Consider the following 288,358-nt stretch of genomic DNA (forward strand, 5'->3'; position numbering starts at 1 on the left):
TATAGGACATGCCTTTCGCCGTGAGAGGCACATTCTCTCGTGGCAGCCGGCGCGGACGATTCTCCTCCTCGCTAGGGTCTCGGCACACCAGAAATCTCAGGAGGCACACAGTTTGGGATATAGTACTCCCCCGATATTCACAGGGGTTACGTTCCTGGAACCCCCGCGAATCTTGAAAAACTGCAAATGTGGTTTTTCGTGGGGGAGACTGGAGAGGGCAGAGGGAGAGGCAGGAGAGAGCAGCCGGAGCGCCAGCGAGTGCAGTAAATCACTCGCTGTATGCTCCGACCGCCTCTTCCTGCACTAAGTCGGGCCTTACCAATCTGGAGCTGCGTTTCAAAGCAGCTCCTGATTGGATAAGGCCCGACTTAGTGCAGGAATAAGCGGTCGGAGCATACAGCGAGTGATTTCATAGTAACATAGTAGATGACGGCAGATAATCTGCCCAACCTGATTCAATTAAAAATTTTTTTTTTTTTTTTTTTTTCTTCTTAGCTATTTCTGGGCAAGAATCCAAAGCTTTACCCGGTACTATGCTGGGGTTCCACCTGCCGAAATCTCTGTTAAGACTTACTCCAGCCCATCTACACCCTCTCAGCCATTGAAGCCCTTCCCTGCCCATCCCCCACCAAACGGCCATACACAGACACAGACCGTGCAAGTCTGCCCAGTAACTGGCCTAGTTCAATATTTAATCTTATTTTCTAATTCTAAATCTTCTGTGTTCATCCCACGCTTCTTTGAACTCAGTCACAGTTTTACTCTCCACCACCTCTCTCGGGAGCGCATTCCAGGCATCCACCACCCTCTCCATAAAGTAGAATTTCCTAACATTGCCCCTGAATCTACCACCCCTCAACCTCAAATTATGTCCTCTGGTTTTACCATTTTCCTTTCTCTGGAAAAGATTTTGTTCTACGTTAATACCCTTTAAGTATTTGAACGTCTGAATCATATCTCCCCTGTCTCTCCTTTCCTCTAGGGTATACATATTCAGGGCTTCCAGTCTCTCCTCATACGTCTTCTGGCGCAAGCCTCCAATCATTTTCGTCGCCCTCCTCTGGACCGCCTCAAGTCTTCTTACGTCTTTCGCCAGATACGGTCTCCAAAACTGAACACAATACTCCAAGTGGGGCCTCACCAATGACCTGTACAGGGGCATCAACACCTTCTTCCTTCTACTTCTTCCTTCTACTTCTTTCCTGCACTCACTGGCACTCCGGCTGCTTTCTCCTGCCTCACCCGTTGCCCTCTCCTTTTTGGCAGTTCGCCGTTGGAAAATACCACGAATGACCAGGACCACGAATGACCGGGGGAACACTGTACACTGCTATAGCACTACCAGATATACGCAGCACTTTACAGAGTCACAAAGAAGACAGTCCCTGCTCCAAAGAGCTTACAATCTAAACAGAAAAGACAGACAAACAGGATGTCCTGGATACAGTTAAGGGGAACGGTTAATCTGGAGGGCAGAGGGGAGTACAGGACAATAAAGCCATTGTGACATCACTGATGAGGCTGGCTCTTATTGGTGGAATGAGGCATTATGACATCACAAGCTCAGCTCTGCTTCCCAAAGACTGAAACTCTTCACACTACTATTACTACTATGAATTATTTCTATAGCGCTACCAGACGCACGCAGCGCTGTACAGTCACAACGAAGATATCCCTGCTCCAAAGAGCTTACAATCTAAACAGAAAAGACAGACAAACAGGATGTCATGGATACAGTTAAGGAGAACGGTTAATCTCTGGCTGGGTTGGAGGGCAGAGGGGAGTACAGGATAGTCAAGCCATTGTGACATCACTGATGAGGTTGGCTCTTATTGGTGGAATGAGTCATTATGACATCACAATCTCAGCTTTGGTTACCAGAGACAGAAACTTTTCACACTACCACTATTATGAATTATTTCTATAGCACTACCAGATGCACACAGCGCTGTACAGAGTCACAAAGAAGACAGTCCCTGCTTCAAAGAGCTTACAATCTAAACAGACAAACAGGATGTCATGGATATAGTTAAAGGGAACGGTTAATCAGCTGGCTGGGTTGGAAGGCAGAGGAGTAGGGTTATGGATTGGATGCTATATCAAAAAGGTGGGTTTTCAGTCTGCTTTTAAACAAGGTACAAGAAGGGGCTTGGTGGACAAAGTCAGCTAATTAATTCCAGACATAGGCAATTTATTCCAGGCATATTTTTCATCATGCACAACCTCAGTGAGCAGCACTGTTTTAAATTGGGTAAGACCGCTACAGAAACCTATGAAATGTTGAAAGTGGCTTATGGGGAACATGTCATGAGTTGTGAAAGGTATTTTGAAGGCATCAAAATTCATAATGTTGCGCAGAAACGCAATGACAGTCCTTCCCCAGCCACCGTACTCTCCTGATTTGGCCCACGCTGAAAGGAAAGCCATTCGACGCCATTGAAGACATAAAGCAAAATTCAACGCAGCAACTTTTGGCAATTCCTGAAGATGTGTTTAAGGACAGTTTCCAGAAGAGGAAACAACGGGAAAAGTGTATACGTAGGGAAGGGGACCCAATGGAATAGGTTGTAAGACATTTTTATAAAATCAGTTCTGGAACTTTTTTATATAGATATATGAATAAATTCATGTAAACTGTTCTGAACTCCCCTGGAAGAATGGTACAGAAAACTGGGTAAATCTATATATATAAAATCGGAGGTATGTATGTGTGTGTGTATGTGCCGCGATCACGCAAAAACGGCTTGACCGATTTGAACGAAACTTGGTATGCTGATCCCTCACTACCCGGGGTGATATGTTCTGGGGGTCTCGCGGCCCACCTGCACACGTGGGCGGAGCTACAAACAGAAAATCAGATTTCACCCATTCATGTCAATGGAAAAAATGTAAAAAGCTGCCATTCTCACAGTAATTCAAAAACGGCTTGACCAATTTGAACGAAACTTGGTATGCAGATCCCTCACTACCTGGGGTGATATGTTCTGGGGGTCTCTCGGCCCACAACTCTATGTTGCTTGCTCAAGGGTGGGTTCACCCAAGAATTTCTATGTTCTTGCTCCTGGAGGTGAAACTAAAATTGTTGTTTATAATAACGTTTTGCGTTAGTTGTATTGTATTCATTTTGTCAAATATTTCACATTATAATTTGAATATTGTACTTTTTATTAAGCTGTAAAAAAATAATTTCATTCACCACTATAAAGTATCTTTATTTGAATCCATTTACAGTGTTATTGCTATAATTAAATACCCGTGCAACGCCGGGGCATCAGCTAGTAATAAATATAAGAATGTGATAAATTTACTATATATTTCTGTATAATGTAACTTTTATTTTGAAGCTGGAATCAGAATCAGTACATTTTAACTAACTCCTACTCCAAAGTCCAGCATAAAACCAGTAAAACAACGACCTGTAAGCATAAAGGAAGGAGTGGCCTAGTGGTTAGAGCTAAGTCTTAGCACCCTGAGGCTGTGGGTTCATAGTAACATAGTAACATAGTAGATGACGGCAGATAAAGACCCGAATGGTCCATCCAGTCTGCCCAACCTGATTCAATTTAAAAATTTTTTTTTTTTTTTTTCTTCTTAGCTATTTCTGGGCGAGAATCCAAAGCTTTACCCGGTACTGTGCTTGGGTTCCAACTGCCGAAATCTCTGTTAAGACTTACTCCAGCCCATCTACACCCTCCCAGCCATTGAAGCCCTCCCCTGCCCATCCTCCTCCAAACGGCCATACACAGACACAGACCGTACAAGTCTGCCCAGTAACTGGCCTAGTTCAATCTTTAATATTATTTTCTGATTCTAAATCTTCTGTGTTCATCCCACGCTTCTTTGAACTCAGTCACAGTTTTACTCTCCACCACCTCTCTCGGGAGCGCATTCCAGGCATCCACCACCCTCTCCGTAAAGTAGAATTTCCTAACATTGCCCCTGAATCTACCACCCCTCAACCTCAAATTATGTCCTCTGGTTTTACCATTTTCCTTTCTCTGGAAAAGATTTTGTTCTACGTTAATACCCTTTAAGTATTTGAACGTCTGAATCATATCTCCCCTGTCTCTCCTTTCCTCTAGGGTATACATATTCAGGGCTTCCAGTCTCTCCTCATATGTCTTCTGGTGCAAGCCTCCTATCATTTTCGTCGCCCTCCTCTGGACCGCCTCAAGTCTTCTTACGTCTTTCGCCAGATACGGTCTCCAAAACTGAACACAATACTCCAAGTGGGGCCTCACCCCATGCTGCTCCTTGTGACCTTGGGCAAGTCACTCAAACCTCCATTGCTCCAGAGCAGGTGGTAGCAGGATGGTAGGGAAGAAATGGCCCCAGGCCGAGGGAGGAGATTAGGATCTGGAGTGGCTCACTAATGGAAAATGAGGGTCAATCTCCCACCCAGAGACCTGTTATTTGAAAAGAGGGGAAGTGATGTTCAGTTTGTACTATTGACTTTGGATATGGTTTGGATTTCTACAGCTGAACTCCATCGGTTCCAGTAAAGTTGACATGTGCTTAAAGTTACTCCCTCGGGCTGTTGGGTGATTCTTTCGTGACCAGGATCTGAGATCTAATAGGTGAAGCCTACTGGGAAACACCCTGGCCCCAGCCTGCACCCAGCTCAATCAGACAAACACTGGTTCGGGTGCCTGACCCAAAGAGCTAAGCCAGCATTCAGGACTTTCTGAGCAAAACCAGTTACATGCAGTGATTCATATTTAGTCCTTAACCAGCCATGTGTTAGGCCAACTCTGCAAAATCAGATATTTAATGAAGTCTAGACAGGGGTCCAGCATTGACTATTCGGGAATAATGCAGGCAGCGGTCAGTACAATTTGTGTTACTGGCTTGAAAAAGAAGTATTTGTACCATTCAAAAAAAAAAAAGAAAAGATTTAGATGAAACAATTAAAAGGCAATTGTAAAATCTCGATCAGCACCAATTATAAAGTCCTCTATAGCAGTGTTCTTCAACCACCGGTCCGTGGACTGGTGCTGGTCCACGGAAATTTCCTGCCTGTCCACAGAGCCAGCACGTGCATCAGGCCCAAAACAGTGTCCACGTTGCGATCGATGCGGCGTTATCTTCGAACCAGCTCCCTCTTCCTCACTGATTCAGTGCACAAAGCCACGGGCAGTGGCTCCTATGCACGTCCTGCGCCTGAACTGGAAGCCTTCTCTCTGACGTTGCACGGGACGCGAAAGGAGCTGCTGCCCGCAGCTTTGTGCACTGCATCAGTGAGGAAGAGGGAGCCGGCCTGAAGATAACACCAGGGGTGGCATAAAACGGCCAGGCGGGAGCAGGCCAGAAGGTAAGGCATAGCATGGAGGGAGGGAGACAACAAAGGTGAGGGGGGGAATGATTTTATTTTTGAATTTAGTGATTGAATTATGTCAAGTTTGAGAATTTACATCTGCTGTCAGTGTGCTTTGTGTAGTTTAATTTTGTGGTTAACCATTATGTGTTGTTAATAAGATTATATTGTGTATCTGTGAAAAATGAATGGAAAAAATAGTGTTACAATTAGTACTATTATGGGGGCGGGGTCTGGGGTGGAGATTGGGTAGAGATGGGTTGGGTCCGGCCCACAACTTAGCCCAGTGTACTTTGACCGCTGGTCCACAGAATAATTCTTTTATTTCTGCCGGTCCATAAAAAGGTTGATAAACACTGCTCTAGAGAGGGGCAAAACTTTATGGAGATTTTTACAAAATAAGAAAACTCATGAAAGAAAGGCAAAAAGGAAAAACTACACATTCAAAGATGGTTTAAGCTCGAGCCTAGAATTATTACAGGAACTATCTCCTGAACAGAGATAGTCTTAGCTTGGAACTCATCAGAAACAGGGAGAACTGTCATAATTGTAACACTCCACCCCCAGGAAAATGTTTCTGCTGCAGAGCAGGGGCAGGAGAATCTCCTGGGGGATTACTAGGGCAGCTGGGAGAGCAGTCCAAGGTGTGTGGAGATGGAGGAAGCCTAGTCTGAGGTGGAGAGACAAATCAAAGTGCTAAGCATTGTTGGAGTGGGGTCTTTCGTTGCCCAGCCCCCGCCGAGACCCTGAGCACTGAGGAAAGTCTCCGATCTGGGGAGGTTGATCCTGGTCATCACTGGTTGAAGAGCAGAGGAGATCTGTATCTCTTTCCTACAGCAGGGAACTGTGAGAAGGGGAAGGAGAGCCTAGCAGGAAAAGAACCTCGGGGGAGAAGGGAGTGGCGCGGAGGGACTTTGCCCTGCGCTAAGAAGGACCATTGGTCTGGGATGGGACAGACATTGAATGGAGTTCAACTGCATGTGACTGTTTAACTTTCTTTTCTTTTCCCTTGTACAAATAATGCATACTATTTTTTGATGAAGGTAATACAGTAAAACCTTGGATTGCAAGTAACTTGGTTTGCAAGACAATAACTTGATATACAAGCAATGTCTTGCAATATAAGTACATACAGTATACACACATCACAACTGAGCCGATGGTTCTTCTCTCTCTGACGCTGTTCTACACGCGCGAGGTCTTGCGATACGAGTACATACAGTATACACGCGTCACATCATCACAACTGAGCCGATGGTTCTTCTCTCTCTGACGCTGTTCTACACGCGCGAGGTCTTGCGATACGAGTACATACAGTATACACGCGTCACATCATCACAACTGAGCCGATGGTTCTTCTCTCTCTGACGCTGTTCTACACGCGCGAGGTCTTGCGATACGAGTACATACAGTATACACGCGTCACATCATCACAACTGAGCCGATGGTTCTTCTCTCTCTGACGCTGTTCTACACGCGCGAGGTCTTGCGATACGAGTACATACAGTATACACGCGTCACATCATCACAACTGAGCCGATGGTTCTTCTCTCTCTGACGCTGTTCTACACGCGCGAGGTCTTGCGATACGAGTACATACAGTATACACGCGTCACATCATCACAACTGAGCCGATGGTTCTTCTCTCTCTGACGCTGTTCTACACGCGCGAGGTCTTGCGATACGAGTACATACAGTATACACGCGTCACATCATCACAACTGAGCCGATGGTTCTTCTCTCTCTGACGCTGTGGGAGTGTCGTAAGAACATAAGAACATAAGAAGTTGCCCCCGCTGAGTCAGACCAGAGGTCCATCTTGCTCAGCGATCCGCTCCCGCGGCGGCCCATCAGGCCTAGTGCCTGAACAGTGGTCCCTGATTAATTGTGTAACTTACCTCTAATCCCATCCCTATAATCTACCTTTACTCTTACCTGTACCCCTCAATCCCTTTGTCTTCCAAGTACCTATCTAAAGCTTCTTTGAACCCCTGTAGCGTGCTCCTGTTTATCACATCCTCTGGTAGCGCGTTCCATGTATCCACCACCCTCTGTGTGAAAAAGAACTTCCTGGCGTTTGTTCTAAACCTCTCCCCTTTCAATTTCTCTGAGTGCCCCCTTGTACTTGTTGATCCCCTTAATTTGAAAAATCTGTCCCTGTCTATTTTTTATATGCCCTTCATAGAAAAAATAGATAGGGACTGTTCTAAACGAGCAAAGTCTTGCAATACGAGTACATACGGGATACACGCGTCACATCATCACAACTGAGCCGATGGTCTCTCTCTGACTCTGCGGGAATGTCATGATTGTTCTAAACGAGAGGGATCTTGCGATACGAGTACGTAAAGTATTTTGTATTAAAGTTTTGGGGTTGTGGAACAAATCGTCTGAGTTTCCATTATTTCCGATGGGGAAATTTGCTTTGATATACGAGTGCTTTGGATTACAAGCATGCTTCCGGAATGAATTATGCTCGCAAACCAAGGTTTGACTGTATTTAAAATAAAAGAAAACATTGAAAAAAGGTGATACATTTTTGATTGGACTAACAATACATGTGTTGATCAGCTTTGAAAGGTGACCCTTCTTCTTCAGATCAGAAATGAGCAAAAGTTGACAAACACCAGATTATACATATGAAACATGAAAGCATTCCAATGGCAGTCGCCATCGTTGCCGCCACCATCTTTCTCTTCTAAATACAATGCAGAGTCGGATGCCAGTGACACTCTCGGTAAGAATTAATTTAAGCTTAAGGTAGTTAAACAATGTGGAAGGTTAATGTTTTACAAGATAACTGAAACGTTTTCCTTCTATTTTATAGGGAGACCCTTGATAAAACACAGGAGTGCCAAACATGTCGGGTCCTCTCTCCCGAGTCATGTTAACATAAGATAAGTGGCGTAAGCAATACATAGGAGTTATAATAGACAGATGTTGCACAATGCAGTCCCAAATCAACAAGACGACCCAGAAAGCTTTTCTAACCATGAGAAATCTACGTAAAATCAGAAAATTCTTCAACCCAGCACAATTCAGACTAATTGTCCAATCCCTAGTCTTAGGTCTGCTGGACTACTGTAACTCCCTCTATCTTCCTTGTCCAGCCACTATGATAAAAAGACTCCAGACCATACAAAACACCGCCCTCAGACTGATCTACTCATTCAGAAAATATGATCACATAACTACTGCCTTCTTAGACTCCCACTGGTTACCCATACAAGCACGAATTCAATTCAAATTCCACTGCCTATTATTCAAAGCGTTACATGGCTCTTCCCCTTCCTACCTAAACAACCGCTTAAACCAGATCTCCACCTCAAGACACAGAAGAACCCCGAACCCTTTTGCCTTTCCCCCACTCAAAGGCACACTACGCAAGAAATTGTTTGACAACCTTCTGGCAACACAAGCAGCAAAACTCAACCATACCATCTCCAATCTGCTGACAACATCGGACGACTTCAAAACATTCCGTAAAGAAATCAAAACCCTGCTTTTCAAAAAATTCATCCAAATATCTTAACCATTCTTCACCTACCTCAAGATATTACTTCCCCAAATAACCCACCTAAACACCTTCCAAGCAAACAGACCCCAAAAATTAGATGGTAATCTTACCTATTCTCTTTGTCCATATCACACAGTTCGGCACTGTCATTTTACTATCCAACCCCTAAATCCCCTTAGGAATCTATCCAGCTATCTCTCCTCTGTCAAAAAAAAAAAAAAAATTGTATCTTCACTGGAAAATGTCCAGTCAAATCTTTTGTAATCCGCCTTGAACTGCAAGGTATAGGCGGGATAGAAATCCGTAATGTAATGTAATAATGGCTTTAATAGAGTTTTATTAGAACTTAAGAATAATATTAAATAATACTTAAATATAAAACAACAGATGATATTAGAAGTCGGTGATGAGAACCACGTAATTCTTCCCGCTGTCAAAATTAATTATAGCGGTGGAGTGGTGAGGCTGAGGCTTTCTAAAAAAAAAAAACCCCAAGTATTCAAGCTGAATTAAATTGTGAAAATTTACCACATTTATATCAGCGTGCTATATATATTTATAACAGGTTGCCTAACCCGTGCATCATATATGTGCATAGGTTACATCAGTTCTCAGAGGGAAAGTGTCTGCATATTCTCCTTTGAGCATTACCTCAACAGGACATACCTGCTCCTTGACGTGCTACACACTGGCCTTTGGCTCACATTGATGCATATTTTAGAGTGCATAATTCCAAACTCCAGCCCTGAACATAGAGCCAGATTACGCACCCCAGAGATCGCTGCAGTTCTTGTATGTTTCTGAAATTCTACACTGCAGATCTCGTCAACCAATACTGTGCGCAAGTCAACTCCATGGTGCAAAGGCTTGGCTCAGAGCAGCTGCCTCACAGCTAGAGCGGCTCGGAATAATTTGTAGGAAACTCATCATAAAATTCAGTTTTACCACCCATGCAAAATCTTATGTTCATGGAATCTCAGTTTCAAGCCAAATCCAAGGGAAGTTTACTTGCAAAGGAAAGAGAAGAGTCTGCACGTCTGCTGCTGGACATAGATGTGTGTCTGTCAGCCTGTTTTTGAGACAGAGTGTGTTTGTGGGTTTGTGTGTGTGCAGGTAACGTAGCAACATAGTAGATGACAGCACGCAAAGACCTGTACATAAGGTATGAAGTGATGCAACATATGTTTACTTCAGTGGTTCCCAACCCTGTCCTGGAGGAACACCAGGCCAATTGGGTTTTAAGGCTAGCCCTAATGAATATGCATGAAGCAAATTTGCATGCCTATCACTTCCATCATATGCAAATCTCTCTCATGCATATTCATTAGGGCTAGCCTGAAAACCCGATTGGCCTGGTGTTCCTCCAGGACAGGGTTGGGAATCACTGGTTTACTTGATCTCGATTTCTCTTTGCCGTTTTCAGGACATGGACCGTGGAAGTCGGCCTGGCACTGCCCTTGTTCTCCAACCAATGAAACCTGCCAGAGACTTTTCCATTCTATGGACTTTCCCGTCAAAATTCAAATTGGTGGACTGCCCTGATCCCAATCAGGTCAGTGAACCCACTATTTCCAAAGCACACTTTAGAGCAGGTCTGACCAAGTCCGGTCCTCAAGATCTACTGGCAGGCCAGGTTTTTAGGATATCCACAATGAATATGCATGAGATAGATTTGCCTGCACCACCTTCTTGGTATGCAAATCTCTTTCATGCATATTCATTGTGGATATCCTGAAAATCTGGCCTGCCAGTAGATCTCGAGGACTGGAATTGGGCAGCCCTGCTTTAGAGCATACCCCGAAGAAAGCCACAGCCTGGTGGCTGAAACGTCGGTTTCTACCTGACAAAGGCGCAGCAAGACCCGGACACCTGCAACAAGGATTGAAACTGAATCTGTCTGGCCGTGATCGGTAGAGGTCTACCCAGCTCGGGGGTTTCCTTCTCAATTACAGCTGTTGCCAAATAATCACCGCTCAGCTTGTTTGGTTCTAGGCCCTCCATGCAGGATTTCTTTGTGTTTATTCCATGGACTTTTGAATTCCGTTACCATTTTCATCCCATGTGAGGACATTCCAGGCATCTGCTACTCTCTCTGTGAAAAAAATAAAATAAATACTTCCTGGCATTATTCCTAGGGTTACCAGAAGTCGGGATTCCTCCTTTAGAGGACATGTCCGGGGGTCCGGGTGGCTTTTCAGAACCCGGCACTTTGTCCGAGTTTTGAGGAAGTCCACGCATGCCCGACAAGAACAGGCAGTGGGGACCGGGCCTAGGCGGGTCAGAAAATCTGGCATCCCTAATTATTCCTGAGTTGGCCCCCTGAAATCTAAATTCATGTCCTCCATCCTCTGGAAAAGGTTTATTTGCATATTAATACCTTTCACATATTTGAATGTCTGTCATATCACCATGTCTCTCCTGCATCTTCAGGTCCTCAAGTTTCTCCTCATATGTCTTGTTGTGGAAACCCCCATATATTTATGTCACGGTTCTCTGAACTGCTTCAAGACTTTTTATGTCCTAGCAAGATGCGGCCTTCAAAACTGAACACAGCACTCCAAGTGGGGCCTCACCAATGACGTGTTGCTGCCCTGTAGTGGGGTCCCATCCTGTCATGAAACGAAAGGAAGGGAAAGCTACAGGACCTTGAGTACTGGATTTAGAGGTCTGGAGGTCCAGCTTCGCTTCTTCCAGAGGCCTATATGTAGCAGGTGAGATCTTCAAAGACCGCTTGATTTCTTTAAGGAAAATGGAGAGAAGAAATGTTATAGCCCTGAAGAAAGAAAACAGGGGAGGGAAGTCTGTGGCTAGAGCAGGAAACTTCCGGAGCCCAGAAAAGGGGAAGGTCAACTAGGAAGTTTCTAGTCCTTGTTGAGGAACAAGGGGAAGTATGTCCCAGGAGGGAAACCTACAGTCCAGGGCGGAAGTAGTACCATATTAGGAAAGGCTGGGAGGAGTGAAGCCATGATCTTAATTGAAAAAGGAACGAATGAGCTCATGGATAGGTAACGGAGCATCCAGTCCTGGTATTTTGGATGGGCCCAGAGTTAACTTGGCCAGGCCCCACCCCCATATTTAAAATACTAAGAACATAAGAATTGCCGCTGCTGGGTCAAACTGTTTTTGTAACCTTCCCCTCAGTCCCTCCATCTGCCCATCAGCATCCAGCATCCCTCCCTCTCTCCTCCCGCCTGTGGCCCAGTAGCTGTCACTCTCTCTAAACTCCCTGTCCCTCTCTGGTGTATCTCAGGCATTTTTGTTGCCTGCCCCAGCCCCGCAAGCTTCCCTCCACCACTTCCTGTCTCCTTACTGGCAGGACATGGCGGAGGGCGCAGGGGACGCTTCTGAGGTATAAAGGCTCATGGATTTGATATACTGCCTTTCTATAGGTTCAACCACATCAGGTTATATAAATATTATATGCAGGGCCTTTTTCTGTCCCTAGTGGGCTCACAATTGTCTTGTACCTGGGGCAATGCAGGGTTAAGTGACTTGCCCAGGGGTCACAAGGAGCTGCAGCGGGCAATTAGTCAGACGAGAGTTAGCAATTGAATGTGTAATTACAAATACAGAATTTGCATTTAGCACACGTCATCCTGGCACCCAGTGATAAAGTAAGGGGGGGGGTGAACTTCCCCAGGCACCATCTTGGTGAGGGTGCTGGTACCTCTCCGCCCCTCACACTATACTCATGCCCCCTCCCCACAGTATCTCTTTAAATCTTCACCAACGCAAGCCACGTCTCCCACCTGCAGCTCATGCCAGCCTGGTTCCCCTCTGGAATTACTTTTGGGTGGCAGGGCCAGGAGAAGCCAGCGAAGCTGCTCACATTGGGGAAGATTTAAAGAGTACGGTGCTGGGGAAGGGAGATTGCAAGGCTGGCATGTAGGGGGGGGCCCCACCACTCCGTGAGCCTCCTATCCTCGCTACGATCTCTAGAGAATTACCTCCATTATGGGCCAGATTCAGTATAGTACACTTCTCCCTCTGTATTCGCAGTTTCAGCAATCACGGTTTCGATTATTCATGGTTTTTAGCTTGCTGACTCCCCCCCCCCCCAAATTATGTCAACTTACATAGAGATGTAATTTTGATTTATTGTAATTTTGATTTATTTTCAAGTTTGAGAATAATCAATGATATGTTTTCTTGATCGTACTTTTCTGTACAAGATTGTAATGCTTGTTAAAATTTTTAAAAATTCATAAATAAATAAATTAAAAAAAAAACTTACATAGAGAAATTGCTGATTCCAAGTGTTTACAGAAAAAATTGCTGATTCCCAGCACTTTCTTCACCGTGTTTCGCCTCTCCTTCAGGAACAGGCCAGGCCTCCCACCATGTTATTCGCGGTGTCACCATAGTCACGATGGTTTTTAATAGAAAACGGAGAATAAGATATGAAAAAGTTATTTGTGGTTTTTCTATATTCGTGGGTCTGTTAATCCCCTATCACAGCAAATATGGAGGAAGAAGTGTACAGCGGTCTCAAACTCAAACCCTTTGCATATCCTACAAGTCTATGTGGATTACAAATGATTCAGGTACTCAAGCATTTTCCTGGCGGGCTCACACTCTATCTAATGTACCTGGGGCACTGGGGGATTAAGTGACTTGCCCAAGCTCACAAGGAGCAGTGTGGGATTTGACCCCAGAGTCTCGCAAAACCGGTTACAATCAAGTACTTCAGCATTTTCCTTATCTGTCTTGGTGGGCTCACACTCAATCTAATGTACCTGGGGCACTGGGAGATTAAGTGACTTGCCCAAGGTCACAAGGCGCAGTATGGGATTTGAACCCACAACCTCAGGATGCTGAGGCTTTAGCTCTAACCACTACTACACCCGTTACAAATCAAGTACTCCAGCATTTTCCTTATCTGTCCCAGTGGGATCACAATCTATCTAATTTACCTGGGGTACTGGGGGATTAAGTGACTTGCCCAGGGTCACAAGGAGCAGCGTGGGATTTGAACCCACAAACTCACTATGCTGCTCTTGATGTTTTCAGGGGATGGGAAGGGGAACAGCCATCACTGGGGGTTTAATGAGGTGTTGAGCCTTAAATCCCTCCAGCGGCCAGTTGCTTAATCACGGCCCCTTTCTGTAACCTAGACAGGCCAAGTAGCAGGTGTAAATGATAACATCTGTCTTTTAAAACTTGGGCTTCATCCCATGTAGTGGGATGTTCCTTCCCTAGCTCCCCTTAAAACATGCCCACCCCTGCCATATAAGCGTAGAGGTCCGTAGCCTGGTTTTTCTGTAATTGGGAGTTGGATGTTCATGCAAAGTGGACATCGAAATGCCAGTTTTCAGGCTAGATGTAAAAATCTGCCCTTCAAAGATCTCCCGTACGAAGAACGGTTAGACAAACTGCAGCTATACTCGCTCGAGGAGCGCAGAGAGAGGGGGGACATGATCGAGACGTTCAAGTATCTCATGGGCCGCATCGAAGCGGGGGAAGATATCTTCTTTTTCAAGGGCCCCAAGGCAACAAGAGGGCATCCGTTGAAAATCAGAGGCGGGAAACTACGAGGTGACACCAGGAAATTCTTTTTCACTGAAAGGGTGGTTGATCGCTGGAATAGTCTTCCACTGCAGGTGATTGAGGCCAGCAGCGTGCCTGATTTTAAGGCCAAATGGGATCGACATGTGGGATCTATTCACCAGGCAAAGGTAGGGGGGGGGGTCATTAGGGTGGGCAGACTAGATGGGCCGTGGCCCTTATCTGCCGTCTATTTCTATGTTTATGTGTGTCGCCCTGCTCTGCTGCTGCTTGTACGAACATAAGGAAGTTCTTCATCACCCAGAGAGTGGTAGAAAACTGAAACGCTCTTCCGGAGGCTGTTATAGGGGGAAACACCCTCCAGGGATTCAAGACAAAGTTAAAGACAGATTGTTCACCCTCTCCAAAGTAGAGAGAACGAGAGGGCACTCTCTAAAGTTGAAAGGGGATAGATTCCGTACAAACGTAAGGAAGTTCTTTTTCACCCAGAGAAATCCGGAGGCTGTTATAGGGGGAAACACCCTCCAGGGATTCAAGACAAGGTTAGACAAGTTCCTGCAGAACAAGAACAGGTGCTGGTAGGGCTAGTCTCAGTTAGGGCACTGATCTTTGACCTGGGGTGAGCCGCATGAGCAGACTGCTGGGAACGATGGACCACTGGTCTGACCCAGCAGCAGCAATTCGTAGGGTCTTATGTTCCGTGCTGGGGAAGAGTGGTGTGGCGAAGGTGGGAGGCGCCCGTTTGCCCTGTTCTCCACCTCCCCCGCCACAACGCGCTTCCCTTCTCCCTTACCTGTTTAGCTTCCCCGGCGTTAACAGCATTTCGAACGTGCTGGCATCGGCTCTCCCTCACATATCACTTCTCCTAGACGCAGGACCCAGAAGGGACGTCAGAGCGAAGCGCCGAGATGTTATTGTTCTTGATGCTTATCTTTTGTATTTGGACATTTTCACACTCCTGACGTACATTTTGTATTATGTCTGGTTGTGACCTTTTTCACTTTCAATAAAAATATGTTATAAAAAAAAGAAAAAAGAGCTGCTGCTTGCGCCCCAAAGAGGTAGAGGTACAGTGGTCGAGGGGGGGGGGGAATCGAAGGCATGCGTGGAGTGGGGAGGAAGCGGGGCCAGAGAGGAGGAGAGAAGCCAGCACCCCCACTGAGACGGCACCTGGGGCAATCTGCCTCCCTGCCCCCATGCCCCGTACTACGACACTGCTAGGGAAGTGTGTATTAGAGGTTGGAACAGGAATGGGGATTGCGGGAATCCTGCGTGGGACTCCCGCGGGGATCCCCCCTCCCAGGTCTATGGGATTCCTGCAGGGATCCCCCCAGGCTCACGGGACTCCCATGGGGATGGAACCGGGGTTCCCGATGCCTGGAAAGAGAATTAGTAGAAGACAGACAAAAGCACTGTATTGTTTGATTCTTTACTCGTTGCTGCATTAAAAACCATTTGTGGATCTTGGAAGGACGTCTCACAAGTTACCATTGCCAGATGGTGGAACCAGATTTGTTTGCTCTACAGAAGGGGAGAGAGTTCAAACCCACGCTGCTCCTTCTGACCCTGGGAAAGTCACTTAATCCCCCCATTGCCCCAGGTACATTAGACAGATTGTGAGCCCACCGGGACAGATAGGAAAAAATGCTTCAGTACCTGAATAAATTAATGTAAACCGTTCTGATCTCCCCTGGGAAAACTAGAAAATTGAATAAATAAATAAAAATCTGAGCTTTACATTGCCAAAAAATCCAACTCTTTTATTTCTTTTAACAAGAAATGGTCGAGCCGACAGTCACATGATGTTATGCATCTCTTATTTCTGTTCACTGTTATTTGTTTATATTGTATTTTATTGTTGGATTAAATAAACTAAGACTTAAAAAAAAAAAAAAAATCAAAACTGTCAGAAGTAATTGCTGCTTTTTATGGGGACAGGTAACTGTGATGGGGGGACGGGCAGGGACAGAGGAGATTCCTCACGGGGATGGAGCAGATTCCTCGCGGGGATGGGCGGCGATGGAGGGGATTCTGGTAGGGTTGGAGGGGATTCTGGCGAGGACAGGTGGGGGACGGGCAGGATATTGGTGGGGACGGGCGGCGATGGAGGGGATTCTGGCAAGGACAGGTGGGGGACGGGCAGGATATTGCTGGGGATGGGCGGCGATGGAGGGGATTCTGGTGGGGATGGAGGGGTTTCTGGCGAGGACAGGTGGGGGATGGGCAGGATATTGGTGGGGACGTGTGGCGATGGAGGGGATTCTGGCGAGGACAGGTGGGGGACGGGCAGGATATTGCTGGGGATGGGCGGCGATGGAGGGGATTCTGGTGGGGATGGAGGGGTTTCTGGCGAGGACAGGTGGGGGATGGGCAGGATATTGGTGGGGACGTGTGGCGATGGAGGGGATTCTGGCGAGGACAGGTGGGGGACGGGCAGGATATTGGTGGGGACGGGCGGCGATGGAGGGGATTCTGGTGGGGATGGAGGGGTTTCTGGCGAGGACAGGTGGGGGATGGGCAGGATATTGGTGGGAACGGGCGGCGATGGAGGGAATTCTGGTGGGGATGGAGGGGATTCTAGTGGGGACAGGTGGGGAACGGGCGGGATTTCTGTCTCTGCGCAGCTCTCTAGTATGTGCGTGAGCGTGGGCAGTGTGTACATGTGTGCCCCAGTGCCTGTGCTGTTCCTTTTTGTGTGTGATGGGGGAGGGGCAGTGCAATTTTGAGGAGGGGGGAACCTTTCACTCTGACACCTAGACTGCAAGCGATCAGCGCTGAGATCTTGTGCCACCGGTGCATTACCATAAGAAAAGCCCGTTTTCTGCTGCTCATTTGTGTGCCCTCCCTCCTCCTCAGCCCCCGTGTGTGATTTCAGTGTTTCCAGCCTCATTTTGCAAGGTCTCTCGCCCCTGAATCCCCCTGGAAGGGCAGGGGGTCCCCCCTTCTGCTGCGCACTGAGCCAGCCAGGATCTGAGCCTCAGACCAGCCTCCCCGGAGTAAATGGCCATATTTAGTCAGCCTGTGAGGTGGAGCTCTTCAGCTGGATCCCCTCAGAGGGAAGCAGGAAAAGCAGCTCTCCTCACTCACTCACTCACACTCTGCATTAACCCAAGGATTGACTCGCAGCTTGGAGCCCCGGGATCTTTTTGCGTGCTGTGGTTCTTTTGCTTAGGGCAGCATTTTCTCTCTGACTCTGCACTGTGCGTGGACATGTGAGGGGGAGACCATGTCCTCAGAAGAAGGGCTGCCACCCCAAGATGACCCCTCAGCAGAAGACTAGCCTCCAGAAGGGACGGAGCGCAGATCTGAGAACTTGGATGCAGGACAAGGAGAAGGCGAGTATGCCAACCTGGCTGCCAGGGCGAGGGAGGGTTCGGGGCTGGGCAACCTGGTACGCGATTAGAGCATGGGGTGTCATAGCTCCTCGGCTGTCGCGATCGAGAAGAGGCAGCTGGTCCAGAGAAATCTGACAGTCTCTCCCTCGCCTGCCAAACTTCGACAGTCTTTCGCTCCTCTCACGGGCTTTGTGCTTTGCTCTTCTGCATGCCAAAATCTTTCCAAGTGCAGAAGGTAAATTTTTGCTCCACATAGTATGTGCAATGACTGAATGAGGACGGGGACCGAGCTCCCACTGTGTAACAAGGACATGGGGCCGAGCCTCCACTCTATAATGACAGAGACAGAGCAGTGATTTCTAAGGGCAAGGTCCGATTCTGTGTTGCATACAGAGAACAGAATAAGGACAGCATCAGGGTTTCTCACTGTGTAATAAGGACAGAGACCGAGCTCTTGCTGTATAATGACAGGGACAGAGTACTGATTTATAAAAGCAAGGTCTGATTCTGTGCTTCTTAATGAGAAAAAAGAGTAAGTTCCTACTGTATAATAAGAACAGTATCAGAGTTCCTCTCTGTATATTAAGGACAGAACACTGATTTATAATGGCAAGATTTGATTCTGTGCTATATAATGAAGTCATGGGTTAACTTCCTATTATGTAATAAGGACAGGGCCAGAACTCTTCACTGTATTATATAATGAGGACATAGAGTGAGCTCCTGCTATACAATGGGGGTAGGTAGAAAGCTCCCACTCTACAACAAGGACACAGTCTGAACTCCCATTGTCTAATAAAGAGAGTTGCCAGTTTTAGCTATATTATAAGGGCAATAACCAAGTTCCTCCTGTTTAATAAGGACAAAAACCAAGCTCCAAGCATTTGCTGTATAATGAGCAAAAATGGAGATGTATAATTGCACAATAAGATGAACCAAGCTCTAACTGTGTAATAAGGGCATAGATTGTATAATAAGGACAATGACCAAGCTCCCACTGTGTAATAAAGGCAGGGACCAGGTTCATAGCTTTCACTGTATAATATGGACAAAGACCAAGTTCCAGGGACTAGACTCCTACTGAGGTAGCTTGCTTATAAGGACATTTGCTAACATCTATGCATATAGATCAGTGCTGAGACACTGGAATGTCCCCAAGAGGTAGGAAATTTGCTACCACAAATTGCAACCTGGGAAGACCAGAGCTCCAGAGTCAGGTACCCCCATAATGGGTCCCTATTTCTGCTTCCCATCCCCCCAATGATAATTGCTGCCACCAGCCTCACTGGAAATGTTGCAGGTCTGCTTGCTACAAAGTTTCTGAGCAGCAGATTTGCAGGGTTTTGTGTTCTTCACGTTATCTGGATTTTGTGTTACCGAGGTGACACTAGAATTTGAATATATTTATGTGATTATCTCTGGGATACGGTGAGCAAAGTCAACAGAAACAAAAGGAAAAATGAGGTAACAATTTGTAACACAACCGCTCAAATCCGTCCTTTTAGGTGAAAAAATACAAAAGTTACAGAAGGTCAAACGTGTAACTTTTTCAGACTGCTTATGGACCCATGATGCGAAAAATGAGCTGTTCTCAACATTTCGGATCCGCTCTTTTAGTCCCCCTTTCCCACGAACAGTCACATATTTATTTTGCAAGGAAACATCCTAGCTTTGTGCTCTGCATAGATTTCATGAGGTCGACAGCAAGTTTAATGTGAATTTGCATATGATTTAATCTCGTATTGCAACCTATCAATCTCAGATTTAGCACTGATAAAGTAAGTGAAAATTAAAACTTGTTCGAGGAAAAAAAAACACAAAGTGTAATAATTAATTACGAAGGGCCGCTGAAAAGTTCTCAGCCCATCCAAGAAGAGAATGATGTGGGGCCATGAAATTTACACGTTATTCCACTTTTCATTTCGATGATATGAAATGAAACCAAAAGTGTTAAGAAAAGTGTGGAATAACGTGTAAGTTTCCTGGCTCCGCATCATTCTCTTCTTGGCTGGGCTGAGAACTTTTCAGCGATCCCTCCTATTGTGATGTCATAATGCCTCATTCCACCAATGCCTAAGAGCCAACCTCATCGGTGATGTCACAATGGCTTGGTTTCCCTATACTTGGCCCATTTACTAGTGTGAAACAACTTGTAAGTTTCCTGGCTCCACATCATTCTCTTCTTGGCTGGGCTGAGAACTTTTCAGCGGTCCCTCCCATTGTGATGTCACAATGCCTCATTCAACCAATGCCTAAGAGCCAACCTCATCGGTGATGTCATAATGGCTTACTCCCTCTTCTATTAAACTGCGCTAGCAGTTTGTAGTGCAGAGGGCCACGCTGAATGGCCCACACTGCTTCCTACGCTCATAGTGTCGGGAGCAGCGCTACGAGTGTTGGGATTCAGCACGGCTCATCGCGCTAAAAACTGCTAGCGCAGTTTAATAGAAGAGGCCCTTAGTTTTTCTATACCACGGGTCTCCAAACTTTTCGCCACGAGGGCCACATTGGGTACTTCAGCTATTTTCAATGGGCCATAGTAAAAAATAAAAAAATAAAAAGATAACTGTTATGGACAATTAACCATAACGACTAGTAACGAACTTCCAGATTCAATTTAAAGATTAGTCACAGCGCCAGAGCTACCTACAATGCTGCGAATTGACACTGTCGATCGAAGCCAAACAAGTATGAAGAAATACCGCGATTCAGTATTAAATAAAGTTGTGAATAATTTTAATATTAGCATAATATGGAATATCAATATATTTTGAGCACAACTTTAATTAATGCATTTGAAATCTATCAATACCCCGTTTGGGGTTTTTGGGTTGTTGTTTTTTGCGGATTCTCATTGGAAGTTAGTCTAATTGGTGCATTTCCTCACAATTCTTCCGTGGGCTGGATAAAGTCATATCGCTGGCAGGACTTTGGAGACCCCGGCCCTAAATTTGTGCCCACTTGCAAGACGCATTTACCTCACAGAAACAAAAAGTGTGGAATAACATCATTCTCTTCTTGGTCGGATTGAGAACTTTTCAGCGGCCCCTTGCAGAACAGTTTATAAAACAAATATTGTAAATTCGGTTTAAGAATATTTTATATTCCTCTTGCATGATTTTTAAGAACAATGAAATGTATAGATTTATTTTATGATCGGGTGTTAATTTTAGGGCACTTTTTACGAAGGTACGCTAGCGCTTAGCTGAAAAACTACCGCCTGCTCAAGAGGAAACAGTAGCGGCTAGCGTGCGTGGCATTTTAGCGCGCGTTATTGCACGCGTAAAGGCCCTAGCGCGCCTTCATAAAAGGAGCCCTTAGTGTTGAGTGTGTCACATTCACGGACATTTGTGTGCCAGGTGTGGTGGAAAAGAAGGACGGCTGATACGGATGTCTACAGAAAGGTATATTGTTCCCGTCACCGGGATGTCGGAGTTCTTCTCTACGAGGAAATAGTGGAATGAGTTCATTTCTCTCCTCTTTTACAAAGCCCAGTAACGGCTTCATTTTACCCCCAAACTCTACAAAGTCCGCCTAAAATCAGGTGCTCGCATCAGAGCACTTAGCCAATGGAGGTGCCTATCTTAATTGATTAATATTTTAATAGGCTCCATTGGCACCAATAACTGGCAATTAACATCTCATAGTTGGCATTAATTGAACGTACTTGAAAGTTAGGCACACAATTCGTCAATCCCAATTCTATAAAACGTAGGTGCCTAGTCCAAAGCGCCATCCTAAAAGTGGGCATGGTTAAGGGCAGATCTTGGGCATGGGTTCGAGTTAGGCACCTTTTTTTAATGGAGATGCTATTGCACGCCTCACTTATGTGCAGGCACTTAGGCCAAGAAAACCCTGGCATAAAGCTGGTGACATCTAAAAGGTAGGCTATCTAGTGATGCCTAAGGCTTCTTAGACGGGCCTAAGCGCAACTCTGTATAGTGTCCCTAGATTCTATAGCATTGCACGTAGCACCACAGATTTTGCAGGCGACAAATATAGAATTGGGACTGTGAATGCACACTGATATCTTTTAGTGCATGCTATTTCATTTATTGACTACATCATTTAGAACATATCGATATATTGTAGTATGCGCTATTTCATTTAGTACACATGGATGCATTTTAGTGCATGCTATTTCATTTATTGACTACATCATTTAGAGCAGTGGTTCCCAACCCTGTCCTGGAGGACCACCAGGCTAATCGGGTTTTCAGGCTAACCCTAATGAATATGCAAGAGAGAGATTTGCATATAATGGAAGTTACAGGCATGCAAATCTTCTCCATGTATATTCATTAGGGCTACCCTGAAAACCCGATTGGCCTAGTGGTCCTCAAGGACAGGGTTGGGAACCACTGATTTAGAGCATACCGATATATTGTAGTATGCGCTACTTCATTTAGTACACATGGATGCATTTTAGTACATGCTATTTCATTCATACACTACATCATTTAAAACATAACAGTATCACAAGGATGCATTTTAGTGCATGTTCATTCATTTATTGACTACATCATTTAGAGCATACCGATTTATTGTAGTATGCGCTACTTCATTTAGTACACATGGATGCATTTTAGTACATGCTATTTCATTCATACAGTACATCATTTAAAACATAACAGTATCACAAGGATGCATTTTAGTGCATGTTCATTCATTTATTGACTACATCATTTAGAGCATACCGATATATTGTAGTATGTGCTACTTCATTTAGTACACATGGATGCATTTTAGTACATTCTATCTCATTCATACACTACATCATTTAAAACAACAGTATCACAAGGATGCATTTTAGTGCATGTTCATTCATTTATTGACTATATCATTTAGAGCATATTGATATATTGTAGTATGCACTACTTCATTTAGTACACATGGATGCATTTTAGTACATGCTATTTCATTCATACACTTCATCATTTAAAACATAACAGTATCACAAGGATGCATTTTAGTGCATGTTCATTCATTTATTGACTACATCATTTAGAGCATACCGATATATTGTAGTATGCACTACTTCATTTAGTACACATGGATGCATTTTAGTACATGCTACTTCATTTAAGCCCTCTTTTACTAAGCTGCAGTAGAGGTTTCTACCTGAGCTCATGGTGCTAAATGCTCCAACACTGCTCTGACACTCATAGCATTTAGTGTTCCGGACCCCAGTAGAAACACCTCCCACACCTTAGTAAAAGGGGGGTCAGGACACATGAAATCATTTTAGTGCATGTTACTTCATTTATTGATTAATTCATTTAGGGCTCCTTTTACTATGCTGCGCTAACCGATTTAGCTCACGCTAATCAATTTAATGCATGCTAAAGATTAGCGCACACTAAATGCTAAGGCACCCATTTGGACGCCTTAGCATTTAGCGCGCGCCAAATCGGTTAGCACGCCTTAGTAAAAGGACCCCATAGTGTATACTGATAAGTGCATGCTGCATCATTTAGTGCACACCAATCGTATCCAGTCAAAATTGCGAGAGAGAATCGCACGCATGACGTCAGCGTGCTGGATTTCAACACTATTTTAAAGCGCTCCGAGGTGGGGTGTGAAGAGGAACCCTCCACTTTAGTTAGAAATGTTGGCGCTCCCTTTGGGGAGGGGGTGGGGGGACCCCCCACTACAGAGGAAACAGTAAATTTCTAACTAAAGTGGGGGGGGGGTTCCTCCCACACACCCCCTCAGTGCTTTACAATAGTGTTGAAATCCAGCACGCTGATGCCCTGCGCGTGATTGTCTGGGCGGATTCGTCTATGTACCCACACCAAACCATTTTAGTGCATGGGACTTCATTGGCACTCTGGCTAGTGCCGCTGAATATCTTTGGTATTATCTGGCGCTACCAGGCAGAGATTAATTGTTCAAATAGGAGCGATTTCAGCACTGCATAACACAGGACGGCATGATCTATCCGGATAAACATTGCCACATCACGGATACCGCCAGCACCACCAGTATCCAGATACTGCCCCCAAATGTCTGGAATTTTTCAGCCGCAGAAGATGTTGACCGCCACAAGCTCTGTACTAGACGGTGACAATTTTCTATTCGGCCACATGGTCTGTTCTGCTTCTCTCTGCTTTTCCCAGCTTGGTTATTTTGCTCCTTTTTCCTTTTGCTCCCAGGCAGAGCATTTTGTAAGGGCTTTGTATTGTGCCTGACGTGATTTCTAAGGTCTGCGCGTCGCTTTGAGTTTTGCAACCTGTGTCCTGCGTGTAGCCTGCATTACCTGGCTTTGTCTCCACCTGCAACCAGCTTCATTTTTCATTTCACTAAACTTTATAAACCGCCTTATTCCAAGGCAGGATACATAGAAACATGCATAATGAAACCAATGCCCTGTTTCCCGACAATAAGCCCTAACATGATTTTTAAAGATGCTCCGAATATAAGCCTTACCCCAAAAATAAGCCCCCTCTCAATGTCCCTGACACTCCCCGCCTCCATCCCTGACATTAGTGCTGCCCGATTCATATAGTAACATAGTAACATAGTAACATAGTAGATGACGGCAGATAAAGACCCGAATGGTCCATCCAGTCTGCCCAACCTGATTCAATTTAAATTTTTTTTTTTATTATTTTATTTTATTTTATTTTTTTTTCTTCTTAGCTATTTCTGGGCAAGAATCCAAAGCTTTACCCGGTACTGTGCTTGGGTTCCAACTGATGAAATCTCTGTTAAGACTTACTCCAGCCCATCTACACCCTCCCAGCCATTGAAGCCCTCCCCAGCCCATCCTCCACCAAACGGCCATATACAGACACAGACCGTGCAAGTCTGCCCAGTACTGGCCTTAGTTCAATATTTAATATTATTTTCTGATTCTAAATCTTCTGTGTTCATCCCACGCTTCTTTGAACTCAGTCACAGTTTTACTCTCCACCACCTCTCTCGGGAGCGCATTCCAGGCATCCACTACCCTCTCCGTAAAGTAGAATTTCCTAACACCGAAAAAAAAAACCGAACTCATCAATTCAGCAACCCACACTCCAGAGAGACCTGAAATACCTCCGCTCCAAGGCCTCCTAAAGCAGCAATGGCAGCATCGCTCTGAACTGGCTACTTTGTGGCCTTCCCCGCTGAGGCCTTCCCTCTGCCGCATCACGGTAGGATGGTCAGTGGGGTTCTGCTACACAGGGGGTTGGGAAGGAGGGATAGAAAGATGCTACAGAGGGAAGTCCCAGCCCTAGTGGGAAAGACCGCAAAGCAGCCTGTTTAGAGTTCTGCCGCCACTGCTCTTTTTGGAGGCTTCGGAGTGGAGGTGTGTCAGGTCTCATGGTGGAAGAATCAGTGGAGTTCTGCTGCACAGGGGGGTGGGAGGGAGGGTTAGAAAGATGCTGCACAAGGGGATGGGTGAGAGGGGAAGAAAGATGCTGCACATGGGGGGAGGGGAAAAAGGAAGAATTGGGGTGGAAGAGAGGAAGGGAGAGATGATTGTTATACATGAAAAATAAAATAACATATCCCCTGAAAATAAGCCCTAATACATTTTTTGGACCCCAAATTAATATAAGACACTACCTTATTTTGGGGGAAACACAGATGGTAGAAAACAGGAATAGACATCATCGGAAGAAGAGTTCAGACACCCGTCTTAGAGACTCAGAGCCAATTTTGTTCATAGGAAAATACATATAATAGCGTAGCTCAAATATCCCAGTCAACATCTATCCAGAGACTGTTCTTTAACTAAAAATAACAGTTCCCGTATGATCTGCCGAACGGGTTGAGCTTTGTCGACTGGAAATACCGCAGGCCCTGGGGGCTTCGTTTCTAGTGAGATTCTCGCTGTGGCCCTGTTTAATGAAAGAACTGCAAGACTTGGAAGTGTAAATCCCTCTGGGTGCAGGGAAATAGCAGCAATCTTTGAGATCCCATCTTGCTTAGACTCTCAGCTTTTCCTTTGGGAAAGAAGCTGCCAGGGGCAGTTGCGATAATATGCGTTGTAATTGGGAAAACTAATTTGAGTTAAACGGTGAAACCACAGATGAAACTAATCCCAACTGTTCTAGCCTCTGAGGGCTGGAGATATGAAAATGCTGACCTGTGAGCTTTACCTGTCTAAATGCGGATAAGATGCCCTATAAGTGTGCATAGTTGAAACGGACAGAGGTCAATCAAGTACGGCAGTGACTATATTCAGTTCTTTGCCAGCACTGGCATAAGGAGATAAGAATAGCCTTAGCCCAGTAGCCCGTTCTCACGGTGGCCAACCCAGGTCCCAAGTACCTGGCAGAAACCCAAAGAGTAGCAACATTCCAGAGCTGAGATTGTGATGTCATAATGCCCCATTCCACCAATGCCTGAGCTCCGTCCTCATCTACGCAAGCCTCAAACACTTTAAAATCCTAAGTAGCAACATTCTAGAGCTCAGATTGTGATGTCATAATGCCTCAATCCGCCAATGCCTAAGCTCCGTCCTCATCCGCACAAGCCTCAAACACTTTAAAATCCTAAGTAGCAACATTCTAGAGCTCAGATTGTGATGTCATAATGCCTCATTCCACCAATGCCTAAGCTCCGTCCTCATCTGCACAAGCCTCCAACACTTTAAAATCCTAAGTAGCAACATTCTAGAGCTCAGATTGTGATGTCATAATGCCTCATTCCACCAATGCCTAAGCTCCGTCCTCATCTGCACAAGCCTCAAACACTTTCAAATCATAAGTGTTCGAGGCTTGTACGGTTAAGGCAGAGCTTCCAGGAATGGGGCAGGAACAGGGACAGCCACAAAACTCATGGGGACGGGGCGGGAAAATTGAGTTCCTGCAGAGACACAAAAAATTTGTGTAATAGAATCTTCTAGTAATAGAAGACCTTTTTTCCTCATAATGCAGAGTTGTAAGTTCTTCACTAACTGTAACATCCCTTCTGACCTCAAAAGTAGCAACAGTCCATTTACTACATGTATTCAGCATTATCTGTGTATGTGGCGGCACTGGACACATGTGAAGTACAGTCATCATGCAAGCACTATCCACTACTACTACTACTATTAATCCTTTCTATAGTGCTGTACACGTTACGTGAAGGTATTTTTTCTAAGCAAAATACACACAGAACAAGAAAAAGGATCTTTAGAAAGAATCAGAACAGCAGGTGCAGAAAAAAGAGTGTCTGGAAAGGAGCAACAGAAGGAGAAAGACCCAGAGATGGAAGAAAAAGGCCGAGCTCTTAGGCCTGTGGAGAGAGAGAAATATGCTGGACTCTAGGCATGGAGATCACACTCGCTGTTCAAGTAACTTATCGGCTTCAGTGGCATAACGAGGGTAAGTGGCTCTGGGGGTGGTGGTACCCCTCCCCACCCTCTGCTCTGACACCCCCTCCCCCGCTTTCCCCTTCCTTTTTAATTTTCTAAGTGAGAGCAACAGCGCAAACTTGCTGCCCGTGTTGTGTCGGCTAGCCTTATGATATCACTCCCTAGGCGCGGGGCCTGGAAGTGGCATCAGAGAGAAGCGACACCGACGCTTGGAGCAAGTTCATAATGCTGCTCGCGCAGAAAAATTAAAGACGTGCGAGGGAAGGGGCGTAAACGCACAGCAGGGGGGCTAAGAGGAGGACAGGCGCCCGCGCCCTTTACAAAGACTGCGCCCGAGGCAGACTGTCCCTTCCCCCAACGCACCTTCCTTACTACACCAGTGATCGGCGTGGAGGATTTTTGTTTTCATTTCATATGTGACACCCCCCCCACCCCCCCCGAAGAATGCCTCTGTTTCTGAACAGGAAGTGGGAAATTATTTAGGGAGTCATTAAGTGTGTGCATGTGCACAAGAGCTCTGATGGGAGGAGTTGGAGGACCCTGACTTGACTGGAAGGGTTGTAGCAAACTTCGGCTCAGCAAGCAGCATGTTGCAAACCTTTTAAGCTGTGGCATACTAATCTCGGGGCACCTGGAAATGCGCAGAGGTCAACGCGATAACATCATGCATATGCATGATGTCATCATGTCAATGTCCATGAATGTTCGGATGTCCTCCAGCCACGGCCCTGAGCCTCCTATTACTGTCGGGAGGGGGAGGGGTGCTGCAGAAGGAGCAGAGGCACCGGCGAGGAGGAGAGGCACCGGTGCCAGCTGCATGACTACAGGACGTGGCTCGCGGCACACTTGGAATCTGCCGGGGCACCCAGTTTGCGATCCGTGGCTGTGATAGTCTGGCCTTGAGTAAATCTGGTCAGACCAAATCCGTGCTGTCGAGGTGACTAGTTGCGTGAAGCAAGCCAAACTGGAAGACACGTTAGGACCGTAGCGGATGTCAATCTGTAACAGTAGCTATCCATGTGGAAATCCATTTTAAGCACAGGGATGGCTTTAATTTAACCCTACGCAAGAAGCAAAGATGGTAAACAGAAACATGCCGAAATCTTTCTCCCAACCAACTCTGGCACAGGTCACACACTCCGAAAGCCCTTAATCTGTAAAGCTGTATATGATGACTTATGTTGAAATAATAAATCTCACAATACAAGCTGAATATCTTCAAAAATTATAACCACACCAGAATGATATTCATATATTCCTAATACCGGAAAACAAGTGCCATAAATTCTTCAATTTATAGATGCGGAAGAGACCTCAGTGTTTCTCAGGAGATAAGTGCTTATTTTTTCACTAAATTTTGAAAAATACATTATAAAAAAGATAAAAAGAAAATAGTGAAAATAGTGAATTTGAAGCGGGGATATATGAGACCAAGGATGTATTTCTCTATGACAATATTATTGTTGCCATAGAATGTTTCACAGGAATTTTCCTGAGAAACACTGAGGTCTCTTCCGCATCTATAAATTGAAGAATTTATGGCACTTGTTTTCCGGTATTAGGAATATATGAATATCATTCTGGTGTGGTTATAATTTATGTTGAAATAAGCCATATCTACATCTAGCAGCATGGCAAACATTATTTTCTCAATTATTTCACTTCCAATTTTTCACTTTTCCCTTCCAACCGGGATATGGGCAATGTTACTTTTAAGAGATGTGGAAGGATGTAGCCCACGGAAGAACTCACTAATTTCCTGTAAGCGGCACTTTTGACCCGCAATGCAATGAGCTCCACTGTAGCATTTTAAGCGAGCCAAGCCAAGATATATATATTTTTTTTCTTTTTATAGGGAGCCCGTGGTTTTAACCTGCTTAAAGCCCGCTGGTTAAAACCACAGGCTTGCACTGCGGGGAAGGGTGGGAGAGTCGGGGCAGGCAGGCGTTCAGGGCAACGGGAGAGTCAGGGAGAGTTGGGGGCTGCAGGAGGCTTTCAGGGCCACGACATTTTTGTTTTTGTTTTGTGCTTTTTCCATCGGGGCAGAGCAGGCAGGAGAAGAGCATCGGGGCAGCAGAGAGCAGGGCTTCGGAGAGTCGGAAAGACGTTTTCGACTGGTCCCCAGCAGTCGCGTCTTGGGATGATCGGCCAGCCCAGTTGGTTGGGAAAATTTGGTTGGTGAATCGCGTCCCTGTCTACTTTTGCATGCGTTTCTCCTCATTTGCATGCAAGGATGCGAATCGGATCGCAGGGGAGGTTAGTGAATGGGGTTGGAGGGAAATCTGGTCGCAAAGGGGTCGCAAACCGATCGGTTTGCTAGGTGAATCTAGTCCTTTGGGGGCTAATGCATTGCCCTTTACTAAATAGGGCCCTGAGGCTTTTATCTGTAAGGCGAGTCTGCACCGGACCAACTTTCACTAACCTGTGGACAGAGCCGGTGCACGGATATTAGGAATCGTATGCAAACCTTTGGTCTTACACCCTCTCCTTCCTCCCCACCCACCCCCAATTATCCTTTAGGTCCCTTGCCCCCCAGAAATCCTGATCACCCCAATACCACCTCTCCCAGAATAATATGGGTAAATGGGCTATTTGATATTTGTCTGTCTTGCCCTCCCTCCCTACTTGTGGACAGAGCAATTAAACTCAGGAGGCAACCGAGGAGGGTGAATGTGCTCAGACATCACTCAGGCATTGTGAGTACCATCAGGTCAGCAGTTTTCCAAACTATCCAGCATGAAATCTGTCAACCTCCAAGTCTGGTTTTACTTAGGATGCCATAAAATATTTCTTTATTTTTCTCTACTGTTCTCCCAGGGGAGCTCAAACCAGTTTACATGAGTTTATTCAGATAGTCTAGCATTTTTCCTTATCTGGCCTGGTGGGAACACAGACTATCTAATGTACCTGGGGCAAGGGGGGGATTAAGTGGTCACGAGGAGCAACCTCAGGGTGCTGAGGCTGTAGCTTTAACCACTGCACCGCATTGCTCCTGGCAGGTATGAAATGCATTATCCCACCGCACCCTGCCCCATCCCATGACGTGACAGAGAAAATGTACATTGGTATTTCACTGGGAATGTGCTACATGTTGCCATGCAGAAGGATCTTGTTTTGAATCCAGAGCTTAGCTGCTCCTTGGGTGGCTACCAGGGTCTGGAGATCCAGGAGCATTGTGCCCACGATGAAAGAGAGGGAATCCCAGCCGTGGAGCCACAGGTCAGGTTCAGGGGACGTAGGTATCAGATCCCGTGGCCCAGGCTGAGGACTGTCACAGCAAGAGAGCACTATCAGTGGCATAGCGAGGGTGACCAGCGCCCGGGGGGGTGGCTCCCCTCTCCCGCCCTCTTCGCCCTTTGAACTTCGGCTCGAACAGCGACGAACTTGCTGTCCGCCTAGGCTTCGGTGCTCTCTCCAAACTCACTTCCTCCCACTGAAGCCAAAACGGGCAGCAAGTTGTGCGCATGCGTGGATGGGGGAGGCATGGGAAAGGGGGGTCAGAGAGGAGGAGGGGTGAGGGCACCCCTAAGGAAGACCACACCCTAGGCAGATTGGCCCCTTTGCACCCCCCTTAGTAAGCCGCTGGCTGGTATGATAGTCTTTGCAGAGGCTGGTTGCAATTCTGCTATAAAACCAGTTCCTCCATGACAGTCAGTCTGATGCTTTGTGGCCTAAGACGTTCTTTTTCTTTGTTTTATGGGCCTTGTATAATCAAATATGTCAGAGGTTACTGATTTCATGAGCGGGGATCAGACCTTGGTATCTCCTCCTTGCCCCATGAATTAGATTCAAGCCTGCTAGATATGGCCTTGAAGTGGGACAAAGTTTCTAAAGTATGGAAAAGAGAAAGTTTGTTAACAATCCCATCTCACAGCCAGAGCGAGAGGGAGAGCGTGCGAGTCACCATGACGCCCTCCAGCCTCATCGCTGAATTCCTCCAGTAAGAAAAGATGCATTATTTCACATTATTCATTCCCATGGACTCAAGGTCTAGGGCTCCCCCCCTGCATCTTCCCAAATTCGAGTAGATGGTCACCCAGGGCCGCCGAGAGAAAATCCAGTGTGGGGGACCTTAGACAAAATTCTACACACATGTATGTGTGTATATTATTAGTTATTTTTTAACAATCATAGATTACATTGATACATTTAGATAAGTATATATAGGTATAAATGTAACAATACAGTCCTATATAGAATTTATTGTCTGCCAAACAAAGGTGCTTTCCTGGCCTTTTTCCTAGCGAAACTCTGAATTACATAATCAAAATTAATCTGTTTTTTTTTTGGGGGGGAGCACCCCGACGCAAGATCACTGACAGCCCCAGCTGCAAAAATTATGCTTCTGAAATCTCTTGATGTCGATTCCGCACAGAAAGATCCAAAAACTGAATCAACCCAGGTGCAATACTGAATCTTGTCAAATCTACTAGTCGCGCTTGTGACATAGTGGATCTTAGAAAATTTTTTACCAGCTTTAGCTTGCTGAATGAGCGCTCTGCAGAGGCGACAGTGGCAGGAGTTGTCAACAGAATCCGTAGACCGATGCATATATTTGGAAAGAGTCCTTCCCGTTTGTACTGGCCTTCTATTGCTTCGCGCCCACTCAACGCTTCGCGATCTTGTACGCAAAAGTTCCCGCGCCATTCTTTCTCTTTGTAAGGACGTCTCCTTCTCGAGACAACAACATGTTTCGGTTTTTGGGATGTTTCTTGGGGCTTCATTGGGCCCCCTTGAGCTTCATAGGCCCAGGAGCGATGTACCGGCTGCACCCCCCTCCCTTCGGGCCTGTGGTCACCAAACTGTAACTGACAGTGAATTCTCACACAGGGTACAGGCAGGGAGAAGGCTTGCTCTTTAAATGCGAAAATCTGGCCTCTCACCAGCCACATAAGAGGTGCTGTGGTTTCACGTTACTGTCTCTTTCCCTCTCTCTTTTTCAAGATAACCCAACAGTCTGTGCCTGTTTTTAGCAGCTTTTGGAAAAGAGAAAGTTGGTACTAATTGCTGTGAACCTAGGCTAAATATAGTCCAGGTTTGATGTTATCATTCCCTGCAGGGCCGATCAAAAAGAACCAAATCCAATTATATATACGCCCTTTGTCAGCTATTCATCACCTAAATTTACTGCAACCCTGAATTAACCAGTTACTTAATTCAGTTTTTGGTATAAATGACAGTCATAACCTAACTTCAGCAGAGTGACAGACAAACCAGAAGCAATAATTAATAATCATTAACGCACATGACGTCGATGATTGCCATAGGTTCCACTACCATAAGGAGCCATTTTGAGTCTGTGTTTTTCTCTGCCATTTCTCAACTGTCTGGTGAGTCTCCATCATGTACACTGGACAATTATGTTCAGTACTGGCACTCAATATTGGAAACCTCCACTGTTTTGCCAGACTCCTGTGGTGTTATCAGGAAGTGTATAGATGCTCCTTGGTACACGGCCACCCCTCGGTGCCGAAAGAGAGAACTATGGAGATGGAGTTGCACCAGGCAGTCTTGTGATCTAAAATTATATCATGTAGGTCTTAATGTGTAGGTTTGTTAAAAGCTTGCTTTCTCCCGCATGGCAGTAGTCTCACAAGAGCTGCTGGTGAAGGTCGCGGCAGCCATTTTGAAACCGGAGCTGACACATGCAGGAGCAACTGCGGATCACTCCTGCCCTCACTTGCCCCCAGTGACGTGATAAGCACATGAGGGGGGCTGCTACTAATGATACCCCCCACATTTTACTGAAAACTTCACTTTTTCCCTAAAAAACAGGGAAACAGTTAAGTTTCCAGTATAATGAGGGCGGTTACAACCCCCCACACCCCCCACAACGCCGCCGCGATCTGTATTAAGTAAAGTGGGGGGGTTCCCCAACATAACCCCCCGTCGGAGCCCCTAAAAACACTCTTTTTCTTCGGCGCGCGCTTCCATCTTGCGCTCAGTTGTCGGCGCGCGCCTTTGTCTTCCGCGGTTTTGTCTATGAACCGAATAGTCGCAAGATTTCTTTACTATTAATATTTTTGTTTCCTTTTCTATACATTGCTTAGACTTTTCATCTTTCCTGTGCAAGGTTTAAAGCATGGTTAGAATAACTGTAAAATGATAAATCAAATCACGGCGTGGAGACAGCAGTGGTGACAACAGCAATCAGCGCAGGGCTCACAGAACCTTGGCACCCTGACTGGGTTTCTGGGGTGCCCACACAGGAGGAAGAAACTCAGAGAGGGTGGGGAGGGGGCAGCTCTGTTGCCTGTGACCCCCATCCACTAATGATGCAACCCCATTTGGGGTCCCCACCATCGTTTAGGACCCACTGGCCTAGACCAGGGGTAGGCAATTCCGGTCCGCGAGAGCCGGAGCCAGGTCAGGTTTTCAGGATATCTACCATGAATATGTATGAGATAGATTTGCATCTCAAGGAGGCAGTGCATGCAAATCCATCTCATACATATTCATGGTGGATATCATGAAAACCTGACCTGGCTCCGGCTCTCAAGGACCGGAATCACCTACCCCTGCCCTAGACCATAATATCACAATTTTGCTACCAAGTAGCCCAAATTCCAGTTATTCAAAGTCTTGACCATTGGGATGAGGACCATAAGAAAATCCTGCTGTTCCAGGTACAGATTTCTAATCTAATCTAATATTTGTGCGTTGCACATACCTAAACAGCTTCAAGGTGACCTGCAGTGGGAAAGGGGTGTCTAGGGCATAGAGCAGTGGTTCCCAAACCTGTCCTGGGGGACCCCCAGCCAGTCAGGTTTTCAAGATATCCCTAATGAATATGCATGAGAGAGATTTGCATACCTGTCACTTCCATTATATGCAAATCTCTCTCATGCATATTCATTAGGGATATCTTGAAAACCTGACTGGCTGGGGGTCCCCCAGGACAGGTTTGGGAACCACTGGCATAGAGGGAGGGAAGGGGAGGGGGAGAAGCAAAGAAAGAAAAGGAGAGGAAGGACTGGATCGTACTAAGAAAAAGGTACATGTGGAGATCATGTAGATATTACTTCTCAAAGAGTAGAATTTTCCGTTTCATCTGGAATAAGGCATGGTAGAGTTCTGTTCTGGCTGTCGCTGCGAGGGTATTCCAGATTTTGACTCCCAGGAAGGTGAGCGTGGATTGGAAAATTCTCCTGTATTTGAGATTTTTTTTTAAATTCTGTGCGATGTGGGCCATGCATCATCGAAGGGTTTGATAAGAGGGGCGCCTGAGTTCCAGTAGATTCTGGGCGAAGGGGACTAACCTGCAAGGGATGGAAGCTGGTGAAGATAAAAGCCATCAGGCGTCATTGCTGGCAGAAGAGACTGGTTTCCTGGACTACTGTACTGAGTTTGTCTTTCCAGGCAGATCTGCTCTTTAGTATATATCAGAAGATCTGTAACCCCAGAGTGACCTTTCCACAGCGAGAGGAATTACTGCTTTTCACTAATGAAATCCAGACCCTAAAAGTTATTATTACTGAAGCGTTCTTGCTTGGTGCCAAGCTGAAAGGTCATTTATTGAAATAATAATGTAAGTGCTAGGGATGAGATGATTCAGACTGGAGATGCCAGCACCATGAGCCCCAGCGTACTTTGCAAAATCCTCTTCCTGGGTGCCCAAACTATGGACAGTCAACTGTGTTTGGGGGAGGGAGCACTTCCCTATTCCCATGTATTTACCCATTTACAAAAAAAAAAAAAATAGTTTGCATATATAAACGTGCTATGTAATTTAAAAATCTATCAGGATGGACCGATGGCAGTGTTATGTAGTGTCGTGCCATGGACCTGGTTTTGATTCCCTAGCTAAAGCTCTTCTTCTTGTGTTAGACAGAGGTACTGCTCAAGCAGTGTACTTCATGCTGGGTGTGGTAAAGTGAATGAGTCTGGGACTGGAGCTAGGACAAACTGGAACTGGATGCAGGTAAAAGGAAATACAGGTAGAGGTTCTGTTCCATTCACAGTTGGAGGAGTGAATATAAACACACCAGTGACCTCCATGGTATACATTACTATCTCTCAGCACAGAAGTACACCTTATGCTCTGGCCTTGGGTTACCAGATTTTTCTTGGCAAAAATCTGGACCCATGGCCATGCCCCCAGGACCACTCTGTTCCGCCTCTGCCATGCTCTGTTCCGCCCCCCCCCCCCCCCCCAGCCTCCTCCCAGCCACCATCCACGCATGCCCGTTCCCGACACAATTTTGTTAGGAAGCTTTTCAAAACCCAGAGAAAGTGCCGGGTTTTGAAAAGCCGTCTGGACCACCAGACATGTCCTCATAAGGAGCTCATGTCCGGGGAAATCTGGACGTAAGCTTGATTCCCCAGAGTTACCAATGTAATCTTTAACAATTACTCAGGTCAAAGACCCAAAGTTGCAAGGTTCCAAGATGAACTTGGTCTTTCTGACTGTAGCAGCTGAACTCACACGTAAGTGGCAAAGGCAAATGCAGCCTGGCATCACAGCTTCTGTCTGGGCCTTATTAATGTAGCTGTGCCCTGGGCATTTATACTTCCTGGATCATGCCTCCTGGCTCCACCCCCCTCCCATGTCACTTCCCCCTTGGGTGGGACTATGGATTTTAAGATGGCTCTGCCTCTATGAAGTAGTATCTTTAACGTGAAACCGCAGCATTCTATAGAGTCCCTCATGCTAGGAAACGGGAGATGAAAGGGAATTTCAGCCCCCAAGCAAGAAGTTTTAGAAAAGGACCCCCAGAACAGGAGGTCCTCTTCAGAAGATTCAGGAGCAACTTCATGGGCATCTTCATTCCTACTTGGGCCTCCCTGCTGAAATTTTACCATGGCATACTAGCTGGTTGTGATCTTGACGTGTGTTCGTGGTTGCCAGTCTTTTGAAAAGAGGCAGCACTGTTATGTGGTCTTCTAACATGTCTTCTTGCAGCCTATTACACCGATGGTCTTAAATCTTGTCCTTGCAACACATACACCCACCTGAGCTGTGACGTGCTGATGGCAGAAAATGTTTATATTGAAAGGCACAAGGGGGCACATCTCACTCATACAATCTCAGTGTACCAGATAAGCATTGGGATCATGACCCTAAGAGGATTGTGGAAAACAAAGAGGTTATGATTACCTGGGACAACCCACCTGTCCAGTTAAAAGCTGGACGCAAGAAAACCAGATACAGTGAAAAAAGAGGAAAACACCAGAACAGCATTGATTGAAGAGGTGACAGTCATAGCTTCATAGTTTATTAAAATTTGATTAAACGCTAATCATGACATTCAAAGTGTTGTAGATTAAAATAACACATAAATAAAAGGGGGGGACTAACACCAAATAACAGACAAGACGTAAGGAAGACCAATCAAACTCAGAGAATAGTTAACCTCTGGAATGCATTGCCAGAGGATGCGGTAAGAGCGGATAGCGTAGCTGGTTTTAAGAAAGGTTAGGACAAGTTCCTGGAGGTTCAACGTGGATAAGTATAAAGTGATGCATGTATGTAACAAAAAATCTCATGCACGAATACAGGATGTCCGGGGCGGTACTTGGAGAGACCCCCCAGGAAAGAGACTTGGGAGTTCTGATCGACAAGTCGATGAAGCTGTCCACGCAATGTGTGGCAGCGGCGAAAAGGGCAAACAGAATGCTAGGAATGATAAAGAATGGTATCACGAACAGATCGGAGAGGTTTATCATGCCACTGTACCGGGCCATGGTGCGCCCTCACCTGGAGTACTGCGTACAGCACTGGTCACCGTACATGAAGAAGGACACGGTACTACTCGAAAGGGTCCAGAGAAGAGCGACTAAGATGGTTAAGGGGCTGGAGGAGTTGCCGTACAGCAAAAAATTAGAGATATTGGGCCTCTTCTCCCTCGAACAGAGGAGATTGAGAGGGGACATGATTGAAACATTCAAGGTACTGAAGGGGATAGACTTAGTAGATAAGGACAGGTTGTTCACCCTCTCCAAGGTAGGGAGAACAAGAGGGCACTCTCTAAAGTTGAAAGGGGATAGATTCCGTACAAATGTAAGGAAGTTCCTCTTCACCCAGAGAGTGGTGGAAAACTGGAACGCTCTTCCGGAATCTGTTATAGGGGAAAACACCCTCCAGGGACTCAAGACAAAGTAGATAGACAGGTTGTTCACCCTCTCCAAGGTAGAGAGAACGAGAGGGCACTCTCTAAAGTTGAAAGGGGAAAGGTTCCGTACAAACGTAAGGAAGTTCTTCTTCACCCAGAGAGTGGTAGAAAACTGGAACACTCTTCCGGAGTCTGTCATAGGGGAAAACACCCTCCAGGGATTCAAGACAAAGTTAGACAAGTTCCTCCTGAACCAGAATGTGCACAGGTAGGGCTAGTCTCAGTTAGGGTGCTGGTCTTTGACCAGAGGGCCACCACGTGAGCGGACTGCTGGGCACGATGGACCATGGGTCTGACCCAGCAGCAGCAATTCTTATGTTCTTATGAAAAATCCATACTCTCTTTTTGCGACAGACACGGGGGAAGTCACTGCTTGCCCTGGATCGGTAGCATGGAATGTTGCTACTATTTGGGTTTTTGAAAGGTACTTGTGACCTGGATTGGCCATCGTGAAGTCGGGCTACTGAGCTAAATGGACCAATGGCCTGACCCAGTAAGGCTATTCTTATGTTCTTAATCCATGCAACTCCTTGAGGAAATGCTGAAAATACAAGTGGCTGAGTGTGTCTCAAGGACTGGGTTGAAAACCACTGCTTTACATAACAGTCTGAATTTTAAAATAACCACATACACAAAGGAAAATCTTCACAGCAGAATACTCAGGAAAGGATTTTGGTAACGCAGTTCAGAGACAGTAAATATTTACCCAAAACCTCTTAACCCCAGTTTACTTTTAGAATGGCATCTGCAGTTATATTTATTCTGAGTCGGGGACCTGAAACAGGAGATCAGAGATGGAATGACCTTTTTCTGGTGCCATGTTTTCTAAGATGGAAGACCAAAGAGAGACCCATCCCTCTCTTCAGGTGCTTTATTACTTGGAGGAAACTGCGATGACATTTTCTCTCTAGGTAAAGGCTCTTAAATGAATTCTGAGCTAGACAGTGGCCGTAGTAACGAAAAACCTGATTCCGTGTTACCTGTGTGGTTTCCTTCTGCCCAAGCGCAATATCTCATTCGGTAGAGATGCCAAGTCTCACTCAAATAAAACCTAATAGATCAATACCAAACCCTCAAAGGCATTTTGTAGTCTACATGCATGCATATCAAATTGCCTATGGGCCCAAAATTTGGAAAATATTGAGCTCCTTAATGTATACCCTGTTTTCAGCCCAACTTAGGAGAATTATTATAATTAGGATTTATTAACTGCCTTTATGAAGCTTGAAGAAGAGACTGCTTAGGGGTAGTATACTGAGTGGAGTGGAAAGGGTAGCAGTGAATCTCTCATTTACTCTTAAGAAGGACATGGCGTTACTCGAGAGGGTTCAGAGGAGAACGACACGTCTGATAAAGGGGATGGAAAACCTTTCATACGCTGAGAGATTGGAGAAACTGGGTCTCTTTTCCCTGGAGAAGAGGAGACTTAGAGGGGATATGATAGAGACTTACAAGATCATGAAGGGCATAGAGAGAGTAGAGAGGGACAGATTCTTCAAACTTTCAGAAAATAAAAAAACAAGAGGGCATTCGGAAAAGCTGAAAGGGGACAGATTCAAAACGAATGCTAGGAAGTTCTTCTTTACCCAACGTGTGGTGGACACCTGGAATGCACTTCCAGAGGACGTAATAGGGCAGAGTACAGTACTGGGGTTCAAGAAAGGATTGGACAATTTCCTGCTGGAAAAGGGGATAGAGGGGTATAGATAGAGGATTACTGCACAGGTCCTGGACCTGTTGGGGCCGCCGCGTGGGCAGATTGCTGGGCACGATGGACCTCAAGTCTGACCCAGCGGAGGCATTGCTTATGTTCTTATGTACTAGGATTAGAGGGCATGTGATGAAGCTACTAAGTAGTAGATTTATAACAAACTTGGGAAATCCGGACGTTTGGTAACCTGGCTTTGAGCATCGGCCCTTGGAGTGAAAGAGTAGCCTAATGGTTAGGGCTAGGGTTTCCATATTGCTCCAGAAAAAGGAGGGCGGATTGAGATATCCAGGTCTTACTTGCTGTGCGTTCAGTAGGAGTAAAAGCCGGATATCTCAATCCATCCTCTTTTTTTCTGGAGCCATATGGTAACAAGTCTCACTGGAGCTCTTTCTGATCCTGGGCAAGCCTCATTGGGATCCCTCCAGGCTGAGAAATTCCTACTGCTCCGGGCTGTATATAAGACATTTAGAAAAGCAATAGGTTATTTAATGACACTTTTTGGAACGCCCCTTCCGTGTGGCCAAGTCCCCTTTCTGAGTTGTGCGCGGTGGGATTTCAGTGCCAGTGCTTACGCAAAGCCTACGTGATTGAGTAACATCAATGATCGGTTATTGGCATCCAATTGATGATTAATAGTTGGGGTTCCTGCTCGCGCCACAAACATTAAGGTAGTATGAGGGAAAGGAAGGGGGCACATGTGTGGTATTGGGGGGGCAGGGAAGGAACAGGAGGTGTAGAGGAGGACGGGTGTCAGCGCCCTCACCGAGATGGCACCCAGGGTGGACCACCCCTCCCCCTTACTATGCCACTGCATCGCAAAATACTACAATATTAAATACTATTAAAAGGGATCTATCATAAAGATATAAAACGATTGCAGCTTATCCAAAACACAGCTATCAAGATAATCTTCGGTGCAAAGAAATTTGACCACGTTCCCCCTTTACTTCAAAATGCCCACTGGCTGCCTGTTTCATACAGGATAACTTATAAAATCGCCCTATTAACATTTAAAACTTTACAGACTAATACACCAGCATTCATAGACAGACTTTTGATTCCTCATGATCCACCGAGAGCATTAAGATCTGTATCTCAAAACAATCTCAATATTCCATCTTTAAAAATAATAGGCATTCGTCGCACCTCCATTTTCTCTGTGACAGCCCCAACGATCTGGAATACTCTTCCTTTAGATTTAAAACTGGAAAAAAATTTAAAAAGTTTTAAAAGTAAATTAAAGTGCTTTCTTTTTAAAGATGCCTTTAATTGATTATCCGAAATTCTGAGATATACTAACTTTTATTATTTCATTTAACTTCCCAGTCCCTTTCGTGTTTTCCTTGATTGTTTCTCACATTTTCTATATCAATTGTATTTCTCCCCCCCTTTCCTAATTGTGTTTAGGAGCCTTTAGGCCCTTAATTACCCTGTATGTAATTGCCGTCAGTACAGTAAAAAATTTTTATAAAGATATGTCTTAATTGTTAATTTTGTTTTAATGTTATATTAAACTTTGTACAACGCTTTGTAGTATCAATAAAGCGTTTAATCAAAAATCTGAATAAACAATAAACAATACAGATACTCGTCGACTTACGACCTATGCAAGTTACAGCTGTTCTACTTTACGACGCGTTTCAACAGTTTTCGCCGCCAGCTGTTAGCAGCGCCAGTCTCCCGCACTCCCAAGTCTTGCTATGCAGCAGTAATAAAATATCATTACCCAGTCTAATATTCATGCCTTAATTTAACATAGGCCGACTTACGCCCTGTCAGTCCCGATCAACTTACGCCCTGTCGGTCAGAACCAATTGTGGTCATAAGTCGACGAGTACCTGTAAATGCCCGCAGATAAAGAGCTGAATGGTCCGTCTAGTCTGCCCAACCATTAAAATTCATGATATCAATTAAATTGTCTATATTCTTAGATATTTTTGGGCCAGAGACCTAGAGGTCTGCCCAGTTCTGTGCTTAGGTTCCAACTACTGAAGTCTCTGTCAAAACTCACTGTAGCCTATCTAAACCATCCCAGCCATCGAAGCTCATCCTCAACTAAATGGCCATATACGGGACATAGCCCGTGGAAGTCCGCCAAGAAGTCCGCTTAGTTTTTCAATATATACCCATTATTTTCTGATTAGAGATCCTTGGGTTCATCCTATGCTTCTTTGAACCCTGTCATCGTTTTCCTCTCCACCACCTCCCTTAGGAGCGCATTCCACGCATCAACCACCCTCTCTGTAAAGTAGAATTTCCTAACATTGCTCTTGAATCTACCACCCCTCAACCTCAAATTATGTCCTCTGGTTTTACCATTTTCCTTTCTCTGGAAAAGATTTTGATCTACGTCAATACCTTTCAAGTATTTGAACATCTGAATCATGTCTTCCCTGTCCTCTCGAGTATACATATTCAGGGCTTCCAGTCTCTCCTCACACCTAACCATATTGTGGGATAGCAATTTTTAAATAAACTTGGAGTGCCATGCATAGAATCCAGGGAATTCCTTCACCATGTATACGGTTCTAAAGCATTATAACAGTTAATTTTGGTAAAAATATGTCTAAATATTGCTGTGAAAGAGAAGAGTCCTACTTTCCCAAGGAGCTGATAGAGTGCACCCTTCCCTCTTTAACTGGTGGTTCCAGCTTACAAGGAATGAGGATGATAATTCAGAGAAAGCGAGTCCCCTTGAAGTTCCTGTGAAACCGAATCTAGCCCTGCCGTGCCACCCAAGCCTCCTTCCGCTTAAACAAAAGCATCTTTCCTCTTTAAAATGTCAGGAAAAAATAAAAAACCACGGAGACTCACACGGGGAGGAAGCAGAGCGGATCTGCTCCGAACACTCCACAAAAGCTTGCTGCAGAATAACAAACAGCCGCCCTCGCAGGGCGACACCTGCTCTCAGCAAGGACTGCCTTGTGCAACACACAGTGCCAGTTCTGAAGGAATGCACAGATGGTCACCCATCACCGTTCATCCTCCCAGCTATAATAAACAAAGAGCAGGCCTACGAGGAATAAAACAACACCATTAAATGCAGATCAGACATTCAGAAATCTTAAACAACACAAGGGATATAAGAAGCTCCCCAGCCTTTAAAACCTCAAAACAAAGCACCAAATATTATATCCAAAAACAGTGATATCAGGTAGAGTATGCAATTGAAAGGTGTGATCGGAAAGGAGATGTGGACATCATTACTTCATACCCTATGGTTTGGCACCAGTATCTCTTTCAGCTTCTAGATCACCATTGCACCATCTTTTTCTAAGTCTTCCTGGATTTCTTGCTCTTGAACATCTTCTTCTGGGATTCATCCAGGTTGCATTCTTTCCATGTTTGTCCATGTATGTTGGTAACAAAAATCTCATGCATGAATACAGGATGTCCGGGGCAGTTCTTGGAGAGACCTCCCAGGAAAGAGACTTGGGAGTTCTGATCGACAAGTCGATGAAGACATCTGCACAATGTGCTGCGGCGGTAAAAAGGGCGAACAGAATGCTAGGAATGATAAAGAAAGGGATCACCAACAGATCGGAGAAGGTTATCATGCCGCTGTACCGGGCCATGGTGCGCCCTCACCTGGAGTACTGCGTCCAGCACTGGTCGCCGTACATGAAGAAGGGCATGGTACTAATCGAAAGGATCCAGAGAAGAGTGACTAAAATGGTTAAGGGGCTGGAGGAGTTGCCGTAAAGTGAAAGGTTAGAGAAACTGGGCCTCTTCTCCCTTGAAAAGAGGAGACTGAGAGGGGACATGATTGAAACATTCAATATACTGAAGGGAATAGACTTAGTAGATAAAGACAGACTGTTCACACTCTCCAAGGTAGGGAGAACGAGAGGGCACTCTCTAAAGTTGAAAGGGGATAGATTCCGTACAAACGTAAGGAAGTTCTTCTTCACCCAGAAAGTGGTAGAGGACTGGAGCGCTCTTCCGGAGTCTATTATAGGGGAAAACACCCTCCAGGGATTCAAGACAAAGTTGGACAAATTCCTGCTAAACTGGAACGTACACAGGTGAGGCTGGACTCATTTAGAGCACTGGTCTTTGACATTGGCCGCCGCATGAGCGGACTTCTGGGCACAATGGACCATTGGTCTGACCCAGCAGTGGCAATTCTTATGTTCTTATGTCCAGATACCTTTGGGAGTTACTTGGAGAAATCTTTCTTTTTAAAGATTTCCTTCTACCGCCCAGACCACATATGGCTAAAATTTCTTCACTTAGAGGGGAGAAAAGGCTGTCAGGGCAGGATTAACTCTTTAGTGGGCTCTAGGCAAACAGGCACATTAGGATTTCCAATGTAATATAAACACACTGTAAAACAGTGGTCCCCAACCCTGTACTGGAGGACCAGTAGGCCAATCGGATTTTCAGGATAGCCCTAATGAATATGCATGAAGCAGATTTGCATGCTTGTTACTTCCATTATATGCAAATCTCTCTCATGTATATTCATTAGGGCTATCCTGAAAACCCGATTGGCCTGCTGGTCCTCCAGGACAGGGTTGGGGACCACTGCTGTAAAAGACCCACAAATGGGGACCTGAGTGATTCTGACTCAGAGAAAGCAGCAAAAATAGGTTCATCTCAGCAACTCTTCCTATTGACTATAGGACTTGGGATCGGGGGTGAGGAGAATGGACAGACTTCTGTGGACAGCTGTGGCTTTGGTCCTCCCTACATTCTGCTTTCTACCAGCCAAAGAGTTGATACATTTGAGAGGGCCCCCTCATAAACATTCGGACCCTAGGTGCATGCCCAGTTCGCCTATGCCTCAATCCTGCCCTCTAGCCACCTAGGGTAGAAATTGAACCCCAACTGGCAAGTGGCATTGGTTGTGTAGCAAGAGAATAGGGTAGGCATTGGGGCAGAAGCTGAGGATGTGAGGAAGAGACAAAGAAAGTGGTGTCAGAGACAGCAAGAGAGTGTTGTGGGTGAAGCAGTAAGAAAACAGAGAAAAAAAAACTGGGTGAGGATGGGAACACAGAAATGGAGAAATTGATGTGTGAGAGAGATGAAGAGTATGAGTGTAGAGGGGAAAAGAGATCTATGAGTCTCTTTCATTTGAAGGGAAGCTCTGCAATGAGAGGGTTTAGGATGAAGTTAAGCGGTGATAGGCTCCAGAGTAATCTATGGAAATGCGTAGAACAGTCTCCCAGAAGAGCTGGTGGAGACAGAGACTGTGTCTGAATTCAAAAGGGCCTGGGATAAGCACGTGGGATCTCTCGGAGAGAGAAAGAGATAATGGTTACTGCGGATGGGCAGATTAGATGGGCCTTTTGGCCTTTATCTGCCATCATGTTTCTATAATCAGAAAGTTCTATGACATCACAATGCAAATGTTAAGAGTCTTAGCCAATAGGGAGAGGAGGAAATAGTGGATGCTGTGGATGGACCATTTGGCCTTTATCTGCCATCATGTTTCTATGTTTCTAAAAGTGTTTTATTGGGACCATGAGAGCGAGTGAGGTTTAAGGCACCAAGGAGAAAGCAAAAGACTGTAAGAGGATGTAATGAATATGAGTGTATAGATTGAGAAATTTCATGCATGTGAGGGGATGAGAGAGCATCATGGTTTGGAGAGAAGGGAGAGTTGAGGCAGAGAAAGGAAGAAGCAAGAAATTGAGTGTGAGTTGAGATGGATAATGGGGTATAGAGAAGAGAGGTCAAGCGATTGAGCATAGAAACATAGAAAAAGACGGCAGAAAAGGGCTATAGCTCACCAAGTCTGCCCATTCCAATTATCCGCCCCCCAGAGTTCACTCCCCTAGAGATCCCACGTGAATATCCCATTTCTTCTTAAAATACGTCACGCTGCTGGCCTTAATCACCTGCAATGGGAGTCTATTCCAATGATCCACCACTCTCTCGGTGAAGAAGTACCTTCTGGAGTCATTTATCTTGCACCATTTCTGACTCTGGCACGAACACTAGAATTTACAATGTATGTTTATGCTGATGATATTCAAATTTTACATACCTTTAGCTCCTGCCCTTCTACTGAAATCACATCCATAAATGAGAATCTTATTCATATTCATGGAAAAAAGATACAAGCCTGAGTGCCCCATTCACCCTAGATAATATCCATTTAGAATTGGTAACATCTTTAAAAATACTGGGTGTCATCTTCGATGAAAGACTCTCTTACCATGAACATGTGAGCAACACCGTTAAATCTTGCTTTTAGAGGCTACGAATGATTCGCTCGATTTCTAAGTTTCTAGAGCCAAAATCACTAAATCTATTAATTCATTCTTTAATTATCGCTAAACTTGATTATTGTAATTCTTTATTAATAAATATTACAGAAAAAGAAAAGAGGCGTCTTCAGATAATCCAAAAATTCTGCCGTTAAACTGATTCATAACGGCAAAAAAATATGATCATGTCACTCCCTTTCTGATCAAATCCCACTGGCTCCCAGTTAATCACCGCATTACTTTTAAAATCTTACTTTTAGTATTTCAATGAACCTCAATTCATTAATAAATTACTTATCCCTCACAATACGTGGCGTTCCCTTCGGTCCACTAATCAAAACCTTATAGCAGTTCCCCCCTTGAAAGTTATTGGAACTCGACAACATGATACATTCTGAGTAATGGCTCCGCAACTATGGAATATCTTGCCTCAGCATATAAGAGAGGAAAATAATTTGAGTCGCTTTAAAAGTAACTTAAAGAGTTTTCTTTTTAAAGATGTCTTTAATCTTTAATTATGTTCAAAGTTTATTTTAGCTTTTCTCAGTTTTCACTCTCCCCTTCCTAATGTTCTTTCCATTCATGTTCTCTTCTATATTCTAAAAAATTGAATTGTGGTTCTGCCCTTTCTTACCTTATGTATCTATTAGTCTGTAAGTCCGTCAGTCTAACCTATTATATTTAAAAATTAAATGGTATATGCCTACACTTTTTATTAAAGTTGTATTTCGCTTCGTAAATTAAATAAGTGATTCATCAAACCAAAATCAAACTTGAAGCTTGAAACTTGAATTGGTGAACTGTGCACTGACTTAAAATGAATCCAGACAAATCAACACCAATAATATTTAAGTTATTTCATCTGATCAAGTCACTCTTCCATTACAGATTCAACTACACAATACTGTCTATCAATTACTCTTGTTACATCCACTAAGTTTCTTGGAGCAATCTTAGGCTCTAAACTATCTCACCAATTGCAGATTTCACAGGTGGTCAAACGTTCTTTTTTCAAATTACATCTTATCAGATCAATTTGCCCGTTACTTTATCCTAAAGCCTTAAATATTTTGGTACATCCACTAGTGATTCAACAACTCGACTACTGTAACTCTCTTTATGCAAGTATGGCTCACCTCAGATTCAGATCCAAGCATTACAGAATCCTGCCCCAAAGGATATAAACTAGAATTAGTATGTAGAGAAAACAAAAGAGGAGGAGGTTTAGCAATCATAATAAAAAACAATCTCAATATCAAAGTCCTAACCAAGTACACCACCCCTCACCTAGACTTGCTAGCCTGCCAAATATCCGACAAATCACTAACTGGAAATCTGAACTGTCTTCTTTGCTACATAACTCCAGGTAAATGGAACACCTCAAAACAAGAACTTGAAGAATTCATCTTCCATAACTCTCTCTCCTCCACACATAACCTGATCCTTGGAGACTTGAACCTCCACTTAGAAGATCAATCATCCAAACAAGCAACAGATATACTCTCATACCTCGATTCCCTATCCTACCAAATTCTCAACCCAGAACCCACACACGAAAAAGGACATCAACTTGATATAGCAGCTTACTCACCTCCAGACCAAAATACACAAAAAATTCATATCTCAAATGGGTCCTGGCACCCTACCCTCTGGTCAGACCACTACAAATATTCTTTCATTATCAACTGGGCTCAAAATAACAGCAAACCCATCCCAAAAAAATCGCACATCAAGATCAGACCGAAAATCGAACCTACCACATTCTGGAACACAGTCGACCCCGAAATAGACCCCAATAACCCCAAAGACTTCATAAACAGTTGGCGGACCCTCAGTGAAACTACATTAAATGAACTAGCTCCAATAAAAAACAAAAACAAAATAGATAGACCATCCAACAAATGGTTCGACGACGAACTCTTACAACTAAAAAGGAAATGCAGACAACTTGAAAGGTCATGGAAAAAACAGAAACACAATCACACCAAAGATAAATGGAAAACCCAAATCAAACTATACAATACCAAACTGAAGGAAAAACGAAAAAACTTCTACTCTAAACTCATCGGCACCGAAAAACCAGACACTAAAAAACTTTTTGACATCGTAAGAAACCTCACCGACACCAAACCATGTCTCGCCACCCAAGGAAACCAAACCCCCACAGCCACCCAATTAGCGGACTATTTCAAACACAAAATCATCACAACCAGATCCACATTCAACAATTCACGAATCAACTTAGAAGAAATACAAATTAATCCCACAACAGATGAAGCAATCCCAGCAGACAGGATCTGGACTACCTTCCCAAAGATACAATGGTCAGAAGTGGACAGACTTTACAAAAAATACAGCAAATCATCATGTGACTTGAACAATTGTCCCCCATACTTACTAACTACAGCCTCCACCAAATTTAAAGCCAACCTCACACTATGGCTTCAAACTACACTAAGGGAAGGTCATTACCCACCGGAACTAGGAGAAATCATAATTACTCCTATCCTAAAAGATCCCAAAGGTCCTATAGACAATCCTACAAACTACAGACCAATTGCCTCAATCCCACTATATATCAAACTAACAGAAGGCCTAGTCGCACAATATCTCTCCAATTTCCTTGAAGACCATCACATACTACATCCATCCCAATCTGGATTCAGATCTAACCATAGCACAGAAACTCTACTGATATCACTATTAGACACAGCCCGACAACACCTTAGCAAAGGAAACAAACTACTTCTCATTCAACTAGATCTCTCTGCTGCATTTGACCTAGTTGACCACCCCACACTACTCCAGACATTAGATGCAATTGGAATCTCTGGTAACGTTCACAATTGGTTCCAAGGCTTCCTCAAAACTCGAACATACAGAGTCAAGTCAAAAGAGCATCTATCCGACCCATGGTCAAACCCTTGCGGAGTACCACAAGGATCACCATTATCTCCTATATTATTCAACCTCTTCATAGCATCACTCGGCAATACCCTAGACGCCCTAAACACAATATCATTCAGCTATGCGGATGATATAACAATCCTCATCCCCTTCAACATACAAGACCCCCTATCCACAAACCACCTGAACATAATAATGGAAACGGTAGAAAAATGGATGTCAAGTCATAAACTGAAACTGAACTCGGAAAAAACTAAATTCCTACTATTAGAGAAGGAAAAAAACCCATCATGCACAGAACTGGAATTAAACACAATCAAGTACCCAATGCAAAGCACACTCAAGATCCTAGGAATTCAACTAGACAGAAATTGCACAATGCAGACCCAAATCCACAAAGTCATCCAAAGAGCATTTTTCACAATGCGTAATCTAAGAAAAATAAGAAAATTCCTCATCAAAGATCAATACAAGATAGTAGTACAATCCCTAGTACTCAGCATAGTAGATTACTGCAACAGCCTATACCTATCATGCCCAAACTACATGATAAAACAACTACAAACGGTTCAAAACACGGCCCTCAGACTCATATACTCCCTCAGCAAATTTGACCACATCACCAATGCTTACCTTGACTCACACTGGCTACCAATAAAAGCAAGATCCCAGTTCAAATTCTACTGTATACTATACAAAGTAACACACGGTACAGCACCCAGCTACCTAAACAAAAGAATACACCGTAATCTCTCTCACAGATTAAGGAGAACTCAAAAACTATTCGCTTACCCTCCTCTCAAAGGTATACGACGCAAGAAACTATACGACAGCCTTTTAGCTACACAGGCAGCAAAAATTGACACCACCATTTCCAATCTACTGATCAATTCAATAGACATAAAAGAATTCCGAAAAGAAATCAAAACTCATCTCTTCAAAAAATACTTTCCATCATCTTAACCTCATCATAGCACTAGAAAATACACACAAGAACAACACCACCATAACTATACATAAACATGGTACAACCCACTTCAACAACCTACTATCTATCTACTATGTACTCTAAATTTCTCCTGGATACTTCAACAACCTACTATCTATCTACTATGTACGCTTAATTTCTCCTGGATACTTCCAGACTAATCAATTGTAACTTGATATATTCCTGATTCTATGTACTGTAATATTCCTGAAATTATACAGTCTCCTAATTTGTAATCCGCTTAGAACCGCAAGGCACAAGCGGAATAGAAATCTGTAATGTAATGTAATGTAATGTAATGTAATACGCTAAAAGGATATTCGTAGACTTCAAATTATAGAAAACACCGCAATTCGGTTGAATCATAACGTACGTAAATTTGATCATATTACTCCCCTTTTGAAAATAGCGCATTGGCTACCCATAAATCATCGTATAACATATAAAATATTTGTATTGATTTTTAAAATACTGAATACAGGAGAATCTCCTTATCTCATACACCCTCTTAGTCCATATATGTCATCGATATCTCTTAGTTCACCAAATCAAAATCATCTTATAATTCCAACTTACTGTGAAATTCTCCATGAACATGTTAGAACTGCCATTTTTTTCTGTAAATGGCCCTCAGCTCTGCAAATCTTTACCTTTATCTCTTTGATTACTGACTTCTATTTATAAATTTAAAGCTGATCTAAAAACATTTATCTTTCTTCATGCATATTAAACATGATGGATATTTAACCACACCGGATGAATCATCCTAAATACAAAGTTTACCAAATCTGTTTACCCTCCCCTCTATCCTTTCAAAATTGTAGTTCGCCATCCTAACCTCCCTTTCATGTATGGATCAGTAGCATGGAATGTTGCTACTCCTCGGGTTTTGGCCAAGTACTAGGGACCTGGATTGGCCACCGTGAGAATGGGCTACTGGGCTTGATGGACCATTGGTTTGACCCAATAAGGCTCTCTTATGTTCTTATTATTGAGAAAGACACGGGGGAAGCCACTGCTTGCCCTGGATCGGTAGCATGGAATGTTGCTACTCTTTGGGGTTCTGGAATCTTTTGTTACTCTTTGGGATTCTAGAATGTTGCTACTCCTTGGGTTTTGGCCAAGTACTAGGGACCTGGATTGGCCACCGTGAGAATGGGCTACTGGGCTTGATGGACCATTGGTTTGACCCAATAAGGCTCTCTTATGTTCTTATTATTGAGAAAGACACGGGGGAAGCCACTGCTTGCCCTGGATCGGTAGCATGGAATGTTGCTACTCTTTGGGGTTCTGGAATCTTTTGTTACTCTTTGGGATTCTAGAATGTTGCTACTCCTTGGGTGTTGGCCAGGTACTAGTGACCTGGATTGGCCACCGTGAGAACGGGCTACTGGGCTTGATGGACCATTGGTCTGACCCAATAAAGCTACTCTTAAGTTCTTATATGTAATATATTTGTCTCATTAATCACCCCTGTCCTTTCCCATTGGATTTTTTTTTTAATTATAAGCCGCCCAGAAGGTTCTCTTTTGGTGTGGGATAGTAAGATATGAATAAACTTGGAAACTTGGATGAGTATATATCTTTAAACTTGAATTAAAAATCTGGAATATCTGAGGAGGGGAGGGGGTTTCTACAAGACTTAACACCATTAGTACAGACCTAGGTTTTAGGAGGTCTGAGCTAATGTCTTTTGGGGGCTGATTTGAATTGCTTGTCTCAGTTGATGGTGAAGAGTCCCTGAGGAATGAATATATATTTTTGTTTTAATGTGGTGTTTTGCATTTTTCTCTTATGTATGTTTTTAGCTGTAAACCCCTCATATCATCTTGAATGAGCAGCATATGTATTATGTGGTTTTATACAGTATAAAGCAAATAAACCAATTAAAGCTAAAAAAAAAAAGGGGAGCAAGAACTTGGGGAGAAGTTTCAAGTTTAATAAAAATTTGATTGATCGCCTATCTTAAATTCTAGGCGATATTATAAAACGGGGCATTACAAATTTAAAATACTGAACGAAAAAACTAAAAATAAAGACAAAAACGGACGGACGAGAAACAAAAGGGAGGAGGGTGAACTACAATAAAGTCAAGAAAAGAGAACAAAAAAGGGAAAAAGAAGAGGGAGGGAGGGAGAGGAGTTTCATTCAAAGCTGCCTTTACGGAGGATTCGAGGAAGGGGGAACTAGCATCGGGGCTGAAAAGTACCTCTCTATAGGAAACATTTTAAAGCTAAGGAAATCAAGAACAGGAAAAGAAGAGTGAGCAAGGAGAAGGGAAGATGGAGAAAGAGAGAAATGGATGGCAAATACAGAGAAGGTAATAGGAGCACGAACAAGTCTGATTACGGGATAGAATTAGATTATAACCTTAGAATAGGTCACCTCCAGGCATTGCCCTGAAAATTAGGTCACCAGCCACCTTCCTTATGCTTCATTTCGGGGTCATTTCTATTCATTCCCTTTAAAGTGGATTAATCCAGCGACCACACTGCTTTCTCCGTATATAACATGGACAGGCACCCAGAATAGAAACCAAAACTAGCAAAACCTTCAAAAGGCCGTAGCTCCCCTGAATGTTAATGGATCTTTCTTTCTGATCTAATTATGTAAGCCGAACCGAGCTCCTATGTTAAGGAGATGATTCGGTATATGAGACTAAGAATTAGATTAGATTAGTAATATGCTATCCCATAGAGTTCATCAAATGATCCAAATTAATGTGTAAATATCACGTATATAAATGCGAAGTGCTCAGAACCCAAACTCTCCTGCAATCGAGCCGCAAAGGACAATGTCTGGCGGTGAGCTCTTTTAAGGTTAAAATCTAATTCTATCCCATAATTAGACTCCAACTGGTTGTACATGGAGCACGAGATGTGGCTTTTTCACAGAAAAGTGATTCCTCCCCCGCCCCTTTTACAAAACCGTAGCGCGTTTTTTTAGCGCCGGCCGGGGCGGTAACAGCTCTGACACTCATAGGAATTCTATGAGCATTGGAGCTGTTACCACCGCGACAGGAGCTAAAAACTGTGCTACAGTTTTGTAAAAGTGGGGGGTGGGGGGGGTTAGTTTTCAGAAATGGTTTAGTTAAAAGTCTGCTTATTTTTCTCCATGTATTAATGGTGATGGTCCCTATATAACTCCTTTGTGGCTCGATTGCAGGAGAGTTTAGGTTCTGAGCACATAATATTTATGATGGTGATGTCATAATGCCTCATTCCACCAATGCCTAAGAGCCAACCTCACCAGTGATGTCACAAAGCAATCTCCTCTACAAATTACCAGATACCTTCTTCTTGTCCTATGTTTTTTGTAATTCTTTTGTGATCCGTCTTGAACCGCAAGTCAATGGCGGAATAGAAATCTCCAATGTAATGTTTACACATTAATTATAATTGTGAAAGTTCAAAAGATTTCCCATAAGATCATTTCTTTTTGGACTCGGAATATAAATATAGTTCCTAACAAGAGCTCCACTTCTCCGCACTGTCTGTAGAAAAGATCGGAAGAAATGTATAACTTTTAAACAAACCGTGGTGCCAGTAGGAAGCCCTGACAGGTGTTTCTGCTTTCTCTCACTCCCTCATTTACTGGAAAGCCACTGCAGTTGTTTTCATGAGCACGGAGTACAGGCCAAGACATCACGTAAGCATTTTTCCACATTCCCTTTTCTATTCAGTAACCCTCTTTCCCTTTCTTGGAAAGAGCTGCCTCAGTCTTTCCTTGGAGCTGAGTTTGGTGTTTCGCGGACTCTATTTATCTCTTCTAAGGCTATTTTTGAATTGCACAACCTGGCACCGTAGGTTCCAGGTGTGACTAAGGAGCAAGTCACGTCTTCTCCAGGAATGGAGGCTGAGAAGGTGAACAGGAACTGATTACGAGTGTGAACAGCACTGTGTCACTAGCAGTGTTTTGTAATATTATTATTTCAAAAGTCCATCAAAAGCATCTCTACTGCTCATAAGAACAGCCTTGCTGGGTCAGACCAATGATCTAAACAGCCCAGTATCCTGTCTTCACGGAGACCAATCCAGGTCACAAGTACCTGGCAAACACCCAGAATCTCAAAGAACAAGATTCCAGAATCCCAAACAGTAGCAACATTCCAGAACTGAGATTGTGATGTCATAATGCCTCATTCCACCAATGCCTAAGAGCCAGCCTCATCAGTGATGTCACAATGGCTCGATTGTCCTATACTCAGCTCACATAAGAACATAAGAGCTGCCATATCCTATTTCCAACAGTGGCCAACCCAGGTCCCAAGTACCTGGCAGAAACCCAAAGAGTAGCAACATTCCAGAGCAGATAGTGTGATGTCATAATGCCTCATTCTACCAATGCCTAAAAGCCAACCTCACCAGTGATGTCACAATGGCTTGATTGTCCTTTACTTAAGAACATAAGAATAGCTTTACTAGGTCAAACCAATGGTCCATTTAGCCCAGTATCCCGTCTTCACAGAGGCCAATCCAGGTCACAAGTACCTGGCAAAAAAATAAATAGTAACAACATTCCATGCAGTGGCTTCCCCCATGTCTGTCTCAACAGCCGACTATGGACTTTTCCTCTAGGAACTTGTCCAAACCTTTTTTAAAAACTAGCTACATTCTCTCTTCTAGGAAGGCAGTCACTTCTCTCCCAGATAGAAAGAGCCCATGACAACCATTTGACGTCATAAAAATGTCACTCATTAGTGGCTCAGCAGGGACAGAAAGATGTTCCCAGTGGTTTATGAATAATTCTGGCATGTAGCGTGGAATTTCCTGACCATGGGTCCCTACTCCAGCTTTAATTAATGGATGTTCCAGTTTGATAATGCTACATTCCTTTCACTGGCTTCACCCGGCAAGTTCTCTGTAAGAGTTTGCATTTTCAAAGCACTGAGTTGCGTGCTGACTCCCAAACGTTGGCTGGTACCCAAATAATGGCATTGAGTATGTAGGTGTATGCCACCCTCTGGAATTTATCCGGCACCTGATTAAGTAGCAAGGTAAGATACCACAGCTATTTGGTGACTTAATTTACTCAAATACTTATCTGAATGCCAACACTGAATAGCAGTGGTACCCAGACAAGTGCTGGCTCTACCCTCAGATGGCCCTAGTGCTACGCAGAGGCAATCATTAATGAAAATCGGTGGCTAGCCACGGTGAGTGGCAGCTGTTCAGGAAGAAGCCATTGCAATCTACAGAAGTGTTACTAAATATTGGGCCCATGGTTTTGGAGGGAAACTATCTTTTTCCTGTACCCTGAAAACAAGAAGGGAGCAGATTTGGTCCTGAACCTCAAAGGTAACCTGTCTTGTCTAATGCACGCTCAGCCAGCAGGCTTAAATCCGACCGATGGGAATGGGCGGAAACTAAAGACTGGGGATTAGGGGGAAGCAGGGGGAAATGGGTAGGGCTCGGGCATGCCCAGTGGGGCCCAGGCACTGCACGTGCTCAGTGGAAAAAGAAAAAAAAAATCTCTCTGAGCTATTGGAGAGCTTATCCGCAAATTGGGAGCTGTTGGGACAACACCCATATTTATTTATTTATTTTATTTATTTTATTTATTTAGATTTATATCCCGTTCTCCCAGTAGCTCAGAACGGTCTACAAGTAAACATACACAGTAGAAGTAATTAGGCAAATAAGATGTACAATAGGTTTAGATGCTTGGACATACAAGATTGTGCAGTATTTATCAGGGTACAAACAATTTATCAGAGTACAGACTAAGAGAGGACTATACTGAAATTTAGGAGAAGTTAAATAGGGGAGAGAAGAGAGAGGTGGGGTTTAAGGGGGGGTGTAGACTGAGGGAGACCTTTAGTTGAAGAGGAGGGTCTTTACCATTTTACGGAATGTCAATAAAGAGTTCTGTTGCCTGAGTTGGGGGGGGAGTTTATTCCAGAGATGTGGGATGAAGTGGCTGTAGGATCGTTGTGGCTGACTCATCCTGCTTGTCCTAGGAGAATGTTCTTTACCCTTATGAGAAAGAGGAACGAAGTCTGACTACTTGCTCGCGTAAGCTGGCCAGTTCTTACACCCTGGCTTCATGTGGAAGCAGTCGCATGGAAGGGGTTCCTTTTTCAACTAAACTGGCCTCAGTGCTTTAAAGAACTGGAGACCAAACCAAAAAGACAGAATGGGGTGCCCGGAGGCTCCAAGACTGAAGAGAAGATGGAGCCTTGGAGCCTCAGGTGAGCTCAGTCCCCAAGAGAAACTCCTACCACCCACAAGGGGTTTCAGAGGCTGAAGCTTTTCACACTATTTATTCATTCAGTTTTCTAGACTGTTCTCCCAGAGGAGCTCAGAACGGTTTACATGAATTTATTCAGATACTAAAGCATTTTTCCATTGGGCTCTTAATCTGTCTAATGGGGGCATTAAGTGACTTGCCCAGGGACACAGGGAGAAATGTGGGGCTTGAACCCACAACCTCAGGGTGCTGAGGCTGTAGCTTTAACCACTGGGTCACATGTGAGGAGCGGGCTTATTTCTGGACCCCTCCCTCTTAGAAAAGGTCAAGGTACAGTAACCAGATACTGAAAGAGTGCTAAAGAGTCTTGACAAAAATTCTCCTCCCCACCCCAGGACCCATCATCTTATCACTCGTGTAGTTCTATAATGTTCTCAGACAGGTAAAGATACCTGACAGGAAAAGCAAGCAGATTTCAAAAGAACAGGGCACTTGCTATTTTTAGAAATATAATTCATATTAAATACAGTAATTGTACGAGTGGACAAATAGTCTAGCTCTCGGTGTGTAATCCGCTTTGAACTTTACAACGTAAGCGGAATATGAGATACAGGTATGTAATGTAATGTAAAGAAGGTTGCATTTGCCTCAGGGGGAGCATGAGAAAATTGTTCTACACGGAAAGGCTGGAGACAAACAGAAGCTTAGAAAAGGCACAGAGGAATTCCGATAGGTTCTGTGGGCAAGCTGGATTGGAATGGCTCTTGTGATCTTGATCGGCTTCCCGTCACACCCTAAACATTTGGGAGAGATGTTTTCAACATGGACTACTGCTAAAATGGATTATTTTCGCACTAACTTCTGCTATTTTTATTTTGGGATTTAGTCACTGCCTTTTCATGAAGAGATTCACACAAAGCAGTTTTCAATACATTGAATAGAAATCAGGTACCCTGGAGTATTTTTCCTTATCTGTTGCAGCAGAGTCACAAGGAGCAGGCTAGAATCAAGCTCAAAACCTGAGGGTGCTGAGCCACACCTTCACTCCATTTTAGCTCAGGTCCAATGGGCTAAAATGAGCTGTCTTAATGGTAGCCCACATGGAACACTTCCCCCCTTAATGTACTGAAAGCAAGTTAACTATTTGTCTTCTGGGAGTCTATTCTGAATTCTTTCTTCTGGAAGATTCTAGTTTGTAAATAAGATGCAAATTCTGGAAAGCATTTCTTTATACTAAAATTGCTCTGCCAGGTGATAAATCGTTTAGTCCTGAATTATGTTTGCATAGATGAATTGTTTGGGGGGTTTTTGTTGGAGGTTTTTTTTTTTTTTTTTAAAAATAGAGGTCTTGTCCTCCATGATGGTCCTAGATTCACCTTAATCTCAGTAGATCCAGAATTCTGGGCAATTATCACATCACAGAAGCCACTTGTTTTTTTTCTGTTCCTTTTTCACTTTCTGGTATGTGTTATATTAACCAAAGGGCTCCTAATAATCTTTTATTCTTGAGGGTTATTCACACGTTTTCTTTACTATAATCCCTATTTGGGTTTTTGCCAGGCAACAGTGACCTGGATTGGCCATCTGATATTCAGAAGTTTTTAAAAAATACTTAAAACTACACTATTTTTAGAAGCTTTCCAATGAAAGATGCTTTGTTTAATGCTGGTTTTAAGATGATTTGTACTGTGAGGGTCTATTAAACTATGGCTCCCTAAATTGTAACTACAGTTAAACCGCGGTTTGCGAATGTTTTGTAAGACAAGCAAAACACTCGAGCAAATCTTGCCTTGCAAACCGAGCGCTGACTTGATTTGCAAGCTTCCCCCCCCCCCCCCCCCGCGAACCAGCATCACCCCCCCCCCCCCCGCACTGGCATGCAGCACCAACCCACAGGACGTGCCGGAAACACCAAGAATCTCATTAGAATCTCGGAGACAGCGGAAGCCAGAAGGCCTTGAGCATGTGCAGATGCTCAAGGCCCAGCAGAAGCGACGGCAAGTGGCAGGCGGCAGGCTTTTTGGGCACCGGCACGTCCTGTAGGTTGGTGCTGCATGCTGGTGCCCCATCACGGTAAGGGTTTGGGCGGGGGGGGGGCGATGCCGGTTCACGGGGGTGGGGTGGAAGCACCCAGTGGCCTGGGGGGGGGGTGTCTTTTGGGGATGTGGAACGAATCAAGCGAGTTTCCCTACTTTGATATATGAGCACTTTGGTTTACGAACATGCTTCTGGAATGAATTCTGCTCGCAAACCAAGGTTCCACTGTAGTCATTTGTTAGAGGTCTGTATGTTACTTTTGGAATGCCACCTAGGAATAGGCGGTTGATAAATGGACCATTGGTCTGACCCAGTAAGGCTATTCTTATGTTCTTTACCGATGTTTCTGCTGAAGCAGTTGTGCGTGTAAAACTGGATTTGAAGAGCCTAGAAATCACTTGTGAGAAGGGCCCCGAGAAGTCGTTAAAGACCCAGCACTAACTCTTGCATTCGACAGATTCTTGAATGAAATGGGAGAATCCTCAGTTCCGCAACATTCCTCAGCTGAAGTCAAAGAGGTCTGGCACCAGTGGCAAGTGTGTTCGGCTCCTTGGACTAAGTGCATCGCACGCACGCAGGGAGACTTAAAGGGTTAGGGCTCTTCAGCTTAGAAAAGAGACGGCTGAGGGGAGATAGGATTGAAGTCTACAAAATCCTGAGTGGAGTAGAACGGGTACAAGTGGATCGATTTTTCACTCCGTCAAAAATGACGAAGACTAGGGGACACTCGATGAAGATACAGGAAAATACTTTTTTTAGATCAATAGGAGGAAATATTTTTTCACTCAAAGAATAGTTAAGCTCTGGAACGCATTGTCAGAGGTTGTGGTAAGAGCGGATAGCGTAGCTGGTTTTAAGAAAGGTTTGGACAGGTTCCTGGAGGAAAAGTCCTTAGTCTGTTATTGAGAAAGACATGGGGGAAGCCACTGATTATCCTGTATTGGTAGCATGGAATGTTACTATTCTTTGGGGTTCTGGAATCTTTTGTTACTCCTTGGGGTTCTGGAATCTTGTTACTCTCTGGGATTCCAGAATCTTTCTATTCTTTGAGATTCTGTATGGAATGTTGCTACTCTTTGGGGTTCCGGAATCTTTTGTTACTCTCTGGGATTCCAGAATCTTACTATTCTTTAGGATTCTGAATGGAATGTTGCTACTCTTTGGGGTTCCGGAATCTTTTGTTACTCTCTGGGATTCCAGAATCTTACTATTCTTTAGGATTCTGAATGGAATGTTGCTACTCTTTGGGGTTCCGGAATCTTTTGTTACTCTCTGGGATTCCGGAATCTTGCTATTCTTTAGGATTCTGAATGGAATGTTGCTACTATTTGGGTTTTGCCAAGTTCTAGTGACCTGGATTGGCCACCGTGAGAACGGGCTATTGGGCTTAATAGCGGGCTATTGGTCTGACCCAGTAAGGCTATTTGTATGTTCTTAAATATAGGAGATACATTGTGAGGACCAGGTTGCACCCAGAAACTAAAGAGAATCCACTAGATTCTACCTGAACGTCGGAGCTGTTACCACGCCGGCCGGCGCTAAAAACGCTAACGCAGCTTTGTAAAGGAGGGGGTTAGTTTGTCCAGTGCCCTGCCCCACTACCTTGTGACAGGAGGTGAAAGGCAATTATTTCTGTAGCAAGCACAAATCAGAACCAAAATCCAAACCCTAAAGTCCAAACTCGCCTGGAGAAACCAAATGGAACAAAGGAGCGGAACAATGGTTTCTAGATGACACAGGAAAACTTTATTAAACAAATATAAAAATATCAAACCAACATGCTTGCGGCTCGTGGTGAAAACAAGTCGTCTGTTCAACAGCGTGATAAAACTTCTCGCCCCGCGCGTATTTCCGCTTCTTCTTCTTGGCACTGCAGAGCAGAAGCGGCAGCAGGAGGGAACCCAAGCTCCCTGGTTTCCAGTTAACATTCCCTGAAAGAACATCAAGGACCCCTGATGAAGGCATAGTTCTGCCGAAACTTAACTTTTCCATCTCTATTAAGGGTTCTCCCTTACAACCAGTAAGTAACATTAAGATCCTGGGGATTATTTTCGATCATAAACTAACTTTCCATGATCATGTTAGTAGTATTATTAAATCAACTTTTTTCAGACTTAGTCAAATTCGCTCAGTTTCACAATTTCTTTGTTCCAAATCTCTTAATATCCTTATTCACTCCATGGTGATTTCCAAAATTGATTACTGCAATGCCCTATTCAAGGGTATAGCTCAAAATGAGATCAAACGTCTACAGATTATTCAAAACGCCTCTATCAAGCTCATATCAAAAGCCAAGAAGTTTGATCATGTAACACCTCTCCTTAAAAAAACACCCTGGCTTCCGGTAGCTCAAATTAAGTCTGCTAACATTCAAATCATTATTCTATAAAACTCCTGCTTTCATCTATAAATTATTAATTCCATATACTTCAAAAAGAACGCTGAGATCCAATGAACAGCACTTGTTAACGGTTCCCTCTCTCAAAATTATTAATACAAGGCCACAATTTATTTTTTCTGTTACGGCTCCTCAAACCTGGAATTCTCTTCCTCTTTACTTGAGGGAAGAATGCAATTTGGAAAAATTCAAAAGTAAATTGAAGAGTTTTCTTTTTAAAGACGCATTCGAGAATTAGTTATCCAGTCAATTTTCATTTGATTCTATTATTTAATTGAAGCTTTTTAACTTTACCCCACCTTATGTTTTTTTCCCTAAATGCCTTGCCTCCTGTTCTTTAGTTTTTGTCAAGTCTGCTAATAGTCCCGTAGGGCTTCGTTTTTGTCATTCAATGTTTTTGTTTCCCCTATACTGTATTTTTATTATGTACATCGCTTAGAATCAAGATTAAGCGATTCATCAAAATTTTATTAAACTTGAACTTGGAAACACAGACCGTTTTGGTCACCCGTTCGCAGGTACCACTTCACACTTGCTTATATTGCAAAGCAGACAACTTGTTTTCACCACAAGCTGTAAGCGCATTGTTTTTATATTTTTATATTTGTAGTGCTTTTAATGAACTGTGTCATCCAGAAACCATTGTTCTACTCCTTTTTCCCTTTTGGTTTCTCCAGTTATTAGCTCACACTAGCACAAATGGCAACAAATGAGCTTAATCAAGGGTCCTAGGGTCAAGGCGATGCACCTTACCCACAAACCCCTGCTCTGGTCCATGTGCAGCCACTTGGGGGTTTTCCTCCTGGCAACTCCACATTTCTGAAACTATAAATACCGGTCTGTCCTTCACAGAAACAGGAAATAAAGATCTAGGTAGCTCTTTTGCAACGTCCTAGTACAAAGCCGACACTGACCCACATCAGCTGAGCAGCTCAGTCCATGGCACGCATTGAGTTACTGCCCCAGTTTTCTCAAGAAAATGTATGGGATTGTGGCCGCTGTGTGACACATGCCAACTGGGTGCTGGAACCTGAAGGAGTTGTTTTTCTGAGCCTGAGATATCCTTTTCCCTCGGTGATGGGGAAAAGGAAAAAAGGTGGTGAATGGAAGCTTCCTCCAAGACTACGCCTTCCTTAGGGCTTAAACAAATGACTCTCCATGATTTCAGCGCTACAGCGGTTTCCACATTCCTGCATGCGGATGCTGCGGATGGTCCGACTGGATGGTCCATTTGACCTTTATGTACCATCATTATTCTATGTTTCTAGAAATTTCCAAATGCTGGTTTTGCATGGACGCTCCCTAAGAGATCCCACGTCTCTGTCCCACACGTTCTTGAATTCAGACACAGTCTCTGTCTCCACCACCTCTTCCGGGAGACTGTTCCACGCATCTACCACCCTTTCCGTAAAAAAGTATTTCCTCAGATTACCCCGGAGCCTATCACCTCTTAACTTCATCCTATGCCCTCTCATTGCAGAGTTTCCTTTCAAATGAAAGAGACTCGACTTATGTGCATTTACATTACGTAGGTATTTGAATGTCTCTTTTCATATTTCCCCTCTCCCTATTGGCTAAGGCTCTTAACATTTGCATCTCCTCTTCCTATAGGCTAAGGCTCTGTGCACCTGCATTGTGAGGTCATAGAGCTGCCCATCCGCAGTAACCATTATCTCCTCTCTATTGGCTAAGGTTCTTAACATTTGCATCTCCTCTTCCTATAGGCTAAGGCTCTGTGCACCTGCATTGTGAGGTCATAGAGCTGCCCATCCGCAGTAACCATTATCTCCTCTCTATTGGCTAAGGTTCTTAAAATTTGCATCTCCTCTTCCTATAGGCTAAGGCTCTGTGCACCTGCATTGTGAGGTCATAGAGCTGCCCATCCGCAGTAACCATTATCTCCTTTCTATTGGCTAAGGTTCTTAACATTTGCATCTCCTCTTCCTATAGGCTAAGGCTCTGTGCACCTGCATTGTAAGGTCATAGAGCTGCCCATCTGCAGTAACCATTATCTCGTCTCTATTGGCTAAGGTTCTTAACATTTGCATCTCCTCTTCCTATAGGCTAAGGCTCTGTGCACCTGCAATGTGAGGTCATAGAGCTGCCCATCTGCAGTAACCATTATCTCCTTACTATTGGCTAAGGTTCTTAACATTTGCATCTCCTCTTCCTATAGGCTAAGGCTCTGTGCACCTGCATTGTGAGGTCATAGAGCTGCCCATCCGCAGTAACCATGATCTCTTTCTCTCTCTGAGAGATCCCACGTGCCTATCCCAGGTCCTCTTGAATTCAGACACAGTCTCTGTTTCCACCACCTCTTCCGGGAGACTGTTCCACACATCTACCACCCTTTCTGTGAAAAAAAGTATTTCCTTAGATTACTCCGGAGCCTATCACCTCTTAACTTCATCAAATGCCCTCTCATTCCAGAGCTTCCTTTCAAATGAAAGAGACTCGACTCATGTGCATTTCTCCCCTCTCCTGCAGTTCCTTCAAAGTGTACATATTGAGATCTTGAAGTCTGTCCCTTTACACGTTATGACAGACCACGGACCATTTTAGTAGCCTTCCTCTGGACCGACTCCATCCTTTTTATATCTTTTTTGAAGGTGGGGCCTCCAGAATTGTACAGGGGCATCAATACCTCCTTTTTCCTACTGGCCATACCTCTCCTTATGCAACCTAGCATCCTTCTAGCTTTTGTCATCACCTTATATACATGTCTAAAACTGAAAAGTATTCCTATGGCAAGGGGGTGTGGTCCACAGGTGCATTCAGTGGGACTAAGGCAGATTGTAAAAATAATTGTGTATATCCATGTTCTTTGAATATTTTTCCACGTGTCAATTATGCTATTATTCTGACTTATCATATTTCAGTTATATGAATATTGTATAGATCAGGGGTAGGGAACTCCAGTCCTCGAGAGCCTTATTCCAGTCGGGGTTTTCAGGATTTCCCCAATGAATATGCATGAGATCTATTTGCATGCACTGCTTTCAATGCATATTCATTGGGGAAATCCGGAAAACCCGACTGGAATACGGCTCTCGAGGACCGGAGTTCCCTACCCCTGGTATAGATGAACAGAAAACCCCCCAAAATTGTTATGCTTAAGACCACCGACTGGTAATCCATCTAGTGATAGGTTCGTGATTCAGTGCAAAGAGTTGACTTTGGCATCCTCTCCGAGAGTTTGGGAAGTCGCATTAGACTCCCACTTGATAATGTCATTGCAGATTAAAGCCTTCTTTGAAAGATATTTGCTAAGTTGCGTCAGCTTAAATAGATAAGAAAATATGTTTTTGTTTACGAGGGGGTGCTGAAAAGTTCTCAGCCCAACCAACCAACTTCCTAAGCTTTTCTTTTGCCACTGGAGCTGAAACGAGTGCGATCTTATTTCGTTACCAGCCAATTTGCAGAAACAAAATTCTCTGTTTTGACCTTGATCCAGATCATTGATTGAACCATATCCCCGTCATTCTCTTCTTGGCTGGGCTGAGAACTTTTCAACCCCCCCTGGTAGTGTGAAGAGTTTCAGTCTCTGGTAACCAGAGCAGAGATTGTGATGTCATAATGCCTCATTCCACCAATAAGAGTCAACCTCATCAGTGATGTCACAATGGCTTGATTGTCCTGCAATTGGCTCACTTTTATTACATATGATGGGGTGCTGAAAATTCCTCAGCCCAAGAAAACCATCTTCCTAAATCCTGAGCGTCATTTTGCCACTGGAGCTGCAAAGAGTGTTATTTTAGTTCATTAAGTGCCAATTTGCAGAAACAAAATTCTCTGTTTTGACATTGTTTCAGATCATTAATTGAACCATATCCACATCAGGCTCTTCTTGGTTGGGCTGAGAACTTTTCAGCACCCCCTCGCAGAAGTGGCTGGGATGACGTTTCTCTTTTTTTGCCGTTCTGGGCCGCTCAGGAGGAGCAACAGAGGGAACATGCTGGGTATTGACAGTGTAGGGCCATACATGGATTTGGAATGAAGTTTCTTGAGACTTGCCCAGTGCCAAGAAAACCCACGAGTTCAAATTGAGCTCTGAGTAATGAGTAATGCACGGGTCCAGAGTGGGGGCTGCAGAGAACACACCAGCTTGTAGTCATGGCAACACAACAAAGGGACACAGATGCTGATAGAAGTGTTCCTCTATGAGGCAGTAAAATCCCTCCCCCCACCACCACCACCACCACTACCACCAGCTTGCTCAATATGGATTAATGGGCTTAAGTGCACTTTTCTTGTAATATAGACGTAGAAAAAACACAGGAGATGCCAGCATGTAATCAGAAGGCTGGTTTCCCCTTGCTGTGATTCACCTTCAAACCTGACCCTCGCATTGCTTGCTTTCCTAGCTCTTTTTAACCCTGGATTGCAAGGTCCTCTTTCTTTCTTCCCTTTTGACTTGTCCAGCTTTTTCTTTCTCTTCCCCACCGCCTCCTCTCGTTTGAAAAGCAGAAGGATGCAGCAGCCTCCAGAGCTAATACCCCCTGCTTTGGTCAGATGCTACCTGGGTAATGCCGGGCTCACTCCCTGACCCTGGGAATGATTGGAGTAGAGTTTTGCAATTCATTCCCGGGCCTCAGAACACATATGGCATGTGAGCTTGAAAACATTTGATGGAGAAGAAAAGAAACTGCTTATTATCCAGAGGGTGGTGGATACATGGAATGTGCTTCCAGAGGCTGTGGTAGATAGGAGCACTGTACAGGGCTTCAAGGAAGGCTTGGATAGGTTCCTAGAGGACAAAGGGATTGAGGGGTATAGATAAGTGTAGAGATGGGTTATAGGGATAGGAGTAGAGGTAAATTACAGGAATAGGAGTAGAGATAGGTTATAAAGCTAGTCAGGGACCACTGCTCAGGCAAAAGGGCCTGATGGGCCGCCGCGGGAGCGGACCGCTGGGCGAGATGGACCTCTGGTCTGCCTCAGCGGAGGCAACTTCTTATGTTCTTATTTCTCCACTAGGACACCTCGGAAGGAGAGAAAAAGCAGACACGGCCATTTATTAGGCAGCTAGGTTTCCCCATCCATGAAGAGAAAGATAGGGTCATGCAGGTCAGCAAGTGAATTATTTCCTGAGGATTTCGCATGGCTCAATTGGTCAGTCAGGAAGCCTGCTAGATGTCATAATTTCAATGATAAAAATATATGTATTTATTCAACTTTCTAGACTGTTGTCCCACGGGAGCTCAGAATGGTTTATATGAATTTATTCAGCTACTCAAGCATTTTCCCCTGCTTGTCTTGGTGGGCTCACAATCTATCTAATGTACCTGGGGCAAGGGGGGGGATTAAGTGACTTGCGCAGGGTCTCAAGGAGCAGTGTGGGGTTGGAACCCACAAACTAAGGGTGCCGAGGCTGTAGCTTTAACCACTGCACCACTCTAGAAATCAAAATATAGTAAAAGTGAGCCAAGTATAGGACAATCCAGCCATTGTGACATCACTGGTGAGGTTGGCTCTTATTGGTGGAATGAGGCATTATGACATCACAATATCAGAGGCTGAAACTTTTCACACTATTGATTCAATTTTCTATTCTGTTCTCCCAGGGAAGCTCAGAATTAATTACATGAGTTTATTCAGGTACTCAAGCATTTTTCCTTGTCTGTCCTGGTGGGCTCACAATCTATCTAATGCAGTGATTCCCAACCCTGTCCTGGAGGAACACCAGGCCAATCGGGTTTTCAGGCTAGCCCTAATGAATATGCATGAGAGAGATTTGCATAGGATGGAAGTGATAGGCATGCAAATTTGCTTCATGCATATTCATTAGGGCTAGCCTGAAAACCCGATTGGCCTGGTGTTCCTCCAGGACAGGGTTGGGAACCACTGATCTAATGTACCTGGGACAATGGGAGGATTAAGTGACTTGCCCAGGGTCATAAGGAGCAGCGTGGATTTGAACCCACAACCCCAGGATGCTGAGGCTGTAGCTACATACCTCCAAATTGGACTTAAACGTATCTTTTGATTATGCCCCTCCACGTTTTCATTTTTGGTCCAAAAACCTTCAAAAGTGTTCACTAAATTGATTTTACACAAACACATCTTCAAATTAACACACATCAGTTTTCACAGACATACCTTTCTGAAACAAACTAAAAAAGTACCTAAAAACTGGGCAAAAAGGTTCAAAGATCTGAAAATGAACTAAGGATCCCTTTTATAAAGCCCCGGTAGCGATTCTCCTGCAGCAAATGCGCCGAAGCTCATAGCCATTGAATGGGCTTCGGTGTATTGGCCACAGGAGAATCGCTAAGGGGCCCTAAACCTTTTTTATTTTATTTTCCCCTCTAAGAAATCAAATTTCAGTCTTCCATTTTCTCTTCTTAGGGGCATTTCTGTCCCATCAGGTCATCTCTTGAAAATCCAGATGTTCTCTTCAAGTGTTCCTTTTCTAAACAAATAAGATTACGCCAATGTTATTTTTAGCAATCCCCCTTTCGATAGTGGGGGCCGAAAGTGATAGTCTCCTGGGTGCATGCACAGATCTCATGCACATTCTGATTCAGTCAAGCGCACCAGGAGCAATCTGATTAGATCAGCACAAAGTGTACTCCACAATGTCCTTCATCTGCAGCTAAAATAATAAACCTGACCCTGACAGACTGCACTTCCAGTCACCAACAGCAGGGGGCCCACCACCAATTCCTTTACTATCGTGTCAGCAGTACCCTAATCCGGGGGTCCTCAGTTCAAATTACGGATGTAGAAAACCAGTCCCCACCCCAGAGATAAACCATAAACATTAGGGAACTTGTTGGAGGAGCCTGAAAATAATGAGCGTTTGTGGACTGGGGCTAGGATTACCATATGGCTCTAGAACAGGGGTAGGGAACTCCGGTCCTCAAGAGCCATATTCCAGTCGGGTTTTCAGGATTTCCCCAATGAATATGCATTGAAAGCAGTGCATGCAAATAGATCTCATGCATATTCATTGGGGAAATCCTGAAAACCCTCTCGAGGACCGGAGTTCCCTACCCCTGCTCTAGAAAAAGGAGGATGGATTGAAACATCTGGGTTTTACTTCCAGTGAAAGCAATGAAAGTAAAACCCGGATGTCTCAATCCGTCCTCCTTTCCAGAGCACAGGTTGTCATATTGAATAAGTGAGGGGAGAGAGGGTGTCTCCTATCTTCCCCAAGTCCCCAGCAGCCCACAGCCAGCAGTAATAACTCTTGGGGGGTCGGTAAATACAGTTTTAGGGGACAAGGCAGGAGTGTCACGATGGCTGCAGAATTAATGTGGAGATGATTTTATATTTGTTTTATGTATGTCTTTTTTTTAAGTATGTATTGTTATACACCACCTAGAACAGTAGACGGTGTGGCAGAAAGATCTATGAAAGAAAGAAATAATGGCTGCAGGCATCAGGCTTTCTGATGCCAGATTTTATTTGGGTTATTGCATTCAGTGACCTGCCAAGCTAGCAAGCTATGAAGCTATGGCCGAATTTGAAGCCAGTTCTCCCAGGACCAAGTCATTAGGACATTATCTGTTTTATTCTCTGTTCCTTTTCTAGTGATCCCTATTTGCATTTCTCCTAGGACAAGCAGGATGAGTCAGCCACATATGGGTGTTGTCCCAACAGCTCCCAATTTGCGGATAAGCTCTCCAATAGCTCAGAGAGATTTTTTTTTTTTTTTCTCTCTCTGAGCACGTGCAGTGCCCGGGCCCCACTGGGCATGCCCGAGCCCTACCCATTTCCCCCTGCTTCCCCCTAATCCCCAGTCTTTAGTCTCCGCCCGTTCCCATCGGTCGGATTTATAACACTATTCTACAATAATTTGGTTTTATCGCACGGTGTCGAGTTTTTGTAGCTCCAGCCACTAATTAGATCAAAACCCTAAATCTGCATCTAGGTATCCCTTATCTGGAACTCCCTGCCCCCCCCCCCCATCTCAGGGAGGAATCTAACTGAGATAAATTTAAAGGAGCTTTAAAATGTTTCCTATATAGAGATGCTTTTGAACACCGATACTGACACCTATCCTGGACTTCGTAAAGGCAGCTTTGAATTATTCCTCTCCCCTCCCCACTTTGTTCTCTTTTCCGACTTGATTGTACTTCATCCCTCTCCCTTTTGTTTCTCGTTCATCTGTTTTTGTCTAAAAGCTCCTTTTACTAAGCTGCGTTAGCGTTTTTAGTGCATGCAGCATTTTAGCGTGCACTAGACCTGCGTTACGTGGCTAGAACTAAAGCCAGCTCAATGCTGGCGTTGGCGTCTAGCGCGCACGGCAATTTAGCGCTCGCTATTCCGCGCATTAATTCCCTAACGCAGCTTAGTAAAAGGAGCCCTAAGTGTTTTGGCTTTGTAATTCCCTGTTTTTAATATTATTGCATATCGCTTAGAATTACTTAACTTATTACTTAATTACTTATTACTTAACATCTCTCAAAAAGAAAAGCGGCGTCTTCAAATCATTCAAAACACCGCCATTAAATTGATTTATAATGCAAAGAAATATGATCACGTTACGCCTCTATTTATCGATGCTCATTGGCTTCCTATCAGCCACCGTATTTTATATAAGGTAATGCTGCTTATTTTTAAAACCCTAGTCCACAACGAGCCTCTATTTATATCAAGAATGTTAATTCCTTATAATCCCGTACGTTCACTCAGATCATCCTCTCAAAACTTACTAGCTATACCTTCCCTTAAAACAATAGGAACAAGAAGAGCTGACATGTTTTCTGTTATGGGCCCACAATGGTGGAACTCTTTACCACAACATATTACAAATGGAAGAGATCTTCTTTCTTTTAAAAAAATCTTTAAAAACTCACCTTTTTAAAGATGCTTTTAATACTCAATATTAAAAATTTTTTTTAGTTTTTTAATCTTTTACCTACCCCCGTTCCCTTATGTTTTTTCCCGTATTTGTTTTTCTATATATAACAGATGTAATCTTTGCCCTTCTTTCCCTCCCATTTCAAGTCTGTCTTGTCTTAAATTTGATGTTACTGAATTTTAATTTGTATCTCTATAATTTTATGCTTTTTTTTTTACTTATGTACATCGCTTTGTAAACAGATTCAGCGATAAATCAAATATTAATAAACCTTGAACCTTGAACCTTGAATTTTGATTGGCGATTAATCACATTTTTATTAAACCTCGCTCTTCTATCCTGTTCATGCTCACACTTCTTCTGGCTGTACTGTACACGGTTTAACCGATGAGTTGCATCTAATTCTCTATATTTCTGCCAAATTATTTGGTCGTTTCATGTTGTTATCGACTCCCAGAATTGATACCTGGTGCCTGTCTCTCACTCTTGTAAACGCCGACAGATGAATTAAGCACCCAGCTTACTGTAAAAACCTTTAACGATTGTCGTTTTCTCCCACAGAAGATGAAGACCACTGTCCAGCGAAGGTGCTCCACTCCTTCTGCCATCACCAAAGCTCTTGCCAAATCCAAAGCCCACTCAAGGTAAAGATAGTTCGTTCAACCTCACCATCTCGTTGCTTATCATTCTCAAGTTGTGCTGAATTCAGATATATTTGTTTCAACTCAGTGGTTGGTATTTCTTTGAAATGTTGGTTGGTGGTGTTTAAGCGTATACCCAGATGTTCAGGGAATCCCCGTCTCCCTTGCGCCACTCGCACAGTCCTCAAGAAGGCCCTGCATGTGCCAGATTCTAGCGGTAGAAAGAAAAATGAGAAACAAGGAACCTCCAAATCAGAAATCGCTGAATTTTTGAAATAATCTTGGGATTCAGCAGTCACAGGTGATCTGTGAACTCACCATACATGTGCTGGTTTGAGCTAAGGAGACGAGAGTCTGCCGGGTACTAGACAGAACAAAAAATAAAGTCACCACATACAGTAATATGCTTAGTAAAGTTAATTTTTACTTAGAACTCTGCTCAGAGACATGAAGGCTGATTACTCGGCCTCACCTACCAATCATTGCAGTGTTCAAAAAGAAAGCTTTTTATCTTCAATACTTCAAGACAGAGGCAGGCGTTAAGTCAGAAAAATACTCTTGCAGCCAGGCAGGGACTGGTCAGTCACCCAGAAACAGCACAAGGAGAAAGGCCAAAATGTCCAGTAGCTATGGGGAATCCAGTAGAGGTAGGAAAGAATCAGAAACTGGGAAAGATCCAGGAGAAGGCTGCAGACAAACAGTGAACGCCTGTAATGAGGAACCAGATGTAGGAACAAGAAACCATCCTAGCAAGGTGCAGTTGTGCAAGCAAAGGGCCTTGTGTAATGGTGACCCTCTTTCTTAGGGCCGCACCCCACCCTGATCCAGTCCCAGACCAGGGGAAGCATGTGTTAGTCCTTTCGTTCTGGGGACACAGACTTTGTTGTGTTTCTGTTTATCCTGATTCTTCTGTCTCTAGTGTCTCAGAATTAAAGAATGACATGGGGACAAATTTTTCCCTATCCCCGCAAAAACTCGTTTTCCCGTCCCAACCTCGTGAGTTCTTTTCCTGTCCCTGTCCCAGTCCCATTCCCGCAAGCTCCGTCCTCATCTGCACAAGCCTCAAACCCTTTAAAATCCTAAGTAGCAACATTCTAGAGCTCAGATTGTGATGTCATAATGCCTCATTCCACCAATGCCTAAGCTCCGTCCTCATCTGCACAAGCCTCAAACAGTTTAAAATCCTAAGTAGCAACATTCTAGAGCTCAGCTTGTGATGTCATAATGTCTCATTCCACCAATGCCTAAGCTCCGTCCTCATCTGCACAAGCCTCAAACACTTTAAAATCCTAAGTAGCAACATTCTAGAGCTCAGATTGTGATGTCATAATGCCTCATTCCACCAATGCCTAAGCTCCGTCCTCATCTGCACAAGCCTCAAACACTTTAAAATCCTAAGTAGCAACATTCTAGAGCTTAGATTGTGATGTCATAATGCCTCATTCCACCAATGCCTGAGCTCCGTCCTCATCTGTACAAGCCTCAAACACTTTAACATCCTAAGTAGCAACATTCTAGAGCTCAGATTGTGATGTCATAATGCCTCATTCCACCAATGTCTAAGCTCCGTCCTCATCTGCACAACCCTCAAACACTTTCAAATCCTAAGTGTCAGAGGTTTGTGTGGTTAAGGCAGAGCTTACAGGAATGGGGAAGGGACAGCGACAAAGCTCACAGGTACGGGATGAGGAAATTGAGTTCCTGCGGGGGGGAAGGGGGGACAAATTAGTCCCCGTGTCATTCTCTACTCAGAATCACCAGTTCAAATATTTGTGATCCGAACATTAAGCAGTTAATATTTGTGTGAAGAGCATAGAAGTTTTTCCATCCTGTGACAAAAAAGAGAGTTAATTCAGAAAATGTGAACTTTTGGAAAGTTGCCATACCCTTGATGCACTGGCTGTAGCAGTTTAGTGATGATAGCTGAAGCTGCTACTTATTTGGGTTTAACTCACATCTTTCCCAGTAGAACAAGAGGGCCTGGGACAGGCACGTGGGATCTCTCACGAGAGAAAGAGATAATGGTTATTGGATGGGCAGACAGGATGGGCCATTTGGCCTTTATCTGCCATCATGTTTCTGTGTTTCTATAATCAGAAAGCTCTATGACATCACAATGCATATAGCCTATAGGAAGAGGAGATGCAAATGTTAAGAGCCTTAGCCAATAGGGAAAGGAGGAGATAGTGGATGTTGCACATGGGCAGACTAGATGGGCCATTTGACCTTTATCTGCCGGCATGTTTCTCTGTTACTGTGTATGCTTCCCTGTCTCTGGAGGGCTCACATTCTAAGAATCTACCTGAGTCAATGAAGGGTTAAGTGTCTTGCCCAAGGTCACAAGGAGCTGCAGTGGCATTTGAACCCTGACTTGTCTGACCCTCAGCCGCTCCCTTAACTATTAGGCTACTCCTCTAACTGGTTGTTTCCAAATGACCAAACAATTTTGTATCTTTATAATACAGATCTGCTGGAAACTGGACCATTCTGCCAGCAAAGTCACCGCATGTACAGTAAAACCTTGGTTTGCAAGTGTTTTGCAAGACAAGCAAAGCATTTTATTAAATTTTAACTTGATATACAAGCAACGTCTTGCAATACAAGTACATACAGTATACTATACACACATCACAACTGAGCCGATGGTTCTTCTCTCTCTGACGCTGCGGGAGTGTCGTGACTGTTCTAAACGAGTGAGGTCTTGCGATAGGAGTACATACAGTATACACGCGTCACATCATCACAACTGAGCCGATGGTTCTTCTCTCTCCGACGCTGCAGGAGTGTAGTGACTGTTCTAAACGAGCGAAGTCTTGCAATACAAGTATGTATAGTATTTTGTATTAAAGTTTTGGGGTTGTGGAACGAATCGGCTGAGTTTCCATTATTTCCTATGGGGAAATTCATTTTGATATATGAGTGCTTTGGATTACAAGCATGCTTCTGGAACAAATTATGCTCGCAAACCAAGGTTTGACTGTACTTACCTTTCCAAGGTCGAGGCTCCCTCTTGTTTATCCTGAATTGTGACATTTCTCTCCTTCCTAAATTTTTGACCCGTAGGCATTGAGAAACAGAGGAATCCTGAAAAAAGAAGGCATATAAAGGCCATATAGCAAATCCAGTCGACCCATCCATGCCTTCCTCTTAGAGATCCTATGTAATTGTCTTTCTTGAATTTAGATATGATCTTTTCTCCTCCACCTCCACTGGGAGGCCGTTCCACAAATTCCATCACCCTTCCCATATAGTAGAAGCATTACCTCCGGTTACTCCTAAGTCTGTCCCAATGGAAGCTCTTCTCCTGCGCATTTATGCCATGGGGAGATATGTAAACAGGCCTATCATAACTCCCCTCATTTCTTAGACCAAATCTCCTATTCTTGTCCATATAATAATAACAATTTATATACCGCAAAGCCGTAAAGTTCTATACGGTTTACAATAGTTAAAAAGAATACAATATAGTAAAAGGAACAAATAAACCAATAGCTAATAGCCTAAAAATCTGAGCAATGCATAATAAAATTCTTACAAATCAGCTACCTAAATATTTCTAGAACAAATATGTTTTTAGATGTAAATATCAGTAAGCAGAAGCAGTTGGCCTGTATGGAGAAAGTTTTTGTAAGAACATATCCTATGTTGCCGGTACTCCTGGCCTCAGTATCTGAACTGCCTGACACAGGAATTATGCAAACCGCTAAATCTTGTGATATTTATTATTTAAAAATTGATTACCCGTAGCATCCTACAATTTGCGCAGGTTAGAATAAAACATGCACAATAAAATCAAGACATACAATTTTTTTTTTTTAAACCCAACAGAATCAAACCTTAAAAATAACATTCAGAAAAAGCTCGTGGAGACCAAAGAGCTTGCAACACTTCAGTAGAGAGAAACGTGGACTGGGGAGCGAAGGAGGAAGCAAATTCAGTATATCTCCCTTCTTTGCAGATTGCGTGTTTGCTGATCTTAAGCTGACACCGTGACTTTTGCCATGCTGGTCTCTAAGCAGGGCTCAGAATCAAAGCAGAAGTGGGTCTAAAACGAAGAAGCAACCACTGTATGAGTGACGGGCGTGAAATACAGATCTTACAGCAGGAATAGGCCTCAAAGCAAATCCTGTGTGTGACCACCTGAACTGGATTAGGTTCCTCTAGAGCAGTGTTCTTCAACCTTTTGACATCTATGGACCGGCAGAAATGAAATAATTATTTTGCGGACCGGCAGTTGAAGAACACTGGGCTAAGTCGTGCCCATCTCCACCCCAGACCACGCCCCCATAATAGTCCTAATTGTAACACCATTTTTTTCAATTCATTTTTCATATATACACATACAATATAATCGTATTAACAACACATAATGGTTAACCACAAAATTAAACTACACAGAGCACACTGTATGCTTCTCAACATTCATTCCTACCAGAACACGGATAACCCCAATGCAAATACGGGACCAAAAACTCAAAGTACTAATATTCACAAACAAACCCTAAGATGCAAAACTCTACAAGCAGAACAACCCCAGAGGAAAGGAAACAAATCAATCACTAATTAAAAATAAAACAGACAGATCAATCACTAAATAAAATACTGTACAGACAAATCAATCACTAAAAAAAATAAAATAAATAAAAGCATTCCCCCTACCATTGTTGTCTCTCCCCCTCCATGTTGTGCCTTGCCTTCTGGCCTGCCCCCCGGTGTTATCTTTGGGCCGGTCCACGGTGAGGTCAACGTGACGGCTTTGGGCCAACTCCCTGAGTGCTGCAGTGCATAAAGCTGTGGGCAGCGTGTCCCGCGCCTCATCTGGAATAGAGAGCTGCACGGGAACGGGGATGAAGGGAATCCCGCGGGACCCGCGGGGATCCCGCGGGTTCCCCGTTTGGGTCACGGGGATCCCGTGGGGACGCCCCCTAGGGTCGCGGGGATCCCGTGGGGACGCCTCCGAGGGTCGCGGGGTTCCTGCGGGGTTGGATCGCAGCGGGGTTGGTCGAGCCGCGAGGGTAGTCTCCTTCTCCTTACCTGCCCTGTCGCAGCACACAGCCGAACGGAAATATTCCCGATGTCAGCGCTGACGTCGGAGGGAGGGCTTAAGCAAAGCCCTCCCTTCCTCCGACGTCAGCGCTGACATCAGGAAGACTTCCGGTCGGCTGTGTGCTGCAGGGCAGGTAGGAAGAAGGCAATGGCGTACGAAAGAGGGGGGAGGGGGCGGTCCGCCCCGGAGAATGTGCACAGCCGGTCAGGTCCCCCGATCGACCGACAACAGGCCCGGCCGACAAATCTCCCTGCCCTATAGCCGCGAATCTAAATTACCTCTTACAGCAGCTTCACTACTCCAGCTGCTGTAAGAAGGTAATTTAGATTCGCGGCTACAGGACAGGGAGATTTGTCCGACCGGGCCTGTTCTGTTGTCGGTCGGGTGCAAAAGCGCCACAAAGGTGGAGGCAGGGAGGGAGGAAAGGTGGAGTGGAGAAGAAAAGACGCTTAAGGGGGGAGAAGGCCGCTGAAAGCACTGGGGAAGACAAAGGGGTGGAAAAGAACGCTGAAAGGACATGGGGTAAACGGGAGGAAGGGGGGAGGGAAGGACCCTGAAAGTACTGGGGAAGACAAAGGGGTGGAGAATGCCACTGAAAGGACATGGGGAAAACAGGAGTGGAGAAGGCCGCTGAAAGGACATGGGGAAGACAGAGGGGGGAGAAGGCCGCTGAAAGGACATGGGGAAGACAGAGGGGGGAGAAGGACGCTGAAAGGACATGGGGAAGGCAGAGGGGGGAGAAGGATGCTGCCTGACAGGACATGGGGAAGATGGTGGGGGAGAAGGACACTGAAAGGAAATGGGGAAGAGGGAATGGGAAGAAGACGCTGGCAGGGAAGAAGACAGAGGTGCCAGACTATGGGGGGAGCGGAGGGAAAAAGATGGGTGCCAGACCAATTTGGGAGGGGGGAGAAAGGGAGAGGCACAGTAACAGAGCAAATGGAAGACACAGAGAGAAGAGAGGCAGTGGATGGAAGGAATTGAATGAGAACATGAAGAAAGCAGAAACCAGGCAATAAAGGTAGGAAAAAAATTCTTTTTTTTTTTTTTTTTTGCTTAAGGATAAAGTAGTATATTAGTTGTGTTGATAAAAATTTATAAACATTAGAGGCTCTGGTAGAAACCCGTTTACAAAGTATGTATTCTTCCCAATTAATATTTCCAAATTAATAAAGTCTTTTTGCTTATTTTTAAATGGGTTTCTACCAGAGCCTTTAATTCAGTAGCATAATTAAATGAAATAACTATTTCTGTAGTTTATAGGGACAGGTGGGGACGTAGGGGATTCCTCGCGGGGACGGGCGGGGACAGAGGGGATTCCTCGCGGGGACGGGTGGGGACGGAGGGATTCCTCGCGGGGACGGGTGGGGACGGGTGGGAGTCCTCACGGGGACGGGTGGGGACGGGTGGGACTTTGGCGGGGACGGGTGGGGACGGGTGGGATTTCTGTCCCCGCGCAACTCTCTAATCTGGAAGCATTCCCTCTGATGCTGCAACGTCTGAGAGAAGGCTTCCGGTTCAGGCGCAGGACACGCGTAGGAGCCTTTTCCCATGGCTTTGTGTGCTGCAGCACTCAGGGAGCCGGCCCGAAGACGCCACGTTGATTGCACCATGGACCGGCGGCTGAACAGCACTGTCTTGATGGATGTGCTGGCCCTGTGGACCAGCAGAAAATTTCTGCGGACCGGCACCGGTCCACGGACCGGCGGTTGAAGAACATTGCTCTAGTCTGACGGTCTGAGGGCACACAGTTTATTCCCATTTGGAATCTCTTTCAATGGGTGAAGGTGGCTGAAGAGCTAGATTGGACTTTGGAGAACCAGAGGGAGTGTTACATCCAAATTTTGACCTAGAATAGGGGCTTATTTAAATGAATGCCATTTGGGAATCTTTTCATGAGAACAAGACCTAAGTGTACAGAGAAGGATACAATATGAAACATCCTTTGCATGAAATAGTAACATAGAAAATGCCAGCAGATAAAGACTTGACTAAGAACAGAAGAATAGCCTTACTGGGTCAGACCAATGGTCCCAGTATCCCGTCTTTACGGAGGCCAAGCCAAGTCACAAGTACCTGTCAAAAACCCAAATAGAAGCAGCATTCCTAAATCTCAGAGTAGCAAGATTCCGGAACCCCAAACAGTAGCAACATACCATGCTACCGATCCAGGGCAAGCAGTGGCTTCTCCCATGTCTGTCTCAAGAGCAGACTATTGGCTTTTCCTCCAAGAACTTGTCCAAACCTTTCTTAAAACCAGCTACATTAACTGCTTTCACCACATCCTCTGGCAACGCATTCCAGAGCTTCACTATTTTCTCAGTGAAAAAATATTTCCTCGTTTTCAAAGGATTTCCTTGTAACTTCGTTGAGTGTCCCCCTATCCTTTGAAAATCTTGATGCAGTAAAAAAAAAAATCGAACCACGTGTACCCGTTCTACACCACTCAGGATTGTGTAGACTTCAATCATATCTCCCCTCAGCCGTCTCTTTTCCAAGCTGGAGAGCCCTAACCCACCCTGCCTGCCCTGCAATCACAATTTCATGATTCAATTAAAAGGTCTTTGTTATTTCTGGGCCATAGACCTTAGAAGTCTACCCAGTACCGACCTTAGTTTCCAGCTACTGGAATTGCCAGTGAAGCTCACTGCAACCCATCCAAACCATTTCTTTTGCTGGATTCAGACCGTGAAAGTTAGCCGATTCATATTCTAATTAGCAATTCTCTATGGTCATCCCACGCTTTTTTGAATTCGGAAGCAAACAGGAATTCCATTGCTCATGAGACCTTGGACAACACCAAGCAGAGGGTGTCTGCCTCAGCTGAGATCAGCCCGGTGCCTCGAGATCGGGTTGGCTGGACTACTGCTGCTACTATTTATTATTTCTATAGCGTTGAAAGGCAAACGCAGCGCTGTACATTTTAACATATAATAGACAGTCCCTGCTCAGAAGAGCTTACAATCTAAATTTAGACAGGGTTGGGGAGATTATAGTGGGTCTAGGTAACTGACAGCAGGGAGGGGGAGTTAAGAGTTGAAGGCAGTTTCAAAAAAAGTAGGCCTTTAGCTTGGATTTGAACGCTGCCAGGGACAGGGAGCCTGACGTCTTGATTCAGGCAGCCTGTTCCAGGTATAAGGCGTCGCAAGAAAGAAAGGACGGAGTCTGGAGTTGGCAGTGGAAGAGAAGGGAGGGAGGGGCAGTTCACCCATTCTCTTCTCCACCCCTCCTGCTCCTTCCCCGCCCTCATTGCCTCTCCTTCCCACGTACCTCTTTAATATTCCCAGCAGGGGCAGCAGCCCCAACCTGCTGCTCGTGCCAGTGCTGGCTCTTCCTCTGAATTCACTTCCTGGACCTGCATCCAGGAAGTGACATCAGAGGAGGAGCCAACGCTGGCTCAAGCAGCGGGTTGGGGTTGCTGCTCGCGCCAGGAACGTTAAAGAGGTACAGAGAAGGGTGCGTGCGTGTGGCAGGAGGGGGCGGGGAAGGAGCAGATGGGGGTGGGGGAGAGGAAGGGGGAGGGCCGCCACCACCCCAGGTGCTTCTCAGCCTCGTTACACCACTGGTCACATACCTCCAAATTCTAAATTATGGGCAATTTACTGCCAACAACTGAATGCTAACAATGACGGATGCCTAATTGGCAACAATTTGAATTTAGGCATGCATCTTCCCAGGTGCTATTCCATAAAGATGCACATTCACCTTTTTGTGTGTGCAAGTGACAAAGGGCCATAGCCATGGGAGGGGCACGGACGGGTCAGGGGCATTCACTCGAGATGACACACACTGTTAGAGAATTTGGTGAATCTGCACTTAGGGCTCCTTTTATCAAGCTGCGGTAGGCATACCGAATACCGCGCGTTCAACCGCCTGCTGTGCTACTTGCTAACGCCTCCATTGACGAGGTGTTAGATTTTTGGTGTGCCGCGGGGGTTAGCGCCTGATGAAATGTTCGACGCGCTAACCCCTGTAGCGCACCTTGATAAAAGGAGCCCTTAATTTAGGGGCGGGGGAATTACACCAGGTTACCCTTGGTGTAAATCTTTGCACCCGAAATTGGGTGCAGATCCTAGCACTACGCGCTAGTCTATAAACGGATGCAGGATTCCATGTTAGGAGTCACTGCCCAGGAAAAGGATCCAGGCGTCATCGTCGAGGTTACGCTGAAGCCCTCGGCTCAGTGTGCGGCAACGGCTAAGAAAGCAAATATTGTAATATTGTACGGATTAGTTGATATTGTTTCCCTTAAATTTATAAGTTTAGTAGTGAAGGGGGGGATATTTTATTATATAAGATAATGGAATACATGGTAGGGAGGGGTGGGAAGGGGGGAGGGATAAGAGTTTATGTATTGTACCAATGATAGTTTTTAAGTGATGTATTTATTGTTATTTTGATTGAACATATATAACACTTATTGTAATTTTGAAAATGAATAAAGAATTATAAAAAAAGAAAAAGAAAGCAAATCGAATGTTAGGAATGATCGGGAAAGGAACGGAAGACAAAGATGAAAATGGTATCATGCCCTTGTATCACTCTATGGTACGGCCGCACCCAAAATACTGTGCGCAATTCTGGTCGCCGTATCTCAAAAATGATATGGCGGAATTAGAAAAGGTTCAGAGAAGGGCGACAAAAATGATAAAAGAAATGGGACGACGTCCCTATGAGGAAAGGCTAAAGCGACTGGGGCTCTTCAGCTTGGAGACGAGACGGCTCAGGGAGGTCTATAAAATACTGAGTGGAGTGGAAAGGGTAGATGTGAATCGCTTGTTCACTCTTTCCAAAAACACTAGGACTAGGGGGCATGCGATGAAGCTACTAAGTAGATTTAAAACTAAACGGAAACTCTGGAATTCATTGCTGGAGAGTGTAGTGAAAATGGTTAGCTTAGCAGGATTTAAAAAGGGTTTGGATAATTTCCTAAAAAGCCATTATTAAGTATTGGGGAAATCGACTGCTTATTCATAGGATAAGCAGCATAAAATCTTGCTAGGTACCTGTGATCTGGGTCGGCCACTGTTGGAAACATGATACTGGACTTGATGGACCTTCGGTCTGTCCCACTATGGTTATTTTTATGTTCTTATGTGAGCCAAGTCTAGGACAATCCAGCCATTGTGACATCACTGATGAGGTTGGTTCTTAGGCATTGGTGGAATGAGGCATTGTGACATCACAATCTCAGCTCTGGAATGTTGCTACTCTGTGGGTTTCTGACTGGTACCTGAGACCTGGGTTGGCCTCTGTTGGAAACAGGATACTGGGCTTGATGGACCTTCGATCTCTGCTAGTATGGCAGCTCTTATGAGAGCCAAGTACAGTATAGGACAATCAAGCCATTGTGACATCACTGCTGAGGATGGCTCTTAGGCATTGGTGGAATGAAGCATTATGACATCACAATCTCAGCTCCGGAATGTTGCTACTCTGTGGGTTTCTGCCAGGTACTTGGGACAGATACTGGGCTTCATGAACCTTCGGTCTGTCCCAGTGTGGCAACTCTTGTAACCTGGAGCGCCATTTATAGAATAATGCTTAGCGCTCATTTTTTCAGTCCAAATTTACTGAATCTAGGCCATAGTGTGGCAAGGACATGTGTAACTTACAGAATTCTGTAAGGTATACGTAACCTGCCCACTGCTCCACTCTATCACTCACACGTCAAAACAGCTGCGCATGCCTCTATAGAATGGCGCTTCCCGCCTGCCAGTTTTTCCCAGTAGTGACGCACTGTTGAAGCCAATTTATAGAATTCCCTCCTCTGAAATCTGTGTTTAGCTACTGTTATTGGGGTTCATATTCAGTCGCGCTTGAGACACCAGCGTGCCGTGGGAAAACTTAGTTTTAAAGAGCTCCGAAGTGGGGTGTGAGTGAGGAACCCCCCACATTACTGCATAGTGTTTGTGCTGCTGTTGGAGGGGGGGTTGGGGGGGTTGGAACCCTCCATTGTAGAGAAAAACGGAACTTTTTCAGATTTTTTTTGGGAAAATTCCATTTTCTCTATAATGTGGGGGGTTGTACCCCCCCACTCCCCTCCCCAACAGCAGCGCAAACAGTATGCAGTAAAGTGGGGGAGTTCCCCCCACACACACACACATACCCCCGTCGGAGCTCTTTAAAACTAAGTTTTCTCACGGCACCAAATTGTGTCTTGCGCCAAATTGTCAGCGCTCGATTGTCAGCGCACTGGTGTCTGGCACGCAATTGTCCCGTCACCGTTATTGGTTTTGTTATGTTTTCCCGTTTGCGATAGTGAAAACTAAGGGGGTAATATTCAGCCAGCGGCAGTCAGCGTTATTTTATACCTGCCACCAAAATTATGCTCGGACATGTCTGGGTACCAATCTAATATAATAAAACCGTAAGCCGCGCATGCGCACTCCCACCTGCATGCTCCCATTTTCCGTGCGCTGTAGGGCACCGCAGGTAGGAGTACGAATGCGCGTGAATCTCTCTCTCTTTCTCTCTTCCCCCGAGGTGGATGTCGGCCGCGGCGGTTGTCGGCAGCTGCAGACCGCGGCAGCTGTCGGTAGCTGCAGGCTGCGGTGGCTGTCGGCGGCTGCAGGCCGCGGAGGCTGTCGGCAACTGCAGGCTGCAGCGGCTGTCGGCAGCTCCAGGCCACAGCGGGCGAGCATGGAGCACGGAGCCACCAGCAGCGGGTGGGGGTCAGCCCAAGAAACCCCTGACCTACAGGCCAGGCCGAAGTTTCTTTTTAACTTAAAAGACCCCTATGGGGAGTTTTAATGGATAGCCAGTCAGTAAAATTAGGAAGGAGATAGGAAGAAAGACACAGGGACAGGGGCAGGGAGAGAGACAGAAAGACAGACAGACAAAGGGGGCCAAGGAGGGAGAGAGACTGAAAGAAAGACAGCGGGAGGAAGAGAGACAGAAAGAAAAAGACAGGGGTAGGGAGAGAAACAGAAAGAAAGACAGACATATATTCTAGCACCAGCGGGAGGAAGGGAGACAGAAAGAAAAGAAGAAAGACACAGGGACAGGGAGAGACACAGAAAGACAGACAGACAAAGGGGGCCAGGGAGAGAGACAGACAGAAAGAAAGACAGCGGGACAGAGAGAGAGACAGAAAGAAAGACAGACAGAGATGTATTCTAGCACCCGTTAATGTATCGGGCTAAAATACTAGTATTAAATAAGCAGGTATGTGCGGATGGACGGCATGTAACCAGATAAATGGTGATGTTCAGCACCAAACCAGTTAAGCAGTGACATAGTAAGGTGGGGCAGGGGGGGATCTGCACCAGGCGCCATCTTGATGAGAGCACAGGCACCCATCCTGCTCTCCACCCCCGCCACTGCCGCACAGGTGCGCCACTTCCCTTGCCCCGTACCTCTGTAACGTTCCTAGCGTGAGCAGAAACCCCCAAGGTGTTGCCACGCCATCATCAGCTCTTCCTCTGACATCACTTCCTGGACCCATACCTAGAAAGTGACACCAGAGGAAGAGCCTACGCTGGGGGTTGCCGCTCGCACCAGGAACGTTATGGAGGTACGGGGGAAGGGAAGCGGCGTGCGCACGGCAGGAGGGGGCGGGGAAGGAGTGTGTGGAGGTGGGGGGGCAGAGAGGAAGGCGTGGAGGGGCGCCTCTCGCCCTCCCTACGCCACTGCAGTTAAGTTAAAGTGGGCTGCTTTTTATCTGATCCTTTATGCTCAGTTAACTTAACCGTTTAAATGCCGACTCTGTCCATAAACAGTAGCTGGTTTTGGCCTTAGCAGTTCGGGAGGGTATTCAGTGACGCTGGCTATTCTGAGGTCTCGCTCAGTGCTGGACAACTGGGCATGCGGCTCTCTGTACTGATTAACTCATTTTGGAACATCGAGCCCTAAAATATTATCTGTCAGGCTGGAGTTTTCAGATTGACATGGACAGGACAAGAGGATGTTCCTTCTCTAGAAACTTCTGACTGCTGTGCAATATTTGCAGACAGAGATATTTATAAGATGGGGGGTTTTTTTTTCTGACTCTGCAGTTTCAGGCTTTGAAACCACAGCTACACTCTGGCATCATAAGCTTTCATTTATGACAACGAAGAGATTTTCCTGCTATTTTTGTATCTTCTCCCGGTCAGGCTCCCACCAGAGCCTTGCAATCATGGGTACTACCAGTAGGTGTCGCTGTTGTACATGAGATATGACTTTCACCATTCCAAAGGAAGTGGGCATCACCTCTACCACAGTCTCAGCTCTGGCTGATCCAGGGAGCAGAAGATCTGAACCAAGAACTGAACCCAGAACTAGAAGGCCCATCTAGGATTCTGTTGTAGCTCCTTTGGCCAGACAGCCCAACAGCCCTCTCTCTGATCTAACTCTCGTTTAAGGGCAGATGAAGGGAACATTCACAGGAAGGAGGTCCAGTTATGGCTAGCTACAGGCTACAGAAGCACTAGATTCTGAAATGAGGTGCATCTGTTCCCTGCAGTCAAGTTGGAAGGTCTGATTAGGTTGACATAAATAGTGGCCCCAGGTATAGATTTCGATGACTCCGTGGTCTAAGTTTGTATCTGAGACAATACAGAGTTAAGTGATTTTCCCCAGGTCAGAAGGAGCAAGAGTGGAACTTGAACCTCAGCTTCCCCAAGCCTGAGCCACAGCCAGAACCACTAGGCTACTCCTGTGACCCCTTAGCTGGGGACCAGGACAAAAATTTGGGAGAAGCTTTAAGCCCACTTGCAGACTGTGCCTTCTTTGGCTCCAGGCATGCTTGGGGCCTCTGTGGTCTGCGGCCCAAGGCAGTTGCCTGGAGTTTCCCCCCTTCAGTGCCAGCCCTGGCTATGAATAGCTGGAGAAAATGCAGCCCTTGTGACAGTCTCTGTAGCACCCCTTCACCACCCACAACGTTGGTAGCCCTACATATGGCTCACTAGAGTCCTGGCAAACAGCAAACAAAACTGAATAATTTTCTGAATACATTGGTAAAATTCTACAAAATTGGAATGAGGAGCTGGGAATTCAGATTTCTCTTCTTGATTTTGCTCAATCTATTAATAGACTGCCAAAGGTTATAAAAGGGTATGTTTGAAGAGAACGTACTTTTAGAATTTTACATAGGGCTTATTCTTCCCAAATTCAAGCTTTTCATGCGAGTTTAATTGATACCCCAATTCGTATTAAATGTAATAAAGATCCTGGCACATTATCTCATGCTTTTTGGTTGTGAACTCTGATCAATTCATTTTGGTCTGCCGTCCTATTATTTTTGGGTTCTTTATAGGGTAATTCGATAGTGGGTTGTCCTAGGGCAATAATTTTTGGTAAAGCATCAGTTTGGCAATTAAAATGTCTTTTATTTCAGAAAGCCTGTATGATTGGGCATAAATGTATTATGCAATTTTGGTTGCAGAAAGAATCTCCAAGTTTTTGGCATTGGAGGAATCAATTACATCGCTTATTTTTATTTGAGAGTTGGGACGTTCGAGGTTCGCCTTAAAAAACTCATCTTTTTATGAAGGTTTGGGATCCTTATATTCAGAATCTTTCACCAAGAATAACAAGTTTGGTTCTTAATGATTTATTATGAAAATTAGGTTTAATAATTACATTCCAGTTATTTATTTTAATTCTTTTTAATTCTTTTGTCAACTTTCATCCAGGGTGAGGGATTTCATTTAGGGAGAAAGGTAGGGGTAGGGGATGGAATTAAGGGGGGAGTAGATAAGATTGGATTAGTTCATCTGGAAAATTTCATTTGAATGAATGACATAAATTTGTATGAAATATTTTATTGTGATTCTTATTGTATTGAATGTATTTTTGTATTATCCTATTGTACTGATTATTTGATTCTTTCAATAAAAATTATTATACATAGAAGCCTAGAAGAGTGAACCAGGTCAGAAGTCTTGGTGTCCATTAAACCTGAAAGCTGTTCCCTATGTCCATATCAAATCTGGTTCTTCTACAAGTAGGGTTACCATATTTTACAAAGAAAAACCCTGGACACATAGCCCCACCCAGTTCTGCTTTTAGCCCCGCCCCATTCCTGCCCAGCCCCACCCAGTTCAGTATCCAGCCCCTCCTAGTTCTGTCTCCGGCCCTGTCCAGTTCCACCCCCCCAGTAAGCCTCCTTTCATCTGCGAAGAGCTCCCGTCGCGTCTGGAGGACCTGGAGCATTCGCTGATGTGCGTGACGTCATCCGCGCATGCTCAGAGGCCCTCCATGTGTGACCGGAGTTCGTCAGGGCTTTCCAAAACCCGGATAAATGCCGGGTTTTGAAAAGCCCGTCCAGGAGCCTGTCCGTGTTTTCCCAGACGTTTGGTAACCCTATCTACAAGGCCACAGCCTGGGGACAGTGTCGGCACAGTTCAGCTTTGAGCTGCAGAACTGGAATGTCGTATCTCCTGCTGCACTGTAATGTTTTTTTCGACTGTTTAGTTATGCTAATACTCATGTAAATCATGGCCCTGTAATAGTTTATTTAGTTTTTTTTGAAATAAGAAATGAAGGTTAAGTGACTTGAGCTTTGAAGCAAACAAAGCGTCTTGTTTATCTCTGGGCCAGAAGCAGTGCAGAAATCCCTCACCGAATTGTCAACTCTGGGTGCAAGCCAAGACTAAGAGCAGCCTGAGTTTTCAAAAACATTACTGCACATTGTATAAAAATGTACTAATGACTTGGAGTAGCGATGCTGGCAAAATTTGCCTTCAGTAAGTGAGTCCATAAATCTGATAAAGTCATGAAGACGCTCTTCAACTTTCTAAGGCGATTCACCTCCTCAAGCAAAGCGTGTCGAAGTTTTTCCAACTTTCCTCGGGCTTAGATGATTGAGGCATTGCAGGCCAGTCACTAAGGGTGCTGCTGTACTGGTTGTCAGCAGAGTTCACATCCTTTCTCCCTGCTGATACACGATATGATACTAGTACTTTGTGTGAGACACGTCGGATAAGTGTATTAAAGTATAAAGCGTAAGATAAAGTAAATATTGGGTGAATATAGTACATAGGGTAAAGAGATAGTATGAAAATTATATATCTGTGTGAAGATATAGGGGTCCTTTTATCAAGCTGTGGTAGGGGTTTAGCGGCGTAATACCGCGTGTTAAACTGCCTGCCGCATTGAGCAGGTGTTAGTTTTTTAGCCGGCTGCGGGGGTTAACAAGTGATGAAATGTCTGACGCGCTAACCCCGCTACCGTGGCTTGATAAAAGGACCCCATAGTATGTAAACTGTATACACACTCAAAATGACTAAATGTAAAATGTAGATTGTAACACCATTACAGAAGCTCTGTATTGTAACACCAGAAGCAAAATTGGCTCCCCATCATTAGTAGCAGTATAGATGCTTTCAATAAATAATAAGCAATTTGTGTAACTAGGATGGCTATAATCAAAATTTTAAAAAGTCGTAAAACCTGTCTAAGTTGGCACTTGGACGTCCTAATAGCAGGGACGTCCAACTGGCGATAATCAAAACATACTTTTCTAAGCTGCTGTGCGTCCAGAGCTCAAAGGGGCATGTTGGGAGGTGTGTTATGGGTGGGAATCAGACGGGCTTCCACCTGGACATCCTGAAGCAATAATTATCAAAGCTTTTACAGGACATAGAAACATGATGGCAGATAAAGGTCAAATGGCCCATCCGCAGCGTCCACTATCTCCTCCTCTCCCTGTTGGCTAATACTCTTAAAACTTGCATTGTGATGTCATAGAACTTTCTGATTATAGAAACATAGAAACATGATGGCAGATAAAGGCCAAATGGTCCATCCGCAGCATCCACTATCTCCTCCTCTCCCTATTGGCTGAGACTCTTAACATTTGCATCTCCTCTTCCTATAGGCTAAGACTCTTAACACTTGCATTGTGATGTCAGAGAACTTTCTGATTATAGAAACATGGAAACATGATGGCAAATAAAGGCCAAATGGCCCATCCAGTCTGCCCATCCGCAGTAACCATTATCTCTTCCTCTCTCTAAGAGATCCCACGTGCCTATCCCTTGCCTTCTTGAATTCAGACTCAGTCTCTGTCTCCACCGCCTCTTCCGGGAGACTGTTCCAGGCATCTACCACCCTCTCTGTGAAAAAAAGTATTTCCTTAGATTACTCCTGAGCCTATCACGGGGGTCATAAAGGACAGGATCACAGCTTCATCGCTCCTGCCCCTTGTGACGCCTGTCCAAATTCTTGCACTTGAACTACACATGGATCTCCCTTGTTCAACAAAACGTGTGTAAATTCCAGGAATGCCCCCCCAAACTGCCCATGCCCCTCATGGCCACGCCCCCTTTATGGATCTATAGGTGAAACTTATATGCAGTTCCTGGCGCCTAAAAATGCACACATAAATTTTAATTAATGCCATGTGTGCCGATACTTGATTATTTGTGCTCAGTTATCAACTATTTATTTAAAACTATTTATTGCCCACCTAAAACCTAGGTGGTTTACAAAAAACAGGGCATTCATAATCAATTAAAAAGACATAAAAATACTCCCCAAACCCTAAATCACCCATAACCTTCCACGTTCTAATATAAATCACATCATGTCCAAAGATCTTTTTCATAAATACATATTAGATACTAAACCTTCCTACATTATCAAATCAAGCAAAATACGAGCATATTCCTCCTCCTATCTAGACAAAAGCTAAAACGGGATATTAGCAAAGATCCTCCTCCCTTATTCTCAGTTAAAAGCTTTGGCGAAGAAATATGTTTCCAAATTTTTTCAAATTTCAACACATTTCTACAAAGCCGGAGATTCCCAGACATATCGTTTCACATCACTGGTTGAAAAGGAGGTGTTTTTTTTGTATCCGCATAATAAATCTCTTTTCTAGTTTTCACTTCGAACACATACTATTGTTGGATCTTAATGTCTGATAATTGGAAACTGGACTCATGCCCAAATTTCCATGTGGAATTTTCAGTGCCATATATAAAATTAGGCCCTATGTGTGCCCCGATTGGGGATGCTTTTCCGAGTTACCTTGTGGAACTCAAAATTGATTAACGAGCTTAATTGGCATGGCAATTAACCATATTTGCTAATGAATCTGTGGGTGCAATATACTAATTCAACATTCTAAATACAAAATGTCCTTTTTTGTATGTCATATGCTCAGAAACGTGAAGTTCCTCCAGGGTGTTCGCCCTATAGGAGAAACCACGGCCAATGAAAAAAATTCAAAATAATAAGTAAATTAAACTTATGATTCAACTAAATTGACTTATCTTGTTTTTCTTGACTTTTATAAGTTAGAAGGGTCCCAACATGGACCAAATTTCGCACTCTTCGTCAGCAGATCCAATTAATAACTTGGCTTCATATAAAGCCTAGTGACTGGCCTGTGGGTTCTCCTGTAGGGCTAACACCCTGGGGGAACTTCACATGTCTGAACATATGACACATACAAAAAAAAGGAGATTTTGTATTTAGAATGTTGCATTAGTATATCGAGAACACAGATTCATTAGCTTATACTGTAGACTTTGCATGTCTCGTAAAAACATAGAAACATAGAAGATGACGGCAGAAAAGGGCTATAGCCCATCAAGTCTGCCCACCCTAAAGGATAGGGTGCCTTCTTTCAGTAAAGGAAGCTGACACTTTTTACAAGGTAAAGCAAATCTAGGCTCTGATGAGAATTGAACTCACAACCCCTGGTTTACTAGACCAGTGCTCTAACCACTGAGCTACAGAGTATGCCACAGGGTTGCTCTTTCTACATCTACATCCCTGTCTAATAAAAACATAAGAACTGCCATCACCGGATCAGATCCATGGTCCATCGAGTCTGGTGATCCGCACACGCAGAGGCCCAGTCAGGTAGTTTTAATCCCCCATATCCCTCTATGCCTCTCATAAGGAGATGTGCATCTAATTTCCTTTTGAATCCTAGAACGGTGGATTCCTTAATAACCTCCTTTGGGAGAGCATTCCTGGTGTCCACCACTTGTTGCGTGAAGCAGAACTTCCTGATATTTGTCCTGGACTTGTCCCCCCTTAGCTTCAGTCCATGTCCTCTTATCCGTGCATTCCAGGTGTCCACCACTCGTTGCGTGAAGCAGAACTTCCTGATATTTGTCCTGGACTTGTCCCCCCTTAGCTTCAGTCCATGTCCTCTTGTCTGTGTCACATTGGACATTGTAAATAATTTTTTTCCTGCTCTATTTTGTCGATTCCTTTCAGTATTTTGAAGGTCTCGATCATATCCCCTCGCAGTCTCCTTTTCTCAAGGGAGAACAATCTCAGTCTCTTAAGTCATTCCTCGTATTCCAGTTTCTCCATGCCTTTTACTAGCTTCGTTGCTCGTCTCTGCACCCTCTCCAGCATTTTTATATCCTTCTTTAGGTTGGGAGACCAATGTTGGACACAGTACTCCAAGCGGGGTCTGACCATATATTAATATGGTCATTAACCAGGCCATTAAAAACTCATTAAGAAATTTTTTTATATATATTCTTTATTCATTTTAAAAATTTACAATAAGTGCAAAAGCATATAACATCAATTTATATTTAAATACATCACTTAATATCCTATTATAATTTAATTCAGATCCGATAACTCTCCCTCCCCCATATATAATGACTTTTATCAAACATAAGAAGACATATAATAACCCCCCAGCACATTATTTGCACTCATAAGAAAACCAAAATACCTCCCCTTCTTCCCCCACCCTGGATGTGCATATTTAAGGGGAAAAATGATATTCATTCATTACAATATTTTGTTAATGATTCTAATTAAGAGTTCCACAAGGAACTCAGAGCGATGCCTACTGACGCCTAAGTCAAGGCCCCTAATGACGTCTACCTGAAAAGTGGGAGAATAGGCATGGGATGACTTAGGACTAAATTAGGCCAGGAAAACCCTGGCCTGATCTACTGGTGGCTAACAGAACACCTAGCAGGATGGTTTCCTATCAGGAAAGAGCGTGAACCAGATCAAACAGCGCACCCTGTTTAAGAGAAGCGAGCAGTAGTGGCCTGATTCTATTAATGGCGCCTGAAAGGTAGGTGCCGAGCATTAGGGCGCAAAGCGCTATTCTATAAAAGTTAGGTGCGCTTTCTAAAATCACGCTTAGTAGTGCCTAAAGTGGGTTACCAGCCGCCCAGATTTACCCGGATGTCCTTTCAAAACTCGGCACTTTGGGTTTTGAAAAGCTTCCACCTCGGGACCGCATCGGATGCAACGCGGTGACGCAGTCCTGAGGACGAAAATAGGTTGAGGGGGCGGGGCTGGGTGGAACTGGGCGGGCCTAGGGAAGGCCAACGGAAGGCCACCAGGATGATCTCGGGGCTCAAGGGTCTCTCGTACGAAGAGAGCCTGAACAAATTGCAGCTCTACACTCTTGAGGAACGTAGGAAGAGGGGAGACATGATCGAAACATTTAAGTACCTCACGGGACGTGTCGAAGTGGAAGATGATATTTTCTTTCTCAAGGGACCCTCGGCCACAAGAGGGCACCCGCTCAAATTCAGGGGCGGAAAATTTCATGGCGACACCAGAAAGTATTTCTTCACAGAGAGAGTGGTTGATCATTGGAACAAGCTTCCAGTGCAGGTGATCGAGGCAGACAGCGTGCCAGACTTTAAGAATAAATGGGATACCCATGTGGGATCCCTACGAGGGTCAAGTTAAGGAAATTGGGTCATTAGGGCATAGACAGGGGGTGGGTAAGCAGAGTGGGCAGACTTGATGGGCTGTAGCCCTTTTCTGCCGTCATCTTCTATGTTTCTATAGGGGCGGGGCCATGGGCCCGGATTTTACAGGAGTAAAATCTGGTAACTCTATCTTAGGCGCCGGTACTTGTCCTAACCTTAGGCGTTCCTTATTTATGCCAAAATTATTCTGATATTTATGAATAAATTAAGAATTGTTAAGTTGTAAAAGTATTGTAATGAAATGAATTGTGAGAGATAAGATTAAAATTGAATTGATTCGGATAATACTTGTTTGTATTAAATATTTAAGAGCTGGTTTTAAGAATATTGAGTTACCCTATTTATGCCAGGGTTTTCTTGGCCCAAATGAGTGCGCCGAAGTCCAAAACAGGCGCCTACATACAAAACACGCCCATGATCCACTCCCTAACCACACCTACTTTCTGGTAGGCGCCTTCAACTAGACGCCTACTAAGTTAGGCACCTACCATCCAATTGAGTGCAATTAGCGTCAATTATGAGTTAATTGCCAATTATCAGCGCTGATTAAGTCTTTTAAAATCATTAAGTTAGGCGTGCCTATCTAGGGATCATGTGAGCCCATCCTACTCTGCATTGCTTGATGGAGCTGGGCCCTTCGGACGAATTCAATGTACTGTAGCGTACCGAGAGAGAGCTGGACTGCCTCGGCCACATTCCAGCTGATATTAATACTCCAAATTTCAAGGGCACCAAGATCAGCTACCGCTCCTTCCTCTTTGCTCAGAATCTCAACAATACTTCGGCAAGCCGCGATTTCCTGCCCAGTCACCAAGCTGCCCTGTCCTTCAGCCGGGAATAGATTCAAAAGACCAGCAGAAGTATAAATAGGTCAGGTGTCTCCCGAGGAGCTCTTCTCTCTCTGCACATCCCTTAGTTCACTTTGATCTGGGCTGTGCTTTATAACCATCCAGTGGATCCTCTGGAGACATTATCTTCCTGCCAAATGCAGCTCTCAGGCATCTCTCTTGATCACAGCCCCAGCCCTTTTCTTCTTGGTTTCTTTTATTTGGGCACTGCAACTCCCAAAGGTAATGAGACTCTCCAAGATAATGAAAATACTGGGGTCTTGAGGAATTATAACATTCCCTGAGGGAGATCAATGATTGAAACACAACCCATGTAGAGTGCTGGGGAACCGTTAGTCCCTGTGTAGCATTATTGGTGTTTTCTTGTGGGCTTATGGGTGAATTAATGTCTGCTAGACCAAATGTGCATCTATTAGTATTTTATCAATTACATTTAAAAATATGGTGATATTCAAAACTAGGGACCAATAATTCAGTCCCTGGCTGTGTGAATTTTCTCACTTGCGTCCTTTGTATGATGAATTGCATCTCTATTTTTCTGTAATATAGAAACTCTTGGTGTTGCTGTGGCCCTCTTGCACTTGTGTCTTTGAATAACACTTTTGTGCATTCTCCAGTGCAGAATCTTTCTTGTCTTTGCTGAGAGATACCCCACCTAATATCGAGCTTAAACCACAAAAAGGTCACTCTGTAGTGCTTCGCAGACATGCTCGATCTTTTAAGGGCATGTTTCAAACCGGCGAAAAAAGAAAAGCATGTACTGGCAACATGTGAATAGTTAGTTTCACAAAGACCTGTGCCACACCATCCCTGCAGAAATCCATTTTGGGGCCTGATTGCATTTCTATAGTCAGTCACGACAATTTATGTTTTCAGACCAGCAAGAGGAACTGTCCCTCAAAAGAGGAACCAATTTGTGCTGTGCTGCAGATAACAGTCGGTGTCTTGGAGACAAAGGCCACTTCCTTCCCAGTTTGAAACCCAGCTGCACCGCACATTTCACGAAGAAAAACCTCTATCAGCATTCCAATGGCGTTGGAGACTCCTGCTGGTCAAAACGCTTATCCTCAGTGTCGGCTTTCGTTCGAGTCCCAGTGTGTCAGGAACTTTAGGGAGAGAGTTGGAATCGTAGAAATAAGAAAGGATGGATGAATGGGAAAAAAGAAAAGAAAAAGCCCCCTGCCTCATACTCCTTCCCAGCCAGCTGGCTGGTGACCTCAGTGCTACTGTCCTTGACTAAGTCTGTGCACTTTGTCTGTCAGCTGATCATAGAAACATAGAAATAGACGGCAGATAAGGGCCACGGCCCATCTAGTCTGCCCACCGCAATGATCCTCCCCCACCTAACTCAGTGAATAGATCCCACGTGTCTATCCCATTTGGCCTTAAAATCAGGCATGCTGCTGGCCTCAGTGACCTGAAGTGGAAGACTATTCCAGCGGTCAACCACTCTTTCAGTGAAAAAGAATTTCCTGGTGTCACCGTGCAGTTTCTCTCCCCTGATTTTCCACGGGTGCCCCCTGGTTGCCGTGGGACCCTTGAGAAGGAAGATATCTTCTTCCACTTCGATGCGGCCCGTGAGATACTTGAACGTCTCGATCATGTCTCCCCTCTCTCTGCGTTCCTCGAGTGAGTAGAGCTGTAATTTATCCAGCCTTTCCTCGTACGGGAGATCCTTGAGACCCGCAATCATCCGGGTGGCCATTCTCTGGACTGACTCTAGTCTCAGCACATCCTTTCGGTAATGCGGCCTCCAGAATTGCACACAGTACTCCAGGTGTGGTCTCACCATGGATCCATCATAGACAGCCGGCCTGTCTCCTCCCATCCATCATAGACAGCCGGCCTGTCTCCTCCCATTTCCCTACTGCTGAGAATCTCTCCCTTTGCAACAGTGATGCCTTCTGGCACCGTCGGACCAGATACTGTATATAGATAGATGTGACCCCCCCAAAAAAACAAAAAAAAAAAAATCAGGAGATTCTTCTGGGAGTTACTGAGAGCTCTGTGTGTAGAGAGAGTTTAAGTGGGTGGAGTTGGAGGACCCTGACCAGAGAGGGAGGGAGGAGCAGTGAAAAAAAGGGAGGTTTGGTTAGCCTGATCTCCTGCCGGGCATATTGTGATTTTGTGTTGGAAAGATCAATTTTAAGAAAATGTTGAAAACGCAGCTTTTTATTAATGCTTTCCTATGAAAATGTTGCTACTTCTGTTCTTCCTGTAAGATATCTGGGTTTGAACTTTTTAGTTATTGCTGAATGTTTAATTGATAAGATGTCTGTCCATTGTCTGTTCATATCCACTAAAGGGTGATTAGTATATCATGTGTGTAATTAATATGTTAACCACATATATGCCGCATAGTTTAATGTGTTATAATCTCAGTCAATACTCTGGCATTGGTAAACATCGTATCTGCTAACAAATGCCTCCCTTAAATTCAAAACCAACCTCATGCAATGGATTCAAAGCACTCTTATAGAAGGTCAATTCCCACAAGATCTTGGAGAGATCATAATCACACCCCTACTGAAAGATCAAAAAGGCCCTATAGACGCTTCTACCAACTACAGACCTATCGCTTCGATCCCATTATATGTCAAACTGATTGAAGGACTTGTGGCTCAATACCTCACCAACTACCTATTTGACCATAATATACTTCACTCCTCTCAATCAGGATTTAGATCTCACCACAGCACGGAAACACTACTAGCAACACTACTAGACATAGCCCGACAACACCTCAGTAAAGGACACAGGATCCTAATTATCCAACTGGATCTTTCCGCCGCCTTCGATCTAGTCGATCACACCATATTACTCCAGATACTTGATGCAATCGGGATCTCAGGGGTGGTTTACAATTGGTTCCAAGGATTCCTTAAAACAAGAACGTACAGAGTTAAGACAAACAACACGAAATCTAACTCATGGTCAAATCCATGCGGAGTCCCGCAGGGGTCACCACTATCGCCCATTCTATTCAATCTCTTCATCTCCTCCCTCGGCACCACTCTAGACAACCTAAATGTAACATCATTCAGCTACGCAGATGACATAACTATTCTCCTCCCCTTTGAAATCCAAGATCACACCTCAACAAGACACCTGGAAATAATTCTGGATGAAGTAGAAAAATGGATGACAAACCACAAACTGAAACTAAACTCGGACAAAACCAAATTCCTAATGCTTGAAACGGACAAAAACCCATCCATAACAGGCCTAGAAATTAAAGCAACCAAATACCCAATCCAGACCTCACTCAGAATCTTGGGAGTGCTGATAGACAGAAGCTGCACTATGCAGACCCAGATCAACAAAACTACCCAAAAAGCATTCTTCACAATGCGCAACTTAAGAAAAATAAGGAAATTCTTTGACAAAGAACACTACAGGATAATTGTACAATCCCTGATACTAGGTCTCGTGGACTACTGCAATATCCTTTATCTACCATGCCCCACAAACATGATCAAAAAACTTCAAACCGTTCAGAACACAGCCCTTAGACTAATTTACTCACTCGGAAAATTTGACCACATCACCAATGCCTACCTAGACTCACACTGGCTACCGATTCGAGCCAGAATTCAATTCAAACTATACTGTCTACTCTTCAAAGTAATTAACGGTACTGCACCCACCTACCTAAATGACCGCCTAAACCGTAACCTTCCAACCAGAACAAGAAGAACACTGACATCATTCACATACCCACCACTCAAGGGTACTCACCGCAAAAAGCTTTATGATAGCCTCCTGGCAACACATGCTGCAAAACTCGAACCTTCCATCACCAGATTGTTAACCACAACATCAGACCTCAAGACATTCCGTAAAGAAATCAAAACACTGCTGTTCAAAAAATATATACAATCTACCTAACCTCCCTCACCCCATCCCCCAAGAAACCAAAACACTGCCGTCCAAAACATCTTCCGATGTTATTAAGTCTTTACTATCATTCTGTTATTAAGTCTCTATCCTCAAACTGTATTCTCTATTGTCATGTACCATCCTGGAAATGTCCAGTTCTCTTCTTATGTAATCCGCTTTGAACCGCAAGGTACAAGCGGAATAAAAATCACTAATGTAATGTAATGTAATGTAAACCATTCAAATACCACAACTATATCTCTCAATGCCGTTCTCTCTTCTTAATAAATTGCTTTAGTCAAACTATCAGGGCTTCAGACATGGTCACCACACAATTTTTTGTGTTTGCTTGGTTGCCAAAATTCTTCTCTCTGCCTATGGCTTCTTCACTAGCTCCTACTCAATATGTTTCACAATTTTTTTTTTTTTTTTTTTAAAGTGCTTCATTATATCTCAAACTTATTAAAGTGCTTAATGTCAATAATTTAACCGTTATAAAAACTGGTTAAAACTTATCTTATTATATTCTTTTTCTTAATGATCTTATCTCATCGGGAAAGGGACCTGTCATATCCGACATGTTTCACCGACAGGCTGCTTCAAGAAAAGGTCCCCCTTCACAACTTATTCTGCACCATCTCGATCCACATAGAAATTTTTTTGGATAAGAACCAAGCAAACACAAAAAATTGTGTGGTGACCAAATGGCATGTCTGAAGCCCTGATAGTTTGACTAAAGCAATCTATTAAGAAGAGAGAGCGGCATTGAGAGATATAGTTGTGGTATTATGCATAGTTTAATGCGGCATATAAATTTTTAAATAAAGATTCCTGGAAGTATCAACAGCGTGTGGGGGTAAAAGTCCACAGCATTGCCAGAGTGTGATATTGTGGTGTGTCGATTCAGTTTGGCAAGGAGCAAGAGTGGTCCTGGGCTGAGGGAAAAGGGTGAGACCTGGAGTGACTCCCCAGAAGGAATATAAAGGAGATTTTATGCTCCAAGTCTATTGCCAGCAGGGGTAGGGTTACCAGATGTCCAGAAAATATGGACATGTCCTCTTTTTAGAAGATTATTTGGGTGCCCGGATGCACTTTCCAAAACCCGGTAGTTTGTCTGGGTTTTGTAAAGACTCCGACTTGGAGGGCCTCTGAGCACACATCCGTACATACTCGGAGGCCTTCCGGACACAACCGAGAGGTTGAAAAAGAAAGATGAGGCTTTGTGGGGGCAGGACTGGAGGTGGAACAGGGTAGGACTAGAGACAAAATGAAGCGGGGGTGGGGATAGGACAAAGCGGGACAGAAGGGAACAGGGCCATTTGTCTGGGTTTCTCCGTCGAAAAAAATGTAACCCTAAGCAGGGGACAGAAGAGACTGTGTGGATGCCAATCTCGGAAGGGAACAAGAGTGTGGGTGGCCCCGCATGCAGCAGAGCTCCTGTGGAGTTTTTCAGCTTGGCGGGGAGAAAAAAGCAGACCTGGGCTGAGGAACAAGGGTGGGACCTAGTGTGGCTCTCTGCAGGTACAAACAAATTTGTCATGAAGAAAGACCTGGCGAAGCTTGAAGAATGGTCTGAAATGTGGCAGCTAAAATATAATGCTGAAAAATGCAAGGTCTGCAAAAACCACACTGAACGGTACAGTTTAGGGGGTGAAGAACTTATGTGCACGACAGAAGAGCGGCACTTGGGTGTGATTGTATGTGATGATCTTAAGGTGGCCAAACAGGTTGAAAAGGTGGCGGCGAAAGCTAGAAGGATGCTAGGTTGCATTGGGAGAGGTATGGTCAGTAGGAAAAAGGAGGTATTGATGCATCTGTATAAGACTCTAGTGAGACCTCATTTAGAATATTGTGTACAATTCTGGAGGCTGCACCTTCAAAAAGATATAAAAAGGATGGAGTCGGTCCAGAGGAAGCCTATTAAAATGGTGTGTGGTCTTCGTGATAAGGTGTATGGGGACAGACTTAAAGATCTCAATCTGTTTACTTTGGAGGAAAGGCGAGAGGGGGAGATATGAAAGAGACATTTAAATAACTACATAATATAAATGTGCATGAGTCGAGTCTCTTTCACTTGAAAGGAAACTCTGCAATGAGAGGGCATAGGATGAAGTTAAGAGGTGATAGGCTCCGGAGTAATCTGAGGAAATACTGTTTTACGGAAAGGGTGGTAGATACGTAGAACAGTCTCCCAGAAGAGGTGGTGGAGACAGAGACTGTGTCTGATTTCAAGAAAGCCTGGGATAGGCATGTGGGATCTCTTAGAGAGAGGAAGAGATAATGGTTACTGCGGATGGGCAGACTGGATGGGCCATTTGGCCTTTATCTGCCGTTATGTTTCTATGGTAGATGCATGGAACAGTCTCCCAGAAGAGGTGGTGGAAACAGAGACTGTGTCTGAATTCAAGAGGGCCTGGGATAAGCATGTGGAATCTCTCAGAGAGAGAAATAGATCATGTTACTCCTTAAGTTCTCAACAATTCTTATGTAATTCTTATGTAAGGCTTACGACAATTCTCATGTAATGTTACAACTCTTGTAACCTTTTGACAACTCTTGTGTAATCCGCCTTGAACCGCAAGGTAATGGCGGAATAGAAATCACTAATGTAATGTAATGTAATAAAGGTTACGGTGGATAGGCAGACTGGATGGGCCATTTGGCCTCTATCTGCTGTCATGTTTCTATGTAACGTGGAGAGGGATTTACTAAAGTGACTGTATACTGGAATGAGTGAAGTGATTGCAAACCCAGAGAATATTAAATCAGACCCCGGCCTGCACCTAGTCCTGGTCATAGGTACCTGACCCAAAGAGCTAATGGGTGCCTAAAAAGAGTGTGAGTGAGACCAGAGAGCCAAGCAATGCAGATCTCATCAGCTGTTACAAAAGCATCTCTGGGAGAGGAGAAAGGTAGAAGAGGCCAATCTTTCCTCTCAAACGAGGAAAGGCTGAAGAGGTCGGGGCTCTTCAGCTTGGAAACGAGACAGCTGAGAGGGGGATATGACAGAGGTCTACAAAATCCTGAGTGGTGAAGAATGGGTAGAAGTGAATCAATATTTTTCTTCTTTCAAAAACTACAAAGACTAGGGGGCATGCAATAAAGTTACATGGAAATATCGTACCTTTAAAATAAATAAAAGGAAATCTATTTTCACTCAAAGAATAGTTAAACTGTGAAATTCATTGGTAACAGTGGTTAGTGTAGCTGGGTTTAAAAAAGGTTTGGACAAGTTCCAGGAGGAAAAGTGCATAGTCTGCTATTGAGCTAGGCATGGGGGAAGCCACTACTTACTCTGAGATTGATAGCATAAAATATTGCTATTTGGATTACTACCAGGTACTTGTGACCTGGATTGGCCAGAGTTGGAAGCAGGATACTGGGCTGGATGGACCATTGGTCTGACCCAGTATGGATATTCTTATTTTCTTATGCTTCAGTACCTGATTAGAGAACCTTGATAGGTGGTATATAAATACCTAAAATAAATAAATGTTCTTATGAATTCAAGAGGGCCTGGGATCTCAGAGAAAGAAAAAGATAATGGTTACTGCAGATGGGCAGACTGGATGGGCCATTTAACCTTTATCTGCCATTATGTTTCTATAATCTGAAAGCTCTATGACATCACAATGCAGGTGTAAAGAGCCTTAGCCAATAGGGAGAGGAGGAGATAGTGGATGCTGCGGATGAGCCATTTGGCCTTTATCTGCCATCAGGTTTCTATGTTTCTATAATCAGAAAGTTCTATGACATCACAATGCAAGTGTAGCACAGTTACTTACCGTAACAGGTGTTATCCAGGGACAGCAGGCAGATATTCTTGACTGATGGGTGACGGCACCGACGGAGCCCCGGTACGGACAATTTTAGAGTGATTGCACTCTAAGAACTTAGAAAGTTCTGGTAGGCCGCACCGCGCACGCGCGAGTGCCTTCCCGCCCGACAGAGGCGCGCGGTCCCCAGTTATGATAAGCCAGCTAAGAAGCCAACCCGGGGAGGAGGGAGGGACGCAAGAATATCTGCCTGCTGTCCCTGGATAACACCTGTTACGGTAAGTAACTGTGCTTTATCCCAGGACAAGCAGGCAGCTATTCTTGACTGATGGGTGACCTCCAAGCTAACAAAAAGAGGGATGGAGGGAAGGTTGGCCATTAGGAAAACAAATTTTGCAAAACAGATTGGCCGAAGTGTCCATCCCGTCTGGAAAATGTGTCCAGACAATAATGAGATGTAAAAGTATGAACTGAGGACCAAGTGGCAGCTTTGCAGATTTCCTCAATGGGCGTGGACCGGAGGAAAGCTACAGATGCTGCCATAGCTCGGACTTTATGGGCTGTGACAGAACCTTCCAGTGTCAGTCCGGTCTGAGCATAACAGAATGAAATGCACGCTGCCAGCCAATTAGACAACGTACGTTTAGAAACAGGACGTCCCAATTTATTTGGATCAAAGGACAGAAAGAGTTGAGGGAACGATCTGTGAGGCTTAGTACGGTCTAAATAGTAAGCCAGAGCCCTCTTACAGTCCAAAGTATGTAAAGCCTGTTCACCAGAATGAGAGTGAGGTTTTGGAAAAAAGACAGGCAGAACAATGGATTGGTTGAGATGGAATTCAGAGACAACCTTCGGGAGAAACTTTGGATGAGTACGCAGAACCACCTTGTCATGATGAAAAACCGTAAAAGGTGGATCCGACACTAGTGCATGGAGCTCACTGACCCTCCTGGCAGAGGTAAGAGCAATAAGAAAAAGCACCTTCCAAGTGAGAAACTTGAAAGAAGCAGTAGCCAAGGGTTCAAATGGAGGCTTCATTAAAGCGGAAAGAACTACATTAAGATCCCAGATAACAGGAGGGGCTTTAAGAGGTGGTTTCACATTAAAAAGACCCCGCATGAACCTGGACACTAAGGGATGAGCTGAGAGGAGTTTTCCATGGATTGGCTCATGAAAAGCTGCTATAGCACTAAGATGGACTCTGATTGAAGTGGACTTGAGGCCAGAGTCTGATAAAGAAAGGAGATAATCCAACAATGTCTCCACTGCAAGGGAAGTGGGATCATAATGATGAAGAAGACACCATGAAGAAAACCGTGTCCACTTCTGATGGTAACATTGAAGAGTGGCCGGTTTCCTGGAGGCATCCAGAATTGAACGAACAGGCTGAGACAAGAGTGTATCATGAGAAGTCAGCCCGAGAGATACCAAGCTGTCAGGTGCAGAGACTGTAGGTTGGGGTGTAGAAGAGTTTCCTGATGCTGAGTAAGCAGAGAAGGATACAGAGGCAGAAGAAAAGGTTCCCTGGAACTGAGTTGAAGTAGAAGGGAGAACCAATGTTGCCTGGGCCACCTCGGAGCAATCAGAATCATGGTTGCTTGATCCCTCTTGAGCTTGAATAAGGTTCTCAACATGAGAGGCAGAGGAGGGAAAGCGTACAGGAACAGATTGGACCAATCGAGGAGAAAAGCATCCGCTGCCAGACGGTGAGGTGAGTAGAGTCTGGAGCAGAATAGGGGCAGCTGATGATTGTGAGGAGCTGCAAAGAGGTCTATCTGAGGGGTGCCCCATTGAGCGAAGATGGATTGTAGAGTTACAGGATCGATTGTCCATTCGTGAGGTTGGAGAACTCTGCTGAGCTTGTCCGCTAAGGAATTCTCCTCTCCCTGAATGTAAATAGCTTTCAGGAATAGATGGTGATTTATGGCCCAAGTCCAGATCTTTTGGGCTTCCTGGCATAAGAGGCGGGAGCCCGTCCCACCCTGTTTGTTGATGTAGTACATCGCAACTTGATTGTCTGTGCACAACAGGACAACTTGAGGAAAAAGAAGATGCTGGAAGGCCTTGAGGGCATAAAACATCGCTCTGAGTTCCAGGAAATTGATGTGACGCTTCTTTTCCTGGGCAGTCCAAAGACCTTGAGTTTGGAACTCGTTCAAATGAGCTCCCCATGCATAAGGGGAGGCATCGGTGGTGATGACTAGTTGATGAGGAGGTTGATGGAACAGAAGACCTCTGGACAGATTTGAGGATACCAACCACCATTGTAGAGACTGACGAAGAGATGATGTCACAGATATGTGACGTGAGCAAGGATCCGTCGCTTGGGACCACTGGGTAGCTAGTGTCCATTGAGGAGTGCGCAGGTGAAGACGTGCAAGAGGCGTGACATGAACTGTGGAGGCCATGTGACCCAAGAGAATCATCATTTGCTTTGCTGTGATGGAACGCTGTGGAAGCACCTGCTGACATAGAGAGTGAAGCGTTTGAAGACGATTGGACGGCAGGAACGCTCTCATGAGGATTGTGTCCAAGACAGCTCCTATGAATTGAAGTCTCTGAGTGGGGATGAGATGAGATTTGGGTAGATTGATCTCGAACCCCAGAAGTTGAAGAAACCTGATGGTTTGGTTGGTGGCCAGGAGAACAGTCTGAGATGAATTGGCCTTTATCAACCAATCGTCCAGGTAAGGAAAGACCTGAAGGTGGTGAGATCGCAGGAAGGCAGCCACCACAATCAGACATTTGGTGAATACTCTCGGAGAGGAGGCAAGACCGAAGGGTAGCACCTTGTATTGGTAATGACAACGATTTATCATGAAGCGTAGGTATTGTCTGGAGGCCAGATTGACCGGTATATGAGTGTATGCTTCTTTGAGATCGAGAGAACATAGCCAGTCGCCTTGATTTAGAAGAGGATAAAGAGTGGCTAGAGAGAGCATTTTGAACTTTTCTTTGACCAAACATTTGTTGAGATCGCGGAGATCTAGAATGGGTCTGAGATCTCCTGTTTTTTTGGGGACTAAAAAGTAACGGGAGTAGAAACCCTGTCCCTTTTGATCTAGAGGAACCTCCTCTATGGCGTTCAAAAGGAGAAGGGATTGAACCTCCTGGAGAAGAAGGAAAGACTGAGTGTGCGAAGCAGACTCTTTTGGTTGACTTGGAGGAGGTAGAGTCTGAAAGTTGAGAGAGTAGCCGTGGTGGATGATGTTCAGAACCCACTGATCTGACGTGATAAGTTCCCAACGGCTTATGAAATAAGAAAGGCGTCCTCCTATAGGCTGTGGAAGTTGAGTAGGAGGGAGAAGACTGGCTATGTTCTGGAGAACCAAGTCAAAAGGGTTGGGTAGACTTTTGTGCAGGAGTAGGTTTTACCTGCTGTTGTTGCTGAGGTTGTCTAGCAGCTGGACGCTGTTGCCTCTGACGCCTAGGTTGTTGTGCAGTTTGAGGCAGAGGACGAGCCACAAATCTACGTTGGTAGGTTGATTGTGGACGAAAGGGCCTGGTTGGTGGAGGCTTCTTAGGTTTAAGAAGCGTGTCCCATCTGGTCTCATGAGCCGATAATTTCTGGGTAGTGGAGTCCATGGAATCTCCAAACAGCTCATCCCCTAAGCAAGGTGTATTGGCTAGCCTATCCTGGTGATTAACGTCCAGTTCTGAAACACGAAGCCAGGCTAGTCTTCGCATGGCCACTGACATGGCAGTGGCTCTGGAGGTCAGCTCGAAAGTATCATAGATAGATCTTACCATGAATTTTCGAAGCTGTAAAAGAGATGAACAAGTGTGGTGAAAAGCAGACTTTTTCCTATCAGGAAGATATTTCTCAAAAGCAGTGAGATTTTGTATTAGGTGCTTAAGATAAAAAGAGAAATGGAATGCATAATTTCCTGATCGATTTGCTAACATAGCATTTTGGTATAGCCTTTTACCAAACTTGTCCATAGATTTGCCCTCTCTGCCAGGAGGGACTGAGGCATATACACTAGCCCCTTTGGACTTTTTTAAAGTGGACTCAACTAAAAGGGACTCATGAGGTAATTGGGGCTTGTCAAACCCAGGAATAGGAATGACTTTATACAAGGAATCCAACTTTCTAGGAGCTCCAGGGATAGTTAAAGGAGATTCCAGATTCTTATAAAACGTCTCTCTCAATATATCATGGAGAGGTAGTTTAAGGTATTCCTTTGGAGGCTGGTCAAAGTCCAAGGCATCAAGGAAAGCCTTGGATTTCTTTGACTCAGCCTCCAAAGGAATGGAGAGAGAATCACACATTTCCTTCAAAAATGAAGAAAAGGAAGACACTTCTGGTTTAGAGGAGGCTCCTAAAACAGACGGGTCCTCATCACCAGAAGAGCATTCTCCCTCCGAAAGAAGAGGATCCTCCGAGTCACCCCATAAGTCAGGGTCTCGAACCTGAGAACTCCGGTCTCGAGACTCTGGAGTGGAAGGCTCTAAATGCCGGGACTTGTGAAGAGACTTCCCCGACCTGCCTGATTCGGTACCGGGAGATGCTACAGTACGCACCGGAGCCGAAGTCTGTACAGCTTGATGGTGAGCTCTCGGCTCCGGCGCCAGAATCGGCATGGAGACCGAGGAAACCGACTGTACCGGTACCGATAGAGTGGACGTCGATAAAATAGGACGGTCCACTATCGGTACCGGTGGCTCAGACCAGACTGGTACCGGTAAATTCGATGCCAGGGCTGGAGGTAGGAGGTGCTGTAGCTGTTCTTTAAGTTGAGCCTTCAGAACAGCAGCTATACGCTCCTCAAGGGAAGGCACCGGTACCGTCTTTTTCTTTAATGGTACCTGCGGTGCCGCTCTACGCTCCGAGGATGAGGACCCCGATGTCGAGGGGCTCACCTCTATTGGAGTGGAGCGCTTCCGTGGGCGCCTCGAGGTCGGCAGAATTGGAATCGCTGCCATCGAGACCGGAGGACGCTCCAACGGGGAAGGCTTCTTAGCCGGCTTACCTGGAGTCGACACCGCCACGGTATCGCGTGGTGTCGATGATGTGGGTGCCGACTGCGCCGGTGCCGATGTCGGTGCCGGTGTAGAATCAGACATCTCGGCACCAAACAATAATTTTTGTTGAATCTCTCGATTTTTAAGAGTTCTCTTTTTTAAAGTTGCACAGCGGGTGCAGGTTGACGCTCGATGGTCGGGACCAAGACACTGGAGACACCAATTATGAGGATCAGTTAGTGAAATTGGTCGTGCACACCGCTGGCACTTTTTGAAGCCGGGTTGGGGGGGGCATGAATGTAAAAACGGCTTCAGCCAAATCGAAGGCCGAGGCCTCGATGGTGGCTAAAGGCCCCGCCGGGGCAAGGCCGAAAAACAGGCAAAAAAACAAAATGTTTTTTTTTTTTTTTTTAAGAAAGAAAATAAAGAAAAAAGGAAAGGAAATAAGATTCCTCAAAAAGTTTACGCGAGCGGGAAGTTCACAAAAAATCCTCTCACAACAGCCGTTGAGAGAGACGCGTCTTCTTAGCTCCGCGGAAACTAAGAAACTGGGGGACCGCGCGCCTCTGTCGGGCGGGGAAGGCACTCGCGCGTGCGCGGTGCGGCCTACCAGAACTTTCTAAGTTCTTAGAGTGCAATCACTCTAAAATTGTCCGTACCGGGGCTCCGTCGGTGCCGTCACCCATCAGTCAAGAATAGCTGCCTGCTTGTCCTGGGATAATAAGAGTCTTAGCCTATAGGAAGAGGAGATGCAAATGTTAAGAGTCTTAGCCAATAGGGAGAGGAGGAGATAGTGGATGCTGCGGATGGGCCATTTGGCCTTTATCTGCCATCAGGTTTCTATGTTTCTATAATCAGAAAGTTCTATGACATCACAATGCAAGTGTTAAGAGTCTTAGCCTATAGGAAGAGGAGATGCAAATGTTAGGAGCCTTAGCCAATAGGGAGAGGAGGAGAAAGTGGATGCTGCGGATGGGCCATTTGTCCTTTCTCTGCAATCATGTTTCTAACAATACTTTCGAGTTAAAGCAGATACACTCAATTTAATCTCCAGGGATTTTCATTAGTTCTAACCAAAAATTTCAGTTTTAATATTTATTCAAATATTTATTAAAACAGTGAAGCAGAGTGGGCCATAGACAAGATGTCATTTTCATGGACCCTGCTAACATTCTGGAATGAAGAAATAGGAAGGGAGTATAAGAAACTGGGATGCCCTCTGTTTGCATATGTAATCATTCTACCTCTGAGTTACAGGACCTGGTTTCTGATTTGCATTTTCTAGGGAGGTCACACTTTCCCCAGCTCACCCAGAGAATGGAGTCTTAGTGGGAGCTTTCTGCAGCTCAAATTCGGTGTTCATCTTGGATGAACAGGTGCAACTGACCGTGGGGCTGCAGACTCAGGAGAGACATCTGTTCCTGTTCAGTGACTCACTCATCATCACCAAGACCAGGTAAGGAGACCCCCCAGATATCAGCTCCTGGGGCCAGTTCATGAGCAAGTGATTAGGACTGGCTTAACCCTTCCCAGGACTGGCTTAACCATTGGAACAAGTGAAGTTCTGGCCCAGAGTGCCAGTGAGTAAAGGCACCAAAATGCTTAGCTTCTGATCTCACTTGGTCTACAGATTAAGCCTTTTCTCCCCCTCCCTCTACTTATCTCTTCCCCCCTCCAGCTGCTCAGGCACTGTTCCTGTACCTCTCTCACCTCCCTGCCATCTTGTAACATTTATGTTGGTCGCTGGCAGGAATAGAAGCAGCAGCAGCTTGAGAAGCCGCCTTCGGGCAGCCCACAAGAGGGCGAGATGCTGAACCCTATTGGGGGAGGGAGGCAGGGGGCACCAGAAGCGATGCTATGGGTGTAGGGGTGCCATCAACGCATGTTGGCTCAGAGCTCCATTATCCCTTGAGCCAGCCCTTTCTCATCCTCCCAGGCTTTTGGAGGGGATCAGGCAATGATCTTGTTAAGATGACTAAGGGCTAGCTATAGACCAGGGGTGTCAAAGTCCTTCCTGAAGGCCGCAATCTAGTCGGGTTTTCAGGATTTCCCCAATAAATATGCATGCTTTCATTGTATGCTAATAGATCTCATGCATATTTATTGGGGAAATCCTGAAAACCCGACTGGATTGCAGCCCTTGAGGAGGGACTTTGACACCCCTGCTGTAGACAGTGCTGCCTTCTTAGCAACGGTAAGGTAGGATAGGAACTATACATATGAAGTATATCAGGGTCATAGGATCATCTTTGTAGATGCTGTGGGTGTTTGAGCAAACTCTTTGACCGTGTCTAGGGGGGGCTAATTTTCATTGGGTTTAGCACCTCCAATTGTTTTGAAAAGTAGTTCCTGTGTGTTTGTGTGTGTGTGGGGGGGGGGGGGGTTTAAATAGAGAGGCTGGTTCTGCCCTAAGACATCATCTATTTTTTTAAAGGACTATAGGGGCAGTTCTATACGTGAGAACCTCCTTATATATACCCCAATGCCACACAGTGAAAGCCAACTCTAAAGCTGTATCTGGGTGTCCAATACCAGAGTAGTACAGTGTTGGCACTCCTTACTGGGTCCCAAATATGACAAGATACATAGGGAGTGGCTGGAGTGAGCTTTGACAGTAACGTCAATAGTCGGGAAGTAGGGCCAATGCAGGGTAGATTTTTTTTTTTTTTTTTTTGCAATCTCAGCCCTGAAAATGGCAAGGATGGATTGGAATCAAGTATGCATCATTTCTATCACATTCATAGAAGCATAGAAACATAGAAAGATGACGGCAGAAAAGGGCTACAGCCCACCAAGTCTGCCCACTCTACTGACCCACCCCATTAAGCCCGAGTGCTAATGACCCAGCTCCTTAACTCGAACCTCGCAGGGATCCCACGTGGATGTCCCATTTATTCTTAAAGTCGAGCACGCTGGTGGCTCTGATCACCTGCTCCGGAAGTTTGTTCCACTGATCCACCACCCTTTCTGTGAAGAAATACTTCCTGGTGTCACCACTAAATTTCCCTCCTCTAAGTTTGAGCGGGTGCCCCCTTGTGACTGAGGGTCCCTTGGGAAAGAATATGTCATTTTCCACCTCGACACGACCTGTGACGTACTTAAATGTCTCTATCATGTCACCCCTTTCCCTGTGCTCTTCTAGAGTATAGAGCTGCAATTTGCCCAGTCTTTCTTCGTATGAGAGACCCTTGAGTCCGGAGACCATCCTAGTGGCCATCCGCTGGACTGACTCAGCTCGAAGCACATCTTTACGGTAATGTGGCCTCCAGAATTGCACACAGTATTCCAGATGAGGTCTCACCATGGTTCTGTAAAGTGGCATAATGACTTCAGGTTTGCGGCTAACGTAGCTTCTATTGATACATCCCATCATTTGCCTCATATCACATGCTATGAGTGAAGACATCTTAAAATGGAACTTAGCAAATGAAAGGCTGTTTGTACTATTGGATTGCTACTATTTGGGATCTTGCCAGGTACTTGTCTCAGTATTGACAGCTCTTATGTGACATCACTGCTCAGGTTAGCTCATAGGCATTGGTGGATGAGGCATTATGACATCACAATCTCAGCTTTTTGGGTTTCTTCCAGGTACTTGGGACCTGGGTTGGTCACTGTGGACATGGGATACTGGGCTTGATGGACCACTGGTCTGTCCCAGTATGACTCTTCTTATGTTCTTATTGTTGGTTTAGTTATAAATTCATAATGAATATGACTGGATGGATCTTTCAGGCCGTCATCTGCTATGTTGCTGCGTTACTTACATTGATGTGTCTACGGTTACATTGGCCTTAGACCTGACATCTGTGGCCATGTGTAACATAGAACATTCTGCAAGCTGTGCATTTAAGTAGCAGAACACTAAGGGGTTTCAAAGAAGGACTGGATTGAGGGATACAGATAGAGGTAGGGTAGGATTATGAAAGGATAAAGGGGATTAAAAGGTTTTAGACAAGGATCACCTTACAGGTCATGGACCTGATGGGCCGCCGCGGGAGCGGACTGCTGGGCGAGATGGACCTCTGGTCTGACCCAGCGGAGGCAACTTCTTATGTTCTTAGTTCTACCCATGCCCTTCCCTATGCCCCTCCCATGCGCTTCCCATCTCCCTTCCTAAGCCCCTGTCATGCTCCTCATTTAGCCCCACCTATACCCTCCCATGCCCTGTGCCCCTCCCGTACTCCTTTCATACCCTTCCCTATTCCCCTTCAATCACCTTTCCTATAAGCTTCCCATACTCCTCCCATGCCCTTCCCTATGTGAACACCCCCTTGCATTTATGCATTTTGCCACTTGCATGTGCCCTTACAGAATAATTTGTAGTCGTTTTAAGCCACTTAGTGTGTAAGTGTACACTTACCTATAAATTGTTGGCATTCTGAACATTTCCGTATACGATGGGCGTGTAAATGTAGCAGCAATCCCAGCACTGTCCCGTTAAATTCCTTACTCTTTCCATTGTTCTGTTTTTCTATAGATCTGGGAAGGCCCAGTAAACCCTGGTGATATTTCCAGAGTGGGTCATATGCTCCTGTCCAGAGAATATTCAGGCCAGCCCTCAGGGACTCTTTCTACCTTTCTCAATAACAGGCTATGGACTTTTCCTCCAGGAACCTGTCCAAACCTTTCTTAAAACCAGCTACGCTATCCGCGTTCCAGAGCTCAACTATTCTCTGAGTGAAAAAAAATTTCCTCCAATTGCTTTTAAAAAATATTTCCCATGTAACTTCATCGAGTGTCCCCTAGTCTTTGTAATTTTTGATGGAGTGAAAAACCGATCCCCTTGTGCCCGTTCTACTCCACTCAGGATTTTGTAGACTTCAATCATATCTCGCCTCAGCCGTCCCTTTTTCAAGCCAATTATACCCTCCCAGCTGGCGATACAAAAGCCTAATGCGGCTTCTTGAAAAGGGGGAGAGGGAAATGGGGCAATTAGGTATATAATTCTATATTAGTACACTCTGAAAAATAAGATATTTTTCCAAGCTTGATTTTAATCAAACTTTCCTCATAGATGGAAAATTTTAATCCAGTTTATAGCAATCTGTAGTACACATACCGATTTAAAATGAATGCTGTAAGGAGAACAACCTATTCTGCAATTAAATCACACAAATTTTTATAAACCAAACAGGCTATTTTAAAATTAATCAATGAATCTACCCTGATCCAGAGTAACGTATTTAGAAGTGGAGAAGCTTCATGATATTTTCTTACAGAAAAAACTCAGCTGCGCAGCTGTAATTCTGTTTTACTGAAAAGTGAACTATACTGAGAATTACAGTAATCTAAAGAAGGTGTCAGCCTTGATCACACACATGGTGATTGTATGTTTGAATTCCAGGTCGTCTTCCAGTTTGAAGTTAAAGAAACAAGTGCGCCTGTCTGAAATGTGGACTGCCTCCTGTATCAACGAGGTGTCAGAGAAACGAGTAAATGCGCAGAACTCTTTCGTCATTGGCTGGCCAGTAACCAATTACGTTGTTACATTCAGGTACGTCACACAGAAAAAAGAATGGCCTCTGAACCGCTCATTCACAAAGTCAGGCCTCGTTATGAACAATGCAAATGTAGATTTTGCATAGATACAATCAGGAAAGGAGCGGCTTGCGTGGGGCACTCACAATTTCCCACTCACTGCTGGAAGGACAGGCAGGAGGACATGTTTATTTCACAGCATGGCCAGAGTGAGCAGTTGTAAATGCCGTTATCCTCCCTTTTAAATTTATACACATATATTTCTGTTGTAAAATCGGAGACACGCTCTCTTTAGATCCTGCCTAGATTATGTGCTCTATGCTTAAAGACAAGAAGTAACAGCCACTACCTGCCCATGACAAATGAATTACAGAGAAATATATTGGTACTAGATCTCAATATGTGTCACATTAGGTTAAAAACTTGTATTGAAAAAAACATGTCCTGCCAAGGATAACTATGCAAATTGTAATCTGAAGATAGTTTGTTCTAGATCCCTAGTTTGTATCAAGTATCAACCTTGTATAGTAAACTTGTTCTGTAATTATGTGAAATTGTAACCTGTCAACTATATAATATATATGTTTAACCTGTAAGCCATTCTGAGCTCTTTGGGGACTAAATAAATATGGCTTTTTTACACATGTAAGTCAATTGTATTTTAATTGTTGAAAATATTTCTTTTGCACCCTTCACTCAGTAGAGAGTGTGTAATGGATTACAAGATAAATAAAAATTTAAAAACCCAAAATAAGCTTTCTGCGATCTTAACAAGTCAGTGAACCCTACCTTGCTAGGAAACTAGATGAAGTAAATGGCAACTTTATAAAACTGTATCTATGAATGGCTATTTATTTTAAAGTCCAGTTATAATGAGGTCCAATTCAAAAAGTGTATATCTCAACAGTATCTACTAAACTTCTTAAGCGTATATGAATTTGCTATTGAATGTTGAGATATAAACTTTATAAAACTGTCATTTATATGCACTGCTTTCATGGGTACAAACTGCTCTGGGCTTCCAAAATGGCCTCCCGAAGCTCTTCCAGTTCTTCATTCCTCATATTCACCTCTAAGTCCATCGAGTCACATCCAGCCCAGCCTGAGAATAATAGGGCACTGTCCTCAAATGACTGGCATTGGCTGATCACTTTAAGCCTCCTTAATCCCAAATTGCTTTTATAAAAACTATAAACACAAATAAAAGCACCACAACATCTGGAAGTGGGGCGATGCCCTTGCCAGCAAACCTGAGAAAGAAGCTATTAAGGTAGATGGAAACAGGGTATTAAGGGTTAGGACATGTTGAAATATGGTTAAAAGACCTATCGCCTGCTTACCATCTTTTATGTCCCCAGCTTTTTTGTGGCACACAATAACTCCAGCCCTGGTCCATTCCTTTTTTTTTTAAGTACAAGTTGGAATGATTTCTGGCATCTAAATGAGATTTGGCACAATTTAATTTTGCAGAAATCTTGAATCGGGCACAAATGGGAAATTACTTGCATTATACAGGGCACATAACACAGAGATTTGTTTGGTATCACCTGAGAATTTGACCTTCACCCAGAAACTTAGGAATTTATCCAGGTATTATTACAAATATAGCTTGAACCCAGCAAAACTGTTCTTTGCCAGTCCACTGTTGTCAAGTCTGAAAAGTCAAGGTTTTGTAGAAATTTGTGCACCAAAAACAAAGAAGCATTGATGTGGGCAGTCTTTGTGTAAGCGTAAGGCTCCTACAGGAGGGATAACTTGACATGGCATATCCTTATTATTTCAAAATATATATCACAGCCTTACGATTCTATATATAAATATTTAATTATTTAGTTAGTGCTCAGACCCACAACCTATTTAATCGTAAGGCAGTGATATATATTTTTAAGTGTTTGGCAAACATCACAGATTTATATAAATTTAATCCTTTGAGATATATAATTTCTCCTTATTATTGCCATTATCATGGCTTGAATTTAGCTCAGTTTAGCTCATGGAAGTATGGGCAGTTGCTGTCATCTTAGCCAGCCCTTAAACACCCGGCCCCCTAGTCAAAGTCCTTTCTTGTAACAGCTGTGAAATTGTTTCTGCAGCTCCAAAAAAACCAAAGGGTAAGGAGCCTATACTACAGGCCAGGCCTAACCTAATCACCTACCAGCACACTGCATGAACCATATAGGTCTTACCCTGCCATTATCCAAATTCGGGTTCATATTCACAGCAATTTAACTGGCCACATTGCCTGTTCAGGGCTAGCCATCGTGTTCAGTGGCTCTTAACCAAATCAATGCCGCTGAAAATGTCCAGTTAGGGCTGGATTCTGTAAATGGTGCCATTATCAGCAGCCACCTAAAGAAACGGCCACCGAGCTCATATCAATCACACAACGGCGTCTTTTACAGAATTGTGACTTTCATCAAAGGTAGGAGCCAGAAATGTAAGCCAGGGTTTTAAGGGCCTACATTTTCGACACCTACCTTTGATGAGAATCATGTCCACAGAGGCGCCTAAGAAGACCTAAGGTTGTTTCTGGTTTTAACCACGCCTACTTCGACCTTAGGCATTCTAAGGTGCCTCCATAGAACAATGAAGGTGCTGTTTTCATTTTTTTTTCCAAATATTTTAAAACCTTTTTAAATGGCTTTTACCAATTAAGTTAGGCGCCAATAGGGCACCTACCAGCACCTAAATAAAGGCACCATTTTTAGAATATGAGCCTTCTATCTTCATAAGCCTAACGAAGAAAAACCTTCACAGACTCCAACGGATTCAAAATGCCGCGGCCAAGCTTATCTTTGCAAAAAGTAAATTTGATCACGTCTCACCGCTCCTTTTCAAGCTTCACTGGCTTCCGATAATTTCCAGAGTCCACTTCAAATACATCTGCCTAACTTTCAAGATCCTCCACGGCATCCTTCCTCCATTAATTCCACTTTCTTGGAACTCCTCAAATCTTAATGCCACCAGACCTACCCAAAAATCGAAATTATCCTTCCCCTCACTAAAAGGCATTTCCCACCCAGGAAAACTGGGGACTTCCCTCCCCTTCAGATTCACCGAGCTCTGGAACAACCTTACCTCCCCTCTTCGGAACCTGAGTGCTCTCCAACCCTTCCGTAAACACCTGAAAACCTGGCTTTTCTCGAAAATCTAACACTCCCTCCTCTTCTGACATCCTAGCCCTCTAACATTCTTCTTTCCTCCGATCTTCATCTAGCCCTTTCCTTGGAGTTCCTTTCTCATTACAATTCCTGTAAACCGTGCCGAGCTCCACGACCATGGAGATGGTGCGGTATACAAACCTAAGGTTTAGTTTAGTTTAGTTTAGTTTAATGCCTTTCTCAAAACTGGCTATTTTGGGAGCGTTCCAGGGACAAAGGCAGCACTTGGTCAATATTGAGCACTGAACCAGACAAGATCACCACATAAACAGGATCACATAAAACTTAGTGCTGTCTTTAAACAATGACCCAGAGCCAGTTGAGTGCTGGATATTGCACTTAAGCAGCCATGATTTTGCTGGCTCTGTAAACCCAGAAATTCATTGCTGAAGCCCCTAACATGAATTTCTGGGCATAATGTCAGCGATGGTCAGCAAAATACTGAGCACTAGAGAATGACACGGTGACAAAATTTGTCATCGTTCCCGTCCCCGCGGATAACCGTGGGAAATAATCCCATGTCATTTTCTAGTGTCTATTTCAACCTCGGTCCTTCTACACCAGCATTCTTCAAAGCAAAGCTTGAGGGTCAGTGGTTGTGGCCATTCATACTCTGATTCTTCCCTCTCTCCTTAAAGAATGACATGAAGATGGTTTCCCGCGGTTATCCGCGGGGACGGGAACGGTGATGAATTTTGTCACCGTGTCATTCTCTACTGAGCACTGCCAGCTTAATATTGACCCCTTAGTTACTATGCTCCTGATATTCATCTGGCAGCACTCAGTGTTTTGCTGACTGACGCTGGCAATAAATTTGGAAATTCAATGCTGGGTCATATATCCAGGCACCAGGATTGAATTTTCATTTCTGGAGTTGGCTAACATATAGCCAGCTAGATGTGATATTCAACCCTTAACAGGCTGTGGGCTACCATATAAAGACAGAACTGACTTTCATACGGTCCTATTTATACAGTTAACCAAGTGCCAACTCCGCCCCCAAAGTATCTGGCTTTCATTTCAGTGCTAACCGATTATTTTTAGTGGCGCAAACCAGTAAACTGCCACTGAAAATTAGCAGATAGTCCCGAACAGGCAATTTAATCGGCCTCAAACTATTTCTGGCCAATTAAATCATGTTGAATATCAACCCCTACGTTACTTCCAGATAAGGTTACCTGGACAGGACCTGTTTTTAGAGTACTGTCCAGGAGTCCGGATGGATTTTGTAAACCCAGCACTTTGTACAGATTTTGAACAGTCTTGGCTCTGCCAGCGCTCGGGCCACGTCTGGGCGGCCTACAAGCATGCGCAGATGCGACACGATGATGTTACATGCATGTATGTGATGTCATTGAGTCACATCCGCCTTCCAGATGTGGCCTCGAGCTCCTGGAAGAAGTGGGGATTAGGTCTATGTGAGGGCAGGCCTGGAGGCAGAACAGGGTGAGGCCATGTGTCCTCTGTTTTTCCCATCAAAAATATGGTAACCCTAAATCCAGACTACAGTTGATCCTGTTGACATGGTGAAATGCAAAATCTTTCACTCTCTGTTCCTGTGCATTATAACAGTGATGTGCACCAGGTACCATCCACAATTAAGAACTAGCCTAGTTGTTTGTCAGTGTTGGCGTGGGCTTTGTTTTGATCCAGCTCTTTTCCTGCTATACAGAAAGGGGGCATTTGGTAGATGTCCCCTTGATATGGAGGCGCTGGTCCACAGAATGTTCCAAATATTATCTAGCTCATGCCTGTGCACGTTTTTACAGCTGATTCCTGTCAACAGCTAAACCCACCAGATCTGCAGATAGCCAAGCCCCATACTCTTCCGAGCCAGGGCTTCCGGGAGCTGCAAACTCCGGAAGGAAATAGGAGGAGAGTGAAAATACCAATTAAAGGTCATTAGGGAAAAAGAGAAAATTGTTGCATCCAAGTGCAGAAAGACATTCGGGCCTTATCGGAATGTTTTCAGTTTCAGAGCCAGGAAAACTCCGTTTGGGGCCCTGTTAAAATAGAACACAAAGCAGGAAAAGATGTTTGCGTTTGTTCAGGGCTACAGGCAGGTCGACAGGAACCTGGAATTATGGCTAAATATAAGAGAAGGCTACTGGATGCCAAAGGTCACTTGTTATTTATCCCTTCCTGGGTCTCCCTCTTTTTTTTTTTCAGTTCCTCGGAAGCAAAAGAGAAGTGGTTTTCTACATTACTCTGGTGAGGCCTGCTTCATTCATGTTTACACTGTGTTTTTCACTCTCTTTCTCTCTCGTTATATAATACACTAGAAGAAGACAAATCCACTCGTGATTCTCGGAAATAAAAGCCAGTTTGTAAGGCACTTTTGAGAACAAATGTGATTTCACTAGACTGACGCAGAGCCAAAGATTTGTTTCTTCTTTTCAAGAATAGAAACACAGCAGGAATGTGAATTCTAAACCTTTCTATGTTTATCTCTTGCTCTCCAGGCAGATTAGCGCAATGAAACGAGAGGAGTACCCCATCAGCCTTCCAATGACCATCCTCTTCCTGGAAGCTACTGGATGCTCTTCGGTCAGTCTGGCTTGGGCTACCCCCCCATCCCCTCCCCCCTTCAGAGCTCAACTCACTACAAATAGCTTTATTTTCTATAGGTAACTGTTCTTCTCGCCCAGGAAGGCTCTCCTTTAACCCTTTACACACCCTAGTGGATTGAAGAAGACAATCTTTAGTCAGCCAGACAGGTGCTATTCGGCCTGTGCCCTAAACCTTATATTTCAATGGAAAGCTGTTCCGCCAACATCTGTGCAACATGCCTAGCTATATGCGCTTAGGGTTCCTTGAATTTATCGGGCTGTCAGGAACTCATGTTTTGCTTTGCCAGCAGCTGCTCTTTGCTGCCCTCTACAAGCTGACACCCACCGTCAGATCTGGGTTGCCAATTACATGAGAGATGAAGATACATTTATTATACTTGATGGGGGGTACCATATACATGCGTGTTAAAAGCGCGTCTCATGTGCTTGTCTTAAAGGTGTGTCTCATGTGCATTACACGAGAGGTGGAAGTTCAGAAAAAAAAAAAAATCCGGGGGCAGCATCTTGTATGTCTCACAGAAGCAGTGTAGTAAAAGGCATTTGCATGGTTTGCTGGTAATTCTCCTCCCCCCCCTCCTCCCCCAGCCACCTATGGCATCGATGGACTCGTTTACGGCACGAAAAACCCAGGGATTGTTTTTGCGCTGTAAAATTTAAAAGCCTGTGAATTATATGCCTTTGTGATCCGTGTGTGTGCTTTGTGCTACAGAATTTGTGATCCGTGTTTTCATTGTGCTAGAATGGCATGTGATGCGTTCTTATGACTCACACTTATGACGTGCGTCCATGATGCACTAAAATAAGGCACCCCTATGACTGACACTCATGCGTACTTACAACGTAGCATTTCCTGGTGCATGCGCACATTTATGCCTCTTTCTGTGGATTTTTCTGCGCATGTGTGAGTTGCTTTCTCCGACTGTTGGATCTGTTGGACATTCTGGTTCAAGTTCAAGTTTCAAGTTTATTCAAAATTTGATATACCACCTTATCATTTATTTCAAGGTGGTTCTACATTTTAAAATAGGGTAAAAACAAATAATACAATTATATATAACTTTAACAAAATAAGCCTACACGATTAGAGAAACGGGTACGAGCGGAAAAAAGGGGAGAACTCCAGGGAGCTCATTTGCATGTGAAGTTTTTGCGGCATCTTTCGTCTTTTTGAAATCAGAAAATTTACTGGCACCACAACGACCTACAGGATTTCAACACTAAGTTTGGAATATTGGGGCCTGACAAACCGTAGAAATTTCCACAAAATGTAGAAACATGCATCCATAAAATTGGAACTGAAGCTACAATTCCGTCGGCTCTCTGACACGTCTCTGTGTTCTTCCCCTAGACTATCACGGTCAACGTTTCCAATACAGAAACAGTGGAGAAGGTCATCAAGATGGCAGTTCCACAGCTTGGGATTCCTGTAAGTCTGTTGTGCCTGGCGATGCCCAGAAGCCCCACTTGCACAATGGTGGGGCGCGTGGGATTTATATTGAAAACCTAGCGCGGCTTCAGCTGCACGTTTATCGTTTATTTAAAGCTTTTATACCGCTAACGAATGACTATGAAGTCAATTCAGAGCGGTTTGTGATGAACATATGAACATTAACTTCAGTAATGATGGTTCAGTGCATGAGCTACAATATATGAACTATAGTTCTGCTGGAGTTATGACAGAAGAGCTTAGCAATGGTGTTACATACAGAATTAAATTGTTTCTGAGATACATATACCGTTCTCCCCCCCAAAATTCGCAGTGCTTTCGTTCCAGGAACACCCGCGAATCTTGAAAAACCGCAAATGCGGTTTTGGAGCGGATCGGAGGCAGGAGAGGTCAGCTGGGGCAGCAGCGGGTGAGAAGAATTGGGTGCGCGATCTTTCGCGGTATTTTCCGACCACCTCTTCTGGGAACTAAAGCCAGGCTACACCAATCAGGAGCTATCTGGCGTGTCAAAGCAGCTCCTGATTGGTGCAGCCTGGCTTTAGTTCCAGGAAGAGGTGGTTGGAAAATACCGTGAAAGACTGAGTCCGCGATTTGCAAACCGCGAATTTGTGGGGAGTGTACTGTACACACAGACAAATCATTTACCTTAGTCTATCCTTTGTCTCAACAATTAAGAATACAATAACCCTATATCCAATCATTATACCTATTTATATCACTAACCTCTATAAATATACAAACTAAACCTGGAGCTCCTCAATCTTTCTACTTCCCATAGGCCTGGATTCTCGAACCGGCGCAGATATCGGCGGACGCTTTACAAGCAGCCGCCAATGTCAATCACGCATGTCAATCACGCATCGTCACTGGTTTCAGAATCGTGCCAACACGAAAGATATGGGCCAGAAATGTAGGCCAGGGTTTTCTGGGCCTACATTTCTGGCCCATATCTTCACGTGAGTCGCAGCTAAGTAGGTGCCATAGGCCGCATTTGTCACGCCCACTGAGGCGTTTGGCCGCCTAAAGCATCTATGTACGCGGTGTGCGCCTGAAATCTTGGTTAAAAATGCCATTTGGATGGCGTTTTTAATGGAGGTGTGGGCGGCGGTTTGAGAATCCAGGCCCTAGAGCTGTTCCGTTCTCCCCCTCCATTCTATTTTGTGACCTGAGAAAGGCCCAGGAGTTTTCCAATGCTAGTCACAGTAAAGCTGTCACCTGCAGCTCGACCTTTGTTTCTGCATCTTCAGGTGAATTAACTTGGAAACCGCCATATTTTCTATGATAAAATATACTGTTGCCCTCTCTCTTCTTCACCTGTAGGGCAGATCAAGTGACTACCACCTCTGGGCAATCTCAGGAAAGAACGAGTCCCCGTACCCCCTTATTGGTAAGAGGAAGTTCATTTATGCAATCCTTTCTGTATCCAGAATTCAACTGCTTTTGGAGAAGAAATGAGCTAAGTTGCTATTCGTTCGTTTATTAAAATTTGATATACTCTATCGCTTGTCAATCAATCACAAAGCAGTTTACAGCATAAGAAGGAAAAGAAATATAACGATACAAAGATACAACCAATGTAAAGAGATCAAACAAAGAACAAGACAGCAAATAAAAGGTGGGAAAAGTTACATAAGACATAAGAAATAAATAAGTAGAGACAAGATCATTAGTAGAGTCAAGAGTCAAGGTAGACTGCAAAGACCATTATTAAATCCCACAGTTGACTGTCTTGACCTTTAATGTTTAGTGACATCTTCGGACAAGACTGAAAGTTGGATATCCGCATAGCCCCAGATTTCCCGAGGTTTCTTTAATCCATTTGCAGTCAGCCAGTCAGATTCAGCACAGGAAGACAGATCAGGTGAAAGACCACCTGTATAGGCCACGATCTAGACATCGCCAGCAAAATTAAAACCCCAAGAAAACTTTGGATCAAAGTAGCTAGAAGAGCAATGAGAACATTAAAGAGATGGACTAGGAGGATACTCGATGAAACTTTTAAAACCAATAGGAGGAAATATTTTTTCACTCAGAGAATAGTTAAGATCTGGAACGTGTTGCCAGAGGTTGTGGTAAAAGCAGATAGCGTAGCTTGTTTTAAGAAGGGTTTGGATAATTTCCTGGAGGAAAAGTCCATAGTCTGTTATTGAGAAAGACATGGGGGAAGCCACTGCTTGCCCTGGATCAATAGCATGGAATGTTGCTACTCTTTGGCATTCTAGAATCTTGTTATTCTCTGGGATTCCGGAATCTTGCTACTCTTTGAGATTCTGTATGGAATGTTGCTACTCTTTAGGATTCTAGAATCTTGTTACTCTCTGGGATTCCGGAATCATGCTGTTCTTTGAGATTCTGTATGGAGCATAAGAACAGTGGTCCATCGTGCCCAGCAGTCCGCTCATGCAACGGCCCCCAGATCAAAGACCGGTGCTCTAAATGAGTCCAGCCTCACTTGCGTACGTCCCAGTTTAGCAAGAACTTGTCCAGCTTAGTCTTGAAACCCTGGAGGGTGTTTTCCCCTACAACAGACTCCGGAAGAGCGTTCCAGTTTTCTACCACTCTCTGGATGAAGAAGAACTTCCTTACGTTCATACAGAATTTATCCCCTTTCAACTTTAGAGAGTGTGTCCCTGCCTCAGACCCCTGCAATAAAGACCTGGCACTCCTTTTAGCAATCTGGAAATGTTAAGGACCTAAAGACACTTTTGTTTGCATGAGTTCTAAAGCGTTTAAATTATTGTAATTCGCATTTGGTTGTCATTGGAATGTTGCTACTGCTTGGGTTTTGGCCCCCGTCAGAACGGACTACTGGACTTGATGGACCATTGGTCTGACCCAGTGTGGCTATTCTTATGTTCTAATACCCCTCGGAGCAAAGTTGAAATAGCAGAGACTTGAAACAAGCACCCAAACAAAAGTGAGATACAGCTGTTGAAAACGGAACCGCCAGCTGCCAGCGAGGATAAATACAATAGAATGCAACATTGATTTATATACCGCAAATACCTCAACAAAGTTCATTGCAGTTTAACATTAATAAGAAGTGGAGACAATGTCCAGAATTATAATCTTAACATCAACATTGGATTTTACTGCTCCATTAACACATGTTCATTAAACAAATAAGTTTTCAAAGCCTTCTTAAAACTTTTATAGTTTTTTCTCTGAAGTCATGTGGTCTGATAAATGTTTCCAAAGTTTTACAGCTTGATAAGCAGCTGTAGAAGCAATGAATCTGGCGTACTTTGTTCCTCTAACCTCTGGAAATCAAAATGAAGAATTTTGTTTTAAACAAAATATGTATACATAATAAAGTGCCTCTATTATAGAATTATCTATTTAAAATATGTTAATTTACCAACCACTCTAGCAATATTGCATAATGAATGTGTTCAGTACCACCCCTCCCCCCACCAGTCATTAGAACTAAGACCAATGGGACGGAGAACCATGATTGCAGCATTCAATGTGGGAGGGGGGTACTGAGCAAGTTCATTACTAGAGTCGTTGGTAAATTAACATATTTTTAATAGATAATTCTATAATAGAGGCACTTTATTTCTATATTTTTTGTTTAAAATTTTGGAGTGTCCATTGATTCAATTTATCCCCAAGATATTTGTTTGGAATTATGTTTTAAGCCAGGGGTGTCCAACCTGCGGCCCCGTGAAGTATTTTGTGCGGCCCCGGTCGAGGGCGATGCAGTGTTTTCTTCTGCTGCCCCCAGGTGTTTACCGTTTTGCAGGCTCCCTCCTCTGTCTTGCTGCAGAGTTTGCGCGTTTGTGTGGCCCCAGAAACATTTTTTTGGCCAATGCGGCCCAGGGAAGCCAAAAGGTTGGACACCCCTGTTTTAAGCCATGAAGTCCTACTTCAGCAAGAGAAACATATAAGATGGTGCTTCTCCTCGATATATTTTAAACATCATAAAAAAATAAAATAAACCCTATTCCGGCTTCTACAGGAAGCCAATTGAGCTTCATCAAATATGGTTTAACTCTATCTCCTTTTTTCAATCCAAAAATCAACCGAATTGCAGTATTTTGTAGAGTTTGCAATTTGCATAAAATAGATTTTGGACAATCCAAATCAATGATGTTGCAATAGTCAATCATTGACAGGAACAAAAATTGGGCAAATAGTTAAAAATGCTATTGATCAAAATACTTTCTAATTGTCCTCAACTTCCAGAACAACCCAAACAGTTTCTTTGATCAGTAAACTGACATGAGGTTCCCTTGAAAGATTACCATCAAAATGTACATCCAGCATCTTAATTAATGCATTTATTGCGTAATCCATAGTATCAATCGGCAAAATTTTATCTTAAGAACATAAGAATCGCCTCTGCTGAGTCAGACCATACATGGTCCATCGTGCCCAGCAGACCGCTCCCGCAGCGGCCCTCCAGGTCAAAGACCTGCTAGTGATCTTATACATACAGCATTTTGCCCTGTATAGTATCCCTCTAACCATACCCCTCAATTCCCCTTTCCTTCAGGAATTCGTCCAATCTCTTTTTGAACCCCAAAATCGTACTCTGCTCTACCACCTCCTCCGGAAGCGCATTCCAGGTGTCCACCACCCTCTGAGTGAAGAAGAACTTCCTAGCATTTGTTCTGAATCTGTCTCCCTTCAATTTTCTTTCTTGTTATTGTTACCCCCGCAAGTCTGAAGAATCTGTCCCTCTCTACCTTGTCTATACCCTTCATGATCTTGTAAGTTTCTATCATGTCCCCTCTAAGTCTCCGCTTTTCCAAGGAAAAAAGCCCCAGCCTCTCCAGCCTCTCCGCATATGAAAGGTTTTCCATGCTTTTTATCATTTTTGTTGCCCTTCTTTGTACCCTCTCGAGTATCTTGATAGAAAATAGTGGGAGGTTCTACTATTAACAAATGCATTTTATCTTGATTTAATTTCAATTGAAATTCAACCATCCACTGATCTAATATATTCATGCAATGACTGGTATCTCTCCTTACTTGATCTGTATTACCTGAAAAAGGTAGCAATATCGAAATATCATCAGCATATATGAATGTCGAAAAATTAAGCTTCTCTAATCCAAAACCTAAACGAAGTAAAAATACATTAAAGAGTGACGGTGACAATGGGGATCCGTCACAGTGATTTGCAGCAATTTCACTTCGCTCTCAAAGGAGATTAAATTTCGGGCTCCTTTTACTAAAGTGCGCTTGGACTTTAATGCACAGAATAGCGCAGGCTGCATTGCCACGCGCGCTAGACCTTAACACCAGCATTGAGCTGGCGCGGTATAGCGAGCGGTAATTTCCTGCCTGCGCTAAAAACGCTAGTGCACCTTAGTAAAAGGAGCCCTTAGTGTTTTTTGTGATTTATTTTTCTCGTCTAGTGTGACTAAGATCCTTGAGGGACCCCATATGCAGACTGTCAACTTCCCGACAGCATCGAGTGCATCCTGGACCCCAAACCCTGAAACTATGTTACAACATCCCCCAGAATTCCAATATAATCTAACAATCTTAATATGATCAACCAGATCAAACGCGCTGGAAAGATCAGAATTCTATTCTCCTGTGATACTTGAGATCTTATATTATCCATCACTGTTCCTAAGACTGTCTCTGTGCTATTACTCGCTCAAAAGAATGCAAAATATTAAACTTATCTAAATATGATGGTAATCCTCTATAATAAAAGCCTTAACCGCGCATGCGCAGTTGACACGGTGTGATCCCTGCTGCCGTGATTTCTGCTTCTGTGCCGTGTTCCATTTGCGGCGTGCGGCAGCTTACGGAGCATGCAGCGTGCAGTAGCATGCAGTGCGTGTGGCGGTGAAAGCAACGGCAGGAGGGTGTCCTTCGAGGTGCTGCGAGGGGTCCGGCTGCTACTGCTGCACAGGGAAGTGGAGGGGGAGAGGGAAAAGGGGATGCTTTGGGGGGAGGGGAGTGCTGGGGGGCAGACAGCAATCTTGGTTTGCTCGGGGGCCCACGGAGATATAGGCAGGGGGGCCAGGGAGAGAGACAGAAAGAAAGACAGACAGACAAGGGGCCAGGGAGAGACACAGACAGAAAGAATGACAAACAGATAGGGGGGCCAGAGAGACAGACAGAAAGACAGACAGACAGCGGCCAAAGAGAGAGAGACAAAGAAAAAAGACAGACAGACAGGGGGCCAGGGAGAGACACAGACAGAAAGAATGACAAACATACAGGGGGCCAGAGAGACAGACAGACAGCGGCCAAGGAACGAGAAAGAAAGACAGACAGACAGCGGCCAAGGAGAGAGAGAGAGAGACAGACAGACAGAAAGACAGTGGCATTAAACAACCTAGATCGCCTATGTAGGCATGATTCACGCAAAGTTAGGCGCTGGAAATGGCCCAGAAACCCTGGCCTACCTGTCTGACACCTATATTTCATGTCAGCATGATTCCTAAACCAATGAGAAAACGCGATTGGCACGAGATTGGCAGCCACTTTTAAGATATCCACTGATAATGATGCCAGTTCGAGAATGTGGGCCAAAATATACATCTTTCAGATCAAGCTAGACACGGGTAGTTTTCAGACCTCCACTTGCAATGTTTAATTTTGTCAACGCGGATGAGAGCACACGCATTGTGAAGGTCTATACATACTTTCAGCAGGTTGAAAATCCTGACCCGAAATTCCTGTTCTAATTTTCTTACATGTGTAGTTGACCTCGCCTATGCCTTTGAAAGCATATTCTAAAGCAATGGTCTCCAACTCGCAGCCCGGGGGCCACATGTGGCCCGCCAGGTACTATTTTGAGGCCCTCGGTATGTTTATCATAATCACAAAAGTAAAATAAAACCGTTTCTCGATCATATGTCTCTTTAGCTATAAATGGCAATATTATTATTAAGACTTAGCCAAAAGGAAAGATTTATAAACCATAAAGGGTTTTACCTCATTTCTTTAATAAGACATTAACTCTTTTTTCTGAGGCCCTCCAAGTACCGACAAATCCCAAATGTGGCCCTGCAAAGGGTTTGAGTTTGAGACCACTGGCCTATAGGAAGAGGAGATGCAAATGTTAAGAGCCTTAGCCAATAGGGAGAGGAGGAGATAGTGGATGCTGTGGATGGGCCATTTGGCCTTTATCTGCCATCAAGTTTCTATGTTTCTATAATCAGAAAGATCTTTGACATCACAATGCAAGTGTTAAGAGTCTTAGCCTATAGGAAGAGGAGATGCAAATGTTAAGAGCCTTAGCCAATAGGGAGAGGAGGAGATAGTGGATGCTGTGGATGGGCCAATTGGCCTTTTTCTGCCATCAAGTTACTATGTTTCTAACCATAAAGTTCTATGACATCACAATGCAGGTGTAAAGAGCCTTAGCCAATAGGAAGAGGAGATGCAAATGTTAAGAGCCTTAGCCAATAGGGAGAGGAGGAGATAGTGGATGCTGTGGATGGGCCAATTGGCCTTTTTCTGCCATCATGTTACTATGTTTCTAACCATAAAGTTCTATGACATCACAATGCAGGTGTAAAGAGCCTTAGCCTATAGCAGTGGTCTCAAACTCTCAGCCCGCCAGGTACCATTTTGAGGCCCTCAGTATGTTTATCAGAATCACAAAAGTAAAATAAAACAGTTTCTCGATCATATGTCTCTTTAGCTGTAAATGACAATATTATTATTAAGACTTGGCCAAAAGGAAAGATTTATAAACCATAAAGAGTTTCACCTCATTTCTTTAATAAGACATTAACTCTTTTTTCTGAGGCCCTCCAAGTACCGACAAATCCCAAATGTGGCCCTGCAAAGGGTTGGAGTTTGAGAACCCTGTTCTAAAGGGACTGTGTTATGTTCTCTTAACCAGATTTCCACTCTCCCTAGTTTCACAACTCCAATGAGCGTCAGAGGCGAAGGAGGTTGTGCGTTCTACCAGTTCATACATCACCAGCGACACGTCACAGTATGGAGCCAGAGTCTAAGTGCCGTACAATGCCTGGGAGCTGGGCTATTTATCTTGGCAAAACGCACCTCATCGTTCCCATAGTAATCCACAACTGTTTTTCTGTTTTGTTTTGCTTTTTCTCTTTGGATATTTGCATGCAGTCGGTTTTTGTTTTTTTTTACAGCAGAGAGACTGTGTCCTGCTAAGATTCAATCCAAGCACCAGACTTCTATTTTTCCCACGGAGACAGTTATGCTGAGCTGAGGTTTTCCGAAAGGCCCAACATGCTGAACTCATTTGCGAACAAACAGAACGTGGGTTGTTATTTTAGGTGCCATCGACTCGGATTTGAGTACTAGCGACTGAATGAACCTCATCAAGTTTTCATGGCAGAATACAGAAGTGGATTGCCGGGCTTTTCATCTGCGCAGTATAAATTTGATGTTGCCACCGTTGTCGCATCAAACGCGATCCTCCGCCTTCAACGGTGTCAGGTCAAAAGCGTGCCGGGACAAAGGCGCGCCCAGACAATTGAGCGCAGTATGGAGGCGCACACCACTCAAAATTACAGTTTTTAGGGCTCCCACGGGGGGGCGTGGGGGGGAACCCCCCCACTTTACTTAATAGAGATTACGCCGCGTTGTGGGGGGCGTGGGGGGTTGTAACCCCCCACATTTTACTGAAAACTTCACTTTTTCCCTGTTTTTAGGGAAAAAGTTAAGTTTACAGTAAAATGTGGAGAGTTACAAACCCCCATAACGCCGGCGTGATGTCTATTAAGTAAAGTGGGGGGGTTCCCCAACAAAAACCCCCATCGGAGCCCCTAAAAACAGTAATTTTGAGTGGCGCGCGCCTCCGCACTGTGCTCAATTGTCCGGGCGCGCCTTTGTCTTTCGCGCCGTTGTCTATGAACCGCCTTCAACACTGCCCATCTGCTACCGCCCAGATGGGTGCTACACCGTTAGTCTGACATCTCCACTGAAACCTGTCCACCTTGGGAGGCCCTGACTTGGGAGCTAGCAACGGCGTAGCTTTCGGCTTCTCAGATGCGCACAAGCCCCGGTGGCACGACAAGCCCATGTACCATAACAAGTCTGAAGGGGCAACTGGGTTTGGGGTGGTTGTGGCTTGTGGACCAGATATATTTCTGCCTCTGATCCTGACCCAGTTGCTGTGGTTCTGGTTCTGGCTTGACTGGTTAGGCTCCAAGCTTCTTCATTTTTTTTTTTTTTTAATTTTATTAAATTACAACAGTGTAATACATTTGATTAAAAATAGCAAATTATTACAGAGAATATACCATTTCATATAAATAGTATATAGAAGCATAACTATACCCCCTTCCATCAATTATCGATAATACTAAAAAGCTTTATTACTTTAATAAAAAGATTTAATATCCATTTTTCCAGTATCTTTCCCTCCATTCCCCCTCTCCCGCCCCGGATGTGTAATGAAAAGACTCAGAAGCAACAAATAAAGTCAATGGACTCCATATTTTTTTAAATAAAGCACTAAATCCTAAACATTTCACTTTTATTCTCTCATATTGATATGTATTATATACATTTGTCCACCAAAATGTGTAATTTAATCTATCGTGGCTTTTCCAATTCTTTGTGATCAATTGAATCGCAATTCCAGTCAAAATCAAGAAAAGATGGCTTTTAAATTTATCAAGGAGAGGTTTAACTTGTAACATAGTACCACAAATTATTACTTCGTATTAGAGAATGACACGTGACAAAATTCATCACCGTTCCCATCCCCGCAGATAACCGCAGGAAATAATCCCAGGTCATTTTCTAGTGTCTATTTCAACCTCGGTCCTTCTACACCAGCATTCTTCAAAGCAAAGCTTGCGGGTCAGTGGTTGTGGCCATTCATCCTCTGATTCTTATGTGAGCCAAGGATAATGAAGCCATTGTGACATCACTGATGTGATTGGCTCTTAGGCACTGGTGGAATGAGGCATTATGACATCACAATATCTGCTCTGGATACCAGAGTCTGCCATTCTGTAGTGTCTGTTTCAACCTCAGTCCTTCTACACCAGCATTCTTCAAAGCAAAGCTTGCGGGTCAGTGGTTGTGGCCATTCATACTCTGATTCTTATGTGAGCCAAGGATAATGAAGCCATTGTGACATCACTGATGTGATTGGTTCTTAGGCACTGGTGGAATGAGGCATTATGACATCACAATATCTGCTCTGGATACCAGAGACTGTCATTCTCAACCTCGGTCCTTCTACACCAGCATTCTTCAAAGCAAAGCTTGCGGGTCAGTGGTTGTGGCCATTCATACTCTGATTCTTATGGGAGCCAAGGATAATGAAGCCATTGTGACATCACTGCTGTGATTGGCTCTTAGGCACTGGTAGAATGAGGCATTATGACATCACAGTCTCTGTTCTGGAATGTTGCTGCTCAATCTCAGCATTCTTCAAAGCAAAGCTTGCGGGTCAGTGGTTGTGCCCAATTATACTCTGATTCTTCCCTCTCTCCTTAAAGAATGACATGAAGATGGTTTCCCGCGGTTATCCGCGGGGACAGGAACGGTGATGAATTTTGTCACCGTGTCATTCTTTACTTCGTATGTTAATGGAATATCTGATTCTAAAACTATATTTATTTGTCCCCAAATTGATTTCCAGAATCTAAATATCAGCGGACAAAAAAATAACAGATGATCTAAAGTCCCGATATCAGCATGACAGTGCCAGCATTTATTTGATTTGGAACTATCTAATTTTTGCAAGTGAACCGGGGTCCAGAAAATCCTATGTAATAAAAATAACCATGTTTGCCTCATAGATGCTGACGCTGTACATTTCAATCTCCAAGTCCAAATGCATGGCCACCGAGATAAAGAAATACTGTATACTGTTTAATCTCGATGCTCCAAATATCTCTAAGACTATTTTTTGGTTTTTTATTCAAAAATTCAGAAATTAATTTATACCACTGGGCAGCCTGATGCCCTACTAAATCTGTCTGGTAGCAAAGGATCTGCAGGCTATAATAATTTTTTAAATTTTTCCATTCAGGGAACCCGCTCCGAATGGCCTGCTTCAACTGCAGCCACCTATAATGTTGAGATTTCAAAATGCCAAATGACTACTGCAGCTGTGAAAAATCCAGCAGTTTCTCATTAGATATAACATCATTCAATGTTCGAATACTTGCCTGCATCCAATTCTTCCAGGCGATCCCAGCACCGCCTTCTTGAATATCGAAATCTAAACTAAACTAAACTAAACCTTAGGTTTGTATACCGCACCATCTCCATAGTCGTGGAGCTCGGCACGGTTTACAGGAATTGTAATGAGAAAGGAACTCCAAGGAAAGGGCTAGATGAAGATCGGAGGAAAGAAGGATGTTAGAGGACTAGGATGTCAGATGAGGAGGGAGTGTTAGATTTTTGAGAAATGCCAGGTTTTCAGATGTTTACGGAAGGGTTGGAGAGCACTCAGGTTCCAAAGAGGGGAGGCAAGGTTGTTCCAGAGCTCAGTGAATCTGAAGGGGAGGGAAGTCCCCAGTTTTCCTGGGGGGGAAATGCTTTTTAATGAGGGGAAGGATAATTTAAGTATGAGCATGCTAAACCGAATAGATAAAGGCGGTGGAGGCATCGACTCATGGAGTCCGATTTTACGTAGAACAGAGGTCAGAATTTGAAACATTCAGGTTGAAATGTGCTTAATTCCAGTGGCATTTTTAGAAAAGGATCCGCCGACATAGAGCCTTTTCAAAAATACCTATAAGACCGCATGGGCATTTGCCTGCATGTGCAGTGGGAGCAGCCAGTTTACAAATATACACATTGCATTCCGCCTGTAGATGTCGGCACTTACACGCAGAAGCAGCGATTTTACGACTTCCACATGGAGCTACATCATATTACAACCCTCCCTGTGTACATGCCACAATTAAGTAATGAGGCCAAGATTTTAATATACTTTCTTTTTGGAGGCAGAGATCAACTACATGGGATCAAGGAGATTGACTATAAGCCCTCATGTAAAGCCCTGGCTAAAGCGAGCACTTTTTAAAAACCTAAGAATGCCTTTGACAACTTTCAGGTCTGAGGTTAGTTTAAAAGAATCAAAATTTGAAGCTTTGGAATCGTTCTTTGCATTTTTTAATATTTGGTAATTGATGTCGCCTTTCATCCTAGGGTCGGGGTGGAAATAGGGGGATGATAGTAATATATGTGGAGTTATTTGAATTGTATTTTGTTTAATTCATTTATACTTTACAGTCCTTATGGTTAAACTCCAAGCTTCTTCATTTTTAATACTGATAGAACCTCCTTCCTATTTGCAACTCTATAATCCTAGGTCTGCGCTATTACTGTCCAGAGATCTGAGTTTGCATTGAAGGGCCTTCCGCTGTGAAGTCTATGTCACTGTAGGTCAAGTCCAGTCACCCCAGAAATTTCAGTCATGGGGTGAAAAATGTTGTTTTACTGGGTGTGGAATATATGGATGTGCCAGCTGATAGTATTCAGACAGTGACAATCAGTAATAAGCTGTTGGAGGGGTCTGATAAAGATTTTATTTAAATATTTTCAAATCAAAGTCATGAGTTTGCAATATATGGGGGATAAATGATGTTGGAAACCATTCTCGTGTTGGCCATAAGAGGAATTCTTCTAATGCTAAAGGAACAACATCTAGATATGTACCTTCCTGAACATTTTACCCTGTCACACAAGGAAGGGCATTTTTAATATGGCTAAATCTGAGTTTAAACACAAAAAAACAGGGAGGAATGGAGGGAAGTATAGTACAAAAATATCACTCCAAAACAAAGGCACCACCCAAGCCAAGAAAGCTAGCTTATTACTTAAGCGAAAGAAAAGCCTCAGACAAACGGAGAGGTGGACCCACACTCTTCCACCCAAGCATCATAGGCAAAAAACTTTCACACAAGTTTAAAATTAGCAGGTGGGAGCAAAAAAATAGCCCAGAATGATTAATGGTAAAAAAACACTGAACACAAACAGGCCAGGCCGACGATCGTTTCGTGGCCGGTAACTACTGCTTCAGGGCCTTAGCACCAAATCCAGGCTATCAGTACGCACACAGGACAGGCCGACGATCGTTTCGTAGCTGGTAACCACTACTTCAGGGCCTTAGCACCAAATCCAGGCTATCAGTAAGCACACAGGCCAGGCTGACGATCATTTCGTGGCCAGTAACCACTGCTTCAGGGCTTTAGCACCAAATCCAGGCTATCAGTACGCACACAGGCCAGGCTGATGATCGTTTCTGGCCAGTAACCACTGCTTCAGGGCCTTAGCACCAAATCCAGGTTATCAGTACGCACACAGGACAGGCCGACGATCGTTTCGTAGCCGGTAACCACTGCTTCAGGGCCTTAGTGCCAAATCCAGGCTATCAGTACACAGATCCTAACTGCTGCTTTCAACCACATTTTGTGGAAGACACTTTTAGTGAACATGTCCATTTTCAAAACTACACAACTTCTATCTTGAGGGGGGGAGGGGGGAGTTCTCGAAAATGTGCCCTGTGCATCTGTCTTTATTTAATTTAACAATGAAGCATTTTCCCTATCTGTCCTGATGGGCTCACACTCTATCTAATGTACCTGAACCATTAAAAAAAACATTGAAATGAAAAACTCACAAAACCAGCCAGCATTTGTACTACACTGGCCACACAAATATCCCAGCAGAGCAGTAGGGCACCATAGGGGGCGCTGCAGTGAACATCACATAAGAGGTCCCAGGTACACATTGCGCCATAACTCTCTTATAGTGTTTGATGAGCCTTCCAAAATCCACCCCAAACTTACTGGACCCAACTGGACACCACACCAATAGCCTGCAGATGTCACCTATATGTAGATAGTGGGATTTGGAAGGCTCACATATTCCACGGTAAGTGTAGTAGTTAGAGTGGAATATAGGACTGAGTTCCCATCTCTATAGTCCACTGCACCACCCACTAGGCCGCTCCAGGATCCCGCTTGCTTCTCTACTAGGACTGGCCATAACAGCTGAAGCCATCATTCACATCTATGAGAGTTTGGAGGAGGTCAGTGACCACTGGGGCAGTGTGGGGAGGGGGTCATGCTTACATCCCTCCAGTTAGGGCACCTTTTGGGCACTTATTCGTCAAACTTCTAACTTATGCCCGGGACGTATTCTTAAATGTTCGATTATGACAGAAAAATGTTGGAGTCATAAGCCTGCCCTAGTCCCACCCAAACCACACCCCCTTGAGATTTAAACAAGCTACAGATGAACATAGATATCTGTCTAGAATACAGGTTTCAAAAAGAGGGAATTGGAAGGATTTGCTGAGAAAAACGTCTGTCTGCTCCTGTAGGCCACATTTTGAACGATTATCCTTTTTGAAAATGAGCCCCCTAGTAATGGAAGCAGTGTGAGAGAACTTCTGTCCGTAGCAGTGCACCTCTGTCTACTTTCAAGTCTCTGCTTACCTTTCAGGGCGAAGTTCTTTGAAAACGTCTTTCTCGGCCATGCTCTTAATTTTATCACTCAAGTGGTCAGAATGTGACTGTCTTGTCAGTATCCCCCTTGACCCCCCAAATTCCAGAACCACAAGGAAGGAACTGGGTTAAGGAAATGACCTCGGCAGCTGCTGGATGACACCTATGGAAGCAGAACGGCATATGTCACAGGGACACTCAGCCCTCCTACAAATAGGAAGCGATGTCTATATATTAGTGCACATTCCGTTCGTTATCATGCCTTTTTGTCAAAAACTTTAGTGCCAAATCGATGTAATTTATGCACCTTAAATCAACTGGCACACATGAAAAAGTTCTACAACTCATTCAAAACTTTTAATCAAAAGAACTACAAAAATGAGTCTGAAAATCAGGAAGAAAGACCAAATAAACCAAAATGAAACTAGTTGCCCTTTAGAACATCCCTACTAATGGGAGAAAGAGTGTTCTGTTAGGAAAACACCAGATGTGCTCCAGGAACACTCAGTCCTCCTGCTAGGTAATTAGATTTTTAATGGCAAGCATATGTGTTACGGGAACACTCGTCACCTCCACAAATCCCTACTCTTTTGCTTATAGCCCGGAGCTGGCCGAATTTTGCAATTGCACAGCCAAAGAGTACGAAAGTTGTTATCTGTAATTAAGTTCCTCTCACTGTTTTCAGTGAACACATGAATTCGGCTGGTTTCAGGTTCAGTGAGCCCAGATGATGCGGAGTCCGCATCCCCTTACCCCCCTCCATTGCACACAAATCCAACTCAAGTATGTTCATTAAGGATATTCTGCCTTGGAGTGAGCGTGCGTGCATTCCTGCTCTAAGAGCTGAGCAGCCATCCAGGCTGAAAGAAGAGTGACGGGGGGGGGGGGGGGGGGGGGAACAGAGGTGAAATGCATAAGAATATAAGAGCTGCCATACTGGGAGAGACCGAAGGTCCATCAAGCCCAGTCTCCTGTTTCCAACCGTGGCCAATCCAGGTCCCAAGTACCAGACAGAAACCCAAAGAGTAGCAACATTAATTTCCAGAGCAGAGATTGTGATGTCATAATGCCTCATTCCACCAATATCAATGAGCCAATCTCATCAGTGATGTCACAATGGCTTGATTGTCCTAGACTTGATTCACATAAGAACATAAGAATTGATATACTGGGACAGACCAAAGGTCCATCAAGCCCAGTCTCCTGTTTCCAACAGTGGCCAACCCAGGTCCCAAGTACCTGGCAGAAACCCAAAGAATAGCAACATTCCAGAGACATTGTGATGTCATTATGTCTCATTCCATCAATGCCTAAGAGCCAACCTCAGCGGTGATGTCACAATGGCTTGACTGTCATATACTTAGCTCACATAAGAAAATAAGAGCTGCCATACTGGGAGAGACCGAAGGTCCATCAAGCCCAGTCTCCTGTTTCCAACAGTGGCCAACCCAGATCTCAAGTACCTGGCAGAAACCCAAAACAGTAAAAAGACCCCAAAAGGAGTTATCTAGTCTTTCTGTTTATTTATGTAATTTGCATAAACAATTTTATGGACCACTTCCCCAGCCAACCACTGACTGTTCCACATGGTGAAGAAACTATAACCAGCAATATAAGAACATAAGAATTGCTGCTGCTGGGTCAGACCAGTGGTCCATCATGCCCAGCAGTCCGCTCACGCAACAGCCCTCTGGTCTAAGACCAGCACCCTAACTGAGACTAGCCCTACCAGCGCACGTTCTTGTTCAGCAGAAACTTGTCTAACTTTGTCTTGAATCCCTGGAGGGTGTTTTCCCCTATAACAGCCTCCAGAAGAACGTTCCAGATTTCCATTACTCTTCGGGTGAAGAAGAACTTCCTTACGTTTGTACGGAATGTATCCCCTTTCAACTTTAGAGAGTGCCCTCTCATTTTGGAGAGGGTGAACAGTCTGTCTTTATCTACTAAGTCTATTCCCTTCAGTATCTTGAATGTTTCGATCATGTCCCCTCTCAATCTCCTCTTTTCAAGGGAGAAGAGGCCCAGTTTCTCTAATCTCTCGCTGTACGGCAACTCCTCCAGCCCCTTTACCATTTTAGTCACTCTTCTCTGGACCCTTTCGAGTAGTACCGTGTCCTTCATGTACGGTGATCAGTGCTGGACGCAGTACTCCAGGTGAGGGCGCACCATGGTCCGGTACAGCGGCATGATAACCTTCTCCGATCTGTTTGTGATCCTCTTCTTAATCATTCCTAGCATTCTGTTCACCCTTTTCGCCGCTGCCGCACATTGCGCGGACGGCTTCATTGATTTGTCGACCGGTACTCCCAAGTCTCTTTCCTGGGGGGGGTCTCTCCAAGTACCGCCCCGGACATCCTGTATTCGTGTATAAGATTTTTGTTTTGATTAGTCAAAACACCAAATTTAATACAGAGAAAACCATCAATGCCATCTAGGCAACAGCACCAATCCTGGCTCTGCTCTCCCCACCCCATCGTTGACCGAGCCTCCCCATCTGCCCACCACTTCCATCCATCCAACATGGCATCATCACCTACCTCACCCTAATTCCCTATCAGTCGTCTGTTTTCTTTCTCTCCACTAGTCAACCATTCTCCACAGACCCTAATACCAAAGCATTACAAGACAGGAAATAGCCATAACTGTAGTTTAATATCCAAGGGAAGGCTATTCCATAAAGATGATCCAGCCACTGAAGATATTCTAACCCTGAGTCTCTTTTTACACATAGTTATTTATTCAGTTTTCTATTCTGTTCTCCCAGGGGAGCTCAGAACGGTTTACATGAATTTATTCAGGTACTCAAGCATTCTTCTCCGTCTGTCCTGGTGGGCTCACAATCTATCTAATATACCTGGGGCAATGGGGGGATTAAGTGACTTGCCCAGGGTCACAAGGAGCAGCGTGGGGTTGAACCCACAAACTAAGGGTGCTGAGGCTGTAGCTTTAACCACTGCACCACTCTGGAAATCACAATGTAGTAAAAGTGAGCCAAGGCTAGGACAATCCAGCCATTGTGACATCACTGGTGAGGTTGGCTCTCATTGGTGGAATGAGGCATTATGACATCACAATACCAGCTTTGGTTATTAGAGGCTGAAACTTTTCGCACTATTTATTTATTCCATTTTCTAGACTGTTCTCACATGACACCTCAGAACATGAATGTATTCAGGTACTCAAGCATTTTTCCCTGTCTGTCCTGGTGGGCTCACAATCTATCTAATGTACCTGTGCCCAGGGTCACAAGGAGCAGCGTGGGTTATGAACCCACAACCCCAGGGTGCTGAGGCTGTAGCTTTAACCACTGTACCACACTCGTCAGTAGAAGAAGCTACTGATCCTACCACTGACTCGAGTACCGCTCCCATCCTGGATAGCAGCCGATCTGAGCTAACTGCACTTTTCAATGTACAAACAGCAACTGTAACGGAAAGAGTGGTAAATTTGTGGAATAGCTTCCTAGAATTGGTGGAAGAGACGAAGACTTTATATGAATTCAAGAAAGTTTGGTGCAGATACCTAGGATCTGAAAGGGAGCGAATGAGAGAGCAGATGGCATGGATGAGCAGACTGGATAAGCCACACATTCGTCATCTATCTGTGTTTCTAAACTTCTTTCTTGCCACTGTGAGGAGATTGTGGAGGGTATGTAGTTGTTGACCTCATTCGTTCTCCCTCCTCACTGTCTCTTTGTCTTTTTTCTTTCCCCCTCCCCCCCCCCCCCCCCCCCAGGCCACGAGCAACCCTTCAGCATAATACTGAACTGCCTCCGAGACTCAGCAGCCCAGACCCCGGGAACCAATAACAACATCCTTCTGACTGATGGACTAGAGACCTCTCTCTTGGAGCAGCTGCCTAAGGAAAGGCAATGCCAGTTCGTCCTGAAACCAAGGCCGCAAGCCACTGTCCAGCTAAGGAGAGGTAAAAACCCAGACATAGCTTTGTAATCATGGTGACTCTCTGGGGGACTCTAGATGTCATGACTTTGGAGTCTTTTCCTCATAGTTTGTAATACTATTTTAAAAAAATCTATGGTATCACACTGAAATCATTTCTCTTAATATTACAGTTACAAATAATGTTTTCTTCCACATAACACAAGAATAAAAGCATCAGTAATTTTTCTATATTACAAGCAATGACCCCCTAATTCTATATAGTGCACCACATGATAGCGCCCGAACAGGGGTAAACAGAAGTCAGTGGCATAGTAAGGGGAAGCAGGGGGGCAGACCACTCCAGGCACTATCATGGTGTAGATGCTGGCACCTCTCCTCTCTCCCATGCCACGCTCACATCCTCCCTCCCTCCCCCCCCCACCTCTTCAAATCTTCGTCAGGGTGAGCAACTTTGCCAACTTGCTGCTCATGCTTGCCTGCCTCCTCTCTGAAATCGCTTCCGGGTTGTGGGGCCACAACCCATTGGTGAAGATTTAAAGAGGTATGGGAGAAGGAGGTACGAGTGTGGCGTGGGGGGGGGCGGAAGGAGCGGGGTTGCAGAGAAAGAGTGGGAGTGCACAAAAGGAGCGGAGGGCAGAGAGGAGGGTACAAGGGGTACCACCACTCCGGATGCCTGCTACCCTCGCTATGCCACTGACAGCTATCACCTAGCTGCACTTGGGCTCTATTCTCTAAAACTGGGTTTTACCAAACGGCACTAAAGGATTTTAGAGTGGGCTGGTGAGGTAAATGCTCTGACGCCGTTTAGTAAAAGGAGCCCTAAGTCAGCACCTAAGTGCAAAGGAGTTGTGGGAGGGGCACAGACTTAGATACCAGACATGTAGAATGCTGTATTCTCCGTGCCCGCTAACATTTACACCTTCTATTTACCAATTGCACCCCACTAGAAGCACAAGAAATGGTTGGAGCAGGGATATCAGAGACCTTTTAAAAAAAACTACTACACTATGAAGTGGGAAAACAGTAGTCGGTCAAATCTCTATCATTAATATTTTAAATTTTCTTATGTAATTTAGCAAACTATGATTTCTTCAAACATGCATGAAAAATCTTTGAAATAAATTTCACATATATCAGCAAAGCCGCTACTGCTACACCAGCATGAAATGGTCAAACGGCGCCATTTTTTGAATCTGTAATGGACTGCTAAGCCCTCCAGCTAGCTCCTGAAGAAGCCTCTACGTTTGGTGAAACGGAGGCCCCATAGACCATTTCAAGCTGGTGTAGCAGTGGCGGCTTTGCTGATATATGTGAAATTTATTTAAAAGATTTTTCATGCACGTTTGAAGAAAGCATAATTTTCTAAATTACATAAGAAAATTTAAAAATATTTTTAAAAATACATATATATATAGCCACAATGGTGGAGTCCAGGGACTAATGATAGAGATTTGACTGACTACTGTTTTCTCATTTCGTGGTGTAGTAGTGTTTTTTAAAAGGTCTCTGAAGTCCCTGCTCCAACCATTTCGTGTGCTTCTAGTGGGGTGCAATTGGTTTTGTTGCGACTTTTCGAGTTTGCACTCAAGTTGCCTGTAAGGCTTGTTTACCATCTACATGACCTCATTGAAAAACTTTTGTCTCCCATCTGCCGAGACTATATTTGCTTATGCGGATGACATTTTTATTCTGTTGGAGATCAGTCCTGATCTTAGCGATTTGGTTTTGGGACGTGGGCAATGTCCATTCCAATTACGTTGAATGCATCAAAAACCAAATTGCTCTGGATCGGGCCTAGATTAGAAAACCTCCCTGCCGATGTTACATTGAAATCAGGTATTTCTCCTCCTGAATCCTGGGTATTATTTTGGACTCATCACTTACATTTCACGATCAGATAAACTCTCTGGCAAAGAAGTGTTTCTTTAGTCTGCATTTTGCCTTTGCGTTTGCCTAAGTGTGATTGGCGCACGGCCTGTGCCTATTTTTTTTTAGGCACTGGTCGATTTTGGTGCCGTTTATAGAATCAGCCCCTGAAATGTCTTCCTTGCTGTAGTTTAGCTTGACCCTAATGACTTCCCTACGTTCAACAGAGGAGCTACCAAGACTAAAAGCTCATCTCATTCTCTCTCAGAAGCCATGCAGAAACGGACGAAGAGGAAAAAGTCCTTGATCGACTGGGCCCTGCGTCGGACTGGGAGCACGCCCACGGTCAGCCAGTCTTCAGAGTCCCCCACAACACCCAGGAAACTCTTTGGCTTGTCCTTGTCCTCTGTGTGCCCCAATGGCATCCTTCCCAAGCCAATTATGGTACGATGGAACATACTGACCCTATACCTTGCTTATATATCCCCCCCATATACAGCATGAATGCCAGGAGTTTCCAAGCTGTGATGCTGCATAGGTGGTTGCATTTGTACTTCCCGTCCCAGTGGTTTTCTTATGCAAAATGAGTATTTGGGGAGTGTTAATTGTCCAAAAAGTCCAACACTCCTACCCCAGTTTTATTGCACAGGGTTGGAGCATCTTATTTGTTTATTCAATTTTCTATACCGTTCTCCCAAGGGAGCTCAGAACGGTTATTCGGGTACTCAAGCACTTTTCCCTGTCTGGGCTCACAATCTATATAATGTACCTGGGGCAATGGGGGGATTAAGTGACTTGCCCAGGGTCACAAGGAGCAGGATGGGCTTTGAACCCAAAACCCCAGGGTGCTGAGGTTGTAGCTTTAACCACTGCGCCACACTCTCCCCCTTAATCAAGAAGGAGAAAAATCCAAGACTGGGCCAAATGAAAATTTTTGCTCAGGTTTGCACAGTTTTCCTGGGAATTTTCCTCTTTCTAAAAAACTAATTGGTCAGTGCTGAGCTAGTGCCAGTCACTGTTTGTATAAATGCTGACCACTGCCGGCTGATTTAAACCCAGGCACCAAATATCTGGACCTACAGTGGGACCCAGAACATACCTGGCTAAAGCCAACTTTCAGTGCCATACCCACTAGGTGGTCCTACCCACAGACAGCAGAGCACTAGTATGGTTTGGTTTGGGGTGGGGGCCAGGTGGTCCGCCCTAGCTCCTGCGCGGCCCGTCACCAGCTCTCGACTCCACCCCCTACCTCCTCACGGCGTTATACTTAAACTGCCCCGAAGATTTCAAATACAATGCTGGGAAGTGGATGGGAGGGCGACTGCTAATTTTGGGCCTCCCCGTTCCGACGCCTATGGTCCTACCTAAGCCCAGTTAGCTATTCAATGGACCTTCTTGTCTGGTTAGCTCTATGGACACTGGCACTGAATATCACTGGTGCCTGCTGAGCTCCTGGCTCCACCCACACTCTGCCCTCAGACCACCCTGGCACTGCATAGTTAAGTGTTTCTGAATATCTTTACCTGCTCAGCCTGATTTAACTAGGCAAGAGGCTCTGCTGCCTAGTTAAATCATTTTGAATACCAGGCCTGAAGAAATGACTGGTCTTGAGCAAGCAATTATTTTCCCTTCGTCTTATTGTTATTCGCTTTGATGTGCTAAAAGAAACGCAAAACCAGCTTATGTTAACAAATACAATTGTGAATTGTGCTCAGCTTACTTTCAAGCTCTTTGCTCTCAACCTGTCTTTGCCCAAATCATAAACCTGGCCCTTAGCTGTCATTCTCTGCCTCAACCTTCAAATCCTACTGCAGAACCCATTTCCTTAGGGTTACCAGATTTTCCTTTAGGGAACATTCGGACCCATGGCCACGCCCCCAGAACGGCCCAATTCTACCTCTTTCCTGCTCCTTAGCCCCGCCCCCCAGACAGCAACCACGCATGCGTGGACATGACGCATTGATGTCCGATGTCACTGCGTTGCAGCCACCCATGCCCCTTCCCGACGCAATTATGTCGGGGAGTTTTTCAAAACTCGGACAAAGCGCCAGGTTTTGAAAAGCTGTCAAGACCCCCCGGACATGTCCTCAAAAGGACCAAGACTTTCTTTGACTTCTCATTTCATGCCATTCCCGCATTGCTGTCTGACTTCTCTGTGCTTTTTTTCCTGTCACACTTAACTTTCGTTGCATTGTAGCTCCTACGATACCATCTATAAATAATGAATAAATAATAACAGTTTATATACCGCAGTACCGTGAAGTTCTACGCGGTTTACAAAAGATTAAAAGACGTTACAAATTGAATGAACTTAAGAGGTGAAGGAAAGTGGTTAATAATTCAGGAGAACATATTGAGGAGAAAGAGATGTACGGGTCAGCTGTCTAGATATTTCAGGAACAGATGAGTTTTTAGGCGCTTCCTGAATTCCTCGTAAGTAGTGGGCGTGAGCAATTGTTCTAGATCTTTACCCCATAATGCTGCCTGATGTGAGAGAAGGTGTTGATGGTGATTTTTCAGTTTACATCCTCTAACTGGGGGGGGGGGGGGGAAACGAAGTTCGAGTGTGAGCTTCTCTTGTGTCTGTTGGCTGAGAAGGAGAAAAGGTCAGTTATGTATTTAGGGGCCAGTCCGTATAGTACTTTAAAGCAGAGGCAAGCGAACTTAAAATTTACGTCGGTAGTAAGGTGTCACGTGATCAAATTTCTTTAGTCCGAAGATTAGTCTATGATTCAGCATTATGTTCTAAATCTTTATTCAATTCTCTTGGCCATCTAACTTCCATACTTACATCTACAGTATAGGATGTTATATGCCCTGATAGAACTATACGTATAGAAAAGAAAAATAGTAATTTTTAACCCCTATCCTTACAAGTTTCAGGGTCAAGATAAGGAAATTGGGTCATTAGGGCATAGACAGGGGGTGGGTAAGCAGAGTGGGCAGACTTGATGGGCTGGAGCCCTTTTCTGCCGTCATCTTCTATGTTTCTATGTGTGTCTTTTGACTCTCTCTTGTTCCTCACTGGATTTCTCTTTAGGACATGCTATTTCTGCTGTACCAGGAAGGCCCATCCACCAAGGGCATTTTCAGACGGTCAGCGAATGCCAAAATATGTAAGGAGCTGAAGGAGAAGCTTAATTCGGGCGATGAGGTGCAGATGTCTGGAGAATCGGTCTTTGTGGCTGCTGCAGTCATTACAGTAAGTGGGCTAATATTATACCAGTGCCACAACCAGGAACTGCCTCCTCGGCAAATCAAACTACCATCCAGCAAAATGTCAAGGAAAAAAAAGAGCTGGGGATTCACTGAATCTCCTGAAAGCCCTCACCGCACTCCACTGCCTGCACCTGACTCCTGTTTGTCTGAGATGAATCAGTACACTTACCCCTCCGTATTCGCAGGGGTTAGGGGCAGAGCCGGCCCGCAAATATGGAAAAACTGTAAATAATATTTGGGCCGGTTCTGCCCTTTTCCCCTGCTTCCCCCGGCTATTTTTAGCCCTGTAAGACCCCCCCCCCCCCTTTAAGCCTTACTTGGTGCTCTAGCGGGTTTTCAGGCAGGAGCGAGCTTCCCACGCTCCTGCCCCGTACAGTTCGCTCACAGGAAATGGCTGCCTTGAGCTCCCGTAGTCTCTCGAGCCATTTCCTGTGAACGATCTGCATGGGGCAGCAGCGTGGGAAGATTGCTCCTGCCTGAAAACCCGCTAGACCACCAGGTAAAGCTTAAGGGGAGGGTTTACAGGGCTAAAAATAGCCCGAAAAATGAAAAAAAAAAAATTTCTGGTCAAAAATCTCAAATAACCAAATCCTTAGATACGGAATTCGCAAATACGGAGGGGGAAGTGTATATGCAGAAGTGTTATGTCTAAGCTGATGCTGAGAAAGCTGGTAAACTGATTTGCAAGCACATATCCGAACAAGAAAGCAACTGCCCTAACTGCTGTACGTCGACTGTATTTTTCCTTCAGGATTTTCTGCGCAATATACCCGACAGTGTTCTGTCCTCGGAGCTGTACAGTTTATGGATGGAGGCGGCTGAGATGGAACACCAGGAGTGTCAGGTTGAAGCCATGAAAAGGTTAGCAAAACTCAGTTTCTAAGGGGAAGAGTGAGGGGAGGGTGTTGGAAGAAGCTTTATCTCAAGGGAAAGTGTTATACCCACTGGTGGTAAGTGAATATTGAATGGAATACAGCATTGATGGGCATGTGGGAAAATATTGTAAAAAAAATGTGCCAGTATTTCTTCAACACAGATGCAAAGATGACTTTTCATGAATTTTCCTGTCCTGTGAATAACATTTGTAACCCTGGTCTCACTCACACAATCTTGGGCTAGCTCTTCTGGTCAGGTACCTGCAACCAGGGTATACAAAAAGAAAAAGTCTAATTTCAGGCTGGGTGTAGGTTGGGAGCAGACGTAATCCGGTAGGCCAAAGGATCATTTTCTCTGGGGTTCAGTCACTTCACACGCCCTCCCTTTTACAAAAGTGTAGCACGTTTTTATGTGCCGGCCGCAGTGGTAACAACTCCGATGCTCATAGAATTATTTTCAATAATTCGGCCACGGGTGTAAAGTTCAAAGTTCACTTTATTGATAGCAGCACTACGAGGACTCGAAGACTCGACACTGACAGGGTTTCGGCATCTATGTCTTTGTCAAGAGTCTATTGAGCCGTGACAAGTTAAAAACAATAAAAAATAATATGAAACACATACTATAAACTAATAAAATCACATCAAGCAAATTAAAAAAAAATATATATATATATATATATATATATTATTATTAAACAGAAAATGATAAAATCAATTAGCAAAGACAAATAGACCAATACATTGAAATTTTGAAAACAAGATACACTTCTCCCTCCGTATTCGTGGTTTCAGCAATTGCGGTTTCGATTATTCACGGTTTATGGCTTGTTGGTTCCTCCCCCCCAATTACATCAGCTTGCATAGAGAAATCGCTGATTCCAAGCGTTTACAGAAAAAATCGCTGATTCCCAGCACTTTCTTCACCGTGTTTTGCTTCTCCTTCAGGAACAGGCCAGGCCTCCCACCATGTTATTCGTGGTTTCACCATATTCACGATGGTTTTTAATAGAAAACAGCGAATAACATAGGAAAAAGTTATTCGCGGTTTTTCTGTATTTGCGGTTCTGTTAATCCCCTATCACAGCGAATACGGAGGGAGAAATGTATAACTAAATATATTGTTACAAAGGTATAGTTGCCGAAACACAGTCAGTGTCGAGTCTTTGAGTCCTCGTAGTGCTGCTATCAAAAAAGTGAACTTTGAACTTTACACCCGTGCCGTTGAGGCCTCCTTTTGGGCTCTCTTGTTGGTGCCATGGTCGGATCGGGGCATTTCTGCAATTTCCACAAATAGTTATAGAATAAGGGAGAATCCATGCCTAATTTAAGCACAAGGGTTTATACCACATTTCAGTTGGTGTAAATGGCCAGGCCTAATTCTACACTTTATGTAGATGGTGTCAATTAAATCAGCACCCCTAAAGACCCAATCTGAGATCGATCCCTGATCCTCAGAGACAACACACTAGGCTCAGACTTTTCATCTACCTAGTGATTAACATGTCGCTTCGTCACAGGATCAAATGTTATCTAATATAATAAAATGATAGGCCGCGCATGCACACTAAAAAAAACCGTGTTCCCTGATCTGTCGCGAAAAAACAATTGCGCATGCGTGGCTCCGGCGGCGGCTTTCAAATAAAAAAAAATTTACATAGCTGTGGCGGCCTTCCTCACCCCCGGCTCCTCTCTCGAACTGGACCACGATCGACAGAGAGGAGCTGTGGCGGCGGCGGCAGCTTTCAACGATGAAGAAGCTGCAGTCGGGGCCTACCCCGCCACGCACAACCCGCTCCCTCTCCTGCAGCTCAGGCACCGCAAGCGCGCAACCCAGGCCCCGCGTCTGCCTACCCTTCCCCCCAACACAACACATTTCCCCCCCCCAAATGAATCAATAAATGGAGTCGGGCCGCCCTCCGCAACAGACCAGAGGAGTCCTTTGCCGCTCACCCCCCCCTTCCCTTGCCGCTGACCCGAATACCTACCCGGCGATTCAAGCAGCCTGTGCAGCAGTCTTCACACGCTGCTTCAGGCCCTTCTACTGCCCTGATTTGCTCTGCCGCGTCTCTGATGATGTCATCAGAGACGCGGCAGAGCAAATAAGGGCAGTAGAAGGACCCGAAGCAGCGTGTGAAGACTGCTGCACAGACTGCTTGAATCGCCGAGTTACGCTGGAAGGGAAGGGGGGGCCCCCAAGGACTCTATCCGAGTAAATAAAAAACTCTGGACAGGGGGAGCAGGAAGAGGTGATGATGGACAGGGGGGGGAAAGGAAGGGAGGCCTATTGTTGGACAGGGGGGAGCAGGAAGAGGTGATGATGGACAGGGGGTAAAAAAGGAAGGGATGCCTATTGTTGGACAGGGGGAGCAGGAAGAGGTACTGATGGACAGGGGGAAAAAAGGAAGGGATGCCTATTGTTGGACAGAGGGAGCAGGAAGAGGTGAAGATGGACAGGGGGGAAAAAAGGAAGGGATGCCTATTGTTGGACAGGGGGAGCAGGAAGAGGTACTGATGGACAGGGGGGAGGTAAAACAAAGGGAGAAGGGCTGCTGCTGGATAAGGGGAGCAGTGAAGGGATGGTGGTGGACACAGGGGAGGTAAAAAGAAGGGAGAATGGGCAGGAAAAAGTGGCTAAGGAGACAGAGAAAGAAAGAAATAAAGACAGACACACACACATATATTCTAGCACCAGAGGGAGGAAAATACTGCACAGGGAAGTAGGGAGGGGGGAAATGCTGATGCACAAGGAAATGGAGGGGGAGGGAATGCTGATATGGCTACTGTACAGGAAAGTGGACAAGGGGAGATAAATGCTGCATAGGGGGCAGAAAGAGAGACAGATAGAAAGAAAGACAAATAATAGGAGGGAGGGAGACATAAAGAAAAGAAGAAAGACACAAGGGCAGGGAGTGAGACAGAAAGAAAGAAAGACAGACATACATATATTCTAGCACCCATTAATGTAACGGGCTTAAAGACTAGTATACTCAATATTTGTATTCAATTCAATTCATGTAAAATCCTAATTTCTTCATACATATTTAATATGTTTTTTATTTTTAAATATAGAAATATTTGTACTTCGCTTTTTTGGTCAATTATGGGCTAAGTATGTTGTCAACGTGTTTCACTGTTACGTTTTTTCAAGACAACAAATCCCCTTTATTTAACCTAAAGAAAGATATGGCGATACTCGAGAGGGTTCAGAAGAGAGCGACGCGTTTGATAAAAGGTATGGGAAACCTTTCATACGCTGAAAGATTGGACAAACTGGGTCTCTTTTCCCTGGAGAAGAGGAGACTTAGAGGGGACATGATAGAGACTTGCAAAATCATGAAGGGCATAGAGAAAGTGGAGAGGGACAGAAAGAGAGAGAGAAAGGGAGACAGAGAGAAATAGACAGAGAGAGAGAAAGGGAGAGAGACAGAAATAGAGAGAGAAAGAAAGAGAGAGAAAGGGAGAGAGACAGAAATAGAGAGAGAGAGAGAGAGAAAGATTGGAGAAACTGGGACTCTTTTCCCTGGAGAAGAGGAGACTTAGAGGGGACATGATAGAGACTTGCAAAATCATGAAGGGCATAGAGAAAGTGGAGAGGGACAGAAAGAGAGAGAGAAAGGGAGACAGAGAGAAATAGACAGAGAGAGAGAAAGGGAGAGAGACAGAAATAGAGAGAGAAAGGGAGAGAGACAGAAATAGAGAGAGAAAGGGAGAGAGAGAGAGAGAGAGAGAAAGATTGGAGAAACTGGGACTCTTTTCCCTGGAGAAGAGGAGACTTAGAGGGGACATGATAGAGACTTGCAAAATCAAGAAGGGCATAGAGAAAGTGGAGAGGGACAGAAAGAGAGAGAGAAAGGGAGACTGAGAGAAATAGACAGAGAGAGAGAAAGGGAGAGAGACAGAAATAGAGAGAGAAAGGGAGAGAGACAGAAATAGAGAAAGATTGGAGAAACTGGGACTCTTTTCCCTGGAGAAGAGGAGACTTAGAGGGGACATGATAGAGACTTGCAAAATCATGAAGGGCATAGAGAGAGTAGAGAGGGACATTCTTCAAACTTTCAAAAACTACAAGAATGAGAGGGCATTCGGAAAAATTAAGAGGGGACAGATTCAGAACCAATGCTAGGAGGTTCTTCTTCACCCAACGGGTGGTAGATACCTGGAATGCGTTTCCAGAGGGCGTGATAGGACAGGGTACGGTATTGAAGTTCAAGAAGGGATTAGATGATTTCCTGAAGGAAAAGGGGATAGAAGGGTATAGATAGAGGATTAATATTCAGGTCCTGGACCTGATGGGCCGCCACGTGAGCGGACTGCTGGGCGTGATGGACCTCTGGTCTGACCCAGCAGAGGCACTGCTTATGTTCTTATGACTATCGACCACTCTGAGGATCGGGGATCGAATCATCTCAGATTGAGTCTTTAGGGGGGGTGATTTAATTTACACCATCTAAATAAAGTGCAGTATTTTGGGATCTTTTCTAACACGTTTTGTGCATAAGTGATTAACAGGCCTAATGCTAGGCACGATACCCGGGGGGCAAGCGCCATGCTGTAAGCGCCGTTTATAGAAAAGTGCTCAGCGCTACTTCTGTCGGTGCTGATTTTTTTCAGCTGCCATTTATGGACTTTAGGGCTCCTTTTACTATGGTGCGTTAGGGCTTTAAAATGCGGAATAGCGCACATTACATTGCCGCGGGCGCTAGACCTTAACGCCAGCATTGAGCTGCTGTTACTTCTAGAAGCGTAGCGCGCGGTAATTTCCTACGTGCGCCAAAAACGCTAGCGTACCTTAGTAAAAGGAGCCCTTAGTCTATGACGGAGGCAACGGCCCTGCAAATCTTTCTCATACATATTCACTACCATTCACACAAGGGGCTCCTTTTATCAAGCCGCGCCAGCAGGGTTAACGCGCGCGACTTTTAATCACGCGCTAACCCCCGCGCTAGCCAAAAAACGACCGCCTGCTCAAGGCAGGCGTTAGCGGCTAGCGCGGCTTGATCAAAGGAGCCCTAGGAGTACACTTGAAAATCACCAAAACTCACAAGTCCACTTTGAAAAAAAAGTCAACTCCTCAATCAAAATAATATTTTTAAGAATATGATGTGTTAATGTCCAGATGGCAAGGCAAGCCGTGAAATGGAAGAACTGCCAGTCGCACTATAAAGATAAGTACACTAGATCTATAAGACATGGTGATAAAAATATTCTAAAAGTGTGACACGGTCTGGGCGGTTGGGACATTGATGGTCCCGTGGTAGCCCTTGCCTAGCCTGTGGCATTTTGGTTATGGTTCTGAGTGCATCATATTTCAAAATATATATACCGTATTTGCCGGTGTATAAGACGACCCCCCAACTTTTACAGTTAAAATATAGAGTTTGTTATATACTCGCCGTATAAGACTACCCCTTCTTTCGATTCGCGACCCCCCCCCCCCCCAAGCCGGCAAAAACAGCTTTGCACCGCAGGCCCAGCCGCCCAAGACGAGTCGGAGGCCCCTACCCGCCGCATCCTGCATGTGGGCAGACTCAGCACAAACGCTGCTGATGGCCCCAATCAACACGCTGACCTCCCCGCGCACACTGACCATCTTCTCTCTGCCTGCACTTTCCCCGCGGCCCTCTTCGGCGACTCAGCAGGGGCAGCGATCAAGACAGGCTGCAAACGTCGGGACCTTCCCTCTCTGAGTCCCGCCTATTTTGTTTCAACTTCCTGTTTCCGCATAGGCGAGACTCACAGAGGGAATGACCGCCTGTCTTGATCGCCCGAGGCTGGGAGGAACAGAAGATTTCTGCATACACCATCGGGGCAGAAAATTTAACGGGTCCATCTCGCCGGTCCTGTGCGGACCGGCAGGAATTTTCTGCGGACCGGCACCGGTCCGCGGACCGGCGGTTGAAGAACTGTGATGTAAACAGTACCCGGCGTATAAGACGACCCCCGACTTTGGGGAGGATTTTAAGGTACTGAAAAGTCGTCTTATACGCCGGCAAATACGGTATGTTTTTTTCAAAATATTATTTGAATGAGGAGCTGATTTATCTCAAAGTGGACTTTTGTTTTTTGGTGGCAATACATATTCACTCGTGATCCCGTCAAATGGGCACACCGACAAGTGTGCGCAGGAAAATGGCGCCTGCGGATACTATTTTGTCTTTTTAAGGGTTACAAAGTAATCCTCTTTCTTGAGGGGGGGTTGGGGGTAACCCCCGCCACTACACTGGTATCTAGTGTTAGGGTAAAGGGTTCCCATGATCCTCCTCTAAACCTTACCCTAACATTAGTGCGATTGATGGGGCACCATTGTCCTGCGCGCCTTTGTCAGTGCGTGCATTTGACAGGGCGCGATTGATGAGGCGCATTAAATGTGGGCGCATTTGTCGGTGTACCTATTCACTAAGGATATTCGGAAAATCTGGCCTGTTTGTAGCCCTCAACAACTTGTCTTGGATAAACCTGTCCTAGAGGACAGTGCTGGAGGGGGCACTTGGAGGCATCTGGTTACATTTTTCCATGAAAGTAAGCCGTATCTTCCCCTGTGGAACAGCAGTGACAGAGTTCTTAGGTGAGAATTTGTGCCCCCCCCGGCCTGCAATCCCAAGTTCTAAGTCAGTGTCTCGCAAACTTTGCAAGCCACGGCGCACTAAACTAGCGGCCACGGCTCGAGAGCACCCAGAAGTGCACGGACGTCGACGTGATGATGTCACGGGCATGTGTGATGTCATCCCATCAACGTCTGCACATGCGTGGACGCCCTCCAGACAGGGCCCTGTGGGGGGGTGCAGAAAAAGACAAGGTGCAGAGAGGAGGACCGATGCCAGGGAGGAGGAGAGGCGCTGACTGCCTAAAGGATGTGCCTCTCACCATAGGCAGTCAGCCGCTGCCGGAGCCTCTCCTCCTCCCCGGCATCTCGCGGCACACCTGAAATCTCATGCGGCCACACTAGCGTGCCACGAAATACAGTTTGCGATGCACTATTCTAAGTGATTGCGTGTTGGAAATCAGACTTGATGTTGTTACAGCAGCCGCTTTGCTCTGCTGGATTTCCGGTGTTGATTTCTGATATCCTCCTTAGGTTAGTCGAGCAGCTTCCAGAGGCCAACTCCGTCTTGCTGAGGCATCTGTTTGCGGTTCTGCGCCATATCGAGGAAAATTCTGAAGAGAACCAGATGACTGCCTTCAACCTTGCTCTCTGCATCGCTCCAAATATGCTGTGGCGTCCCACCACGACCAGCCCCGAGGAGGAAAGCAGGTCCACGAGAAAGGTAGAACTTCCCCTATCTGCTTAAGTCCTACAGGACCACTGAATGCTCCTCTCTCCCTTATGCCGTGGCCAAGGGTTTGAACAGCAGCTGAGATGGTCCCTTCTGACCATGTGGCTGAGGTGGTGGAGGTTTTATGGTCTTGTATGTTTTACTGCATTATATTTTCCTTTGCTTATTAAATGTTTTTGTGGTAAACCACTCTAAAACCCTGCCTGTACTATGTGGTATATCGAATGAATAAATCAAATCAAATTATGCATATTCATTAGGGATCTCTTAAAAACCTGGACTTATGGACCTGAACAAAGTGCAATGTCTACATACTTGACAGTGGTTTGCGGTCTGTACCGCAAACCAGTAATAGTGGACTGGACTATTCCATCTATCCAAGTCATTATTCATCTTGTCTGTAGTGTTGGATGTGCATGAACAAAGATAACCAGGGGCAGAACATGCACAAGTCGACAGAGGTCACATTATTTACTCTGTCTACACCCCTAGAGTTTATTAATAATCGGTCTAGGCAATGAGCCAGTACTACACACCGCCATGTAGAGGGTACCTGGGTTCCATTCCCAACCGAGACCTGCCAATCCCTGGTGAGCCATGGCAGGGAGCACTAAAGAGGGAATATTCACAGCCCCTGAGTGCCTTTGTCGCGGAGTTTGGAAAGAATTCTGGTGCGCAGCCAATCGTTAAGGACTGTCACTGCAACGACTGGGCTACATGAGCTAGGAGAAGGCGGATCTTCCATTCCCACCGCCTCGAGAGGTCTAGCCCATTGCTACTCAAACGACACTGGCTACCTGTGGAAAAAAAAGAATCCACTCTAAGTTAGCCTGTATGATTCACAAGTCCATCTGTGGAGAAAACTCCAGGAGACTATTGGCCAGCATTCCGGTCTCAAACACGTTCCTTAACTCAAGGACCACACAGTGATTTAAAATACCATTTCCATCCTCTCAAGGAGTACGACGGAAGAGGATGTTCAACTCCAGTTACGAGTTCCTAGGACCAAATATCTGGAACAGTCTACCAGCCTACTTGCGATGACTTCCTACACATTTCCTGTTCAGGAAAAAACTTAAAACCTATCTCTTCCCCCTGTAGACTCTACTCCGTCCCAGCCCTCTTCATCTCGCAGACTGCCATCCCTTAGACTTATCTGGCATTATTAATCTCGCTTGTCAGCAACACTGTACCACAAATGTAACCATCTTGCTGTAAGCCGCAATGATTCCCCACTGAAAATCGCAGGATATACGAAATTGTATTGTATTATATTGGGGAGGTAGAAAATGAAGGAGAACACCAGGGCAGTCGTCAACGAAGCCAGATTCTAGCTGTGATTAAGCTGGAAGCCCAAAGGAACCCTTCAGTTTTCCGCCACCAAACTCCCCCAATAAAATGAGTTTTGGTAACAGTGATTGTTCTAACAAACAGTGGACAGATACTTTATAACTTGCATTGTCTTTCATTGGATATGTAACCCCACTACTGTATCAATTTACCAGGTGGCCATGTTGGTACAGTTTCTCATTGAAAACTATGACAAAATCTTTGGGGATGATACAGCATTGTTGTTTCGAAACTCAGAGGAAGAGCACTTAGTGGGCACGGAAGATTTAATGGGTAAGTAATTAACCTTCCACAAGTGGCACAGGTGCACACTGATTGCTCAACACAACATTGATGGAGAGGCGTGTGTAGTTCAGAATATGTACGAGGGGCCCGGATGGGCTGGTGGGGTCCGGGTGGGCTACTTTTTGGGATGGGGTTCTGGTAGGAGAGACTGGGCATCCTTGGGGGCGGGAAGGGTTCCAGCTGGAGGAATTGGACATCCCTCCTGTAGGTGGTTTGCCGGGGGGGGGAGGTTCAGCAGGAGGGACTGGGCTTACTTCCTGCGGGTAGTCTTACGGAGGAGTGGGGGACGGGTTCCCGCAGCTGCTAAACTATTTGTGGCAGGGAGATTCCCTTGCTGTGATCAGCTCAGCAGCAACGTGATTCTCTAACCCACGCCTGTAATATGGGCACCAGTTAGAGAGTCGTGATGGTTAGGCGGCTTTTAAAACCTGGCGCCCTTTACATAATCAGGGCCTAAGTGTATGACCCTCGATGGAGACTGACCCAACTTTGTTGGTTGGACTGAAGAACTTTCCCAGCAGCTGCTCGTATTGTACATACCGCGCATTGGGAATCTCCTAAGGTTCGGGTGGAGGTAGAGGGACAAATATTCAGTCCTCAGCAGTCCACAATTTTTTCATTGCTGCCGACTTACTCCCTGGATAGTCAACGCTAGGCCATAGCTGGCTACAGGCATTGAATATCCATGAATGTATGGATTGAGCATTTAACTGGTAAAGTGTCGGTGCTCAGCCTTAACCAGTTCTGTTAAATTGGTCAAAGACAGGATTGCTATTTATGAGGGTCCTGTTTAGCTGGCTTTCTTAACCTGTTAATAGCCAAATACCAGCATTAACCCTGCCCTGACTCCACCCCCCAGCCAGTGTTGGGGCTGATATTCAGAAGGCACTTTGGCCCTGATTCTATAGACTGCCTAGCTCCTAGGTGTCATTGAGCGCAATTATCAAGGAGGTTTATGATAGTGTAGCATTGGATATGAATTCACTTTTGGACCAGGCGCCAGGGGGTCTGTAGCAGAACATAAGGCCTAAAGGCCCCAGATTTTCACTCCATGTATAGCTTTTAATTTGGGGCATGTAGGATTAAACGTTCTGCCATATTCCAACTTTATAGACATTCGCAACAACGGAGGAACTGGTTAACTCCAATTAATGTCCCCTTCTGCATTCGCCACATAGAATGGTATGACTGAAAATCTTAAAGGTTATAGTAAAAGTATTAGTCTTTTGGATGGTTTCTATACCTAACTTGTAAAGGGGGAGGGCCATGAATTTTAAAGTTCTCTTAAAAGGGCTCTTGTATACTAGTTTATCTATTTCAGTGTTGATCATGATATGATTTCAAAAACTATTGTTATAGTTTTACCTTGTCTTATTCCCCTGATGTCAGGTCAAAAGCGCGCCAGGACAAAGGCGCGCCCAGACAATTGAGCGCAGCGCGGAGGCACGCGCCGCTCTAAATTACTGTTTTTAGGGCTCTGACGGGGGGGCGTGGGGGGAACCCCCCACTTTACTTAATAGACATCGCGCCGCATTGTGGGGGCGTTGTGGGGGGTGTGGGGGGTTGTAACCCCCCACATTTTACTGAAAACTGAACTTTTTCCCTGTTTTTAGGGAAAAAGTTCTGTTTACAGTAAAATGTGGAGGGTTACAACCCCCCAAACCCCCCATAACGCCGGCGCGATGTCTATTAAGTAAACTGGGGGGGTTCCCCAACAAAAACCCCCGTCGGAGCCCCTAAAAACTGTAATTTTGTGTGGCGCGCGCCTCCGTGCTGCGCTCAATTGTCGGCGCGCGCTTTTGTCTTTCGCACCGTTGTCTATGAACCTATTCCCCTTCCTAATTAGTAATGTGGCACTAAGGTCACTTATTCAAATGACTTCAGTTACAATACTTACAACACGAGAACGGCTATGACACCATTTTAGCCATGAAACCCCCCCCCCCCCCCTCTAGAGTATAATGAATCTAAGTTTTAAAGGATTTGGGGGGCTTTGAATCAAATGCACTTTTCATTCCCTCTCTATCCATCTCTTTCAGACATGAATTTGATACAACAGAGCAATGATTCCTCAGACGAACTGGAATTTGCCTCTTTAGATCTAGATGGGCCAAAGCATCAGCTGATAGAAGATGTAGATGAACTCTTTGGTGTCTCCAGTAGTTCGCTGCTGATGGAGGAGATGACAGAGGACTGGGACCTGTACAGTGAGATCGCTGCATGCTGCCAGAGCACAGTTAGAAAGAACAACAGTACAGACCGTTTTGAGAAGGACGCCTTCCCATCCATTGGCTCAGTGAGTTCACTAAGTCCAGCTCGAGACAGATGCTCTTCTGAACCAAGTGTCTGTGTCAGCTCAAAACTTCCCACCTTGAGCCATGAGCCAGTTGCCCGACAGTCCAGCTGTGATGCAACCATCATGCATAGCCACATTGATTACATTCAGCGGTTCAAACAGCTGCAAACCGAAAGCCAAAGGCTGATAGATGGAGGCCTCAGTCCCAGTATGAGCAAAACAAGACGTGGTCTTTGGAGATCATCTCAGAGTGGCTCCAGAATGAAACCACTTGGTCTTCAAAGAACAGTTGTTTCCAACAGATCGAGTTTCTCCAGCCTATCTTCTACTACCACATCTCCATCTGCTTCATCATTAAGCTCTTTGGACAGCGCCTTCTCCTACTGCTCTGAATCGTCAGTCTTTAGTCCCTCTGATGCCTCTTCTCTGCCCTTCATGTTTGGTACATCTGCTAGATTGCATGCGGTTTCTCCAGAGAGCTCAAAAAAGACTTTGAAAGAGTGGCACATGACCACACCACCTTCTTTCAACTGCAGTCCTTGTGACCTCAATGCATGCGAAGAGTTTGATCAAAAGGTTGAGAAGAGCAGTAGAGTCATAGAAGTACGAGGTCACGCACAAGTCAATGGAGCTGCAGGGGACAGACATCTCAGTGACAGCTTTAAATATAAGGAGGTGAAATGTGTAGGGGGCTCTGCAGGTGGAGGAGGTCACAGTTATGGACAAAGAACAAAACATAAAGAAGATGACAGCTCTTTCCGAGCCAGTGAGACCTCAGATGACAGCCAAGAGTTCTGCAAAGAGACATCTGTGAAGCATATAGAGATTAATAATCCTGATAGTCCCCCTTCGAGCCAAGATAATCTCAAGCGCACAAAGATCACATTATATGTGGCCAAACACATGTTAAACACAAGATATCCAGATGAACAGGAAAACCTAGGATTTTCACCAAGTAACAGTCCCGATTCCAACAGCAACAGTGAAGGAATAAAGACCCAGAGCCCAGAGACCGTGAAGGTCCATATTCCGCAGACTGTGTTTTACGGACAGAACACTCCTCTGGTTCTTCACTCTGTCTCTAGGAGACATCTCCCCGATGAATCCAGCCCCCAGTGGCGGACACAGTGGAAGCACACGCTGCAAAAATCTCCCACTGAGGAAAAACCAGTGGACATTGCTCAAGAGTCACTTGACGGTAGTCAAGAACCTCTAACTGTTAAAGCCCACAGCAAAGCCATCAGTAGCATCAGCCACACAATTCGCATAATATTGCCTGCATCTGTAAGGAACACCGTGAAGGAATATTTCAAGCATGGTGAGCAGAAGACCTTTCATACAGAGGCTGAAGCTGTAGAAAGTGAACTCCTCAGAAGTCAAACTGAGTGGCATAGCCAGCCCTGCTTGGGCACAGCCAGGGAAGACCTGGAAAATGTTCCCCTTTCAGAGGAGTCCTTTGTCTAGCAGCCCATGCTTTGACGGCAGAATCCACTTGAATGTAGGGTGCACAAATTTTAGAACCCATAATATGGCTGGGAGGTGAAGCTTGGAAAAGTGGTGGGGGTTGACGCAGGTGCGATGCACAAGAATTGGTACTAAGTTGGTATAATGAGCCTTGGTTTCCAACGAAACCTGTCCTTCTGATTGCCTCTCTGTGTGGTGATTAGAGAATGACACGGTGACAAAATTCATCACCGTTCCCGTCCCCGCGGATAACCGCGGGAAATAATCCCATGTCATTTTCTAGTGTCTATTTCAACCTCAGTCCTTCTACACCAGCATTCTTCAAAGCAAAGCTTGCGGGTCAGTGGTTGTGGCCATTCATACTCTGATTCTTATGTGAGCCAAGATAATGAAGCCATTGTGACATCACTGATGTGATTGGTTCTTAGGCATTATGACATCACAATATCTGCTCTGGATACCAGAGACTGTCATTCTGTAGTGTCTGTTTCAACCTCGGTCCTTCTACACCAGCATTCTTCAATGCAAAGCTTGAGGGTCAGTGGTTGTGGCCATTCATACTCTGAATAATGAAGCCATTGTGACATCACTGATGTGATTGGTTCTTAGGCACTGGTGGAATGAGGCATTATGACATCACAATATCTGCTCTGGATACCAGAGACTGTCATTCTCAACCTCGGTCCTTCTACACCAGCATTCTTCAAAGCAAAGCTTGAGGGTCAGTGGTTGTGGCCATTCATACTCTGATTCTTCCCTCTCTCCTTAAAGAATAACATGAAGATGGTTTCCCGCGGTTATCCGCGGGGACGGGGACGGTGATGAATTTTGTCACCGTGTCATTCTCTAGTGGTGATGACCATGTTCTTTAGCTCCCAATACTTATCCCTTCGGTATTCCAACCCCCAAACAGATTCACCAGGCCACTACTTTGCATAAGACCCTTAAAGACTAAAACGATTTTGTGAACTGGGTAATAAGTTTCAAATGTTCAGGGCTGGTTCAACCTTTAGGCAACACTAGGCAGCCACCGGGGGCAGAAACATCTGAGAGGTGGCAAATAAACACAGTCAAAGCAGAATGGTAGATCTTGAAGATATAATGTGTTCAAAGGAGCAACGGCACATTCTTACATCTGCAGAGATTAGTGGTCAATTTTCAAGTAGCCTGTTTACCTGGGTAAAAGATATTTGAAAAAATTATACATCTTTACAGGATTGGAGGAGTGGAAAGATCATGTCTGTTGAATTGAATTAGTCAAATCTTTGAGGGAGGGGGGGGGGATCTAGGGGTCCGACAGTTAGTTCAAGGCTGAAGGCCTGCCTAGTTTGATGGATTCCCTTACAGCAACCCTGCATCTCCCAAAAGTAGATGCAGTTCTTTCTCTTTTCAAACCAAATTTTATGGCTTACACGTGCACAAAAATAATCCTAAGGATGGATATAATTTTATAAACATGGAAATGGCTAGACTCTGGAGGGCTTCTAAAAAAACCATCTCCACGGGTAAAAAGTTTTCACCCCACTATAGGTCTTCCAAAGGCCATCTAGAGCAGGGGTCTCAAAGTCCCTCCTTGAGGGCCACAATCCAGTCGGGTTTTCAGGATTTTCCCAATGGATATGCATTGAAAGCAGTGCATGCACATAGATCTCATGCATATTCATTGGGGAAATCCTGAAAACCCGACTGGATTGCGGCCCTCAAGGAGGGACTTTGAGACCCCTGATCTAGAGTATATGTGTGCAAAATTTGTACTAACAGTCTGTACCCAACCTGAGCAGAGGCGTTGTGAGGGAGGAATGGGGGGTTTTAGCACTTAGGTACAGACGGTACAAAATGCACTTTTACAAGTGTAAAACTAAACTTGGAGATACATAGATTACTGTCCGGGGAGAAATTTTAGCTTATGTACTTACCTTCCCCACAGGTTGTAGGGGTGCACATGTGAATATGGCCCAGTTCAACTGGGCACCTAGAAATTTAGCCCCCTTTTACCCGGACAGCCTGAGCTAAATGTCGAGTCGCCCGTAGGAACAGAATGGGCGGTTTGGCATTTAACTCGCATTCCTCGACAGGGCGACTTTGTAGAAGGAAAAAGTGGCGTCAGTAATCACATGTCCGTGTGTTTACCTGCAAATTAACATGTAAGCATGAAAAAGTTACTATGCGCATAAAACATTTGCCTTAAAAAGGAGTGGGGGAAATAAACAGAAATTTTTTTTTTTAATTGCTATGAGCAACCCCAAATCAAATTTTGCGACCTTCTTGCTAAGCTGCGCTAATGTAGCTCTGCTGATTATGGAAGCACAGGGCACCCCACCTCCAAATATGCCCCACACTAAAAAAATAAAACCTATTTTTAGTAGGTGGGTCGCACGGGCCAGTTCCAGAACTAGTGTGGGACGTCTGGCCCGTTAGTCCGTACCGCAGCGTAGCAAAAGGACCCTTTGTGTTTTCGCTCTGCAAGTTAAGCAACTTGTTCTAAAGTTATCCGCTCTCTTAGGTCCCGTTCGTCATTACTTTTTGAAAGGCCTCTTTAGGATTTTCAAGAGCAGGCGGGTCCAGTCCTGGCCGGTCACAACTTACAGTTTCACCGAATATTTCCTGAATTGTTTTTTATATATATAGACAGTGGCAGTTTTATATCTGGGCAAAAGGGTCAGCTGCCCTGGGCTCAGCTTCACGGCGGGCTCACGGGTATAAATAAACCTGAGCACAGGGCCTGTTCTGGATCACCAGCGTCCCTCCCTCTCCTCCCCTAGTCAAGTAGCTTCATTCCCTCCCTCTTCTCCCCCACCAACTCCACTGTTTCCGGCAAAGAGAAAGCAGCTTAAAGGCATAGAGTAACAGTCTAGACTGCACACCGATGGCTCTGCCAGTCCTGCCCCTTTTGACATTGTTTCTGAGGGGGAGACTGGCAGAGCCATTAGTGGCAGTTCTGTGCCCCTAAGCTAGTCTTTTTTCCACTGGGAGTGACTTGGCTGACAGGGGGCAAGGGAGCCGTGTCACGTGACTAGGGGTGGGAGGAGAAAGGGACTGTTGAACCAGTGAGCCCATTCACAAAAAGTTGCCAGGCCCCTAGGTGGATAGCGTGGCCCTGTTTACATAAGTCCTCTATTACTCTGCTCCTCTGAAACAGCTGGAAGCCATCCTCACCCCTCACCCACAACCGAATTTCACCCATTGGGCAGCCACAATAGATCTGCCAGCGAAGACCACCTCTGAACCTACAAGTAACCCCCTGCTCAGTGATGTGCCCACTCCTCCACCTACGGCCATGACTCACTTTGACAGTGTCCTCGGGATGGGCCCCAAAGTGACAATATTCTATAAACAGTGCCTTAATTTACATTAAGCACAAAATGCCATTTAAAAAAACTTTTAAAACAAATTTCAAGGCGTCTACTGGTGCTTAAAAAAAATGGCCCCAGAATCGTGGCCAGAGCGGCGCTTTACAGCGTGACTAACACTGGAAGAGGCATTAGGCTCGATAAAGCGCCTCCGTAAGCGTGATTCAAATTAAAGGTAAGCACTAGAGAATGACATGGTGACAAAATTCATCACTGTTCCCGTCCCCGCAGATAACCGCGGGAAATAATCCCATGTCATTTTCTAGTGTCTATTTCAACCTCGGTCCTTCTACACCAGCATTCTTCAAAGCAAAGCTTGCGGGTCAGTGGTTGTGGCCATTCATATTCTGATTCTTATGGGAGCCAAGGATAATGAAGCCATTGTGACATCACTGATGTGATTGGCTCTTAGGCACTGGTGGAATGAGGCATTATGACATCACAATATCTGCTCTGGATACCAGAGACTGTTATTCTGTAGTGTCTGTTTCAACCTCAAAGCTTGAGGGTCAGTGGTTGTAGCCATTCATCCTCTGATTCTTCCCTCTCTCCTTAAAGAATGACATGAAGATGGTTTCCCGCGGTTATCCTCAGGGACGGGAGCGGTGATGAATTTTGTCACTGTGTCATTCTCTAGTAGGCACCAAAAATGTAGGCCTTGAAAACCCTGGCCTATGTTTCCAGCGCCTAGCTTTCCCAAAGGCATGATTCTATAAACGGCACACGATCGGCGGCCGCTGTTAAGGTATCCGCCAACAGCAGCGCCATTTATAGAATTTAGGTCTATGTGTTTCGACTCTGGTTCAGCCAGATAATATAAAGACTGGAAGGGAAAATGTTCAGTTCTGCTGTGTGTTTTCAGAAACCAGAGATGTCATATCTTGCTAAACAAGTGACAGACAACCTTCTGAATCTCAACATCTGCTCTTGAATTGGCCTCAGTACAAAAGTCCACCATCCCTGCTAAGGTCATTTAAAACATTTTTTAAATAAATTTATTAACTTACATTCAGTTTTGGTCGTTTACAATAAATAAAATATATACTCTATGGAAAGATTGAAACAGGTACAAAAAACTCCACCCTTCTGGAAAACACTTGCCAAAACAAGTCTTTCATTTTCTTTCTAAAAGAGTGATTTAGCTTGAGTATGGTTTTCCATCAGCTGAGCTCACACTGGATGCAGCTGAAGCAACATTTGCTCTGAAGAACCCAGGGAGAATAACAGGACACATTTTCCCAAAGTCATAAGAACATAAGAATTATTGCTGCTGGGTCAGACCAGTGGTCCATCATGCCCAGCAGTTCGCTCACACAGCAGCTCTTAGGTCAAAGACCATCACCCTAACTGAGACTAGCCCTACCTGCGTACATTCCGGTTCAGCAGGAACTTGTCTAACTTTGTCTTAAATCCCTGGAGGGTGTTTTCCCCTATGACAGACTCAGGAAGACCGTTCCAGTTTTCTACCACTCTCTGGGTGAAGAAGAACTTCCTTACGTTCGTACGGAATCTATCCCCTTTCAATTTTAGAGAGTGCCCTCTCATTCTCTCTACCTTGGAGAGGGTGAACAACCTGTCCTTATCTACTAAGTATATTCTCTTTAGTACCTTGAATGTTTCAATCATGTCCCCTCTCAATCTCCTCTGGTCGAGGGGAAAAAAGGCCCAGTTTCTCTAATCTTTCACTGTACTGCAACTCCTCCAACCCTTAACCATTTTAGTCACTCTTCTCTAGACCCTTTCGAGTAGTACTGTGTCCTTCTTCATGTACGGCGACCATGATAACCTTCTCCGATCTGTTCGTGATCTCCTTCTTTATCATTCCTAGCATTCTGTTCGCCCTTTTCGCTGCCGCCGTGCATTGCGCAGATGGCTTCATCGACTTGTCGATCAGAACTCCCAAGGCTCTTTCCTGGAAGGTCTCTCCAAGTACCATCCCAGACATCCTGTATTCATGCTTGAGATTTTTGTTACCAACATGCATCACTTCAGATGAAGCTGTCAGAAAACTTGTTCCTACCCCGTACAATGCACGATGGATCAATCAAAGCATTTTAACAGGCAACAAATGCAAACTTCAAGACTAATGGAATATCTTCTTATATTTTAATACTCGTAATAACACCGACAGCAGCATTTTAAACCAATTGGAGAGAAGAATGCTGAATATAAACTTGTCAATTAAACTGGTTGAAATATACATTGTTATGTGGCTTTGATCTCAATAAATATTCTCACACCACTCAAATCAAATTCTTACTTATACAGCAACTTATCAATATTCCACTATATCCGCTATATATCCTCTCTCATTTTGAATGGTTTATTTACTTTTCCTAATCCCCAAAATTGCCATTATAAAAAATATTTTGATCAATCTTTGGCTTATCAAGCAGGTACAGTTCACGTATGGTTAGACGGTCTGATTCAACAATCTGCATCTTATTCCACCTTTAGAAAATTGGTTAAGACCTATTTGTTCCAAAAATTCATTACTTGGTTGATGACTATGCCTAGTTTCTTATTGTATTTTTCACTATTGAAATTTTGTACTGCTTTTCTGTGTGCTTTGTATCATCACTGGAATGTCCAATCCTCTTTATTCTGTGAACCGCCTAGAACTTTTTGGGTGTTGGCGGTATAGAAAAATAAAGTTATTTCTGAAAGCGCTACTGAATATTGATAAGTTTCTTTATAAATAAGAATTTGGTTTGATGAGTGGTGTGAGAATATAAACTTGTAGCATACCTAAATACGGGGTATTGCAGCAGACCAGTCTTCTTCACACTAAAAGCAGGTCCTCTGCATGAACATCTCACTAAAACCACATTTTCAGCTTCTTAGCCATCCACAATTTATAGAATAAACTACATTAATTTAATCTATTTTAGTAATCATTCTAAACTGCATTCCTGGAAACCAGAATGGTCCCTCCTACTGTAGTATATATAATATCCAACCCCTGGATCATTAAGGGTTCATAAATATATCTGGATGGAGTGGGGGAGGAATTGAAGATGGAAACACTCCGGAATAAGTGGAATGAGGCAAGAAGGAGTGAGAGAAAAGGGGATAGATGGAGATAGAAAGAAAAAGAAGAAAGTGAGAAGAAGGCATGTGAGTTGGGAAGGAAAAAGGGGAGGACGGAGAAAATAGGGAGTGAAGGTGGGATGATAGAGGAATGAAGGAATTGAGGATGAAAGGTAGTTGAGGAGGCATGAATAAAGGAGAGCTGTTGATGGAAGGAGAAAACTATAAACAAGGGAAAAGTACAGATTAAAAAATAAATGTGAAAGATTAGAATAGGAAATGAGAGAGTCCCCTAAACTGATCATTTGTTAGCTGGGACCAAAATTGGGTTTCAGAAGCCTGGCTGGGAAGTTTGGCACAGCAGAATGAAAAGGGAGGTGAGCTTTTGTCAGCACTGGTTTCAATCCTCTGATGAGTTTGGGTCTTCCATGCCTTCATCCTTCTCCAGTGAATCCATCTGTTTTCATCATCTCAGGCCTATTATCTTCTGGGCCAGGGCATAAGAACATGGGATTCTACCAGATTCTAATAACCTGAAGTGGCCACTGCTGAAAACAGGATACAGGGCTAGGCGGACCTTTAGTCGGACCCAATGTGGCAACACTTATGTTCTTATTTTCATAGGAAAAGCCATACTGGGTCAGACCAAAGGTCCGTCAAGTCTAGCATTATCTCTCTGGCAATGGCCATTTCAGGCTGTAGGTAACTGGCAGAGCCCAAAACAGAGATCTATTTACCATAATCTCCAGGGATGAACAGTGGCTCTCTCAAATTTACCGGGCTAATAACTTTTTTATGGAATTTGTAAAATCCTCTTTCAAATCCCACTAGGATGGTCACCTTGGCCACATCTTCAAGCAACCAGCATTATCTGTTATTTACTCAACAATTCTTTAATGACTACACAAATTCAGTTTGGTATACAAAGTGATGCAATCAATACAACCCTAAAATCATCAAACCCATATTCAAAATCCCGTTTCAAACCCCAGCCTTCCACTTAATCTCTCTTTGCGTCTACTGTACACCATCTTTCTCAATCTATGGAGAAGAACCATGTTTTCACTTTTTTCCCAAAATCCATATAAATTTCTCATCCTCTTAATTCCTTGTCCCTATTCCAAAGTGCTGGGACAATTACAGAAAATGCCCTGTTTCAGAGGAGCCTGGTTAGAATATCTTTAGCAGGTGTTCAACCTGTACCAATCATGAAGAGGCAAATCGATAGGGACATCTGACGGAAATATTATGGAAATATCGAGTGACGCTGAATTTTGTTAATCATGAAACAAGATATGTTATAGGGCTGGATACACCTGGAAGTGATTTGTACTTTAGAGCAGAGCTTCCTAAACGTGTTCTGGGAATTTCAGAGCCAGTCAGGTTCTCAAGATATCCCCTATGAATAAGCATCAACACAAAAGAGAAGCTAAAACCTTACACATATATGAATTTACTGATTTAGTTGTAAAAGATATAAATTATTAATTCATCAAAAATGCAGATCCTTTATTATCATAACATCATATAGTGAATATCTTCAAAATAGCAATGAAAACCCTCCCCTAAACATCCTCAGTTGTTGGTCAAAGTGTTTGAGTTAGTATCTTCTGTATCATAAGTCCGAGAACCAACTTAAAATATGATTCTGATAACAGTCCACTTTGCACACGAAGTTTCATTGTAACCTATTCACCAAACCTGATGATTACTCACTTGTCCGATATTAACTCTCCAAAAGATTTCCAACTGTCACGCCCGACACAGCGTCATCGGGAGCTGTGACTGGAGACAGTTATCATTACCTTCTCTGACACAGCTTGTGACAGCGAAAGGAAAGGATCTCCAAACCAGGTTTTCTTAGTGGGAACGCCCAAAAACAGGCTGACCCACGTTCTCATCCAATATGCACGAGATAGACGTAGATATGTTGAGTCTCCAGTGGGTGTAAGTTCATCGCGTATATATTCATTGTGGAGATGATGAAAACCCAAGTAGCTGTGGAGTCCCCAGGAGAGACTTGGGAAGCCCTGTTCTAAGGTCAAACTGGCCAAACAGACTGTGCAATTTGGCCTTTTCCATCAGCTTTAAACCCCTCTGCCCCTTTACTCTAAAACTTAAAGTTTAAATTCTGCAGAGTGAAGAGCTCCGATGTCCGTTACCAGTGTGAAGGTCAGAAGTTATCATTATTTTTTCATGTTTTTTTTTTATGGGATTCTTCATTTTGTTTAAATTTTCTTTGTATTAAGTTTCAAGTTTTCAAGTTTTATTTTAATTTGATGAGTCGCTTAATTTAATTTTTACTAAGCGAATTACAACATAGAGAAGAAGAAAAAAAAAAACCCCATTTATTTTAATATAATGCTTAAAAATTTTTAAAACAAAAATTAAGACCAACAGACATACAGACCAACCGAGACACTAGGAGGCAATGTTATCAATATCATGCACCCTTGCTCGATAGCGCACATTATTGCATATATTAATAGGCACCGTGGTGTGCATTATCAAACATATTATTGAATTAAGCAACAGTGTGTGTATTATAGTCACGCCATTGAATGATAGTGTTCATTATTGATGACACAAGAAAGTAAACCTTTAATTTTAGGTGTTTTCCTGTCATATTGGTTTAAAGATGATGTGAAACAACATGGAAGTATCCATTCTAGACGAAAGCACTTCCTTATTGCTCGTTTCATTATCTGCATGGTAGAATGTAATCATTGAAACCGAACCGGCCCATAAGCTAAATAATGCGGAAGAGATTCGGGAATGTAAGGAGCAATATCGCGCTATATAAACGTGAGCAGCCCCTTCTTCTGTCCTGATGTAGAAAGTCTGTCTGAATTATGAACACCGCAGTTGAACGTTTTAGAAATCTGGGTGACTGAACAGCTTTGGGTTCACCTGGTCAGTTCTGTGCATGTTCCGTGATCTGTAGGATGACAGTTGATGAGCTGTGGGATCTCTCAGAGAGAGAAAGAGATAATGGTTACTGCGGATGGGCAGCTCTATGACCTCACAATGCAGGTGCACAGAGCCTTAGCCTATAGGAAGAGGAGATGCAAATGTTAAGAGTCTCAGCCAATAGGGAGAGGAGGAGATGGATGCTGTGGATGGGCCATTTGGCCTTTATTTGCCATCATGTTTCTATAACCATGAAGTTCTATGACATCACAATGCAGGTGTAAAGAGCCTTAGCCTATAGGAAGAGGAGATGCAAATGTTAAGAACCTTAGCCAATAGGGAGAGGAGGAAATAATGGTTACTGCGGATGGGCAGACTGGATGGGCCATTTGGCCTTTATCTGCCATTATGTTTCAATGTTTCTAAGGCAAAAAGCATATCGGCAGCAGACTGAAGGGTGATTTGGTGTAACCCTTGCCAGTCTGGAGTGGTGCTCACAGGATTATTATACATTGGGACGCACCTTCCAGAGGGACTCTAACTTGCAGGGTTATTGTCTCTGGAAACTGTATTGTGGGTCCAGGTCAGGACCAGTAGAACTGAGGGGTGTTGACCAATTAATCCACACTCCACTCTTCACCAGCACTCAGGCAACACCGGGATTCTGAATCAGAGTTTTCTGTAGCACAAATAGTCTTGAAATAAAAAGGACAGACTTCAGAACAGTATCAGTAGACAAAGAGCAAAAATAACCTCAAAAACGTACAGTTCCTGAATTCTTCCAGGATTCTTCAATCCCCAAGAGACTCCTCTTTCCAGGGGCAATGTTAAAACATGCTGAGGCCCCAAAACTCATCAGTAGACAATACCTCCTTCAGCTTCAAGTATGGGGACCCAGTGCAATTGCCCTGTTTGCACCTTCATGACGCCAGCCCTGCCTCTCGTTCTCTGGAATACCTCTCAGAGCTGAACTGAACTCTGCTGTCATCACTGATACGGCTCCATCTGTCTGCTTGGCCCTCCTTGCTCAGCTGCAAGGGACTTCCTCCTTTTGCAGGACAAGGGCTCACTCTTTCTCTCCAGGAGCTGCTTAACTTCTTTCTTTCTCCATAGAAGCAGTGGTGTGCTGGTGCAGTTAAGCAGCGTACACTTTCAAGGAAATGAAAGGGCCTAAACAACTCCTCTGCTCCTTCTGGGCTAGCCAAAGGCCTTTATTCTCTTACAGAGCACTGTAATAGCTGGAAACCCACAAGCCAAAGATAAGGATTGCAGATGTGCTGGGGTTTTATACCAGTACCAATTTTCCTCCAAAAGTGATCTCCTGCTACTATTACCTCACAGGTCAGGAAAGCCCTCCCTTGTTCTGGAAACTGCAGGGGTCATACACAGGTCACAGCACAATAATTAAATACAACCAGTAGAGGTCTCTACCATCCACCTAAAGCCAAGGGATCTCTGCAAAGGTTTTCACAAGGGATGTTCAAATGGTTGAATTTACAGGACTACCAATGGAGATGTCATTCCTTTGATTCCGGAGAGAGTCCTAAATAAGCCACAGTTTTTAAGACATCACTGGTGCTCCATTCCCCAGAATCAGCAAGACTGAAGAAGACAGGGCAGATAGTGCTAGGCCAAGCCAGGGAACTTGAGGCACATGGCCAAAAGTAGATTAGCTCAGGCATATGAGACATGTTGTGACAGCCAAGAAAAGCAGCAGCCAGCATGGCTTAAATTCCTAAAAGGAAAGTCCCTATAGGCTATTATTGAGATGGTTTGGGGAAATCCACTGCTAATTCTTAAGATAAGCAGCATAAAATCTGTTAACTACTTGGGACCTGGGTGGGCCACTGTTGGAAACAGGATACTGGGCTTGATGGACCTTCAGTCTGTCCCAGTAGGGCAATTCTCATGTTCTTATGTTCTTAATAGTTCTAGAATTGAAGTATGAAATAATTCCACTGATGCCACTGAACCCTATTGTATCCCCTTGGATATCATTGGTATAGAAATCCAAAACCCAAGAGAGGCCAACTGAGCAATAGTGAGTTTCCTGGTAATAGATAGTAGGCCAACTCCCCGTTAATGCAGAATGCCTTGATTTACATACGGACAACTCTTTGCAATACATAAGATCATAAGACTAGCCTTACTGGGTCAGAACAATGGTCCATCAAGCCCAGTAGCCTGCTCTCACGGTGGCCAACTATCAAAGCTATCTAAACAAAAGCACCCAAACATTAAAACACAATCACTTGACTGGTAATGAATGTGAGAACGGACAATTCAGTAATCTGTTGAATAAATGAAATGCTATAATAGGAACAAGGAGGTTCTCTTTAGTGTTACAGAGGAGATTGAGAGGGGACATGATCGAAACATTCAAGGTACTGAAGGGAATAGACTTAGTAGATAAAGACAGGTTGTTCACCCTCTCCAAGGTAGGGAGAACGAGAGGACACTCTCTAAAGTTAAAAGGGGATAGATTCCGTACAAACGTAAGGAAGTTCTTCTTCACCCAGAGAGTGGTAGAAAACTGGAACGCTCTTCCGGAATCTGTTATAGCGGAAAACACCCTCCAGGGACTCAAGACAAAGTAGATAAAGACAGGTTGTTCACCCTCTCCAAGGTGGAGAGAACGAGAGGGCACTCTCTAAAGTTGAAAGGGGATAGATTCCGTACAAACATAAGGAAGTTCTTCTTCACCCAGAGAGTGGTAGAAAACTGGAACGCTCTTCCGGAATCTGTTATAGCGGAAAACACCCTCCAGGGACTCAAGACAAAGTAGATAAAGACAGGTTGTTCACCCTCTCCAAGGTGGAGAGAACGAGAGGGCACTCTCTAAAGTTGAAAGGGGATAGATTCCGTACAAACATAAGGAAGTTCTTCTTCACCCAGAGAGTGGTAGAAAACCGGAACGCTCTTCTGGAGTCTGTTGTAGGGGAAAACATCCTCCAGGGATTCAAGACAAAGTTAGACAAGTTCCTGCTGAACCGGAACGTACGCAGGTGAGGCTGGACTCATTTAGAGCACTGGTCTTTGACCTAGAGGCCGCCGTGTGAGCAGACTGCTGGGCACGATGGACCACTGGTCTGGCCCAGCAGCGACAATTCTTATGTTCTTATCTTTCTACCATAGGACATTTCATTTATGAGACTTTTTATTTATGTGGTTTTATATGTATTATATTTTGAGTTCATTAACACCAAAATAAAGATTGTCTGTCTCAAGGCTGACAAGGTCTGTTCTACTCCCCACTTGTTTAAATGTGCCCAAACCAATCAAAATTTCAGTTCAGCTGTTGTTCAATATACAATATATTCAATCATTGCCCATAAAATCTGTCCTCCAAACAACTGTTCAAACGCAAAATTCAAGTTCTAAAATGATCTTGAAATGCTGTCACTTAGCTGCTCACATCAGGCCATAATTGTCCGACGAGGTGCCCCATTTCGATGTCAGCTTCAGCCACTCTTCGGGCTCATATCGACAGCTCCTACTCCAAAATTTGTTTTGGCACATTTACACGTTACATAGACAAGGAAAACGAATGTGTCACTATAGAGAACCTCTGTGTTCCTATTATAGTGTTTCATTTACTTAACAGCTTTCATCTGTGAAATAAGTTCCTGAATTTTTCTTTCTCACGTTCATTATCAGTCAAGTGATTGTGTCTGAGCATTTGGGAGTTTGGGGTTATTTAACTTACATACTTACATGATATCAAAGGCACTAACACTTTGTGATGGGGGTGCAGCCCCCCCAATATCTCTCTTCACTTTTCTTGCCCTTTGCTCCCCCCTCCCCCGTAAACTCCATTCATTGGGTAAGTCCCTTTGCTCCCCCCCTCCCCCGTGAACTCCGTTCATTGGGTAAGTCCCTTTGCTCCCCCCTCCCCCATGAACGCCGTTCATTGGGTAAGTCCCTTTGCTCCCTCCCTCCCCCGTGAACTCCGTTCATTGGGTAAGTCCCTTTGCTCCCCCCTCCCCCGTGAACTCCGTTCATTGGGTAAGTCCCTTTGCTCCCCTCCTCCCCCGTGAACTCCGTTCATTGGGTAAGTCCCTCATATGCATACCCTTGTCTTCCACTGCCAACTCCAGTCTCCAACCCTTCTATCTTTCTGCGTTGGATGCCTGGAACAGACTGCCTGATTCATTACATCAGGCTCTATCTCTAGCAGTATTCAGATCCCCACTTTTTCGAGGCTGCTTTCAACTCACGCTAAGACAACTAAGTCCATCCTACCACCCTCTCTCTGCAAGAAACTCCCCAGTCTCAATATGTCCTGTCTGCCTGTTCACATTAGATTGTAAGCTCTTCTGAGCAAGGACCATCTATTCTAAAGTGTTGTGTATGCCTTTCAGTGCTATAGAAATGATAAATAGTAGTAACATACAGTGACTCCCATCTTGAAACGGGATGTAGGGCTTAAGCACCTGCCTCAAACCCCAGGGTACACCCAAATGTTGTATAAATCGATGTGGTCCCTCTCTCACTGCTACACTGTTCCAGATGTATATAATTGTATTTTTAACCTTTTTCCCTTTGTCCTGTCACAGGTAAACACACCAGAGGCATTACAAGTTCCTCCTCTTGTCTTTCCTCCCAAGCTATGGTTGTAACTATTTCAATAAAAATAAAACAATTCATTAGCTTACGTCATTGATTTCTAACTTTCTAGTAAAGGGAATTTCTTCTTTTATTTGTATACGTGTAACATAAAATAAGAGATCTCGCAAGATTCAAATTAGAGAATGACATGGGGACAAATTTTTCCCCGTCTCAATTTCCCCATGCCATCCCTGTGAGTTTCGTCGCTGTCCCTGTTCCTTCCCCATTCGTGTAAGCTCCATCTTAACTTCACAAGCCTTGCAGGAATGGGACAGGGACAGGAAAAGAACTCGTGGGGACGGGAAAATGAGTTTCCAGGGGATCGGGGGAAAATTTGTCCCCGTGTCATTCTCTAATTCAAATCAAGGAGGACTGTGTTACACTTTGGCATATTCTGACACTGCCCCAGTCAAGCAGGATTAGACCAGGTTTCTGATCCGTGAATTACTGTGTGATAACGGGTTGCACATGGCCATGTGGGCAGGAGCAAGTACCAGATCCTGCAATGGGCCAGGCTTTCTTCGGTGTCAGATAACTTCACACACGCCATTGTCAACATATCCCTTGCCATTGCTTGTTGTTAAGTCCTGAAAATGAGCAGAAAAAAATGTAAAAATCTGTGGCTTTCATATGTCAAAATATGCACAAAAATTGCGCATGCTCTCGGAAAAGGAGTGCACACTTTCAGAAAACGTGCGAGCAGTGATGTAGCGAGGGTGGGAGGAGCCCGCCCTCTTCTCTGCCCCCCCCCCCCCGCCACATGCGCCCCTTCCCTTCTTCGAACCTCTTTAACTTCGCTGATGCGAGCAGCAGCTCCAACCTGCTACCTGCGCCAGCCTTGGCTCGCAACCAGGAAATGACTTCAGAGGGAGAGCCAAGGCTGCAGCAAGCAGCAGGTTGGAGCCGCGAAGAACTAGAGGTACAGGGAAAAGGGAAGGCGCACATGCAGCAGGGGAGGGGTGGAGCTTGGGAGAGGAGCTTGGAGGCTGGAGGGGAGGAGCTTGGGGGCTGGAGAGGAGGAGAGGTGTTGGCGCCCCCACCAATATGGTGCCTGGGGCGATCCGCCTCCCATCCCCCCTTACAGCGCCCCTGAGTGTGCTCTTTTTCCAAACACTCTGCCCCTCTTTACAAAGAGTGCACACTCAATGACTCTGCCCCGAGATGAAGAAAATGGCCAGTGTAAACAATCAAATGAACATTCCTAGAAATGAGATGGCAAATGAAACAAAATGAACAGTTTCTGCCTGTTGTACTAGCTTATAGGCCTCTCTCTGCCTCTAGTGTATAAGGGTAGATTCTCCATGGAGAAGCAGGATGTAATTAGCCACATTGGTGAGGTTACAATGACAGCACCAGCTCGGAGCTGCAATCAAAGCCCAGAAAGCTTTCTGGGCATGTGCGAGAGTTCTGGCTCCTCCCCCCCTAGTCCATTTTATCCACTCAGGAAATCGATGTGGATTTCACTCTCACTCGCTCTCTCCACCGATAATAAAATAGGAGGAAGAAGTTGCAGAGTACGCCTGAGGTCAGATATGAAAGGTGTGCCATGGTCTCTGCAGGCCTCTGAGGCAGGCATGGGCATACCTCAAAAGGCCAGTTCTCTGGGTGAATGAAAACCACATCTCAAAGATCTCCCCTTCCTGAAGAAGCAGCAGCAAAACTATCACCATGAGTTTCAAGTTTATTTAAAATTTCTTATACCGCCCAATCAAGCCTTCTAGGCGGCGTACAAAAACGCTAAAACAAGGTGCTTAATAAAATACATTTTAAATATAAACAAACCGGGAGTAACAATTGTTAAAGACGTTGACAAACGGGAACAAAAGGGAAGGAAGGGTTAGAGCTACAATTGATAGAGAGAAGGAGAACATGCAAGGGGAAGAATAACAAAAGGAAAGGGGGACTTGAAAGTAAAAAAAAACTTTCTTGGATCTAAGTCGCCCTTAAAAGGACAGTTTATGTTGCAAAAGCATCGTGAAAGAGAAATGTCTTTAACATCACCTTGAAGTTGGCAAGAGTTGATTTTTCACGTAAGTAATTTGGAATATTATTCCAGAGAGAAAATTGTAGACCTCATTGTGCTTATATGTTTCAATGAGGGGATGGTAAGAAGGTTGTGGGCTGTAGATCTTAAAGTCCTTGTTTGATTATAGGGGATAAGTAGGTTATTAATGAATTCTGGCTGGTTATTTTCTCTGGTTTTAAAAGTTAGTAGGAGAATTATATAGATGATCCTATGTTCTATTGGTAACCAATGAGCTTTATGTAAAAGAGGGGTAATTTTTACTGCAGTGTTTGGATTCTTCTTATTTCCTTTTTTGTTATGCCTTTGAGGAACGCATTGCAGTAGTCTAAACATGAAATAACAAAAGAGGGATGCCGGCTCTAACAATTTTGCTAAAGCTTTTATCATACGGAGTCGATAGAAGCAGCGTTGGATCACTGTACTAATATGTAAGTGATGAGTAAATTTACAGTCAAATGTGACTTCCAATAGTTTTAGAGAGAGTACCACTTTGATAAGTAGATTTTTGAGTTTGAGAGGGGTTTGGAGAGAAAGTCCATCTCGGATCACGAGTCCCTTGCTTCCAGCAGCAGGTTAGTCATGAGCTGCGGTACCATCTTGGAGGATGAGTTGGGCACAACTCTTGCCAGGAGAGACCCCACCATATGATAAGCCCGTCACAGAGTTCCTTTGCTTCTAGCACCAGGCTTCTCAAGAGTTAGGACACACCCCGCCCATGGCTCTGCGCCTGCTCCGCCCTTCATTCAGTTCCTTGGTCCCCCTTTAGCCCTTGCTTCTCTCTCTTCCTCCCTCCAAGCCCCTCTCCTGAGGATGCGTCTCTCTCCTTCCACATAATACTTGAATTTTTATATTTGTAAATGCTCCATATCATATCATGTCTACTTCAACGCCGACTATCAGTTGGACAATCAACCACTTTTGTGTACCGGGATTAAATTCATGGGAAAAACTTCAATTCGCACAGATTTTCCAACTTTAGCTTTTTCTGGACAACCCTACCATCCCTGTCTTACTTAGCACCACAGACCCCCCTCCTCTCCCTAACATGCTCAGTCCCTCCTCCTTCGAGCCTCTCTATGCTCAGATAGGGTTACCAGATTTTCCAAACAGAAAATTCGGACCCCCCTAGACCTGTCCCCAGGTCCTCCCAATTCCACCCATCCCCCCGTTATACCCCCGATGCCCAGTTTTGAAAAGGGAAATCTGGACGTCTAGTAAACCTACGTTAAGATGGCTGAAGTTACATCTCCTGTTAACTGGGACTTGTGCCTCTTGTTATCCTGCCTCTAAGTGTCATCAGGCTCAATCCTGAGTTTTTGGTTGCCTGCTTAGCTTGTGCCTGATCGCAAAGGCTGCAGTTGTTGGGTTTTTACATAGATTACAAACTAATCTTGCTAACACAAGGGATACAGGCAGGTAGCCAGTCCCTTCCCACACAGCCATCATGCATAAGGAGAGGAGAGCAAATGCCTTTCCTGGAACCTTTGGCAGCTATACTGGGTCTGGGCCCAGGTCCATTCCAGGCCTGTCACCAGCTCATTACTCACAGTACTACAGAGATGCCCATGTGTGTATATATGTGTGTGTGTGCTTGTGTCACCTAACACATTGCTGGCTAGTGGTGACATCTCGGACTGCTGGCAGGCTTTGAAATATAAGTGCAGGAATGCAGAGATGGGCTGTGGGAAAACCTTCTGCTCCAGCTCACACAGCTCTAGTGATAATATTTGCAGTCCACCTCAAGTCTGTCCGATACACTGAGGCGAAGCATTACAAGTGGCCGGAGATTGCAATGGTCAATATGCAGGAAAAGGAGAAGGGAGGGGAGGGGAGGAGAGCAGATATTTTGCAGACTTTACAGTAGAGAATGACACGGGGACAAATTTTTTTCCTGTCCCTGTGGAAACTCATTTTCCCGTCCCATTCCTGGCAAGTTCTTTTCCTGTCCCTGCCTCATTCCTGCAAGCTCTGTCCTCATCTGCACAAGCTTCAAACACTTTCAAATCCTAAGTAGCAACATTCTAGCGCTCAGATTGTGATGTCATAATGCCTCATTCCACCAATGCCTAAGCTCCGTCCTCATCTGCACAAACCTCAAACCCTTTAAAATCCTAAGTAGCAACATTCTAGAGCTCAGATTGTGATGTCATAATGCCTCATTCCACCAATGCCTGAGCTCTGTCCTCATCTGCACAAGCCTCAAACCCTTTAAAATCCTAAGTAGCAACATTCTAGAGCTCAGATTGTGATGTCATAATGCCTCATTCCACCAATGCCTGAGCTCTGTCCTCATCTGCACAAGCCTCAAACCCTTTAAAATCCTAAGTAGCAACATTCTAGAGCTCAGATTGTGATGTCATAATGCCTCATTCAACCAATGCCTAAGCTCCGTCCTCATCTGCACAAGCCTCAAACGCTTTAAAACTCATGTGTTTGAGGCTTGTGCGGTTAAGGCAGAGCTTCCAGGAATGGGGGCAGGGACAGAGACAAAGGACGGGGAAACTGAGTTCCTGCGGGGACGGGGGAAAATTTGTCCCCATGTCATTCACAGCACCTGTTGGCCCTTGAAAATTAATTCAAAGCAAGGAGCATGGCAAGTCTGACTGCAGTACATCATAAAGATTGTATTTAAAACTTTGTCTTTTATACATAAGGCATTAATTAAAAAAAGACTCTGCATATTACTTCTCTTCTCTCTTGCAACTACATGTGCTAAAACCAATCGCTTACCCTCCCTTTTTAATCACCTGCCGTGGCGGTATTAGCTCCAATACTCATAGGGATGATATGAGCATCGGCCACAGCCGGCAATTGAAAAACGCCTAACGCTTCATAAAAGGGAGGCTAGTTTGGAGAGGTCTTTTCGGTTGTCTATGCTGGTATTGGAGTACAAGTCTTTATGTGAAAATGCACAAACCAAATTCTTCCAAGATCGAATAAAACTTGCCCAAAATCGACCGAGAGAATTATTTCAAAACAGTAAGATATGCAGTTGAAGGTGGCAGTGACCCCAATAATGATTTTATCCAATGGTGGATGAATATGCTGACTACTTGGTTGACAAAATGAATTGGGGCATAATATTGGATGACATGAAGTCTGCTGACTCGACTTTTGAGCCTACTGATGCCGGTCCTACATGGGAATGATAATTGTCTGGATGGAAGTGAACTTCTTTTTCCTTTTCAAAAAGACGCCTCAGCCCCACCACTCCACCGCTTATAGTGTTTCATACCGCGGGAAGCATATTGTGGTGCTTCATCATTGGCTGTCAATTTTTGAAAAAAAGTTTTCATCTAATTTTTTCTCACAAACTATAGGAGTCGGATGACAGCGGCACCCTTGGGAGACCCTTGATAAAACACCAGGACGTGTGAAACATGTCGGGTCTGACTCCCTGGGTTTTTTGGCTGAGATAAGTACTATCTACTTTCTAAATGATATAGACGGATAGCAACAAGTAAAACCAGTTTGAAATATTTATTCATTTTTAAACTAATTAAAAGAGTAAAGAAAAAAGAAAAAATTAGATGAAAACTTTTTTCAAAAATTGACAGCCAATGATGAAGCACCACAATATGCTTCCCGCGGTATGAAACACTATAAGCGGTGGAGTGGTGGGGCTGAGGCGTCTTTTTGAAAAGGAAAAAGAAGTTCACTTCCATCCAGACAATTATCATTTCTATATTTACAAAGATTTGACTGGATATACCACACTTATAACAATTTTTTGCCGCATTTTTTAGCTTTTAGGTCCTACATGGGAGTCATTTCGACAAATACGTGTGGAGGAAGTGAGAACTGTAATTATGAACATTACTCCAACAAGATCTTTACTCGATCCGTGTAATACTAATATCATGCGTTTGTTGGCTACGCAGATTTCTCCGTTTGTAACAAATACAGTTAACAAATCATTTGCTGAAGGATGTTTTCCTGAGGAATGCAAACAGTCTACTCTTAACCCTATTTTAAAAAAGAAAGGGCTAGAATTAGGCCAGTTGGTTAGTTATCGTCTGATTTATGTGGTGTCTTTTTTTGGGATGATATTAGAGAAATTGGTTTTATAACAACTAGAAGAGCATGCTCAGTCGGTAGGATGTTTGGATCCTTTTCAATTTGGATTTCGGAAGGCTCAGTGTGGAATTTTTGTTGCCTTCTATTGTTGAGACCTTAAGAGAAGGACTTAATCAATATATCTCATATTGCATGATTTCTCTATGTCTCAGAGGTTTTTGATATTGTTAACCTGGAATTATTACTGCTGAAACTATCAAATCTTGGTGTTCGTGGTGAGTTGTTATCATGGTTTTCATCTTATTTGTTGGGACGATCCTTCATTGTTCATAAGGGTCAATTGGTATCTGAAAAAAAGATAATGAAGAACGGTGTTCCCCAAGGATCAGCGCTATCATTTTACACGACTACATTGGGAAAGTGATTTAGAATTTTGGGCACTGATTATAGGTTGTACGTGGACGACTTTTTGTTCTTTTTTCCAATGAAGAAGAATTTTCTGGAAGTGGAGATGAATCTGGTTATATGAGTGAAGTGAATGCATGGATGGATTGCAACTGAATGTTGGTAAGACTGAGATAATGATTGTGAGTGGTGAAGGTTATGAGACTTCCTGGGAAATTTACTGTTATAGGAACACAATTTGTTTAGATTCTGCTCTTTCAATGGTGAAACAACTGCATATTCTATACAGATTAAAATCAATGCTCTCACCGTGTAATTTTCAAATTGTTGTTCAAGAACTGATACTGACTAGACTTGATTATTGTAACATGCTTTACCTTGGTTTAACTGAAATGCAAGGCCTTGCAACAATTAATACATTCTGCTGCAAGGTTGATTGGCTGGTATACCTAAGACATCACACATCATTCCAGTGTTAAAGCAACTACACTGGCTTCCAGTACAACAGCGAATATATTATAAAGTGTTTTCGACTGCACTCCAAGTTTTACATTAGTCTGTCCTTTGCGTTTTCAAAATCTTTGGAAAATTTGCCAACTAGGTAGAAAGCTGAGGTCTGAGGGAGGGATGAAATTGATTACTGACAAGGAGGACAAAGTCCATTATACAAGATCGAGAGCGGCCATGTTTTCTATAGCTGGTGTAAAACTTCGGAACTCTCTACCCGGAATTCTGAGATTATGCATGGATCGCTTGGCCTTTAAGAAACTGTTGAAAACTCAATTATTTGTGGATGTTTTTAGGTGGGAAGACATTGATCTCAATATGGCTATCTTATAATGTTAAGATTATACACGATGTAAAGGAAGGGAGGATTCTGATTTTGATATAGTAACTTTATAACATCATTTTAAAGAGTACTGTAAGTATTTATTGCTATTATCATGATCTGAGTTATATGTTGTCTATTTACACACGTATGTCCTTATATAAACCATTTAAGCAGTCTATAAATTTTTCAAATAAATTATTACGCTTCCAGTTAGAAAAACCTCAGAAGAATGCTTTCTCTTTAGCAGGTCCAATGATGTGGAACTCGCTACCAATGTATATTAGATCAGATTAATTAAGCAATTGCTGTTTGACAGAGCCAATCATTCATTGGTAAATTTTGAAGGTGCAGGGTAGCTGTAGAACAGGGGCATCCAACCTCAGCCCTCGCCAGGTCGGGTTTTCAGGATTTCCCCAATGAATATGCATGAGCTTGTTTTGCATATAATGGAAGCAGTGCATGCAAATTCGTTGGGGAAATCCAGAAAACCAGACTGGATTGCGGCCCTCAAGGACCGACGTTGGCCAATCCTGATTTAAGCTTCTGGCAGACAGCGGTGGGAATCGTCAAATGGACAGAGGCATTTGATGTAATTAGAGCAGGGATCTCAAAGTCCCTCCTCGAGGGCCGCAATCCAGTCGGGTTTTCAGGATTTCCCCAATGAATATGCATTGAAAGCAGTGCATGCAAATAGATCTCATGCATATTCATTGGGGAAATCCTGAAAACCCGACTGGATTGCGGCCCTCGAAGAAGGGCTTTGACGCCCCTGGTTTAGAGAGTTAGACACATCTCAGCTACTTTAGCAAAATGCTACTTTATTTCTGAAATACAATATACATTAAATGAGGCACTTTGTTCAAGTCTGGCTCTGAAACCTTTCACGACCTCTGCGTTCACACAGGAAAACATCAAAGGGGTTCTCATATCAAATTCCAGAAGACGGCAGGCTCAGTGCTCAAGCTGAATCAACCCCAACTTTCACACAATCCCGAACATACCCCAAAAAGGCAGGAGGGTGAAAGTAAAACAGACGTCTATACTGTGCTGTCACAGGGTGAAGGTTATTCACTGCACAGCTATTAGACAGCAGAGGCAGACTTTCAGCCTTCTGCCCTTCCCCCCTTCCCCCCCCCCAACATTTTCATAATTCAACTCAGATCATGAATATCTCAATATTACCAACCCCAAATGCATAGATGGACAGAACACCATTGATCAGTAATAAGGGCAATTTCACATAGACTTTTAAATGGCTATTAATATGGGTACATGGCCTAACTGAAAATTACCCAGCTTCCCTGCCAGGGGCAATAGAATGCCTTTTTATTTTTTAGGGAGCACAAGTTCTGCCTCCCCTCTCCCCTTCTCTTATTTACCATCCGTACTGCCATATCCCCAAAGTGTCCAGCATCTCTCTCCTTCCCTATTTCTCCATATCCCCCCCTGGTGTCCAGTATCTCTCTCTCTTCCTCCTGCCCCCTAGTTTGAAGTGTTTTTCTCCTTCCTTTCATCTCCACCCCTCCTTGGCAAGGCATTTCTTTATCTCCCTCACCCAGAAGTAACCGGGCCAGCGGGGTTACAGTCTTGAGCAGGGGTCTCCAAAGTCCCTCCTCAAGGGCTGAATCCAGTCAGGTTTTCGGGATTTCCCCAATGAATATGCATGAGATCAATTTGCCTGCACTGCTTTCAATGCATATTCATTGGGGAAATCCCGAAAACCTGACTGGATTTGGCCCTCGAGTCTTGAGCATCTGGGGATGGTCACTGCCTGGCAGCTCCAAGCTTCTTATTTTGGAGGGGGCAGAAGCCAGCATGCCTTGAACACCTACAGATGCTCAAAGCCCTCCGCACCAGCTGGCCACGATGCCTCTGTGGTTATGCCAGATGTAGGGTCACAACCTAGGTGGAGGGAGATAAAGAAAGAAACAGCTCATGAGGGAGATGCAACCTTGGGGGTCCCTTGTTCTACTGCCTAGGCTCCCCATGGGTAAAAGTATCAAAATATCAAAGAAATAAAAACACAGGCCGGACCACACAGGCCTTTAGCTGCTGTGTTTTGAGTTGGTCAGCTGACAGGATCTATTGTCCTTTGACTGCAGCTGCTCTTCCTCCTACCCAACCCCCAAAAGCTAGCACCCTACGTGACCACCTAGTCTGCCTAAACGTTAAAGCAGTCTTCAATCTGCTACCTAAGAAAGTTAGGAGATAATATTCAGCCTCAGTGGCACAGTGAGAGGGGTGCGGAGGGTGTAGACCGCCCCGGGCATCAAGTCACTGGGGGCGCTGGCACCTCTCCGCTGCACCCTGCTATACAACACCACCCTCAGGCCATCCCTCTCCCCCCCAACACCTCCAAATTTTCTTTGCTAGCGCGAGCAACTTCTACCTGTTGTTCACGCCAGCCTGGTTCCCCTCAGAATCACTTCCGGGTCACAGGGTCAGGAAGTGACATCAGAGGGAAATCCAACACTGGCGCGAGGGGCATGCTTGCAGAAGCCACTTGCGCTGGCAAAGATTAAGGGGTACGGGGGGAGGGAGTGTGCAAGTGGAATAGGGGGCGGGCGGGGGGGTGCCACCACCCTGGTCGCCTCCTACCCTTTCTATGCCACTGTTCAGCCTTATGCTGACCACTGCCAGCGTTCTATCTGGAAATTCAACGCCAGGCCTGACTTCTATGTGGTCCTCTTCATTCTGTTACTTTGGCAGGTTAAATGAATACCAGCACTTTGCTAGCCAAGTGTTGAAACCACCCACAAAGCAGCCGGTTTCAAGTTGGGTCAGGAGCTATTCCTGGCTGGTTAAATTGCTTTGAATATCGAACCCTTAGTTTTTAATAAAATCAGCTTTGGCACAGTAAGGGGGCCAGAGAGCTCCAGCTCTGATGGAAGAAAATACACTAACCAGCGGCAACCTAAAAAGCAACAGTCGATTGCGTGTCAATCACATATCCGTACCGGTATCAGAATCGTGCCTATGAGAAAGATAGACTCCGAAAATGTAGGCCCGGAAAACCCGGGCCTACATTTCCGGCACTTATTTTTGTGTGTGCGTAAGGCCGCCTAACGCCACTTCCGGAATTGGCCGCACCTTCTTTGGCATTAAGCGGCCTAAATCGCCTATGTTGGTGTGAATCACACAAAGAGAGGCGCCAGAACTGAAGGCCTGTAAAACCTGGTGCCTGTCTTTCTCCCTAGACCCAATTCTGAAACTAGCGCCTTTTTTTAGGCACTTCAGTCTCACCATTTTTTGCCGTTTCTAATAGTGTTCTTCAATTAACTTAAGTTGCCGGTAGGGCGCCTACCGGTACCCAGGTTTAGGCATCAGCTTTACAATTTCCCACACTGTGTACATCGCACTCCTCCAGCCAGATCAAAGAGCGAAGCTGATGTCTACCGTCTGTAACACTGAAAAACACGCGTACTTCCAAGGAACTGGAACGGGCCCTGGCAGAGACAGGATTGGGATTGATGGGCCTTAAGTCAGACCCAGTAAGGCACATCTTAGTTCACTGAGCAAAGCACTCTGCTACAGGATGAAGGTCACTGTGGTCCCTTCCCAAACACGGCATAAATACATCCTATCTTATAGAAATCTACAACTGCTATTTATTATATAACATAGGCTGTGGTAAGACATTAATCAAAAGTCCCAGAATGCAGCAGGGGCTCCAAGTGCCGATTACTGGCTGCTCTGCATCCCTTTTTCTGCATCTTTCCTGGCATCAGACACGTTGAGGGGTACACGAGCTGTCAGTCCGTCTAAAGTCTTCGTTACACACACTTGGCAGCCAAGGCGAGACCTGCAAAAGACATACCAACAGCTCAGTCTGGTAGAGAGAGGAGAAGCAGACGTGGTGAGATGGTGCAGTGGCGTACCAAGGGGGGGACGGTCCGCCCCGGGTGCACGCTCCAAGGGGGTGCACAGTCGGCCGGGTCCGGAACTTTCCGCGCTGCCATATTTATTCCGGAGCAGAGTCGACAGCTGCGCTGAAGTGCAGGAAGGTTCTGCGATGACTGCGTCTACCGCCTCTGCTCCAGAAGAGGTAAGTGACGTCGGAGGGGGGTGGACTGGCAGCTGCAGTCATCACGGGACCTTGCCGCAACTCCCTGTGTCTGCCGGCCCACCTCCCTCCGACGTCACTTACCTCTTCCGGAGCAGAGGCAGCAGAAGTAATCATTGCGGGACCTTGCTGATTGATGGAGAGACAAAGGAGCATAGCAGGGTGGTGGAAGGAGAAAAGTGGGTCAGGGTGGTATGGAAGGGTGTGGAGGGTGAGAAAGGGAGTCAGGGTGGTATGGAAGCATGGTGAAGGGTGAGAAAGGAGGGTCAGGGTGGTATGGAAGCGTGATGGAGGGAGAGAAAGGGCAGATGGAATTGGTAGGCAGGGAAAGAGACATAAGGGGGAAGGATACTGGATGGAATTGGGTTGGAGGGAAAGAAAGGGGGCAGATGATGATGGAAATGGGGGGAAGGGAGAGGAGAGAGTGAAATGCCAGACCATGGGGGTATGGGAGAGGAAAGGGGAGGAGAGAGATGCCAGACCACTGGAGGAGGGAAGGGAAGAAGATGGATGCCAGACCAATGGGGTGAAGGGAGAGATGGAAGGGGGAGGCATAAAGTTTCTGGAAGGGGAATAGGAGAGAAGATGGATGAAAGGAAGAGAGTGACAAGAAGATGAGGAAAGCAGAAACCAGAGAAGACAAGGTAGAAAAAAATTCAATTTATTAATTTTTTTTGCTTTAGGAGAGATGTATCGCTGTTTCTGTGGTGTTGAATTGTATGCAGAGTCCAGCTTCTTGGTGTTTCAATCTTTGTCTACATATTTTTATTCTATCTCCCCATTTACAAAACTGTAGAGCGTTTTTTAGCGTTAGCATCTGAGCTGTTATCACCGTGGCTAGAAACCACACTACAGTTTTGTAAAAGTGGGAGGGGTTAGTTTGTGATTACATATTCCAAACTAGGCAAAGGTGTTTTGTGTGTTCGAAAGACATGGTTTTCTGTTAGGATTGAATGTGTAGGATTGATCTGTACTAGTCTGGCTTGTTTAGTTTTACAATGGGTGTATTGATGTACTGCTCACTGCACTATATAAGATGCTGCCTTTTCCTAGGTACACTTTTGTGTGACATGTGGATTGTTACTAAAAATCATGTTTTTCATACAGATGGAGGGGGTCAAAAAATGATGGGCCCCGGGTGCCACATATGCTAGGTATGCCACTGGGATGGTGGGAGGTCGACTAGTACAGCATCAGGCAAGCTGCCTGGGATGTTATCAGTCTGAGTGCTAAGGCATCATAATCTTGTGTTGAAAGCCCCAGAATATACTAGTACAACACTCAACTTGCTTGGGTACCAGGTAGAGCTGCAGGAACTTCTCTGTTGGAACCAAACATCCAGGGCTACAATGACAGTAAATGAAGCTCATATCCCTAACCAATTAAGAGGGTTTCCCCAACAGTTGGGGCTATGGAAATCAACTCATGGAGCGATACTGCCCTCTTGTGACCACTTAGAATTAAGCAAGACTGCCAACCAGCTGGAAGACAGGCACACAAGTACTGGTGGGGAAGGAAGTTGAATGTAGCTCATGCTCTTCTCTGTCATTCAAGGCAAGCTGCATTGACATATAAATAGGTACTTTTGTGCCTGAAGTGAGAGATGCCTAAGCAGGGTTGCCAGAGTTCCTCTATGAAAAAAAGAGGACACCTGGTCCCCATCTTGTCCAAATCCCCCCTCCCCCCTCGACCCTTCCCATTCTCAGGACCACGTCTGCACATGCCTTGGGAAAAGCAGAGAAATTAGGAGCTAGAATGAAATATAAATACTACTGAACCCTTTTTTTTTCCCTACCTAGGAATACCCAGGCCTACCAGACCAGTCGAGACTGCACAGGCTCACACCTCTAGCACCTGCTGACTCTGGGAGGGGGACAGCACAACTACTTAGAGGCTCCACCAGAATTCTGCAGTTCTCAATCTCCACCCACCTCCTGATAGCAGTACATAATAGAGAATGACACTGGGACAAATTTTACCCATCCCCGCAGGAACTCGTATTCCCGTCTCGTCCCCGTGAGTTCTTTTCCTGTCCCTGCCCCATTATTGCAAGCTCTGTCCTCACCTGCACAAACCTCAAACACTTTCAAATCCTAAGTAGCAACATTCTAGAGCTCAGATTGTGATGTCATAATGCCTCATTCCACCAATGCCTAAGCTCCGTCCTCATCTGCACAAGCCTCAAACACTTTCAAATCCTAAGTAGCAACATTCTAGAGCTCAGATTGTGATGTCATAATGCCTCATTCCACCAATGCCTAAGCTCCGTCCTCATCTGCACAAGCCTCAAACACTTTCAAATCCTAAGTAGCAACATTCTAGAGCTCAGGTTGTGATGTCATAATGCCTCATTCCACCAATGCCTAAGCTCCATTCTCATCTGCACAACCCTCAAACGCTTTAAAATCCTAAGTGGCAACATTCTAGAGCTCAGACTGTGATGTCATAATGCTTCATTCTACCAATGCCTAAGCTCCGTCCTCATCTGCACAAGCCTCAAACCCTTTAAAATCATAAATGTTCGAGCCTAGAGAATGACGCAGGGAAAAAATTTGTCCCCGTCTCTGCCCTGTCTCCACAAACTTGGTTCCCGTCCCCACCCCATCCCTGCAAACCATCTGATCCCATTCCCACAAACCTTGAATGGTTTTATACTGAAACAGGTTTTTTTTCCTTTCCATTTCGGCTACTTGTGGCTAGCTACGAGTAACAGTCACTGTGTCATTCTCTATTCGAGGCTTGTGCAGTTAAGTCAGAGATTACCGGAACGGGGCAAGGGCAGGGACATACACAGGGGAAATTGAGTTCCCACAGGGACAGGGACAAATTTGTCCCCGTGTCATTCTCTAGTGCTTAATCCATCTGTCTAGACTGGCCTGGAGGGATGCTAAGGAACATACATTTTTACATTGCCATGCCCACCCTGTTAATATTTTAGAGCATCCATAAAGGTCTCACTGCACATAAATCTCTCCATTCCTCAATGTCTCTTAGATCTTGTTCATTCCAACCTGAACAGTTCAATTCCGATTTCTACCTCCTTTCTAAAGTGTCGCCCTACGTTGCTTATTTCAGGTCTGATCGTTTTGTGGATGTCTGAAAACCACCATTTAGATGTCCATACTGCAATTGCGTGGACGTCCAGAAATGAGGCGCAATGTTATAGAACAGGGTCATTTACGCACCCAACTGACATTAATTACGCCGACACCTGGTGCAAATGTTGCCCACAAGTACCACCTCCAAAGTCAGGCACAAGATCCTCGCTAAGCCAGTTGTTCTATAAAGCAGAGGTTCCCAACCCTGTCAGTCGGGTTTTCAGGATAGCCCTAATGAATATGCATGAAAGAGATTTGCACGTAATGAAGATGATAGGAATGCATATAGGGCTATCCTGAAAACCCGACTAGCTGATGGTCCTCCAGGGCAGGGTTGGGGACCACTGCAGAGAATATTAGTTCAGTGTGGCTCTTCCCTAGGATTTTGGAAACAAACAGGAGAAACGGCCTTCACTCCAGTGAACAGCACGCACAACAAAGGTGACCAATTGGTGTTCAGTCTCTTTCATTTTAATGGACTCGACACGATCGTGTTTCGGCCCGTTAAGGGCCTGCCTCAGGAGTCTTGTTTTACATCAATGTGTGCAATTCCCCATAAATTTTTCAACACATGCTTTAGTAAACTGCAGCTCGAATGAACTCCTGAGGCAGGCCCTTACGGGCCGAAACACGATCGTGTTGCGTCCATTACAATGAAAGAGACTGAACATCAGTTGGTCAACCTTTGTTGTTCTGTTTGCTCTTCCCTAGGGTTACCAGGCGTCTGGGAAACCCAGACGTGTCCTTTTTTTACAAGACTGTCCAGGTTCCCGGACAGATTTTCAAAACCTGGCAGTTTCTTCAGGTTTTGAAAGGATCCAACCTTAGGGCCACGTGCTCTGAGCATATGTGCATGCAACTCAAATACACCATCATATCAGATCATATCAGTGCATGTTTGGAGACCCTTCAGATGCGGTCCAGACTGGGGGAGGAGGGGGGGTGGGCAGAAGATGAAGTTTGTGTGGGGGGGAGGATGGGGGGGGGAGGGTGGAACAGAGCAGGGCTAAGTGTTCTCTTTTTTCATGAACAAATCTGGTAACCCTACTCTTCCCGGGCCAACTCTGGGCTCCATTTATACAAATCCCCCCTATATGACCATGTTAGCCATTTGGCAGAGCAGAAATTTAAAAAAAAAAAAGACGTGCCAGGAGCATTCAGTGCCAGATGGCCACTTCTTTTAGGATCAATCGATCTCAAGGAGTCCTTGAGCTCAAAATACTGGCAAGAATTTGTGCAAACATTTTTGGGCTGCAAGAGCCCCAGGGCCACAGCTTCCCACACGCAGGAAACTCTGAAGTCTGACTTTGTGACAGTAATGTGATAACTCACGTGTCAGTAAGTCCATACGCCAGGTCCAGCATGTCTATTTCATCATCGGTAACGGAGCTGAGCTGATCATAAACCTTCTGCTCAAAGATGAGATGACAAGTAGCGCAAGCGAGGGTTCCTTCACAGGCACCTGTTGGGCAGGCAGAAAGCCAAAAAATCACTAGCACAAAAAACAGCCACTCTGGGCCCAGAACACCGAGAAGAGGCTCATCTTCATTTCATTTACAATTTTGTGCAAATCTTTAGCCACCTCGGTCAAACTACAGTCATGTGAAAAACTTAGGACACCCCATGGAATTCAGTTCTTTGTTAAGAAATGTTCACATATCGATGTCAAATCTATTTTTTTTATTTATCTCTGGAAAAGAAAGTGATGTCATTGCAGGTAAACAACAACAATTTTCCTTGATTTACTCATGAAACAAAAGATATCCACAAAAATGTGTATTCTAACTGAGGAATAAATTAGGACACCCCCACATATCCTCCCACTTAAAGTGGCTCAAATCATACACGGGTGTATCACATCAGGTGCACATGATTAGAACTTTGCTACTCAGCATTTTGAAGGTGGTTTGCACTACTTAAACCGCAGACATTTAGTTTGGTGTGCTCATGACTGCTGCGGTGAGAGTGAACACCATGGTGAGATCAAAAGAGCTGTCTGAGGCCTTCAGAACTTCAGAAAGAAGAGCCCCCCCTCCCTCTGGACCTCCGCTGTGCAATATCCTCAGTAGGAAAAATCAGCATTGGGTTTGAGAGTCAGCTAATGAGTTTTCAGAGACACCTGCACCCTCCTGTGTGAGCTTTCTGTTAAGAGTGGAAACCCATGCAGAGTACTGAGATTTGTGAGTGCACATTGCTGCTGCTATCACCACTGCTTCTGCTGTGGCCTTCCTGCATTGGATGAGGGAGGGGAAGGAGGGAAGGGGATTGGGAATCGTATACCACCTTTGTGTAATTTTACAACCACACTCAAAGCAGTTTACATACAGGTACTTCAAGCATTTCCCTTATCTGTCCCGGTGGGCTCACAATGCACCTAGTGTCTTGCCCAGGGTCACATGGAATAGTGTGGGTTTTGAACCCACAACTTCAGGGTGCTGAGGCCTTAGCTTTATGCACTAGGCCACACTCTTCTCCAGAGTAGAGAGCTGCTGTTTTGTTTTCATCATCTCAAGTGATGTGAATTTTCAGTTATTAGAAATGACTAAAAGCTTAAGACGCTGCCCGAGGTCGTCCCTGATGCAGCAGCAAATCAGGAAAGCTGATAGGACAGAATTCCAAAAGATCAATCACAGGACATAAGGCAAGGTCCCTGAATCCATCATCTGCCCTGGGCAATTCCTTATTGGACAATCACCAGCAGCCTGAGAGGGAAAGCTAAGTGTAGAGCCCGATGCCCCTCCCACAGTAAAAAGAGACATCCCCTCTGACCAAGCAGGAGAGAATGTGACTGCCCTGCGAGGGAACCTACCAAAGCCTTCAATTTCTAGGTGCTGCTTAATGACCACGTCCAGCAGGCTCTCTCCCTCTTTGGCTGTGGTGGTGAGTCTTTCTCCGTCCCGGTTGATGAAGTGGACTGTAATTTTCTCATCTGTTCTGTAAAGAGACATTCACAGGAGTAGAAATTCATGTACAGAAGCTCTGGCGTTAAAAATCTGAAGATATATTATTTAAAAAGCCACCTAAATGGAGGACTTGGATTGTTTTTAGGGAGCAAACTTCATTTTATTTGTTTTTGTCCTAACTAACCCCCGTTGCCCCGCTTTTAGAGGTATCTACCGCGGCTCAGAGAACTAAATGCTCCGACGCTTGTAGAAATCCTATGAGTATCAGAACAGCGTTGAAACATTTAGTGCCCCGGGCCATGGTAGAAACCTCTAGCACAACTTAGTACAAGGGGAGTCTAAGAATTCATCAACGTGCAAGAAACAGAGTCAGCATTTGCACCGTCATTCCATGCTTCCAAGCTCTAGGGTATGAGTTCTTTTATCCATGTCTCTTGATTTCATACAGAGTGAGTGCACTTCACCCCTGCTCTGTAAGTTAGAACATAAGAATTGCAGCTGCTGGGTCAGACCAGTGGTCCATCGTGCCCAGCAGTCCGCTCACACGGCGGCCCCTAGGTCAAAGACCAGTGCCCTAACTGAGACTAGCCCTACCTGCTTACGTTCTGGTTCAACAGGAACATGTCCAACTTTGTCTTGAATCCCTAGAGGGTGTTTTCCCCTAAGACAGACTCCGGAAGAGCGTTCCGGTTTTCTACCACTCTCTGGGTGAAGAAGAACTTCCTTACGTTTGTACGGAATCTTTCTCCTTTCAACTTTAGAGAGTGCCCTCTCGTTCTCTCTACCTTGGAGAGGGTGAACAACCTGTCTATCTACTTTGTCTTGAGTCCCTGGAGGGTGTTTTCCCCTATGACAGACTCCGGAAGAGCGTTCCAGTTTTCTACCACTCTCTGGGTGAAGAAGAACTTCCTTACGTCTGTTCGGAATCTATCCCCTTTCAACTTTAGAGAGTGCCCTCTCGTTCTCTCTACCTTGGAGAGGGTGAACAACCTGTCTTTATCTACTAAGTCTATGCCCTTCATTATCTTGAATGTTTCGATCATGTCCCTTCTCAGTCTCCTCTTTTCAAGGGATAAGAGGCCCAGTTTCTCTAATCTTTCGTTGTACGGCAACTCCTCCAGCCCTTTAACCAAGAAGCAGGAGGTTAGTGTCCACTGTATTAACACAGAAGTATCAATAGGTTCATTTACACTACAGTCCATGGTACTCCCCCTTCCTGATTTAGAAATTGGAAAAAAAAAAACCCCAAGAAAAAAAAACAACCAACAAACACCTTTTGGGCAATAGTTCTCCGCCCATGCTAATGTCCTGCACAGAACATTACTATGACCTGGGAGGGGAGCGTTGCTTGGAAGCAAAAGGGAGGGCTTCTCTCCCGCTGCTGTGGGAGGGGGGATGCTTGACTTCTGTGGTGGGAAGGAGTGGGCATCCCTCCTGCAGATCTTCGATTTGAGGGGGGGGAGTTGTGCGTTTATTCTGCACATGTGCCAATCACTATCACCAGCGATGGGCACATGCGAATTTAGCGAACCTTCGCCAATCTCCGCCAACCTCATTTGCATGCACGTTTTTGGGGAGAATGACTCGTCTTTTGAAATCACTACAATAACGGCTGCGACAGCGGACCATCGGGTTTTTTAACACGGTTTTGAGAATCCAGCCCTCAGACACATGGAGAGATTTCACCAACATGCATGCGAGGACAAATTCCAGACCAGAAAATGTTGTGAAAATGAGCCCGTGACCTTTATCTAGTAAGGAAACTTTGCAGCCTTGTAGCTAACAGGATAACTCGAGACTGGCGGCACCGATCAAAAAACATGACACTGGAGCAAGAAACTCCATCACCTCTGCAGCTATTCCTAGACAGAGGCTAGAGCAGAGCCTGCAAGAAAGTACTGAAATTTGTTAAAGAGCAGTGACTGGGGTCAGTGCTTGCATGTGAAGAGGTAGAAATGGTTTCTGGTCTCATCAGGATGCTGCTCGTGTTCATTGCCTTTCGAGGTTACAGTGAAATCCTGTACTCAGCTCCAACGGGGGGAATATAAACCTCTTTAGAAAGCGATATGCAGCTCACTGTCACAGGAGGGCGCTGTGGGGTCAGCCTGCATATTTGGCAAGAGACGCATGTTACCAGAGACAAACAGTTAGAGGCTGTGCCCCCCCTGGTGGACAATAAAGAAGAGTGAGCCACGATTGATGGCTGCCTGATGAGAGATAGATAGAAAGGAATAAAGAGAAAGGGTGTCTGAATATCCTGGAATATCTAATGCATGTAAGAATGCAAGACCTTCCAAACCTGTTCAGACCACAGATCTAGGGTTACCAGACGTCCGGGAAAACCCGGACTTCTCCTCTTTTTAGAGGACTGTCGGGGGGCCCAGACGGACTTTCCAAAACCCCGCAGCCTGTCCAGGTTTTGGAAAGTTCTGAGCCCCAGCCGCGTCTGGAGGGCCTCTGAGCAAGTGCGGATGACATCATACACGTTTCAAGTTTATTTTAAAATTTGTTAAAGCGCTTAGAAAAAGAATTTCTAAGCGAAGTACATAGAAATGGGAACTATCAAACAATTAAGATTAAAAAACAAACTTTACGAAAAAATGGACGTTTTACAAATTGAGACATGGCGGAAAAAGAAGGGTAGATCTACAAAAAGGGATCAGAGACACAACAAAGTTGAGATCTTAGAGGAGAGAGTGTAGGGCCAAGTAATAAGCATTGCTCTGCTTGGACAGGATTGAATAAATGTGTTTAAATTTCAAACGTGAGGTCACGTGACGCTATGCGCCGATAGAGACACGCTCTCTCTCGGCTCCGGGACCCCATTCCTCCACACGCGGCTGTAACTAGCCGAACCGGCTCAAAAACAATATTTTTCGGCGGCGGAACAGCGCGGACACGTATGGAGAAATACGTGACTCGTTCCCAAGAGTCAGCTCGCAAAAAAACCGCCGCTTCAGACCGCCCCTCCTCGAAGCCTCGGGACCCGAAAATGGCGGCTGCCACAGGTACGGCTGTATCTGAATTCACGGACACTGCATTGGCTGACTTAAAGGACGCTATTGCTCAGGTGCTGGGACCACATATTGACACTCTCACCTCTCATATTTCCAAACTTGAAAATTTATTGACTGAGACTGCAACTAGAACTACTGAATTAGAACAACGGGTCTCCAATGCTGAAGATACTGTTAACTCACATGAAATGGATATTGCGGCCTTGCAAGAAACAGTACAACAGCAGGCGGACAAGATTGATGATCTTGAAAACCGGTCTCGCCGCAGCAATTTGCGTTTCCTGGGCGTCCCTGAGACTATTCCAGATGCTCGTTTGCTTAAGGAACTGGAGGACTGGCTCGAACTGGAATTTCCTGATACTTTGACCTCAGGCTCGCTCTGTTTGGAAAGGGCTCATCGCCTGGGCGTGAGGTCTGGCCGCGACGCTAGACCCCGGGTGGTGATTGCCAAATTCTTAAATTACAGACACAAGCAGGACATTCTTCGTCACTACAGGCTTTTGAAAGAGCCCCTGAAATTGAGGGACTCTGTAATCCGTCTCAGTCAAGATTATTCCATGGCACTCACTACTCGACGCAAAGCTTTCTATCCACTTTGTTCTAGGCTGATGGAACTTCATCATCGGTTCTTATTTGTATACCCAGCCTTACTGAAGATTCAACATAATGGCACATGGCACTCTTTTTCGGTGGCCACAGAGGCACAAGATTTCATCAACATACACCTTGGTTCTTCTAAGGACCCTCCTTGACAGTGCTGCCCTTGGCTAGGGTCCGGTGCTCAGTTAGATTGCTGTTTATATTTCTCCTGTATTGCTAAACTATATTGCTGTTGGAGTTCGAGTTCAATATATTTCATGATTATATTGTTTGGAGGATTGGGGTCCCGTGAGGTGTCATCACGGACCTCCTTCATATTCCTTCGGGGATATGTCTTTTGAGTTTTCTGGGAACTGGGATGGGGGTTGGGGGGTGGGTAGGGAACAGTCTTTTGCTTCATTATTTTGGTTACTGGGATTAATGTGGTCTCCACTGTATTTTTGGTTTTTCTCACCTGCTGTACAAGTTGGGTATAATATGACATGCACTTGGGTGGGGCTGGGCACCCTGGTGTGGACTTTACTAATACTGTGTTGTTTGCACTGTTTGTTTGAACATCCTGGGTGACAGCACACTTCGCATTCTTTCTTGGAATGTTTCTGGTATTACATCGCCGGTGAAGCGTTCCAAGTTATTGAGACAGTTAAAACACCATAAAGCTGATTTGGCCTGCCTTCAAGAAACTAAATTGACCGATGAGGAACACAAGAAGCTGCAGAGGGGTTGGGTGGGCTCCGTGTTTTATGCGTCCTCTGGGGGGAAGCGGGCTGGGGTCTGTTTGCTGGTTCGTAAGGGGTTGAAGTGTGCTGTTACTATATGTCACCAGGATCCGCAGGGTCGTAACTTACTCCTGCACGTTTCACTACAAGGTTCAGACTTTAGACTCTTGATAACATATGGGCCTAATTCCTATTCTCAGACTTACTTTGATTCTTTAACTGCTTTAGGTCTATTGGATACTTCTTATCCCTTGATAGTGGCGGGAGACTTGAATCAAGTAATGGACGCTTCGCTTGATCGTTCTGCTCCGGCGGCTTCCCCATCAGGTACATTGACTAAGGGCATTCCTTTGTTGTGCAGATCTCTGGGCCTGATTGACCCCTGGCGACTCCTGCACCCTTTTGAGAGAGATTACACACATCAGTCTCGGGCACACGGGTCTTTTTCTCGGATAGATTACCTCTTGATTTCTGAATCATTATTTGCCAGTATTACAGAGGCTACTATAGGGCCTTTGGAAATTTCGGATCACTGTCCTCTGTGGATTGATGTGATCTGGGGTTCTCCTCCTATGGGGTCTTCCCGATGGCGGTTTCCTTCCTACTTACACACTGACCCTGACTTTTTGAAGTACCTGCAGACTTGTTGGGAAGATTTTCTTCTCACTAATGGTCAACACCAATCTACCCCTGCTCTTTTTTGGGACACGGCAAAAGCGGTTCTTCGAGGGGCAATTATATCTTACGTATCAGCCCGCCGTAAACGGATATCGCAGGGTATTCTACGTTTGGAGAAACAGTATTCCCGTATAAAACATAAGTTTTTACAACACCCCACTCGGGCCCTTCGGGAAGAGCTGCATTCTACTCAGGTGGCACTTAATGCATTGCTTCACGATCGGATTAAACGCTCCCTTTTTTATAGAAAATATAGGCTCTATCGTTTTGGGAATAGAACGGGCAAATTGTTAGCTCACTTGACCAAAAATTGGCAGGACGATCGTTATATCTCTCGCATACGGGCGCCTAACGCTTCCTATCATACTAAGCCGGCGGATATTGCCGATGCGTTTTTCCACCATTTTTCTAACTTCTATGCTTCTCCTGGCCCCTATACTGGTCCCGACATCATCGATTACTTAGAGGATGCCGGTGTGCCTAAATTCACTGCCTTGCAGAAGTCAGCTTTAAATCGACCTATTCAGGGCACGGAGATCCTGAAGGCAATTAAAAAACTTGCGATCTTGCACGGCTCCGGGCCCTGATGGGTTTGCCACTGAGTTCTATAAAATGTTATCTTTCCAGGTATGTGAACCTCTTCTGGGCTACTATATGGTGGCATTGGAGAAGGGTTCTTTTCCCATCCATGCCAACCAGGCCACTATCACTCTGATCCCCAAACCGGGTAAATCTAGAGATGAGGTAGAGTCTTATCGTCCCATTTCTCTTATCAATGTGGACTTAAAAATATTAGCCCGTTTGCTGGCCAACCGTCTAACTCCATTGTTACCTACAGTTATTGCCACGGCGCAGGTCGGGTTTGTTCAGGGAAGGCATTCGGTAGTGAATGTTCGGAGGGTATTGTTGGCGGCGTCCAAAGCTCAAGCTACATCAACGTTGGGCATTTTGGCGAGTTTGGATGCCGCCAAAGCGTTCGACCAGGTTAATTGGCATTACCTTTTTCGGGTCCTGGATTATGTGGGGATAGGGGGCTGGTTTTGGTCTTCTTTGCAAGCGTTGTATTGTGCCCCGACCGCTTCCATACTAGTAAATGGCTACCTCACTCGTCCCTTTTCGGTAGGACGAGGGACGCGTCAGGGCTGCCCATTATCCCCCTTACTTTTTCTTCTCTATTTAGAACCCTTACTTCGCACTATTCAACAAGATGATGTACTAGTAGGGTTACCGGAAGGTTCATCTCAACTCCGTGTGTTAGCTTTTGCTGACGATTTGTTGCTTACTTTAGCCCAACCTTATAGGTCGTTACCGCGTGCGTTAGAGATTTTGGATGAGTTCCATCTTTTTTCTGGCCTCACCCTAAATACTCAAAAATCCATGGTACTCCCCCTGCAACTTACCGTCCGAGACTCATGGCCGGGAGTTTTTCCTTTGGTATGGGCCTCCTCTTCTATTCGATATCTCGGTGTCCTGATACCCAGGGATCTGTCCACACTATACACTATTAATATTCTCCCAATGCTGTCGAGGACTGATCAATATTTGAAGGCTTGGCGTCATTATCCATTGACATTGATGGGTAGGATAGCCCTATATAACATGATGATCATTCCTCGATGGCTCTATCTTCTTCAAACGTTGCCTCTTTTTCTTCAACACACCCATTTTCGGGCACACCGACGTTCCTTGCTTTTATTTCTATGGGGTGGTAAACGATCCCGCATTTCTTTTCATGCATTATCTCTTCCTCTTACACAGGGAGGCTTAGGGTTATTGCACATTGGTCGCCTCAATGTAGCTTGTCAACTTCGTCATGTGCATGATTGGTTTTGTGAGACTAATTGCTTTTCTGCTACCCAGCCAGAATGTTTAGCTTTTGCTCCATATCATTTTAGCTATCTGATTCATGTACGCTGTCTGCCTCCTAGAGAACTTCACTATGGGGATTTTTTGCTTTTCCCCATTCGAAAGGCATGGAAATATCTCTGTACTCAATTAGCTCTCAGACCCGATGTGACTCCTTGTCTCCCGATTGCTGGTAATGGGGATTTTCTTCCTGGTATGGGACTGGAGTCACATCCTCGATGGGTTGGAAAGGGTCTTTATTATTTATACCATGTACTGCACTCTGATGGTTCTATCCGGCCCTTTCAGCAGTTATGTGAATCTTCTGCCCTTGGTCCTGGTGACTGGTTCCCTTACATTCAACTACATCACTATGTCCATTCCCTTCCTGGATCTGCGCTGACTGAGACTGTGCAAGAGCAACATTCAGAAGCTCTGTGTCTTACTGCACAACTGCCTATCCCCCTAAAATTTTATCATCGTACTCTGCAAGACCTGGCTGGTGAATTGGACTATGCTGCACTAGCTGTTAAATGGACTCAGGACTTACATATTTCTATTTCGGCTGCTATGCTGAAGCGGAGTGTTGCCTTGGGACCGAAATCCTTGGTGTCTGTAGCTGAAAGAGAACGATACTACAAATTCCTGATCCGGACATATTTTGCTCCAATTAGAGCCTATCATGCTCGTCTTTGCACCACCGATCAATGTCCTAAGTGTGGAATGCCTAGAGCATCTCTGGGTCATATGTTCTGGCTTTGTCCGGGTATACGGGCTTTTTGGACACGTGTATGTCACCACCTTGCATCTTTTTGGAATTGCACTTGGACTCCTACTGACACTTTCCTCTTCACACTGAAGCTGTCCTTGCACCCGGTCCGTCCGGGTATGGCAGCGTTTGCTCGGAAAGCTGTAGTTCTGGGCATCAAGACAATTCTACAATGCTGGTTGTCCTCTAACACTCCGACTGTATCCCATTGGAGGACTCAATTGATTCAGCTGGCAGGATTTGAACGCTTGGCTATCTCTAATATGGACACCAAAGCAGGTTCCTCTTACCTTACTTGCTGGTTGCCATTTTGTTCTACGTTACAACCCGCTGTACGTAGCAGGTTACTTAATTAATTCTTTGAACGTTAGCTGAGGCATTGACTGTTCCCATGGGTGGGTGGGAGGGGGGTAGGGGGGGTGGGCATGAGAGATGATTGTTCCTGTGTACTGTTTCTAATATGTGTGTTTCCTTGCTGTGTTCAAAAAATTAATAAACAGATTTAAACATAAATTTCAAACACGTCTTTGAATAAGAAGGTTTTCAGGGAATGCTTGAATCTGCCTAAGGAAGTTTCTTCTCTAAGGAGGCCCTCCAGAGGTGGCCCAGAGGTCGGGAATGAAGAGACAAGGCTTTGTGGGGGAGGGGCTGGGGGCAGAATGGGGCGGGGCCATGCATCCGGGATTTTACTACACAGATCCATGTCACCCAGTGTCCTGGCCATAACAGCAGCAGACAGCGGGTGCACAGAGGATGTGAACATAAAATAAAAAGCAAGCAAACAATATACACATGCCCTGTCTTCTTTATCCTTCCAGTCAGGGTCAGCCTAACGGTATCCGACACCCTGGGCCAGTGGTCGGCAAACCGCGGCTCGCGAGCCACTTGAGTGCGGCTCGCGGCTCAACTAGCTAGAGCAGGGGTGCCCAACCTGCTTCCCTTCCCTGTAAAAGACGCTGAAGCACCGGGCTAACCAACTTTCGCCACCCGACATCAATTCTTAAGTCGGAGAGGAAGTTCTAGGCCAGCCAATCGCTACCTGGCTGGCCTGGAACTTCCTCTCCGACATTAGAATTGACGTCGGGTGGCGAAAGTTGGTCAGCCTGGCATTTCAGCGTCCTCTTTACAGGGAAGGGAAGTAGGGAGAGCTCAGAACTTGGCGGTGGCCTGTTCCCCGATGGCAGCGGTGGCAGCCTATTCTCCGGCGGTGGTGGCGGCCTGTTCCCCAATGGTGGTGGCTTGGGGGACAGCAGGGAGAAAGAAAGAAGGGAGACAGACAGAAAGGGGGCATGCAAGAAGAAAGACAGACATACAGAAAGAAAGAGGGCATGGTCATGGAGAGAGAAAGAAAGAAAGAGGCAGGGTGAAAGAAAAAAAAAGTTGGGGGAGGAAATGAGGTCTGGAGGAGAGGAAGCATACAGGAGGCTGAAAGAAGGGAAGAAATATTGGATGCACAGTCAGAAGAATAAAGTGCAACCAGAGACTGATGAAATTACCAGACAACAAAGGTAGGAAAAATGATTTTATTTTCAATTTAGTGATCAAAATGTGTCCGTTTTGAGGAATTTATATCTGCTGTCTATATTTTGCACTATGATTCCCTTTTACTAAACCGCAATAGCGGTTTTTAGCACAGGGAGCCTATGAGCATTGAGAGCAGTGCAGGGAATTCAGTGCAGTTCCCTGTGCTAAAAACCGCTATCACGGTTTAATAAAAAGGGAAGGGGATATATTTGTCTATTTTTGTATAGCTGTTATTAAGGTGACATTACATAAAGTCATCTGCCTTGACCTCTTTGACAAACCCCCAGAATATAAATAATTAACATTTTCTCTGCTTACAGTTTACTTTGTGTTTTTTTAAATTTTATTGTTGGTAGATCGTTTTGACTTGGCCACGAAGGTAAGGGGGAGGGAGGGGAGCTGCTGAAAAACATCTAGTAATTCTTGCAGGCTTGAATGTGCAGGGAATTATTTTTGTAAAATCATGTTTTGTTATTTGACTGGCATTATTTAGACTTTAATTTCTATGAATGAATAGAATGAAAATGATATAAAATTGCTTGCTTGTTTTTATGTGCGTGCGCTGAAAGGAAGTGGAGAGAGAGTGGGCTGAGGACGCTGAAGGGAAATGGGGAAGAGCGAGTGGGGAGAAGACGCTGATTTATAAATTGACAATTGTACAGAATATTGTTTATTTTTATAGTTTAATATAATAAGTTCAGTATAAAACTATTTGAGGCTTGTGTGGATGGGATCAGATGGTTTGCGGGGATGGAGACAAATCTTTTCCCCGTGTCATTCTCTAGGCTCTGCCACAAATCGATTTTGACTTTGTGTGGGCAAGCGGGGTTTCAATCAGGTTGACGTAGCTGTTGTAGTACAAACAGGCGCGGGGTCTGGCTCTCAAATGAAATCTTAATCGTTGTACTGCTGATCTTTGACTCTTTTGACTAATGAGTTTGCCTACCACTGCCCTAGGCAAACCTTCAGCCATTCACTCCCGCCCCACCATGCAAATCATCTCTCTTTCCCTACCTTTTCCTCCTAAAAAGTGTTCAGCATCTCTCTCCTCCTCTGCCCCAACGTGTTCAGCATTCCCATGTCCTCGACCCACCCTCCACTCCCCCATTCTGCAGCTTCCTCTCCCTGCCCCCCCCTGAAGGTGCACTGGCGAGGCAATCAATATTTGTAAAGATAGACTCACTGCTGCCGGTGCAATGCCTAGAACACCTTTGCATGCTCAATGAGAATTTTGTACAGTCACTGACACACACACACACACAAGTTGTGCCATTCTAGCTGGAAACCTGCTTTGCCTAGTGGTCAGGCCAGCCCTTCTTCCAACTATCAAAAGTTATGAATAATAAAAATAACTTCATCTTTATATACCGCAATACCACAAGCAGTTCAGATATGGTTACCACTCTATTAATCCACATAGTAAGAGGTACTTTATCGGGAACATAACTTGTTAACTCCTACGAGCCTCCCGGTATAACTTATAACCTAATTGATTGCAATGCCACGATAGGGCAAAACAGAATGTACCAGTGATGCCTCCCAGTAGAGACAGAAGTTTCCATGTCGGAGCTCCTTTTACTAAGCTGCGTTAGCGGTTTTAGCGCACGCAGTATTTTAGAGTGCGCTAAACCTGCGCTACGCGGCTAGAATTAATGCCAGCTCAATGCTGGCGTTAAGGTCTAGCGCGGGCAGCAATTTAGCACGCGCTATTCCGTGCGTTAAAGCCCCAAAGCGGCTTAGTAAAAGGAGCCCATAGAACACACATACGCCCTCGCCCAGTATGGAATACGTAATCACAAACTACAATTAAGAAATGTGTAGACAAAAGTTAAACTGAACCACCAAGAAGCCATACTCTGCAGACAGTGCAACACCGCAGAAACAGAAACTGTGATGCATGTTCCCTAATACTTTGCAAAATATAAAGATAGCGGATGTAAATCCCCACTTTATAAATGAACAAATAGAAATAAAACAAAAGATGGAAAAATAAGATAATACCATTTTATTGGACTAATACTTTTTTCAATTAGCTTTCAAAGGTCAAAACCTCCTTCTTCAGGTCAGTATGGTATGCTGCAGTTATGGTGTCCTGTCCTGAACTGATCTCCGAAGGTTAGTCAAAAATTAGTCCAATAGAAAGATCACATTTCCATTTTTCAACACAGCTACAATACTACTTTATCTTAAAGAAAAAAAAAATTTTTAACTTTTGTCATCTCTGGCTTCTGCTTTTTTCATCTTCTCTTCATGGTCTTCCTTCCATTCAGCATCTGTCCTCTCTTCCCACTCCAACCAGCATGTGCCCTCTTTCTTTGCCCATTCCATCCACAGTTTGCCCTCTCCCCCCTTCCATATGGCATCTGCCCTCTTTCTATTGCTTTTCCTTAAACTGTCTACCCTCTCCCCCCTTCCATCCATCCTGTGTCCCCTCCATCCTTTTTACATGATTCATTCTAGCTTTAGATACTCCCTCTCTAGCAGTTCTCTAGCAGAATGCTCTGGCATGTCTCTCTTCTTCTTTCCTTCCTTCCCCCACTCTACTCCATCCTAACCCATGTTGTAGCACCTCTGTCTCCATCCATCTCTCCCTCCCTTCTTCCTTCCCCCCAAGGGTTCCTCTTCTTTCCTATCTCCACATTTGTTATCTCCTTCCATCTCTCGTTGTCATCCCACCCCACCCCATAATCTGGCATCTCTGTCTCCTTCCTTCCATCTCTCATCCCTCCCCCTCCCATGTTCTGGCATTTTTCTCCTCTCCATCCCCCCTTCCCTCATGGTCTAGCTTCTCTCTGTCCTCATCCTTCCTGCCCCTCCCCATGTCTGGAATCTTCCCTTCCTCTCTCCCCTCCCCCATGTGGTTTGGAATCTGTCTCCTCTGTTTACCTTCCCTCCCTCAACCCATGTTTTGGCATCTCTCTCTCCTCTCCCTTCCCTGGACTTCCTTCTTCTTATGTCTTTCCTTCCTCCCTCCCAATTTGGCTTCCTCTTTTACCCCTCCCTCCCTGCCCCCCCCCCTAACAGGGGTGACATTGCTCCCCGGTCCCCATCTCTCCGTCCTATTTCTGCAGGCAACAGTGTGAGTGCTTTTGGAAGTCCTGTGTATTCACATTTTCTCCTTCATTTTCATGCAGCTACACGAGACATGTACATTCAGGACCAGTGGAGGAGGGTCATGGACTCAGACCATAATACCCAATAAATACCCACTGAGAACTGTAGCTTATCCACGTCGGTTTGTGAATTATTCTGGCTATTTCTCTTTGAAGTAAGAGTGAAAGGAATTTGAGGCTCTACAATGAGCTAACCGGGCACAGCCTGTCCTGCTACAGAGGCCTTGATAAGAGTCAGTCTTGACCGCTATCTCTCTCATCTGTACAAACAATGATGCTGGGGACAGTCTTTGGAGAGGGCAGCATATTCCAGCTCAGCACAACTAACCCATCACGCTTTTACAAAGAAGATAGCGAAGACTAGAGGGGAGCAGAACAGCGGCAGCACCAGGGTTCATACACTCACCCCCCCTCCCCCCCCCATCCTGCAGACGGCAATGAAGCAATCATTTTCCACTCAGGAGAAGCAAATCTATCCTAGTACAGGACAAGTCTGGGCGATATTTAATCTGCTGCACTTCAGACATTCACTTATGTAAATGGATCCATGTATTCAATTAAACTCACGCTAATTGAGTTTGTTTTTCATTAACACTGGCCGATTCTTATGCAGACTCTGAAGAGGACTCAGGGACCAATGCGGTGTGTTTACAGAGCTATGTGCAACAAATGCAATAAAAAACCAGAGCACACAAATTACCACTGCATTAAACACAAGGAACACCATCACGATTATATGCAAATGTCTGCTCCAAAATATCTCCCTTCATGTCAGTGCATGAGTGGGATTGGCTCAAATTCCAACAGGGAGACATAAGAAACTTTAATCCCACTTGACTCCAGCCCCCCCCCCCAAAAAAAAAAAAAATATCTGGTGGTCTAGATCCGTGTTCTTCAACCTTTTGACACCTATGGACCAGCGGAAATAAAATAATTATTTTGTGGACCGGCAACGGTCCGCGGACCGGCAGTTAAAAAACACTGGGCATTAAGTCATGTCCATCTCCACCCAATCTCCGCCCAAGACCCCGCCCCCATAATAGTACTAATTGTAACACCATTTTTTCCATCCATTTTTCATATATACACACACAGTATAATCGTATTAACAACACATAATGGTTAACCACAAAATTAAACTACACAAAGCACACTGTATGCTTCTCAACATTCATTCCTACCAGAACACAGATAACCCCAATGCAAATGCAGGACCAAAAACTCAAAGTACTAATATTCACAAACAAACCCTAAGATGCAAAACTCTGCAAGCAGAACAACCCCAGAGGAAAAGAAACAAATGCATTTCTTCCTGAACAGACAAATCAATCACTAAATTAAAAAAAAAATAATAAAAGCATTCCCCCTACCGTTAATGTCTTTCTCCTCCATGTGCCTTGCCTTCTGGCCTGCCCCCTGGTGTTAGCTTCAGGCCGGTCCACAGTGCGATCAACGCAGGGTCTTCGGGCTGGCTCCCTGAGTGCTGCATTGCACAAAGCTGTGGGAAGCGGCTCCTCGCGAGTGTCCTGCGCCTCATCTGGAAGCCTTCCTTCTGACGCTGCAACATCAGAGAGAAGGCTTCTGGTTCAGGACATGTGTAGGAGCCTTTTCCCATAGCTTTGTGCACTGCAGCACTCAGGGAGTCGGCCCAAAGACGCCGCGTTGATCGCACCATGGACCGGCGGCTGCAGAACACTGTCTTGGTCCCGATGGAGGTGCTGGCCCTGTGGACCGGCCGAAAATTTCTGCAGACTGGCACCGATCCACGGACCGGCGGTTGAAGATTACTGGTCTAGATCAGTGCTTCACAGCCTGGTCCTTGGGGTTTTCAGGATATCCACAATGCAAGAGAAATCAGAAAGTCCTGCCTCCTCAGTATGCAAATCTCTCATGCATATTCATTGTGAATTTCCTGAAAACCCAGCTGGCCGGTTGTGCCCCAAGGACTGTGTTGAGAAGCACTGGCTTAGTGGATCCTTTCACCTCCCTTGGGCTCCCCAACTTTGATCACCTCGAACCCCCTCCCTTCCCCCAATCCAAAATGACCCCCTGAACCCCTCATTAATCAGAGCAAAGTTAATGATGGTGCAGTGGACCCGTACACCCAACCCCTTCCCAACTAGAAGGTGGGAGGTAGGAGAGATGCTACTATTTATCATTTCTATAGCACGGAAAGGCATACATTTAACATTCAATAGACAATCCCTGCTCAGAAGAGCTTACAATCTAATTTGGACAGACAGACAGGACATCTTAGGGTTAGGGATTTTCTGGAAGAAGGGATGATACAATGAGTAGAGTTATCTGACAGTGAGTGGGAGTTAAGAGTTCAAAGCAGCTTCAAGGAAGTGGGCTTTGAGCTTGGATTTGAAAACTGCTAGAGATGGAGTATGACAAATTGACTCAGGCAGCCTGTTCCAGGCATATGACACGGCAAGAAAGAAGGGCCGGAGTCTGGGCTTGGCAATAAAGGAGAAGGGTACAGAGAAGAACATAAGAATAGCTTTACTGAGTCAGACCAATGGTCCATCTAGCCTAGTGGTCCATCCTCACAGTGGCCAATCGCGGGAGGGGGGAGAAAAGTACTGTATCCTGCAGCATCCCAGGTTAGAAACCCAGCAGTTTTTGAAGAGAGAAAGCAGGAAGTTGGGCAATCTCCCACTCGATCCTGTCTCTGCACTGTTACGTATCTTGCAAAATAGCAGCACCTGACCCCATGCAGTGGATTCTTCCAAAATTCTCTTATTTGCTGCTGACTTCATAGAGGTCATCCCAGGGGTCAAATGCTAGCATTTTGCAAGATATATCAGTTCAGAGACAAGAGCGAGAGGAAATCACACCTGCCTCCCACCTTCCAGGTTTGTGTGTTGGGAGGGGGACCACTATGGCATTTATGTTTTTGGTATCAGAGCAGGGGGGGTCAACACTGTCCTCAACTAATTCTCTAAGTCCATAAGCCACTATTAAGATGGCCTTGGGAAAATCTACTCTTATTTCGAGGACAAGCAGCATAAAATCTGTTTTACTCCTTGGGGTTTTGCCAGGTACTTGGGACCTGAGTTGGCCATTCTTGGAAACAGGATACTGGGATTGATGGACAACTGGTCTGACTCAATAGGGATGTTCTTATGTGAGCCAAGTATAGGACAATCCAGCCATTGTGACCTCACTGCTGAGGTTGGCTCTTAGGCATTGGTGGAATGAGGCATTATGACATCACAATCTCAGCTCTGGAATGTTGCTACTCTTTGGGTTTCTACCATGTGCTTAGGACCTGGGTTAGCCACTGTTGGAAACAGGATATCTGGGTTTGATGGACCTTTAGTCTGTCCCACTATGGCAGCTCTTATGTTTTATTTATTTATTTAACAAACACATTCCGCTTTAAGCCTAAGCGAGTTACAAAAATACAATAATATCAATATGATAATATAATATACAACAGTATGACATAAAAATCATTCATCCTGCATTCAGTGGCGTAGTAATGGTAGGAGGCGCCCGGGGCAGTGGTGCACCCTTCACACCCCCACTCCTTCCTAGCCCCCCCCCTCCGCTCTCCCTCCCCTCCCTGTAATATCAATCTTCACAAGTGCAAATGGCTTCTGCAAGTATGCTCCTCACACCGGTGTTGGATTCCCTCTGACGTCATTTCCTGGACCTGTGACCCGGAAGTGATCCAGAGGGGAACCAGGCTGGCGCCAGCAACAGGCAGGTTGTTCGCACGAGCAAAGGTAATAGGGAGGTACGGGGTAGGGATGGGGCGAGGGTGGCATGGTATGGCAGGGTGGGGCGGAGAGGTGCCAGTGCCCCCACCAACTTGGAGCCTGGGGCGGTCTGCACCCCCTTATTACGCCACTGTTCCCCATAAACCAGTCCTTTTCACCTATTTAAAAAAGCTGCCAATTCTCAGAAGCTGATGCAGAAGGCTACTGTGAGTCTAACCGCACATATTCCAGGTTGAGCAATGCAGAAAGGGATTGGGGGGGGCTATTCATTTCCACGGAAGACATGAAAGATAAATGGAAATGAAGTCATTAAGTAGTTTGGTTGCAATGCACAGATTTAACCAGTGGCTTCTGATGCAGAAGGGTCGGCTGAGAGGATAACCAGCAAAGTAGAGAATGACATAAGAACATAAGCAGTGCCTCTGCCGGGTCAGACCATAGGTCCATCCTGCCCAGCAGTCCGCTCCCGCGGCGGCCCAAACAGATCACGACCTGTCTGAATCATCTGAAGGGGCTCCCCTGGCACCTTGGCCTCCCAATTTGGTCCTGCCTTCCCATCGAAGTCCCAGCCCTCCGGTCCTGCACATGCACGACCTGGTTGGTTTATACTCATTACCTGACAAACTTTCTATACTTTTGTTACATCCCAGCTCCTCCCTCAGTATCCCATGATCCCTTTATCCCTCAGGAATCCGTCCAATCCAAATTTGTCACCGTCCCTGCAGGAACTCAATGTCTTGCCCATTCCCCAAGGGTTTCATCGCTGTCCCTGTCCCATTCCTGTAAGCTCTGCCTTAACCTCACAAGCCTTGGATACTTATGATTTTAAAGTGTTTGAGGATGTGCAGATAATAATAATAAGAGTTTCTATACCGCAGGACCGTGAAGTTCTATGCGGTTTACAATGGTTAAAAGATGTTACAAATTAATTAGAATTAACAAGGTTAGAAGCTAGTTATTAACAGCGCTAGAGATCAGTTATTGTGGAGTAGGATTGTACAGGTTAGTTGCCTAAATACTTCAGGAACAGGTATGTTTATAGGTGTTTCCTAAATTCCCCATAACAGAACTTGCAGGAATGGGGCAGGGACAGGAAAAGAACTCGACGGGATGGGACGGGAAAATGAGTTCCCGCGGGGACAGGGAAATATTTGTCCCCATGTGATTCTCTACAGCAGGGGTGTCAAAGTCCCTCCTCGAGGGCCGCAATCCAGTCGGGTTTTCAGGATTTCCCCAATGAATGTGCATGAGATCTATTAGCATACAATGAAAGCAGTGCGTGCAAATAGATCTCATGCATATTCATTGGGGAAATCCTGAAAACCCGACTGGGTTGCGGCCCTGGAGGAGGGACTTTGACACCCCTGGTCTAGAGCAAAGTATCGATGTCCAAAAGAAGAAGGGAAATCCAAGGAAACTCTCTAAAAGGTGACAGTCTCTTGTTTACTGGATAATTTCCTAAAACAAAAGTCCAAAAGCCATTATTAAGATGAGCTTTGGGAAATCCACTGCTTACGAGTCTGTTTTGCTCCTTGGAAACAGGATCCTGGTCTGTCCCAGTATGACAACTCTTAGGTTCTTATGTTAAGGTCCAAAAAAATCGCTTGCACAATAAACTAGCGCGCAGACGTCCACATAGCTCACTCACTACATTAGCGTACTTGGACTGCTGACACGGCCCACATTGAATCATACGCTTTCATTGTGCAAGTGATGATCACTTTTAGGACCCAACGTGCAACAAACCCAGACTGCTGCCTTTAGAATTTCATTCCCTGGATTTTCCTTCTTCCTTTGGGCTTTATTTCTTTCCTTGTTGGGTTTTTCTCCTCTTTTCTGTTGTCGGTTAAGAGGATTTCATTCTTTTAGCAATCTAAAATGCCTCGTTTTTCTTCATTCTCCAGTCAGAAATGTTCTCTGCAACTTTAAAACAGACAGGAGGTAACCAAACAAAAGTGAAAGTGACGGCAACCATCTGTGGCTCTTTGTTCTGTGCTTTTAAACCTATTTATTAATGACCTAGAGATGGGAATATTTAGTGACAGAATTGCCTTTGCTGATGGCACAAAGTTGTACAGTGGTTAAATTGCAAGAGGAGAGTCGGCGTCAAAATGGCAGATGACGTTTCATGTGAGCAAGGGCAAAGTGATGCATATGGGAAAGAGGAAGCACCAAGAAAATTGACCCTGGTCCCTCCACAGCGAGTAATATCGAAGAAGCAAAGAAATCGTGGAGAGTTGATGTCCAAGATGAAGGCTTTATTCAAACAAACAAATAAATAATCCACATCAAAATGTCTAGGGCCTGAACCTTTGGTGAAACATACAATCATTAATTGGTACAAACCTTTTATTTAAGATATATATTCTATCCACAGGACCCCTGAAGAAGACTATACTGTCCAAATACAGACCTTGTTTCACCAGAGGTTCAGGCCCTAGACATTTTGATGTGGATTCTTTACTTGTTTGAATAAAGCCTTCATCTTGGACTCTCCACGATTTCTTTGCTCCTGTGGGAAAGAAACCCAAACTATAGCTATGTGATGCAGCGTTCTGAGTTAGGAGTCACTGCCCAGGAAAGGTGTCATTGTTGAGGGTACGTTGAAACCCTCAGATCAATGTGTGGCGGCTAAGAAAGCAAATGGAATGTCGGGAATTATCAGGAAAGGAATGGAAAACAAAGATGAAAATGTTATAATGCCCCTGTATCGCTCTATGGTATGGCCGCATCTGGAATACTGTGTGCAATTCTGGTCGCTGTATCTCAAAAATGATATAGCGGAATTAGAAAAGGTACAGAGAAGGGCGACAAAAATGATAAAAGGGATAGGACAACTTCTCTATGAAGGAAGGCTAAAGCAGCTAGGGATCTTCAGCTTGGGGAAGAGACGACTCAGGGGTGACAGGACAGAGGTCTATAAAATACTGAATGGAATGAAAAGAGTAGATTTGAATCGCCTGTTTACACTTTCCAAAAATATTAGGATTAGGGGGCATGCAATGAAGCTGCTAAGTAGTAGACTTAAAACAAACCGGAGAAAATATTTCTTCACACAACATGTAATTAAACTTTGGAATTTGTTGCCGGAGAATATGGTGAAACCAGTTAGCTTAGCAGGGTTTAAAAAAGGTTTGGATCATTTCTTTAAAGAGAAGCCCATAGGCCATTATTGAGATGGCTTGGGGAAAATCTGTTTTACTACTTGGGATCGTGCTAGGTACTTGGGACCTGGGAAACAGGAAAACTGGGCTTGATGGACCTTTAGTTTGTCCCAGTATAGCAACTCTTATGTTCTTAGCTTGCAAAAATGTCATGTTGAAGAAATTTTTGCAAGGCTAACGTTTTCAGGCTGGCACTTTTGTTTTCTTCAGACATGAACCGCTGAACCTTTGTGTGGCCTGTACCCAGCAGGCATTCTGCAATCAGCGCATAAGTTCTGTACTTGCATGGACTTAGCCTTCTGCATGGCACAGTTTTAAGCTGTAACTCAGCCATCAGCCCACACTTCTACTGCATGGCTTTCTGCATTGATCCCTCGGTGCTTTGTCATACAGCCTGAGGACCACAGGGATGTACTGGGGAAGGAGAGTGTACTTTGCTTTCCATTGCCCTGGTGACACTATGTGGATCCTAGAAAAGGTTCCGAGAAGAAGAACCCAGATGATAAAGGGGAGGGAACAGCTGTTCCAAGGAGAGAGACTAGGACGGGTTCTTCAGCTTGGAGAAAAGAACAAGAGGAGATATAAAAGAGGGAGTGAAATGGGTAAAAGGAACAATTGCTTGCCCTCAAACTGGTAGTAAGCGAAGAGAACGGGAAGGGGTAAAACGCGGACCTCACGGACCTGACGGACCTGGCGGATCTAAACCCGCACGTCCTTAAAATCTTGTCGTTAGTTTCTGGCTCTGACAGACCTCGGTGACAATTTAGCTCTGACGGATCCGTCTCGGCATAGGGAGGGAAAAGTATTAGGATCCGTCGGCGCTAAAATCTCACCGAGGTCCGTCAGAGCCAGAGACGAGTGCTGGAGCGGCTCTAAAACGAATCCTTTGAACCGGTTTCCTGCAGCCCCAGTAAATTAAAAAATCTGAGGTCCGCGGCTCTGACAGACCTCGACGACACTGTAGCGCTGACGGATCCTAATACTTTTCCCTCCCTAGGCTGAGACGGATCCGTCAGCGCTAAATTGTCACCGAGGTCTGTCAGAGCCAGAAATTGAATACAAGCGGCACGGACCTCAGATTTTTAAGGAATGTGTGGGTTTAGATCCGCGTTTTACCCTTCCCGAAGAGAACTCTGTCAAATGAGAGGTGACATTTACTAGAAATGCACAAAAGTCTTTTTCACTGAAATCTCTTTGGAGATGCTGAGTTTGCAACCTCCCCAAACCTTTGGAACCTGCATTCAATGGTGCATGGAGCTGAAGTGGTCAGAGTCCAGGTTTGATGGACCTTCAGTCTGGTCCAGGGTTTTCTATTCGTTTTTTCACCATTGCTAAACGTCCTGCCCAGCTCACTCACCCGCTGTCCCGCAGCCTGGCCGTGCAGCTGAAGCCTCTCCTGGCCGGGCCGCCGGGAAAGCTCGCAGGAAGGGCCCTCAGGAGAGCCGGGATGCAGCGCGCGCTCATGTTGCCCGGGTCCAATGCGGAGCGAAGCGGCCCGGCCCGGCCAGGAATAAGGAGCGAGAGGGGGCGTGGCGGGACAACGTCGCCGAGGCAACGCGGGGAGGTGGAGCCAGGGCCTGGCCCTCCCCCGTCACCAAGCCGAGCCATGGTCGGAGCTGAATTGAATCGTTTGGAGGTGCAGAAGAGCCGTAGGAGACACAAGTTCAGATTTAATAGCCTCCACCCATCACATCATTCCTTCTGCTGCATTGGAGGGACAGGGGACATATGATCCAGGCCTTCAAATACTTGAAGGGCATTAAGAAAGGAAAATGGTCAAACCAGAGGACAGAATTTGAGGTTGAGGGGTGGTAGATTCAGGGGCAATGTTAGGAAATTCTACTTTACGGAGAGGGTGGTGGATGCCTGGAATGCGCTCCCGAGGGAGGTGGTGGAGAGTAAAACTGTGACTGAGTTCAAAGAAGCATGGGATGAACACAGAAGATTTAGAATCAGAAAATAATATTAAATATTGAACTAGGCCAGTTACTGGGTGTCTGTGTATGGCCGTTTGGAGGAGGATGGGCAGGGGAGGGCTTCAATGGCTGGGAGGGTGTAGATGGGCCTGGAGTAAGTCTTAACAGAGATTTCAGCAGTTGGAACCCAAGCACAGTACCGGATAAAGCTTTGGATTCTCGCCCAGAAATAGCTAAGAAGAAAAAATTAAAAAATTTAAATTGAATCAGGTTGGGCAGACTGGATGGACCATTCGGGGTTTTATCTGCCGTCATCTACTATGTTACTATGTATTGTGAGGTCATAGAAACATAATGGCAGATAAAGGCCAAATGGCCCATCCAGTCTGCCCATCCGCAGTAACCATTATCTCTTCCTCTCTCCAAGAGATCCCACGTGCCTATCCCAGGCTTTCTTGAAATCAGACACAGTCTCTGTCTCCACCACCTCTGCTGGGAGTCTGTTCCACGCATCTACCACCCTTTCCGTAAAAAACTAATTCCTCAGATTACTCCGGAGCTTGTCACCTCTTGACTTCATCCTATGCCCTCTCGTTGCAGAGTTTCCTTTCAAATGAAAGAGACTCAACTCCTGCGCATTTACATCACGTAGGTATTTAAACATCTCTATCATATCTCCCTTCTCCTGTCTTTCCTCTAAAGCAGGGGTGTCCAACCTGCAGCCCAGTGAAGTATTTTGTGCGGCCCCGTTCGAGGGCGATGCAGTGTTTTCCTCTGCTGCCCCCAGGTGTTTACCGTCTTGCCGGCTCCCTCCTCTGTCTGTGCAGCCCCAGAAACATTTTTTTTCGACCAATGCAGCCCAGGGAAGCCAAAAGGTTGGACACCCCTGCTCTAAAGTATACAGATTGAGATCTTTAAGTCTGTCCCCAAACGTCTTATGATGAAGACCACACACCATTTCAGTAGCCTTCCTCTGGACCCGACTCCATCCTGTTTATATCTTTTTGAAGATGTGATCCCAGCAGGCAAACTTGGTATTGGTGGTTTATACGTAATATATCTGGCTACGTTATAACTGCTAATCGCAGATACTCAGCAGAGATGCTGACTATCTCGCGCTGAATATTAGCAGTTAGCTGGAGCCATTCCTGGCCAATTAAATTGCACTAAATATAGGGCAGAAGAATCCTATTTATTAAACTGTTATTGCCATAACCAGAGTTTGTGCAAGTCTTTTGCCAGAGGTGTAGCAAGACACTCAGATTTGCATGAGAACCCTCCCCCCAGCCTGGCATCTCCACCCCCTCCCCCAACAACCTCCCAAAGCCTTCATTTCTTTGCCAGCAGCGACTCATACCCTCTGCCCCTGACCTTCCCTCTGACCTAGGTCCACTTCTGCGGAAACAGGAAGTTGCATCAGAGGAAAGGTTCAGGGCTGGCACTAGCAGTGGATGTACTTGCCCTGGGATCAGAATCATGGAATGCTGCTACTATTTGGGTTTCTGCCAGGCAGTGACGCAGCGAGGGTAATTGCCGCCAGTGGCAGTGGTGCCCCTCCCCACCCTCTTCTCCACCTCCCGATCCTTCCCGGCCCCCCTTCCCTTCCCCCATACCTTTTTAATTTTCCAGACGAGAGCAACAGCACAAACTTGCTGCCCATGTTGTGTCAGCTGTCCCTGTGACATCAACTCGTAGGTGCAGGGCCCGGAAGTGATGTCAGCGAGAGAAGACACCGATGTGGGCAGCAAGTTCATAATGCTACTCATGCAGGAAAAATTTTAAGAGGCACGAGGGAAGGGTTGGGGCATACACCCGCAATAGGGGGGGCCCAAGAGGGGGGACGGGTGCCTGCACCCTTTACAAAGACTGCACTCAGGCTGGACTCCTCCCCCCCCCAGTGCTGCCAGGTACTTGTGACTTGGATTGGCCTCCATGAAGAAGGGATACTGGGCTAGATGGACCATTGGTCTGATCCAGTAAAGCTATTCATAGGACAATCATGGCATTGTGACATCACTGCTGAGGTTGGCTCTTAGGCATTGGTGGAATGAGGCATTATGACATCACTATCTCAGCTCTGGAATGTTGCTACTCTTTGGGCTTCTGGAATCTTATTGTTCTTTGAGATTCTGTGTTTTTGCCAGGTACTTGTGACTGGATTGACCATTGTGGAAACAGGATATTGGGCTAGATTCAGGGATCTCAAAGTCCCTCCTTGAGGGCCGTAATCCAGTCAGGTTTTCAGGATTTCCCAATGAATATGCATTGAAAGCAATGCATGCACATAGATCTCATGCATATTCATTGAGGAAATCCTGAAAACCCGACTGGATTGCGGCCCTCAAGGAGGGACTTTGAGACCCCTGGATGGACTAGTTTAGTAAAAGGGGGCCATAGTGCAAAATATAGACAGCAGATATAAATTCTCAAAACGGACACATTTTGATCACTAAATTGAAAATAAAATCATTTTTCCTACCTTTTTGTCTGGTGACTTCATAAGTCTCTGGTCCTTCTTCTGGTCCTTCTTCTTTCTCCTCCTGGCCCCTCTTTCTTTCTCTCTCCCCCTGGCCCCCCTCTTTATTTCCACCTTTCTTTCTCTCTCCCCCTGGCCCCCCTCTTTATTTCTGCCTTTCTTTCTCTCTCCCCCTGGCCCCCTCTTTATTTCTGCCTTTCTTTCTCTCTCCCCCTGGCCCCCCCTCTTTATTTCTGCCTTTCTTTCTCTCTTCCCCTAGCCCCCACAAAGCCATCGTGCCGATTTCTCCACTTCCACAATTCTTTCCTTACCCCCACCCTCAAGCCAGCAGCCGATTTCTCCCTGCTCCTTCCCCGAGCCAGGCACGACACGTACAAGCATCGGGCCCACAAGATTTCACCTCCGGTGTCAGTTCTAACGGGGAGGAAGTTGCCGGCCAGCCAGACAGCGATTGGCTGGCCCAGAACTTACCCTCCGACGTTAGAATTGACGCTGGAGGTGAAGCTTTGTGGGCCCGACGCTTTTTCCCTGCCCACCAGCCCGCCTCACCTTTTGTCTCCACCTACCAGTTGCCGGCCGGCCGACCAGGTTAAGGAATGACTCTGTGGGGAAGCCGGTGCCGGGATGCGGTGGTGAGACGGAGCAGCATCAGAATAGGGAAGGTGGCCGGCTGTGCACCCCCTTGGGGTGTGCACCCGGGGCGGACCTCCCCCTCCACCCCCCCCTTAGTACGCCACTGACCAGGTCTGATCCAGTATTGCTGCCGACAGAGAGAGGAAGGCTTTAAAGGTAGGGGAGTGAGGTTTGGGAGATTAAGTTGAGATGCCAGAACACCCGAGGGTTGGAGAGAGATGCTAGGAGTCTTCAGTTGGTGAATTTTGGGGAGCCACATCACAGATGCATCACCGCTGGCTTGGCCTGTGCCCACCCGGGCCCACCTATGGCTATGCCACTGCTGCAAACAAGGCAGTCATATGAAGTAGTGGATCTTAATCTAGTCTTCAGAGCACATCTAGTGACATATCTTTTGCCCAGAGGCAGGGGGGACCTGTCTCAGATCTGGTGGCAATTTGTGTTGCAATAAACTTACTGCATAACTTCTCTGCAAGAGAATGGAACAGCTAGCTCGATTTAAATGTGCTATGGGAGGTTCGTCATTCTCCTCATCTCTTTATAAAAATTTGGGACCTCTATATTCAAAAACTTTCACCTACAGCACGAAGTTTGATTCTTAATGAATTACATTGAAGCTTTTATTGCCTTCATGGTATCCCAGACCCAGCTGTTTTTATCACCTCCCATCCTGGGAGGGAGGGGGTGGGAGGAGTTTAGGGTTTCTCATATAAAATATTTGGAGGAATGGTAGTATTTAATTGACTATGTGGATTGAATTAACATAAGAACATAAGCAATGCCTCCGCTGGGTCAGACCTGAGGTCCATCGTGCCCAGCAGTCCGCTCACGCGGCGACCCAACAGGTCCAGGACCTGTGTAGTAATCCTCTATCTATACCCCTCTATCCCCTTTTCCAGCAGGAAATTGTCCAGTCCTTTCTTAAACCCCATTACCGTACTCTGCCCTATTACATCCTCTGGAAGCGCATTCCAGGTGTCCACCACACGTTGGGTAAAGAAGAACTTCCTAGCATTCATTTTGAATCTGTCCCCTTTCAACTTTTCTGAAGCCCTCTCGTTCTTGTAGTTTTCAAAAGTTTGAAGAATCTGTCCCTCTCTCCTCTCTCTATGCCCTTCATGATCTTATAAGTCTCTATCATATCCCCTCTAAGTCTTCTCTTCTCCAGGGAAAAGAGACCCAGTTTCTCCAATCTCTCAGCGTATGAAAGGTTTTCCATCCCCTTTATCAGACGCGTCGCTTTCCTCTGAATCCTCCCAAGTAACGCCATGTCCTTCTTAAGGTACGGTGACCAATATTGGACGCAGTACTCCAGATGCGGACGCACCATCGCCCGATACAACGGCAGGATAACTTCTTTTGTTCTGGTAGTAATACCCTTTTTGATTATTACATTACATTACATTAGGGATTTCTATTCCGCCTGTGCCTTGCGGTTCTAGGCGGATTACAATAAAGATGATATCTGGGCATTTCCAGTAGAGTTACATTACAGGAGAAGAGTAGAATACAAGTAACAGTGAAGAGTTACAATTCAATATCGCAGCAGATGTAACATAGCCACGGATTACAATAAAGAAGATATCTGGGCGTTTCCAGTAGAATTACATTACAGGAGAAGAGATAATTACAGATTATATTGAAGAATTATAGTACATTCAATATCACAGGAGATGTTACATAGCAACTGAGTCAATTTACTACTGGTGGAGAATAAGGAATTACAATTTGTTCTAGATTACAAAAGATGTTACATGAGCTGGGTCTAGTTTCTTCGGATGGAGAGTAGCATTATGTGCCTATAAGCGGAGGTGTATTTATTGTTTTGATGATTGCATGATGATGGTTAATTAATGTTGATGGTATGCAGTGGCGTACCTAGGGTATGTGGCACCCGGGGCCCATCATTTTTTGACACCCCCCCCCCCCCCCATGTAAAAAATGTTTTTTTTTTTTTTTGCAATAACCATGAAATGGAATAAATGGTCAGAATAGAAACAGGCAGTGAAAATTTTCTTTTATTGAACCTCATATATGTAACCATTATTCCAAACATAACAAAACATAAATTATGTCTAAATTGTCATGACATTAGAAGTACATATGGAGTAGTTGCAGGCAGTGGCGTACTTAGGGTATGTGGCACCCAGGGCCCATCATTTTTTGACACCCCCCCATCTATATGAAAAATATGATTTTTAGTACCAATCTACATATCGCACCACAAGAGTGTACCTAGGAAAAGGCTGCATCTTAAACACTGCAGTGAGCACTAGAACACCAACACATACATTGTAAAACTAAACAAGCCAGATCCCGCACAGTCAATTGGTCCTGTAGTCAATGCCAACTGAAAACTATGTCTTTTTCATACACACAGAACAGAGATACACCCTCGCCCAAAATGGAATAATCACAAACTAAAAATAGAAATATGTAGACAAAAGTTAAACTGATCCTCCAAGAAACCAGACCCTGGATACAATGCAACACCACAAAAAACAGTAACACATGTCCTCTAATACAGTGCAAAATATAAAGACAGTAGATGTAAATTTGAAAAAACTGATACATAACAATCACCACTTTATAAATTAACAAATAAAAATAAAACAAATAATGAGATATAAAAAAATACAATTTTATTGGACTAATCCCCGTAAGCTCGGTCCCCATCCCCGCAAACCACCTGATTCCATCCACACAAGCCTTGAATTGTTTATATTAAAGTATAAAAAGAAACAATATTCTGTACAATTGTCAATTTATAAATCAGCGTCTTCTCCCCACTCTCTTCCCCATTTCCCTTCAGCATCCTCAGCCCACTCTCTCTCCACTTTCCTTCAGCGCACGCACATAAAAACAAGCAAGTAATTTTATATCATTTTCATTCTATTCATTCATAGAAATTAAAGTCTAGATAATGCCAGTCACATAACAAAACATGATTTTACAAAAATAATTCCCTGCAGTCAAGCCTGCAAGGATTATTAGATGTCTTTCAGCAGTTCCCCTCCCTCCCTCCCCCTTACCTTTGTGGCCAAGTCAAAATGATCTACCAACAATAAAATTTTAAAAACACAAAGCACGCTGTACGCAGAGAAAATGTTAATTATCATTTATATTCCGCGGGTTTTCAAAGAGGTCAAGGCAGATGACTTTATGCAATGTCACCTCAGTAACAACTATACAAAAATAGACAAATATTCCCCCTCCCTTTTTACTAAACTGCGATAGCGGTTTTTAGCGTAGGGAGCTGCGCTGAATGCCCCACGCTGCTCTCGACGCTCATAGGCTCCCTGCGCTAAAAAACTCTATTGCGGTTTAGTAAAAGGGGGCCATAGTGCAAAATATAGACAGCAGATATAAATTTTCAAAACGGACACATTTTGATCACTAAGTTGAAAATAAAATCATTTTTCCTACTTTTTTGTCTGGTGATTTCATGAGTCTCTGGTCCTTCTTCTGATCCTTCTTCTTTCTCTCTCCCCCTGGCTCCCCTCTTTATTTCTGCCTTTCTTTCTCTCTCCTCCTGGCCCCCCTCTTTCTTTCTGCCTTTCTTTCTCTCCCCCTTGACCCCCCTCTTTATTTCTGCCTTTCTTTCTCTCCCCTTGGTCCCCCTCTTTCTTTCTGCCTTTCTTTCTCTCCCCCTTGACCCCCTCTTTATTTCTGCCTTTCTTTCTCTCCCCTTGGTCCCCCTCTTTATTTCTGCCTTTCTTTCTCTCCCCTTGGTCCCCCTCTTTCTTTCTGCCTTTCTTTCTCTCTCCCCCTGGCCCCCCCTCTTTATTTTTTCCTTTCTTTCTCTCTCCCCCTAGCCTGCACAAAGCCATCGTGCCGATTTCTCCACTTCCACGATTCTTTCCCTACCCTCACCCCCAAGCCAGCAGCCGATTTCTCCCTGCTCCTTCCCCGATGTCCTGAACTTCATCGGGCAGCAGCAGCATTCACAATTCACTGATGTTGCCCGCTTCAGGCCTTCCTCTCTGTCGGGTCCTGTCTTCATGAAAACTGGAAGTAGGCAGGACCCGGCAGAGAACAAGGCCTGAAGCCGGCAACAGCAGCGAATTGTAAACGCTGCTGCTGCCCGAAGAAGGTAATGGAGCACCGAGGCAGTCCGCTTCTCCCCCCTCCCAGCCGAACCCCCGCTGACCCTCCTATCTACCCCCCCCCGTGAACCTTTCCGACCTTCCCAGCGAGAGCAGCAAACCTCCTTCGCGGCTTTCTCCTCCCTCTGCCGCGTTACTGATGACGTCATCAGTGATGCGGCAGAGGGAGGATAAAGCCGACGCTACTGGAGGGAGGTTTGCTGCTTTCGCTGGGAGGGTCAGAAAGGTTCACTGGGGAGGGGGAGAGAGATAGGATGGTCAGCGGGGTTTCGGCTGGGAGGGGGGAGAAGCGGTCTGCCTTGGTGCTCCAAGGCCTGGCGCCATTACCTTTTTCGATAATGGCGCCGATGCTGCTTTCGCTGGGAGGGTAGGAGCGCGATAGGGACCGGGCCAGCTGTGCACCCCCCCCTAAGGCGGCACCCGGGATGGACCTCCCCCTCGCCCCCCTTGGTACGCTACTGCCCTGGGGAAACAGCCTGCAACAAGATCGCGCGATGCCAGAGATTTTTGCCTGCTTCGGCTGTTTCCTCCGCCGCGGTCCCGCCCCTCCTCTGACATCAGAGGAGGGGCAGGACCGTGGCGGAGGAAACAGTCGAAGCAGGCAAAGATCTCTGGCATCGCGATCTTGCTGCAGGCTGTTTCCAGACGCGACACCCGGCGCAGGGGGGGGGGGTAACTGGACCGGACCGGGAGCACCCCCTCAGGGCTTGGTACCCGGGGCGGACCGCCCCCCCCCTTGGTACGCCACTGATGGTATGGACAGTAGGGGTGTTTAGTTTGGGTTGGATAAAGAGATTCTATTCCCAAGGAATTGATTGGGAACTCATTAGATGGCGGTTTAGATTGATGGGAGATATTTTTTGAACAGTAGTGTTTTTATTTCTTTTCGGAACTCTTTTATGTCTGTAATTTCGATCAGTAATTTTGAGATGTCGGAGTCAATATTAGCTGCCTGTGTCCCTAGTAGGTTGTCATAAAGTTTCTTACGTCGAGTACCATTGAGAGGAGGGTAGGTGAAAATGTTCTGTGTTCTCCTTCTTCTGGATAAGAGATAGTAGTGAAAACGGTTGTTTAGGTAGCTGGGTGCCGCGCCGTGGGTTACTTTGAATAGGAGACAGTAGAATTTGAATTGTGTTCTTGCTTTTATTGGTAGCCAGTGGGATTCTAAGCAGTGGCGTACCTAGGGTATGTGGCACCCGGGGCCCATCATTTTTTGACACCCCCCCCCCCCCATGTAAAATTTTTTTTTTTTTTTTTGCAATAACCATGAAATGGAATAAATGGTCAGAATAGAAACGGCACCAAAAAAAAAAAAAAAAAAAAAAAGAAACAGGCAGTGAAAATTTTCTTTTATTGAACCTCATTTATGTAACCATTATTCCAAACATAACATAACATAAATTATGTCGGAATTGTCATGACATCAGAAGTACATATGGAGTAGTTGCAGGTGATGCTTGGGACAGTTCTGATTATGTTAGTTTGGTTTTATGTGTTTTTTGAATAGAAGGGTTTTTATTTCTTTTTTTAAGGTTTTGTAGTTTGTGGTCGAGGTCAATAGGTTGTAGAGTTGGGGGTCAAGTGTTGCAGCTCGAATGGCTAGGAGGTTGTCGAACAGTTTTTTTCTTTTGACGTTTTTGGTTGGAGGGTGTGTGAATGGTGCGTGAGTTCTCCTATGTCTGTTTGAAGTGGATTGAATTATTTAGCTGAAGAAATTAGTTACCCCCCCATTCCACACACATTAATTCTCTTCCATTTTTGTTCCCATTATAAAAAAACACTGATAAGTTCCCAGGAAAAAAATACATTAAAATAAGAAGTGAAAACAAAGGCCCCTACAGATGAGAACATAACATAAGAATAGCCTAACTGGGTCACACCAATGGTCCATCATGCCCAGTAGCCCATTCTCATGGTAGCCAATAGTGCTACCCGATTCAGAGAAAAATATTTCATTCGATTCGATTCACCCTGTTTTCGATTAGATTCACTGTTAATGACACCGCTTTTTAAGTTTAAACAAAGTATAACAATAAATTTCACAACAACAATAAATTTCACAAAGTACTTAAAAAAAAAAAATCACATTTTTCCATTAAAGCAGTTCTGGAGACATTTGCTTGAACAGTCTTTTTTCCCAGTCCATAAGCAAGCAATATGAAAAAGATTTCCTTAATTATCTACTCAAACATTTTTGCTATTTACTTTCATTGTACCTAGACTATTATTCAGTAGAAAAAATTGTTGCTGCTGAGTGCACCAATCCAGGGCAAGCAGACGCTTCCCCCATGTCTTAATAACAGACAATGGACTTTTCCTCCAGGAATTTGTCCAAACCTTTCTTAAAACCAGCTACGCTATCTACTTTTAACATAACTTCTGGCCACTTCATTTTTAAGCTTAGATCTTTCCTTCCAAACAGAGACCTTGCTAGATGTCAAATACAGCACAAGGTAACTTCACATGGACTTAACTGTGCAGGAAATGAATCTCCTCATACACCCACCATATAGTGCAAAAATGTGCAAAGGTCTGTTTTTTTCTTTCGATCACTACATAGCCTAATGCCACACAAGCAGCGCTGTTACAAACATATTCTGAAGGTCAATGCTAAGGTTGACAAAGTTTCCTTCCTTGGACCAGAAGGAGATACTGACAAACCACTGGAAGAGATTCTAAAACAACTACCCAGAAATAACACCCAAAGACCCACTCAGTGTGTGAACCAGTTGAGTGGAGTGGACTAACTGGGGGTGGAAATGGGCCCAGAGTTTGCTCAGCAGAATTTCCCAGACTACCTCTTCCTCTCAACACACTGACATGCTACCACCACCACCAACACTAGGAACACCTCACCGAGTATGCCAGCAATGCTTATAAACTTTATAAAACACATTATTATATTTTCTTATAAAGCATATATTTTAACTGAACTCAGCCTTGCCATTCACAAAAATAGAAAAGTTCCCATTTCAAGCTGTCTCATGTACACTTTTCAAATCTAACATATTGTAATCACAAAACAGAAAATAAAATTATTTTTTCTACCTTTTGTTCTCTGATCAATATTCAAATCTTGTTGGTCCCATGCTCTTGTTGTCTTGCTTGCCAGGGTCTCCTTTCTCCGTGCTAACCATCCGTCTGCCATCTCTGTTCTCCCCTTCCGTTTCCCTTCCCTCTCCCGGAGATCTGGCATCTTTCCTTTTTTTTGTCTCCATCCACAGATTCACCTTTTCTCAACTCCCCACCACCCCAGGATCCACCATCTCTCCCTTTCTGTTCCCAACTATCCTCCTATCCAGTATCTCTATCCCCCCTCCACACCATCCCCTGTTTCCAAGTTCTCTCCCTTTCTGTTCCTTCCCTCCCTAAATCCCATTATGCACCATCTCTCTCCCACTCCTCTGTTTTTAGACCCATTATTTCTAACCCCCAAAGTCTGGCATATGCACGTATCTTTGAACCCCCCCTTCCCTCTCTCCCTCTGTGTACTTTTACACCAGGACCCCCCTCCCCCGAAGGTCTGTCCCCCCTCAGAAGGGCTACACCCCACCCCTGAAGACCTGCACCCCCCGAAGGACTTTACCTCCCACCCGAAGGTCTGTCCCCCTCTGAACGCCTAAACCCCACCCCTGAAGGCCTGCACCCTCCCCGAAGGATTGTACCCCCCACCCGAAGGCCTGCACCCCCCCGAAGGCCTGTCCCCCCACTTGAAGGCCTGCCTGCCTGTCCCCCCCAAAGGCCTGCACCCCCTTGAAGGCCTGTCCCACCCCCTTGTAGGCCTGTCCCCCCCTTGAAGGCCTGCCTGCTTGTCCCCCCTTGAAGGCCTGTCCCCCCCCTTGAAGGCCTGCACCCCCCCTTGAAGGATGGCACCCCCCCCCAAAGGCCTGCACCCCCTTGAAGGCCTGTCCCACCCCCTTGTAGGCCTGTCCCCCCCTTGAAGGCCTGCCTGCCTGTCCCCCCCTTGAAGGCCTGCACCCCCTTGAAGGTCTGCACCCCCCCCCGAAGGCCTGCACCCCCCCGAAGGCCTGTCCCCCCACTTGAAGGCCTGCCTGCCTGTCCCCCCCTTGAAGGCCTGCACCCCCTTGAAGGTCGGCACCCCCCCTGAAGGCATGCACCCCCCCTGAAGGCCTGTCCCCCCTTGAAGGTCTGCACCCCCCCCCCGAAGACCTGCACCCCCCCTTGAAGGCCTGCCTGCCTGCCTGTCACCCCCCTCCCCCTGAAAGTCTGCCTGCCCGCCCGCCCGCCCCACCCTGAAGGCCTGATGCCCCGACCCACCCCGAAGGACCATTCGCCCCCCTGGCCTCCCCGCACTACCTATGAAGCAGCCGCAGCAAGATCGCGACGTCAGCTATCTTTGCGCTGCTTAGGAGCTGCTTCCTGCGCCGGGCTACCTTAAGCTACTGCCCCCCCCCCACGCCCGAAGGACCGCTCGCCCCACTGACCTTCCAGCACACCTATGAAGCAGCCCGCAGCAGGATCAAGACGTCAGCAATCCCTCAGCTGCTTGGGCGCTGCTTCCTGCGCCGCGGTCCCGCCCCCTCCTCTGACGTCAGAGGAGGGACGGGACCGCGGCGCAGGAAGCAGCGCCCAAGCAGCTGAGGGATTGCTGACGTCTTGATCCTGCTGCGGGCTGCTTCATAGGTGTGCTGGAAGGTCAGTGGGGTGAGCGGTCCTTCGGGCGTGGGGGGGGACTGAGCGGCAAGGCCGGGAACACCCCCTCAGGGCTGGTACCCGGGGCGGCCCGCCCCCCCCCGCCCCCCCCCTAGGTACGCCACTGATTCTAAGTATGCTTTGGTAATATGGTCGTATTTGCTGAGTGAGTATATGAGTCTGAGGGCTGTGTTCTGGACGGTCTGTAGTTTTTTTATTGTGTTGATTGGGCAAGGTAGATAAAGGCTGTTGCAGTAGTACCTAGCATTCTATTCACTCTCTTAGCGGCCGCTGCGCACTGTGCCGTCGGCTTCATTGTCTTGTCCACTATTACCCCCAAGTCCCTTTCTTGGGTACTCTCATTTAATAACATCCCTCCCATCGTATAGTTGTACCTTGGGTTTCTGCTTCCCAGATGCAATACTTTACATTTTTCAACGTTGAACTTCATCTGCCATCTCGTCGCCCATTCCCCTAGTTTGTTCAAGTCCCTTTGCAATTCTTCGCAGTCCTCTTTAGTCCGAGCTTCACTAAATAGTTTGGTGTCGTCCGCAAATTTTATTATCTCACACTTCGTCCCTGTTTCTAGATCATTTATAAATATATTAAATAACAGCGGCCCGAGCACCGAGCCCTGCGGAACACCACTCATGACCCTCCTCAAGTCCGAGTAGTGGCCCTTCACCCCTACCCTCTGTTTCCTACCAGCCAAACAGTTTCTGATCCATCTATGTACATCTCCGTCCACTCCATGGTTCTTCAGTTTCTGAAGTAGGCGTTCATGGGGTAACTTGTCAAAGGCTTTTTGGAAATCTAGATATATGATGTCTATGGGGTCACCTCTGTCTATCCGTTTGTTAATTCCTTCGAAGAAGTGCAATAAGTTCATTAGGCATAATCTCCCCTTGCAGAAACCGTGTTGGCTGGTTATCAGAAGTTTGTTTCTTTCAAAATGTTCATAGATGTTGTCTTTTATCAGTGCTTCCGCCATTTTCCCTGGAACCGAGGTCAGACACCGGTCTGTAGTTTCCCGGGTCACCTCTTGATCCCTTTTTAAAGATGGGCGTAATGTTGGCTATCTTCCAGTCCTCCAGGATCACACCTGTTTTCAGGGATAGATTGCAAATTTGCTGCAGTAGTTCCGCTATCTCTTCCTTTAGTTCCTTCAGAACCCTTGGATGGATTCCGTCCAGACCCTGGGATTTGTCAGTTTTTAGTTTTTCTAGCTGCCTGCATACGTCTTCCAGGCTTACTTCCATGGACGTTAATTTTTCTGCTTGATCTCCATTGAAGATTTGCTTAGGTTCCAGTATGTTGAATGTGTCTTCATTTGTAAATACAGACGAAAAGAACACGTTAAGTCTTTCTGCCACTTCTTTCTCCTCCTTCACCACTCCCTTCCTGTCTCTGTCGTCCAGCGGTCCCACCTCCTCCCTAGCCGGCTGCTTCCCTCTAACATATCTAAAGAACGGTTTGAAATTTCGAGCTTCCTTGGCTAGCCTCTCTTCATACTCTCTTTTGGCTTTTCGAACCACACGGTGACATTCTTTTTGATACTTCCTGTGCTCTTTCCAGTTCCCCTCAGTTTTGTCCTTTTTCCATTTCCTGAATGAATTTTTCTTATTGCCTATCGCTTCCTTCACTATTTTAGTTATCCACACCGGGTCTTTTGTTCGACTCTTTTTGCACCCCTTTCTGAATCTGGGGATATACAAATTTTGCGCCTCGCTCACCGTGTTCTTGAGAAAAGACCAGGCATGTTCTACTGTTTGCCATTTTCTGGAAGTTTTCCTAAGTTTCTTCCTTACCATTTCCCTCATTGCTTCGTAGTTTCCTTTCCTGAAGTTGAAAGTTGTTGCTATGGTTCTCTTTCCTTTCGGTATTCCTACTTCAACCTTGAACTTGATCATATTATGATCGCTGTTTCCCAACAGTCCCACTACTTCCACTTCCTTTGCAGGTCCCCTTAACCCATTTAGGATTAGATCCAGAGTGGCATTTCCTCTCGTTGGTTCTCTAACAAGCTGCTCCATGAAGCAATCTTGTGCAGCTTCCAGGAATTCTGTCTCCCTAGCGCATTTTGAGCTTCCAAGACTCCAGTCTATCCCGGGATAGTTGAAGTCTCCCATAATAACCATGTTACCGCTTTTGCATTCGCGCTTCATCTCGGCTTCCATTTCTTCATCAATATCTCCGGTTTGCCCGGGTGGATGATAGTATAGGGCAGGCCCATCTTTATTTCAGGCCCTTTCCTTCCCAGTATTTTAACCCATAACGATTCCAGCTTGTTGGTCGTCTCTGTTGTGTCCATTCTTGTCGATTGTATGCTTTCTTTTATGTATAGGGCTATTCCACCTCCTTTCTGTCCTGGCGATAGAGCTTGTACCCCGGCAGTGCTGTATCCCATTTGTTTTCTTCATTCCACCACGTTTCAGAGACTCCAATGATGTCTATGTCCTCTGCAATGGCTATGGCTTCTAATTCCACCATTTTGTTTCTTAGGCTCCTTGCATTAGTATATATGCAATTTAGATCCTGGTATTTTCTTGTCTTCATTTCCTTTCCCTGTGCTTCGGTCTCTAGTTTATTCTCTTGTGCTACAATCCTAACCTTCTTCTTTTGTGTTAGTCAACTCCTGTAATTTGTCCATTGTTTCTTCCCAGCCTTTTTTTCCCTTTAGTATCTTCATGGGATACCTTCTTCCGAATCAACGCTTGGTCAACTGTCGGCTTTCCTCTTCCTCTTAGTTTAAAGCCTGTTCTATTCCTCTCCTGACGTTGTTTGCTAGAAGTCTAGTTCCCGCCGCGCTCAGATGCAGTCCATCTCTCCTGTAGAGCTTGCTCTTGCCCCAGAACGTTGTCCAGTTCCTCACGAAGTGGAACCCTTCTTCCTCACACCATCTCCTCATCCATGCATTTATTGATTGTAGTTCCTCCTACCTTTTCAATCTGCCCATTTGCAATGAATAATCTATATGTATTATATAAATGTATATTTACTTTATTCCTTCAATAAAAATGCAGCAGGTACGAGTAGTTGCTCGTTGCCAGCAAAGAAGTTAAGGCTCGAAAAGTTAGGGAAAGGAGTTGAGAAATGCTCAGTCACCAAGGGGGAGGGGGTGAGATGCCAGGTGGGGCAAAGTTCTTGTATCCACCCACTTTGGGCTCTGGAGCACCGAAAACTGGGTGTCTGGTTTGCAGAACAGAAGCACCAGCCCTGGCCATAACCCAAATGTTACTACAAAACTGCTCATTATTGTGAAAAACGAAGCTGAAAGCAAGCTCTTAACACCATGTGAAGAGGCCTGCTAGATTAAAAGTGGACTTTGGAGGAACAGCTGTCAAGATAACTGCAATCACATTAAAACAGCGCTTCTCGACCCTCTCCTTGAACCACACCTAAGGTTACCATATGGCTCTGGAAAAAAGAGGAAGGATCGAGATATCCGGGTTTTACTTTCCTTGAAAGAAATGGAAATAAAACCCACGTATTTCAATCCATTCTCCTTTTTCTGGAGCCATATGCTAACCCTACACCCAGCCAGCCACAATGAATATATATGAGATAAATTTGCATATGGTGGAGCCCCATTATATGCACATCTATGTCATACATATTCATTGTGGACAGTGATTCTGAAAATCTGGCTGCAAAGTGTGCCTCCTGGAGAGGGGCTGAGAAGTGCTGTAGTGGAGATAAGAGCAGTATCAGCCCCACCCCCTGCAGAGAACATCTGTAGGGTGAGTGGTGAGTGAGTTGGTGCCTCAGAGGTTAATATGGGGTGGGGGAAGGGGAGTGTAAGCAATGATTTTACTGCAATGCAAAGGAAACTTGAAAACACTCCAGGAATTGAGAATGACAAGGGGATAAGTTTTTCTCTGTCGCCGAAGAAAATCATTTTCCTGTACCCGTAAATTCTTTTCCTGTCCTTGCCTGATTCCTGCAAACTCTGACCTCATCTGCACAAGCCTCAAACACTTTAAAATCCTAAGTAGCAAGTTTCAAGTTTCAAGTTTGACCTTTATTTGATGAATCGCTTATAATAATATCTAAGCGATGTACAGTGTTAAAAACCATCAGAATGTGGTAATACAATTAATTTACAGTAGTCACTCATAAGACAGACAAAATTAGACGAACAGGAGGGGGTGGGAGGAAAGGGGAAAAGTTACAATGTTGTTCTTTGTTAGAAATTGACATCAAAGGGAAAGCACATCGGGTAATAATGGGTTGGGAAGAATATTGGACCTTAAATGGTGGTATTTCATATGTCAAACGCGTCTTGAAATAGGTAAGTTTTTAAAATTTTCTTAAACGCAACAAGGTCAGTTTCGTTTTTAATGAAATTTGGAAGGGAGTTCCACAATGTGGGGGCTTTTACAGAAAATATATCATTTCGCCTAGTGCCTATGACTTTTAATGAAGGGACTGAGAGCAATTGTGATGAAGAGGATCTAAGAGAACGTAAAGTTTTGTGTGGGACAATCATTTTTGCAATATATTGAGGTTCACTGAAGGTTAAAGTTTTGTAAACCAGAAATAAAATTTTAAACGTAATTCTATGGGTTATAGGAAGCCAGTGTGATTTAATTAATAAGGGGGTGACATGGTCAAATTTCTTTGCGTTATGAATTAGTTTGATTGCTGTATTTTGGATAATTTGGAGACGTCTATTTTCTTTTTGAGTTATATTAATTAGAAGAGAGTTGCAGTAGTCCAGTTTGGAAATAATAAGAGAGTGAATTAAAATATTGAGAGATTTAGTATCCAAGAATGTAGAGATTGAACGTAAAAGCCGTAGTCTGTAAAAGCATGATTTGACTATTACACTGATATGATCATGATAAGATAGATCTACATCAATTGTTACACCTAGGATTTTTAGCTTAGGTACCGGTTCTATAGGAATATTGTCAAGTGTGAATGGTATTTTTTGGAATATATCTCTTTTCCAAGTGAAAAGCATGGATTTTGTTTTTTGAGTGTTTAGAACCAGTTTGTTATTTTTTAGCCAGTTTTTAATTTTTTCTAATTTGTCATTGATTATTTTTATTTCTGCAGTGTTTTCTGGATTGAGAGGGTGCATTAGCTGAATGTCGTCAGCGTAAGAAAAGGTTGTAAATCCTAGTGATTGTGACATGGTGATAAGTGGGGATAGGAAAATGTTGAATAGAAGAGGAGAGAGTATTGATCCTTGTGGAACTCCAAAAGATGAGGTGAAGAATTCGGAATAGGATTCATTGAATTTAACTCTAGAGAGACGATCCGATAAAAAGGAAGTTAGCCATTGTAAGACTTGGCCCTCTACCCCTAGTGATTGTAGACGATTGAGAAGAATTTCATGATCTATGGTATCGAAGGCTGCGGATAGATCTAGAGAAAAGAGAGCTACAGATTTGTGATGGTCAAGGAAGTAGTGAATGTTTGTGACAAGACCAATCATGGAATATTCGGTACTGTGATATTTACGAAAACCTGTTTGGTTTGGATGTAACGCATTAGAGGATTCAATGAAGTCAGATAGTTGTTCGAAAACTAGTTTTTCCGTCAGTTTCATTAGGAATGGAAGATTTGAGATGGGGCGGTAATTAGATGAGTCATCTTGACTGGACTTAAAGTTTTTTAATATTGGTATTACAGTAGAAGTTTTCCAAGCAGAAGGAACGGTAGCAGAAGATAAACATTTTTGAATGAGAGATAGAATAAAAGGACCAAAAAAATCGAAATATTTTTTTATATAGAATGGCGGAATAATTTCTGTAGGAGAACCTTTTAAGTTGATTGATTTAAGGTGTCTTTCAATGTCATTTATAGTTGGAATTTTGAAGTTTATGCATTTGGCTGTTGGAATAGAGTTATTTGTAGATAGGTTTACGAAATCCGGAGAGATTAGTGTATTGGTCGAGAATGTTTGTCTTATTATTGATATTTTTTGGCAGAAATAGTCAGCTAGTTCTTGAGCTGTCAGTATTGATGTTTGATTTGGCATGTTTTTATTTTTTTCTGGGTTAACTGATTTTAAAATATTAAAGAGGACGGAAGTATTTTTTGCCTTTTGAATTTTGTTATTATAGAAAGATTTTTTTGCCTGGGTAATTTCATGTTTATAGTAGAGAGAGGTGTCTTTAAATTTTTGAAGGTTGGTGAGGGATTTTGAAGAACGCCATTTCCTTTCTGCAGCACGAAGTTGAGTCTTGATTAAAGATAGCTTTTTGGAATACCACGGATTTTTGGGTTTTCTGTTGATTACAGTTTTAGTGACTAGTGGTGTTTTAGTGTTTAGTATGGATTCTAAATTTGAATTCCAGTAATTAAGTTGATCGTCGATTGTTTCAAATAATGGAATGATGGTAGAAGGGCTAAATTTTGATGAGATGTCTGAATTTTCTAATTGAGAAAAGTCCCTGTATGAATATGTTTTAGTTTTGGAAGAATAGAGCTCAGATTGTGATGTCATAATGCCTCATTCCACCAATGCCTGAGCTCCGTCCTCATCTGTACAAGCCTCAAACACTTTATAATCATAAGTAGCAACATTCTAGAGCTCAGATTGTGATGTCATAATGCCTCATTCCACCAATGCCTAAGCTCCGTCCTCATCTGCACAAACCTCAAACACTTTAAAATCCTAACTAGCAACATTCTAGTGCTCAGATTGTGATGTCATAATGCCTCATTCCACCAATGCCTAAGCTCCGTCCTCATCTGCACAAGCCTCAAGCACTTTAAAATCCTAAGTAGCAACATTCGAGAGCTCAGATTGTGATGTCATAATGCCTCATTCCACCAATGCCTAAGCTCCGTCCTCATCTGCACAAGCCTCAAACACTTTCAAATCCTAAGTAGCAACAATCTAGAGCTCAGATTGTGATGTCATAATGCCTCATTCCACCAATGCCTGAGCTCCGTCCTCATCTGTACAAGCCTCAAACACTTTATAATCATAAGTAGCAACATTCTAGAGCTCAGATTGTGATGTCATAATGCCTCATTCCACCAATGCCTAAGCTCCGTCCTCATCTGCACAAGCCTCCAACACTTTAAAATCCTAAGTAGCAACATTCTAGAGCTCAGATTGTGATGTCATAATGCCTCATTCCACCAATGCCTAAGCTCCGTTCTTATCTGCACAGTTTCAAATCATAAGTGTTCAAGGCTTAAACAGTTAAGGCAGAGCTTACAGGAATGGGGCAGGGACAGGGACAAAACTTACAGGGATGGGGAAAAATTTGTCCCCGTGTCATTCTCTACCAGTAATATTATGCCTTTGTGGTTAAAATAGACACTTCTGATATGATGAAAAATAACGATCTGGGCTTTCTAATGTCTTACGAACTATAGGGTCCTAAACAGAAGACTAGTGCTGCACATAGCTTCCAGGGGACAAAAAGCAACATAAAATTGTATTTTATAAAATCCATCCTGACTCAGAGCACATTCCTGGCAAGATCAGGTGATTGTGGCCATAAATTGACAAAAGCAGCCTCCATGCTGTGTACGAGATGTTATGAAAGGCTACTAAAAAAGCAGCAACTGATGTATAGAGATATAGATACATGCAATGATCAGATAATGCGCAACGCTTTAGTTAGTTATTTAAAAATTTCTAGACCGTTTTATTCCAAAACAGTTTACAATAAAGTTACATACATAAAATATTGAAACGGGTCAAAAGCAAAAGTAGAAAGATCCAAATGCTCCAAGAAATGCATCCACGTATAATTATGTTTTCAGCAATTTCCTGAATGAACTTCTATCCCCACATTTCCGGGGGGGGGGGGGGGGGAAGAGGTGCTTTCCTTACGATTCCTGTGTTATGAGAGAATGCATTACATGTCTTCAGTTGTGCAAAAGCAGCCAGGTGTAATTCCTGGGATTGTAAGACCATGCTAAGATGTTCCCCACAGAAAATGTAACATAAGAATTGCCCGACTCGTAGTTAATCTTTTTGGGTGCAGGAGCAGAACCAAGTGGTCATTAACTTCCAGTAACTGACAGAGCACCCCAGAGACTAACCTTGGAGGCACAGATCGAGTGGAGATACAAGCCATCGCACAAGGACACACAGACTCGTTAACCGTCCACCAGTGGCCTTCCTTGTCAAAAGCTGTGAGTCAGAACTGTGGGAGGGAACAGGACAATGTCACAGCTCAGGAGCTGGAAAACAATCCAAGCTGTCAGCTTTCCAAGAACACAAGAAAACTCAAGACTGTTTGGTTCAAGAAGCAGGGGCGGTCTTGTGCAGAAATAATACATTTGCACCCCAGACTGTAAGCCGAGTAGTCTTATTATTGGTGTAGACTGAAATATTCGTTAACCAATCGGTCACAATGAAATATAGGTTATGGTTTTGGCTCTGGTTAGGTCAGGGATGTCAAAGTCCCTCCTCGAGGGCCGCAATCCAGTCGGGTTTTCAGGATTTCCCCAATGAATATGCATGAGATCTATTTGCATGCACTTCTTCCATTGTACACTAATAGATCTCATGCATATTCATTGGGGAAATCCTGAAAACACGACTGGATTGCGGCCCTCGAGGAGGGACTTTGATACTCCTGGGTTAGGTAGATGGAAGGTACTGAATAACTGGCCAATGAGACTGCTTTGCTCTACTACAGGGGTAGGCAATTCTGGTCCTCGAGAGCCAGAGCCAGGTCAGGTTTTCAGGATCTCCACAATAAATATGGCCTGAGATAGATTTGCATCCTTCAAGGAGGCAGTGCATGCAAATCCATCTCATACATATTCATGATGGAGATCCTGAAAACCTGACCTGGCTCTCGAGGACCGGAATTGCCTACCCTGCTACTACCAACATTGTTATAATCACCTCCAACGTAGATTAGAACAAATACAAGGATTTATAGACTAGGACAACAGAGTGAAGGTAGTCTAATAGTAAAGGCTGCCAAATTTTCTACTCCTGCTTATCACTTATATAGCGCAGCGCTGTAATTTTGACATTTATAGACGGTCCCTGCTCGGAAGAGTTTTATAGTCACTTAGACAGACAGCCATGACATATAAGGTGAGATGAGTTTAGGAGTGAAAGCACTCTCAAAGAGGTGGGCTGTCATTTATAGACAGTCCCTGCTCGGAAGAGCTTACAATCTAACTTGGACCAGACAGACATGACATAGAGGGTTGGGGATGCAGAACCCAAGGTGAGAAGAGTTAGGGAGTCGAAAGCACTCTCAAAGAGGTGGCTGTCATTTATAGACAGTCCCTGCTCGGAAGAGCTTACAATCTAACTTGGAAAGACAGACATGACATAGAGGGGTGGGGCATGCAGAACCCAAGATGAGAGGAGTTAGGAGTCGAAAGCACTCTCAAAGAGGTGGGCTGTCATTTATAGACAGTCCCTGCTCGGAGAGCTTACAATCTAACTTGGACAGACAGACATGACATATTAGGGTTGGGGATGCAGAACCCAAGGGAGAGTGGAGTTAGGAGTCGAAAGCACTCTCAAAGAGGTGGGCTGTCATTTATAGACAGTCCCTGCTCGAAGAGCTTACAATCTAACTTGGACAGACAGACATGACCATAGAGGGTTGGGGCTGCAGAACCCAAGATGAGAGGAGTTTAGGAGTCGAAAGCACTCTCAAAGAGGTGGGCTGACATTTATAGACAGTCCCTGCTCTGAAGAGCTTACAATCTAACTTGGACAGACAGACATGACATATAGGGTTGGGGATGCAGAACCCAAGGTGAGACGGCACCTGGCCCTGCCCTGTTCTGCCTCCAGCTCCGCACCATTCCACCCCCAACCCTGTCCCCACACAAACCTCCCGAGTAATTACACCTGGACGCATCTCGAGGGTCTCTGCAAACGCGTGGATGTTGATGCGATGACATCGCATGCATACATGTGATGTCACCACTTCGATTTTGATACATGGGCAGAGGCCCTCCAGATGCGGCCTCAAGCTCGAGGACTTCTAAAACTCAGACAAACTGCCAGGTTTTGGAAATCCCTCCAGACACCCGGACAGTCCTCTACAAAAAGGACATGTCCGGGTTTTCCGTGATGCCTGGTAACCCTACTAAGGTTGGTTCATAGACAACGGCGCAAAAGACAAAAGCGCATGCCGACAATTGAGCGCAGCGTGCGCCACCGCACCACTCTAAATTACAGTTTTTAGGGGCTCCGACGGGGGGTTTTGTTGGGGAACCCCCCCAGTTTACTTAATAGACATCGAGGCCGGCGTTATGGGGGGTTTGGGGGGTTGTAACCCTCCACATTTTACTGTAAACTGAACTTTTTCCCTAAAAACAGGGAAAAAAGTGAAGTTTTCAGTAAAATATGGAGGTTACAACCCCCCAAACCCCCCACAACGCCTCCACATACGCGGCGCGATGTCTATTAAGTAAAGTGGGGGGGTTCCCCCCACACACCCCCTTCAGAGCACTAAAAAACAGTAATTTAGAGCGGTGCGGCGGCGCGCGCTGCGCTCAATTGTCTGGGTGTGCCTTTGTCCCGGCGCGCTTTTGACCTGACACCACTAAGGTTACTCCAATGGGCTGAGAACCTGGGTTCAGTTTCTGCTTTAGCTCCAGGTGACCCTGGGCAAGTTACAGGTAAAATATTTGATTGAGAGCCCTCATATAATATATGTTCACTGCGTTGGTGAAAGGCATGACCTTTCTCCTTAAAATGAGAGAACTCTCAGCAAACACACACAGAGGTCTCAAGTTTCTAGGTAGTTCACATAATAGTTTCAAGATAAAAAAAAAATATACAAAAGAAAACCAGTAGATAAATGCAAAATAAAAGTTTGAAGAAACAATGTATATACTGTGAGAAGGGAATGACTACAGGTGACAGGAAAGATGTCAAGAGTCATGAAGAGCAAAAATAAAGGAATGAAAATGATTCTGTTTGCTTTTATCCTGCTGTCACACCCCCAAGCTTAAATGCATTTAGAAAGAAAAGTCCTTGGTAAAGAACTAATGGATTTCCTGAAGATGGGGCAGTATTGGTTCATTTTGCATTGCATTCTGGTAGGAAATGGCTCTCAAGGGCATTCAAGGTCACGGATGTTTCTGGCATTCACCCACTGAAAAGAAGAGGATGCAGTTCTTATTGTGAAGACCTACTTTTTGCAGATGGGGGCTGCCTTTAGAGTGTGACCCTGTAAAAAAGTGTTGACACCTTTCCAAAGTTTGAGATACTTCCTCTCTGACCCTTTCCATTTGCAGCACCAGATGTTTATCTCAGACACATCTGCAATTAGGTTGAGACTGTTATCACTGCTAGGATTTCCTACGTATTTTCCTTTCATAGCTTTCTATTACTACTCATGTTTAGAGCCCGTTACATTAACGGGTGCTAGAGACTGCCTCTTCCTCCTGCCCTTGTTCCCCTCTGTTAGGCAGCGATTTTTTTCCCCCCACTCAATTTGAATTCAAGATGGAGGATTGTACCAGGAGCCGTCGCCGAGATCACTGTTAAAGCTACGGAAGAGCCTCCGCTCGCCTCTGTATAAAGTGCTTTTTTTTTTTCGTTCTAGGCTTCCTCACCCTCCCTTTCCCCTTCCCGTCCCACCTTTCGCTTTTTCAACCCCTTTGCACGGTCTCCCTCGTGCTGTGATCGTGCGTCATTCGCTTCCTTCCTCCTGGCCCTCCGCTACATTCCCGCACAGAGTGGGGGAGACCTGCGGGCGGCACCGAGTTCACTTCTCCCTTCCTTCCCTGCTTCCCTCCCCCTTCACGCCTGCGCTATTCAAGCAGATCGGGCAGCCTTTCCCCGCTTTCCCCCTTCCCAACCCCCTTTCCTGTGCCTGCTTGTAGGGGAGGCTCTTTCCTGAGATCTCGCTGTCACGGGGGAAGGGAGCCGGCAAGACCGCAGGGACCGTTGTATGCGTGCATGCGCATTCCTGCCGGCCACGGACCTACAGATCACGCATCACGCAGGTAAGAGTGCGCATGCGCGCTTAGCATTTTATTATAGTAGATAACACGCCTTCCCCCCCTCATAGTGGGCCAAATCAAGGACAGATTATGAGTTTTTTTATGTTGTTTTTTTCAAGGTTGCTTTTAACTCTTAACTCTCTTGTCCTAAAGCCGCCACTATAGCCTCCTTGTGACCCTGGACAGATCACGTGGCACGCCGTTGCCCCAGGTACAAAACTTGGATTGTGAGCCTGCTAGGGACAGAGAGGGTGAGAGCTGCCTAGTGCGAGGGCATCCCTCCCCTGCCCTCGTCTCCACTCACCCGCTCCTTCCCCGATCCCACCTGCCATGCGCCCCTCCCCCTTCTCTTCCTGTGTAACTCTAGTTGCTCGTGGCGGTTAACAACGCGCTCCTTGCAACCCGGTCGTCTCTCCCTCTGACATCACTTCATATGCACAGCATCCGGAAGTGACATCAGCGGGAGAGCAGCCGGCGCTAAAAACCACGCTACGGTTTTGTAAAAGGGGGGATAATGGGTACAGCACTGCGTACTCCTAGTAAGGTATACTATAGAAATAATTAATAATAGCATCAGTGTTTTGTTTGTTTCTATTCCTTCTTATGTTCATGACAGTTTTCTTATATTGTTCCCTTGGGCAATATTTAATCTCTTTAAATTGCAGTTTAAAAAAAAATAAAAGTACACAACCAGTCGGTCCCTGCTACCAGTACTGGGTCAGCGTCTCAGTGGGGTGGTCTCTCAGCTATCTATCACACAATATACAGGCAGTCCTCAGGTTAAGAACCAGTTACTTTTTTAAAGCTGTTCGTAAGCCGGATTTGGATGTAACTTAGAACTTGTAGGTTTTAAGATTTTTGCTTCTTACCTCTGCTCCCAGCTGACAAAAGGTCCAACTGTCCCTACCAATGTTCCCTCTAAGGTACAGCAAGCACAACCACACACTGTTCTTCATGTGGCCCTGCATCATTCCTGAATCTGTGTAGGAGTCTATGCCACTGGAAATACTGCTCAGTGAAATCAAATGAAGCCACAGCCATGTTCTTAAGTACGAGTCATACTTAAGTCGGGCGTCTGTAACTCAGGGACTGCCTGTACTTGACTCACATAAGAGTTGCCATACTGGGACAGACCGAAGGTCCCTCAAGTCCAGTATTGCGTTTCCAACAGTGACCCAGGTCACAACTGCCTGGCAAGATCCCAAGGAGTAGCAACATTCCAGAGCTCATATTCTGATGTCATAATGCCTCATTCCACCAATGCCTAAGAGCCAACCTCATCAGTGATGTCACAATGGCTGGATTGTCCTATACTTGAAACATATAAGAGTTGGTATACTGGGACAGACTGAAGGTCTATCAAGTCCAGTATCCTGTTTCCAACAGTGGCCAACCCAGGTCCCAAGTACCTGGCAGAAACATAAAAAGTAGCAACATTCCAGAGCTGAGATTGTGATGTCATAATGCCTCATTCCACCAATATCTACGAGCCATCCTCATCAGTGATGTCACAATGGCTCACATAAGAACATAAGAGCTGCCATACTGGGACAGACTAAAGGTCAACCCAGGTCCCAAGTATCGGACAGAAGCCCAAAGAGTAGCAACATTCCAGAGCTCATATTGTGATGTCATAATGCCTCATTCCACCAATGCCTAAGAGCCAACCTCATCAGTGATGTCACAGTGGCTTGATTGTCCTATACTTGGCTCACATAAGAACATAAGAGCTGCCGTTCTGGGACAGACCGAAGGTCCATCAAGTCCAGTATCATGTTTCCAACAGTGGCCAACCCAGGTCACAACTGCCTGGCAAGATCCCAAAGAGTAGCAACATTCCAGAGCTCATATTCTGATGTCATAATGCCTCATTCCACCAATGCCTAAGAGCCAACCGGATCAGTGATGTCACAATGGCTTGATTAGTCCTATACAGGCAGTCCCCCAGTTAAGAACAAGTTACATTTTAAAGCTGTTCTTAAGTCAGATTTGCACGTAACTCAGAACTTGTAGATTTTAAGATTCTTGCTGCTTGCTTCCCTCTGCTCCCAGCTGAGAAAAAGGCCAACTGTTCCTATCAAAGTTCCCTCTAAGGTATGGCACTGTCCTTAATGTGGCCACGCGTCATTCCTGAATCTGCTACAGGAGACGTGTAGGAGTCTATGCCACTGGAAATACTGCTCAGTGAAATGAAATGAAGCTGCAACCGCGTTCTTAAGTACGAGTCATGCTTAAGTTGGGCGTCTGTAACTCGGGGACTGCCTGTATATAATCTATTCAAGTCAGACAGTAGAGGGTGAGTGGATTGAGGTTTAATGGCAGTTTGGGGAAAATGTTTGTTAATTATGATTGTATATTGTTAATATTATTACTTTGTGTGCTGTTGTTGCAATATGTATAGAGTAGGGATAGATTTGTTACATATTGTGCTTATTATACTGCTGTATATTTTTTTTATTAAGTTGTTATACATTGCTTTGAGACACTTCTGTATTTGCAAAAAAAAAAAAAGGCTAATAATTTAAAACTGAAATGCAATCCGAAATCCATGTGCTCCCAAGAATGCCTGGCCTCGTGTTTGAACCCCAGCACATAGAGAACACGGAATATAGAAGATCAATTGGAACAATGAGGATTTTCTCTTTTTGGCGTCCTTAGGCTGTCTACACATACTCATATTACTAGGAAAAAAAAAGATTAAATAGCTTTCCAGCAATCGAAGTAAATTGTTATTTCTTTCCCCTGTAAAGTGTGTCTTGCTGGACGCCAGTGGTAGAGGAGGGGGGAAGGTGGATAACCATCTCTGCAAGATAAGAAACTGTACTGAGTATGACCTTCTGGCCCCTCCTCCATCGATCTCACCACTGCTAGCACCAGGGCCCCTGCTGGTGGCACAAAAGGCCTGGTGTGTTGCCTTCTGAAGGGCATAACTTGAGCACATTGGAAGTTATGAGTTCCTGTAATTTTCCACATTGGCTTGAGGCTCAGCTCACTCTGCTGTAGCTGAGGGACCCCCTCCGAAATTACATATTATTTTTTCTGAGCTTCTTAAACAGTAGGGAGAGTGTGGTGCAGTGGTTAAATCTACAGACTCTGACCCCCGAAGTTGTGGGTTTAAACCCACACTGTTCCTTGTAACCTCAGGCAAGTCACCTAATCCCCCCCCCCCCCATTGCCCCGGGTTCAAAAGGTTCAAAGAAGATTGGTCAACTCAAGATGATAAAAGGGACAGAACTCTTTTCGTATGAGGAAAGACAAAAGAGATTAGGGCTCTTTAGCTTGGAAAAGAGACAGGTGAAGGGAGATAGGATTGAAGTCTACAAAATCCTGAGTGGTGTAGAACAGGTACAAGTGGATCAATTTTTTTTCCTGCATCAAGATTTACAAAGACTAGAGGACACTAGATGAAGTTAAAGAGTAATACTTTTAAAACCAATAGGAAGAAATATTTTTTTTCACTCAGAGAACAGTGAAGCTCTGGAACGCATTGCTGGAGGACGTGGTAAGAACGGATAGCTTAGCTGGTTTTAAGAAAGGTTGAGACAGACATGGGGAAGCCACTGCTTGCCCTGGATCAGTGGCATGAATGCTGCTACAATTTGGGGTTTTGCCAGGTACTTGTGACTTGCATTGGCCTCTGTGAAGACAAGATACTGGGCTAGATGGACCAGATGTGACCCAGTAAGGCTATTCTTATGTTCTTATGTTTGCTAGAGAACTTCAATCAGCCGGATGTGGATTGGACTGTTCCATCTGTGGAATGAGAGACAAGTAGGTTGATTATGAAAGCCTTTCAACGTTCTCTTTTTAGCAAAGATGATGGAACCCACAAAGGAAGGGGCAACGCTGGATGTAGTGCTCATAAATGGGAGACCAAACATTTGGGTGGGTGTCCACCTGGTTAGTAATGATAATCATTGCATGATATAGTTTGCTAAAGCAGAGTGCACTCACTTTGGATTTCAAACATGCTAACTTTAGTAAAACAGGGGAGCACCTGAAAAAAAGAGCTGGAGATCGGAAAAGTGGAAAGGCAGGGGTCCAAGTTGAAAGGAGCTATAAAAATGGCAACAGAAGGCTGAAGAAAAAAAAAAAAAAAAAAGGCAAAAAAGAGGCGAGATGCAAGGAAGTCAGAAGAGTGCAAGAAGAAGAACAGATGATAAAGTTCAAAGAAAGAAAAATGTGAAAAGCTCAAGCAAAGGAAAAATAGCTTTTTTTAAGTTGTGTTGGGGAAAGGAGGAGCAGCCCAGTGGTTAGTGCAGTGGACTGTACAGGAGGAAGGTTAGAAATGGAACTCTAAGAGTTAATAATGCTGAAGGAATTTAAGGAAGTTCTGGCAGCTTCACTGGCTGATCTTTTCAATGTGTCTCTATTTACAGGACAGGCAGTCCCTGGGATAAGAAGGAGTTACGTTTTTAAAGCTGCTGTTAAGTCAGATTCTTGCTTCTTACCTCTTCTCCCAACTGACCCTACCAGGGTTCCCTCTAAGGTACGGCATGCACAACCACACACTGTTCTTCGTGTGGCCCTGCATCGTTCCTGTATCTGCTACAGGGGAAGTGTAGGAGTCTGTGCTCAGTAAAATCAAATGAAGCCGCAAACGCATTCTTAAGTATGAGTCGTACTTAAGTCAGGCGTCTATAGCTCAGGGACTGGCTGTACTTGACTCACATAAGAACATAAGAGTTGCCAAACTGGGACAGAGCGAAGGTCCCTCAAGCCCTGTATCATCTTTCCAACAGTGGCCAACCCAGGTCACAACTGCCTGGCAAGATCCCAAGGAGTAGCAACATTCCAGAGCTCATATTCTGATGTCATAATGCCTCATTCCACCAATGCCTAAGAGCTAACCTCATCAGTGAGGTCACAATGGCTTGATTATTCCTATACAGGCAGTCCCTGGGTTAAGAACGAGTTGTGGCTTTAAAGCTGTTCTTAAGTGGGATTTGTATGCAACTCAGAACTTGTAGGTTTTACGGTTCTTGCTGCTTACCTCTGCTGCCAACTGGCCCTAACCAGAGTTCCCTCTAAGGCACAACACGCAAAACCACACACTGTTCTTCATGTGGTCATGCGTCATTCCTGAATCTGCTGCAGGAGAAGTGTAGGAGTCTAGGCCACTGGAAATACTGCGCAGTGAAATCAAATGAAGCCACAACTGCGTTCTTAAGTATGAATCGTTCTTAAGTCAGGTGTTTGTAACTCAGGGACGGCCTGTATTTAAGTACACATAGAGACTCATTTTCAAAGCACAAAGGCTTAAGTAGTTATATATGTTACTATGGAAAAAGGGCAAAACCAAGGAGAACTGGAAAGAACACAGGAAGTATCAAAAAGAATGTCACCTTGTATAAAAGCAAAAAGAGAAAATGAAGAGAGGCTAGCCAGGGAAGCACGAAATTTCAAACCGTTCTTCAGATATGTCAAGGGGAAGCAGCTGGCTAGGGAGGAGGTGGGACCGCTGGATAACGGAGATAGGAAGGGAGTGCTGAAAGAGGAGAAAGAAGTGGGGGAAATAATAATAATAATTTTATTTCTTATATACCGCTATACCCTAAGTTCGAAGCGGTTTACAGTGAAGTCGTGTCTAGAGAGAGTACAGTGTTAACAGAAGGATACAGGATAATACAAAGTGAGCAGATACTGGGTGATTACAATAAGGTACGAAATATTAACACGAAAAAACAGTTACAGTGTGTTTACAATGAGGTACAGGGTACTGGGGTGTTTACAAAAAGGTACAAGATAAGATACAGGAAAGTTCAAGGTGAGCGGGTACTGGGATGATTACAGTAAGGTTCAAGATATTGACAAGAGAACAGTTACAGGATGTTTACAATCAGATACAGGATGTTATACTAAGTTATAGGATGATACAATGAACAGTTACTAGGGATCAGTGCTGTTTACAGCTAGATATATATGATGAGCGTAAGAGAGGTACAGTAAGGCTAAACATGTTCTTTTCATCAGTATTTACAAAAGAGGACACATCCAACATACCGGAACCTGAACAAATCTTCAAAGGAGACCAAGCAGAAAAATTAACATCCATGGAAGTAAGCCTTGAAGACGTACACAAGCAGATAGAAAAATTAAAAACTGACAAATCACCGGGCCAGATGGAATCCATCCTAGGGTACTGAAAGAACTAAAGGAGGAAATAGCGGAACTATCCCTATAATCTATCCCTGAAAACTGGAAGATAGCAAATGTCACGCCCATCTTTAAAAAGGGATCAAGAGGTGACCTGGGGAACTACAGACCGGTAAGTCTGACCTCGGTTCCAGGGAAAATGACGGAAGCACTGATAAAAGATAGCATTGAGGAACATTTAGAGAGGCATAAACTTATGAAAACAAGCCAACATGGCTTCTGCAAGGGAAGATCGTGCCTGACAAACTTACTGCACTTCTTCGAAGGAATTAACAAACGAATGGACAAAGGGGATCCCATAGACATTGTATACATAGACTTCAAAAAAGCCTTTGACAAGGTACCCCATGAATGCCTACTTCGGAAACTGAAGAACCATGGGGTGGAAGGAGATGTACACAGATAGATCAGGAATTGGTTGGCAGGTAGGAAGCTGAGGGTAGGAGTGAAGGGCCACTACTCGGACTGGAGGAAGGTCACGAGTGGTGTTTCGCATGGGTTGGTGCTTGGACCGCTGCTATTCAATGTATTTATAAATGATCTAGAAACAGGGACAAAGTGCGAAATAATAAAATTTGCAGATGACACCAAACTATTTAATGGGGCTAGGACTAAAGAGGACTGCGAAGATTTACAAAGGGACCTGAACAAACTAGGGGAGTGGGCGACGAGATGGCAGATGAAGTTCAATGTAAAGAAATGTAAAGTCTTGCACGTAGGAAACAGAAACCTGAGGTACAGCTACACGATGGGAGGGCAGTTATTGAGTGAGAGTACCCAAGAAAGGGACTTGGGAGTAATAGTGGGCAAGACAATGAAGCCGTAGGCACAGTGCGCAGCAGCCGCTAAGAAAGCGAATAGAATGCTAGGTATAACCAAGAAGGGTATTACAACCTGAACAAAAGAAGTTATCCTGCCGTTGTATCGGGCGATGGTGCACCCGCATATGGAGTACTGGGTCCAATATTGGTCGCCGTACCTAAAGAAGGATATGGCGATACTCGAGAGCATTCAGAAGAGAGCGACAGGTTTGATAAAAGGTATGGAAAAACCTTTCATACGCTGAAAGATTGGAGAAACTGGGGCTCTTTTCCCTGGAGAAGCGGAGACTAAGAGGGGATATGATAGAGACTTACAAGATCATGAAGGGCATGGAGAAAGTGGAGAGGGACAGATTCTTCAAACTTTTGAAAACTACAAGAACGAGACCCCATAGACATCATATACCTTGATTTCCAAAAAGCCTTTGACAAGGTGCCTCACGAACGTCTACTCCGGAAACTGAAGAACCATGGAGTGATCGGAGATGTACATAGATGGATCAGAAACTGGTTGGCGGGTAGGAAACAGAGGGTAGGGGTGAAGGGCCACTACTCGGACTGGATGAGGGTCACGAGTGGTGTTCCGCAGGGCTCAGTGCTCGGGCCGCTGCTATTTAATATATTCATAAATGATCTAGAAACAGGCACAAAGTGTGAGATAATAAAATTTGCGGACGATACAAAACTATTTAGTGGAGCTGGGACTAAAGAGGAATGCGAAGAATTGCAAAGGGACTTGAACAAATTGGGGGAATGGGCGGCGAGATGGCAGATGAAGTTCAACGTTGAGAAATGTAAAGTATTGCATGTTGGAAACAGAAACCCGAGGTACAACTATACGATGAGAGGGATATTATTGAATGAGAGTAACCAAGAAAGGGACTTGGGGGTAATGGTGGACATGACAATGAAGCCGACGGCATAGTGCGCAACAGCCGCTAAGAAAGCAAATAGAATGCTAGGCATAATCAAGAAGGGTATTACAAAAAGGACAAAAGAAGTTATCCTGCCATTGTATCGGGCGATGGTGCGCCCGCATCTGGAATACTGCGTCCAATATTGGTCTCCGTACCTTAGGAAGGATATGGCGTTACTCGAGAGGGTTCAGAGGAGAGCGACACGCTTGATAAAAGGGATGGAAAACCTCTCATACGCTGAGATATTGGAGAAACTGGGTCTCTTTTCCCTGGAGAAGAGGAGACTTAGAGGGGATATGATAGAGACTTATAAGATCATGAAGGGCATAGAGAGAGTAGAGAAGGACAGATTCTTCAAACTTTCGAAAAATAAAAGAACAAGAGGACACTTGGAAAAGTTGAAAGGGGACAGATTTAAAACGAATGCTAGGAAGTTCTTCTTTACCCAACGTGTGGTGGACACCTGGAATGCGCTTCCAGAGGGCGTAATAGGGCAGAGTACAGTACAGGGGTTTAAGAAAGGATTGGACAATTTCCTGCTGGAAAAGGGGATAGAGGGATATAAATAGAGGATTACTGCACAGGTCCTGGACCTGTTGGGCCGCCGCGTGAGCGGACTGCTGGGCATGATGGACCTCAGGTCTGACCCAGCAGAGGCATTGCTTATGTTATTATGAGGCCATTCGGAAAAATTAAGAGGGGACAGATTCAGAACCAATGCTAGGAAGTTCTTCTTCACCTAACGGGTGGTGGACACCTGGAATGCGCTTCCAGAGGGCGTGATAGGACAGGGTACGGTATTAGAGTTCAAGAAGAGTTTGGACAATTTTCTGAAGGAAAAGGGGATAGAAGGGTATAGATAGAGGGTTAAATACAGGTTTCTGGACCTGGTGGGCTGCAGTGTGAGCGGACTGCTGGGCATGATGGACCTCTGGTCTGACCCAGCAGAGGCACTTCTTATGCTTTGAAAAAGAGCACCTTCCAGACAGGTTGTTATCCCAGCCAAAATCACATGCTCCTAGTTGTAGACCCCTTTAGGAGAGGAAGACTGAGCTCCTCCCTGAACTCAACATTTTATATTTCCCTCCAAAAGCTAAGACTTCAGTCCTATTTGGCTACTTTCCTAGAAAAGATAAATCCCTTTGGCACTTTTGGGGAGCAGGAGCCCAGAATGTTCTTCCTGTCTCTTCGCAGCAAGGCATAGTTTGCCCGCCTGGCAATGGTGCCCAAGACGGTGAAATTCACTATCATTGGAGGCTGGCGATAAATGCAGGTCACTCATGGAAGCTCCTAGGACAGAAGCTGTCTAGGTCTATTGAAGCCTGGCCTCTTTGGGGGTAGTTTATAAAGTATTTTCTGCTTGTAAAGACTGTTTTGCTTGGCCAGAGAGACGTGTCAAAAGTAGGTGGGTTGAAAAGATCCTGCTTTTTACATAAATGCATCGGGGGTGTTCCTAAGGGCACAGTTTGGGCAGAGCTGTTTTACGAGAGTATATCAAGTACTTACACATATTTCAATTATTTATTTTCCGCTTAATCGCCTAAACAGCTTACAACAAAAACATACACAACCATAAGATAACCAAAAAACCATAAACAGACCCAATGGAATTATCAAGCGCAAGTCATCTCTTAATCTGATTTTTTAACCTTCTTATTTCACATTCATCTAAATGCCACAGTTCAACATTTCACCCAACATAAAATTGTCCCCCCTTTTACAAAACCACGATAGCTGCTTTTAGCGCAGGCTAGCGTGCTAAATCCTCTGTGCTGCTCCCCACACCCATAGGAACTCTGAGTGTCAGGAGCAGTGCAGAGCATTCAGCGCGCCGGCCTGCACTAAATACTACTATCAGAGTTTGGTAAAGGGGGGGGGGGGTTAAGCAATTTCCTAAATTGCATCACATTTTTACACAATCGTATTGTTCCTGGAATCTCGTTCGAAAGTACCGGCCCAGCCTATAGAAAAAGTAGATTCTACAGTCTTTATATCCTCCCTCATCTCTTTTTCGTACATTTAACGTCATACAGTTCTCAGATCTCAGTGATCTACTTGGCCTACATAGGGTCAAACACAACTTTGGAATACCCTACCAGCTTCCGTAAGGGAGGAGAGCAACCTTGACCATTTCAAGGGCCTACTGAAGAGTCATCTATTCAAAGAAGCCTTCAACATATGATCTAATCATTCATATCATTCTTCAAATTCCCCCCACGTTCCCTTTCCTTTGTTCCTTATTTCGTTCTCTTTCCTATACAACCTGTGGTTCTAACCCTTTTTGTTTCATGTTTGTCTGTCAAATATTGTCGTCTGTTTGTATGCCATTTATTTGATGGTGTTTCTCTGTTAATGGCATTGTTTTTATCTTATTATAATTTTGTTTTTGTTGTCCCTATATATTTTAACTTGTATTTCACTTAGAAATTGGATAAGAAAATATATTTAAATTAATATGGGGCTCATTAGCATCTTATGTAACCTCATTATAATTGTATGTTGATTGCGAGTCAGTTTGTTCTTTACTTTGGTACATATCCAGGCAGGGGGGAGGGGATTCTTTGTGTTATAAATTGATTTTTGAATATTCATACCTTGGAGGGTCTTGATTTTATTCAAAGACTAGTGTTTAAGTCTGTTACATTAACGGGTGCTAGAATAGATGTCTGTTTTCTTGTTTTTTTCTTTGTCTCTCTCTCTCCTTGGATGCTGTCTGTCTGTCTGCCATTCTTTATGTCTGTGTCTCTCCCTGGCCCACTGTCTGTTTGTCTTTCTGTCTGTCATTCTTTCTTTCTCTCTCTCTCCTTGGCTGCTGTTTGTCTGTTTTGTTTTTTTCTTTCTGTCTCTCTCTCTCTCCTTGGACGCTGACTGTCTATCTGTCTCTCAGGCCCTCTGTCTGTCATTCTTTCTCTCTCTCTCTCCTTGGCTACTGTCTGTCTGTATTTCTCTCTATCATTCTTTCTCTCTCTCTCTATCTGTGTTTTTTTTTTTTTCCTTTTTCTCTCTCTCCTTGGACGCTGGCTGACTGTATGTCTTTTTTTTCTTTGTCTCTCTCCCCTTGGCTGCTGTCTGTCTGTCTTTCTTTCTGTCTGTCTCTCTCTCTCTCCCTATCTGCCTGACTGACTATCCCCTTCTGTATTTCCCCCCCAGAGCAAAACTGTCTGCCCCCCAGCACCCCCCTCCCCCTTCAGCAGCCCCCTTTCCCTCTCTCTATCTCTCCATGGCCTCCTTCTGACTCCCCCCCCCCCCCAGAATACCTTTTCTGTCAGTCTGTCAATGTCCCGTCTGTTTGGCTCCCTGTCCTTCTGTGTCTTTCACTGCCACCTTTTCTGTCAGTCCCGTCTGTTTGGCCCCTGTCCGTGTGTGTGTGGAGATGTCAGGGGGAGGTCAGGGGAATATTAGGGATCTTACGGGGATTGCGCACCTTCTCCCACCTACCTTTTTTTTTTTTAATCAAACGGCAACCCCATATCCATATCTGGGCTGCTGAAGTCTGTACAATCTGCAAAGGTTTCATTCGGGCAGCAGGTAACCCTAGATAAATCCCATTACATATCTATAGAACACCTACAGATTTATGCATGAGAATCTCCACCGTGCCAGGGTGGGTTCTGGGCACCTACTGTGCCTTTGTAAAGTAAGTACGAGACATCAGCTTTTCCCAATCTTGATACAGGTGCTGTCTTATAAAAATTATCCCCCCCCCCCCCCCATGCACACACATATTTTGGAAGCACATAAAAACTGTCATATCAAAGTTACACATCCATCCAATCTGTTTACATAAAATGGTTTAGCAAATTTCCCCAGTATCTGAAAAGAAAATGATTTACTGAAATCCTGAATATCCTAGAATCCTTCTGCAACCGTGTCTCTTCGGAGATAGAGCAGCAACATTCTAGAGCTCAGACTGTGATGTCATAATGCTTCATTCCACCAATGCCTAAACTCTGTCCTCATCTGCACAAGCCTCAAACACTTTCAAATCCTAAGTAGCAACATTCTAGAGCTCCGATTGTGATGTCATAATGCCTCATTCCACCAATGCCTAAGCTCCGTCCTCATCTGCACAAGCCTCAAACCCTTTAAAATCATAAGTCACAACATTCTAGAGCTCAGATTGTGATGTCATAATGCCTCATTCCACCAATGCCTAAGCTCCGTTCTCATCTGCACAAGCCTCAAACACTTTAAAATCATAAGTGTTTGAGGTTTCTGCGGTCGAGGCTGAGCTTACAGGAATGAGGCACGGATGGGGACAGCGACAAAACTTGTGGGGACGGAGAAAAGTTGTCCCCTGTCTTTCTTTATCTCAGAGAACATAAACTCATGTTTGAACCAATCTGACTCACTTGCCCTGTCTATGACAATCAAGATAATCCTGCAACTCAGATTCCAGTAAGAGAACACAACAGAGGCCAAAGCTAGAGGTCCCTTCCTCTTCAACTCTTGCCTCATCAAGCTTCTCACTGACACCAGTTCAGTCCTTGAACTATGATAAGAAAGAGCAGCCCTGGCTTGGTATCTAGAACAGATGTGTCAGATTCTCTGGTAAAATGCAAATTATTCTCTCACAGCTAAGGCATCTCGCATGGAAATGTGCTAACAGATGTTGCATGACTCGTATTCCGGGAGAGTTGCCATGCTCACACTACCCTTCTCCTCAAGTCACTTCATTGTCTGTTTCCAAATACAGTTCAAACTCCTCTTACTGACTTACACTCTGTGGCCCCCTCAATATCTCCATTCATCGGGTAAGTCCCTCTTATCTGTACCCTTCCCCTTCCACTACCAACTCCAGACTCCGTCCCTTCTTTCTTGCCGCCTCGTATGCCTGGAACAGGCTGCCAGAATCAATACATCATGCTCCGTCTCTAGCGGTCTTCAAATCCAAGCTAAACTGTCGGACACCCATACCCATTGTATCATTCCTTCTACCAGAATCTCCCCAACCTCGAGATGTCCTATCTGTCCAGATTAGAGTGTAAGCTCTCCTGAGCAGGGACTGTCTATTAAATGTTAAATGTACAGCATGGCATGTGCTTCTCCGTGGTAGAAATCATAAATAGTTTTAGTAGTATTTGCTGGACTGTTATTTGCAAAGGATATTGATGCAGAATAAAACTCCAAATTGTGAAAGAAGGAGCCCGAGAGCTTGTCTCGACGGGCGTATGGTAACACGGGGCTGGGAGGTCTCGTATTGCCCGCGAGGCAAGTTTGGGGGGGGGGGGGGAGAGGACCGTTAGTTAGGGAAACTTATTGGAAGGAATAGGGGAGGGGTTCCCGCCTAAAGACAGGGCTAGGATAGGGTGAAGTCGAGGTAGAGGGGCGGGCAGAGGGAATGGATAAATCGGGACCCTGGAGGACTCTGTTGTTTCAGGTCCTCCAGGGCGGTTTTTCTCCCTCCCACCCTCCCTCGGTGGTGGCCTTGGTGGCTCGGGGAGGCAGGTCTCCCGAGCTACTGGGTGCTGGGGCTCATCCGGCGATGAGCGGGGAGCCGTGCCTTGGGGTCAGGTGACCCGTGTTAAAGGGACATGAGGTCATGCCACCCCTCAGACGCTTGCTGTTTGTGGCGGGGTCGGGGGCAAAGGTTAATGTTTACATGGGGGTAGCTCGGGAGGAGCTTGCTGATGTTGTTTGTCAATTGAGGGTCAATATATTTATGAGGTTAAGTTATTCATGTTAATTTATTGTTATGGTGGATTAAATAAAGAGCTGCGGCTATATACCATAATAAAGTGTGTTGGTTTTTATTTAGGGGTGGGTTATGGAACAAAAGGGGTGTTGATGGATAGCAACAGAGACTATCCAGATCCCGCTGTTACTCTTGAAGCCTAATATTGAAACTATGTAGATATTCAGTGACTCTTACAGACTTGGTAACATCCAAAGGGTGCAGTGTGTGGACAAAGGAAGTGCAGAGCTGGAATTTATCTAGGGAGTGAGGTTATTCACTCACTGGATAGCGATCTCGGTATCACTGCGAACCAGAGAATGCTGGTACTCACTCCTCTATAGACAGTCAGTGCTGGGCACAGTCCAGACCCCAGTCCTGAACATCAAAACCTGCTTATCCCTTTCTTCATTTGTCTTTGTTACAGCTGGAGAAGCGGAAGTCTTACAATGCCAGAAAAGGGTTTCCTGATGCCGAAAGAGAGGGGGATGCATGACTGTATCTGAAACCAGCCGTCCATGTGTCAGCTCAGTGTCTAAGAAGCCACCTGCTGAGCATTGCCCTGTAAGAAGCTCACAGCTTGATTCCTGGGTTGGGATTTTTGGTAAGGCAACATTCAAAGTCCAGAGAGAAGAGCTTTAGGAATCTTGAGCAAGCCTCTCTAAAGGGAGAGAGTAAGAAGAGGGAATGTTATCAGGAGGGAGTGGTTAAAAAGGAGAGAATATGTGTATGAAGGGGGGAAAGTCTCTAGGGGAGAAGGAGGAAGAGCATTTGGAAGGAGAATTCAAGCAGGGATGAAGGATGATAGAGTCTCTAAGGGGAAGAGTGCTTCCAAAGGGGGAAGTGTCTGCAGGGAAGGAGTGCAAAGAGGAAGAAGTGGATGGAGGGGTTGAGAAGAGAGTGGAGGAAGGGAGATGAGAAGAGGAGAAAAGTATCTGGAAGGAGGGTAGAGATACGGTATGGAAAAGGGTCTCCCGATGCAGGAAGGAGGGTGGAGATATGCTATGAAGGATCTGGAAAGGCTGCAAAGGGGTTAAGTGGGAATTTAAAGGGATAAAGAACTGGAAGGGAGGATGAGAGATTGTGGGTAGAAGTAAGAAGAAAGGGGTTGGATGCCAGTCTCGACAAAAAGGAATCGAGACTAATGAGGGACGAAGAGAGAAAGGTAAATGATGACTTTGGGGTGCTGAAAAGTTCTCAACTAAGAAGGGCATAACATGGAGCCACGAAACTTAGAAGTTATTCCACATATTCACCCCTAAGTTCAACACATTTGGCACATTGTGTCTGAAGTTTCTGTAACTCTTCTAGAATATACTCTGATGTCTGGTCACTAAAATACTGCTCTGCTGCTGCAATCACCTCTAAATCACTTGAAAATTGTCACCCTTTTCAAAGTCTTTTTGGAACCAGAAAAGAGTCAGATGGAGTAAGATCTGGTGAGTAGGGTGAACGGTCTATGCACTGAAACCCCAACTGTATCAAAACATCCATCGTTTTGCCAGTCTTGTGAGCAGGTAAAAAAAGGCTTCCCTCGCTTTTTTTCCCAATGCCTTCTTTAATTGGCACAGCAAGTCCCCGGGTTACGAACGTCCAACTTACATCCAACTCGTACTTATGAACTGGGGGTCCTTCCTCTCCCTTCATGTGCCAACGCACCCTCTCTTCCTCCCTTCCTCCTCCTTTCCGTGTCCCAATGCCCCCTTTGTCGTCCTTTCGTCCATTCTGCATCCTAAATTTGTGCCTCCCTCCCGTGAGCATTTACCTCCGCTGGCTGGCTGCCTCCTTCACAGCCACACTTCTCTTTGCAAAGCTGCGAGCAGCAGCTCCTGCATGTGGCCCGTGGCTGACCCAGAAGCCTTCACAGGTGGAACTGGGTGGGGCCGGAAGCAGAAGTGGGCATGGCCATGTGTCCGGGGTTTTGTGGCCTGAAATATGGTGACCCTAGGTGTAAGCCATGAGTTGTAGAAAAGGACAAAATGCTCTTGATTTACAAAGAGAGACACCAATCTTTTTATTATTGGAGATGTCAAGCAATACAAATTATGCCTCTGCAGACAACGAAAGAGAATGCACAGTAATGACTCTCCTCAAAACCTATCCGGTTGGCTTCTAAGCAATTGCAATCAAGCAAATCATAGATTGGACAAGGAAGCCCTGAATATGTCTACCCTAGAAGAAAGGAGGGACAGGGGAGATATGATTCAAACGTTCAAATACTTGAAGGGTATTAACGTAGAACAAATTCTTTTCCAGAGAAAGGAAAATGGTAAAACCAGATGACATAATTTGAGGTTGAGGGATGGTTAGGAAATTCTACTTTACGGAGAGGGCGGTGGATGCCTGGAATGCGCTCCCAAAAGAGGTGGTGGAGAGGAAAACGGTGACGGAGTTCAAAAAAGTGTGGGAAGAACACAGAGGATCTAGAATCAGAAAATACAGTAATAGTAAATATTGAAGAACTAAAGCCAGTACTGGGCAGACTTGTACGGTCTGTGTCTGTCTATGGCCGTTTGGTGGGGGATGGGCTGGGGAGGGCTTCAATGGCTGGGAGGGTGTAGATGGGCTGGAGTAAGTCTTAACAGAGATTTCGGCATTTGGAACCCAAGCACAGTACCGGGTAAAGCTTTGGATTCTTGTCCAGAAATAGCTAAGAAGAAAAAATTTTAAAAAAAATTTAAATTGAATCAGGTTGGGCAGACTGGATGGACCATTCGGGTCTTTATCTGCCATCATCTACTATGTTACTATGTAATCCTCAGGCCAGACCAAGCCAGTCAGGTTTTCAGGATGTTTACAATGAATATTTAAGGGAGATTTACATACGTGGGAGGCATGCAAATTCATGTCATACATATGCATTATGGATACCTTGACACTTGACCTGGTATGGTGTGTTCCGAGGACTGGACTGAGAACCCCTGGGTTAGACAAAAATGCTAGCCTAGTAGGGTAGGGGTAGGGTGAGTGCGTAGGTTTGGGGGTGGAAGTGTTTTGATTGATAAGATGACAAGACATTGAAGTGTACAGTTCCATGCAGTGACATATGAAACATGGCCTCTGACACATTGTGACAAGCAAACAGCATCAAAACCCTCATTAAACATATCAATTAATCCCATCTCTTTTTTTTTTTTTTTTAGGCAAGCCCAAGTTCGGTCCTCGAGATCCTGACCTGGCAGGTCAGGTTTTCAGGATATCCACAATGAATATGCATGAGAGAGAGATTTGCATACCAAGAAGGCAGTGCAGGCAAATTTCTCTCATGCACAGGGGTCCCCAAAGTCCCTCCTTGAGGGCCGAATCCAGTCGGGTTTTCAGGATTTGCATGAGATCTATGTGCATGTACTGCTTTCAATGCATATTCATTGGGGAAATCCTGAAAACCTGACTGGATTCAGCCCTCAAGGAGGGGCTTTGGGGACCCCTGCTCATGCAAATTCATTGGGGAAATCCTGAAAACCTGACTGGATTCAGCCCTCAAGGAGGGGCTTTGGGGACCCCTGCTCATGCAAATTCATTGTGGATATCCTGAAAACCTGGCTCTAAATCATTCAGGATTACCCAGGGAATTGCAGAGCTATTTAAATGTCTCCAAAAAGTAAGCATGTTTCTATTACAGAGAAACTTGAGGACTCTAGGGCTAGGCTCTTCCAGACAGATCCTTTGATCCAGGCCGCCTCCGTGTGCTGCCTGTTTGCATTACAACAGTCACAGGCTTCAGCTTCTCAGAGCTAGAACCAGTAACTGGCAAACCTTAGCGTCTTTCTCCCATTTCTCTGTTTAAGGCAATCCTTTCCATAAAAGCAGATAATTCAACCACTTCCAGGTCACAAAGCAGATTCTGCAGGGCCTGGGCAGCTCACCAGAGAATGAGACCAGAACTGCTCTAATCAGGAAATAACATTTCCCTGGGATTCAGCAACCAACGGCTGCAAATTAGACAATTCTATTTAATTAATACAGCAAAATATTTTCCTTTGGTTTTCCCATATTATTTGGTAAAAAGCACGCAGACTTTCTCCGAGGAATATGCACTATTCACAAGTGTGCTCTACATTGCCCCGAACCAAAATATATAAAGCAAAAGTTTCTGCAAATGGCACTATTTTGGCTGCACCTCTCCTGAAGACTATTGCACAGAATTCAGTTTGACTGCAGCCACCTGGGTTGAATTGTGACATTCACTGTTCATAGCGAGTGAGACAATTATTTGGCTCCATATTCACATATCAAATATTATAGGTGCTTGCGGCTGCCCTTTTGATACAGCGATTTACTGAGAGGTTCTGGCCTTCACGCCAATTTAAAGTCTCATATAAACACACTAAACCAAAAGGGGTCAATTAGGTCCCAATAGCAGGGACCTTCATATACAAGAGCTCAAGGTCCTGATTACTTTATTAGCCTATCAAAGAGTTGAGTCTAACGATTTTAGAAAATTGTTAGACTCAATTCTTTGATAGGCTGGTATCTTAATGCATTCTGCTCCATTTTTTCCAATCAAGTTCCTTAGATTCAACTTGATGTATTTGATCTGTCCTATGTATTACTTCTTTCCCTGCTATGCCGGTATTTTCTGCATTATATTGTAAATGCTTTCTGTTTTTATCTGTTTTTAAGTCCATTATTCTAATTTGTATTTTATCTGTATCCCGTGTATTAGCTCCCCTTGTTGTGAACCGCCTAGAACTTTTTCAATATGGCGGTATATAAGAATAAAATTATTATTATTCTTTGAGATTCTGTATGGAATGTTGCTATTCTTGGGGGTTCTAGAATCTTGTTACTCTCCGGGATTCCGGAATCTTACTATTCTTTTTAGATTCTGTATGGAATGTTGCTACTCTTTGGGATTCTGGAATCTTGATAGGCTGGTATCTTAATGCATTCTGCTCCATTTTTTCAATCAAGTTCCTTATATTCCAAGTTTCCAAGTTTATTATAAAATTTGATTAATCGCTTATTCCAAATTCTAAGCGATGTACAATTAAAAATTCAACTTGATGTATTTGATCTGTTCTGTTTACTTCTTTCCCTGCCATGACGGTATTTTCTGCATTATATTGTAAATGTTTTCCATCTTTATCTGTTTTTAAGTCCATTATTCTAATTTGCATTTTATCTGTATCCCATGTATTAGCTCACCTTGTTGTGAACCGCCTAGAACTTTTTCGGTATGGCGGTATAGAAGAATAAAATTTTTATTATTAGAACTATCAAGAGAGAACATGCACATATACTTGATTATTTCTTCTCCATAGACGTTTGAAGAGTGGGGATTTTTTTGCTGGGGTTCCGGGTATAATGGGGAGGGGGAGCAACAGCAGCTGCAGTTAAGTCATAAGACTGCTTTGAGAAGAAAAAAAAAAAAAAGCCCTGCAAATCCTGCCCACCAGCTATTATTCATCAAATGCAGAATCACTCCAAAATGATGAATGATAGTTCATAAAGGTAATATCAACTTCTAATGAAAAAGTGCTCAGAGACATGGAGGTGAAAACAAGGGGAGAACCCCTAAACTATCACCTCACCACCAAATCATCACATATTCAATATATTGTTAGTTGATATTTCAAAACTCTTCATTTAACTGTGTACCTACAGGTTGAAACTTTTTCATGTGATAATAGTTCAATAATTCTTAAAAAAAAAAAAAGAACATAAAAACATAAGCAGTGCCTCTGCTGGGTCAGACGAGAGGTCCATCACGCCCAGCAGTCTGCTCACGCGGCGGCCCATCAGGTCCAGGACCTGCATAGTAATCCTCTATCTATACCCTTCTATCCCTTTTTCCTTCAGGAAATTATCTAATCCCTTCTTGAACCCCAAAATCGTACTCTGGTCCTATCACACCCTCCGGAAGCGCATTCCAGGTGTCCACCACCCGTTGAGTGAAGAAGAACCTCCTAGCATTCTGTCCCCTCTTAATTTTTCCGAATGCCCTCTCATTCTTGTAGTTTTTGAAAGTTTGAAGAATCTGTCCCTCTCCACTTTCTCTATGCCCTTCATGATTTTGTAAGTCTCTATCATGTCCCCTCTAAGTCTCCGCTTTTCCAGGGAAAAGAGCCCCAGTTTCTCCAGTCTTTCAGCGTATGAAAGGTTTTCCATACCTTTTATCAATCATGTTGCTCTTTTCTGAACCCTCTCGAGTATCGCCATATCCTTCTTAAGGTACAGCGACCAATATTGGACGCAGTATTCCAGATGCGGGTGCACCATCACCCGATACATCAGCAGGATAACTTCTTTCGTTCTAGTTGTAATACCTTTCTTGATAGTACCCAGCATTCTATTCGCCTTCTTAGAGGCCGCTGCGCACTGTGTCGACAGCTTCATTGTGTTGTCCACTACTACCCCCAAGTCCTTTTCTAGGCTACTTTCACCCATTACCAGCCCTCCCATCGTATAGCTGTACTTCGGGTTTCCATTTCCTACATGCAAGACTTTACATTTCTCTACATTAAACTTCATCTACCATCTCGTCGCCCACTCTTCTAGTTTGTTCAGGTCCCTTTGTAAATCTTCATAGTCCTCTTTAGTCCCAACTCCACTAAATAATTTTGCGAATTTTAATACTTCGCACTTCGTCCCTATTTCTAGATCATTTATATAAATACATTGAACAGCAGTGGTCCGAGTATCGACCCCTGCGGAACACCACTTGTGACCCTCCTCCAGTCTGAGTAGTGGCCCTTCACTCCCACCCTTTGCTTTCAATCACTCACTATATAGTAACCATTGAATGTGTGGTTCCCCTATTTATTAATTTGATTGCACCAGGTATTATTGGCATAAACTAAAACCTTATGTTAAAATAGGACCTTCCCAGGTGTTTCTGAAGATACTGGGGCAAGATTCTCAAAAGTTTAACGCCGTTGCTAAACTGTTTTCTGGCAGTTTACCTGTACACAGTTTAGCGGCGGTTTATCAAAAGGGATTCTCTCCGTCTTTAGCAAGGTTTCTATCAGTCTCCGACACTGACAAGGGCTCTTCAACATTGAAATGAGTCCTCTGGTGGATTCTTTAAAAAAATGCCATTTCCAAAAAAGCGGCGTTAGCTTTTGGAGACAAAAAAAAGGCAACTAGTCCAGGGATGCCGGTCAGTGTCAGAGACTGCTAGAAAGCCCTGTGTTGTGATGCAGCAGGAGAGATGCCCATTCTCTCCGCTGCATCACAACCCCCTCCCCTGCAGTGGTGGCAGCAAACACAACCCCCCTCCCCTGCAGCAGGAAAAATCCCCTCTCTCATGCTGCCCTAAAATCCCCGCTGTGATCAGCCCTTGCAGGAGATGCCCACTCTCTCCTGCTGCACTAAAATCCCCTATGCAAGCACCACACCCTACCCCCTGAAGGAGAGATGCCCACTCTCCTGCTGCACTAAAAATCCCAATGCAACCAGCCCGCTGCGACTGGACTGGCCCCCTTGCAGCAGGATGCCCACTCTCTCCTGCTGCACTAAAAAATCCCAATGCAACCTGACTGCCCCCCCCCCCCCCCGGAGGAGATATGCCCTCCTCTCCCTCTCCTCCTTACCTCAAACATAGATGAGCCCAAGTGATCCCTCCTACCAGCTGCTGAATCGTCTAAAATGGGCCTTCTTCTCCCCAGTGCATCTTGGGATGCAACGGGGAGGGGCCTTAAACAACTTGGGCCAATCAGAGCCTCAGCGATGGGCACATGTAAATTTAGCGAATCTTCGCTTCGGTCCGCCGACCTAATTTGCATGCATGATTTTTTTAAAGAATGTCTCCGTTTTTTTAGATTTGGTATCAAAACGGCTGCGTTAGCAGACCATCACCTTTTAATGTGGGTTTTTGAGAATGCTGGCCTCGATTGGCAGGTGACGGTGTTGACATTTAAGTTCTTCGTTGGACCCTACTTATTATCAGCCATTTTGAACATACGGCTTGGGGAGCGGCAGAGCAATAGTAAGTGATCATGAATTAATTGCGGAGTTTGTACCAGTAGCTGGAAGCAGCTTATCGTTATACCACAGCCATGCTTATGTCTTCATAGAATTGAGCCTGCACTTAATGATTGAAACAGACGTTTTCCCCTGAAGAAGCCGTATGTGAATTGGAGGTACTCCATAGAGATTTTCAAGTTAAGTGCAGACATTGATTAGTTTTGAATGGTTTTTGACCTAGGATTAGTTTGAGATTGGGTTTTGCAGTACTGCAGAATATGACCTTCATCGGCAGTGTCTGCCCCACTCACTGAGGTCAGTGAAAAATAATTTTAAGAATTGTTAAATCTTGTCTGGCCCCTGCATTGAGAGTGTGCATATTGGACTATAGATTTTTTGTTGTGGACCTTAATTCCCCTATTGGATATATATCTAGCAGCTGTTTCTGAAGGAACATCTCAATTTGTTGAACATCTCATTCCTAGGCAACCTGAAGCCAGTATGTTAGCCATAGTGGCCCATAGGACTCGCACCTTTGCATTTTAATCATTGCGAGGGACATGCTGGTTTGTGGGAGTCTATTCAGATTCTTTACCTTTGGCAGATAATGTTGATTGATTTTATAAAAATAAAACTAATCTCGAATGCAGCAGAAACTATGGTCAGCTGTCAATTCCACCCAGTAGAACCTCTTCAGCAGGAGACAAGGGATTGTTGGGTTATTTCTCTGGATTCTTTGCTTGGTCTTAAGGCTCAGATATATCTTATTTAAGTGATGCTTGGTGCATAAGTTAATAGGAATGCTGTGGTTGTTCCCCAGCTGGATTACGAATGGACTGTGTGTGTGATCTCTCAAGAGACATTCGCAGGCTTGAGGAAATTCTCCACTTAAACACACTCCTTTGCATTCCAGTTTAGCAACGGGTTCAGTGTAAACCATGACCTTGGTTATTGTGAACAAAATGGTGAGGCGGTATAGTCACCAATGGTTGTGAATGCTGTCTCTTCCGTCCTGTCAGCTGTTAAGAGATGGGAAGGCCAGGTCAAAGGCATTTTTTGTGGTTGCCACTGGCCTCTGAAATAGCCTTCCCACTTTGCTTTCAAAGCAAAAGCGGTCATTTCCCAAAAGTGCTCAATGGATGGCTCTTTCCATAGGGGCCGCTTTTAGGTGTTAATGTACAGACTGCTCGGTTAAGTGGAAATAATCTTATATGGTTTTTATTTTTTTTTATAGGACCCTTTTACGAATCAGAATTAAACTCAACATGCAGACACATACTAAAGCATTTTGTGGTATTTTGCTTCTTTGCCTGTGCTAACTCATGCATTACTGATTTTAAAAAATATATTTTGGAGAGAGGGGACAGGTTATGGTGGAGAGTACACTTGGAGGTGTTAACCAGCTGGAGGGCTACATGGAACAGACCCTAACTAGCCAACACAGGGTTAACATGGGAGCTTCTATCACATCCTGAACAGGAGACAGTAAATGCACCCATGTTACTTCTATGCATGAAGGATTTTAGTGAACAACCTGTAATGCAATATATCCAAAAATGTCAAGAATGCTGCTCTGGGAATCCTGTCCTGATTTGAGTTTGCAGACTAAGGACTACATCACAAGGTTAGTGTGTGTAAGCCATTCTCGTTTTGCACCAAATTTGTTCAGCCCTAACCCAGACCCTTGTCCTCAGATCTTGCCCCATGATTTATGCGCCTCCTTGATGGCTGTCAAAAATCTAGCAAGCACTAGTTTTTAGGCATAGATACCCATCCTGGTGACCACCTAACTACTGCACTGTGCTTTGAGGAAGAAATCCTTGAAGACAAACTAACCCCGGAAGACTATCCAATTCTCTGAAACAACTCGCTTTTCTCTTCAGTTCCTCTGGAAATGGCCAGATTAACTTATTTTGTAATCCGCCTTGAACCCCAAGGTATTGGTGGAACAGAAATCACTAATATAATATAATGTAAACAATATGGAAACATGTTTTGGGAGTTGTTCCTCAGCAGTGCCCCTGGTACTCTTGCTGGCAAGGAGCCAAGAGCAGAAATATCATGGTGGCATTATTATAACTTAAATGAAATGAAAGACATGAGCTGCAAAATGGCTCCACCTCTCCTCTCTTCATCAAGGTGCCAATGCAGAAAGGATAAGAATTAGAAGACTGGGAGAACATGTTCTACACTACTTCAACATGGAATCGTGCTACTTTTTGGGGTTCTGTCAGGCACTTGTGACCTGGATTGACCACTGTGGAAACAGGATAGAGCTAGATGGACAACTGGTTTGACACAGTATGGTTCTTCTTATGTTATCACCAAAGAGGGAGTCCAAGGAGCAATTGTAAACCATCCAGATATTTGTTTGATGGTTGGTATATCAAACTGTAAATAAACTTGGAATTTGGAAACTGAACGACGAGACAATCAAGGCACAACAATGGAGTTGCGAGGATGAGATGTCAATAAATAATAAAAATAATATGAATAATATTCATATTTTTATTATTGTTTTTAACTTGTCATGGCTGAATAGACTCTTGACAAAGGCGTAGATGCCAAAACACTGTCAGTGTCGAGTCTTCGAGTCCTCACAGTGCTACTGTTCTTTTATGTTATTAATGCTGGCTCCCATAATCCATGTCCTCTTAAATGCAGATACCCGAGTAGACATGGAGAAACCCCCCAGTCTGTCATCCAGTTTGAAAGACTCATACCCCAAAACTTCAAATTTCTCTAAACTTTATTGGCACAGGAAGAACATGACATGAATACAGAACTGGTATAAAGCATAGACCCAACACAGCACTGATCTGTTAATTTAAACCAGCCAAAAAAACAAACAAAAAAACCCCAACTGGTCCAAAATTTTTAATTTACAGCAACAAATGAAGGACACAAAACCACATGTTTACTGTTTGCCAGGGTGGCCACCATCTGCTCCACAATATATCCAAATAGTAAAAAGATTCAGGGAACAAAAAAATAGAAAAAAAATTTGGGTTTTCTAAGAAAAACAAAATCCTAAAAATAGATATAATACTGAAAGCTCCTTAACATTATTTGTTGAAAATCTTTTATAATACAGTATACAAAATTTTCATAGGAGGTTTTGACTCCCCCCTAATATATTCTACACTGCATAGCTAGAAAAAAAAATTAGAAATATTAGATACCACTTGAATGCATAATACTGGTAGGAAAAGGGCTGAAACAGTGAAACATTTGGGCTCCAAAGGGCACAAACCCACAATCTTCTACATTCCTGGACACACTGCTCTACACTTGAGACTCACCCATGACCAGGAGCACAATGAAAATGTGCAGGAGCCATAATAGGTAGCCAAGACCAAAAAAAATCCCCCACATCACCAATACCCCCCTCAAAAAATACCCTCTAGTGATGCAACAAGCTTGTGATATGGTTTAAATATATATCTTGAGATGTCACAGGGGACTCTCAATAACTGTCCTGGTGTCACAACATATAGCAGTCAAGACAAAACTGTGCTGGCCTAACAATGAATCCGATTATCCAGCAGCCACGATACTTGCACTGTCTGGCTCATGGGAAGTAGCTAATATATTTAGGATGCCATTCACTTAGCTTCTCCCTACCTCCCATAGTGCATTTGGCCTGGAGGTAAGAACGTGGCCTCTGCTGACACTACAATGCTCTACTGATCACTGCCTCTTGAGTTCTACAAAATCCACTGGAGAAGAGCTTGTCTCCAACAGGGTACTCCTGGGTTGATGGAATAGTTCTTAAGCTGGTCCTTCAGTTGCCATATGCCTAAAAAGCCTGTCGCACAAATGGATTAAGCAAAGTGGGTGAATCTCATGTAGGTTGGGCAGAGTTCTCTGGACAATCCGCCACTGAAAATTCTTGCTATTGGTCAGCAATAGAACCAATCTACATGATGTGGTCATTAAGGAACATGGCTGAACGTGTATACAACACAAGTCAAATTTTGATACCTCTGGCCAGAACCTGACAATTGTACTAAAACTGGCTTTACAGGTGAAGTGTTGAGCAGGTCTTCTTAAAACTAGGCACTATCTCCACTTTATAAGGACAGAAAGACTGCAGCTTGGAAGACTCCCCAAAAATCTATGGCTATACCAAAGCTCAACTTGTGGATAAGGACAGAATTTTGGCACTGAAGGTATTGGCTGTTGATTCCAATCACTTACCTAGAGTTGAACAAGGTTTGTTAATCCAGACATCAACCTTTAATGACTAGCCACTTGTATGGCATAACTCTACTACAGATCAGAACTGCATGGTGCACTGGGGTATCTTAATCTAGCTTCAATCACCTGCAGCTAAAAGAAATTAATTCCTGGCAGAGGAAAAAAGTACAGCTTCCTCTAAAGAAGCTCCCTCCCTCAATAGGAGGGTAGAGCACAATGCCAAGAACCAGTAAAGCAACAGTCCCCTTGTGATAACATTTCCCTGGCTATGTCTCAACTAGGCACATGTCTACAGAGGCAGTATTCACCCCCCCCCCCCAGGGGCCTTTGGTTGCAGTTCTGGTGTATGGCCCTTGGCCAATGTCATTCACTAGAGCTAATGGACTGGAGGGGGGGGATATCAAATAGAGGAAATCCCTGGCTAATTGTAAATAAAGGTTCATGGCATTGTTGCCCACTAGAGGCCAATTGGAAGCCCAAAAGATAGACATCTTGCCCAAAGCAGAAGCTAAAAGCCATGACCAGAGCAGATCAGTAACACTTTTGAAACTCAGGTGAGTTACAAATCTCTAAATAAGTTGTCAATACAATTTGCAATTCTAAGGCTTGAATGACCAAGACCTGCTACTATTGCTACCTCCCACCTCTGGCACTAGCCACATTCCCAAACCCCCCCCCCCACCCCCCCGGTAGAGCAGGAAATGTTTTATCATTCCCAAATATTGCCCACTGCTTGGACCCTTCTCATTTGTTCATGTGCTCTTCTTATTCTCACAGCCCAGAGCCCAACCACCCTTTTGCAACTCTGGTAAGATACTAGCAAACATGATGTCTACCACTTAACAGGCAGCCCCCTCAACAAGACAACTGCAGTGCTCTGTCAGGGACCCCATAAGCTGAGTTTTTCCCCATAATTAGGAAAAATTAAATGGCATTTTTTAAATTTTATTTTAAATAAACTAAGTACTGGAGCGCCTGTGGCAGCAACTGCTTGCGTCAGCCCTGGTCATTCTTCAGACTCCAGCACAGGGGTAGGAGAGGGCAGGTACAGAACAGGAGGGGGTGGAGGCAATTACATGGACTCAAATTCGTCTATACGCTGCTTGGTATTTCCCTGGCGAATCTGCCGGAGGGTCTTGTATTTGTCGCGGCCTGCTCGCACGTTTTCTGCATGGAGAATGTCATTTGCAGTTTTCTTGGTCTCATCTCGTGCATTTGCCAACTCCGAGCTCAATGCCTTGAAAGGGGGGGGGGAAGAAAAATAAAAAGGAAAATTAAAATCCTTGCCGCTCTGTGTTCACTGCTTTTGGCAGAGTTAAGGGCAGGTCTGTACCCAAGGAAGCCCAGAAAACTTTAAGCCACACAAAGCCGCAGTCAGGGGCACTTTGGTACCTTCAAGTGTTTCTGGACCCGTTCGTTCTTCTCTGCTTCAGTGGTGCGGTCCTCTTCGCTACGGTCTTTGCTGGTGGCATCTGCGAGAAGTTCAGCGCTGGCCTCTGCATTGTTCTCGTCGTCGTCATGCTCGTTCTCGGACTGCAGGGGCTCCTGGACATGAGCCGTGGTCATCGCCACCTTCAGCTCTGCTTGGGTCTTCTCAAGGTCTACTTGCACCATCTGAGCCTACAAAACGCAACAACCGCATCAGAATATGCAAGAAGAAAATAAAAAACTAGCTGCTAATTCAAAAACTCTTGCTAATTCCTTCCATAAAAGATTTCTTTTACACCCGGAAAATAAATTTTGCAGTAGTCGCCCCCAACGTTGTGGTATGCTCTGCCACAACAACTCCGAGATGAACAACCATCTAGATAAATTCAAGATAAGCCTGAAGACTTTTTTATTTCGTGACGCCTTCACTTGTGTTTTAGAGTTATCTTCTCTTCTTTTTTTTCCCTTTCTTTTCTCTCTCCTTCTCTTTTCTGTTCCTCTCTTATTCAACCAACCGCTTTAAAAAAAGCGACCCCACCCAATATGTTTTACCCCACTCCCACTTTCTCCTTCTCTTCTCAAAATATGTAACTTTTCCCCTCCTTTCCCTTTTACCCTCACTTTCAAGTCTGTCCAGTTAATGTCTTTGATGTTCACTCTCATCACTTTTAAACATTTATTTTTTTTTTTTTTCTCTCTCTCTTTTTAAAATTTTACTGTTAACCGGCCAGATATTTGTTGATGATATTAAAAAGTTAATAAACTTGAAACTGCATGGTAATTAGTTTTCAACCCTGTCAGAAGACTTAACTAAACCCCTTTTCCAGGCCATATGGCTGTGCGCTTCACAGGTGTCTTTTGCAGTTGAACCTCCTTAGCTCGCATCACTGAGCTTCTGAGGTTGCCTCAAGGGTTACCTGCAATTCCTACCTGTGGAACAGCTGTTCTCTACTGAGCTGGAAAGAGTCTTAGTGAAATTTAGCATGTTGCCAAAGCGAAGAGCCTGGTGGGCTTGGAGACAAGTTAACTGGGGTGCAGACCACGGAGGGAAGCAGACTGGAGTAGGGGGGGGGGCCTTTATAATGTGTTTCACCTGATCCACATGAAGCCACCCTACTCTTAAGGGTTCCACTGGCTTATTCAACATCTCATTGACAAATGAAGAACATAATTGGGCCTCAGCTTTAATTCTTAACGACAGAAAGTCTGGAGACCGATTTAACTGGGCATCTAGCACTATACCAGCACCACCATTACCTTCTGTTGCCACTCGTCGGCCTCATTCGCCTTCTTCTTCCTGGCTATTTCCAACTGTGTTATGTTCGTTGTAAGCTCAGCCAGCTCAGCGGCCTGAAGAAGGAAACACGCAGATGTGAGGGTACAAATATATCCTCCCTAGCACTGCGTCCCTCACTGGTCTCAGCAGAGATCGAACCACACACTGGTGTTCCCTGATAAAAGTTCCTTCTGAAGGAACCAATTAAGCAGAGTACACTAAAAAAAAAAAAAAAAAAAAAAAAGGGCTCATCTAAAATCAGCACCCCCCCCCCCCCAGCACATTTCTCTACAACTTAACCCCTGTAATCACATACTAGTTCCATACATCTCATACTACGGATAGTTTAACGCGTTGAAGGGCTATTTCAGTTTCTCTGCACTTTCACAGACATTTAGTTCCCGATTCACTGATGGGCCAATGAAGGCTTTCAGCCCAACCAAGAAGAGAATGATGTGGAGACAGGAAACTTACAAGTTATTTCACATTGTGCTTGACTCTTTGCTTCAATGAGGCAAATGCATCTAGTAAATGGACACAAGTCTAGGGAAACCAAGCCATTGTGACATCACCGATGAGGTTGGCTCTTAGGCATTGGTGGAATGAGGCATTATGACATCACAATAGGAGGGATCGCTGAAAAGTTCCTCAGCCCAGCCAAGAAGAGAATGATGCGGAGCCAGGAAACTTACAAAGTTATTCCACACTTTTTGTTTCATTTCAAATCACTGAAACAAAAAGTGTCAAGAAAAGTGTGGAACTTGCAAGTTTCATGGCTCCACATCATTCTCTTCTCAGTTGGGCTGAGAACTTTTCAACAGCCTCTTGCATATATCACCTAAAAAAAAAAAAACAAATAAAAATTGCCAACTAATGCGGTACTAAGTGTGATTCTATAAAAAAGTTAAGTATACTGTATAGAATCAGGTTTCGCACTGCCAGGTGTCACTAGTCATCCTAACTTCTAGGTGCACTGTGTTTACGCCAAGCTTTCCTCGACCTAAATGCTTTCACTTAAGTTAGACGCACAACAGTGCCCAAGTCAAAAACAAGCCCCTAAATCCAAAACACACCCACCATGCCCATTTTTAAGTAGGTGCTTTGGACAAAGTGCCTAATTTTTGGAGAATCCCACCTGCCGAGTTAGGCGTCTGTCAATTCCTGTTAATGGCAATCATAAGGTGTTAAGTGACAATTAGCAGCACCAATTAAGCTATTACTCAGCTAAGTTTTAGGTGGACTGACAGAATTTGCCTGTAAATCTTTTGAACATGTCATGAACTTTGCATGCATCAATTCATAGGTTAAGTTTAGTGCATGCTAACAGAGGCATATTCACATATAGACCAAGTGGGCAGCTCAAGGGCTTCCTACCAGATGCTCCTGGTTCTTCATCTGGTCCTGGGAATGTTTCAGCAAAGCTTCCTTGGCCTCCTCCGCTGCCTGTTTCTCCAGGGCTAGCTTCTCGGCCTCCTCTTGGGCACGTTTCCTCTCCTGTTCCAACTCGATTGCCTTGCGAGTCTGCTCTTCCAACTCTGAGAGAGGCACAAGAGAGAGACTTTTTAGCAGCTGGCACACTTCCACGACAGTCGAGCAAAAAGAAAAGCCTCAGCCTGCCATGGCAAGGAAAATCATCCTATAGTCCAGTGGTCTCAATCTCCAACCCTTTGCAGGGCCACATTTGGGCTTTGTAGGTACTTGGAGGGCCTCAGAAAAAAATAGTTAATGTCTTATTAAAGAAATGACAAGTTTGCGTGAGGTAAAACTCTTTATAGTTTATAAATCTTTCCTTTTGGCCAAGTCTTAATAATAATATTGTCATTTACAGCTAAAGAGACATATGATCAAGAAACTGTTTTATTTCACTTTTGTGATTCTGATAAAACATACCGAGGGCCTCAAAATAGGACCTGGCGGGCTGAGAGTTTGAGACCACTGCTATAGGCTAAGGCTCTTTACACCTGCATTGTGATGTCATAGAACTTTATGGTTAGAAACATAGTAACATGATGGCAGAAAAAGGCCAATTGGCCCATCCACAGCATCCACTATCTCCTCCTCTCCCTATTGGCTAAGGCTCTTAACATTTGCATCTCCTCTTCCTATAGGCAACTGGTCTCCAACTCAAACCCTTTGCAGGGCCACATTTTGGATCTGTCGGTACTTGGAGGGCCTCAGAAAAAAGAGTTAATGTCTTATTAAAGAAATGACAAGTTTGCATGAGGTAAAACTCTTTACAGTTTATAAATCTTTCCTTTTGGCTAAGTCTTAATAATAATATTGTAATTTATAGCTAAAGAGACATATGATCAAGAAACTGTTTTATTTTTGTGATTATGATAAACATACCGAGGGCCTCAAAATAGTACCTGGCGCATGTGGCCCCCAGGCCGCGAGTTTGAGACCACTGCTATAGTCCAAGGCTTTATCTTTTGCCAAAAGTTCATTAATCTGTTGAGAAGCCACCAGGGTGCCGAATTATGGAAAGTACCGGATGTGTCCTGGAAGCCTCGTCTTTATATGTAGATCAGTTTTAAATGCATTTAGGGTAGGATGCACACAGCTCTGGAAACCTGGTGGAAACACCAGGTTGGGAGCGATTTTCCTCTGCTGGGCTATTCTCAGCACAAACAATATGCAAATTATATGCACGCTATCTGTGCCGAGTACGCCGGTGAAAGGGGGAGGCACTGTGTCTGCACATAAGAGCTGAGTGGTAGGCGTGGCTCTTGTGCACAGACCCAGTACAATTCCTGTGATTACCAGAGCTCTCAATAAAATTTATTTTAGTTTGAGTTTCACACGTGATTTAGATGTGTCTGATGTGCTCGTTTTATGGGCCTGTGTTCCGCAATTAAAACAAGCACAAACATCTATTGGCAGCTCCTGACTGGCTGGAAAATTTTGCAGTTAGAGGTGGGCATTTTCTGCTGTGTATTACAAGGACTGCTCTTTTTAATACTAATGAGCTCCTTGTAATGCATTTGGCATAGGGTTTTCACGATTGGTAAAAGCTCCCGAGAACCTCGAGTCGAGTCCTGGTGTTGTTTTCATCCGCACGGTTGCTATTAAAATTTGTTTGGCTTGAAGATCAGGTCTTTCTCTGCTCATCTGATGGTGGTGCAAAGGACAGACGGAAGGGGAAGGGAAGAAGATGGTGGCGCAAGGACAGACGGAAGGGGAAGGGAAGAAGATGGTGGCGCAAGGACAGACGGAAGGGGAAGGGAAGAAGATGGTGGCGCAAGGACAGACGGAAGGGGAAGGGAAGAAGATGGTGGCGCAAGGACAGATGGAAGGGGAAGGGAAGAAGATGGTGGCGCAAGGACAGATGGAAGGGGAAGGGAAGAAGATGGTGGCGCAAGGACAGATGGAAGGGGAAGGGAAGAAGATGGTGGCGCAAGGACAGATGGAAGGGGAAGGGAAGAAGATGGTGGCGCAAGGACAGATGGAAGGGGAAGGGAAGAAGATGGTGGCGCAAGGACAGATGGAAGGGGAAGGGAAGAAGATGGTGGCGCAAGGACAGATGGAAGGGGAAGGGAAGAAGATGGTGGCGCAAGGACAGATGGAAGGGGAAGGGAAGAAGATGGTGGCGCAAGGACAGATGGAAGGGGAAGGGAAGAAGATGGTGGCGCAAGGACAGATGGAAGTGGAAGGGAAGAGATGGTGGCACAAGGACTGACGTGGAAGAGAGGGAACACATGGATGGAAGGAAGGGGAAGAGTTGGAAAGATCAATTTAAGATGGAAGTAGAAAAATGGAAGAAAACTGAATCTGAAAATCAGTGCCGAAGGATGTAGTGCAAAAAGTGAAGGCGAGGAAAAAAAAAACCAAAAACAGCAAATGCTTAAGGAGGCCTTAGAAACAGAGTTAAGACCACAGATGGAACAAGATGATCAGAAAAATAAAATAAAATCGCCAGATAACAAAGGTAGGAAAAATTTTCAATTTAGTGATTGAACTATGTCAGTTTTGAAAATTTACATCTGTTTTTTGAACTGTTCAGGAAAAAAAAATGCATTTCCTTCTAGTTCTTTTCTGGTGTACTGTGTGCAGAATCTGGCATATTAGGGTTTTGTTTGTGTACAATAATACTTTTAGTTTGTGGGTTTGTATTTGAAAAGGGTGGGGGGTTTTTTCCTGTGTTCTACAAATGTGACTGAGGCCAGGTGTTCTGGTGGGGACAGAAGTCTAGAAACTTTGGTTTGTGTCATGGCCCCAAGTAGGAAAATATTTGTCGGCTTTTATTCAGCTTTTCTGGACTCGAAACAGCCCCAGCTGAAAAATTTGTGATTACTTATGGCATGATCCCTGACAAACGAAATGCATACCCAAATTTCTAACCTTGGTTTATATTTGAGCCAACCTTTTTTGGGGGAGGAAAAAAGAAAAAAAAAAAGTTACCTCTGTTTATATTAGAGTATATATAGTATGTAATAAATGTCAAAAGGGACATAGATAAATGTCATATGGTGTCATAGTTCCTTCTGTAGCAGAGCCGAGATTAGAACCCCCTAGGCATTTCATACCTTGCTGTGCCTTTTTGGTCTGGTCTTCAATCTGTCGGAGTCGCTCCATCAATTCCTCCTTCTCTCGTTCAATCTTCTCTTTCTCCTTCTCTGCCAACTCTCGTTTCTTCTTCTCATTCTCCAGAAGGGCTCTGACATTCAGGGCAAAGGGGAAGGGAATGTTAAAATAAAAATTGGATATCAATTGTTCTACCTTTCCCCCAGTTTCCCCTTTTTGACTTGGGGCGGCAGGCTGAGTTGAGGACTAGTTGATAGAAATCTGAGGAAGGATTGAAAAAGTGAAAAGTTTTAACAGATGGTTTGGCAATAAAAAACTGCTTTTAAAAGAAGTTTTAAATTAGGATATGGAGTTGAGGGGATGTGAAAGACAGGTTTTGAGCTTCAATTTGAAAGAGAATATTTTCAGTAATGGCCCCAACTTTGTGGAACTATCCAGAGATATGGCAGCAGACATTAGAAATTTTAGGAAACTTAAATTTTACGAGCTGTTTAATATCCATCAAGGGTGCATTGTTTAATGCTGGTCCTGGAGGCACCCCAACCTGTCAGGTTTTCAGGATATCCTATATGAATATTCATGAGCAATTTGCATACAACTCTCCTATGAATATTCGTGGTAGACATCTTGAAAACCTGGCTGGCACGGGTTTAATGTTTTACGTAACTGGATTTTATTATGGATGCTACTGCAAGCCACTTGTTACTTGCAAGATATTATTTTTGCATAATGATGTTAACATATTTGATATTATGACTAAACTGAAATGCTATGTAAAACAAACTTGGGCAAAACATTGACTATAAAATCGCACCCACATCATTCCTCACAAGCATTCAAAAGACTCACACAGAGTACAAGGACCAGGAGAAACGTCTAGATCCCAGATGACAACTCTGGCCAATGTACTCCAGAACTGCAGTTATACACCAGATATTCAAGACACCGACACTTAAGAACATACTCTGGGTCAGACCAATGGTCCATCTAGCCCAGTATCTAGTCTTCACGAAGGCCAATCCAAGTCACAAGTACCTGGCAAAAAACCAAAAAGTACCAGCATTCCATATTACCGTCCCATGTTTGTCTCAACAGCAGACTATGGACTTTTCCTCCAGGAATTTGTCCAAACCTTTTTAAAAAAAAAAATAAACCAGCTACACTAACTGCTCTTACCACAATCTCTGGCAATGCATTCCAGAGCTTAACTATTCTCTGAATGAAAACATATTTCTTCCTATTGATTTTAAAATTATTTCCCTGCAATTTCATTGAGTGTCTCCTAGTCCTTGAAATTTTTGACGGAGTGAAAAATTGATCCAATTGCACCCGTTCTACTCCACTCAGGATTTTGTAGACTTCAATCCTATCTCCCCTCTGCCGTCTCTTTTCCAAGCTGAAGAGCCCTAACCTTTTTAATCTTTCCTCATATGAGAGGAGTTCCCTCCTCCCTTTATCATCTCGGTCGCTCTTCTTTGAACTTTTTCTAGTGCCACCATATTTTTTTTTTTTATAGAATCCTGCACCTTTTGCAGCAGGCCTTTTACTGGATATGAGCAGGGACCTAGAACAGCAGTTTTATTGGGGGCTATGTACTCTTACCTATTGTGTGGGAAGTGTAGCATTGTATTACTGAACTGTAACTTGCTTCAGGTGCATCAGTGAGGTGTATAACTTCAATAAGATGTTTTAAGTGTTTTGGTACTGTGAAAGGCTGAGCTAGAAATCTCTGTAGTAGAAGTCACTGCTATAAACATCTCTCTAGTGCTATGATATAGTGCTATCATACTACGAGGCAGAAGAAACTTTATTCTAAGAAGTATCTAAACTAAGTATCTACCAAAAGATACCAGAAATTCAGGTATTTTCGTTTTCCCTGCCCCAAGGTCCTGCCGTTATAAAACTTTTCTAGACAGGACATTGGAGTATCAGGCCAAGAAGTTAAATTACTGGTTACACCCACTGATCGCTCAAACTTATTCTTATTTTACATTTAGAAGATCTTTAAAAATGTATTTATTTGATAAACTAGAATGATGATTTTAATTGCGATGTGTTTGATTATTAGTTTTTCTTTACCTTCTAATTTTAAAATCTTTTCTAAATTGTATTTTAACTAGAGTTGATCCAGTTTTTAGTAGAATTTGCTGCAGGCTGTTTTTTATATTATGCATCTTTTTCATTAGATTTTAGGATTTTAAATTGAATATTAGCCACTGCTGTATTGAATGTTTATGATGTATTATCATTGTGGAATTGTATATTATTCGCTGAACTGCTCAGTTTTATAATTGTTGTGAGCCGCCCAGAACTGTTGGCGGGACGGTATATAAGAAAATAAATTATTATTATTATTATATTCTTTTAAAAAGCTATTATTGCATTCAAGAAAATCTTGAGTTTTTAAAAAAGACTTCAGAAGTGTCACTCAAGGCTCATACCTGTGCCCTGCGTTATATTTTGTAGTAATATTGCTATAAATCATATCAACAAGGCCTCAGTGCCGTGAGAAAAGAAAAAAAAATTGGATCCTCACCTCTCCATCTGCTTCTGGTGTTTCTCCTCCCGGGCCTGAGCCTTCATCTGCTGAACCTCAATTGTATCTGGCTTCCGCCGGCGCATGTACAGCTCATGGTTTCCCATGCACAGTGCCAGAATGCGCTTGTTAATCCGAAGTCGGGGAGCATAGAAGACAAAGTCCTAAGGGTGAAAAGAAGGTTGAACGTGCTTTAGTGTGTTTCTCAGCCAATGTACATGGGCCCTTTCCACTGGTCTCCCAAAGCATACATTACAATTCCAGTAAGCATTCACTTTTTCCACCTAGTTTGAATGACCAAGCTATAGTTCGATTCACCCTTGTATTGCTTTGTGGTATCCGAGATGCATGGTGAAACCCAATCCTGCTGAACATGACCTGCTCAACTACGGCCATCATCTAACTCAACTTGTCTGACAGAGGATAAAGTTACTGTGACCCGCACGACTGCTTATTGGATTTGCTGAAGAACTATGGTAGGAATCAGTGAAGAGACTTGCACGGGGATCCTATCGGCAGATGCGTCCATGAAATTCATGGCAGCCTCACCAAGCCAGTCCTGGCAACCATTTGCCTTGAACTTTTGAGGTCTTAAAATTTGCTTGCTCACTTTCAAACCCTTTAGATTGAAAGCATTCCCAGATCTCTTGATCCTACAGCTTTCTTTGGTTCACTAATTCCCCTCGCTTCCTGAAAACCCAGTTTGGAAGGCCAGACAAACTCACTACCTACAATGATAAGGCACAATGACCATACTGCATCCTTACTGGTGCTTTCTTGTCAATGGGTTTGATTACAAACTTCTTGTCATTGAATGAGATGTTCCTAATCTCGCTCCAGGGGAATCCAATTTTTGGTGTTAACCTAAGGCAGAAGAGAAAAGTGGGAATTCAAATGTGAAAAAAAAAGGAAGCAAGATCAGAACAGAGTCAGCAAGTTACTATCCCAGAAGTCTTGTCTTCAAAAACTATCAAGTGCAGAAGTTCTGCCAAGATTAAGCCACTGTAAGAGATGGTCAATGGGAGGCTTGCCGAACTCTAGAGCAACGAGTATTCAAAGGCATGAGGTCTTTAGCTTACTTGCATGGTTTCGCTGTGGCTCCTAACTTACTGAACAAGACAAACATATAAAAAGCTCACGGTGCATTTCCAAAACATTAAGTAATCAAGCCAATAATCGCAGGCGTTTGTACAGGCCCAGAGTGCTGTTTGTACAAGCCCATGGGGGAGGAAAAGCAGTGGAAAAATTAGTCAGGTTTGGCACTAATTGTGAAGACAAAAATACTTGAGGGCTGTGTAATAGGTTTTTCAGCTCAATGCCCAATACACGATGGGAAACCATTACCTGTCATTCTGTTCATAGATGTTCAGTCCCAAGGCATCTACTCCCAGCCACAGTTCAGAGCCCTTTTTATTCTTAATGCTGAAGTAGTTGACACCATACATTTCTAGATCTTGGGAAATCTTGAGGTACTCCAGTATGGCATCCTCTCTGGAAGGGAAGGAGAAAGAAAAAAGTTTAAACAAGATTTCCTATCTCAGAGACTAGCTCCAGCCTCTAGTCATCAGACAACTTGCTGAGCACAGATGGTATAACAGAGGAGGGGGTAGCAGTGATGCTAGCTGTAGAGTATTTAGCTACTGAATTCAGAGACAACTGTGTTTTCTGGGGGAAGGCCTGCTAATATTGTACCATACTAGATTTTGGCAGATAAAACGTAAGGAAGTTCTTCTTCACCCAGAGAGTGGTGGAAAACTGGAACGCTCTTCCGAAGGCTGTTATAGGGGAAAACACCCTCCAGGGATTCAAGACAAAGTTAGACAAGTTCCTGCTGAACTGGAACGTATGCAGGTAGGGCTGGTCTCAAGGCCTGCCAATGCTTTAAGGAAGCTCAAAAGTGTATATTCCTGGGGGACTCTATACAAGAATTTGCACAGACCTACAAGGACCAAGAGCCAGTAGTGCTCTGCAACCTCCTTGTGGACAGATGCTGCCCCTACAGCTTTTGGCAGTCATGTCTGAGAAATAAAAAGCTATGCTATCCGCTCTAGTAACCTTCTCTTTCTCATGCAGGCCCAACTCTAGAAGGAGCCAGTACCATGTAGGTTCAACTTTATACCCCTATGTGCCTGGCCTGCTAGACAATCTAGGGGCAGGGCCAGCCAACCTTCCAAACGATCTGAGTCTTCCTCCGATTATACAGCCCCATATCATTGGCCACACGAAGGTTCATGAGCATTCACTGCCTACTCCAAGGCACACTGGTATTCGTCCCCAACCCAAAGTATGCCTGGTGCCCCAACTGACTATTCATCTCTACCTCTATGTACAAACTGAGGAGTGGCAAGCGTACTGAGTCCTGTGGGACCTTTCAGTTCAAATGCCACTAAGCTTCACTGGTCTAATACCATCCTAACTCTCACCTTGCTAGTCAGGTTTTCAGGATACCCTTGATGAATATGCAATGAGACTCCTTTTTAAAGATGCTTTTAACCTTTAAAATACGTTTGGTTCTTATACAAAATTTATTTTCTAATTGTACCCTTCCCCCCCTTTTTTCTGCTTTCTCTTTTTAGATTCCTCGTCCTATTGTTCTTTCCATATGTGTCTCTCCTCTGAACTTTAAAAATACTAAATTGTAGTTCTATCCCCTCTGCCCTTTTTGTATTGGTTGGTCTGTATTTCCAATTTTAAATTTTAAATTGTGTGTAAAAACATATGTTCATATTTTATTGATTTTTGTATATCGCTTAGTAAAACTAATTAAGTGATTCATCAAAGTCCAATAAAAACTTGAAACGCATGCAAATTTCTCGTGCATCTTCATTGTTGTAATCCTGAAAACCTGACTGGCAAGGTGGGCCTCCAGCAGAGGATTGAGAAGCACTGTGTTAGACCTAGTCAAATAGCTAAGCTAGTCTTAGTTCCTGCTTCAAGCCCATTTAGGCCTATTATACTCTACACCAGGGATGTCCAACCTCGGCCCTCACCAGGTCAGCTTTTCAGGATTTCCCAAACAAATATGCATTATTAATTAACCCACTGGAACTTATCAGCCTTTTTAATAGCTCTACTTAATGCATAAACAAACTACCCAAATAAGAGCTATGTTTCACACCGCTTCTTATGCTTATAAATAATTCAGCATTTATTATAATATAGCACCATCCAAACCTTTAAAACATATTATAACATTATTTCATACTAAACATACATAAGAACATAAGAATTGCCATATCCGGCTCAGACTCTGGGTCCATCAAGTCCGGTGATCCGCACACGCGGAGGCCCTGCTAGGTGTATCCTGGCCTAGTTTTAGTCCCCATATCACCGTATGCTTCTCAAGGGAGATGTGCATCTAATTTACCCTTACCCGTATCACTCTATGCCACTCTTAAGGAGATGTGCATCTAGTTTACCCTTAAATCCTAGAACGGTGGATTCTGCTATTACTTCCTCGAGGAGAGCATTCCAGGTGTCCACCACTCGCTGCGTGAAACAGAACTTCCTGATATTCGTCCTGGAACTGTCCCCCCTCAGCTTCAGTCTATGTCCTCTTGTCCGTGTCACACTGGACATTGTAAATAACTGCTTTCCCTGCTCCATTTTGTCGAATCCTTTCAGTATTTTGAAAGTCTCGATCAGATCCCCCCGCAGTCTCCTCTTCTCAAGGGAGAACAACTCCAGTCTCCTAAGTCGTTCCTCGGAGTCCAGGTTCTCCATATCTTTCACTAGCTTCGTTGCTCGTCTTTGCACCCTCTCTACCAGTTTTATATCCTTCTTTAGGTATGGAGACCAATGCTGGACGCAGTATTCCAGGTGCGGTCTGACCATGCTATGTAGAGCAGTATTATAACTTTCTCTGATCTACTCGTAATTCTGTTCTTTATCATGCCTAGCATTCTATTTGCTTTCTTTGCCGCCGCCACACATTTATACATACACACAGTTATTCTCCCAAACAGTGAAACCCCCCCCCCCAATCTATCCAACACATAGAAAAAGTTAAAATTCATGAAAAGTTCATCCTTTCAATAAAACACTGTCTTCAGTGCCTCATCTTCTTATCTGTATCAGTTCTCAATTATCTTCTGCACGCCGTTGTCTACTGGATTTACCTCCACTTTCAAATTTGATCTTATTTGGGTATTTTATTTAAACAAATATGCATGAGATCTATTTGCATAACAATGTTGGACAACCCTGCTCTATACAAAAATAGGAAATAAACACATCTCATGGAAAAATAGTCTACACAGCACTGGTTCTAAACTCAGTCCTTAGGACACACCTAGGCAGACAGGTTTTCAGGAGGAAACATCCATAGTCTGCTATTGACAGATATGGGGGAATCCACTGCTTTCCCTGGGATCGGTAGCTTGGAAGGTTGATACTATTTGGGTTTTTGTCAGGTACTTGTGGACCTGAATTGGCCACTGCAGAAACAGGATACTGGTCTAGATGGACAACTGGTCTGACTCAATAGGGATGTTCTTATGTGAGCCAAGTATAGAACAATCCAGCCATTGTGACATCACTGCTGAGGTTGGCTCTCAGGCATTGGTGGAATGAGGCATTGTGACATCACAATCTCAACTCTGGAATGTTGCTACTCTTTGGGTCCCTGCCAGGTACTTGAGACCTGGGTTGGCCACTGCTGGGCTAGATGGATCATTGGTCAAGGCCAGTATGGCTATTCTTTTCTGAGATTAAAAAAAGTGCTTCCACTACCTCCACTATATGCAAATTTCTCATGCATATTCATTGTGGGCAATCTGAAAACTGACTGACTAGATGTGTCCCGAGTACTGGGCTGAAAACCTCTGGATCTGCAGAAATGAAAGATCCACGTCAATCATTTTGGCATCTAGGAATACAACATTCATTGCTGACGTCACAAAAGGATAAATATTTGGTGTCAGGTCAAAAGCGCGCCGCGACAAAGGCGCACCCAGACAATTGAGTGCAGCGCGTGCCGCCGCGCCACTCTAAATTACTGTTTTTAGCGCTCCGACGGGGGGGGGGGGCGTGGGGGAACCCCCCCACTTTACTTAATAGACATCGCGCCGCGTTGTGGGGGATGTTTTTAGGGAAAAAGTTCAGTTTACAGTAAAATGTGGAGGGTTACAACCCCCCCATAACGCCGGCGCGATGTCTATTAAGTAAACTGGGGGGGTTCCCCAACAAAACCCCCGTCGGAGCCCCTAAAAACTGTAATTTACAGCGGCGCGGCAGCGCGCTCAATTGTTGGCGCGCGCTTTTGTCTTTCGCGCCGTTGTCTTTCGCGCCGTTGTCTATGAACCAAATATTTGGCTGTCCAGAGATTGTACAAAGATGGACTTATCTTGGCTCAGCCCACCTAAGTCAGACTGCTGAATATGATGCTCTAACTCAGGCTTCTCAACCCAGTCCTTGGAGCACACAATCCCTTCAGGTTTTCAAGATATTCACCATGAATATGCGTGAGAGAACCTGGCATACTAAGGAGGAGGGGCAAGCCACTCTCAAATGCTTATTCACTGTGGATATCCTGCAGAATTTCTCTCCCTACCCCAGGACGCCCCATTCCCTCAAGATATCCAGGTTATCTGCTGTCAAGTGATGCTGCCAGCATCGTAAACCCAAACAAATACATATAGTCAACACCTGACGGTTATGGATGTTGTCTCTAGAAGAAGACCATCCCCAGCCATTATTTTTGGCCATCACACATAGCCCACATGCGACCGTGATACACCCCAGTAGTGCTGGAGGGGGATGGAAAGGGAAGTGTTGTGAAACACAATGAACCTAGACACTGAAGCGACTGCAGAGCCAACAGGGAGGCAGCCATTAATAATGAAAATGTCATCTTGCGTGGTCTTTTATTCCCAACTTTCTATACCAGTTTATTTGTCAAGCAGAACAAAGCGATCCACAAAACTAAGATGACCCAAAAACATAGGAAAGGAAATACATTCACACAAAGACACAACCAGCAGCATCACAGAATCCGGCGATTAGTAGATGCCAGTCCACACCCTGAGGTAAGTGCGGTGTTGGGCTGCGAATGAAAAAGTCACTGTGCCTCTCAAACTGATCAAGGTGAGGATCTGGAAGGGCCAGGCGACAGCGATCCAGAGATCTTAAATGCGCTGGGGAGTAATGGGACAGTCAGAGAAAAAGACTGTTTTAAACAAGAAACATTGGACAGCCAGAATTCATTAATAAATTTCTGATACCGTAAACGCCACATAGCGATTTCTTCGTTCCTCGGAGCAAAATTTATTAGTAAACCCAGCCTTGACCCATATTAATACTAGAAGAAACGTTATTTTTTCAGTAGTTGCCCCGACCCTCTGGAATTCAGCACCAAATGCTCTTAGAGAGATAACTTATATTGAGAAATTGAAATCTTTCCTTAAGACATTCCTTTTAAAAAATGCCTTTCAAGTGTAAATGTCCTTTTAAGGATTTTTATATATATATATAAAAAATAAAACCCAAAACCCAAATGAAACTTTTTATCTTTTACACGTCCACTTCCTTGTTTTTAACCCCACCCTTTTGTTTATACCTTTATATCTTACTTTTCTTTCAGCATTGTAGTTCTCCCCTTCTTTTCCACTCTTACCCGTTTGTCCAGTCATGTATGTCATTGTTTTCATCTAATCGTGTATGTTTATTTTGTTAAAGTTATGTTAAATTATATTATATGTTTCTATCCTATTTTAAAATGTATAACCACCTTGAAATAAATAAGGTGGTATATCAAAAATTTTAATAAACTTGAAACTATATGAGAATAGACCAGAAGCCAATGGTATTTTCTTAGCAGAGGAGAAACACGGTCTTCTCTTCTTGAGTAATAGTATTGATAGTATTTCTGAAAGCTGTTCACCTCTCAAGGGCACGCCAAGTAAAACTCAGTTTTGAGTATATGCGGAAGTGCTGGCATCCATGACTGAAGCACCCCACTGGCTTCCTCTCTGGAGGCAGCACGGGCAGAGGCTTGGCAAGCAAATCTCTTTGGTTGGTGGGGTTTGAGAACCCCCACAAAAATAGGAACCCAGAAGCCAATATAGAAGATGCCCTCACCACATGGCACCGAGATGCCCACTTATAGAACTGTCTCCCAAATACTCATTCAGAAGAAGGATGCTTTCCCACACATGACCAAAGGCCAAGACAATTTTAAAAACTGTCAGTAATCAAATCGATAGCCAGTGGGAACTACAGACCAGTGAGTCTGACCTTGGTTCCGGGGAAAATGGCGGAAGCGCTGATAATAATAATAATAATAATAATTTATTTCTTATATACCGCCAAAGCCATAGTAGTTCGAGGCATCATCGATAAGAATTTTGAAAGAAATAAACTTCTAAACACAAGCCAACACGGCTTCTGCAAGGGGATATCGTGCCTAACGAACTTACTGCACTTCTTCGAAGGAATTAACAAAGGGATGGACAAAGGGGACTCCATAGACATCATATATTTAGATTTCCAAAAAGTCTTTGACAAGGTACCCCATGAATGCCTACTTCGGAAACTGAAGAACCATGGGGTGGAAGGAGATGTACATAGATGGATAAGAAATTGGTTGGCAGGTAGGAAGCAGAGGGTAGTAGTAAAGGGCCACTACTCAGACTGGAGGAGGGTCACGAGTGGTATTCCGCAGGGGTCGGTGCTTAGACCGCTGCTATTCAATATATTTATAAATGATATAGAAACAGGGATGAAGTGCAAAATAATAAAATTTGCAAACGACACCAAACTATTTAGTGGTGCTCGGACTAAAGAGGATTGCAAAGAATTACAAAGGGACCTGAACAAACCAGGGGAGTGGGCGACGAGATGGCAGATGAAGTTCAATGTAGAGAAATGTAAAGTATTGCATGTAGGAAGCAGAAACACGAGGTACAGCTATACGATGGGAGGGATGTTATTGAGCGAGAGTACCCAAGAAAGAGTCTTGGGGGTAATAGTGGACAAGACAATGAAGTCGTCAGCACAGTGCGCAGCGGCCGCTAAGAGAGCAAATAGAATGCTAGGGTATTACAAGAAGGGTATTACAACCAGAACAAAGAAGTTATCCTGCCATTGTATCGGGCGATGGTGCGTCCGCATCTGGAGTACTGTGTCCAATATTGGTCGCTGTACCTTAAGAAGGATATGGCGATACTCAAGAGGGTTCAGAGGAGAGCGACACGTCAGATAAAGGGTATGGAAAACCTTTCATGCACAGAGTCTAGAGAAACTGGGGCTCTTTTCCCTGGAGAAGAGGAGAATTAGAGGGGATATGATAGACTTACAAGATCATGAAGGGCATACAGAAAGTGGAGAGGGACAGATTCTTCAAACTTTTGAAAACCACAAGAATGAGAGGGCATTCGGAAAAGTTGAAAGGGGACAGATTCAAAACCAATGCTAGGAAGTTTTTCTTCACCCAAAGGGTGGTGGACACCTGGAATGTGCTTCCAGAGGGAGTGATAAGACAGAGTACGGTATTAGGGTTTAAGAAGGGATTGGACAATTTTCTGAAGGAAAAGGGGATAGAAGGGTATAGATAGAAGACTAATGTCCTGTTGGGCACGATGGACCTCTGGTCTGACCCAGCAGAGGCATTTCTTATGTTCTAGTTGAGTATTTGAAGAAAGGGTGGGGGGGATAAATAGGATCTCCCTGTACACACCTCCAAGGTCACTTCCAGGGAGTCTCCCTAACCACAACCTCTCCAGAAGGCATCACATTATTTCAGCCTTCTCCAGAGTAGCCCCCACACAGGAATAAAAACAACTTTATTTTTATATACCTCAATATCATAACAGTTCTAAGCGGTTCACAATAAAAGACAATTGACAAGCAGCAAAGTTACAAACAGAAATGCACTTCCTGAAAGGTTCCACTTAACACAAGACCATTTCTACTTCAGGAAGAAGGTAAAAAGTTTGGCTCTTCAACCAGGCTTTTAATGGAAGAACTAACTTGCTAGACCCACACACGTGACACCAGCTGCACATACTATATAGCAGGACATGTTTATCCACTTCTACCCTAGCTGAGAATTCTCAAGCATCATTCTGACCTCATGTGCAACTTCTTTAAAATTAGTCTATTTATTTTCTTACTCCTTATCTATATGCTTCATCTTTGCTTATACCCTACACCCTCTATTAAAATGTTTTTATCTTGTATTATGTTAACATTGTAACGTACTCTCAGTCGGCATTATTGTTTGCTGGAAGCACCTTTAAACATCAATTTGAAACACCCACACTGTACAACTTATAGCACTTTCATATCATAAACCAATAACCAGCGATTCTTTCAATATGATTAATTAAATTTACATTTAAAGTGAGCTGGATCCTCAGAAGTCCATCAAACTGCTATTTACCGTCATTTGAAAATTTTGCACTAAGATCGTCATTGATCCACTGGAGTCAACATTTTATGTTCAGGCTAAGACGGAGGGGCAGGAGAACGATTGGGGACAGCCTAGATACAGCCTAAAGGTAAAACATGTCAGACAAGAGTCCCCGGCCAACAGCTTTCAAACCAAAAATGACAATATATGTCTGGTCCTTTTTAAAAATTCTAAAAAAGTATAACGTTAAAAGGTTGAAAATTATACAAAGAAAATTTACATATAAAATGTTGACTGCGATGATCAATGATGATCTTAGTGCAAGATTTTCAAATGACGGTAAATACCAGTTTGATGAACTTCCGAAGATCCAGCTCACTTTAAAACTAAATTTAATCAATCATATTGAAAGAATCGCTGGTTATTGGTTTATCATATGACATTACTATAGATTGCAAAGTGTGGACATTGAAATGTAGCAGACTATACCATACTTTGATTGTAACTTAAATATTTTTACTGCTTCAAAAAAGGCAGTAAATAAATCATAATAAATAAAATTAATATGATCAGATTTCCACAAATTCAACCTAAGTCAGGTTTCGAGGTTCTGCTATTTCAGCAATGAACTGTTAGGTGGACCTACTACAAAATCACCTCTTTAAAAGAAAAATAGACTTGGTTCTAGAGCAAAACTCGTTACCTGAGCATGCCCCGGTGCTCCTCATGCCACACCTGGATCCTTTCCTCCCACTGTTCTTTGTTGAGCTTGTGCTGCTCCAGAACCCTGCAAGAGAAGGGCAGGAGTAAAACAAGATATGCTTTGGCTCAAAGACCTTCCTGCTTCCCAAAAGATCCCTCCTCTCCATCTACAGGAGGACTGGTAGACAGTAGTGGTAAATGCATCACTAGTTCTTACTGTCCACTCAGGGTCTCTCAACCCAGTTCTCAGGGAACCCAATCCAGTCTGGCTTTCAGGATATCTGCAATGGATATGCATGAGAAATTTCCATTCAATGGAGGCATTGTATGCAAATCTTTCTTGTGCTTATTCATTGGATATCTTGAAAACCAAACTGGCTTAGGTTCCCCTTAGGACTAGATTGAAAACCTCCCTCTAATTATACCCTAATCCATTCTATGGATTAGGTAAAGAGTAACTCTCCACAATATTTGTATGAAGTTCTCGTGTAAAAAAAACCCTTCCCAGTTCACACAAGATCACACAGAATTCATGATGCTCAATGTTCTTCTTAGGCTATGATATGCCTCAGCAATAAAAGCTATATATTTAAATCAAGACCGAAAATCACTTGTCCCCAATGTGCAGATGGTCCTGAATTAGGCAGGTCCCTCTGTACTAGGTTAGGAAACCCTGCTCCTCATTCCCCGTCACATCTTAGCTTTGCAAACAGTTCCCGCTACCTCTGAGGAAGCAGCTTGTCACCAGCTAGGTAACCGGATTTCTGCACATCCTTGTTAAAGTCCCCGTATTTGGCCTGGACAGCATAGGAAGCCAGCAGGACGGCAGTCTCAGGGGGGCAGTAGATGTCATCATTTAGGATGCCCTCCTTGACCTGCAGAAAGAAGAGGCGCTGGGTGACATCTTGGATCAGCTCCTCCGAGACGTCCTCTGGGAAGAACTTGGCACGAAACCTGAACAGCAGCGGGCTTTCCTTGCGCACATCCTGCGCAGTCACCTGGGAAATACAAATGGAGAATGCAGAAAGTCAGGGACGCTCTTCCAGCTTAGGGGCGATCGAATGTTTTTAAATTTTCAGCTGAAACCAAATCTGTGGCCGATACTCGCTGCTCAGTTTCACCTAAAACCAAAACCAGCCCTGCCCTGCTCCTAAATGAGGAAAAGCCTCCACTCCCTCCCTTCCCCCCCCCCCCCCCCACAAAGTAGCCTCCCTCCCAGACTTTCCCACGCTGGCTCCAACCTCAAAATAACTGCCACCACCTCCAGAGGCAATGAGTATGCAGAGGTAGCACGGGCAGGAATAAGTAGGGGATCACTCCTGAGCCAACAGTATGGCAGGCCCTGGGGGGAGAGGGGATGGAGAAGTGAAATGCCATGGGTTATAGCACAAAAAAGTAGGAGCCAAAAATGTACCCCCTCCACCACCACCGATGGCAAAAACTTCAATGGTGATCTCTTCCCTTGTGAAACATCTTCTCTCTTCTTCCTCAACAGCATTGCTGACAAACAGAAAAAGAGGCCAAAAATCAAGCGGTGGCAGAGCAGTGCAATTATAGCCCCCTGCTGGTGCAGAATCCAGAAATTCAATACCACACCATATCCGGCCATTGGTGATGAATTTCCAGTTTCCTTTCTGGCCACTGGAACTCACCCGGTTAAGCCTATATTCACCACCAACGGTTAATCTCCTAAGCAGTTTAAGCTAGGCCAGATATTTATCTTGTTTGCTTCCTCAGGTTCCTATTTGCACTTCCGAAAGCTGTTGAAACATCTTTGTAAGATTTTGGGGGAAATTAATGATTAAGTCACAAATTTTGTAATTCGCTGATTTGTACAGTGTCTTGCTTAGGTAAACCGCATCGATCTGGAAGGTTTTGCGGTCTATAAATGTATATGGCCTCTTTTAACCGCTAAAACCAATGCTGAAAATAAGTGCTAACCGGCCAGTTAAATGCTATTTAAATGGTCAGTGACCTTTACTGACTAGTTAAATAGTGCTATACTTCGAGGGGGGAGGGCTCTTCATTTCAACCACATCCATCCATCTTATATAACAGGCGTACCACAATAGTGATTCCACTGTGGAAGATGACCTGGGGCATTTAAACCTGTACTGCAGGGAGGCAAAGTTCAACTCCCCTCCACACACTTTTGGTCCCATTCCTCTGTGTAACTATGTTCTACGTACCTTCTATCCTTGCCATTCAGATGCTGAAAACAATGGGCCCTGTGACAAAGGGATCAATACTCAAAGCAATTTAAAAAGTAGCCAGGATGAAGAGGGAGGAATCCTTGGCTTCTTGTTAGCCCTGGTGCCATAAGAGTCCGTGCCCCAGGCTGAGTTTCGTTTATGACAAAGTTGATTTGTTACTCCTCCTTGGGTAGGGACTTAGGGGCAGGTTGTCTGGGGTTGGGGGGAGGGGACCTTGGGAGGGTTTCACGATTGGTCTGTTGTCAGTTCCTCCATTAGTGAGATGACTTTCGCAGAAGTACATTGTGGCTGTTGGATTGGTTAATGCTGTACCGAACATAGAAACATGACGGCAGATAAAGGCCAAATGGCCCATCTAATCTGCCCGTCCACAGTAGCCATTATCTCTTTCTATCTCTGAAATCTCACGTGCCTATCCCAGGCCCTTTTGAATTCAGACACAGTCTCTGTTTCTACCACCCTTTCCGTAAAAAAAACTATTTCCTCAGATTACTCCGGAGCCTGTCACCTCTTAACTTCATCCTATGACCTCATTGCAGAGTTTCCTTTCAAATGAGAGACTTGACTCATGCGCCTTTACATTACATAGGTATTTAAAGATCTCTATCATATCTCCCCTCTCCCGCCTTTCCTCCAAAGTATACAGATTGAGATCTTTAAGTCTGTCCCCATACGCCTTATGACGAAGACCAAGCACCATTTTAATAGCCTTCCTCTGGACCGGCTCCATCCTTTTTATATATCTTTTTGAAGGTGCGAACATTGATATTAGGTACCTGGACTTCAGCGGGGGACTAATGCACACTTTGGGTGGGAGCAACAGGTAGAATTAGTGGATGGTTTACTCAAAACTGGTATACTTGTATTACGATTGTTTACTTGTTTGTTGACACCACCTTTCAATAAAAAAAAGATTTTGCTTAAAAAGCAGCCAGGAGAGGCTCCAGGCTGTCTTAGTCACTTGTCCTGTGCCAACCAGGCTTATTCACTGGCATTTAATCAGACAGCAGCACTGCATATGCCCAGTTGCCAGGCTATTTTGTGGGCGGTCTGAAGGGTGGCATCAACACTTATGCTTAACCACATAAAAAGAAGCACAGTCTTATCCTATGTAGTTAAATGTTCAATGCAGCACTTATAATTAAACCTTGTATCTATACAACCACATGAAAATTGCTCTCAGTAATACAGAAGCAGCTCATGAGTATTGTGTACTCTTGCAGCTTGCTGGATCTTCAGATTGCTAGTAAAGAGTATATAACTTCTTTTCAGCTCTTCATTGATCTACAGTATTTTTTTTTTATTATTATGTTTTTATTGAAAGTGGAAAAGGTCACAACCAGACAAAATACAAACTCCGCAGCAAAAATGTCCAAATATAAGAAATATGCAACAAGAGCAGCAGTCCCACCAGCTGAACCCAACTGGAATCCCGAAGGTACAATAGAAAAATATTTTTAACCCTTTTATATTTTTATTCATAAAAAAATTTTCTTATCTCATAAATTCCTTAATAAAAAGTACTGTTCAATATTAAATTTCAAAAATCAAATAAGCGGTTTATCATGATGGCTTGAGTAATGTTATTCAGTCCAACAACTCATTACGGTACATTTATAGACCGCAAAACCTTCCAGATCGATGCGGTTTACCTAAGCAAGACACTGTACAAATCAACGAATTACAAAATTTGTGACTTAAATCATTAATTTCCCCCCCAAAATCTTACAAAGATGTTTCAACAGTTTTCGGAAGTGCAAATAGGAGCCCGAGGAAGCAAACAAGATACGAATCCATGTTTCATCCACTTCTTCAGGGTCGAGGTGATAAGTTTGTTTCATAGCAAACTTTCATCTGATTTTGAGCTCTTCAAGATGGCCAAACCCACTTAAACATGTTAAATGGATGCATGTGACCAGGATAGTCAATGCTGGTTCCGTTTCCGAATCATCTATGGGCTCAAAAAGTCAGACCATATTAGCCCTTTCTACAGAAAACTTCATTGGCTACCGTTTGAAGCAAGGTCATCTTCAAATTCGCCTGCCTCTGCTTCAAAACCCTAACTGGCTCAGCCCCGATATACCTGTCATGCCACTTCGTCTTCCCAGGCTCTAACCGTACACGCAATGCCCACCTGTTTGCCTACCCCTCTCCAAAAGGATGCATCTACAAAAGATTCTTCGACAAAACCCTCTCTTTCCAAGCTGGCAAATGGAATGACTGCTTGACCACCCTCATCTCTCTTGCCCCAACTTATCTATCCTTCAGGAAATCTCTCAAATCATACCTCTTTGATAAATTCCTCTAACTCCCGCCCTCCCAACCAAACTACTAATCTCAACCTCGCCTCCCTCCCTACCCTTCCTCCCCCTCATCCCCGGTTATTTTTCCTTTCCCCTTTCTGCACTCGCCTTGCAACAGTTATTGGATTACTTTGTAATTGCCACTGGTTTATACCATACACTTGATAACTAATTCTCTGTACCTTCATTGCATATGTACAGTTCTCATCTCCTGTAAACTGCTCTGAACTGTTTTGTGGTATTGCGGTATACAAAAATAAAGTTATTATTATTATTACTAGTCTTTAAGCCCGTTACATTAACGGGTGCTAGAATATATGTATGTCTGTCTTTCTTTCTGTCTCACTCCCTGTCCTTGTGTCTTTCTTCTTTTCTTTCTGTCTCCCTCCCTCCTATTATTTGTCTTTCTTTCTATTTGTTTCTCTTTCTGCCCCCTATGCAGCATTTATCTCCCCTTGTCCACTTTCCTGTACAGTAGCCATATCAGCATTCCCTCCCCCTCCATTTCCTTGTGCATCAGCATTTCCCCCTCCCTACTTCCTTGTGCAGTATTTTCCTCCCTCGGGTGCTAGAATATATGTGTGTGTGTCTGTCTTTATTTCTTTCTCTCTCTGTCTCCTTAGCCACTTTTTCCTGTCCATTCTCCCTTCTTTTTACCTCCCCTGTGTCCACCACCACCCCTTCACTGCTCCCCTTATCCAGCAGCAGCCCTTCTCCCTTTGTTTTACCTCCCCCCTGTCCATCAGTACCTCTTCCTGCTCCCCCTGTCCAACAATAGGCATCCCTTCCTTTTTCCCCCTGTCCATCATTACCTCTTCCTGCTCCCTCTGTCCAGCAGTAGGCCTCCCTTCATTTCCCCCCCCCATCCATCAGCATCTCTTCCTGCTCCCCCTGTCCAGCAGTAGTCCACCCTTTATTTTTTCCCCCTGTCCATCAGCATCTCTTCCTGCTTCCCCTGTCCAGCAGTAGGCCTCCCTTAATTTTTTCCCCCTGTCCATCAGCACCTCTTCCTGCTCCCCCTGTCCAGCATTAGGCCTCCCTTTATTTTTCCCCCCTGTCCACCACCACCTCTTCATTGCTCCCCTTATCCAGCAGCAGCCCTTCTCCCTTTGTTTTACCTCCCCCCGTCCATCAGCACCTCTTCCTGCTCCCCCTGTCCAGCAGTAGGCCTCCCTTCATTTCCCCCCCTGTCCATCAGCAGGTCTCCCTTAATTTCCCCCCCTGTCCATCTGCACCTCTTCCTGCTCCCCCTGTCCAGAGTTTTTTATTTACTCAGATAGAGTCCTTGCGGCCCTCCCCCTTCCCTTCCCTTGTAACTCGGCGATTCAAGCAGCCTGTGCAGCACTCTTCACACGCTGCTTCGAGTCCTTCTACTGCCCTTATATGCTCTGCCGCGTCTCTGATGACATCATCAGAGACGCGGCAGAGCAAATCAGGGCAGTAGTAGGGCCTGAAGCAGCGTGTAAAGACTGCTGCACAGGCTTCTTGAATCGCCGGGTAGGTATTCGGGTCAGCGGCAAGGGAAGGGGGGTGAGCGGCAAAGAACTCCTCTGGTCTGTTGCGGAGGGCGGCCTGGCTCCATTTATTGATTCGTTGGGGGGGGGGGAAATGCGCTGTGTTGGGGGGAAGGGTAGGCAGACGCGGGGACCGGGTTGCGCGCTTGTGGTGCCTGAGCTGCAGGAGAAGGAGCTGGTTGTGCATGGCGGGGGAGGCCCCGACTGCAGCTTCTTCGTCGTTGAAAGCCGCCGCAGCTCCTCTCTGTCGATCCTGGTCCAGTTCGAGAGAGGAGCCGGGGGTGAGGAAGGCCGCCTCAGCTATGTAAATTTTTTTTTATTTGAAAGCCGCCACCGGGGCCGCGCATGCGCAATTGTGTTTTCGCGACAGATCAGGGAACTCGTTTTTTTTTTGTGCGCATGCGCGGCCTATCATTTTATTATATTAGATTACAGTTCAAACTCCTCTTACAAGTGCATTCGCTCGGTAGCCCCTCAATCTCTCCCCATATGCTTCCCCCTCAAACTCCATTCATCGGGTAAAGTCCCTCTTATCTGTACCCTTCTCCTCCACTGCCAACTCCAGACTCTGCCTCTTCTTTCAAGTCACGCCATACGCCTGAACAGGCTGCCAGAGTCAATATGTCATGCTCCATCTCTAGCAGTCTTCAAATCCAAGGTAAAAGCCCATTTTGTAGCTGCTTTTAACTTTTAACCCCCAATCACGGTTAGATGCATTCCTTCTGCCAGAAACTGCCCCAACTCTGAGATGTCCTGTGACTGTCCAAATTAGATTGTAAGCTCTTCTGAGCAGGGACCGTCTATTGAAAGTTAAATGTACAGCACTGCGTATGCCTTTCGGCGCTAAAGAAATGATAAACAGTAGTAGTACATTTCTCCCGCCGTATTCGCTTTGATAGGGGATTAACAGAACCACAAATACAGAAAAACCACAAATAACTTTTTCATAGGTTATTCACTGTTTTCTATTAAAAACCATCGTGAATATGGTGAAACCGCGAAAAACATGGTGGGAGACCTGGTCTGTTCTTGAAGGACAGGCAAAACACGGTGAAGAAAGTGCTGGAAATCAGCGATTTCTCTATGCAAGCTGACGTAATTGGGGGGGGGGAGGGGAGAGGAGCCAGCAAACTAAAAACCTTAAATAATCGAAACCATGAATGCTGAAACCGCGAATACAGAGGGAGAAGTGTAGTAGTTCACAGACATGACCTAGCATTCAATATCCAAGGATAAAGCTGGTGGCTACTAAGAAAAATGTCGACTGTCCTAGTGAACATCTATCCCCAGTGGAATAAAAATGTGTGTTGGAACCACAGCAGTGTCAAAATCCATCTGGAGAAAAAAGCTGTCAAACTGGAAAGTTAACCTCTCCCCCTCCCCCCCCAAAAAAAATAAATAAATAAATAAATAAATAAAAACAACCCAAACTCACACACATTCCTACCACCTCAGGTAGCTGCAAGAAAGACAGTAGAATACCAGGAAGGGTAGGAAAGATGGAGACTGGACTAAGAAAAAGATTTTGCACCTTCTTGTTGAGTTTCAGCCATGTAGAGAATCCCTTGGTGTCCTGGTACTGAAGTCCAAAAAACCAGACCTCTCTCAGCCCGATGGTTTTCACCACCTGTTAAAAAAAAAACACAAAAAAAGCATGACACTTGTTAAGGTTATAGCAGTAAGCATACAAAACCTGCAGCAAACCTCTTCCCCTTTCAGAGCGAAGTGAATGCGAGGCCAGCATCCACTGCTTAGCATGAAATTTCATTCTAGTACCCGAGAGACATGTGAACTAGAGAATGACACGGGGACAGGTTTTTCCCCATCTTCGTAACATCCCCGCAAGAACTCAATTTCCCCATCCCTGCGAATTTTGTCGCTGGTTGCTCTCCCAGCCCCATTCCTGTAAGTTCTGATTTAACCGCACAAGCCTTAAACACATGATTTTGCAGTGTTTGAGTCTTGTGCAGATGAGGACGGAGCTTAGGCATTGGTGGAATGAGGCATTATGACATCATAATCTCAGCTCTAGAATGTTACTACTTAGGATTTTAAAGTGTTTGAAGCTTGTGCAGATGAGGACGGAGCTCAGGCATTGGTGGAATGAGGCATTATGACATCACAATCTGAGCTCTAGAATGTTACTACTTAGGATTTTAAGGAGTCTGAGGCTTGTGCAGATAAGAACAGAGCTTAGGCATTGGTGGAATGAGGCATTATGACATCACAGTCTGAGCTCTAGAATGTTGCTACTTAGGATTTTAAAGGGTTTGAGGTTTGTGCAGATGAGGACGGAGCATGCAGGAATGGGGCAGAGACAGGAAAAGAACTCACGGGAATGGGAAAATGAGTTCCCGTGGGGATGGAAAAAATTTGTCCCTGTGTCATTCTCTTAATGTGAACCTTATGTAATGATAGACAGCTCTGAACTGCTGCATCACGCAGCGGACAAGATGTGCATTTCCTTGTACCAAAACTAGAGTACCATATGTTTGGATTTCCCCAGCAATGTCCTCTCTTCTGGTATACTGGTCAGATGATCGGGCAGTTTTAGCTTTGCGAAATAGTTTTGTCCGGCTTTTAATGAAGATCCTGCGCCTTCACAGTGTACTCGCTCCTTTCACTTCCCACGTGCTCTGGATGTGAAAGCAAAGACACACGACCAACTCAAAGGCAACCCCCCCCCCCCCCCCACACATACACACACACCTCACCTCCCATTGCTTTGCTGATTCTCCTCTGTGCCGTTACTGTATAGTGTGCTGTCAACCCCCCTGCACCGGGCTGCTGGTGCCAGTCTGACCCCTGCCTCAGGACTCAGAGCCAGAGTCAGGACGGAGTAACTGCTTCCCGCTGTGGCTGCTGACAATTGCCAAATCCCATGACCAATGCTGTAAGTCCAGAGGGAGTTAGACTCCAGCGCAGACAATACACCAGCTGTGCCCTTTTTACACACTCTTCCCTCTCCTCCACTGAAATATGCACCGCAAGAGTTCACTTGAGCAGTCCTCTAAGGGGAGGGGGGAGGAGGAAGGGAGAACAGCCCAAAATGCAGCCACTTTCTCCACTTGCAGTGTGATTTCGGTGGGGAATTGAGGGGGGACCATGAACAGTACAGCAATGAATACAATTCCCCCTCCGTATTCGCAGTGATAGGGGAAAAACAACTCAGCGAATAAAGAAAAACAGCGAATAACTTTTCGTATGTTATTCACGGTTTTATTATATTCTCTAGGGTTTAACAGAAAACCATGAATAACATGACCTGTTCCTGCAAAGAAAGTGCAGCAATTTTCTCAGATGTAATTTGGGGGGGGTGGCACCTGCAAACGAAAAACCACAAATAACCGAAACCGCGAATAAGGAGGGGAGAAGTGTGGTGTGGTTGGTTTTTTTAAAATTTTTGTGCCCTCTTTTTGTCTCCACAAATACAGTAACCTTAACCAAATCATTCAGCCTTTACAAGCACAATCATGTCCTGTAACTGGGTTAATTATTTGGGATTCCATCACATTTTGGGAGTCCTGAAGCAAAGAGTCCACGCTGCTAGACGTAAGAAAATAAGCCGCAACCCTGTCCTACATAGAACTTCCTTCTCCCTCCGACGAGTCGCTGCCAGATGCCGACAAGTCACCTAGCACAGCCAAAAAACACAGCAGGGCCTGTAATGCATTGTGACAGGCATAGTACAAAGTGTGCTCCAGGCTCTGGGACGTTGGGGACAGGGAGATTTATATAACTTGAATGGAACCAGTCTACCCACTCCCACTTGTCCTGACAAGAATTATTCCCATTTCCTGTGTATTCAGTCTGGTATCCTGCCTCATTAACCCTTCTCCGGTCTTTCAAAAAGCCATGCTGCAAACCTGATTCACAGCAACAGGCCTAGGTCCAGCAGCACTGGGAAATTAACCCTCTTCAATGCAGGCAGAAAGGGCACAGATGTATTAGGCGCCCGAAAATCTAGGTTTTAACCTCTGAGACAGACAGACTTCTCAATTTTTCTATTGTAACTACCATATTTTTGCACAAAACATGTACTGTATATTAATTTTTTTCTTTTAACAAACCTCACTAAGTGTGCTATACCAGTATATTTCTACCAAGGCAAGATAATTGCAAAGTTACTGTGTACAAGAAATCCCGCAGAATCCAGCTGTTCGCCTTCCCCTCTCTAAAACTATGTCATCTCAAAAGATTCCTAGACAAAACCTTCGCCTTCCAGGCGGCTAAGCTTGAACCCATGGCTAGCCCAAATAGTACTCGAGGCTCCCACCTATCTCGGCTTCAGAAAATTACTCAAAATGCACCTATTCCGTGAACAGGACCCTTAATCCCCCCCCCCCCCCGCTACTCCAGCAATAAATCCTCACCCCCCCCCCCTCTCATTGCTCTTCTCCTTCCTTCTTGATCTCCCTTTCTCTACCTTACCTTCTATCCTCTCCCTCATTGCTGCTTGCATTTCTGATAAAATGTTTGTAAATCTGCGTGTCATCGCGGATCTTAATTAACTGATGTAAACCGCCTAGAACTCGCTGGGTATGGCGGTATATAAGAATAAAATTATTATTATTATTTTTAGGGGGGGGGGGGAGTTGTTTGGGTTTTTTTGCAGGTCTCCATGTGTTCAATAGCTGCAAATAACTGAAAGGGAAAGCCTTTAAAAAACAAAATGTGCTAATTTTGCAATTAGCATGTCTTAGTAAAAATAAACCGGTATAGTACACGCCAATGAGTTTATTTTTACACAGGCAAGCAATTTGGAAGCGTTACATGTGCAAAAATACAGCCATCCTGGCTTCTCCAAAAACCAAAGCTCAAATAGGTCATTTTCCAGCACTCCAGCTTACTCGGATGCAAGCAGGAAAGTAGCAATTTTTTTTTTTTTTTAAGTCTACACTCTTTAGGGAGCTCCCTTCATCTTATTTGGCATCATGCCCCCAGGGCGTAGCCACAGAGGATAGGGAAGTCGAATTACACTGGCTATATACTGTTACTGGCAAAAATCCTCGGGCTCCACCAGTTGGAGAAACAGGGAGTGGATCTGCAGCCATGGTACTGCTGCTGTCATGAGCCCTAGAGGAGTGACAGAAGAATTAATGCTGGCACCTCAAGTACATTGCATGTACTCACAGAACTGGCTTTCCTGTCACTCCTCTTCTGGTGCTTGTGGCTGTAGCATAATAGCACTATGGACTTCTTTACATGGTAGGGCCTGCCCTGAAGGTCCACCATTCACAACACCAAAGGCCGGCAGAGAGAGAAGAAAGCGGTGCCTGAAAAAAAAAAAAAAGAGGGAAGACTGTGGAGGTCTCTGGGCTGGGTAGGACAGCAGGGCAAAAACTAGCCAAGGACTGGAAGGAAGGCGGAAAGCAGAATTTGGGGATTAAAGCTCAGGGTGGATTTGAGAGCGAGCAAGGGCATCAATAGGCTTGTTCAATGAGGTATGGTATGTAGTGCAGTGTGAAGACAGGTAGGGAGACTGAAGGACTTGGAGGGGTCAACATGGATTTGGAAGCCTTAAAGACAGGAGGCTATTAAGAGTGGATAAAAATGGAGCAAGTAGAAATGGGGGAAGAGAGGCTGGGTAGGAGATGAAGGCATAAGTCATACAGAAAACACTAGGGGCTGAAGAGGAGAGAGAGATTAGAGGTGGGGGGGGGGGGGGAACATGAGACGAAAAAAGGACAACCAAAACCACTTTCACCCGAAACCAATCTGCAGCTGAGATTGAAGCTGAAACTGACCACTACTGCCCTGAATCAACACTGTGACCCCGGAACAGGAGCTGCTCCCCCCAACACCCTGTAAGCCCTTTTTGGGCCTACCTTACAATTCCGTGGTGGTAGGACAGGAGCAAATCCTTCATCGCCTCCTGCCCATGCCAGCCCCAATCTCAAAATGGCTGCCGTACAAGACTGCCGTAGGAGGTCACGGCAGTCACTTTGACAGCAGAGACAGCATAGGCAGGAGTGACTGGGGATTGCTCCTGCCCCAGCTGTGCCACTGAACCACCATCATTTGTAAGGTAAGCCTTGGAAAGAGAAGAGGAGGGAGGGAGGGAGTGCACTATGGAGGGAGAGCTTGGAGGCCCCTTCCCCCCACAACCCTTAAAAAAAAAAAAAAAGAAGACAAGGCCAAATACCGACTTCAGTCAGCCTTTAAAGAGAAATTTGACAACAAACAGGGGTCTTAAAGGCAATTTAAAAAAAAAAAATGGGGGTAGAATTGAAGACTGAGAATCTAGATATGGTGAAAAGCAACACTAGTAACGTAAAGTTGGTGAGAAGTAAGAAAGTCAGAAGACTGCTGGGTAAAGGGAACAGGGAATAAAGTCAAGCTTTTCTTGGATAGTAGAAGGGTAAAGGAAAGCGATTTAAGAAAATAGAAAAAGATCTTTGTTAAAGGAGGCGAGGAAAAATGGAAGAGAGCAACAAGCAGAGGAACTGCATTAAAAACAAAGCATCAAAAAAGGGACCAAGGTTTTTAGAGACTGGAAAACATCAGCCTCTTGTGCCCTGTGCTTTGGTTTCCCAGGATTTCCATTTCAGCTTCGTATGAATATTCTAATAAAGGATGACCTGACTTTCTACTTCTGCTGTTTCAACCACAAGATATAGAAACATAGAAATAGACGGCAGATAAGGGCCATGGCCCATCAAGTCTGCCCACCCTAATAACCCTCCCTACCTTTCTCTGTGAAGAGATCCCACGTGACGATCCCATTTTGTCTTAAAATCAGGCACGCTGCTGGCCTCGACCAGGGAGTGGTCAGGGGTAGGCAATTCCGGTCCTCGAGAGCCGGAGTCAAGTCAGGTTTTCAGGATATCCACAATAAATAAGCATGAGATAGATTTGCATCTCAAGGAGGCAGTGCATGCAAATCCATCTCATACATATTCATGGTGGATATCCTGAAAACCTGACCTGGCTCCGGCTCTCGAGGATCGGAATTGTCTACCCCTTGGCTAGTGTGTGTGGCGATCTGTAGCCATCCCAACTTGTTCTAGGACCCGGGTGTAAGTTTTGCTGCTGTTAAGAAGTTTGTTTAGGATGTCACAAAAAAAAAAAAAAAAATAGCCTCAAAAAAACATCTAACCCTGGAACAACACTTGTATAGAACAAATGGTTGAAAAGATGGTTATAAACAATCTCCTACCTCCTTATAAATCCCTCCTTATAAACCCCAAAATTTTGGGGGATTGATACTTTTCCATCCATTAAACAAAGTATTGTTACTTTCCTAATGACACTTAAAGCTTCCTCTTGAGCACGTCACCCATACTGGGGGGTGAACATATCATAATGTAACCTAATATAACACCGTACTTCTATACCGCATAACCATGAGTTCAATGCGGTTTACAAGTTACATAATTAACAAAGGAAGAATCAAGCAACTAGTCAGCCAGATATTTAGAGAAAAGAAAAGACTGAAGTTGCTTTCTGAAATGTTCATACCAATGAGAGAAGAATGTCAGTGAGTGAAAGGCCTCATCTTGAGAGGCTGCTTGGACTGAAATCAGATCGTCATGATTATCTTTTTGCTTTTGCAACCTTTAACCGGAGGGAAAATGAAAGGGGCATGTGATCTATATATCATTTCAGGTCCACATCCTGAACCCTTGTTTCCACAACGCCTTCCAATCCCTCAACACATTTTTTTAAAAAAATTTTTATTGATATAATACCACCTCAACTTTAATATCTTCCCCCTCCTAACAATTCTATGAAGAAAGTCAACACTATCTCTAGTGGATCCTGCCACAGTCCGTGCTGATTTGTATTGCAACCGTGTCTAGGAAGTGATGTCGGAGGAAGAATTGACGCTGGTGTGACAGCAGTTTGGGGGGGGGAGGTGGAACATTACAGAGGTATGGGGGAAGGGAAGCGGTGCACAGCAGAAAGGGGCAGGCAAGGAGCATGTGGAGGTGGGGGGGCAGGTTTTCAGGATATCCACAATATGCACGAGAAAGGTTTGCATCTCAAGGAGGCAGTGCATGGAAATCCATCTCATACATATTCATTGTGGAGATCCTGAAAACCT

The 288,358-nt window shown here is 44.6% G+C and overlaps 3 protein-coding genes, 1 non-coding gene and 1 pseudogene across 6 annotated transcripts in view; 1 reads left to right on the top strand and 4 right to left on the bottom strand.

Annotated features, from left to right (window-relative positions):
• The first annotated feature begins 17,404 nt into the window (after positions 1 to 17,404).
• LOC117361529 (rho GTPase-activating protein 20-like) lies at positions 17,405 to 153,003 on the top strand. 3 transcript variants are annotated; one of them, XM_033946995.1, is made up of 15 exons: positions 17,405 to 17,671; positions 68,891 to 68,973; positions 104,412 to 104,582; positions 108,474 to 108,623; positions 113,938 to 113,979; positions 114,231 to 114,315; positions 115,687 to 115,764; positions 117,106 to 117,172; positions 133,899 to 134,087; positions 136,200 to 136,375; positions 138,972 to 139,133; positions 139,902 to 140,011; positions 147,104 to 147,293; positions 148,808 to 148,925; positions 150,977 to 153,003. In XM_033946995.1, the coding sequence occupies exons 1-15, from the start codon at positions 17,594 to 17,596 to the stop codon at positions 152,695 to 152,697; spliced, it is 3,420 nt and encodes a 1,139-aa protein (XP_033802886.1). In that variant the 5' UTR covers positions 17,405 to 17,593; the 3' UTR covers positions 152,698 to 153,003. The 3 variants fall into 3 exon arrangements, with proteins under 3 accessions (XP_033802886.1, XP_033802888.1, XP_033802887.1); XM_033946996.1 differs by lacking the exon at positions 17,405 to 17,671 and adding an exon at positions 54,964 to 55,086; XM_033946997.1 differs by lacking the exon at positions 104,412 to 104,582.
• Positions 31,256 to 31,434, bottom strand: LOC117361699 (annotated as a pseudogene).
• TRNAT-AGU lies at positions 87,619 to 87,691 on the bottom strand. Its single transcript has one exon. It is a non-coding gene; the product is annotated as a tRNA-Thr (tRNA).
• Positions 153,004 to 174,657: 21,654 nt separating the features above from the next.
• LOC117360935 (adrenodoxin-like) lies at positions 174,658 to 204,606 on the bottom strand. Its single transcript, XM_033945587.1, has 4 exons — positions 204,454 to 204,606; positions 183,846 to 183,970; positions 182,369 to 182,498; positions 174,658 to 177,677 (listed from the first exon to the last, which is right to left on the bottom strand). The coding sequence occupies exons 1-4, from the start codon at positions 204,558 to 204,560 to the stop codon at positions 177,557 to 177,559; spliced, it is 483 nt and encodes a 160-aa protein (XP_033801478.1). The 5' UTR covers positions 204,561 to 204,606; the 3' UTR covers positions 174,658 to 177,556.
• A 48,391-nt stretch (positions 204,607 to 252,997) lies between these two features.
• Positions 252,998 to 288,358, bottom strand: part of MSN (moesin) — a 152,464-nt gene continuing 117,103 nt past the window's right edge. The window contains exons 3-13 of the mRNA XM_033945391.1: positions 281,843 to 281,938; positions 275,005 to 275,279; positions 274,283 to 274,366; positions 265,575 to 265,721; positions 264,998 to 265,094; positions 264,231 to 264,394; positions 261,697 to 261,827; positions 258,545 to 258,705; positions 257,152 to 257,244; positions 255,859 to 256,086; positions 252,998 to 255,703 (exon numbers count right to left, since the gene is read on the bottom strand). Of these exons, the coding sequence (XP_033801282.1) occupies positions 255,539 to 255,703; positions 255,859 to 256,086; positions 257,152 to 257,244; positions 258,545 to 258,705; positions 261,697 to 261,827; positions 264,231 to 264,394; positions 264,998 to 265,094; positions 265,575 to 265,721; positions 274,283 to 274,366; positions 275,005 to 275,279; positions 281,843 to 281,938 (1,641 nt within the window). The 3' untranslated portion in view covers positions 252,998 to 255,538. The remainder of the gene's footprint in view (positions 255,704 to 255,858; positions 256,087 to 257,151; positions 257,245 to 258,544; positions 258,706 to 261,696; positions 261,828 to 264,230; positions 264,395 to 264,997; positions 265,095 to 265,574; positions 265,722 to 274,282; positions 274,367 to 275,004; positions 275,280 to 281,842; positions 281,939 to 288,358) is intronic.

This window comes from Geotrypetes seraphini, chromosome 5 (genome assembly GCF_902459505.1).
Source record: "Geotrypetes seraphini chromosome 5, aGeoSer1.1, whole genome shotgun sequence".
In the NCBI taxonomy this organism is placed as follows: domain Eukaryota; kingdom Metazoa; phylum Chordata; class Amphibia; order Gymnophiona; family Dermophiidae; genus Geotrypetes; species Geotrypetes seraphini.

Coding starts and splice junctions, on each gene's coding strand:
- LOC117361529 (XM_033946995.1), top strand. CDS start 17,594: ATGACCCCTCAGCAGAAGACTAGCCTCCAGAAGGGACGGAGCGCAGAT. Junction 17,672..68,890: donor GGATGCAGGACAAGGAGAAG/GCGAGTATGCCA, acceptor TTTCTCCCACAG/AAGATGAAGACCACTGTCCA. Junction 140,012..147,103: donor CAGGTTGAAGCCATGAAAAG/GTTAGCAAAACT, acceptor TATCCTCCTTAG/GTTAGTCGAGCAGCTTCCAG.
- LOC117360935 (XM_033945587.1), bottom strand. CDS start 204,560: ATGAGCGCGCGCTGCATCCCGGCTCTCCTGAGGGCCCTTCCTGCGAGC. Junction 183,971..204,453: donor GCCAGGCTGCGGGACAGCGG/GTGAGTGAGCTG, acceptor GTCTCTTTACAG/AACAGATGAGAAAATTACAG. Junction 182,499..183,845: donor CCTAGAAATTGAAGGCTTTG/GTAGGTTCCCTC, acceptor CCTGCCCAACAG/GTGCCTGTGAAGGAACCCTC.